Source organism: Coenobita brevimanus, chromosome 83, assembly GCF_032717465.1.
Source record: "Coenobita brevimanus isolate Jiangsu-jjx chromosome 83, ASM3271746v2, whole genome shotgun sequence".
NCBI classification, from domain to species: Eukaryota; Metazoa; Arthropoda; class Malacostraca; order Decapoda; family Coenobitidae; genus Coenobita; species Coenobita brevimanus.
In genome coordinates, this window is record NC_137036.1 from 6,745,432 (window position 1) to 7,033,789 (window position 288,358).

Sequence of the window (288,358 nt, forward strand, 5' to 3'; positions counted from 1 at the left end):
GCGTCAGGATTAGCTAACTCGAAGGCCTTCTCAAGATCAAGGACCCTGCTGAGGGGGGTCACATTGACGCGGTGGCAGGCCTTGAAGCGTGGCTGGCAATGCCACCTACTCGAGAGGCATGCCTACCTTTGTAGGGTTTGGTATTTGTCAGGCTTGTGGAACAAGCACCCCCTACATCACTGGTGGAAGAGGCCTGCTGGTGATGTTAGTCCCTGCCCATTTGCCATCTAGGGCGGGACTGTTGCCTCCCCACATGTTTGCCATGTGTGGCGTCCAGTAATGCTGGGAGACGAGAGTCCTGGGGGTTGAGTGATGCTGCGTGATGTGCCCTGCAGCTGGCAATACATCTCTTTGGTCTCTTATTCTGGCTAGACTGGCGGCCTGGTTGGGCCCAACCAGGTCAATCAGCTGGTCATGCGTTGGCTAGGGTCAAGTGGGCACTGGGGGGCTTGGTAGCTCCTAGAGTCACCCTTGCCCAGGTCCCCCGGTTGTTTCCCACGTATACTCTCCTGCTACCTCTGGGTCGCCAGTGGTGTAATCTCTGGCTTAAGACCTCCTCTTGTTGGGCTCCATGGTGGGTGGAGGGGTGGAGGAATGAAGTTTATGTAGTATATTAATGGATTTATTACAAAAAAATACTGTTGACAACGCCTCATCTGTCCCCGGCAACTCTTCAGAGTCATCCTCCCTAATTGCCACTCTTGAGCCTTCCCAGGCCCCAAGGGACTAACCTCCTCTGACCCAGCATTCAACTGGGAATGGGAGAAGGTCATGTCGGGTTGGTTTGTCTCCGGGGTTCGGCCCAGAAGATAATGTGAAGGAGACCTTTGCTAAGTATCTGGTGCTGAAACTCTCTGCAGATGGGTCAGTGCTGGATGTAGACATTTTCAAATTCCACTGAGCCACTGTTTCTGCTTGTGGCCGTGAACCGGTGATCTAAACCCAGGGATATGGAGCCTACTTATTGAGGTGTCCTCCCCAACAGAGAGCTCCCATCTTCAGACTTTGACCTCTGTATCTGGTAACAGTATGTTCTGTGTACCTCATGCCACCTTCAACCAGAGTAAGGGGGTCATTTTCTCTCGGGACCGTCTCCGATACCCAAAGGCCCGGTTATTGGAGGAACTTCACTCCTCTGGCATTGTAAGTGTTGACTGGTGTTCTGACTTCAACTCCGACGCTGTTCCTGACCCTTGACAAATTAACGTTGCCTGCTTCTGTAAAACTTGCTTGGCTCTCTCTCTTCCTGTGAAGCCCTATTTTCTGGACACGAAGAGATGTTTCCACTGTCAGGGGTATGGGCATGTTAGCCACTCTTGTCACCATGCACAGGCTGGCCTTCCTAGTGTCTGTCTCCCATGGTGGACCAAGCCATACCAGCGACTGTACAGGTCCCCTTAAATGCTATCACTGTGGAGGTCCTCATGCTATCTCTTCTAAAACCTGTCCAAGATATTGCCTGGAAAAGGAGATTGTATACATTCATACAAGTGAGAGGGTTTCGTTTCCTTAAGCAAAAAGGAGAGCCCAGGAACTCTTCTTTCAGCCCTGGGTTACTTATGCTTTTGTCCTTTCTGGAATGCCAGTGCATCGCCCTCTATCTCAGAGGCAGCCTCGACTCATTCCTGTACCCACTCCTTGAACTCGTGATATGCAGAATGTTGTCCCCATGGTTAGTACTGTTTGTGAGAATGATGTTTGCCTGACCGTTACTCCGACTGTTTTCACCCCCACATCGGTGGTTGACGGCTTGCACACTTCTGTGGTGGTGGCAGATGCCCACGTTGCCCGGACTTCTGCTCTCTTCTTACCCAGTATGCCCGAGGCTCCACCTGTACCTGGCAAATGTCACCGTTGTTCGTGAGAGTCCTCCGAGCATGAAGACCGGCCACCTAAGGTCTCTGTTGTTGACCATTCTGTCGACACCTCTCCCGTTCCCTCTGCTCAGCAGGCTGAGGGATCTAGGCGGGTGATAGCTTAAGCTGATGGTTCAGCTCTGGTCCGGTCTCCACCTGGGGATGTTGTTGGACAGCTCGTTGGTGCTCCAGATCTGAAACATAGGAAAGCCTCCTCAAATTATTCAAATCCTGTGGACTCTACTTCCACTTCTGAGGCTTCTGGTGGGGCACTGGCCATCCTATATCTCCAAAGGTGGCCCCCAAGCCGCCTTCTAAACAAAGTGGTATGCCCACTCTAAGAAGGAGTATTTTAAATCTTTAAGTCTTCCTCGTCGTCACGTTTGCCTTCAGATGTTCAACAGAGGGTGCGAATTTCTGGTGCTTGTCAGGCTCCTCTGAAAGGCTTTCATAAGCATTAGTCCAAACCCACTCACTTGTCAGGTGTACAGTCCCCCACTTAATCATCATCCCTCTATCATCCAGTGGAAATGTCTGGGTTTATTTGCTAACTATGAGGAACTGTGTCATCTTGTTTCTCAATTTACTCCTCTGTGCATGTGCATCCAGGAGACCATGGTAGGTGATACTGTTCCTTCCGGTCCTTCTGGCCACGGTGCCTTTTATTTTGATCCTGTGCCGTCCCAGGGTCGTCATGGAGGTGCTGCTATCTTCCTTCGCGAGGATTTTCCATACAGTCACCTGGACATCTCCACTCCCCTGCAGGCTGTTGCTGTCGTGATGTTTTTACGTCGGCAGTATAAAGTTTGCAGTCTTTATCTTCCTCCTAGTGCTACTGTTGAAAGGGCGGATCTGAAATGCCTTATTCATGGCCTTCCTTCTCCCTTTCTGTTACTGGGAGATATGAATGATCACCATCCACTATGGGGAAACGGTGAAGCCAACCCTCGGGGTGTCATGCTAGCCTCTATCATGTAAGATGAAGAGTTGGGCATTTTCAACTCTGATAAAATGACTTAATCCATTGCCAGACTGGAACTTTTGCTGCCATACCTGCCTGGCCAGATTAATTGGTATGAGGTATAGTGGGTATTAACTCTGCATTGAATATGCACTTTTTAATAGCTGAGTCTTTTGCCTTACTGTCCGGCGGCATATGACCCTGATAGTTGCACCGCCAAATTTTCTTTTACAAAGACAGTGGCTACGCACTTTTGTCATCTTCGAGGGTTCATCCAGACCCTGACTTGTATCTCTATGGTCGGAGAATATGCTGTATGGAAGAGATGCTGTTTCTGGGACTTCTGTTTGATGGACGACTAACCTGGGTTCCTCATATTCGGTCTGTTGAGGCAGCTCGTCTTGAAGCTTTGAGTCTCTTGAAGGTTTTGGCTCATATTTCTTGGGATGATGACCGTCAGACCCTTCATCCCTGCATAGGTCTCTTATTCTTCCTAAATTTGAATATGGGTGCGAGACCAACTCCTCTGTAACAGATGCCGTCTCCAGTTGTTAAATTCTGTGCATCATGCTGGTGTACGTCTGGCAACCGGGGCATTCCGGTCATCCCCGACATCAAGTTTGTTGGTAGATGCTGGTTTATTCCCCTTGGATTTCCGATGCCAGTCGTTGATGATGAGGTGTTGGTATCATCTTCAACGCATTCTGGACTCAATTTCTTGTTCCAGCATCTCCCAAGATTCCCGATCTTCTGTTTATGATACCCGTCCTAGTTTCCCAAAGCCCTTTGGTTACAGGGCAAGTCTGTTATGTTAGCCCTCTCTGTTCCGAGACTGGCAGTTTGTCCACATCGGATCCCAAGGGTGGGGATTTGGATATTCTCTCGTATGACATTGTGTAGGTTCATTGTCAGTAAAAAAGGGCTCACATGCCTCTCAGTTGTCCCTCTTTTTTAAAAACATGCCTCCACTCATGAGGTTTTTGCCCCCGTCTATACTGACGGGTCTAAGACTGATACTGGAGTAGGCTCTGGTAATGTCTTCCCTTCCTTTAGTTGAGGTGGTAGCCTTCCTGGTATTATTTCAGTGTATATGGCGGAACTGCCTGCGGTTTTGTATGCTCTCAAAATCATTTTTACTTTCTCCCAGTCTGTTTTTGTGATTTTCAGTGACTCCCGTAGTGCTCTGTCTGCAATGACATCTTTTAGTGCATTTCATCCATTGGTTTTATCAATTTTAGAGTGGCTTTTTCTTCTTGGCCGTCGTGGCCGTCATGTGGACTTCTGTTGGGTTCCCTCACATGTTGGTGTGGTGGGCAACGAGAAGGCAGATACATTAGCTGCATCTTCTCAACAGACCCCAACCGACTACCTACTTCCTGCTTCTGATGTAACACCTTACTTGCAATACGCAATTCGTATGTGTTGGCAGAGACCGTTGGATTGTGTTGCCCATAATAAACTAAGAGGAATCTTTCAGAGAGTTTTTGTGACAAAAGTTCTCCCCTCCATGCCTTGGCAAATGGAGATTAGGGTGGAGTGAAAAAACTTTTTTTTCGATTTTCAAAAGGTCTGGGTGGGGAAAAGTTGTGGGTTCATAATACAAATACTGTGTTAAAATTATTTTCCTCTAAGATAATAATTGGACTATGCACACTGACCTTTAAGTTCTTCCCTATGACGCTAATTAAGACACGTTTCTTCCAAATGCGCCAGGTATCTGTTGTCAACAACTTTTGTGTAAAATAAGATATTTTAACAAATAAATGTGTAATAGAAATAATAGAATGAGAAAAGGTATTTGTTATCTTCTGTCTCTTCATACCAAAATGCTTTCTAAGATATACAGTATATGCAGCTCTTCGCTAATTTGAATAATATTTCTGTACTTTTCATATTATCCAAATCACCCAGAACATATATAATTTTCATGTAGGAAATCCATGCTGACTTTTCAATGGCATTTGCAGATCCACCCTTTGGTGACACATGTCCAAGATATTCTGAGTCAGGTTCTTTTATTAAGCTCACATGTTCTTCCACAAATGAAATTGGATACTGAGTGCTACCATGGCTTTTAATTGAACGTGTCTGGTCTTTCCTCTCATCAAAGTATAAGCCATGTAATGGACCTCGGTCTTCCTTGCTTTGAATTACAACCTCCTTCCTTTGCTATTTCCTCTCACGTCTCAGTTTACTCCGATCTATTACGTTAGTGGAATCAGTTTTGCTAACGACCCCAATATCTTGCAGTACTGCTGTTGTTACTGAAGCACAAGCTCTATCTGAGATACCATACCTATCAGATTCTCTTGCTACAGTTGAAAGGCTTAGACACATTTGTGATGTACGAGTACTAGGTTCTATATTTTCAGACTTCTGTTTCTTGGATTGTGGAGACCATTCACTGTCATTGCTATCAGTACTTTCATTGTTTTCCTCTGCATCGTCAGTCACAATGTGCATAACACTTTGATCACATGTATGAGTCACAAAATATTTTTCCTTGCGCTCTTTCTCAGCCTCCATTCTCATCAGTTTTTGTTTCATCTTATTGGTTGCCTTCTTGTCAATTCCTGTGATCATCATTTTTCTTCCATTTCTTTGATCAGTTAGGAAGTCTCTTTCAGCCTTGGGCACTTGGCGTTGCTTCTCACACGAACACCCTAAGAAGGTACGGCATTTGCAGGCAGCAATATCAAAAAGCTCAGCATTGGTTTTCAGAAAAACTTCCACACGTGTTTTGTAAGGACTGTTTTTTCTATTCACTGGTTGTTTCAATAGTTTCTTATATTTTTCATTACACTTTTTGATTAATTCAACAACTCTTTGATGTGACAAATGTGGGATTGAAGCCTTATCCCAAAGGTTTTCAACTTTGAATGCAACTATATCAGCAATAGCATTAAACAAAGGATTTTTATCACCATTACATCTCATTTCATTATTCACATGAAGGCAGTATTTCAGTACATCAATAGTTGTAGGTAACTGAGTTTCTTTTAGTATAGCTGAAGTTCCTAGGATAGAGCACCAATGACTAGTTCGAGTTTTAAATGCCATAATGGGACAAGGTACCTGTTCTAGGTCTGTTTGAAAAGGAAAATATGTTTAAATATTTACAAAATTAGTTTACATTACATTGAAGAGACAGTAGATAACAAATGCCTTTTTTCATTCTATTATTTCTATTACACATTTAGTTGTTAAAATATCTTATTTTACACAATAGTTGTTGACAACAGATACCTGGCGCATTTGGAAGAAACGCGTCATAATTAGTATCATAGGGAAGAACTTAAAGCTCAGTGTGCATAGTCCAAATATTATCTTAGAGGAAAATAATTTTAACACAGTATTTGTATTATGAACCCACAACTTTTCCCCACCCAGGCCTTTTGAAAATCGAAAAAAAAGTTTTTTCACTCCACCCTAAAGGAGATGGCCTTTTGCTAGGCTTTGCATTGGCTCTCTCGGCTTACACATGGGTTCCTGATGAGTAATCTCAACCGTACTGTGATGATTGCCTTGTTCCCCTTACTGTCCGTCACTTGCTGGTCGAGTGTCTGAGTCTGGGGAACCTACGTCAGAGATTCCTCCAGAGGCATAAGGGGTTAGATGGTGTCTACTGTCTCTCCTCGATGCTTGGTGGAGCCTCCGGCGATTTTACTGATGTTTTTAGTTTTCTTCAGGAGGCGGGCCTCCTTCCACTTTTATAAGTGGTTGATGATTTATAAACTATTCCTTTGTTAACTTCAGGGTTTTTTTTTTTTCTGCTATACCTCATACCAATTAATCTGTCCAGGGATGTATGGCAACACTGTTCCCGCCGAAATTCTGATTGGCTGGAGGTGTTTATTTGATTTTCTTGTTGCTTAAACCGATACTCTCTTTTTTATTAGATGTGATACTGAGTTTGTCCACAGTACAATCGTCAAAAGCAGTAAGAAATCCGTTATATATTTGACAATAAAATTTTCGTAGGAAGATAGAGATGTGAGTCAACAAAATAATATATTAGTCCAAGTCAAGGTCAGCATTCGTACAGTTCGTTTATGTCTTCGACACTCCTTAATAAAGAGCTGGCATAACAAATTTCAATTTTCAGATTAGTTCGTACTGTGATAACATAGGAGATATAATGTAACAATTTTCTTTTAGCCTACTTTGATATTCGCGTTTTTTTCAAACCTCCCTCCCCACAGGCCTCGTCTTTTCATTAGAATGTTTAATTATTCAGAGTTGTGGTACGATTTAATGGTGCGGACAGATCTTACGATTTAAATGTGTGTTATACCAAAGCTTAGATTAAGCAGGTTTCCTTAATTTTCTATTATATCACGGAGTGTCGGAGACATAAAGGAATTGTTCGAATGCTGTCTATGGCTTGGACAATTATATTATTTTGTCGACTCATGTCTCTATCTTCCTACGAAAATGTCATTGTTGTTAAGTACAATATATATATATATATATATATGTATATGTGTATATATATATATATATATATATATATATATATATATATACAGTATATCTATCTATCTATCTATAACCCGACGCCCTAATCCCGCAAAGGGTGGCCGCAGACAAAACGCCTCCAAGTCGCTCTGTCACCCAGCATTTGACTACCCTCCCCCCAACTCACCCACCCTCCCTCATATACCTCTCAACTCCATCCCTCCACCTCATCCTCGGTCTACCTCTCCCTCTCCCTCCCTCCACCTCACCTACATACACCCTCTTACTCAGTCTTTCATTCTCCATTCTCTTCACATGTCCAAACCACCTCAGTGTATTTCTAATCCTTTCAACCACATCCACATCCACCCCACAGCGTTCCTTCACTTCTTCATTCGTCAACCTGTCCCTCCATGTCACTCCACATGCTCCTCTCAAGTAACTCATTTCCACTGCTCTCACTCTTGACTTGTTCCTCTCTTGCAAGGTCCATGCCTCGCTTCCATACGTCAGGGTAGGGATCACAATACTATCATGCAGTGACTTCTTAACTTCCATACTCACCTCCCTATTTCTCATCACTGCTTTCAGTGTACCAACAACCTTCCTTCCCTGCTGTACCCTTTCACGCACTTCATCCCCCAAAGTTCCATCCTTACTCATCACACTACCCAAGTACTTGAATGCACTCACATTCTCCATATCCTCACCATCCAACCTCACTGCACACTCTGTGACTTCATTCCTCTCAAACACCATAACTTTACTTTTGTTTACATTAACTTTCAGATTCCTCCTCCTAAACACTGTCCCAAATTCATTCACCAAACCTTGCAACTCCCATTCATCTTCACTCAACAGTACTGTATCATCAGCAAACAACAACACCGGAATCTTCCAAATCTCACCCTCATTCATTAGAGCCACCCCCACATCCACTGCCCTACCCTGCACCTCCTTTACGACCCCATCCATGTATATATTAAACAGCCATGGAGACATCACACAACCCTGTTTCAGTCCCACATTGAGATCAAAGAACTCACTCAGCTCACCATCCACTCGCACCGAAGCCCTAGCTCCCTCGTACATACTATTCACAGCACACAGCAATTTCCCCTCCAATCCATATATTCTTAAAACCTTCCACAAACCTTGCCTATCTATTCTGTCGTAAGCTTTCTCCAAGTCCATGAAGGCAGCATACACTTTCCTTCCCTTCTCTAGATACTTCTCCACTAAACATCTTAGAACAAATATCTGATCTACACACCCCTTTCCCTTCCTAAATCCCCCTTGTTCTTCTCCAACTAACTCCTCTGTCATATGCCTAACCCTATCAATGAGTATTCTACCATATACTTTACCAGTTACACTGAGAAGGCAAATACCCCTATGGTTACCACATACTTCTCTCTCCCCTTTTCCTTTGTATAAAGGAACAATTATACCTGATTTCCAGTCCTCTGAAACCCTTCCCTCCTCCCAAGCCAATCTGCACAACTTCCATATCCACTCCACAACAATCTCACCCCCATACCTAAGCATTTCACCACACACTCCATCAATTCCTGGGGCCTTTCCCAACTTAATCTTCTTCATCACTTCCTCTACTTCCGCCCTACTGATCTCTTCCGCCCTCCTCTCATCTCTTCTTCTCCCAGCCATTCCCCAACCACTTATACTCGCACTGCTCTCACTCTCTACATTCAACAAATCCTCAAAGTGCTCCTTCCATCTCCTCAATTTCTCTCTCTTCTCCACCAACAATCTATTATTCCTATCTTTCACTCCCCTACTATTTCCCTTTTCACACTGCCTTACTTTCTTTACCTCCTTCCAAAACAATTTCTTACTCTCCCTCCATTTCACACTCAGATTCCTCCCAAACTCTTCATCCACTTTCTTCTTACTCTCCTTCACCAGTCTCTTAACCTCCCTTCTCCTGCTCACATATACCTCTCTCTTCTCTCTCTCATCTTCTCCCCTACCTCTACTCGCTAACCATTCACTATATGCCTTCTTCTTTTGTTCCACAGCTCGTTTCACCTCATCATTCCACCATGCTGTCCCTTGCACATCCTTGCATCTCCTCCTCACTCCACAAACCACCTCACATGCTGCGCCTATCTCTTCCGTGAATATCTTACATACGTCTTCCACCCCTTCCATCTGCTCTAGCTCATACCTTCCCAATCTTTCTTCCACTATGCTCTTATACTCTATCATTTTCTCACTATCTTGCAATTTCTCCACTCTTCTCACAGGAGCTGCTTCCTCCAGTCTTCCCCTTTGTCTCCTCAACCACTTTCTTTGCAGCTCTACCTTGGCCATCACTAAGTGATGGTGCGATACTCCATTCCCCCACCCTGTCCACACTCTTCCATCCAGCACTTGTCTTCTCATTCGCTCATCCACACAAACGTAGTCTATCATTGCCTTTCGTTCAACAAGTTCACCATCCATCCTCCTCATTACTCTCCATGTATACCGGTGGATCATCTTTTGTCGAAAGTAGGTGTTGGCTATTGCCAACCCCTTACAAGCACAGATGTCCACCAAAGCACTTCCATTCCCATCTACGTCAGCTGGCACACCCTACTGACCAACCACTCCATCCACTCATACATTCCCAACTTTGCCATTCATGTCTCCAATCAACAGCATTCTCTCGCTCCTCTCAAACTTGTCCATACACGCTTCTACTCTCGCCCAAAACTCATCTTTCACTCTTGCCACTTGATCCTCTGTCGGGGCATACACACATACAATCGCCCACGCTTGTATACCTACTTTCATCCTCACCAATACAATCCTTGCACCCACTGTTCCATACTCTCTTATATTCTCCTTCCACTTCTTGCTTATCATCAGACATACTCCCTCTCTTGCCCCCTCATTCTCATTGACTCCTGCACATATACCTAAACCATATTCCCATTCTCTCACCCTTTCACCTTTCCATTTAGTTTCTATCAATCCACATATATCCATTTTTGCATTCTCAAGCACCTGAACAATCTCTCTCTCTTTCACTTCATCATTCACTCCTCTCACATTCCACGTTCCCAAACTAAGAATGTCCTTTGTCCGTTCCTTAGTCGTCAATGTATGGTCTGTCCGGGTCGGAGGTGCTTTATTTGCTTTTTTAGTTAGTTCTTTATACGGGGTGGGGCACTAACCCACCACCAACCCTGTTAGTCGCCTCGTACGACCAGCAGGGATACTGGGGGAGTATTCTTGAAACCCCCCTACCCCAGGGGTATATATGTATATATATATATATATATATATATATATATATATATATATATATATATATATATATATATATATACACATATATATATATATACGTTATATATATATATATATATATATATATATATATATATATATATATATATATATATATATATATATATATATATATATATATATATATATATATATATATATATATATATATATATATATATATATATATATATATATATCCCATTGGACCCCAAGTGTGCTTGGCGAGGCATCGCACTGGGAGGGTACTAAACGTACCGCCCTCAGCCTATCGTCTCATAGTCGCGAAGCTCATAGGCCCCTACCCAGGGGTTCCCTACTGAATAAAGACTTGAAAAATCCCAGTTCTCTCCAATACTCGGGACACTGGCCTCCAATGGGATATAGATAGATATATATATATATATATATATATATATATATATATATATATATATATATATATATATATATATATATATATATATATATATATATATATATATATATATGCTAGGAAGGAGGAACCAACGGCCATTAGCCCACAATAACCGTTCCATCCAAGAGAAGAGAAAGCCAAATTCAAGATCCGATTATTTCGAGATGCCTGGATACACTGCTTTTGAAAGACTGGAGATCATAAGAAGCAAGAAATACGGTCAGAGGGAGACAGTTCCAGAGTTGACTTGTTCCATAAATGAAGGACTGGGAGTAACGACTGACTCTTGTATCAGAGAGTTGGACAGAAAATGGATGAAAGTTTGCTGCTAGACGGGTGCTAAGCTCCCGTCATAGAGGTGAAGCAATGCAAGCAGACAGACAGTTCAGAGGAGCAGTGACCATTGAAGTAACGATAGAAAAGAGATAAAGATGCAACAGTGCGGCGAAGAGACAGAGATTGAAGGGAGTCAGTAAGAGATGGAGAGTTAATGAGACGAAAAGCCTTTGACTCCACCCTATTGAGAAGAGCTATATGTGGGGAGCCTCCCCACACATGAGAGTTGTACTCTACACACTGGCGGAAAAAACCTGTGTATAGAGTCAACAATTGTGCAGAGGTAAAGAAGGGATGGAGTCGGCTTAGCACACCTAATCTCTTAGAAGCAGATTTTACAAGAGATGTAATATGATCTTTCCATGATAAGTCCCGAGTGAATGAAACCCCATGCATATTCATGGATGATGCAGGACTAAGCTGAATATTATTAAACATTAGTGGGTACACCTGTGGAAGATTTTGTCGGGTTGATAGGTGTAAGAACTGAGTCTTTGATGCATTAAAAACAAGATTATTTTTACCCCAGTCAGAGATACGAGCCAAGTCAAACATTAGGTGCGCCATAGCCTCATCCATTGTTTGTTGAAGTAACTGCTGAGATGGACGTTGAACCGAATGGAAAATGAAGGGTGGAGTCATCAGCGTACGAGTTGATAGGGTTTAGATGCACAGCTTAGAAAGTCATTGATGAATAAAAAGAAGAGAGTGGGTGATAGGACAGAGCCCTGAGGAACACCACTGTTGATAGATCTAGGAAAAGAACGATGGCCGTCTACAACAGCGGCTATAGAACGACCAGAAAGGAAGGTGTATATGAAGACACAGAGAGAGGGATGGAAACCGTAAGAGGGCAGTTTGGAAATTAATGATTTATGCCAGACTCAATCGAAAGCCTTTGAGATGTCAAGTGCAATGACAAAGCTTTTGCTGAAGTCTCGAAAGGAGGATGACCAAGATTCTGAAAGGTATGTGAGAAGATCGCCAGTGGAGCATCCCATACTGACGATTAGAGAGAAAGTTGTAATAGCAAAGATGCTTTAATATTTTTCTGTTAAGAACTGACCCGAAAACTTTTGAGATACAGGATGTTAAAGCAACTGGACGATAGTTAGAAGGTTAGAAATGGTCACCCTTCTTCGGGACTGGCTGAATGAGAGCAAACTTCCAGTAAGAAGGAAAGGTACAAGTTAATAGACAAAAGCAAAAGTGTTTACCTAGGCAGGGTGTAAGCACAGAAGCAGAATTCTTGAGGACAGCAGGTAAGACTCCATCAGGCCCATATGCCTTTTTAGTACTGAGGCCTGAGATGGCAGAATTTACATCAGATGAAGAAATTTTAATATCAGCCATGAGGAAGTCAGAGGGGGGAAGCGTTAGAGGAAGAGCACCGGAATCGTCTAAGGTGGAATTCGAGGAGAAAGTCTGAGCAAAGAGGTCTTCTTAATCAGTAGAAGAAATAGCCACAGAGCCATCAGAGTAGAAAAGAGGAGGGAAGGATGATGAGGTAAAATTGTTGGAAAGATTTTTGGCAAGGTGCCAGAAGGAGCGGGGAGAATTCGAGTTGGAGAGTTGAGTGCATTTAGTATGGATGAAATTCTTTTTGGCTGAGCGAAGAACAGATTTAGCACAATTCCGGGCTGAAATGTAAAAAAGATGTGATTCAGGGGTGGGTTGGCTCCGGCACCTTTTATAGGCCCTCTCCTTGTTGCGGACAGCATTAGAAAAAACGTGATTAAACCAAGGCATTTTTGCATTAGTCAAAGGATATGAGAAAGGAATGTATGCTTACATGCCCAAGAGAATAACCTCCGTAATGCGCAAGGCACACTCAGATGGCTCACGGCCATGGAAGCAATAATCATTCCAGGGACAATCAAAGAGTACTGCCTGAGAGCCTCCCAATTCGCAGCTCCAAAGTGCCACAGACGACGTTTCCTTGGAGGGTCCGCAGGCCTTTCCGGAGTGATAGGACAGGTTAAGGTAATAAGGTTGTGATCTGAGGAGCCCAACGGAGAGAAAAGATTAACAGTGAAAGCAGAACGATTAATTGTAAGGAAGAGATCAAGTATGTTAGAGCTCTCTCCAAGGCAGTTGGGGATATGGGTAGGGTGCTGTACAAGCTGCTCTAGGTCATTAAGGATAGAAAAGATGTAGGCTTGTTCACCAGGTGGATCAGTGAAAGGAGAGGAGAGCCAAAGGTGGTGGTAATAATTGAAATCTCCTAGAATGGAGATTTCAGAGAGAGGAGAAATGGATAGAATGTGTTTCATCGTAGAAGTAAGATAGTCGAAGAATTTTTGATAGTCAGTAGAATTAGGGGAAAAGTACCGTAAACAGCGCAGATATATTTAGCCAGAGAATGACAAAAAAGCCGAAGCCAGTGTGTAGAGAATTCAGAAGAATCGAGTTCAGGAACATGAGAGCAAGATAAGTCGTTGCGTATATATACACAACAGCCACCTTTGGCTTTGAAATGAGTATAGAGAAAGTAGGAGGATACAGAAATGAGTCTGCTGTCAGTTGCCTCAAACAACTGAGTCTCAGTGAGGAAAAAAAGATGAGGTTTAGAGGAGGAGAGATGGTGCTCAACAGAGCAAAAGTTAGAGGAAAGGCTATGATCGTTACAGAAATGAAGAAAAAGTGAGTCAGACAGTGGTTCCAGGTAGCTCGGGTCGTCACCGGGAGAGGGGCAGATGGTGGGGGCATTTTTGGGTTTCCCTCCCAGGGACTCCGAGGCTGTGTGTTCCGATGCCATGATTTACTTTTGAATTTTGGAAAAGCATGTGAAGTGTGTACTGTGCATGTAGTTTGGTGTTGATAGAGAAGCTTTTACTGGAGAGAATGCTGGCCTATTCTCTGTGTTACTGAGACACTGAAAAAGTTCAGCAAAGGGGGATGGTCAGGAACTAGTCCTGAGGGCTAATGAAATGGGAGCTCCAGCTCTCCCTGTCATCAGCTTTCCATCCACCATGGGCATACTACCCTGCTCAACTGGTGCTATAGTCCCCGGATTTCTTATTGCTTTTGACGATTGTATTGTCGACAAACTATCACATCTGATAAAGAGAGTATCAGTTTAAGAAACAATGAAATCAAACAAACACCTCCAGCCAATCAATATCTCAGTGGGAACAGTGTTGTCATACCTGCCTGGCCAGATTAATTGGTATGAGGTATAGCGGGTATTAACTCTGCCTTGAATATGCACTTTTTAATAGCTGGGTCTTTTGCCTTACTGTCCAGTGGCATATGACCCTGACAGTTGCACTGTCAAATTTTAAGTATATTCAATCATTCAAGATCAAGGGAGACGGCCATACCCCGACCATTTCTCAGCTCACCCAGAAATGAAGCAAGACACTGTGGGGCACTTCTGCCAGTGATATAAGCGAAGAGCTGCAGGTGCAGGGGGCCTAATTTCCAAGCAAGGCGAGAAAAGACAAGCTTTGCCTCTGTCTTTGCCATGCAACTAAGGGTGAAATGGGTCACATGACAGCAGGCTCGTGTGGCTTGGGGATGGAGTGAATGATGGCGGTCTTCCATGATCCAGGGAGGCGTCCATCGACCCATGAGTGGTTGAATCAGGCTTAGGATGTTATATTTGCCCTTCTGTCCTGATCTTGCGAGGAGGGAGTAGGTCTGGCCGTCAGCATCTGGGGCTGTATTTCTTTTTCCTCGGAGGTCCTCGTCCAGTTCCCGGCAGGTAAAGAGGTGGTCAGTGTCATCAGGACGTGAGCAGAGTCCCTCCATGGGTCCATAAGTCGCGTCTGCTCATCTCAGACTACCTGTGAAAGGTTGGTGGGCAAGGTCCTCGCAGCAAAATGAGTGGCAAGACGATTAGCCTCTCTTGCAGGGAGGAGTGTGCATCGAGAGATCTGCACCATCTTATCAAGGCCTCGTCCCTTGTGCGCCACTTTTCTTGTGATATGTGATGCTCTACTGCAGCCAGGTATTTCCTGGTGATGGAGGAGAGCCGTCTCTGATGTGTCTTGCAAGCTGCATTGGGCCTGTGGTTCAGCTAGTGGACCTTCTCATCATAGAACCAGTGGTCTTTGACGAGAGAGATGGTGGGCTTAGAGATGGGACTACTGTCTGCAGCAGGGCGCTGGAGGGCGAGGGCGACTTGCTTGGCATGATCATCAAAGGAAAGGCAGGGGGTGGTGTCCCCTAACAGGGCCTCTACAGTCAGCTTGTACTCAGGCCAGAGAGCCTTGCACAAGCCCCAGTGAAGAGGGGGGCGGTGGTGGTGGTGGTGGTGGTGGTGAGATGGTTGCCACCTGAAGCTCTGTGACTGTTGCAATGGTCCCTGTTGAGAAAGGGGTGCAGGGACCATGCAGACACGCTGATGAGAAACGAGGAGACACGTGTGAGGTCCAAACGACTGCCTCTGACATGGGTTAGTTCAGTTGGGTCATTTAGTAGGGAAACACCAGTTATTTCCTTGAGGTTCATCGTGGGTGCCGCCCTGCCCCGTTGACAGGGAGGGGCGAGGCAAGGATAAGGCGGTGAGCATGCAGGTCGCCATCTATGAAAGTCGGTTTAGTAGCCGCAAGGTTCAGAATCTCACCCAGGTCAGGAGTGCTGTCATGACTCCTATATATGTTAAAGATGTTGAGGGAGGCAGTGGCTAGTTGCAGGACAACGCCCTGCAGCTCGACATAATATAGGAAGGCTGAACTCAGAGCTGGGGATGTGATCCTTTACCAGGATGGCACATCCCCACACAGCATCCTGGATCTGGGGGAGAAAGTAACCCTTGGATCCCCGGAGTCTAAAAGTGGTGTCCTGGGGAAGGAGCTACTCCTGCAGGAGGATGACGTGAACATCCTCTAAGGCAGCTACCTCTTGGAGGTGGGCGAGTTTGCTCCATGCCCCTAGGCAGTTCCAATGCAAAACTCAGAAGGGGCTGTGTGGAGTGGGGTTGTTTGAGGTTGTGGAGGGGCCTCTGGGGGGAGATGATGGGCGCGTTTTTCTGCCTCTATTGAGGCCATGGCAGGAGTTAGCCCTGCCCTGGCGGCGGGTTGGGAGTGAGGGTGAGGCAGAGTGATAGGTGTGGGAGGCTATGGGGTAGCGGCGATTGTCGCCTAGGGCTGTGTTGGGGGGGGGAGTTGAGCAGGGGTGTGGAGCTTCGCCTCCACCACCTTTTGGATAATGGCATCGACTGTCTGGATGATGGGTCGTGTGTCCATCAGATGGCCCAGGGTGTTCCCTGTGGTCTGGGCCATGCCCAGTGCCATTTCTTGGGCCACTAGTCTGAGCTCTTCTATCGAGAAGAGGATCTGGGGACAGCCTGAGTTGTAGTGCATCTCAGAAGGCGGTGAGTGAGTGGGAGCACGAGCCATGGTCTTAGGGTGGGAAGGAGAGATGGCTGTGGTGGGAGTGGTAGGCAGTGGAGAGAGGAGAGGTGGGAAGGCCTCCGTTGCTAATGGGGGAGACAGTGGGGCTTCTGCCTTTTTCTGGGTTCCCCAGATGAAAGTTCCTGGGGGAGCAGGGTTGGTGGCATTTTGCTGTTGCTCCTACATCCATGTGACTTGGAGGCAGTGGCCCTGTTCTACCAGTACTACTCTGGACGGGCACCTCGGGTGCAAAGCATGATGCCTCCCAGTGCAGGTTGGGTAGCGGGCAACGATCGTCTCCCCCACCTTGAACTTGGCAAGGCAGATGTTGGTGTCATGGTTCCCGCTGTACATGCCATACACGACAGGACGCTTGCAGGAGACCTTGTGGTGGCCAAACCAGTGGCACCAGAAGCACCGTAGGCGTTCTGGTGAGAAGGGGCAAAGGTGGAAAATGCCCCAGCTGCCCAGATCTAGCTCTGATAACAGAGGGCTGCAGAAGGTTACGACTACCTGTCCGGTCTCCTCCCAACTTCATGCCTTTTACAACAGACAGCCACTTCCACCTGATCGTGTCGCAGGAGGAGGTTTGGGTCCCAACTGAGTGAGTAGCCCATTACCACCGCCTTGGTGGTTCACTGGCCTGGGGTCAGTTCCATCATCTTGACGGAGGAGGCCACGTCCAGGGCAGCGGCGTCCAGGAGGCGGTAGGATTCCTCCTCCAGCGGCACGATGGAGTTTCCATCTTCCTCATCAGGTTGGAGCAGCAGAGCCCCAGCAGCTGCTCTTGGATGGCAGCTACGGCTTGGTAGCTCGTTTCGTAACCTTGTTGGACAGGGACACGAAAGGCTGGGAATGGGGAAGCAGGGGGAGGACGAGCCGCCACCGTTACTGATGGGCAGGATGGGCGGGGGTGGGAGGAGAAAGACGGGGGGCCTCGTGGGTTGGTGAAGGGGCAGAGGCGTTTCCCGGTTTTCCTCGCTTGCCTTTCCTGGTGATGAGGATGTGGACCTCTATGTCAGTAGGGGAGCGAGGCATAGGGTCCTGGGCAGTGAAGGTGCTGGGGGAGGCCTCAGTGGCGTCGTCTTCAGTGGTCTTCATCTGCTCATGTATGCAAGCAGACTTGGAGGGGCGAGAGGCAGGGGTAGAGGTTGTTGTGTTGGCATGGAGATGAGCGGTGGCAGGGTCGATGTCATGACTGGCTGATGTGGAAGGGGGATCTCCATAGGTGGAGTCAGAGCTTGAGGAGGAGAGGTGCTGGGTGGTGGAGCGAGGTGCGGCAGCTGCAGCAGTATCGGGGCCCCCTGGCTTAGTGGTGAGAGAGTGGGGCTTGGAGGAGGAGGTGGAGGCAGTAGTGGTGGTGGGTTTCCCTGCGCGTGTTTTGGTGGAGGTAGGGGAGCGAGGCTTAGGAGGCTTGGAAGCCGGAGGGCGAGGACTGGGGGATGGCCCAGAGGGTCGTGAGGGCGGGGGCGCCTGCATGGTGTGAACCAAGCAGGCGGGGAAAAAAAAAATAAATAAAAGGAAGAGGTAGAAAGCTAGGAATCCAGCGGTTTCCTACAGTGACGGGGGCCTAATTCCCCACCCTCTAGAGGGCGTCGCAGGAGACCCCGTCACTGCCCTGTGAGGAACTTGCCTAACCTAGCCCTGACAGCGCCTACTCTTGCCGCCTTCTATAACCAGGCCTCTAACGCTCCCCCTCATGGAAGTGCCCTAACGACACCCAGTCAGGGTTCGGCTTCGTACTACGGCAGGGACTTTAAGTGGCAGACCGGAAAGCCAGCTGATACAGAAGGAGAAAAGGAACGTGGTGAGAAGACTCAGCACAGGTCAGAGAAGTCACTCTGAAAATCGTCAGACCAGCAGCGAGAATAAAGTCTACGTAGATGTGAACCCACGTTTCACTATCTCGGTGACTGGGGCAGCAATGTGGCTGTTGCAACTGCTGGGCAGGAACTGAGTCGAAAAGGTGTGAAGCAGGAATGAGTCCTTGGTTACTAGTCAGATCAGCACTCCACTCTGACCACACATAGCCACTAGCTGAACTGAGAGGTCAAGGATTTTTCTCATATCAGAGTAATGCGGCATAAAATAGCCACCTTTTCCTCTTGAATGCTGAGTTGTAGCAAAATATTAGCATAATAGGTAATTCACTGATTCTCTTCCACAGATCTTAAGAACAGACTAAATCTCAAATCAGCCTGGTTCAAGACCCGTTCATTGTTACATGCTTTACTTTCTCTTAGAGTCAATGGTGTAACATGGATATAGATCATCACCATGCTTTCTGTTTCAGAATGCAACAGGCTTACAAGCTTCGTAGGAAGGCGGCGTGTTTGAGATGACAAAAGATGACAAAAATATCAACATGATCCGTGAACAACTCTCTCAGGCTATCTCCACTGCTCAACGGGTAAGTAGTTACAGCCTAATTATCAAGACTGATAAAATACCTTTGGGAGGTAGACTAAGGACAATTTGTGTGTGTGTGTGTGTGTGTGTGTGTGTGTGTGTGATTACAAAAACAGATTTAAAGCATACCTATTTAGAGTAATGAGCTTAAAACAGAAGCAGTTTCTTGATTTCTTTCTGTGCCATCACCTTCGTGAAGTGTCATGGTGGGTGACGATGGTGGTTGTGAGCAAGGATCCAACCTTTCTCTCCGCCTTTGCTGAGTCCTCTTTCAAGAACCACTTCCTGTCTGTGCACACTACGAGGCAGCTCGCCTACACTCGCCTCCCTCTTTACCGACTCCACACCCTCAACCACCTTCCCCAGACTTCATCCCGTACCAACATTATACCGTACTTGCAGTTTTTTTTTTTTTTTTTTATGCGAGGAAGAAGGAACCAAAGGCCATGAGCCCGCAGTAACAGTTCCCTCTAAGAGAAAAACAAAATACAATAGAGAGCCAAATTCAAGATCCGATCATTTTTAGATGCCTGGACACACTGCGTTTGAAAGACTGGAGATCATAGGCAGCAGGAAATACTCGTACAGACAGAGGGAGATAGTTCCAGGGTTGACTTGTTGCATAAATGAAAGACTGGGAGTAACGGTTAACTCTTGCATTAGAGAGCTGGACAGAAAAGGGATGAGAGTTTGCTGCCAGACGGGTGCTACGCGCCCGTCGCAGAGGTGGAGGAATGCAAGCAGACAGTTCAGAGGAGCAGTGACCATTAAAGTAGCGATAGAAAAGAGATAAAGATGCAACAGTGCGGCGAAGAGACAGAGGTTAAAGGGAGTCAGTAAGAGGAGGCGAGTTGATGAGACGAAAAGCCTTTGACTCCACCCTATTGAGAAGAGCTGTATGTGGGGAGCCTCCCCACACATGAGAGTTGTACTCCACACAGGGTCGGATAAAACCCCTGTATAGAGTCAACAATTGTGCAGGGGTAAAGAAAGAGCGGAGTCGGCTTAGCACACCCAATCTCTTGGAAGCAGATTTTACAAGAGATGTAATATGATCTCTCCAAGATAAGTCCCGAGTAAATGAAACCCCAAGCATGTTCAAGGATGATGCAGGATTAAGCTGAATATTATTAAACATTAGTGGGTATACCTGTGGAAGATTTTGTCGGGTTGATAGGTGTAAGAACTGAGTCTTAGATGCATTAAAAGCAACCATATTATTTTTACCCCACTCAGAGATACGAGCCAAGTCAGACATTTGGTGTGCCATAGCCTCATCCCTTGTTTGTTGAAGCAACTGCTGAGATGGGCGTTGCGGGAACCGAATGGAAAGGTGAAGGGTGGAGTCATCAGCGTATGAGTGGATAGGGTTAGATATACAGCTTAGAAGATCATTGATGAACAAAAGGAAGAGAGTTGGTGATAGGACAGAGCCCTGAGGAACACCACTGTTGATAGATCTAGGAGAAGAACGATGGCCGTCTACAACAGCGGCTACAGAACGACCAGAAAGGAAGCTAGCGATGAAGGCACAGATAGAAGGATAGAAAGCGTAGGAGGGCAGTTTGGAAATTAAAGATTTATGCCAGACTCGATCGAAAGCCTTTGAGATGTCAAGTGCAATGGCAAAGCTTTCGCCAAAGTCCCGAAAGGAGGATGACCAGGAGTCTGAAAGGTAGGTGAGAAGATCGCCTGTGGAGCATCCCTGACGGAACCCGTACTGACGATCGGAAAGAAGATTGTGATAGGAAAGATGCCTCAAAATTTTTCTGTTGAGAATTGACTCGAAAACTTTTGAAATACAGGACGTTAAAGCAATTGGACGATAGTTGGAGGGTTGGTAGTGGTCACCCTTCTTTGGGACTGGCTGAATGAGAGCAAACTTCCAGCAAGAAGAAAAGGTACAAGTTGACAGACAAAGGCGAAAGAGTTTGCCTAGGCAGGGTGTAAGTACAGAAGCACAGTTCTTGAGAACAACAGGAGGGACCCCATCAGGCCCATATGCCTTGTTAGTACTGAGGCCAGTGATGGCAGAAAATACATGAGCTGAAGAAATTTTAATGTCAGCCATGAGGAAGTCAGAGGGGGGAAGTGATGGAGGAACAGCACTGGAATCGTCTAAGGGGGAATTGGAGGAGAAAGTCTGTGCGAAGAGATCTGCTTTATCAGTAGAAGAAATAGCTACGGAACCATCAGAGTAGAAAAGAGGAAGGAAGGATGATGAGGTAAAGTTGTTAGAAAGGTTTTTGGCAAGGTGCCAGAAGGAGCGGGAAGAATTCAAGTCAGAGAGTTGAGAGCATTTAGTATGGATGAAATTATTTTTAGCTGAGCGAAGAACAGACTTAGCACGATTCCGGGCAGAAACGTAAAGACGATGTGATTCAGGGGTGGGTTGGCTCTGGTACCTTTTGTAGGCCCTCTCCTTGTTGTGGACAGCATTAGAACAAACGTGATTAAACCAAGGCATTCTTGCATTAGTCAAAGGATATGAGAAAGGAATGTATGCTTACATGCCCAAGAGAATAACCTCCGTAATGCGCAAGGCACACTCAGATGGCTCACGGCCATGGAAGCAATAATCATTCCAAGGAAAAATCAAAGAAGTACTGTCTGAGGGCCTCCCAGTCCGCGGCTCCAAAATGCCACAGACGACTGAATGACTAAAACATAACTTGCGGCTCAACGGTCAGGTCTTGTGCCGCCGGACACAAACTGTAACTAAACAAAACATAAGATAAAACACAACACTAAAAAGGAAGTAATGCAAACAAGAAATTAAAATGGGGAAAATCGAATAATGAGTATTAAAAAACACTAAACCCTGCAAAGCAGCCCAGCCTCCTCCACAAACAAGTGGATGTGCCCTCCCATAAAACAGGTACTCTCACCAAGCACAGACGAAAGACAATACAGGCCATCTTCCACCTGGTGGCCAGAGAGGTATCGGCGGCATTAATGCTCAAGACTGAGGCACTCCATCAGCAAGTGCCAGACAGTTAAGGTGACAAGACAATCCCTACGGACAGGAGGGGAAACCACCTTCATCAAGTAGGAATTAGAGAAAAGTCGTGGCCAATGTGAAGGCACCATATGGCCGTCTCCCATCGGTGTAACAAGCTAGGGTAACTGAAGGAGCCCACGTTTGCACAGATTGTACACAGCTTGTTGGCCCCTACAAGATCACAAAATTCCTGCAAACAACGATGAACCAGACCATCAAGGAATGGGCAAAATCAGATGCACAAAGAAGCTGAGGACACGGTGTCCCCAAGGCAGGACCAGGCCAAGCCGCTGCTGCCTTAGCCAGCATATCAGCCAGCTCATTCCTCGAGACTCCAACATGGGCCGGGACCCAACAAAATCCCACCAGACAGCCACAACGGCCGAGGAGGTAAAGCAACTCCATAATAGATAAAACCTTTGGATGAATGGATGAGACAGAGTAAAAGATTCCAACGCAGAAAGAGCACTAGAGGGATCGCTAAAAACAATGAAAGAGGATTAGGGGAGTAAAAATGATCTGAAGCGCAAGTAAAATCGCAGAGATTTCCGCTGCAAAAAACTGAAACAATACTAGGAAGACTACTGCCCCGACAGAAGGAAGGGAAGACAACACCAAAGCCTACTCCAGCATCAGTCTTAGAACCATTTGTATAGACAGGGATGGAGCCCTCATGGGTACAAGAGTGTTCTAAAAGCAGAGAAAATGACACATGAGAGGGAAGAGAGCTCTTTTTATCAATAACAGACCCACAGATTGACACAGGAGGAAGCAGCCAATAGCCTACCCTAGGGATACGATGGGGACAAACTGACAATGGAGGGACAGACAAGGCTGACACAATAGACCCGACCCTATAACCAAAAGCTTAGGAAAACTCGGGCGGGCGACCTAAAGAGAAGAAAGGGAATGCTGGAAGACAATGGCACAGGGCACCGAATCCAGGAGGCGGTGAACCCGATACCAGGATATCAACATTAACGTCTAGCGGTGCAAGTCCAAGGGAAGGTTGTCAGCATCCACCAACAAACTCGAAATCGGGGACAACATAAAAGCTCCAGTGGCCAGATCAACACAAGCATGGTGCTAGAATCCAAACACATGGAGACAGGCCTCCATAGTGGAAGAGTAACCTAACACCCATACTCAAGTCTAGAATGAATAAGAGATCTGTGCAAAAGAAGGAGGGCCTGATGGTCAGCATCCAAAGAGGTATAAGCCAGACCCCTCAGGACACATTGAAGAAGACCGTGACGTGGTGTTGGTTAGTGGTGAAAGCCTGACAGGTAGAGTATTCCAAGGGCAATAGGGCATCAGAGGTAGATCGTATTTTACGAAAGCCATACAGGATTGGTGATAAGTAATTGCCCCTCTCTCAATACCACATAAGCAGTCTATTTACCATCTTCTCCAACACCTTGCAAACACAAGACGTCAGAGAGATGGGACGATAATATATTGCCTCAGATTATCCCTTCCGGGCTTAGGTTTGGGGATAACCACAGCAACACCACAAGAAGATGGAAACTAACCAGCCCACCAAATTTTACCATATAGCATCATTCAAAAGGAAAGGGATTCGTCAGACTTATGATGCAAAAAGGCATATGGAAAATCATCAGAGCCCGCAGACGAATCACGACACCGTGACGAAGCAGCTTGAAGCACTGAAACAGAGAAGAGGACATTATAAGATTCATCCTCAGAAGTGGTGAAACTGAGACCACAAGATTCCAGGCGCTGACGGTAGCGTGCCGAAGTCGACCTAGTGTCTTTTTTTTATATATGCCAGCAAAATGACAAACAAAGAATTCAGCAACCACAAAGCGATCAATCACAGTCCCATCTGCACCAGATAAAACAGGATGGGAGGGAACAGTAAATTTCACATAAATTTTCCTCTCCTGGTTCCACACCTGAGTGAGGGAAGTCAGTAAGATGAGCGACGAAACATACTCGTAGGTCTTCCATGACGCACACCTGGCCTCATTCAATACCCTCCATGCATGAGATCAGGCCATTCAAAAGACCACCAAACAATGAGAGTCTCCACAATGGCGGCGAAGGCAAGAGAAGGAGACACGCTTAGCTCTAACTGCAGAGGTGCTTTCAGGGGTCCACCAAGGAACTGGACGTTTAGGAAATCAACAAGAAGTGGTGGAAATAGATAAAAGAGGTGCCGAGTGCATTACACCAGTTATATACGGCCATGCCTCCTTCGTACTACCAAAATCGCCCACAGTGTACTCAGTGAAACATAACTTCCTGAAGAGTGGCCAGTTCGTCTTATCCAGCCGACAGCTAAGAAGACGACATTGTGGCTCACACTCAGCAGAAGTTAAAAGAATTGGGAATTGGTCACTGTCATGCAAAGCTGGCAACACACCCCAACTAAAATCTAAGACAGCAGTAGCTGTGCTCAGAGACAAATCAATGGCTGTGAAAATGCCAGTCTGACTATGGAAGTACGTCATCTCACCTGAAATCAAAAGAAACAACTCCTCATCCTCCACCAAGGAAGTCTAGAGTTCGTCAGACTGTCGCCCCACAGTGGGTGATGACCATTCAGACCACCATCTCAACAGAAGCACTGGGAGGGAAATAAAGACTCCACACCATATATGGATGGTGAAGGAAAATCTGGAGTGCAACACCTTGCATGGGAGTGGTAACTCAGATTAGTGAATGAGTCATCACATTGGTGGAGTATAGCAGTACCCCCATGATGTCCTTGACCTGGAAGAGGATCAGAATAAAACTCATGGTAACCATGAGGACCAGAAGGAGCAGATTCACCAACCATGGTCTTCTGGATACACATACATATACTGGTGAATATTAGGCAATAAGTCAATGCAGTTCCTCCGAACTAGCACAGTTCCACTGAATGATAGTACCTTGATGCTTAGAAAGGCCCTTAGAACAGGACTACCTAGCACTGTTATGCTGCACCTTGTGCCTACCGTCTGAAGACAACCTGGAGAAAGAAGAGGGCTGGACAGTGGTCTTCCTCTGTGGTGGAGCAAGATATGGCTTGGCAGGAGGACCGCAAGCTGCCCTAGCCGGAACAGAGCAGGCAGTGCCACCACAAGAAGGAGCACGATCAGTAGCGCATCCCACGGTACGTGGGTCCTGAAAAGGCAAGGCCTCATGTAGCAGATCAGGTGCATCAACGACCTGGGCAGCACCACTGTCTGGTGGTAGCCGGACGGTCAGCAAAATACCGTCCTCAGCCTGCATTCTCCAAGATCCCTGAGAATCCAACTAGGATCCCGAGTAGTGGACTCCACAGCACAACATTTGGTGGTAGGGCCCCAGTCTCTGAGCACTCCAAGGAGTCATGGTGACGCTTGCCATGCACAGGAGGGACGTCAAGTTCCTCGGACATGTCAGGGCAAGGAGAAGTATCGACATGGACCTCTGCCATAGGAGAAACCTGGATGGGGGATGCACCCCTGATGCAGGAAGCACGACCCCAGAGGAGACACCCCCAGAGACAGGAGGCACCCCCTTACAGGAAGCACAGCCACCCCCAGGCCACACCCCCACAGTGGAACCCCCCTGCCAAGGAGGCAGGGAAGCAAAACCCTGAGAAATAGATGGGGCTCTGGGCGACGGCAGGGGCATCCGCCAGGCACTTCCAGGGCATGACAGGGCAACAGCAAAGGCGACCCCAGGGCAAACGAACCTCTCACACACCCCAGCCCACGCACCAGGAAAGGAAACCCTCTCCTTCGCATGGACAGAAACAACCTCACACTCGAACCTGCACACATAACAACCCCCAGAAAAGGCCGCACCCTCTCGCAGTTCAAACACCGAGAAGGTCTAGACCAATCCAACATACCACGGAAAACACCACCGCAGCCTCCACAGAGCTCAGGAAGACCAGACGCCCCATGCTGGCAAGAACGGCATATACTACCAAACCCCTGACAGCAGCAGCACCCCCTAGGTCGGGGAACACAAGGTTAGATCCCAAGCCTCCACCACCCAGAAGCAACAACATCCGGCAAAGCAAGGTAACCAAATGTCAAGATAAGAGAGAGTGCAGGAGCAAAATTCCATCAACACCCCCAACAATTCTCCACACCGTCACCACTTCCCGAGGAGGCAGCCCCTCCAGGAAGGAAGAACTTTGTTGTCGACGATGCATCACCAGACCTTAGGTAGCAGATATTTTCTATAAACAAGAGTACACATAAGAGATTATATTCCTCACTTTGATACAGTGGCTTCATTTATATTCATTTATTCATTTTCTTATTTATTCATTTTTTTTTCAGTAGGATCAGAGTAATCAAATGGTTACCCATCACTGATCCAGAAACTTGGCCATTACAGGTAGCATCGTGGAATACTGACCTAAATCTGAGTCTAGTCTACCCACCAAAACTTTTTCCCAAGAAATTCTTACGCTTAGCTCTTGTTGTCTGTAACTCTCGATGATTCTTAAAATAATATGTGAATGGTTTATCATATTGCCTTTGTTCAAGATATAGTAGTTTATCATTTTTCACATGACGAGAGTGTGCATCCAGTCAGCTGGTATAATGGACAACAGTGCATCTATAATATTGTCACGAGTCGGCTAGTGACATTGGCTTTTGTGGGAAACCGCGAACTCTAGTGGAATCCCAGTTTATCGTTCAGTTAACTGCTCATTCGGCAGGGAGTCTTTTCAAATCAATTTTTCATTGTCATAAGTGATCGTCTTTGTGTGGGACATTAGCGCTTCCGCTGAGCAATTTGTTTTGGGCGCATTTCGCTCACTCTAGCCGTTAAAAAAATGCGGCCATAGTGCTCCTTTCTTTCCCACGAGTTAGTCATTCAAGTGTCTGTCGTGATGGAGTGAGGTTCTGTGCTCCAGCAATGAGAGAGTGAGAGGTCAGCTAGCACCCAGACTCCACTAGACTACAGTTCTCCAGGCTCCCACCCTTCGTTGGTGATATACTACATTCATTGACCAGTATTTCCTTTTCGTTTTCCTAGACTTAAGAATTTAGTTAAGGTGCTTTTCCTAGGCATAAGAATTTAGCTTTTGAATGAGTGAGTGAGTACGATCTCCTTATCTGAATTCATTTGAAATGTAACGTTAAATTTATTTCTTTGTAATCAATAAATTTAACAGTTCTTTTTCTTGAGCTTAGTGTAATGTAAACTCGTGTTTCATTTCTCCACAATTAAGTTTATTTCCCTTATAGCTCCTAGCTTGAATAAACGTTATGCCATTCATAACTAGTACTTAGGCCAGTCTTGTTGTATTAAGCTTAAAATCCGTTATGCCTCCTAGAAGTTACGCATCAGCAAGAACCTGATATTATTAATAGTATTAGTTATTTATTGTCAGGGGTGAAGTAACTTTCTCCAGAGGTTACCAGTACTAATAAACAGCAATTGAGTAATTAGTCTCTGCTGTGTACTGTTGAGAAAGTTTAGAAATTCTCGTTCTTAGAGAATCGTGTGAAGCAAGCCAGCATAAAGTAATCATTGCTTGATTTAGCAAGACAATTCTTGTTCCTGCTGTTCGGTATTATTGAACATTATCATTTAAAATTTGCATTTATTAAAAAAAAACCGTGACAATTTGCGATCTCATTCCAGGATATTAACTCCTAGCTCTAAAGCTATTCACGAGACAATACTCGTTCATATTTAGGTATTTATCATTAAAGTTTATAGGCACAAGCTTACTGGTGTTTACCGTTAGTTTAGCAAGTGAATTTTTGCTTTATTTTTGCCAGTTAACTAGATAAGACTGGTCACCACTAGCTTGTGTCTGTATTCTTTACTTGTGTTATTAGCATTCGTTTGCGAAGCAGTCAGTACTCAGTTTCGGTTTGCTTAGTAAATTAGCGCTATGTCGACCAGCATCTATGTACAGGAAGCCAAAGATATGGGTCTTACAGACCCAACTGAAATCAAAGAGTTCGTCCTCTCTCGGTTTAATTACGAACAGCAGCGCGAGAGTGATGCTCGTGAAGAGTGTCGAATTCAGTGTGAGGAACGCGAAAAGGAGCGCAAATACGAGCGAGAACAGTGCGAACTCGAGGAGAAACAGCGCGAGATCAAGTTGGAACAAGAGCGACAACAACATGAACGCGAGCGCTAACAACACGAACGCGAGCGCAAACAACGTGAAAGAGAGCACGAACAAGAGCGAGAACAAGGCGAATATGAGCGTGAACAACGCGAGAGAGAACGAGAACACAAACGCGCCGAGCGAGAAGCACGCGAAAAACATGAACTTGAAGTGCTGAAGCTCAAGCGAGATTCCTTGGCTTCAGACACGTCTGGTGCAGTTGGTCCAAGCTCCACGAGCGTTCTCCCTGCACATGTCCTGGCAATCCCACGCATCAAGCTTCCTTCATACAAGGAAGGCGAGCGAATCGAGCTGTACATAGTTCGTTTTGAGGACATGGCAGACATGTATCAACTGGATGAGGCAGTTAAGCGGCTCCAATTTCTTAGTTTATTTGAGGGCCCTGCCCTCGATATTCTCCACAGAATTCGTGGAGACAATCTCACGTATGAGATGATGAAAGCTGCACTCATTAAGGCATATGGTCTCACAGTAGACGATGCCAAGGCTCAGTTCATGCGAGCTCATCTCCAAGACAAGGAGACAGCTGTTCAGTTCCTCGACCGTCTCACTGCTTACTTAAATGAGTGGATGGAGAAAGATGAAACTCCTTCCATGCATGAGGGGATAATTGACCTTATGCTGCGTACACAGCTAGAGAGGTTGTGGCCTGCTGAGCTCATAGCACAGCTTAAGATCTGCCAGGTGAAAGATGCCAGCCAAATGGTAGAAAAGGCTGACGCGTACTTCACTGCATACGGGTATCAAACTCGCAAGCAGAATACCTGGAACAGGAAAGCTGATAAATTTGGGAAACTGTCTCAGACTGAACCCCAGCAAAAAGGCCATTCTCAGAATAATGGCCAAGGTCCAAAACTGCAGTGGAAGGACCAGGGGCAAAACACTCAGAAACCTGAGTGGAAGAGGTACAACAAGTACGCTAACCAGCAGCAGTATCAGCCACGCAACCGACCGTCGGGACAAATTTTTTCACTACCAGCTCAAAAGAGGCAGGAAGCAAACGCAGCCTTCATTCCTCAGCAGCAGCACGGTGGTCACGTCCCTACCAGTACGAGTACTCCCCTACAGTTCACTAATCCCACAGTGACAGTGAACTCCCGTCCACAGATGGCCAATGTTCCATCTCCACAGGCAGTGAGTACGACCCCTCAAGTATCAAATTCTCAGGACACTATGTTTGCCACATCAATTCAGCAGCCTCATGAGTGGCTAGCTGCTTCCTCCACAGGCCCTCCCACAGGTGACAGTACCTTTCTTGTTCAGCCAGGGTTTGTGGGAGGCATCCCTGTGAAGGTCCTGAGAGACAATGGTTCCTCAGGTTGCTCTGTCAAGCAGAGTCTAGTTCGGCCTGAGCAGTACACAGGTCGACAGATCCATGCTAATCTTATTGAAGGATCAGTGAGATTGTTCCCTGAGGCATGTATCCAGGTGGCATCTCCATTTTATACTGGTACGACACTTGCAGTTGTCATGCCAGAACCTTTATTTGACCTTATTATAGGCAACATTCCCAGTGTCAAGGATAGTTGCACCGAACATGATGCTACTCAGACTTCGGCTACAGTAACACAAGCCATGGCTGAGGCTCCAGACTGTGTCACCCCAGTGACCATTGAATCGCCACAAGATCTGATGTGTAGCCAACTTGTTGTTCAAGAACAACATTCTGACCCAACACTTGCTGTTGTGTGAAACAAACAAAAGGGTCAAGTGATTAAGTATTCACGGGGAGGTCGAGCCAAGTTCCTTCGTGAACAAGGACGGCTCTACAAGTCACGAACACCCGAGGGCGAGGTTCGACTGCAGTTTGTCGTTCCCGCCAAGTATCGCCTAGCAGTGTTACAATGGGGTCATTGTTCAGCCTCAGGAGGTCACATGGGCAAAAGGAAGACCCAGGACCGTATCCGAGTTAACTTTTTCTGGCCAGGGATGGGACGAGACATAGATAGTTTTGTGCGTTCCTGCAGTGTGTATCAAAGTAACACCACTAATCAGGGACATGTCCTTCCTGTGCCGTTTGTAACCACACCCGTAATCTCTGAGTCAGTTGAGAGACAGGGTAGTGGTAATGTGGGTGTAGACCTGATGTCTCACCTACTAACTGCTTACTAACTAGCAACTGTAGTATGCTGGGTTCCGTAAGATAGGCGGCCTCAGAGATTTGAGTAATCCAAGGACCAGCCTGGTTCCCAGTTAAAAGTGTAGACCTGATGTCTCACCCATTGGCCCCACAGGACACATCATGTCCAGGGCCTGTACATACATATTATGTACCGTAAGTTAAGTGAAGTCGAGAACCCGCAGAGGTGACTCGAGGCTGTGTCTGCAGACACACGAGCCCGAGTTTCCACAAGGACTCTCAGCTCACCGATATTAATATAGGCACTAGGTTAAGGCACAGGTTGAGGACCCGTGTGCAGTTCGAGGCTGTGTCAGCGGACGCACGAGCCCGAGTTTGCATAAGGATTCTCAGCTTGCTGACACTAATCGTAAATGTAGAGTTAAGTTTAACCAGTAAACTACACGAGTCCTCGAGATAACGGTGTCCAGGGACTACGTTTCCTGGTTAATAATCTACCTAATAAATTAATGGCGACCTCGAATGTACGAAGCTTAGGCTGTCACTCGTATTTTTCAGCTAGAGTGTACTTTTCGTAGCATGTACTGATTGCTAGGCAGAGAGAGTAATTGTAATGTAATAAGAATTTTTGTCTCATTGACATTTCTGATGCTCCACCTTAATTGATTTTGCAGGTACAGCAATGGGTGTAGCAGTTTTGCTGTGCGGGCCAGCTGATCGTCTGCCGTACACTGCTGCCTCTTCTCCTCTGCCTTCGTCATCGCCATATTATTAATATGGACTGTGTCATTCTACACGTAGGTACAGGTACACCACAGCTGTCACACCTACACCGTGTATCACATACACCACGCTACATAACAATTAGTTAGAATAAATGTAGCGAACTTTCACTCAGTTTGACCTGAGTGCAGGATTTTCACTGTTGTCACGGAGTTTTTCCCTCAAGCTTGCCTTTATTAACGTAAATACGAGGTTTTTACGCTCATTGTCGATAGTGATTTTCTCCTGTAGCAGGATAGCACACACACCACAGTGTGAATCTTGTGTGACTGAGTTAGGAATTATATGTATGTATATTGAAATTTTTTTTCTGAAGAAAGAAAGATTTGATTTTCATGGGGCGTAATGTCACTAGTTGGCTAGTGACATTGGCTTTTGTGTGAAACCGCGAACTCTAGTGGAATCCCAGTTTATCGTTCAGGTAACCGCTCATTCAGTCGGGAGTCTTTTCAAATCAATTTTTCATTGTCATAAGTGATCATCTTTGTGTGAGACACTAGCGCTTCCGCTGAGCAATTTGTTTTGGGTGCGTTTCGCTCACTTAGCCGTTAAAAAAAATGCGGCCATAGTGCTCCTTTCTTTCCCACGAGTTAGTCAGTCAAGTGTCTGTCGTGACGGAGTGAGGTTCTGTGCTCCAGCAGTGAGAGAGTGAGAGGTCAGCTAGCACCCAGACTCCACTAGACTACAGTTCTCCAGGCTCCCACCCTTCGTTGGTGATACACTACATTCATTGACCAGTATTTCCTTTTCGTTTTCCTAGACTTAAGAATTTAGTTAAGGTGCTTTTCCTAGGCGTAAGAATTTAGCTTTTGAGTGAGTGAGTGAGTACGATCTCTTTATTTGAATTCATTTGAAATGTAACGTTAAATTTATTTCTTTGTAATCAATAAATTTAACAGTTCTTTTTCTTGAGCTTAATGTAATGTAAACTCGTGTTTCATTTCTCCACAATTAAGTTTATTTCCCTTATAGCTCCTAGCTTGCATAAACGTTTTGCCATTCATAACTGGTACTTAGGCCAGTCTTGTATTAAGCTTAAAATCCGTTGTGCCTCCTAGGAGTTACGCATCAGCAAGAACCTGATATTATTAATAGTATTAGTTATTTATTGTCAGGGGTGAAGTAACTTTCTCCAGAGGCTAACAGTACTAATAAACAGCAATTGAGTAATTAGTCTCTGCTGTGTACTGTTGAGAAAGTTTAGAAATTCTCGTTCTTAGAGAATCGTGCAAAGCAAGCCAGCGTAAAGTAATCATTGCTTGATTTAGCAAGACAATTCTTGTTCCTGCTGTTCAGTATTATTGAACGTTATCACTTAATAAATGCATTTGTATTAAAAACCCCGTGACAAATATATCATACTGATACATAATCTGAATCCTGACCACAAGATGAAATGCCACTGATCTTTGCACTGTACCGGTTGGATTAGCTGGTGCTTAGGTTTCCGGTATGCCCCATTTATTGTAAGGGTAGTCAACGGCTGATTCAAACTACAACACGCTGCTGCAGATTCCCCCACCGACCCCATGTGATGGTGATGGTGGCAGCCTAGGAGTTCCCTCCAAAGTCATTGGTCATGGTAGACGACCTAATGAAACCTTTGGCAAGCGGCTTGCTTTTACGAGCAAAGTAGGGTATATTATGGAAATACTATCCACAGCTATGAACTTCATGTGAGCTAGTGGTTGCACACATTCTTATATACACAGCTGTTATCTTGGATGTAGTAAAAGACTGCATAGCACTTGTTCCTTATTGAACTATGTTCCAAATCACAGTTGAGCATTCTTCTATATTATTTATATTTATATTGTATGGACTTGGTTTGCATCAATAACATTCAGTAAGGCAGTAAGGTGTAGTGTTCATTAGAATCGCAAAGGAGGTGTTCTTATAATCTTTAAAGCCATTTACAGTACGACCCATTGTTCGGAACAAGGACGTAATGTTAAATCAAATATTTGGTAAGTGCTTGCGAAACTTTTTGACAGATACACATACTTGAGAGCCCAGGGCAAAAGCTGGGGCCTGCAGAATAGTGATGGGACCTGGTCTGTCATTCTGGGACTTATCACACGTGAGATGATTTTCTACATCATATCAACTATATACACTTTTTGGCTACTCTTTCATAAGCTGAATAAACCCATTTGACTGAACATGGATTAGATTTAAGTGGTAGGTCAGTCTTCCGTTAAGAGCGACTTCGAAGAACTGCTCTGTCCATTATTTTAAGAATCTGAACTTATGTTCACACCCAGTCAGCCATGCCAGTTTCTTCCAATTAGATCCTGCTAGGGTAATTCATAAAACGATTTACAAATTATTCATTGATTCATTCATTTATTACATACTTGTAGAAAATGTGTTCCTTGTGTGTGGAACCTACGCCTTGCGACCTTTTTTTTTTTTTTTTTTTCTTTAAGAGAGGGCAATGACCATTAAAGACAACCTGATGAAGATTAAGGCAGGAGACTTCGAAAACCTGTTTCCACTATACTCATCACCATTAACCCCTCCATATCGTGTATTGATATTATATGAAGTGGTCTGTTAGTGGCGAGCACTGAGTAACATACTGTACTGTTGTGTCCAGGAATTTCGTAAAATAGTTTGAATATTGCCTGGCAACTCTAATGAGGCTGCGGAGCTACTGTGAGTGAATTAGTGTGCTTCCTGTCAATCGCCTCCTAGTTGTTTAAAAGAGAAAGTTGTTGCTCAGTGCTCTCTATACCTTGGTTGTAACAGGGTAGCAACTGCCACACATATGTCTTTACTGTTGGAAATCTCCTTGGCCAATGTAGTTGAAGTTTGGTTTATTACTTTGTCCATTCTTAGCTTAAAATCTATACAACATATCTGAAAGCAATACTGCAACCTAACCAATCAAGCTGTCACATATGCTAATCGTGACCTACACAAAAGAATAGACATTTTAGCTACTTCTGCTCTATACACTGTACGTTAGAAAATGTTTATTTGGTATTTGATATCTGTATAAATGTTATCTTCGGATATGGAGTTTATGTAAAGTTGCACCACAAAGAGCGTTAAGGGCTGTTATAGATTAGATTTCTTGAGGGTATACTCATGCATGTATTCTATTCTCCTTTGATTTATTTACCTTGACAAAACATTTCAGGAAGCTGAGTTCACTTATGGACCATTTTTCCAGGATCTCACCAGATGCCAGTGGATGGAATACTCTGCATATACAGTATGTTCATGGGTGGGTACCGCGTTCTTGTTGCTCGTGGTCATCCTAAGCCGGACCTGTGGTGTTTTATAGTGTCTTTTGCACCAGTGGTTTAGACAACTTTGTTAATAGCATTGACTGTGTGCTCAGTGATGCTAATCCTGCCTTTCTGCTTTCCTGTCCACACACAAGAACCTGGCAGCGTAGATGCCAACAGCTTTAACTGTGTCAGCGATCTCCTGCAAGAAGGTAACTGGTTTAGCTTTTTCAAGCTATCAGTGATTTGACATTAACTAATGGAGAATTATACATAGTTTAGCTATGTTAGTGTACTTGTTACAATCGAAGTAGATCATTTCTTCTAGGCATGGAAATATGCATTTTTTTTTTTTTCTTATAATCCTCACTCATTTTGATAAAGATCAGTTTTATCGAGTGCTTCACACTGTTACAGCAAAAAGGCTGTCATTCTTCAATACGGCAGGCCATCAACTACTATCGGGATCTCAATTTTGTGTTATTGAATTCTCTTTCGTCATAACAGATACAAAGAGAATTTAAAGTCGGTGGTGGTGGGATCGTGTGATGCTGGGGATGTGGATGTTGATGATATTGGTGCTGACACAGAGCTACGTTGGCAACCTCATGTCCCTCCTGGCAGTCAGATACATCGACGAATCCTATTAGAGACGATGACGTTCTTAACAACTTTGATGTTAGGATCATTCTTGTTCAGAGCACTTTGATCATCCAGTATCTTAAAGAGAGTTGTTTTTGTGATTTAATTGGAACTCATTTACAGTAAACCCTATTTATACTGGAACAAATGGGGGGAAGCCCAGTCTGATGAAGCTAATAATAATCTGCAAAGATCGCTAGTCCTCCCGTGAAGAGGGATTTCAAGCAATAATGCAAATTAAGAAGTGAAACAGCTTATTCAAGTACCAAAAATGAGAATTACTCGTATACCCATTTTACACTAACTTGGCCCATATTCACATCCTTGTCACAACACTTCTTCTTGATTCGCCCAACCAGGTGGAAAAAACAGCCTTGGTAACTGCCTTTTGAGTCATCCGGGGCAGGAGAGGCAGTCAGCTTTGATGTGGTAGGCCAAAGTTGTCTGGAAGGCCGGTGTGGTTTTTCCCATTTATCGAATGCCGGTATCCAGTATGTGCGACAGTTCTTCCGGAGACCTTAAAATGTTCATTAAATCCTAAATACGGTGTAGCGGGGTATGGTAAAGGGTGGGTTTATTGCACCATTATTTGTTTAGTGCCAGAGAATTTTTAGACCGTCAACAAATGCTATCCAGGTTATACATAGCCAAACCAGTACTACATGAAATAGTGTCTAATCATTCATGAAGCATACTATTTGCTTCTTTAATATTTCATTGGAAACAGAATGCTATACGTTTAATCCATTCTTCAGATCAGGAAACTATCGGGAAAACCTTTTTTTTTTTTTTTCCAACCCCCTCAAAACTTGCAGGCAAGCAAGTAACTTATAGGTGTGTCCTGTTCTGAACAGCCAACTGACCGCCCAGTCCTAATCACTTTAATGGTCACTGCTCCTCCGAACTGTCTGCTTGCATTCCACCACCTCTACGACGGGCGCGTAGCACCCGTCTGGCAGCAAACTCTCATCCCTTTTCTGTCCAACTCTCTAATGCAAGAGTTAACCGTTACTCCCAGTCTTTCATTTATGCAACAGGTCAGCTCTGGAACTGTCTCCCTCTGTCTGTATTTCCTGCTGCCTATGATCTCCAGTCTTTCAAACGCAGTGTGTCCAGGCATCTCAAAATGATCGGATCTTGAATTTGGCTCTCTATTGTATTTTGTTTTTCTCTTGGAGGGAACTGTTACTGCGAGCTCATGGCCTTTGGTTCCTTCTTCCTCGTATAAAAAAAAAAAAAAAAGTAATTATCTGGTAAAATTTCACAAATATCACATGCAGTGGAATCAAATATTTTTCCTAAGTTTCACCTACTTATGGAATCGAAAGCTTTCAGTACGTCGACGATAACCGACAACCTTCTGCATTTCAGACGGCCACGTCGGGTCCACTTTGCGAGCTGGGGAACCTGATGGGCACAGAACGAGTGGCTTACATATCGTTTGCTGAATTGCCCCAAAGCCTGGAGACCAGTGTGCGGGATGGCAGTCATGTCGTGTTTGATATGGACAAAATCTATAATCACATGCTGCCAAGGAGCTTTTCCCGCACAAGTTATAATGTGGTTGTCATGTTCAACGGAATTATTTATGGTCACACCTTTCTAGTAATCTGTACTATAAAATGTAGCATATCTACACTAAGTCTCGTGTCAGTGGGGGGAGGGACTCATTTGGCTTGGTTAATTATAAGGCATTTTAAATACCAATCACTGCTCTGGCGTTTGATAAATGGCATCTTGTAATAATTTGCAAGAATGACTCCCTTATCCTAATTAACAGTATAATAATCCTGTCACTCTATCATCAGTAAATATATTGGCAGGTACTTGTGATTTTTACATGTCCCAGAGCAGCTACTGTACCTCACCACTCCTCTAGGGATGCTGTCTCAGAAAAACAACCCCTTTATGCCAAGGTTAAATCAGTTGTAAGTACAGAAGCGCTTGTCAGCAACAAAATAATATAGAAAGCAGTGATCATGTGTGTATGTTGTTACACATAAGAAAGCGAAAATACTTCATATTTACATCACAGTCGAGAAGGACATGAGGACTTATTATTTTGGCATATAATTGCTGATGTGTCGAGCATAATACTTAAAATAGTGTTATTTTCCTTATCGGGCTTATACACTGGTGGAATCTTGCCTATATGATAAATGGGAGAAATTCGCACATCCCAACTCCAGCACCTGCAAGAACCCACCAAGGATCATCACCGTCACCTCTGTCTTCTTACTTAGGAACCTGTGGGTAGGTCCTGCCACGGACTTCTTAGATGGCTTGGAAAACCACTAGTTTGTTAGATTTTACTTCGTAACTTCGTATGTGTTAGAAGACTTTGTGTTAAACATTTATTTATAAATCTTACTTATAAACTTACATTTGCATCAAACATGTCACTTCATCCTCAGGTAGGATCTAGTTTATTGATGTTAATGGAATATTATGGGTTAGTTGATGAAGGGAAGGATTACGGCATTATATGTCATGTTACTCATTTTCAGGACATGCTCGTGGTGTCTAAGTGGCCGTTGTGGTCCTGGTGATGGAGCAGATGCGTGATGGGGCCAAGTGGGGAGTGCTGGGCCAGGCGGACACCGAAAACACACACACCACCACCACCACCTCTGACCACACACATCACCAATACTGACCACAAGCTTCATATGAAATTCATGTATCACTTTAAGCCTTCAAATTTATAACAATGCACAGATCTTAAATATATTAATTAGTAAATACACTGTGATTTTAATACGAATGACAAATCTTTGCAGTGTCAATCACCACGATAATTTTTTCATGAATGGCTGCATCCCCCCTGTATCATCTCTGTAAACAAATGTATTAACAAATATTTGAAATATTATGACTAGTTGCAACAAGAGTATGATCTGTCTGACCATTAAATAATTAAAGAGAAATGATAGATATGAGAGTATTTCATGCCAATAAACCAAAGATAAAAAATCACTGAAAGTTTTGTAAAAGTACATAACCCTTTGATTCTCTACCGAATAAAAATGTGTTATTAGTCTAAATGAAATTCTTAACCGTATCAGGAACACTTTACGTAGTTTCTGAGGTTTTTCAATGCTAGGCAAAAAACAATGATTTTATATGCTTTTTAAATTATTTGTTACCTATCTTCTAATGACAAATATTTATCACATAAGCTTTCTAAATTACTGGCTGCCTGTATGATGGCTTTAAGGATTTGTTGAAGTTATGACTATATATATTAACATGACACAAATTTCGCTAATTGAAGAATTACCTCGGACAGTGCTTATTATAAGGTATGGGCCACTGCAAAAGTTTTGCTTGAGGTATCTTATGTCAGCATTTCTACAACAGTTTAACTTGTTAATGAAAATAAATCCATTACCGTTTCAGTTCTAGACTTTAATTATTTCATGAAATAGATTCGTGAGATAGATGTGCACTAGCTGAATTGTTGAAAGGGAAGGGGAAGGTGTTCAATGACCTGCGTGATAAGAAGGAAGTGGGAGGTATTAACTGGCTGGTTTGGTGATAGGGGAGGGGAAGATGTTCACTAGGCATAAAAGGTTCGGAGAAGACCAGCCTCCACTCAGTGCTCAGCTGCTGCTTCACGCTGTTAGTCCCATTCCAGTTCCACCTGCACCCCCACACCCTGACAGTGAGTCATGTGGCACAGTGTTGAGTAACCATAAACAGTAAGTCGGTGTTAGTGATATCTGCCGCATTTGCAATACTGTGTAGCTTACTTTTCCAAGTGAGATCCTCTATGGTCATAATCGGATGAATGATTCACAGTTGCATTTTCCAGTTCCCAGAGATAACTGGCGTTTGCTAAACTTCGACACTGACAATTAATTTTAGTTCCATAATTGATGCAAACCATTAGTCATAGCAGTTCATTAGCTGCGGATCATTAAACAGAGCGGACAGGAAGTCAGTTTATATTCCACTATCGATAACTGGGGAAAACGTGCAATTGAAAGAGTTACGAAACCTCCGACTGGCTCGTATACATAGTGAGAAACTTCATATACAGGAGGTACTGCTGAAGGAAACTCAGGTTTTTCACTGCTTGCGTCAGTGATTATTCAGAAACTTAGATTGTGGTGTCAAAGGAAGGTGTAATAAAAAATAAAAAAACTCATGTACACTATTCTGACTGAGCATTTTATGGCACATTGGAATACACACATGCCTTCTACATAATGAGATTGTGCACTTTCGTGAGGGAGAGTGAAAATAATCTTTGCTACCAAACTGCCATATAAAAATTCAATGCAGCAATCTCCAGGTGCAATTATACAACTAACTAGAAATATAATGAATTTATATATTGGCTGTTGTTTGGAATGTTTATGATTTTGTGATAAATAAAACAATTGTAGCTGAATATTCAACATCACATACCTTCCCTCCCCCACCCCACCCCGTTGACACTCAAACTGCAGTATCTCGCATAACGCAGCAGACACGATGATTTGCTTAAAGTGGAGTTATAGATGTCCCTCAGTGATAACATAGAATTTACTGTGAACGCCATTTTAACTGTATTCTTGTCACCCTATAAATAATATTTATCGTCATATATGCAGTAAGGTTCCATATTTCGTCGAATAAATTTCAGAACATGGGAACACACCGGTCATGCCGATCAACCTCCCTGACAGAACGCAGCAGCTTTATCTGGATGTGGGTGGGGGGCCTGTCAGCTCGTGCCATAGCTAGGGTAACCGGGTCCAGCGTCACCACAGTCTGCAGGTGGCTTAATCGGTGGAAGCAGGAGGGACACGTTGAGAACAGGCAGCGCTCAGGCAGACCTAAAAAGGAAGAACAATGCAAAGTCATTCATAACCGGATGAAAACCTGGCATCCTCTAGCACTCCACTCTGATGAATTAAGCATATTTGATATGAATCGCAGAATAGTACATTTAGCATTTCAGTATAACTGTGGATGTACTGAGTATCCTAATCAAAATTCCTATTGAACTTCACACAATTGTGGAGAAGCACGCTTTCGTAGAAATATTATTCCTATGCACATTTAGCTCTGGAACTGCTAAAAATGTGAAATACCCTTGTGAACAGAATCAGACAGGCTGCTACCCAGACGTGGACTTCATAATGTAAGAAAGCAGTGCTGGGTAGAAAACGTAGTTCCTCATTATTCTTTGTAGAAATATTATGTATGCAAGGTACGGACACTCAAGTAGAAGACAAGAGAATGGTATCAAACTGAAAACTACAATAACTCTGACTCCTGTAACTAAAGGGTTAATTTGTCATTCAGTTGATCTAAATGTACATAGAATCACAAGAAAGTGTGCCCAGACAGATTAACAGACTTTAACAAGATTCGACAATTATATTGTGAATTTGGATAATTTTAGCTGATCATTCTTTGGAAAAATTGCTGTTGCATTTATATACCAGTAATTTAAGGTATTTGTCACACATTGCTTCATCTTTTAATTAGCCCGCTTACATTCATGAAAACCTATGTTTTTTATTTCTTACAAGGACGGGTCCGAATACTTCATGGTTAGTTAAGAAAGTCATGTACGTCTTATATTTTAGCTCGTTTTGGTTTGCCTGATTCGTAATTTCGATGTTAATTTTGACATGCCACGCTTTAAACTTATATTTGAGTTTACTTAAACTGATAATAATCAATACTAAATAGACTGCACTGTGACTTTCATTCAGCTGTAGCATGACACCACCTTCTTCCCTCACTTCTTACCATTTACATTATCTTACATGAAGGGAAAAGTGGCTTCGTATGAAAGAGACAGGCTCATCAAATACCATCTTCCAAATAGATCGGGTATCTCCCAATTGATTCAGCATAGAGAGGGTCTTCTAATCTTCAAATGCTCCCAGATCACTGTCTCCCAGACAGACTGTTGAGAAAATATTAGCCAGATTTTTACCGCATTCTTTTATGTTTAACGAAAGATGCACCATCTTGTCCTGAGGAAGTTGATGTTCCACATAAAACCACAAAACTAGGGTCACATTTGAAAACTCAATGGTATATATTTCTGATTAAGACTTGTATACGAGTCACCGGAGAAAAAAAAAAAACGTAATAACAGTGAAAAAATTAGCTGCTGATGAGATCTGCACTTTCTGTGCATCTTGTCTACCTAAAATACTTGTTAAAATAAGCAGTGAAAATTATGGTGAGTTTTGTATCCAACTTGTTCAAACGGCTGTACAACAGTTCGGTGTTTTGCCATAGGTATCTTGTTGATACTTTTCTCAGTCTATATTGCCCTATCCTCAGCATGCAGTAACTGAACAAAACATACAACATTATTTATACACAGTAATTCCTCCCTAGAAGTTTGTGGTGGTGTGATGGCGGCTGCTGCAGGGGCACTGTGGCTTAGTCTGGGAGTTACGTGGCTTCTGGTACACGCCAGCCTGCTTCATACCTCAGGCAAGTTGACCTCAGTTGTAATCAAAAGGAATCGACGATATTAATCCTTTTTATTATCGTTATCTTAGCTTACTTTAATGCGTATCATCAAAACATTAGTTATATTTGGATTGTATGGATTTATTTCAGATTATTTACTGCCATCTAGTATAGATAAACCTGCTCTTCTTGGTCTCGATTCTATTAAAAAGAATGTACTTGAGCTGTGAGAAAAATGAAGGATGAGGAAAATTTTAATGTAAAAGAAGTGCGTCGTTTTAGGAAATACCATTTTGTAACGTTTGCTTTTTTATACCTAAGCTTCCTGATTAACTGTAATCTAATGCCTAATGAAGCATAAAATACATACCTGAACCTAGACAAAAGTTTAGTATGTGTTCTTCATTCATAATTCTGTTGCACGACATTTCAGTGTTGTGAATATACCAGTATATATCATCCTAGATATTGCAAAGATATATTCCTTAATATTTTCTTGGAAAATTGGCGCGTGTTGGTGTATTACTCTTAGAACCACAATACCTTCTTGGGGCCAGAATAGCTCAATTGTTGCGCTCGGGCTTCACTACCATAGGGTTGGCAGTTAGAGCCCGCACCATGATACCGTATTGCTGGTGAATGATGTAGCGGTCTCTCTCCTTGCCCTCCAGAGCTATCTGGTCCATTGGTCCTAGCTAGGGGGATTCACCCTGTGGCTATAACCTAACAATTATGTCTAGCATTTGACAACCCATTTGAGGTTCAAGATCAGTTAATAGTACCAGTCATACACAGGTTCTGCCTTTTCCTACCGCGTGCCGTACATCTTTACTTACTCTATATATATATATATATATATATATATATATGTGTGTGTGTGTGTGTGTGTGTGTGTGTGTGTGTATATATATTTTTTGTCAGATAAAACTCGAGGATCGCTGGACAGTCGCCGAGCACTTGATGCCATGTTGGCCACTGGGCAGTGTTCCCGCTCCTCCATCATGCTGGTGACAGAGGACTCTCCATGGGCGTTCTCTGTGATGCAAGTGCGTCAGTGTTAGCATTAAGCAAAACTTAGACAATTTCTGAAGTGGATTAAGGAAGTTAGAGTGGAAAATACAGTAAAAATAAGATTTGTCAGATATATAACAGATACACTACTTCACACATTCACTGGTACAGATCCTAAGAACAGACTGAAACATTATCTCAGCTTGGCAGATGAATGTGGCAGACCTATGGAAGTACTAATATGGAACTAGAAAGCTCTAGGTTACATAAAGTCAGTTGTGGAAGATGTTTTCAAGGACAGGAACTTCCAAACATGTTCTCTTCAAAGAATATTAGCCAAATTCAAGATGCATTCATTGTTACACGTTTTACTTTGACTGGAGTCAGAGGTGTTAAATAGGTATAATTCATAACTATGCATTCTTTTTCAGGATCTAAAAGACTTACAAGCTCCGTGGGGAGTCGGAGTGTTTGGGGTGACAAATAATGAACTAAACGCCAACACGACTCGTGAAAACCTCTCCCAGGCTATCGTCACTGCTCGACGGGTAAGTGGCTACAGCATGTAAAGGTTCATAAAATAACTTTGAGAGGCAAACTAATGACATTTGTGTGTGTGTGTGTGTGTGTGTGTGTGTGTGTGTGTGTGTGTGTGTGTAATAGCAAGAGCAGATTAAAAACAGACCTATTAGGACTAATGAGTTTAAAACTCACGCGGTTTGTTGATTACTTTTTTGCCATTAGCTTCTTGATGTGTCGTGGTGGGTGACGGTGGTGGTAGTGAGCGAGGATCCAACCTTCCTGTCCGCCTTCGCTGAGTCCACCTTCAAGAACCACCTCCTGTCGGTGCACACAACGAGGCTGCTCGCCTTCACTCGCCTCCCTTTCCATCGTCTCCACACCCTCCACCACCTTCACAAGACTCTATCACGCACCAGCGCTCTACTCGCTGTTGTCGACGATGCTTCACCAGTTCTTAGGCATTAAACATTTTCTATGGACAAGAGCACTTATCTGAGGTGATACTACTCACTTTGATACATTGGCTTTATTCATATTTATTTATTTTCTTATCTTTTCATTTCTTTTGTCAACAGGACCAGAGTGCTCTCGTGGCTACCCTTCACTGATCCAGAAACTCGGCCTTTACAGGTAGCATCGTGGACTACTGACCAAAGTCTAAGTCTAGTCTACCCACCAAATCTTTTCCCCAAGAAATTTTTACGGTGAGCTCTTGTCTGTAACTCTCGACGATCCTTAAAATAATATGTGAATGCTTTTATCATAACGTCTATGTTAAAATATAGTAGACCTTATCATTTTTCACGTGAGGAGAGTGTGGATGCAGTCAGCTGGTATAATGGACAACATTGGATCTATAATATATCTTACATAATTTGAATGCTGGAATACGAGATGAAATGCCACTGACCTTTTCACTGTACCGGTTTCATTAGCTGGTGCTTAGTTTATGGAAGGCATGCCCGAATTTTGTAAGGGTAGTCCATGGCCGCATCAGACCTCAACCTCTTGCTGCAGGTTTCCCCACCGGCCCCATGTGATGGTGACAGCCGAGGAGTACCCTTCGCAGTCGGCTGTCATGGTAGACGACCCAACGATACCTGGCAGCAAACGGCTTACTTTTACTGGTGCAGCCGGGCATATCATGGAAATACTGTCCACGGCTATGAACTTTACGTGAGCTATTGGTTGCACACATTCTTATATACACAGCTGTTTTCTTGGTTGTCGTAAAAGGCTTCATAGCACTTCTTAATTACTGAATCATGTTGCAAATCACACTTTAGCCTTCTCCTGTGTTGTGTATATCAATATTTTACGGGAATAGTTTGCATCAATAATATACAAGGAGACATTAAAGTATAGTGTTAAGAAGAATCGCATAGATGTTCTGATAATCTTGAAAGCTACTTACAGTATGACCCATAGTTCGTTTGAACGACAGTATGCAACGTGGACCTAATGGTAAATCAAATACGTTGTTGTAACTGCTTTCAAAACTCTCTGACAGGTACACATACTTGAGATCCCTTGACAAAAGCTGGGGCCTGCAGAAGAGTGATGGTACCTGGTCTGGCATGCTGGGACTCATCGCAAGTGAAGTGAGTTAATACATCGATTCAGCTATTTAAACTGATTGTCTAGTCTTTCCTGAGTAAAAGAATATGGTAGAAAAAAGGATCAGACTCAAAATATACGTCAGTCTTTTGTTGAGTGCTTCTTCGAAGTACTGCTACAACCACTATTTTAAGAAAATGAACTTATGTTCAGACGCAGTCAGTCATGCCAGTTTCTGCCAATTAGATCCAGCCAGGATAATTCAAAAAAACAATTTTCAGATTATTGTCCTTGCTGTCAGTCACCTCCTAGATGTCTAGATTGAAGAGCTGAAGCTCAATGCTCTCTCGCTAGGTTATCGTGGTAGCAACTGCCACATTCATTGATACATAAATTATGAATGTCTGTTGTTGGGAATCTCCCTGATCTTTGTAGGTGAACTTTGGTTAATTATTTTGTCCTTTCCTAATTTAAAAGCAGTACTACATATTCTCAAGCAAAACTCCAACCTACTCAGCCAAACTGTCACTAATTTTAACCGGGAAACATTTAAAATAATATGTATTTTAGCTACCACTGTCCTGCGTAACTTTGTAGATAGAAAACTGTTCACCTGATATTTGATATTTCCATAAAATAATCTTCATGAGGAGGGTATGCTGTCGGTAATGTGAAGTTGCACCGCAGAGGGGGTTAAGAGTTGGTACAGATTAGACTTCTTGAGTGTAAATCCTGGCAGGTATTCTATTCTCCTTTGATACATTTACCTAGACAATACATTTCAGGAAGTGGAGTTCACCCCTGGACCAATTTTACTGGATTTTAGTAGAAGCCAGTGGATGGAATACTCTGCATATTTTTTCATGGGTGGGTACCATGTTCTCGCTGCCCGTGGTCGTCCTGAGGCGGACCCGTGGGGCTTCCTACTGCCTCTTTCTCCAATGGTTTGGGCAACTTTGTTAATAGCACTATTGGCTGTGTGCTCAGTGATGCTGCTCCTGCCTTTCTGCTTTCCTTCCAACACACAAGAACCAGGCAGCGTAGATGTCAACATTTTTAACTGCCTTCGCGTCCTGCTGCAAGAAGGTAACTATAGCCTATTTGATATGATCTGAGAAGAGATGAGCCTTAAGCTTTTGAAAGCTGGCAGCTGAGTTGTTGTCTGAGTGCACTCATTATTAACGACGCATTTTATATTATTTTTATTATATGGGTTTCATTAACCGTTTGACGAAAAGATTGACCAGATAAAATGTTAGATTAATTTAAAAACGGGGCCTTACAAAGTTTATCTAATGGCCTTGATAAGTATGAAATTTTTAGTCCACGGGACAAAACAAAACAGGTCCAGGTAAGATTTCACGAGTACCTCGGCTTTTAGCCCCAATGTTCAGGCAAATTAAGGTAAATTATTTCATTAGTGCGACATTATGTAAAACCTAACTTTGTACAACATCGTATTTGCAATGAAAAATTACGGGTAGACACGGGTGAAAAAGCAATATATCACTGTCACTTTTTCAGTATTTTACAGCCTATACTTTGTCACAGCTCGGTTATAAGTAGTAACTAGATATTCGAAACTAAAAACATAAAAAAAAAAAAAAAAAACTTACTAATGATGTGAAAGTAGAAAGCATGATGCAAATTGATGCACCAGCAAAACGCTCTCAAGTTAATTTGAATATTCATCTGCTTAGCCAAGTGGGACATCCCATAATTGGCCTCCCCCATTATCTATCTTTCATGGAAACTCATTTGATATTTTATATTTCATTGCAATTCGGATGTTTTACAAACTATCGCAGTAATGACACAATTTACCTTAACTTGCCTGAACATAAGAAAAAAATATCAAGGTACTTGGGAAACTTTATTTGTCTGTTTTTTATTTGTCCCAAGAAATCAAAATGTCGCATGTATCTAGATTCTAGACCATCTGATAAACGTAGTAAAGCCCCATTTTAAAATTAATCTATGCAGATAACTATATATATATATATATATATATATATATATATATATATATATACAATTTTACTTGGGCAATCTGAGGAGTAGACTGTAGCACCAGTCGAGCAGGGCAGTACTCCCAAGGTGGATGGAAAGCTGATGACAGGGAGAGCTGGAGCTCCCGTTTCATCAGCCCTCAGGACTAGTTCCTGACCATCCCCCTTTGCTGAACTTTTTTAGTGTCTCAGTAACACAGAGAGTAGGCCAGCATGCTCTCCAGTACAAGTTTCTCTAACTATCAGCACCAAACTACATGCACAGTACACACTACACTTCCTTTCCCAAAATTTAAAAAAAATCATGGCAGCACTAAACGTGGCCTCAGAGTCCCCAGGGGGGGGGGGACCATAAATACCCCCACCTTTCTCCCCTCCTCCGGTGACGACTCGAGCTGCATGGAACCACTGTCTGACTCTCTTCTTCATTTCTCCAACATTCGCAGCCTCTCCTCTAACTATCGCTCTGTTGAGCACCACCTCTCCTTCTCTAAACCTCACCTTCTTTTTCTAACTGAGACTCAGCTGTCTGAGGCAACTAACACCAAACCCTTTTCTGTATCCTCCTACTTTCTCTATACTCACTTCAAAGCCAAAGGTGGATGTTGCGTATATGTACTCAACGTCCTATCTTGTTCTCATGATCCTGAACTCGATTCTTCTGAATTCTCTACACACTGGCTTCGGCTTTCCTGTCATTCTCTGACTAAATATATCTGTGCAGTTTACTTATCTCCTAATTCTACTGACTATCAAAAATTATTTCACTATCTTACTTCTACGATGGAACACATTCTTTCCATTTCTCCTTTCTCTGATATCTCCATTTTAGGAGATTTCAATGTTCACCACCACCTTTGGCTTTCCTCTCCTTTCACTGATCCACCTGGTGAACTAGCCTACACCTTTTCTATCCTTAATGACCTAGAGCAGCTTGTACAGCATCCTACCCATATCCCTGACTGCCTTGGAGAGAGCCCCAACATACCTTACCTCTTCTTTACTACTAATCCTTCTGTTTACACTGTTAATCTTTTCTCTCCGTTGGGCTCCTCCGATCACAGCCTTATCACCTTAACTTGTCCTATCGCTCCGGTACGGCCTGCTGACCCTCCAAAGAAACGTCGTCTGTGGCACTTTGGAGCTGCGGATTGGGAGGCCCTCAAGCAGTGCTTCTTTGATTTTCCATGGAATGATTATTGTTTCCATGGCCGTGAGCCATCTGGGTGTGCCTTGCGCATTATGGAGGTTATTTTCTCGGGCATGGAAGCATACATTCCTTTCTCATATCCTCTGACTAATGCAAGAAAGCCTTGGTTTAATCACGTTTGTTCTAATGCTGTCCGCAACAAGGAGAGGGCTCATAAAAGGTACCGGAGCCAACCCACTCCTGAATCACATCTTTTATACGTTTCTGCCCAGAATCGTGCTAAGTCTGTTCTTTGCTCTGCTAAAAATAATTTCATCCGAACTAAATGCTCTCAACTCTCCAACTCTAATTCTTCCAGTTCCATCTGGCACCTTGCCAAAAACTTTTCTAACAACTTTACCTCATCATCATTCCCTCTTCTTTTCTACTCTGATGGTTCTGTAGCTATTTCTTCTACTGATAAAGCAGATCTCATCGTTCAGACTTTCTCCTCCAATTCCACTTTAGACGAATCCGGTGCTGTTCCTCCATCACTTCCCCCCTCTGACTTCCTCATGGCTGACATTAAAATTTCTTCATCTGATGTAAATTCTGCCATCTCAGGCCTCAATACTAATAAGGCATATGGCCCTGATGGAGTCCTTCCTGTTGTTCTCAAGAACTGTGCTTCTGTGCTTACACCCTGCCTAGGCAAGCTCTTTCGCCTTTATCTATCAACTTGTACTTTTCCTTCTTGCTGGAAGTTTGCTCTCATTCAGCCAATCCCAAAGAAGGGTGACCATTTCCAACCCTCTGACTATCGTCCAATTGCTTTAATATTTTGCATCTCAAAAGTTTTCGAGTCAATTCTTAATTGAAAAATTTTAAGCATCTTTCCTGTCACAACCTTCTTTCTGATCATCAGTATGGGTTCCGTCAGGGACGTTCCACTGGCGATCTTCTCACATACCTTTCAGACTCTTGGTCATCCTTCTTTCTGGACTTTGGCGAAAGCGTTGCCATTGCACTTGACATCTCAGAGGCTTTCGATCGAGTCTGGCATAAAGCTTTAATTTCCAAACTGCCCTCTTACGGTTTGTATCCTTCTATCTGTGCCTTCATCTCTAGCTTCCTTTCTGGTCGTTCTATAGCCGCTGTTGTAGACGGCCATCGTTCTTCTAGATCTATCAACAGTCGTGTTCCTCAGGGCTCTGTCCTATCACCAACTCTCTTCCTTTTATTTATCAATGACCTTCAAAGCTGTACATCTAACCCTATCCACTCTTATGCTGATGACTCCACCTTTCACTTTTCCATTCGGTTCCAGCATCGTCCATCTCAGCAGTTACTTCAACAAACAAGGGATGAGGCTATGGCACGTGTAATGTCTGACTTGGTTCGTATCTCTGACTGGGGTAAAAATAATCTGGTTGTTTTTAAAGCATCTAAGACTCACTTTTTACACCTATCAACCCGACAAAATCTTCCACAGGTACACCCACTAATGTTTAATAATATTCAGCTTAATCCTGCATCATCCTTGAACATGCTTGGGGTTTCATTTACTTGGGACTTATCTTGGAAAGATCATATTACATCTCTTGTAAAATCTGCTTCCAAGAGATTAGGTGTGTTAAGCCGACTCCGTTCCTTCTTTACCCCTGCACAATTGTTGACTCTATACAGGGGTTTTATCCGCCCCTGTGTGGAATACAACTCTCATGTGTGGGGAGGCTCCCCACATACAGCTCTTCTCAACAGAGTGGAGTCAAAGGCTTTTCGTCTCACTAACTTTCCTCCTCTTACTGATTCCCTTCAACCTCCGTCTTCTCATCTTTATCTCTTTTCTATCGCTTCTTGAATGGTCACTGCTCCTCTGAACTATCTGCATGCATTCCTCCACCTCTACGACGGGCACATAGCACGCGTCTAGCAGCAAACTCTCATCCCTTTTCTCTCCAACTCTCTAATGCAAGAGTTAAGCGTTACTCCCGGTCCTTCATTTATGCAACAGGTCAACTCTGGAACTATCTACCTCTGTCTGTATTTCCTGCTTCCTATGATCTCCAGTCTTTCAAACGCATTGTGTCCAGGCATCTCGAAATGATCGGATCTTGAATTTGGCTCTCTCTTGTATTTTGTTTTTCTCTTGGAAGGAACAACAATTGCGGGCCGCGGCCTTTGGTCCCTTCTTCCTCGCATAAAAAAAAAAAATCTCTGTCAAACGGTTATTAAAACCAATTTAATATAAATATTTTAAGATTCATCGTTAATAATGAATGCAATTGGACAACCAATCAACTGCCAGCTTTTAAAGCTTTAGGCTCTTCCCAGATCAGATCAAATAGGCTATAGTTTTGCCTTTTCAAGCTATCAGTGATTTGACATTAACAAAATGAAAGTAAAGTTAACTTTGGATATTTCATTTAAAGGTTATGCACAGTTCATTTACACTATTGCACTGGTAGTATTTGAAATAGATCATTTCTTTTAGGCATGGAAAAAAAGCCACTTTTCTGTTTTGGCTTATGGTTTGAAAATGTTAAACTATACCTTACAGGAAAAAGCTCTCAGCATTTGACAAGGCAGGCCATCAACTACTGTTGGAATCTCTATTCTGTGATACTAAATTCTCTTTTGTTGTAACAGATTTACAGAGAACTAAAAGTCGGTGGTGGTGGGGTCGTGTGATGCTTGGGGTGTGGATGCTGATGATGGTTGTGCTGACACAGAGTTATGTCGGCAACCTCATGTCCCTCCTGGCAGTCAGATACATCGACCATCCATACCAGAGACTTGATGACGTTCTTGACAAGTCTAATGTTGGAATAATTCTTGTCAAGAACACGCTGATCATCCACTATCTTAAAGTAAGCAATTGTTTTGGTAATGTACTTGAAAATCATGTATTATTTTTTGTTCAGTGCCCAAGAATGTTTGGGTTGTCAGTAAAGCAACCCAAGATATTTTTAGTCAAACCAATACCGCAGATTCTAGTCACTCATAAAGTGTTCTGTGAGCTTCTCACATCTTTATTGATAAAAGTATGCCCTACTGCGAAGACCATTCTTCCATTCAGAAAACTATTGGCAAAAGTATTGTTTTATCAGTCCTTCAGTATTTGCAGAACAAGCAATTAACTTACAGTTGGCCCCTGTTCTGAACAGTTCATGTACTTTCAAACCCTGACTGTCAGTTATTTTCACATTGTGCTGAACGGGTAATTGTTATCTGCTACAACTTCACAACTGCTTTGTGTTACGGAAATTTCAATTATTTTTCCTGAGTTTCACCTAATTATGTAATCAAAAGCTTTCATTAAAGCTGAGGATCACTGACAGCCTTCTGTACTTCAGACGGCCACGTCGGGTCCACTCTGGAAGCTGGGGAACCTGATGGGCACAGAACGAGTGGCTTACAGATTGTTCGCTGAATTACCCCAAAGCCTGGAGACCATTGTACGGGATGGCAGTCATGTTGTGTTTGACCTGGACATCGTCTATAACGTTGTATTGCCAAGGATCTTTTCTCGCACAGGTTATAATGTGGTTTTCATGTCCATTAGAATGATTTATGGCCGTACCTTTCTAGTCTGTGCTAAAAATGTAACATATCTGCTAAATTTCATGACAATTAGGGGAGGGGCTTCATTCGACATGAGTAACTGGAAAGAATTTTAAATGAAAATCACTGCCTGTCATTCGACAAATGACAGTTTTAGAGCCTTTGCAAGAAGTACTACTTTATTCGAATTTACAGTATAATAGTCCCATCACTTTATCATCAATAAATATTTTTACAGGTACCTGCGATTTTTATCTGTCCCGGAGCAGCTACCTGACCACTCCTCTAGCCATGCTGGCCCAAAAGAACAGCCCTCTTATGCCAAGACTGAATAAGCTGTAAGAACTGAACAGTTTGTCAGTAGCTAAAATATTAACGATAAAAATGGTCCTGTCTATTTTTACACAGAACTTGCAAATACTTGATATTTACATCGAAGTCGAAATAGACATGAGAATGTTAGGTATTTACTGACTTGACGAATATAATGTTTTAACCATTTTATTTTCTAAGACAGGGCTTATTCATTAGTGGAATCTGGCCTGTATGATAGATGGCAGAAATTCTCTCATCCTAACTCCAGCACCTGCAAGAACCCACCCAGGATCATCACCGTCACCTCTGCCTTCTCACTCAGCAACCTGTGGGTAGGTCCTGCCACAGACTTCTAGGATGGCCTGGAAAAGCACTAGTTTGTTAGAGTTTACTTAATAACTTCCATACGTGTTTGAAAACTTCGCATTAAGTATATAATTGTAAATTTTATTTGTAAATTTACTGCAAATATCACTAATGAGTTGCATTAAACATGTCACTTTTTAGTTTACCGATGTTAATGGATTATTGTGAGTTAGTTGATAAAGGAAAGGATTACGGCACTACATGTAATACTGCTCATTTTCAGGGCATGTTTGTGGTGTTGGGATGTGGATTTGTAATGGCCGTGGCGATGCTGGTGATGGAGCAGATGTGTAGTTGGGCCAAATGGGACGAGCAGGGCCAGGTGGACACCCAAGACACACACCACCACCATCATCACCACCACCAGCACCACCACCACTGACCACGAACTTCATTAGTACCGACGACGAGCTTCACATGAAAGTCATACTTCACTTCTTCATTGTAAGCTCCCAAATTTGTAACAACGCAAAGTACCAAATTTATTGGTTTCTTAATAAATACAGTGATATTAATACAAAGCATGACAGATCCTTCCAGTGTCAATGCAATTTTTTTTTTTCCATGGACGTCAGCATTCACCCCTCAATATGTCTGTAGGTAAATATATTTCGAAACTTGAAGTCAGTGGTCTGTCGTGTGCACTTCAGGAATATTATGACTAGTTGCAAGAGAGGTATAATCTGTCTGGCTATTAAACTATAAAACAGAAACAAGATGACTGATATGAAATATTTGATGCCAGTGACCCAAAAGTAAAATCACTGAAAGTCTGGTAAAAGTGTATAACCCAATGACTTGACTGAACAATGTTGTCTGGTACCTGTCAAATTAAAATTCTTAGCTGTATCAGGGTCAATGACATAATTTCTGAAATTTTTGAATGTTAATGTTTCTCTCAGACGAATTATGTTCGTCTTTCCTGGGCAAGTAGTCTGCGTATGTGCTTTTTCTATTATTTTGTGCAGACACAGACACAGGTATCTTCCAAAAGCTCGACGAATATATAGCAGAGAAATCGAACCATTTGAAACACGCACTAGAGGGGATAGAGGTTTCATTATATTTCGCCATGTGTAAATTTTCTTTAGAGGTAACTAGGAAGATAGTTGTGTCCTTGATAATACATGTCTCTTATCGACAAACAGTTATCACATTAACTTTCTAAACTACAGGATTCATATGTGATCGCTTAACAGTACTTCAGAATTTCTATGGAAAATGACAAATTTATGGTATGATTACAGCCACTGAAGGAGTTGTGCTTGTGAGATATCTTAGATCACCATTTCTTCACCAGACTAACTTTTAAATGGCGTAACAGAAACTTGATTACCTATTCTGTCGAACGGTTTAATAATTTGGTGGGACAGACTGGTGAAACAGATGTGCACTGACTGGTGTGGTGAGAGTGGATGGGGAGGTGTTCACTGGTATGGTGTGAGGGGAGCGGGTGGTAAGAGGGAAAGAAGGTGTTCACTGGTTGGTGCGGTGTGAGGGGATGGGTCGGTATAGACTGGATGCAAGTGGTTATAAAAGGGCTGCAGGAGCCACTCAGCCTTCAGTGTTCATCTGCTGCTCCAGGTTGTAAGAGTACTACTTTGGCTACATTTGTTCCGGCATCTTGACTGTGAGTCATGTGGCACCGTGGGTTGTCAGGTTTGTGGCACTCTGCTGTTGTCAGTCATGGCAACTTACCTTGTCTGTTCGATCGAAGAGACCCAGGAGAAGAGAGGGAATGATGTTGGTGTTGTAGGAGAACGTCAGGTAAGGACGTCTCTTTCTCGTTATCCCTTCGTATTGTAAGTGAGGTGAGGTGATGAATAAGAATATTGGAGTCGGAGATTTACTGTGAGACAGTTGCGTAAATGTAAAAGTTATAGAGTTTGACGTGACCCGTTGTATTGTCAGGGGCAGTTTGTGCTGGCTGCCGCCTTCCCACTCTCTCTCTCTCTCTCTCTCTCTCTCTCTCTCTCTCTCTCTCTCAAGCTGCTACGCTCCTTCTCCTTCCTTCTTCCCTGGCTCTTTCTGGCTCCCTGAGATCCTACATGGGATTTCGAGGTATAAATCTACTGCCGAGACTTCTGGTTCGGTGACGTGTGTCTGTGTGTGTGCGTGTGCGTGCTTCCGGCTTGGTGACGTGTGTCGGGCACGTTTCCGTCGCCTGATCATTGACCTCATCCTGTGTTTGGGATACTTGAGCGTCTGGGTATGGGCAAGTGTATCTAACCCCTTCCTGGAGAATTCAGACATAACTATCTGTCTGTTACATATTGTTACATATTAACAACTATTATAAAATTATGAATGCTTATAACTCTTTCAATGCCTCTATATTGCTCGGTCACGCCAAACTGTCGCCTCTCCTGCCGCTCTATCATCTCTGAGTTTCAGACTCGTGAATGCGAAGCAATGGACATAGGTGCTTAGTGTCGCAAAAAGATGGCGTGGAGGGATGTGGGGTTGGGAGAGAGGTGAAGGAGGATGAAGGGCGGGGGGCGATACGGATTAAAGGTATGCGAACCAAAAGTAGTCAGATAAGACAATGAAACGCAGAAGATAAAACTCATATGAAGTATATATTTTACTGAAACTACACTACTGTGGGAATGGTGGCGAGCTACTGGACAACATGGAACAAGTTAATTACGTTCCCCACTAAATCTTCGTAGCGAATCTCATCGGTCCTTCTTCTGTCTTCTTGCTTATGCAGCTCTCTCACTCTCCCTCATTCTGTATCGCTAGCACTCTCACGCTTTCATACTCACTCTACTCCCATTCTCTCTCTCTCTCTCTCTCTCTCTCTCTCTCTCTCTCTCTCTCTCTCTTTAAATATAGATAGATAGATAGATAGATAGACAGATAGATAGATAGACAGATAGATAGATATAGATATAGATAGATAGATACAAATAGATAGATATAGATATAGATAGATAGATAGATATAGATATAGATGGATAGATATAGATATAGATGTGTATGTATATATATATATATATATATATATATATATATATATATATATATATATATATATATATACAAGGAATTAAATTAATATTTCTAAGGTCTTTCTTCTCTCATGCTCTCCCGCTCTTTCTTGTTTTGTCTCATGTTCTTACTCTTTGTACTTACTGTCCCTATTTGCAGTCAATTCCTGCATAGCTCATGATCAAATGAATATTCCAATTGAATATATTACCTATTAAGCAAGCTCACCATCTATAATGAGCTCAATACCGCCATGGCCGACTTTCAAACCCAAGCAATCACTCGGCCATGACGGGGACTTGTCTCCATTTTAAATCCTTTAACTTTCAAACTGACACAGAAGCCCCTTGGACGGTTCTACTGTATTATATTTTACAATGGATAATGCCAGGCAATTTTGTTCGTCCCAGATAAAACCTAATGTATCTTAGGGTTATTAATATTCCTGCGGGGGAATCTCTTATTAATTTATTTTTAATACTTTTTTTTTTACCAGATTGTAATGCGGGATCTTAAACAATACTTGGTCATTTTTCTCAGATTTATTATGCAACTGTTGGTAGCAACCATTTCCTCCTATCTTAGAAATTATACCACGCACTTCGTATACCAGGATGTTTGTGTTAATGATCAATAAACGTGTATAAATACCACATAAACCCTTACTTTATTGACAAACAAATTTTTCTAACTTCGTTAGGTGGTATGGAACAAAATAAAAAAAAGACTTCACTTTAGAGCTTAGAAAACCTTTCTCAGTGTCCTGTCCAATTGCCTCCAGCGTCTATAACGTCGTCGATTCTCTCTGGCACAGAGTTCACAAGGTTAAGGCAAATGTTGGGTGGGCGCCTTATACTCTCGCAAACATCCATCTCAAAACCCTGACAAGTCCGCTCCTCGCCGACGTGCCAATCCTTACACATTATAGCCCACAAATTCTCAATTGGGTTGATATCACAACCTTTTGTTGGCCAGTTCAAGGGCTGCACTTCCGGGTGATCATGTAACCACTGGTTTACAATGCTGCATTTGTGGACGGGACAGTTGCCATGCACTAATATTCTGGGTTCTGGGTGTGGGATTGCCATAGCTCTAACAGATGGTAGTAGAGCTTCTTCCAGCACCTCAACATATTGTGCGCCAGTGAATCTTCCCTCTAAAATAGTTAGCTCTCCCGGCCCATGTGCCCACATCCAGCCCCACATGTTGACACTAACACACCCACATTTTGCTAATTGCTAAATAGTTTAAGCCTTGAATCGGGTATTGTTTAATCTCCAGCAATGGCGTGACCCTGCTTCAACTGATGTATAATGTTTCTCGTCAGTAAAAATCATATTTTCCTAGAAAATGTGATCATATGCAAGGATTCTAAGGCAAAACCAAGTCGTGTCTCCTTCTGTTGGTCAGTGAAAAACTTTTTTCTGGCTGGTGTGTACCAGTGAATGGAATGCCTTCGCAGCAGTCGCCTACATGTTTGGGGATCGCACTGGAGTTAAAGGTCTCGCGTATGCTGCACAGCTGAAACCAGTGGCCTGTTTGCAACAGCATCCAACAACTGAGCCTCCTGCTCAGCTGTTATGACCTCAGGCCGGCCACTCCTTGGCCTCATTTGAAGTGATCCCTCTTTGCGCCACCTCCTGATCCACTTCTGAACTGTCCGCTGACAAACTCCGACTGTGGCTGCAATCTCTACTGTGGCCATACCTCCCTGCCATAGGCCGATAATTATCCCCCTATCAGTGATGACCTCGACAGCATTTGCTCTTCCCGTGGCCATTGCTGAGGAGGTTGGAAACTTATTAGCTAAGAGACATTGATCCTACTCTTTGGCAATCTAGTTCATAATTTAGTGCCTATTACCAAGTTAATATGTTGCAAGTAGTGCCGCATAGTGTTCCCTGTTACCATAGTTCACAGATACCAAAGGAGTACTGTATATTCGATGCTGCTGATCTGTAGTCACTACTCCCAAGTGTCGTATATTAGTAGACGGCAAGCAAGCACATAAGCAGTCAGTCTGCAGGCAAATACAGGCAGCATGAAGATTGATTGTCTGACAGACATATTGAATCCGTAAAAAAAATCCGCTTTCAAAAGTAACTTTGCTAAAGTGTTAATATAACCAACAAATTACCGAGATTTAAGCTAGATTATGATGAATTATGATTAGGGAACACGGAACGGCAGTGACTATACTCACATGCCACACAGCATGAGAATCACAAACACAATGGTGGTTTGCCAAATCTAGTTCATCCACACCAATAACCACTGATATGAAGTTGTTCTGATAAATTAAAACCATATAAATGGTAAAGTACAGAGTAACTGTATGGCTCAGAATCCTTACCTGTCTGAGATGCGGTTGTGTTATGTGGGTTATCTTGGTCGCTGACTTGACACGCCTTCTCGTTTCTACAGAGGAACCTCCACTTATCTCTCCCAATCCTCACCCCAACCCCACATCACACCACACTACCTGTTAGCCATACTCTGCACCTGTGTCCATTGCTTCGCACTCACGAGTCCGAATCACAGAGATGATAGAGCGGCAGGGGAGGCAAGCGAACTTTTGCCGTTGACTGTACCTGCTACGTATGTCTGTATTGCAGTTTTACAAAACATACGGTAACATGATACACTGGTATGAATATACTGAACAAACTTTTGAGTAAATACATGGTATTCATCATAATATTGTAGTGACAAAATACCATTGTACAAACATAGCATATAGTAGTGATATAATGCAGTAGCATAATTGTATATGTATAACAGACATATCCATATATTTATACAATGATAATACGACAGCAATACAATGGCAAGTCTACAGTAGTCAATTTTATTATGAATCAGCTGTATGTAATTTACCTGTCATTTATACATATATGAGATTTATATATATAGTTTAATATAAGGGATACATGTATATTAGTTTTTTTTTATACAAGGAAGAAGGAACCAAAGGGCAGGAGCCCGCAAACCGTTCCTTCCAAGAAAAAAAACAAAAACAATACAACAGAGAGCCGAATTCAAGATCGTTCATTGCGAGATGCCTGGAGACACTTCGTTTGAAAGACTAGAGATCATAGGAAGTAGGAAATACGGACGGAGAGAGACAATTCCAGAGTTAAACTGCTGCATAAATGAAGGACTAGGAGTAAAGGTTAACTCTTGCATTAACCCGCCCCGTCCCGACCACTTTTTGACCACTGGTACCCCCCAATCCCGACCATTTTTCGACCCTTTTTTTTTTTGCTAAAACTTTCGCTTTTGGTGAGAAACATCGAAAATTCATAGAGAAATCGCTCACCTGAGGTTTAAAATACTCATTACAGGTAGGAGAGCCTCCTTACCTTACTGGGTTTTCTATCAGGCTGGCACCAAAGAAAACGAGTTCTATGGGAGGATAACTATTTCACACCACTCATAAACGGTATTTATTTATTTACTGTTACGAATTTATATGTAGTACAAGAGTATATTGGTTTTCAAGCAGTAATATAGGCATTATAAGCATTGTTTCACTCACTAATACCTGACCTTTTTTTGCCACATTACCTGATCATCATTTCTAACTGTTTCTTCCTCTAATGCTATGTAAAGTTTGTCCTCCACATTGTCATTGATTGGGGAATCACTCTGGCCCTGAATTTCGTGCCGTGGCATGACATGGCTATACTGGCCAGGTCACTGATAACAGGTGAATTGCTGAGAAAAGGGCATGCAGGGGGGGGAGGAGGTCATGCTGGGTAAGGCATTGTCTCTGCCTGGCATCTTGTTGAGGCAGATGTCCCGTGTATACGTACCAAAAATGACTCGCGAAAATTGAAAATTGTGGAAATTATGAACCTTGCAATTGCAGGACGTTGAAGTACGTCCTCGGGATTAGCTGTGACAAAACGTGAGGACGTGGAAGTACGTCCTCGGGACGGCGCGGGTTAAAGAGTTGGACAGAAAAGGAATGAGAGTTTTTTGGTAGACGGGTGCTACGCGCCCTTTGTAGAGGTGGAGGGATGCAAGCAGACAGTTCAGAGGAGCAGTGACCATTGAAGTAACGATAGAAAAGATATAAAGATGCAGCAATGCGGGGAAGAGGCAGAGGTTGAAGGGAGCCAATAAGAAGGGGAGAGTTAATGAGACGTAAAGCCTTTGACTCCACCTTATTGAGAAGAGCTGTATGTGGGAAGCATCCCCAAACACAAGGGTTGTACTCTACACAGGTGCGAATAAGACCTCTGTATAAAGTCAACAACTGTGCAGGGGTAAAGAAGGTATGGAGTCGCCTTAGCACACCTATCTTTTGGAAGCAGGTTTTACAAGAGAGGTAATATGATCTTTCCAAGATAAATCCCGAGTGAATGAAACCCCAAGCATGTTCAAGGATGATGCAGGATTAAGCTGGATATTACTGAACATTAATGGGTATTCCTGTGGAAGATTTTGTCGGGTTGATAGGTGTATGAACTGAGTCTTTGATGTATTAAAAACAAGATTATTTTACCGCAGTCAGAGATACAAGTCAAGTCAGACATTAGGTGTGCCATAGCCTCATCCAATGTTTGTTAAAGTAACTGCAGAGATGGATGTTCCTGGAACCAAATGGAAAGGTGAAAGGTGGAGTCATCAGCATACAAGTGGATAGGGTTAGATGTACAGCTTAGATCATTGTTGCATAAAAGGAAGAGAGTTGGTAAGAGCCTTGAGGAACACCACTGTTGATAGATCTAGGAGAAGAACGATGGCCGTCTACAACAGCAGCTATAGAACGACCAGAAAGGAAGCTGTAGATGAAGGCACAGATAGAAGGATAGAAATCGTAAGAGGGCAGTTTGGAAATTAAAGATTTTTGCCAGAATCGATCGAAAGCCTTTGAGATGTGAAGTGCAATGGCAAAGCTTTCGCCAAAGTCCCGAAAGGAGGATGACACAGGAGTCTGAAAGGTAGGTGAGAAGATCGCCAGTGGGGCATCCCTTGTTGGTGCCGGACATCGTTTTCATGAGGAGTTGGAGTCTCACACTATTTTTACATATTACATACAGAAATGTTTATTCATAATTAAAGAGTGTGTATTACAGTGTGAAGATAATCAACCAAACACAACTACACTGTATGTGTGGCATGGGAATAGGATGAGCACCCAGACCCGCAAAGCCAGCATTTTTCTGACAAAAACAGTGAGGGTAAAGGAAGGCGATAGAGAAATATAAAATGTACATATGTTTAACCTGCAGCGTCCCATTGACGTTCTTTAACGTCCACAAGTTTTGTCACTGCCAATCCCGTCGACGTACATAAACGCAAAAAAATTGCAAGGTCCCTAATTTGCACAATTTTCAATTTTCGCGAGTGATTTTTGGTACGTATACTCGTGACACCTTCCTCTACAAGATCCCAGGCAGAGACAATGCCTTACCCAGCATGACCTCCTTCCCACCCCCCCTGCATGCCATTGTCTCAGCAATTCACCTGTTATCAGTGACCTGGCCAGTATAGCCATGTCATTGCACGATACGAAATTCAGGGCCAGAGTGATTCCCCAATCAATGACAATGTGGAGGACAAACTTTACATAGCATTAGAGGAAGAAACAGTTAGAAGTGATGATCAGGTAATGTGGCAAAAAAAGGTCAGGTATTAGTGAGTGAAACAATGCTTATAATGCCTATATTACTGCTTGAAAACCAATATACTCTCGTACTACATATAAATTCGTACAAAGTAAATAAATAAATACCGTTTATGAGTGGTGTGAAATAGTTATCCTCCCATAGAACTCGTTTTCTTTGGTGCCAGCCTGATAGAAAACCCAGTAAGGTAAGAAGGTACTCCTACCTGTATGGAGTATTTAAACCTCAGGTGAGCAATTTCTCTATGAATTTTCGATGTTTCTCACCAAAAGCGAAGGTTTGAGCCAAGAAAATTTCTTTCCTAAAATGGTCGGGATTGGGGGGAGTCAGTGGTGGAAAAGTGGTCGGGATGGGGCGGGTTAAGTCATGGGGAAACATATATCCATGTTAATGTATTTAATATATTTAATCCTGCCTTATTGAGATGTATAATGTGCATGGTAGAGTGTAATCCACACCTACTCATGTATATTCTCTTGTTGTCTTTGAGAGACGTGGCATCTCTAAATAAGCTGACCTAAGCAATTCACAGGCTGGGTAGAGAGAGGGCAGGCAGCAGAATACACTCAGACTTCATAAAAGAGAGACATCCTACTCTCACAATACTCTCTTGTCGCAGTTGTATCTTTCTGTGGTGAAAAAAAGAGAGATTAAATACATCTGCTCCAGTTTCTGTTCACCTGCACACTACCAGTCTTCTGATTACAAGATCTACACCAATATATTCCGGCCACCTGCCGTAGCAGAGGGACATTGCAGGAAGTGCCAGCTGGGAACTTAGTGGCTTCCAACTAGCAGGAACATAATATAAATAATTGGCCTGCTGTGGAACTAAGTGGAGGCATGCCGAAGCAGCTACATAAGATTGGTGGTCAGCTCTGGGATTCCTACGCAAGCTGGAACATAAAATTGGTGGCAGCGGTGGGATACAAAAAAGGCCCAAAGGGATTCTATTCGTGCACTGAAACCCTTGGAAAACCGCACATTGATCCTACGGGTGAATAACAGAAACTCCTAATTTCACTTTGGCAACGGGACTAATTGTGGAGTGAGATAAAGTGGGAGCAGAAAATATCGGATTAGTGAACTCATTCTCGTTCTCTCAAGATTATCTCTGCCTTTAACCAGGAATGGTGAATTGTCTCGCTCTCGTGCGTGAGAGACGAGATCTCGGCGAGGTAGACCGAGGCCACTGTGGTGAGGGGTGGTGTTGTCTGAGCACATCTGGCAACCCTGTGAGACAGAGCAAGAAGCGAGTGTGAGAGGCTGTGAACGGCGGCCTGAACCAGTCACCTCAGGGCAAGACTGGAGGCAAGATCTTTGTGTGGTTGAAGAGACGAAAACCTGGCGGAGTGTGTGGAGTTGCAGTATGATTCTACCTGGAATTTCAGTATCATCTGACACCTAGGTAGTGTACACGCATAGTATGCCACAAGACATACACTCTTTAAGCAACACACGTTAGTTAGGCAATGTATGTAAAAATAAAGGTTTCTCAGATCCCCCTTAAATAGATGTGTTTTCTGTGTATCTTATCTGTGTCCCATTCTCTACTGCTAAGCCATAACTAATCTATTTGTGTCAGTCTAACTTCCTGTGCCTGGGAAAGGAATAATTTCTGGCAGGGATTAGATGGATAAAGTGAAGAAGTGGGGATGAAAATTAAAGGGAGATACAGATAAGCCAACCACAGAAGAAGGAGCTGTTTCCTTGGAGTCTAGTGAATTAGGCTAAGAATTTTGTGAGTGGATTGAGACATTAGATAAGAGTATTCAAACCTTACATGATATGGGTGAAGGACATCTTGGGGTTGAAGGTAGTCAGAACACTTCTAAGGAACTGAAAGGTGAACAAGACTTGAACACTTTGCATTTGCTTTCTGGTTGTACTTATTCAACAGTTCCTGAGTGTCAAATTACCTCCGAATGGCCACTAGTCTCGCTGAAGGCACACCCAGTGTAGATGAGACTGTGAACGTTGAACAGGCTACAGCAGCACCCTTGGTCACTCAACCAGATATGCAAGGTCCACTGATCTCTGATATTAATGCAACCACTCACATACCCACTTACACCTCAGGCATGTACAATACACCATTAACCTTTAGACAGCAAGGGCAGTATAGTTTATTTTCTAATGTTGCTTATGCTAATCCATGGGGCATGAATACTAAGAGTATTGGCATGCAAATTCAGGTGAATCCTCCTCCCTTATGGCATGCACCCAGTATGGCAAATACTAATCTGACTACTGCTAGTGTACCTCAGACTTTACCTCCTGTAGTGCCACTTAGGCAATCTCAAGGACCCTTTGTCGCACAATCACCTTCGAACTCAGACTGTATAAAAGTGCTACCTACAGCACAACCGAGTATACAGTTTACTGGGGAAGATGAGTATGATATCCATTGATTTTTGAGAGAATGTGAGGCCCAAATACATAGGCTGAAACTTATTAATGATGGGGAGAAGATCTGGCATGTTAAGGCACATATTAAGCCAAATTCCCCAGCAACTGAAATGCTTGAGGCCTCACTATTCCAAACCGGCCCTACTGCTCATGAATATGAGAAGTTTACGGAGGCCCTAATCAACACCTTTGAAAGTGACTGTTACGTATCATACGTGTGGGTGTTTAGGTTTGTAGATAGGACGCAGCAGTATCCTATTTGTACTGAAGGCCAGGCTCTAGCAAAAGCGGGCAGATGTTATGCAGAAACTAACAAAGCCTTGTTAACTTAAGCAGGGTGTATGAACAGAAGCACAGTTCTTGAGAACAACAGGAGGGACTCCATCAGGCCCATATGCCTTGTTAATATTGAGGCCTGTGATGGCAGAAAACACATCAGCTGAAGAAATTTTAATGTCAGCCAGGAGGAAGTCACAATGATGGAGGAACAGCACAGGAATCGTCTACGGTGGAATTGGAGAAAAAAGTCTGGGCGAAGAGATCTGCTTTGTCTGTAGAAGAAATAGCTACAGAACCATCAGAGTAGAAAAGAGGAGGTAAGGATGATGAGGTAAAGTTGTTAGAAAGGTTTTTGGCAAGGTGTCAGAAGAAGCGGGAAGAATTCGAGTCGGAGAGTTGAGAGCATTTAGTACGGATGAAATTATTTTTAGCAGAGCAAAGAACAGAGCACGATTCCGGGTAGAAACGTAAATATGATGTGATTCAGGGGTGGGTTGGCTTCGGTAACTTTTATAGGCCCTCTCCTTGTTGCGGACAGCATTAGAACAATCAGACTGGTACAGCAAACATAGAACAGTTGGTTATTATGCTGAACATAAGTTTAAGTACTAGCCAATACTTGAAAACCAATCAAGGATAACCCTACAAGGTCTCATACGGCACACGTTCTACTCCCATTGTTCCTGAAGACCCGGTCAGTAGTCAGAATATGGTGGAAACTAAGAATTAAATGGAAGAACTGAGAGCCCAAGTGTGGGAAGTAAAAACAAACTTAGAGCATGTGAGTAAGAGACGAACATAGTGATCAAGAGACCCCCGAGGAAAATTTTGTAGTCACTGCCAAGCAATGTCCCACACTTTGCAAGAGTGTTGGTGGAAACCCCCACCCGGTCACTGTTTTGAATGTCTCAGACCCGGATGTCGTTGGGAAACCATGGGTGCCCCGGACATAAGCGGGAAGCCCCAGCCCATGCTAATTCTAACACAGACATCTCACAGGGCCCTAATCAGAGAACATAACTAGCAGGTGGTCATGCCTCTCCCACCATTAGTATCATTGTCAATGGGAAGGTGGTAGAGGCACCAGTTAATACAGGCAGCAGTTACACGCTAATAATGGAATCGACTGCCAAGCGGGTAGGAGGAGAAATAAATTCATGGAGGAACCCTCCTCGACTACAAGGGATCACAGGTGCACCTTTGAGAATTTTAGGAATGCTGTTGACTGAAATTGGGGTTGGTGATGAAAAAACTCATAAACAGTGGTTCCCGGTAGTACCTAATCATACATCAATGCTGACCTACTCCTCAGGTGTGACGTACTGAGTCAAGCCCCCCTTAATTGGGACAGTGAAAACAGAGTCATGGTATGGGGAGGCGCCCCTTATGCAGTGAATCACATTCCTCGCCAGAAGAGTAAAGTCGAAAGAGTAAAGGGGAACACTGTAGTGGTCACGAATCCATCGCGACTTTTCACTCAAATCAGTCTCCTCACGGTGGTAAAGCTTAGTCCTTATCAGTCCAAATTCGTGTCCATCCATGTAAGAGAAGACCCAGGTACTAATTTGATTGTCCACCTGCAAGCCAAATTTAGTCATAACAGTCACCCCTATCTAGTTCAAGTAAGTTCAGAAAACACCATCTACCTACCGCTCACTAATGCTACTAAGCAGGAAAAGGCATAGAAGAAGGGCATGATTGTTGGGGCTTACGAGAAAATCAACAACCCTTCCTGTAAAATTAATGCCACCACCCAAACCCATAATGACTTGATGCCATAAAATGATCAAGTGAGGGAGAGCGGGACACGTGAACAAAGGTTAAAAGAACTCATCGAGAAGCAAAAGTGGCAACATCTCACCATGGCTCAACGTGAAGACCTGTCACAGTTAATACTCAGTCATGACTCCCTTTTCATCCTTGACGAGGAGTTAGGACCCATTAGTGGCCCTCCTGTGCACATTAAAGTGAATGATCCCCAGCACAGCCGAGGACCAATGTACCGTTACCCTGAGCAGGCCAAGCAGATAATTTTGGACATGCTCAAAGATATGGAAGACCGGGAGATCATGGAACAATCAACAGCGGCTTGGTTGTCGCCGATAGTGCATGAGAATATACCTGATGGTAATAAGCGGATGTATTTAGACTACAGGCAAGTCAACAAACATCTCGCCACTGACATTTATCCCCTTCCTCGGTTGGAAGAATTAGTTGAACAAGCAGCTGGTCAGCAGTACTATGTCACCCTTGATATGCAAGAAGCATACTTCCAAATCATGCTAGATGAAGAGAGCCGCGACCTCACCACTTTTAGCGATGGAGTTACTTTGTATAGATTCAGACAACTCCCATTTGGACTTTACTGCTCCCCTGCAATCTTTTCCAGGCGGATGGCTTCAGTACTGGCACCACTCCTACAGAAAGGATGGGTCATAAATTATTTGGATGACGATTCTCTGGGCTCCAGACTTTCCTACTTTACTAGATCGCCTGAGGCAACTTTTCCAGTTACTTACATTCGTGGCCAGCGGTAGAAACGAACCAACTACGTTCACTTACATTGGTGGCCAGTGGTAAAATTGAACCAACCACGACTACTTACATTGGTAGCAGCGGTTCACTTACATTGGTGACAGCGGTGAACTCCAATATACTACACCATCAAGATTGGTGAAAACAGTGAACAACAATAAAATACGTCATCGAGATTGGTGAACAGAGGTAAACCATGAGAAACTACGCCTTACGAGTTTATACAACCACTACAGCGGTAAACTACGATATCGACCTCACTACGATCACTGAGAGTGGTGGCGAGCTGTAAACGAAGCCAATTAACGTCTCAGTCAAAGCAATCTGCGACTCCTCTACAAGCGGCAAGCAGCAATTAAACAAACAAGACTTGCTTCTAACCACCTCAACCGCAACTCCACGATCTACGAGAAAAGGTAGCAGTGATAAACTACGTCTACCAACAACTCTACAAGCCTGCAAGTTAATCTCAGCAAGTAAGGAAAATCAATTACTACAAGTTAAGGAGATGAAGAAGAGAACAAGGAAAGTGAGAAAAGAAGTGCATCTGTGTGTTGACCCACCATGGTGATGTAACATCAACACATTTTCTCCCTCCTTGAACCTCCACCACCCTCCATCACAACCCCCACCAGTATTCCCCACCACCATCATCTCCACCACCAGGAGGAGGCAAGCGAGTGTCTTGACCCAGCAGTGATGACTCGGAGTGCACGCACTCGTTCCACAATGGTATATGGTCAGCGGAGCTTAGGTCTGAGCTTGAAAGTTCTCTCAGGGTTATGGATCTTCACCTTCTGACCTACCTCCAGCATCTTTTCTTGACTACCTTTGTGTTGTTTCGTCATCATCTCTGCTCTTGAGGCTTTTAATCTTTTCCGCACTTCACTATGTATGCTTTGGAACTTTGCAAGGTGGACTTTGTTATAATCCTCTTGATTATATACCGGAGTAGGTGGTCCAGCTAGCAAATCGTAGGGTAACACCTTCTCCTCTCCATAAAGGATGTAATGAGGAGACTTCCCAGTTGATTAATTGTCTGAGGAGTTGATGGCCGCCGCTGGTAACCAGTCTTGCCAGTTATCCTCCAACGAGTTGATTATTGGTCTCAAGACTTCTAATATCTTCCAGTTTGTCCTCTCCACAAGGCCATTGCTCTTGGGACTGTAGGGTTTAACAAAGACTTGCTTTACCCCATACATATGGCAGATTTCCTGTTACACTGCCATTATCACTGAACAATACCTTGGATGTAGGGTATGGACAAATCACTGAGGTTACAAAAGCATGCACCACCTCCTCTGCAGTTTTCGTCTGTAAAGGTGCTAGAACAGTAAATCATGAAAATTGGTCCACTGCCACCAATACATAGCTTGTGGCTTGATGACTCTTTGGCAAAGTTAAGAGACTGTATCCTCAGGTTTTTCTGGTAGGGGATACTCCAAGATGGGAGTTGGAGGTCCAGTCATTCCTCACAATTCTGCACACATGACACATTGACTAACATGGGATTCTATGTCCTTCCTCATGGTCGGCCAATAATATTTCTTTCTTGCCTCACGTATGCATCTGTTGTGTCCGGGATGAGCCGCTTGGGGCACGTCATGAACCAACTGTAACACGGCTCGCTGCAGAGTAGCAGGAACGACCAACTGATACACAGTGTCCTTCCCTTGGGGTTTCTTATACAAAAGACCCCGTTGAAGATGGAAGTGAGTTATCGGTACCAGAAGTTCAGGTAGACAAGTCTTGTCGCCAGACTCCAAGGCATAGATGACTTGAGACCACATCGCATCCTTACATTGTTCTGCTTTTACCATGTCCGGGGAATACCCAGAAAGAGGTATATCCTCAGATATGGCAGCAGCAATGTTTCTACTCAGTGCATTGGCAGCAACATTTTGATGGCCAGGTAAATATCTGACCTCTGGGTCAAACTCCATTACCTTGCTGTACCAACGCCCGACCTTACCATGCAAATTCTTCCCCTTGAACAAGTCGCGTATGGGTGCATGATCAGTTAAAACTATTATCCGGAAGCCGAAAATGATATCCCGGAAATGTCCTAACGTCCACACGACTGCTAATGTCCCCAAGTGTGTCGCCGAATAATTTTTTTCTGGGGGTCTTAGTGCCCTACTGGCATACTCAATGGTGTGCATTTTGCATTCCTCATCCTTTTGCTGTAACACCGCTCCCAGTCCCGAACCTGAGGGGTTCGTGCACAGGTAAAAAGTTTGGGTATAATCAGGAAACACTAACACAGGTGCCTCTGTCATGGCTTTTTTCTGAGGTAATTGAAACTTTTTTGTTCCGATGATCCCCATTTCCATGCAGCATCCTTCTTAAGTAGCGTCATCAATGGTGATGTGATAGCAGCATATTTGTGGACAAAACTCCTGTAGAAGTCAGTGAGCCCGAGAAACAAGCGAACATCATCCTTGGACTTGGGTGTAGGGAAATTTATCATGGCAGTAACCTCATCCAGAAGAGTCTTGATGCCATCACCATCAACTAAGTGTCCTAGACATCTAACACTTGATTTCAGGAATTCACACTTCGACAGCTTGATTTTCAGACCCGCGGATCTTAAGGTTTCTATAATTCGTTTTAACTTACTAAAATGAGTGACCATGTCCTTGCTCACAATTATTAAGTCACCTAGATACGCCAGGACGTCCTGCCCTAACATGCCACCAAACAACTGATTTATCATCCTCTGAAATGTCATAGGAGCATTACTCAGCCCAAAAGGCATCGAGAGAAATTCAAAGTACCCATGGTGAGTGCTAAAGGCAGTGATGGGATGCGACTCTTCAGTCAGCTCCACCTGCCAGTACCCTGACACTAGATCCATACAGGTGAACACGGTATTTCCCTTACCCAGGGACTGTAGTAAGTCTCTGAGATGCGGACTCGGATAACGATCTGGTATGGTTACCTTGTTCACCTGCTGGAAATCCACAACAGGTCTCACACCACCGTCCTTTTTAGGCACCAGAAAGAGTGGTGCATTCCAAGGCGAGGAAGAAGGCTGAATGACTTCATCATGAAGCATCTCCTCAACTTCCTCTTTCACTGATTTCTATTGGCTGTGCAGTAGACGGTATGCAGGCACATATATCGGATTTGTACAAGGGCATAAACTAATATGATGCTTCACCTGGTCCGTTCTACCCAGTGGTTCTCCTGGAAGTGCCTCTACGTGGGAGAATTCTTTAAGAAATGCTAGAAATCGCATTTTATGGTCAACATTGTCTGTTATCTTCACATATTGTTCTTGCAAATTTCCTCAACCAAGAATCGTTGTTTGTGATGTAACAACGGGAGAGATCACCGGTACATCGTCAACTTCGCTTACAGGGGCACCATAGCACATCAGGTCGCCTACATAACAACCATCTCTGAGCTTAACTGCGCCACCACTCATATTTGCGATGAAGAGGGGCGTCTTCTGGTCTGGTTCGACACTGCTCAGGGTAGACTCCAACTACAATGCTTTATGTTTTACAGTCTCCGATAAGCATGCCAAATCAGTTTCCACTGACACATCAGGTACTCAGACAGGAACTTGCAGACAGTCCGACTGGGTAAGTGGTGATTCCCACTCACTATAGCCCTGACCTGCTTCCAGTCCATACCCTCCATTTCATGTTCATCTGGTGATTCCCTTGACACTTCACTTGTCTGGGTTACAGCTAGTTGAATGGCTCCATTTTGGATGCCACTATCTCCAGCTTTGGTTGCTGAAGGAACAAGGCCCACAAATTCCCTCCCATTAAAGGAAATGGAATGTCTCTGAGGGTGTATAATCATGTTATACTCCTCCATGGATTCAAGGCCCAATAACCCATCAGCTGGCAGAGGGAAATCCTCACCCACATAAAATGTAGCACGTAATACAGGAGATCACTTATCTGCCCTCAGGGTCAATGGTACCTGGCTTATGATCTTCATTTTACTCCCTGTCGCACCTGTCAAATACACATCAGGTGCTGATAACATTCAATTTGTATGATGCATCAAATGTTTGAGCCTCTCCAACGCTTTACTAGAAATAATGTTTGCACATGCCCCAGTGTCCACTATCAAAGACACCTGGCCTTTCCTTATAATCCAAGGAATTGATGGCAGATCCACCTTTTTGATAGCAGCCACACACGCATCGGTGGATTGTATGATTCTTTGGGTTACTTCTGTGTGCGGCCCTGAGCTTCCCCCGAGTTTGCTTTACTACTCAGTTGTTCCCTATTGGCAAGAACAGTGGGGCAATAGTCCGAAGAATGACGACACTGCCCATATATGACACACCATCTTTGCAACTTCAGCTTTATAACCTTGGCCGGGTTTTGCTGTGGAGGATTGGTACTTCATTGTTTGTTACCCACCTGCTTTTCAGAACTAGGCCCAGACGTGGAGGTCGAATTGGCCCTGGCTGCCTGGTGTGCTGGCTTTTTAGCATGCCAAAACTTCTTATCTGTGTGACCAGCCTTTTTACACGCAGTACAGCATCTTCCATTAGGGTTTTTCTCTGTGTGCACAGCTAAGACACAACCACCCTCTCCTTCTGCCTTCGCCTTTAACTTAAAGTTCATGTCATGCAAGGCTATTTCAGGAGGTCTTTTTATTTGCCTAAGAACCTTATCTTGGCTAGCAGGGGTCAAACAAAGCAAGTATTGGAGGTACTCTAAGAGTCTAGCTGCCCTCTCAAAAGTCAATCCTCAACTCGTGTCTCCCCAGCCTTCAGCAAACTCTTTCGTCTTTGTCTATCAACTTGTACCTTTCCTCCTTGCTGGAAGTTTGCTCTCATTCAGCCAGTCCCAAAGAAGAGTGACCATTCCCAACCCTCTAACTATCGTTCAATTGCTTTAACATCCTGTATCTCAAAAGTTTTAGAGTCAATTCTTAAGAGAAAAATTTTAAAGCATCTTTCCTATCACAACCTTCTTTCTGATCGTCAGTATGGGTTCCGTCAGGAATGCTCCATTGGCGATCTTCTCACCTACCTTTCAGACTCCTGGCCATCCTCCTTTCGGAACTTTGGCGAAGGCTTTGCCAATGCACTTGACATCTCAAAGGCTTTCGATCGACTCTGGCATAGATCTTTAATTTTCAAACTGCCCTCTTACGGTTTCTATCCTTCTATCAGTGCTTTCATCTATAGCTTCCATTCAGATCGTTCTGTAGCCGCTGTTGTAGACGGCCATCGTTCTTCTCCTAGATCTATCAACAGTCGTGTTCCTCAGGGCTCTGTCCTATCACCAACTCTCTTCCTTTCATTCATCAATGACCTTCTAAGCTGTACATCTAACCCTATCCACTTATACACTGATGACTCCACTCTTCACCTTTCCATTCGGTTTCCGCAACGTCCATCCCAGCAGGTACTTCAACAAACAAGGGATGAGGCTATGGCACACCTAATGTCTGACTTGGCTGGTATCTCTGGCTGGGGTAAAGAAAATCTTGTTGTTTTTAATGCATCAAAGACTCAGTTCTTACACCTATCAACCCGACAAAATCTTCCACAGGTGTACCCACTAATATTTAATAATATTCAGCTTAATCCTGCATCATCTTTGAACATACTTGGGGTTTCATTTACTCGGGACATATCTTGGAAAGATCATATTACATCTCTTGTAAAATCTGCTTCCAAGAGATTAGGTGTGCTAAGCCGACTCCGTTCCTTCTTTACCCCTGCACAATTGTTGACTCTATACACGAGTTTTATCCGCCCCTGTGTGGAATACAACTCGCATGTGTGGGGAGGTTCCCCATATACAGTTCTTCTCAATAGGGTGGAGTCAGAGGCTTTTCGTCTCGTTAACTCTCCTCCTCTTACTGATTCCCTTCAAACTCTGTCTCTTCGCCAGACTGTTGCATCTTTATCTCTTTTCTATCGCTTCGTGAATGGTCACTGCTCCTCTGAACTGTCTGCTTGCATTCCTCCACCTCTACGACGGGTGTGTAGCACCCGTCTAGCAGCAAATTCTCATCCCTTTTCTGTCCAACTCTCTAAAGCAAGAGTTTACCGTTACTCCCGGTTCTTCATTTATGCAACAGGTCACATCTGGAACTGTCTCCTCTGTCTGTATTTCCTACTTCCTATGATCTGTCTTTCAAACGCATCGTGTCCTGGCATCTCGAAATGATCGGATCTTGAATTTGGCTCTCTCTTGTATTTTGTTTTTCTCTTGGAGGGAACAGCTATTGCGGGCTCGTGGCCTTTGGTTCCTTCTTCCGAGCATTAAAAAAATCACTTAAATAAAATTATTATTATTATTATTATTATTATTATTATTATTATTATTGTTATTGTTATTATTATTATTATTACTATTGTTATTGTTATTATTATTATTATTATTATTATTATTGTCATTATTATTATTATCATTATTATTATTATTATTATTATTATTATTATTGTTAATGTTACCGATTTTCATTATATTACGTCCCTGAACTATTCTATGACATACCTTTTAAGACTAGATTGAGTTGGAGGAGCGAATTCTATAGGGGTATTCATGTTGTGGTTAAGGTATGCGTTTCGCTTGGCTAGTTCATGATGCTACGCCATATTGGCTTGCGCCAAGCTAGGTCACTCAGGCTATTTCGGCTGGGTCACTCGGTCTTTCGGCTCGTCTCGGCTTTTAAAAAGCAGCCAGTCACAACAATCGTAAGTTCAACTGCCCAGTCACATTAAAGAATTAGTGTGTGACATAGGGCCGCTCAGCTTTTGAATTTAGTCATCGTCATAGCTTCTGGTGGTGAGGAGTTCCAAGCTTGTACTGAGTTTAGCACAGATTATTGGCAAATTATCAAGGACTACCACACTAATAACGAAGCATCTATTGAACTACTAAGAAAATACGGAGTTTTGCCAAGTCAAATTCAGTGTAAAGAGTATAATTTGCCCTGCAAATATCGGGAAGACAGACATCAGTGGTACTGCGGGCCGTGGAAGAAAAGTCGGAAAAATAGGGGAAAATCCAGTGTAAAATCAGTCCCAGATTATAAAGGCACATTTCTTGACAATTCACACACGTCTCCGTGGCAAGTAGTGATCCTCAACCTGGACCTTCACCTCGGAACGACGGTTAAAGGTAGGTCAGGTAAGGTTAGTTCCTAGGTTAAACTCAAAATTAAGCCTACATTAGGCCCTAGATTAAGCCTAGGTTAGGTCCTAGGTTAGGTTAGGTTAGTTAGATTGGGATACATTAGTATAATGCAAAATAGTGTTAGGTCCTAGGTTAAGCCTAGGTTTGGCCCTAGACTAAGCCTAGGTTAGGCCTTAGGTTAAGCCTATAGGTTAGGTCCTAGGATATGTTAGGTTGGTTAGGATGGGTTTCGTTAGTATAATGCAAAATAGTGCTTTTAAAAATATTTTTATCTTAATTTTCAGGGGAAAACCCACTTTCGGAAATCTTACTCAAAATTCCAAAAGGGAGTTTTCCCCCCCTAAAAAGAAAGGTAAAAATTGGTTAAAACACACTATTTTGCATTGAAAAATGATTAAAAGTTGGTTACTTCTAAAACTTTACCTTTAGTAGAGATGCTAAGCAGTGGCTATGCAATGCCTTGCAGTGACAAGAGGTTATACAAGCTTAGGCTTAACCTACGCATCATCAAGTATACAAGAGTTCCTGTAGGCTAAGATATCAAATTTGAGGTGAGGAAATATACTACTGATTTTGATACGATAAAAAAAAAAAAAAAGTTGAGGAAGGACTGGTGCAAAGTAAAAATTTATCAGCAAATCTTTACATTTTTTTAACCTTACCTGGCAAAAAAAAATAATGCCTCCAAAATATCTTGGCTAGCATCTTTTATCTAAATAATTCTTCATTTCATGAAGTTCATTCTGATCCAACCAGATGATGGTCCGCCTGCACTGGTCTGGGCTGGGCTGGTTTATAAGCTTGACTCACTACTGGTAGAGGAAGCCGTGGCATTATCTGGCCCTGGATCCTGATAGTCACGATTTTGTTCAACAGCTGCATGGCTCCAATATGGATAATATCTTATTTTCTGGATGGCTTTTTTTCCTTATAGGACAGCATGAAGACATACCGTGATACAGTTAATGAATTTACCGTCCAAACTCTCAGGAGAGTCTGAGACAAAAGTCCGCCAAAGACCAAACAAACGTGACCGATGGTTAATAGCCTATGGTTAGTAGCAGTTTGTGCTAGTTCCTGTCCTCCTACTTTACTTTCACTTTCCTGCTCCCTGTCACTCTACCCTTGTCTAACTCTTGTTCTCTCCTGTCCCAGTCTTCAACCCCTTCTCACTCTATCTGACCCTCGTGTTAACGGGCCTTCTCTCCAACTCCTTCTGACCTGAAGGGAAGCTCTCCGACATTATATACGTTTTGGAGAGGATGTGTGTCTGGTAGATTTCCTTTCACGTGGACTAACCGACTAGGGCTGGTTGCTCCACCTGTTTGAATATGTCCTAAATTCTTGGTCATTTGGACTACGAGGATGTTTGAAATACATCGTATGGTTAAGGATTCTTGATGGTCTGGGACAACAAGATTGTGGATAGACATTGTGTGAACTGCATTCCCAGTGAGAAGCTGTGTACGTTTCCAACAGACACTACATCCTGTACACTGTGTTTATGAGATATACACAAATGTGTATATAATACCTACATATCGCTCGGTCACGCGAAACAGTAGATATTGTCCTAACATATTAGTGCATACTATATACACATTACAATCAACTTGTAAGTTAATGAAGTGAAGTACATAATACAGTAAAAGTAACATAACTGTATGAATATTGTATAATTGCAGTTACATTGTGTTAATGCTACTGTACTTAGTGTACATCATTTTAATGCAACTGTTATGCAAGTGTGACTGTAACATAACACTGTGTTACTGCACCTGCTACATAATTGTGTTTGCCATACTCCTGTAGTTAATGTTACATCTTGTTAATGCAACTGTTACATAATTGTGTCGGCCATAAAATTGTAGTTACATATTGTTAATGCAACTGTTACATAACTGTGTTGGACATAATTGTAGTAATGCTATCGCTTGTAGTTAAAGAATTGTAGCAACTGGAATATAATTGTAGTAATGCTATCGTTTGTAGTTACATAACTTTAGGAAATGTAACATAATTGCAGTAATCACAAGTGTGGTCGTTGTAGCTATATAACTGACACATATGTTAAAATTAATACAATAATAGCTATGCAATCATATTACGAATCAGCCATATTTGATGTAGTTGTTCATTTGAGACACCACAGGTGTATTTCCTTAGTTATGTGAGACACCATAGGTGTATTATCTTAGTTATGTTGCACAGTTTATCTGAGACACCATGGGTGTATTGGCATAATTACGTTGCACAGTTTATATTTAAATTAAAATGATACGATATGTAACTCCATATTTTGTTATTTCATATGAAATATATGCATACGATATTTACAATATGTTCAGTGTTCACTTAGTTTCACACATCATTTGACACTATAGTTCTCGAAAGGTTAAGTCAACTTGATATGTTTGCTCATTTTTAAATTCATCTTTAGGTATAGGTTGTATGTACTAATGTGTGTGGTTGAGTATCGCACACTGTTGTTAGCTTCCTTTGTGTTAGGTATTTTCACTTGAATTTCCTTGTTATTGTAATATGAAGGATACATGTATACTTATACTTTGATTCTCTGGTCTTACTTGATTTTCATATGTATGTATTATATGTTGGTGTAAGGATCTTGTCCACCATTGTGTATTTGTGTAAGGTTGTATATAAATGATGTAGTACTATTAAACTAATAGAGTAAATGTTCGACTCACTGTTATTAGTTGTGGTGGGAATACCGGCTAGGGTGCAGCTGCTGATGATAATGATGATGGTTGAAGGGTGTTGGTGGATTGCGTCAGCACTCCGTGTCATCACAGCTGGGTCAAGACACTCGCTTGCCTCCTCCTGGTGATGGAGATGATGGTGGTGGGAAATACTGGTGGGGGTCGTGATGGAGGGTGGTGGAGGTTCAAGGAGGGAGAAAATGTGTTGATGTTACATCACCATGGTGGGTCAACACACAGATGCACTTCTTCCTTTCTCACTTTCCTTGTTCTCTTCTTCGTTTTCTTAACTTGTAGTGATTAATTTTCCTTACTTGCTGAGATTAACTTGCAGGCTTGTAGAGTTGTTGGTAGACGTAGTTTATCACTACTACTGATTCTCGTAGATCGTGGAGTTGCGGTTGAGGTGGTTAGAAGCAAGTCTTGTTTGTTTAATTGCTGCTTGCTGCTTGTAGAGGAGTCGCAGATTGCTTTGACTGAGGCGTTAATCGGCTTCGTTTACAGCTCGCCACCATTCTCAGTGATCGTAGTGAGGTAGATATCGTAGTTTACCGCTGTAGCGGTTGTAAAAACTCGTAAGGCGTGGTTTACCTCTGTTCACCAATCTCGATGACGTATTTTATCGTTGTTCACTGTTTTCACCAATCTTGATGGCGTAGTATAATGGAGTTCACCGCTATCACCAATGTAAGTGAACCGCTGCTACCAATGTAAGTAGTCGTGGTTGGTTCAATTTTACCGCTGGCCACCAATGTAAGTGAACGTAGTTGGTTCGTTTCTACCGCTGGCCACCAATGTAGGTGAACGTAGTAGGTTCGTTTTTACCGCTGGCCACATATGTAAGTAGACGCAGCTGAGGGGTGTAATTCTATAGAGAAGGTTATTTATTTGAATCGTCGATGGGAGAGTCGCTAGGAGAGAGTAATGGTGAGGCGTGTAGGAGATAATCAGTGTAGGCCTTCTCTGTTCCCTTATTCTCTTCGTATTTTAAGTGGGATGATGAAACAGCCAGATTTGGGTCGTTGGAGTTTATTGTGAGACACTTGATTAAAAGTTCAGAGCTTGGCATGACCCTTGTAGCCTATGATTAGTAGCAGTTTGTACTAGCTGCTGTCCTCCTACTTTACTCTCACTCTCCTGCTCCCTATCGCTCTCTCCTTGTCTAGCTCTTGTTCTCTCCTGGCTTACTCTTCAACCCCTTCTCTCTCTGTCTGACCCTCGTGTTAAAGGGCCTTCTCTACAACTCCTTCCGATCTGAAGGGAAGCTCTCCGACATTATATACAGCTTGGAGAAGAAGTGTGTATGAGGTATGCACTTGCACGTAGATGTTTTTTTTCTACTCTTCACAGGCATCGCGAAAATATTACTTATGCTCTCCATAACGTATACTATTTGTACTTCAGCTCACTAATATGCTTCATGTCACATCTTTGCAAATATTTCAAGAGTTAACTTAAAAATACTCTTGTTCTACCCAACAATGTATTGCACTTAAAGGCATCATTGTTCAACATATTGCCTGCAGTACAGTTCAGGATGAAGTATACACTTGTACATAAATTTTGGCTTTTTTCTACTATTATCAGGCACCGTGAAAATACTACTCATGTTTTACACAACTTATAATAATTGTACTTCAGCTCACAAATACACTTCATGTCACATCTCCGCAAATATTTCAAAAGTGAAAATAAACAAAAATTCTACCCAATACGTGCAGTCTTGGTTTTCTTTCATACATTAGGTAGGGTCACTCAAAGTATCATAAACAACAGCATCAAATTACCATAAGAAAAACATTTCCACTTTCCTTATAAACTCCGACCCACGAAAAAAAAAAAAAAAAAAAAAAAAGGTGCATACCTGTTCAATTTTGACACTTTCCCAACATCTGGGAGCCTTGGCTGTGAGTTCTGGCCAGCATGTCTTTTCACACCACGTGCAGCACGCCCTAGCCCACGTGCACACCCACGGAGGCGGCAATGGGCAGGAGAGGAAAGGGGAAGGAGAGGCAGGGGTGGAGGAGTACAGGGGTGATGACTCACCTGAAATGGGCCTTTCCTGGGGAGATGCTGGCTGTCCAGTCACACTACATGACGGCAGTGTGGAAATCTCCGCATGTGAAGGGCAAGGTTGGGTCACATGTGAAGGGCTAGGTTGGAGAGATAATGCCCTCGAAGTGCTGGATTGTGGTGATGAGGGAAGCTGGAGGGAGAGACTGCAGCTAACTGGCCGCGAGTGGTGGTGAGATGCAGTGGCGGCGTTTATGTAGATGACCATCACCATCTACCTCACTTTCTCCATGGTCAGAGTCATTCAACTCCTCCTCTGACGTGAATTCGTCACTGTCATATGCCCTGCCCTCCTCCTTTAGCAATTGTAGTGGCTTTTCAGGCATTTCAGGGCAAGTTAGGAACAGAGAGCATGAGACTTCACTTTCTACATGGTAGCTTCCTCCTCCTTCGGAGGAAGTCTCACCACTCATGCTCATGAAGGACACAGTTTCTTCCAGAGTACGACCTATGGCACTGTCCTTAAGCCCTTTCCCCCCTGGTAAGGGCTGAACTTTGGCGGGGGTAGATGATGCAACTGGCCCGGCGGATGAGGGGACGGAACCAGACGAGGAGGCTCAGGAAAACATCACTCTGCACCGTAACAATGCCATATAAAGACTGAACCACGCATCAGTGGGGTACCTTGGGTACCTCACTATCGTATGGTAATGAAAGTGGTCATGGATTCAAACGGTGGTGGGAAGACGTTTGCTTGTATGGGTGCTACCTGGCGGCACCGTAGCAGCCCAGTTGTTTTTACACGTTGCCAGGGGGATAGGGGCTAATGAAATGATACCTTACATTTTAGGACAACACACAATAGTCCACATGCAGGACATGCTGGCAAAGATAGGATGGTCAGACAGGCCTAGATGTTATACTAATGGCCATCATTACGAAAATACATACACGAGCACATTGATTAATGTGATTCTTGTGCAAAACGTAATGGTTATACCGTCATCCATGCAAAAATTAGGCACATATCCCGTACCATATTAACCGTGGGACGTTGTTGAGGATGACTTACTTAAAATTAGGCACATATTCCGTACCAGGTCAACCGTGGGATGTTGTTGCAGTTGAGTTACCCTTATAATAAAATAATATTTCTTTGTGGCTACTGATTATTTCTCAAGGTATGTGATTTTAGTTCCAGTTGAGGATAAGGCAGCAAAATCAATCGTGCTGGTAATTATAGATAATATAATCTGTACATTCAACACATCAGGGGTCCTAGCATACGTTCCCCCTTTCCGGATTTGGTTTTTGTTTAACATGTGGTACCTTGTCTTCCTTTGAAGATGCTGGCCAGGCAGTCCAGGTATGTGAAGTGTTTGCCTAGGCCTGTTGTGTGAAGTTAGTGTGCTCCCTCTTGTTTTCCCATTGTGGGATTTATTAGCGTTTTTAGTCCATCAGACTCATCGTATGCTGTGCAGGTCTAACTCATTAAGGACTCAGCGTATGCTCTACAAGTATAACTAATATAGGAGTGTGACAATCCTTTTTTGGAAATATATGAGCATGACTGTTTTTATATTATGTTTCTTATGTTATTATATATTATATATATTATTTACATTATATATTATAGATATACTATATATATACTACATATACTATACTTTATATTGTACTTTATATACTATATTATTTTATTTGCTTTTTCCGTATGCTTATTTCTTTTATTTGCAGATTATAACTAATATTATATAAAGACTGTAAGATAAAAGTGGAAGAAAAGACTAAAGTGAAGACTAAAGTGAATATAAAGAAAATATGGAAGGAAAAGGACAAAGGAAAGGAAAGGGAAAAGGAAAAGGAAAGACACTGCTGTCAGACACAGAACTAGAGACTCTTGTGAACACCAGTGCATCAAGTGTGACCTCTCAATGTGTCTCAGCCACAGCTATACCCTGTGTACCGATTGTGAGGGGATGTAGGTCAGTAAAAGAAAACTAAACATTCTTATATTATCGTCATATTATCGTCATATAAAGTATCAGTCCTCATCATTTGGGTCTTAAAATCATAGTTTAGTGTCAAACGAAATTTACAAAGTCATTAGGGTGTATATACAGGGAACCATAACGTCATAAAAATTTGTATAGTGAAAATGTCCATTTTTTATGAAAAAATTTTTATCCCTTCTCAGGGTGTCTTCCCACAGTGACCCTCCAGAGCCAGAAGTGTGCGCCACTTACAGTACACGGCCACGGGACCTGAGAAGCAGCATATATAATCTCTGATCTTAAATCATCATACTGGCCAAGTAATAAATTTTTTGTTCAGTTATGTAAAAAAAATGCACTTTTTGTAAGTGTCTTTAGTCACCCATTAAACATTTTTCTTTTTACATAATTACTAAAGTAAGTAATTAACAGCAAAGTAGAAGAGTTTTTCTTTCTTTTCATGGCCAGAAAACCAATAAAAATTGATTACAACCTTGTGTTTTGAATTTCCAAAAAAGGAGTTTGTTACACTCAACGTATGTTATACAAGATAGGTTCAAAAACGTATGCCAATAAGGGTTAAGTGATCATGGAGGTGAATTTAACTCTGAATCCTCACAAGAAACATGTAAACAGTACAATATAAAAAATGGTTAATGTCTTGGCTTATCATCCAGCATCCAATGGACTGATCAAGAGAGAGAACAAAAAAGTGTTGGATGTACTACGGCATATTCTTAATGAAAATTATGCAGGCAGGGATGATTGGATTCTCAGAGTGGAATAATTGACTTATTGTGGAATAAACATGTGTGTGGGAGACACATTCCATTTCGTTATCTCTGGGACAGACAAACGTTTACCATACGAGATACTGGAAGGTGAAAAATTGCCTGTATACAATTATGAAGATTACCTTATGCCTTTTTTACATTAATTCCAATTGATAAAAAAGTGAAGAAACAAAGATGTCAAAGAAAGAAATGAGTGAGTCATTTAACAATCAGAGGCCCCCCCTAAGGGGGTAATTACACCAGCCAAGATTCGATACATATCTAGCACGGCTAGGAATATGACCTTGACCTTGACCTAGTTCCACCAATTTCAAACTCATAGATTTCATCCATACTACACACCTGTAAATGTCTGTGATGATATCTTGAGTTCTGTTACGAGGTAATCCTGGTAACAGACACACAGACCTTGACCCACATTCACCAATTTCGAACTCATTGATTTTCATCCCTACTAAACACCTGTAAAATTTTGTGATGATATCTTGAGCGGTTGCGATGTTACCGTGCTAACAGACACAAAGACAGACTGAAAACCATACTTGTAGGAGATTTTCATCTCTACACCTGTAAAATTTTGTGGTGATATCATGAGAGGTTGGGAAGTTATCGTGGTACCAGACAGACATATCTTGACATACTTTCACCATTTTTTATCACGCTAACGCTTTTTTTCATACTACACCCCTGTAAAATTTTGTGATGATATCTTGAGCGGTTGCGAAGTTACTGTGCTAATAAACACACACACACACACACACACACACACACACACACACACACACACACACACACACACACACACACACAGAAACTGAAAACAATACCAGCTTTGCTATCGCAGCTGGTAAAAAGGCAAAAGAATCAATATAATAAAAATAGACGACTTGGTCTATGGCATCATTCACACTAGAGACATTAAACTACCACCAAAATTTGAAGGCCCGTTTAGAGTTGTTCGTTAACGTCCAACAGAGTACTAATTAAGTCGTTGTAAAGTGGCAAAGACAGGTAGGTAGGGGCACTCACCATCCACTCACTCGATGTACTGCGGCTCTCGGGTGTCTGCCCTTTCCTCTCCTGCATTCTTCTTTCCTTCCATCCTCTTCTGTCTTTCTTTCCTTCATTCTTTCATCGTCTTTCTGCCTACGGGTGATTTACACTCCCTTTTCTGTCTTTCTCTCCTTCATTCTTTCCTCTTCCTTCTGCCTGTGGGTGACTCTACACTGAGTGACAAGCCAAATGGTTTCCTTCACACCAGGAAACCATTTACTGTGCTGGGCAGTAACCATATAACCATATTTTGGCACCTGGTGGTTTAGTGGGTAATTGTGGCACTCCAATTGGATTGACCCAGTGAAGGTTTATATCCAAGGGAGGGGTGGGGTTTATTGCTCATGTAATGCCACTCAGAGATGAGTGAGGTTGGTCACTCTCATCTTAAATGTCAGGACCAACTTGTCTAGCCCCGGGCTCCTACGCTCATCTAGCAACATGGACGAGCGGTTGTTATACGTGAGTAGTTTTGTAAGTAGATAATCTTCTTTCCCTTATGTCATGCAATGACAGGAAAGGTGAAGATTAGTATGGGACTATTTATATTTGTCTTGGAAATATTAACAAAGTCTCTCACACACGAGTGAATTATAGAGTCCCGTGAGCTACCTCCTCTCTCCCTCTCTCCCTCTCTCTCTCTTCCACCCTCTCGCCCATGTTGCTAGGCTCCTTCTCCCTACTGCCTGTCGCTTCTAAGGCTAACCTCCTTCTGAGCTCTGCTTCCTAAATTCCTATTTTAGCAGGGGTCGTGTCACGTGGAATATACTGATGTGAAGCTTCTAGAAGCCTGTGTGTTAGTGTGTGTGTATGTGTGTGTATGGTCACGAGGCACTGTTTGTGTGCCTGTCAAGCATTCCTTGAGTTAGAGTGAGTAAGCATGTTTATCATTGCTCGATTCTCGCTGACACACTACCTGTCTTATCTCCTGACTTGCTGCTTCTATCTGTCTATCCATCTATCTATCTATCTATCTATCTATCTATCTATTCATCATGCTATCTATTATGATTTGTAAGTATAATATGGAGTCCTGACTTAGCTCGGTCATGTAGCTGGTGGTCCTCCGACAGCAATCATTATTGACATACACTAACCTATTAGTACATAATATTGAGTATAATATTGTATACATATAATATTCATGTTAATATTGTAATGGTTCAGGAATATTATATATTAAACAAGTTGTATACATAAATGAACAAATACAATATGATTAAATTGGTTATTATATGACATTTTGTAATATGTGTATGTATAACACATACACATATAATTGAGCAATGGTAATACTGATAGGTCATTACATTACATATGGAGTTGTCCCTTTAGTAATGTCTAATATTTCATCTAACTTGTATGATGATTCTGGTAATACAGAATACATTGTATGACTTGTTACATAATATTGTAGTAACATTGTAGTAATAACTGTAACATTGTATGACTTGTTACATAATATTGTAGTAACATTGTAGTAATAACTGTAACATTGTATGACTTGTTACATAATACAGTAGTAACATCGTAGTAATAATTGTAACATTGTATGAATTGTTACATAATATTGTACAGTAGTAACATTGTAGTAATAATTGTAACATTCTGTGAATTGTTACATAATATTGTAGTAACATTGTAGTAATAATTGTAACATTCTATGAATTGTTACATAATACTGAAGTAATGCATAACTGTGTTGACCTTATAATTGTAGTTACATTCTGTTAATGCAACTGTTACATAATTGTATTGGCCTTATAATTGTAGTTACATTTTGTTAATGCAACTGTTACATAATTGTTACGTATTGTTTGTAGTTACATAATTGTAGCAAGTGTAACATAATGCAATCGTTTGTCGTTACATAACTGTTACATATTGTTTGTAGTTACATAATTGTAATAACTGCAGTCCTGACATCGAATCCGGTCATGCTGCGGTTGATGATAGTGATGATGTGCCATACCACTTGCTTGTGGAGAACACTAATTTGCTTTTTGTTTCACTTATGGAAGGAGTTTATGTGTTGATGTGCCATGCCACTTGCTTGTGGAGAACATTAATTTGCTTTTTGTTTCACTAATAGAAGGAGTTTATGTGATGATGTGCCATGCCACTTGCTTGTGAAGAACAATAATTTCCATTTTGTTTCACTTATAGAAGGAGTTTGCGTGGTATTTTGGCATTTGTAGTAACACTTACGCTTATTTTCATTTGTTTGTTATGTGATCTTACTGTATTTCTTTTTCTTTATTTTTGTATGTATTGATTTTCTATAGTTTGTTGTTCTTCGTTTGTCTACGCTTTTTCGGTGTTGTCCGAGGTTGCATAATTGCTGGTTAATTCCCTTGGGACCCTTTTTTAAGGCTTAGTTAATATTGCACAGATAATATTGAAAATGATATTATATAGCAAATATTTTGTTATATATATATATATATATATATACAACATTAACTATATACATTGACTTGTTGTTCACTTGTACGTATCGTGGGCAATATATGTGTCAGCACTGTGTGGAAATCTTTGTCTTCACGATTGTGTGGAAGATGTTGTTCATTCTTGCTAACGTCATTTGCGTTGGCCATTTTTTTTATTTTTTTTGGTTTTCCTTGTAACTTAATTTATCTGTTTCCACTAGGTACCTTTAATTAATAAATGTTTAATGCAGTTCTTTTAATCGCTCACTGACTAACTGTGATAGTAGCCTATATTTTCTTTACTACTTTGTGGATGTAATAATATAGCTGTATGTATGAAATACGTATTTTATGTAGGAATGGTAACACTCGTTGGTAGTAAATAAATGCCATAGTAAATGAATGAATATATACAGTGAAGAATATTTATTGTTGGTGCAAGTAAATAATGACTGAATTATGAAGATAATTGAAGTAGGTATATGTATTTAAGTTGGAATTATATAGCACGTTTTATATGTTTGTGCAGTAGTTTTTTTGTCTATCACTATGTATTGTATAAATGAAGTAACTATGTAACTCACTAATTTTTACCGTGGTGGCAATGGTGTGAGTGATGGTGTCACACACAAGTTGACTGACGTGGCGTCGTCTCAGCAAACAGGTATGGTGACGTCGACTTCCCACACTGGTAGCTGTGGTGTGTAACTGAGTAGCGATGAGTAACTTGAGTGAAAATGAATGAGTAAGATAAGTTATGAATATGGGCTTGGTATGTGCTTTGTCGTCTTGACCTCTTCACTCCTGCGTCAGCGGTGGAGGTTGGTGGACGGTAGGAGAGAAAGGAGGGTGAGGTCAGATGGTTGTGAGTTGTGAGTCGTGTCTCACTCTTCGTTTGTTTGTTTTGTTTTTCTTTCTCGATGTATTCACAGTCCTTTCTTTTTTTGTGATTTACTCGTTGTGGGATGAAGACTGTCGCTACTTGTAAGTGCGTGTAGAAGCTTATAGAGACGACTCGTAGAGTTGTTACTTGTAACTGATTGTAGATTGTTGTAGTTCGTTGGTTCGTCGTAGAAATTGGAAGGTTGTTTGTATTAATATTTTGTTAAACTACTGGCAAGGCGTCCTGTGACGTCTTCACCTCTGCATCAAAGTGATGATCGGGCAGACGGAGGGGGGGTTGGAGAGAATACTGTCAGGAGCTAGTTGTGAGTTGTTGGTTGTAAGAGGTATTTTTTTGTTTTCAATCTTGATAATGTAGAATCAACTGTACACTCGTAGACTCGTTGGCTCATAGGCTTGTAGACTCATCGGCTCGTAGGCTCGTAGGCCTGTAGACTCGTAAGCTTGTAGGCTCGTAGGCTTGTAGACTCATAGGCTTGTAGGATCGTAGGCTCGTAGACTCGTCGATTCGTAGGCTTGTAGCTTGTATTTTGTAGGAATTCACTGTAGAACTGAAGCTAAACTTGGTTAGAGTCTCGCCTGCTTTTGTAGAAATTCACTGTATATTCGTAGACGAGGTTCGTACGTTCGCTGCCTCCATTTAATGTTGAAGCTTTGTAGTCAACATTGTTATGTATGTAACTCTTAATTCTTGTAATAGGTGAGTCTTGAGTTAATTGAAGAGCAGGAGGAGTTAAAGATGAATACAGGGAGTTGATCTTGATTTATTATCTTCAGAGAAAGTCTAAGTTGAGCAGTGTATGTAATATACAGAGATTTTATATACTAAGTAAGTCTAGTAGGACCCCATCTTATTCACTCTCTCCACTACCTGACGGTTCTATGGCTTCTCTCCTTCTCTCCATCCTCTCACCCATGTTGTTAGGCTCCTTCTCCCTACTACCTGTTGGTTCTAAGGCTAACCTCCTTCTGAGCTCTGCTTCCTAAATTCCTATTTTAGCAGGGGTCGTGTCACTGTTTGTGTGCCTGTCAAGCATTCCTTGAGTTAGGGTGAGTAAGCATGTTTACCACTGCTTGATTCTCGCTGACACACTACCTATCTCATCCCCTGACTTGCTGCTTCTATCTGTCCATCTATCTTTCTATCTATTCATCATGCTATCTATCATGATTTGTAATTATAATATGGAGTCCTGACAGGGGCAATGTAGGATTGGATGATGGATAGATGGATGGATGGTACAGTGGCGAAGAAAAACAAATTCATATTGATCATTTAAAAGAAAAACAAGTTCATATTGATCATTTAAAAAGGGTCTCAAGAAATTTAGCCAGCAATTATGAAACATCGGATACAACCACACAACCTTGCACAAACGATAACAATAAACAAGAAATTAATACATACAGGATTAAATTACGGTTGCATTAAACAAAGCTAGGTACGACTGTTACAGCAAATGCCACAATAAAGCATTTACATGATCTGGGAATCGATTTAAACTCCTTCTTTAGGTAACGCATTGAGCAAGGTAAAGCAGAATTACTGTTTTCCAAGAGGCAGTTCATAATGCTCATCATCATTATAATCTTCCTCAGCATGATTGAATTAGTTACTTGATAAAGTTATTTTCTCGGAAGGTAACGATGAGAAGACTTATTCCATGGATTCTCCTGTATGTAGCAAGAGGATCGGCTCACTTACACCCTCAACATATATTAAGGCAAGAGTGTCTTATCGCCCCAACAGCCTCGACAGCAATTGTACAGGAGGTAATGAGTAATGAAATTAATTTTGATACTATCAACGACTTACAAGTGATACTGGAGATCATTGCTGAACCATTTAGGACTTTATGAACAATGATAAGTAGGTCTTCTACATAAGCTCATCACACGATTGACTGATTGAGCATAATGAACAACTGGCGGCGCAACTACCAGGGTCATATGCCGCCGGACAACTACAGTAGGTAAAAGACGCAACCCAAAAAAAAAAGAAAAAAGAAAATACATATTCAAAATAAAGTTAATACTCATTAGTAGAAACAAAACACTGAAAATAACAAAACTGATTGATTGATTGAATATAATTAAAATCTGGCAGCACAACGGCCAGGGTCATATGCCGCCGGACAACAAGGGAAAAGACGCAGGAAATAAAAAGTGCATATTCAAAATAAAGTTAATACCTGTTAGTAGAGATAAAACACTGAAAATAACAATATAGTTTATAAAATATCAGTTACTTGTCAAAGTTGAAGGAGGCCCGCCTCTTGATGAAAACTAAAAACATAACTAAAATTGCTAGATGTTCCACCAAGCATCGAGGAGAAACAGTAGGCACCACTTGCCCCTTATGCCTATGGAGGAATCTCTGACGACGGTCCCCAAGACTCGGACACTCGACCAGCAAGTGACGGACAGTAAGGGGAACAAGGCAATTATTACAGTACGGTTAAGTCTCACCACTCATCAGGAACCCATGTGTAAGCCAAGCGTGCACAATGTGAAGCCTGGCAAGAGCCACCTCCAATCGCCGAGGCATGGAGGGGAGAACGCTTTGCACAAACACTCTCTGAGAGATTTGTTTTCGTTTATTATAAGCAACACCATCCCGCTGTCTCTGCCACCACGTACATATTGCGTACTGCAAGTAAGGTGTTACATCAGAAGCAGGAAGCGGGTAGGTTGGGGGATGATCAGAAGATGCAGATTTAGCTAATGTATCAGCCTTCTCATTGCCCACCACACCAACATGTGATGGAACGCAAGAGAAGTCCACATGACGGCCATGACGACCATGAAGAAAAAGTCAGTATAAAATTTATAAAACCAATGGATGAGATGCAAAAAAAAAAGACTCAAGTGCTGGGAAAACACTACAGGGGTCACTAAAAATCACAAAAACAGATTGGGGGAGAATAAAAATTATTTTGAGAGCATATAAAATCGCAGTCAGTTCTGCTGTATACACTGAAGAAAAACCAGGAAGGTAACCGCCCCTACTAAAGGAAGGCAAGACAACACCATAGCCTACTTCAGTACCAGTTTTAGACTCGTCAGTATAGACGGGGACAGAACCCCCATGACTGAAGGCATGTTCTAAAAAGAGAGAGAGGAACACCTAAGGGGGAAGTGAGCCCTTCTTACCGACAATGGACCTACAAAATGTCATATGAGGGAGTAGTCAAATCCCCACCTTTGGGGTCCAATGTGGACAAACTGCCAGTCTCGGAACAGAGAGGGCTAATAATACAGATTGGACCCTGTAACCAAAAACCTTTGGGAAACAAGAACTGGTGTCAAACAGAAGATCGGGAATCTTGGGAGATGATGGAACAAGAGATTGAGTCCGGAATGCGCTGAAGATGATACCAACACCTCATCATCAACGACTGGCGTCGCAGGTCCAAGGGGAGTACACCAGCATCTACCAACAAACTTAAAATCTGGGATGCCCTGAATGCCCCAGTTGCCAGACATACACCAGCATGATGCACAGAATTTAACAACTGGAGACGGGCATCTGTTGCAGAGGGTAGATTTCACACCCATTTTCAAGTTTAGGAAGAATAAGAGACTATGCAAGAGGAGGAGGGTCTAATGGTCAGCACCCCAAGAGGTATGAGCCAAAAACCTCAAAGGACTCAAGGCTTTAAGACATGCCGACTTAACAGAATGAATATGAGGAACTCAGATTAGTCATCTATCAAACAGAAGACCCAGAAACCACGACTCTCCCACACAGGATATTCTCCTACCATAAGACAAAAATACATAGCCACTGTCTTCATTAAAGACAAACAGAAGCCACGAGACTCTGCCCAGTCATAAATTCCATTATGAGCCAGCTGCAACTTTCTATCAGAGACATCCTAGATGCAATGGAGAAAACTGAGAGTTCATCGACATACAGTGAGGCACATACACCATCAGGAAGTACACTGAGTACGCTGTTGATGGCCACACCAAAAGGAGTAACACAAAGGATACTACCCTGTGGTACTTCATCTTCTGGTGCACGGGCATTAGAAAGCACCCCTCCCACTCGGACTCTGAAAAAATGATTAGGTAAAAATTGCTGAATAAAAATAGGCAAGTGCCCATGAAGACCAAATTCATGAAGAGAAAGTAAAATGCCATGACACCAGTCAGTGTCATATGCCTTCTCCAGATCGAAGAAGACAGTGACCTGGTGTTGGTTACTGGAGAAAGCCTCACAGACAGATGATTCCAAGGACAGTAGTGCATCAGAGGTAGATCGCAATTCTCGAAAACCATACTGAGCAGGGGACAAGAAGTCACTTCCCTCCAAAAACCACACAAGCCTAACATTGGCCATCTTTTCCAGAACTTTAAATGCACAAGAAGCCAGAGAAATTTGCTGATATTTCATCGCCTGTAGATGGTCCTTATCTGGTTTGGGGATGGGGATAACCACAGTAACACCCCAACAAGCTGGAAACTCCCCAGAACACCAGATCTTATTATATAATGAAAACAAAAACAAAATGGACTCATCAGACAGGTGACATAAACATGCATAAGGAATATCATCATTACCAGGAGAAGAAACACGGCACTGCGACAGAGCCGCCTGGAGTTCAGAATTAGAAAATGGAACATTGTAGGATTCTCTCCCAGAAGAGGCAAAACTGAGACCAGGAGACTCTAGGTGCTGACGGTGGCAAGCCAAAGGCGTATCTGCATCCTTCTGCGAGACATTGGCAAAATGATTGACAAGCAACTCTGCAGCAGCAAATGGATCAGCCACGAAAAAACAAAAAATAATAATAATTATAAAAAATAAAAATTACTTACAAAAGTAGAAGAAGGCCCGCCTCCTGAAGAAAACTGAAAATATCAGTAAAATCATCGGAGGCTCCATCAACCATCGAGGGCAGACAGGAGGCACCATCTACGCCCTTATGCCTATGGAGGAATAAGTCCACCAGACTCGGGCACTCAACCAGTAAGTGACAGACAGTAAGGGGAACAAGGCAATCATCACAGTACGGTTGAGTCACATCACTCATCAGAAACCCATGTGTAAGGCAAGAGTGCCCAATGCAGAGCCTAGCAACAGCCACCTCCAATTGCCCAGGCATAGAGGGGAGAACATTTGGCACAACCAGTGTCTGAAAGATTTGTCATAATTTATTATGAGCAACGTCCAGAGAATTGTGTACTGCAAGTAAGGTGTCACATCAGAAGCAGGAAGAAGGTAGTATGGAGGCTGTTGAGAAGATGCAGATTTAGCTAATATATCTGCCTTCTCGTTGCTCACAACACCAACATGTGATGTTACCAACGGAAGTCCACATGACGGGCATGACGGCTAAGAAGAAAAAGCCACTCTAATATTGATAAAACCAATGGATGGGATGCAAAAAAAAAAAAAAAAAAAAAAAGACGCCAGTGTAGAGAAAGCACTACGGAAGTCACTAAAAATCACAAAAAAACAGGTTGGAGGAGAGTAAAAATGATTTTGAGAGCATATAAAATCGCTGTCAGTTCTGCCGTATACTCTGAAGTAATAACAGGAAGGTTACTGCCCCTACTAAAGGAAGGGAAGACACCAAAGCCTACTTCAGTATCAGTCTTGGACCCGTCAGTATAGACAGGGACAGAACCCTCATGAGTGAAGGCATGTTCTAAAAAGAGAGAGAGAGTGACACCTGAGAGGGAAGTGAGCCCTTCTTACCGACAATGGACCTACAAAATGTCATATGAGGGAGTAGCCAAATCCCCACCCTTGGGGTCCAATGTGGACAAACTGCCAGTCTCGGAACAGAGAGGGCTTACAATACAGATCGGACCCTGTAACCAAAAACCTTTGGGAAACAAGAACTGGTGTCAAACAGAAGATCGGGAATCTTGGGAGATGATGGAACAAGAGATTGAGTCTGGAATGCGCTGAAGATGATACCAACACCTCATCATCAACGACTGGCGTCGCAGGTCCAAGGGGAGCACACCAGCATCTACCAACAAACTTAAAATCTGGGATGCCCTGAATGCCCCAGTTGCCAGACATACACCAGCATGATGCACAGATTTTAACAACTGGAGACAGGCATCTGTCGCAGAGGGTAGATTTCACACCCATTTTCAAGTTTAGGAAGAATAAGAGACTATGCAAGAGGAGGAGGGTCTAATGGTCAGCACCCTAAGAGGTATGAGCCAAAAACCTGAAAGGACTCAAGGCTTTAAGACATGCCGACTTAACAGAATGAATATGAGGAACTCAGATTAGTCATCTATCAAACAGAAGACCCAGAAACCACGACTCTCCCACACAGGATATTCTCCTACCATAAAGATACAGGTCAGGGTCTGGATGAACCCCACAATGACGACAAAAATACATAGCCACTGTCTTCATTAAAGACAAACAGAAGCCACGAGACTCTGCCCAGTCATAAATTCCATTATGAGCCAGCTGCAACTTTCTAACAGAGACATCCTAGATGCAATGGAGAAAATTGAGAGTTCATCGACATACAGTGAGCCACATACACCATCAGGAAGTACACTGAGTACGCTGTTGATGGCCACACCAAAAGGAGTAACACAAAGGATACTACCCTGTGGTACTTCATCTTCTGGTGCACGGGCATTAGAAAGCAATCCTCCCACTCGGACTCTGAAAAAATGATTAGGTAAAAATTGCTGAATAAAAATAGGCAAGTGCCCATGAAGACCAAATTCATGAAGAGAAAGTAAAATGCCATGACACCAGTCAGTGTCATATGCCTTCTCTAGATCGAAGAAGACAGTGACCTGGTGTTGGTTACTGGAGAAAGCCTCACAGACAGAAGATTCCAAGGACAGTAGTGCATCAGAGGTAGATCGCAATTCTCGAAAACCATACTGAGCAGGGGACAAGAAGTCACTTCCCACCAAAAACCACACAAGCCTAACATTGGCCATCTTTTCCAGAACTTTACATGCACAAGAAGTCAGAGAAATTTGCTGATAATTCATCGCCTGTAGATGGTCCTTATCTGGGTTGGGGATGGGGATAACCACAGCAACACCCCAACAAGCTGGAAACTCCCCAGAACACCAGATCTTATTAAATAATGAAAACAAAAACAAAATGGACTCATCAGACAGGTGACATAAACATGCATAAGGAATATCATCATTACCAGGAGAAGAAACACGGCACTGCGACAGAGCCGCCTGGAGTTCAGAATTAGAAAATGGAACATTGTAGGATTCTCTCCCAGAAGAGGCAAAACTGAGACCAGGAGACTCTAGGTGCTGACGGTGGCAAGCCAAAGGCGTATCTGCATCCTTCTGCGAGACAGTGGCAAAATGATTGACAAGCAACTCTGCAGCAGCAAAAGGATCAGCCACGAAAAAAACAAAAAAGAATAATTAAAAAAAATAAAAATTATTTACAAAAGCAGAAGAAGGCCCGCCTCCTAAAGAATACTGAAAATATCAGTAAAATCATCGGAGGCTCCACCAACCATCGAGGGCAGACAGGAGGCATCATCTGCGCCCTTATGCCTATGGAGGAATAAGTCCACCAGACTCGGGCACTCAACCAGTAAGTGACAGACAGTAAGGGGAACAAGGCAATCATCACAGTACGGTTGAGTCACATCACTCATCAGAAACCCATGTGTAAGGCAAGAGTGCCCAATGCAGAGCCTAGCAACAGCCACCTCCAATTGCCCAGGCATAGAGGGGAGAACATTTGGCACAACCAGTGTCTGAAAGATTTGTCATAATTTATTATGAGCAACGTCCAGAGAATTGTGTACTGCAAGTAAGGTGTTACATATGAAGAACCCAGGTTAGTCGTCTATCAAACAGAAGATCTAAGCAACCGCGTCTTTACCACACAGCATATTCTCCGACCATAGAGATACAAGTCAGGGTCTGGATGAACCCTCCGACGACGACAAAAATACATAGCCACTGTCTCTGTTAAAGAAAAACGGAAGCCATGAGGCTCTTTCCAGTCAGAAATTCCATTAAGAGCCAGCTGCAACTTCCTCTCTTTCAGAGACATTGCAGATGTTATGAAGGAAATTGAGAGTTCATCGACATATAGTGAGCCACTTACACCATCAGGAAGTACACTGAATATGCTGTTGATGGCCACAGCAAAGAGAGTAACACTAAGGATACTCCCCTGTGGTACTCCATCTTCTAGTGCACGGGGATTAGAAAGTACTCCTCCCAATCGGACCCTTAAAAAACGATTAGGTAAAAACTGCTGAATAAAAATAGCCAAGCACCCACGAAGACCAAATTCATGAAGAGAAAGTAAACTGCCATGATGCCGGAAAGTGTCATATCCCTTCTCCAGATCGAAGAAGACCGTGACCTGTTGTTGGTTAATGTTAGGCTTGTGTGGTTTTTGGAGGGAAGTGACTTCTTATCCCCTGCTCAGTATGGCTTTCGAGAATTGCGATCTACCTCTGATGCACTACTGTCCTTGGAATCTTCTGTCTGTGAGGCTTTCTCCAGTAACCAACACCAGGTCACTGTCTTCTTCGACCTGGAGAAGGCATATGACACTGACTGGTGTCATGGCATTTTACTTTCTCTTCATGAATTTGGTCTTCATGGGCACTTGCCTATTTTTATTCAGCAGTTTTTACCTAATCATTCTTTAAGGGTCCGAGTGGGAGGAGTGCTTTCTAATGCCCGTACACCAGAAGATGAAGTACCACAGGGGAGTATCCTTTGTGTTACTCCTTTTGGTGTGGCCATCAACAGCGTACTCAGTGTGCTTCCTGATGGTGAGCGTGGCTCACTGTATGTCAATGAACTCTCAATTTTCTCCATTGCATCTAGGATGTCTCTGATAGAAATTTGCAGCTGGCTCATAATGGAATTTATGACTGGGCAGAGTCTCGTGGCTTCTGTTTGTCTTTAATGAAGACAGTAGCTATGTATTTTTGTCGTCATTGTGGGGTTCATCCAGACCCTGACCTGTATCTTTATGGTAGGAGAATATCCTGTGTGGGAGAGTCGTGGTTTCTGGGTCTTCTGTTTGATAGATGACTAATCTGAGGTCATCATATTCATTCTGTTAAGTCGGCATGTCTTAAAGCCTTGAGTCCTTTGAGGTTTTTGGCTCATACCTCTTGGGGTGCTGACCATTAGACCCTCCTCCTCTTGCATACGTATCTTATTCTTCCTAAACTTGAAAATGGGTGTGAAATCTACCTCTGCAACAGATGCCCGTCTCCAGTTGTTAAATTCTGTGCATCATGCTGGTGTACATCTGGCAACTGGGGCATTCAGGGCATCCCAGATTTTAAGTTTGTTGGTAGATGCTGGTGTACTCCCCTTGGACCTGCGACGCCAGTCGTTGATGATGAGGTGTTGGTATCATCTTCAGCGCATTCCGGACTCAATCTCTTGTTCCATCATCTCCCAAGATTCCCGATCTTCTGTTTGACACCAGTTCTTGTTTTCCAAAGGTTTTTGGTTACAGGGTCCGATCTGTATTGTTAGCCCTCTCTGTTCCGAGACTGGCAGTTTGTCCACATTGGACCCCAAAGGTGGGGATTTGACTACTCCCTCATATAACATTTTGTAGGTCCATTGTCGGTAAGAAGGGCTCACTTCCCCCTTAGGTGTTCCTCTCTCTCTTTTTAGAACATGCCTTCAGTCATGGGGGTTCTGTCCCCGTCTATACTGACGAGTCTAAAACTGGTACTGGAGTAGGCTATGGTGTTGTCTTGCCTCCTTTAGTAGGGGCGGTTGCCTTCCTGGTTTTATTTCAGTGTATACAGCAGAACTGACTGCGATTTTATATGCTCTCAAAATAATTTTTACTCTCCCCCAATCTGTTTTTGTGATTTTTAGTGACCCCTGTAGTGTTTTCCCAGCACTTGAGTCTTTTTTTTTTGCATCCCATCCATTGGTTTTATAAATTTTAGACTGACTTTTTCTTCATGGTCGTCATGGCCGTCATGTGGACTTCTCTTGCGTTCCATCACATGTTGGTGTGGTGGGCAATGAGAAGGCAGATACATTAGCTAAATCTGCATCTTCTGATCATCCCCCAACCTACCCGCTTCCTGCTTCTGATGTAACACCTTACTTGCAGTACGCAATATGTACGTGGTGGCAGAGACAGCGGGATGGTGTTGCTTATAATAGACGAAAACAAATCTCTCAGAGAGTGTTTGTGCAAAGCGTTCTCCCCTCCATGCCTCGGCGATTGGAGGTGGCTCTTGACAGGCTTCACATTGTGCACTCTCGGCTTACACATGGGTTCCTGATGAGTGGTGAGACTTAACCGTACTGTAATAATTGCCTTGTTCCCCTTACTGTCCGTCACTTGCTGGTCGAGTGTCCGAGTCTTGGGGACCGTCGTCAGAGATTCCTCCATAGGCATAAGGGGCAAGTGGTGCCTACTGTTTCTCCTCGATGCTTGGTGGAACATCTAGCAATTTTAGTTATGTTTTTAGTTTTCTTCAAGAGGCGGGCCTCCTTCAACTTTGACAAGTAACTGATATTTTATAAACTATATTGTTATTTTCAGTGTTTTATCTCTACTAACAGGTATTAACTTTATTTTGAATATGCACTTTTTATTTCCTGCGTCTTTTCCCTTGTTGTCCGGCGGCATATGACCCTGGCCGTTGTGCTGCCAGATTTTAATTATATTCAATCAATCAATCAGTTTTGTTATTTTCAGTGTTTTGTTTCTACTAACGGGTATTAACTTTATTTTGAACATGCATTTCTTTTTTTTTGATGGGCTGCGTCTTTTACCTACTGTAGTTGTCCGGCGGCATATGACCCTGGTAGTTGCGCCGCCAGTTGTTCATTATGCTCAATCAGTCAATCGTGTGATGAGCTTATGTAGAAGACCTACTTATCACGGTTCATAAAGTCCTAAATGGTTCAGCAATGATCTCCAGAATCACTTGTAAGTCGTTGATAGTATCAAAATTAATTTCATTACTCATTACCTCCTGTACAATTGCTGTCGAGGCTGTTGGGGCGATAAGACACTCTTGCCTTAATATATGTTGAGGGTGTAAGTGAGCCGATCCTCTTGCTACATACAGGAGAATCCATGGAATAAGTCTTCTCATCGTTACCTTCCGAGAAAATAACTTTATTAAGTAACTAATTCAGTCATGCTGAGGAAGAATATAGTGATGATGAGTATTATAAACTGCCTCTTGGAAAACAGTAATTCTGCTTTACACTGCTCGATGCGTCACCTAAAGAAGGAGTTTAAATCGATTCCCAGATCATGTAAATGCTTTATTGTGGCATTTGCTGTAACAGTCGTACCTAGCTTTGTTTAATGCAACCGTAATTTAATCCTGTATGTATTAATTTCTTGTTTATTGTTATCGTTTGTGCAAGGTTGTGTGGTTGTATCCGATGTTTCATAATTGCTGGCTAAATTTCTTGAGACCCTTTTTAAATGATCAATATGAACCTGTTTTTCTTTTAAATGATCAATATGAATTTGTTTTTCTTCGCCATCTATCCATCATCCAATCCTACATTGCCCCTGTCAGGACTCCATATTATAATTACAAATCATAATAGATAGCATGATGAATAGATAGAAAGATAGATGGACAGATAGAAGCAGCAAGTCAGGGGATGAGATAGGTAGTGTGTCAGCGAGAATCAAGCAGTGGTAAACATGCTTACACACCCTAACTCAAGGAATGCTTGACAGGCACACAAACAGTGACACGACCCCTGCTAAAATAGGAATTTAGGAAGCAGAGCTCAGAAGGAGGTTAGCCTTAGAACCAACAGGTAGTAGGGAGAAGGAGCCTAGCAACATGGGTGAGAGGATGGAGAGAAGGAGAGAAGTCATAGAACCGTCAGGTAGTGGAGAGAGTGAATAAGAAGATGGGGTCCTACTAGACTTACTTAGTATATTCAGTCTCTGTATATTACATACACTGCTCAACTTAGACTTTCTCTGAAGATAATAAATCAAGATCAACTCCCTGTATTTATCTTTAACTCCTCCTGCTTTTCAATTAACTCAAGACTCACCTATTACAAGAATTAAGAGTTACATACATAACAATGTTTACTACAAAGCTTCAACATTGAATGGTGGCAGAGAACGTACGAACCTCGTCTACGAATATACAGTGAATTTCTACAAAAGCAGGCGAGACTCTAACCAAGATTAGCTTCAGTTCTACAGTGAATTCCTACAAAATACAAGCTACAAGCCTACGAGTCGACGAGTCTACAAGCCTACGAGCCTACAAGCCTATGAGTCTACAAGCCTACGAGCCTACAAGCTTACGAGTCTACGAGTCTACAGGCCTACGAGCCTACGAGCCGATGAGTCTACAAGCCTATGAGCCAACGAGTCTACGAGTGTACAGTTGATTCTACATTATCAAGATTGAAAACAAAAAAATACCTCTTACAACCAACAACTCACAACTAGCTCCTGATAGTATTCTCTCCAACCCCCCCTCCGTCTGCCCGATCATCACTTTGATGTAGAGGTGAAGACGTCACAGGACGCCTTGCCAGTAGTTTAACAAAATATTAATACAAACAACCTTCCAATTTCTACGACGAACCAACGAACTACAACAATCTACGATCAGTTACAAGTAACAACTCTACGAGTCGTCTCTATAAGCTTCTAAACGCACCTACAAGTAGCGACAGTCTTCATCCCACAACGAGTAAATCACAAGAAAAAAGGACTGTGAATACATCGAGAAAGAAAAACATAACAAACAAACGACTCACAACTCACAACCATCTGACCTCACCCTCCTTTCTCTCCTACCATCCCCCAACCTCCACCGCTGACGCAGGAGTGAAGAGGTCAAGACGACGAAGCATATACCAAGCCCATATTTACAACTCATCTTACTCATTCATCTTCGCTCAAGTTACTCATCGCTACTCAGTTACACACCACAGCTACCAGTGTGGGAAGTCGACGTCATCATACGTGTTTGATGAGATGACGCCACGTCAGTTAACTCGTGTGTGACACCATCACTCACACCATTCCCACCACGGTAAAAATTAGTGAGTTACATAGTTACTTCATTTATACAATACACAGTGATAGACAAAAAAACTACTACACAAACATAAAAAACGTGCTACATATTTACAACTTAAATACATATACCTACTTCAATTATCTTCATAATTCAATCATTTTATACTTGCACCAACAATAAATATTCTACACTGTGTATATTCATTCATTTACCATAGCATTTATTTGCTATCAACGAGTGTTACCATTTATTCCCATATAAAATACGTGTTTCATACATACAGCTATATAATTACATCTACAAAGTAATAAAGAAAATATAGGCTACTATCACAGTTACTCAGTGAGCGATTAAAAGAACTGTATTAAACATTTATTAATTAAAGGTACCTAGTGTAAACAGATAAATTAAGTTACAAAGAAAAAAAAAAAAAGGCAACACGAATGACGTTAGCAAGAATGAACAACATCTGCCACACAATCGTGAAGACAAAGATTTCCACACAGTGCTGACACATATATTGCCCACGATAGGTACAAGTGAACAAGTCAGTGTATATAGTTATTGTTGTATATAGTGTGTGTATATATATATATATATATATATATATATATATATATATATATATATATATATATATATATATATATATATATATATAATAACAAAATATGGGGCTAGATAATATCATTTTCAATAGTATCTGTGCAATATTAACTAAGCCTTAAAAAAGGGTCCCAAGGGAATTAACCAGCAATTATGCAACCTCGGACAACACCGAAAAAGCGTAGACAAACGAAGAAAAACAAACTATAGAAAATCAATACATATAAAAATAAAGAAAAAGAAATACAGTAAGATCACATAACAAAAAGGAAATTAGTGTTCTCCACAAGCAAGTGGCAGGGCACATCATCACATAAACTCCTTCTATAAGTGAAAGAAAAAGCAAATTAGTGTTCTCCACAAGCAAGTGGTATGGCCCATCATCACTATCATCGACGGCAGCATGACCGGATTCGATGTCAGGACTGCAGTTATTACAATCATGTAACTACAAACAATATGTAACAGTTATGTAACGACAAACGATTGCATTATGTTACACTTGCTACAATTATGTAACTACAAATAATATGTAACAATTATGTAACGACAAACGATTGCAATATGTTACACTTGCTAAAATTATGTACCTACAAACAATATGTAACAATTATATAACAGTTGCATTAACAAAATGTAACTACAATTATCAGGCCAACACAATTATGCATTACTTCAATATTATGTAACAATTCATAGAATGTTACAAGTATTACTACAATGTTACTACAATATTATGTAACAATTCATAGAATGTTACAATTATTACTACAATGTTACTACTGTACAATATTATGTAACAATTCATACAATGTTACAATTATTACTACGATGTTACTACTGTATTATGTAACAAGTCATACAATGTTACAGTTATTACTACAATGTTACTACAATATTATGTAACAAGTCATACAATGTTACAGTTATTACTACAATGTTACTACAATATTATGTAACAAGTCATACAATGTATTCTGTATTACCAGAATCATCATACAAGTTAGATGAAATATTAGACATTACTAAAGGGACAACTCCATATGTAATGTAATGACCTATCAGTATTACCATTGCTCAATTATATGTGTATGTGTTATACATACACATCTTACAAAATGTCATATAATAACCAATTTAATCATATTGTATTTGTTCATTTATGTATACAACTTGTTTAACATATAATATTACTGAACCATTACAATATTAACATGAATATTATATGTATACAATATTATACTCAATATTATGTACTAATAGATTAGCATATGTCAGTAATGATTACTGTCGGAGGACCACCAGCTACATGACCGAGCTAAGTCAGGACTCCATATTATACTTACAAATCATAATAGATAGCATGATGAATAGATAGATAGATAGATAGATAGATAGATAGAGGGATAGACAGATAGAAGCAGCAAGTCAGGAGATAAGACAGGTAGTGTGTCAGCGAGAATCGAGCAATGATAAACATGCTTACTCACTCTAACTCAAGGAATGCTTGACAGGCACACAAACAGTGCCTCGTGACCATACACACACATACACACACACTAACACACAGGCTTCTAGAAGCTTCACATCAGTATATTCCACGTGACACGACCCCTGCTAAAACAGGAATTTAGGAAGCAGAGCTCAGAAGGAGGTTACCCTTGGAAGCGACAGGCAGTAGGGAGAAGGAGCCTAGCAACATGGGCGAGAGGGTGGAAGAGAGAGAGAGGGAGAGAGCGAGACAGGAGGTAGCTTGCGGGACTCTATAATTCACTCGTGTGTGAGAGACTTTGTTAATATTTCCAAGACAAATAAAAATAGTCCCATACTAATCTTTACCTTTCCTGTCATTGCATGACAAAAGGGAAAGAAGATTATCTACTTACAAAACTACTCACGTATAACAACTGCTCGTCCATGTTGCTAGAGGAGCGTAGGAGCCCGGGGCTAGACAAGTTGGTCCTGACATTTAAGATGAGAGTGACCAACCTCACTCATCTCTGAGTGGCATTACATGAGCAATAAACCCACCCCTCCCTTGGATATAAACCTTCACCGGGTCAATCCGATTGGAGTGCCACAATTACCCACTAAACCACCAGGTGCCAAAATATGGTTATATGGTTACTGCCCAGCACAGTAAATAGTTTCCTGGTGTGAAGGAAACCATTTGGCTTGTCACTCAGTGTAGAGTCACCCACAGGCAGAAGGAAGAGGAAAGAATGAAGGAAAGACAGAAAAGGGAGTGTAAATCACCCGTAGGCAGAAAGACGATGAAAGAATGAAGGAAAGAAAGACAGAAGAGGATGGAAGGAAAGAAGAATGCAGGAGAGGAAAGGGCAGACACCCGAGAGCCGCAGTACATCGAGTGAGTGGATGGTGAGTGCCCCTACCTACCTGTCTTTGCCACTTTACAACGACTTAATTAGTACTCTGTTGGACGTTAACTAACAACTCTAAACGGGCCTTCAAATTTTGGTGGTAGTTTAATGTCTCTAGTGTGAATGATGCCATAGACCAAGTCGTCTATTTTTATTATATTGATTCTTTTGCCTTTTTACCAGCTGCGATAGCAAAGCTGGTATTGTTTTCAGTTTCTGTGTGTGTGTGTGTGTGTGTGTGTGTGTGTGTGTGTGTGTGTGTGTGTGTGTGTATGTTTATTAGCACAGTAACTTCGCAACCGCTCAAGATATCATCACAAAATTTTACAGGGGTGTAGTATGAAAAAAAGCGTTAGCGTGATAAAAAATGGTGAAAGTATGTCAAGATGTGTCTGTCTGGTACCACGATAACTTCCCAACCTCTCATGATATCACCACAAAATTTTACAGGTGTAGAGATGAAAATCTCCTACAAGTATGGTTTTCAGTCTGTCTTTGTGTCTGTTAGCACGGTAACATCGCAACCGCTCAAGATATCATCACAAAATTTTACAGGTGTTTAGTAGGGATGAAAATCAATGAGTTCGAAATTGGTGAATGTGGGTCAAGGTCTGTGTGTCTGTTACCAGGATTACCTCGTAACAGAACTCAAGGTATCATCACAGACATTTACAGGTGTGTAGTATGGATGAAATCTATGAGTTTGAAACTGGTGGAACTAGGTCAAGGTCAAGGTCATATTCCTAGCCGTGCTAGATATGTATCGAATCTTGGCTGGTGTAATTACCCCCTTAGGGGGGCCTCTGATTGTTAAATTACTCACTCATTTCTTTCTTTGACAGCTTTAATTGTTTCTTGACTTTTGTTTTATCTCTTGGAATTAATGTAAAAAAGGCATAAGGTAATCTTCATAATTGTATACAGGCAATTTTTCACCTTCCAGTATCTCGTATGGTAAACGTTTGTCTGTCCCAGAGATAATGAAATGGAATGTGTCTCCCACACACATGTTTATTCCACAATAAGTCAATTATTCCACTCTGAGAATCCAATCATCCCTGCCTGCATAATTTTCATTGAGAATATGCCGTAGTACATCCAACACTTTTTTGTTCTCTCCCTTGATCAGTCCATTGGATGCTGGATGATAAGCCAAGACATTAACCATTTTTTATATTGTACTGTTTACATGTTTCTTGTGAGGATTCAGAGTTAAATTCACCTCCATGATCACTTAATAGGACCCCTGATGTGTTGAATGTACAGATTATATTATCTATAATTACCAGCACGATTGATTTTGCTGCCTTATCCTCAACTGGAACTAAAATCACATACCTTGAGAAATAATCAGTAGCCACAAAGAAATATTATTTTATTATAAGGGCAACTCAACTGCAACAACATCCCACGGTTGACCTGGTACGGAATATGTGCCTAATTTTAAGTAAGTCATCCTCAACAACGTCCCACGGTTAATATGGTACGGGATATGTGCCTAATTTTTGCATGGATGACGGTATAACCATTACGTTTTGCACAAGAATCACATTAATCAATGTGCTCGTGTATGTATTTTCGTAATGATGGCCATTAGTATAACATCTAGGCCTGTCTGACCATCCTATCTTTGCCAGCATGTCCTGCATGTGGACTATTGTGTGTTGTCCTAAAATGTAAGGTATCATTTCATTAGCCCCTATCCCCCTGGCAACGTGTAAAAACAACTGGGCTGCTACGGTGCCGCCAGGTAGCACCCATACAAGCAAACGTCTTCCCACCACCGTTTGAGTCCATGACCACTTTCATTACCATACGACAGTGAGGTACCCAAGGTACCCCACTGATGCGTGGTCCAGTCTTTATATGGCATTGTTACGGTGCAGAGTGATGTTTTCCTGAGCCTCCTCGTCTGGTTCCGTCCCCTCATTCACCGGGCCAGTTGCATCATCTACCCCCGCCAAAGTTCAGCCCTTACCGGGGGGGAAAGGGCTTAAGGACAGTGCCATAGGTCGTACCCTGGAAGAAACTGTGTCCTTCATGAGCATGAGTGGTGAGACTTCCTCCGAAGGAGGAGGAAGCTACCATGTAGAGTGTGAAGTCTTATGCTCTCTGTTCCTAACTTGCCCTGAAATGCCTGAAAAGCCACTACAATTGCTAAAGGAGGAGGGCAGGGCATATGACAGTGACGAATTCACGTCAGAGGAGGAGTTGAATGACTCTGACCATGGAGAAAGTGAGGTAGATCGTGATGGTCATCTACATAAACGCCGCCACTGCATCTCACCACCACTCTCGTGGCCAGTTAGCCGCAGTCTCTCCCTCCAACTTCCCTCATCACCACAACCCAGCACTTCGAGGGCATTATCTCTCCAACCTAGCCCTTCACATGTGACCCAACCTTGCCCTTCACATGCGGAGATTTCCACACTGCCGTCATGTAGGGTGACTGGACAGCCAGCATCTCCCCAGGAAAGGCCCATTTCAGGTGAGTCATCACCCCTGTACTCCTCCACCCCTGCCTCTCCTTCCCCTTTCCTCTCCTGCCCATTGCCGCCTCCGTGGGTGTGCACGTGGGCTAGGGCGTGCTGCACGTGCTGTGAAAAGACATGCTGGCCAGAACTCACAGCCAAGGCTCCCAGATGTTGGGAAAGTGTCAAAATTGAACAGGTATGCACCTTTTTTTTTTTTTTTTTTTTTTTCGTGGGTCGGAGTTTATAAGGAAAGTGGAAATGTTTTTCTTATGGTAATTTGATGCTGTTGTTTATGATACCTTCAGTGACCCTACCTAATGTATGAAAGAAAACCAAGACTGCACGTATTGGGTAGAACTCTTGTTTTTTTTCACTTTTGAAATATTTGCGGAGATGTGACATGAAGTGTATTTGTGAGCTGAAGTACAATTATTATAAGTTGTGTAGAACATGAGTAGTATTTTCACGGTGCCTGATAATAGTAGAAAAAAGCCTAAATTTATGTACAAGTGTATACTTCATGCTGAACTGTACTGTAGGCAATATGTTGAACAATGATGCCTTTAAGTGCAATACATTGTTGGGTAGAACAAGAGTATTTTTAAGTTAACGCTTGAAAGATTTGCAAAGATGTGACATGAAGCATATTAGTGAGCTGAATTACAAATAGTATAAGTTATGGAGAGCATAAGTAATATTTTCGCGATGCCTGTGAAGAGTAGAAAAAAAACAACATTTACGTGCAAGTGCATACCTCATACACACATCTTCACCAAGCTGAATATAATGTCGGAGAGCTTCCCTTCAGATCGGAAGGAGTTGTAGAGAAGGCCCTTTAACACGAGGGTCAGACAGAGAGAGAAGGGGTTGAAGAGTAAGCCAGGAGAGAACAAGAGCTAGACAAGGAGAGAGCGATAGGGAGCAGGAGAGTGAGAGTAAAGTAGGAGGACAGCAGCTAGTACAAACTGCTACTAATCATAGGCTACAAGGGTCATGCCAAGCTCTGAACTTTTAATCAAGTGTCTCACAATAAACTCCACCGACCCAAATCTGGCTGTTTCATCATCCCACTTAAAATACGAAGAGAATAAGGGAACAGAGAAGGCCTACACTGATTATCTCCTACACGCCTCACCATTACTCTCTCCTAGCGACTCTCCCATCGACGATTCAAATAAATAACCTTCTCTATAGAATTACACCCCTCGGCTGCGTCTACTTACATATGTGGCCAGCGGTAAAAACGAACCTACTACGTTCACTTACATTGGTGGCCAGCGGTAGAAACGAACCAACTACGTTCACTTACATTGGTGGCCAGCGGTAAAATTGAACCAACCACGACTTCTTACATTGGTAGCAATGGTTCACTTACGTTGGTGACAGCGGTGAATTCCAATATACTACGCCATCAAGATTGGTGAAAACAGTGAACAACGATAAAATACGTCATCGAGATTGGTGAACAGAGGTAAACCACGAGAAACTACGCCTTACGAGTTTATACAACCGCTACAGCGGTAAACTACGATATCTACCTCACTACGATCACTGAGAATGGTGGCGAGCTGTAAACGAAGTCGATTCACGTCTCAGTCAAAGCAATCTGTCACTCTCTACAAGCATCAATCAGCAATTAAACAAACAAGACTTGCTTCTGACCACCTCAACCGCAACTCCACGATCTACGAGAATCAGTAGCAGTGATAAACTACATCTACCAGCAACTCTACAAGCCTGCAAGTTAATCTCAGCAAGTAAGGAAAATTAATCACTACAAGTTAAGAAAACGAAGAAGAGAACAAGGAAAGTGAGAAAGGAAGAAGTGCATCTGTGTGTTGACACACCATGGTGATGTAACATCAACACATTTTCTCCCTCCTTGAACCTCCACCACCCTCCATCACGACCCCCACCAGTATTCCCCACCACCATCATCTCCATCACCAGGAGGAGGCAAGCGAGTGTCTTGACCCAGCTGTGATGACACGGAGTGCTGACGCAATCCACCAACACCCTTCAACCATCATCATTATCATCAGCAGCTGCACCCTAGCCGGTATTCCCACCACAACTAATAACAGTGAGTCGAACATTTACTCTATTAGTTTAATAGTACTACATCATTTATATACAACCTTACACAAATACACAATGGTGGACAAGATCCTTACACCAATATATAATACATACATATGAAAATCAAGTAAGACCAGAGAATCGAAGTATAATTATACATGTATCCTTCATATTACAATAACAAGGAAATTCAAGTGAAAATACCTAACACAAAGGAAGCTAACAACAGTGTGCGATACTCAACCACACACATTAGTACTTACAACCAATACCTAAAGATGAATTTAAAAATGAGCAAACATATCAAGTTGACTTAACCTTTCGAGAACTATAGTGTCAAATGATGTGTGAAACTAAGTGAACACTGAACATATTGTAAATATCGTATACATATATTTCATATGAAATAACAAAATATGGGGTTACATACAGTATAGCATCATTTTAATTTAAATATAAACTGTGCAACGTAATTATGCCAATACACCCATGGTGTCTCAGATAAACTGTGCAACATAACTAAGATAATACACCTATGGTGTCTCACATAACTAAGGAAATACACCTGTGGTGTCTCAAATGAACAACTACATCAAATATGGCTGATTCGTAATATGATTGCATAGCTATTATTGTATTAATTTTAACATATGTGTCAGTTATATAGCTACAACGACCACACTTGTGATTACTGCAATTATGTTACATTTCCTAAAGTTATGTAACTACAAACGATAGCATTACTACAATTATATTCCAGTTGCTACAATTCTTTAACTACAAACGATAGCATTACTACAATTGTGGCCAACGCAGTTATGTAACAGTTGCATTAACAATATGTAACTACAATTTTATGGCCGACACAATTATGTAACAGTTACCTTAACAAGATGTAACTTTAACTACAGGAGTATGGCAAACACAATTATGTAGCAGGTGCAGTAACACAGTGTTATGTTACAGCCACACTTGCATAACAGTTGCATTAAAATGATGTACACTAACTACAGTAGCATTAACACAATGTAACTGCAATTATACAATATTCATATAGTTATGTTACTTTTACTGTATTATGTACTTCACTTCATTAACTTACAGGTTGATTGTAATGTGTATATAGTATGCATTAATATGTTAGGACAATATCTACTGTCGATGGTGCGCCAGTTTCGCGTGACCGAGCGATATGTAGGCATTATATACACATTTGTGTATATCTCATAAACACAGTGTACAGGATGTAGTGTCTGTTGGAAACGTACACAGCTTCTCACTGGGAATGCAGTTCACACAATGTCTATCCACAATCTTGTTGTCCCAGACCATCAAGAATCCTTAACCATACGATGTATTTCAAACATCCTCGTAGTCCAAATGACCAAGAATTTAGGACATATTCAAACAGGTGGAGCAACCAGCCCTAGTCGGTTAGTCCACGTGAAAGGAAATCTACCAGACACACATCCTCTCCAAAACGTATATAATGTCGGAGAGCTTCCCTTCAGGTCAGAAGGAGTTGGAGAGAAGGCCCGTTAACACGAGGGTCAGATAGAGTGAGAAGGGGTTGAAGACTGGGACAGGAGAGAACAAGAGTTAGACAAGGGTAGAGTGACAGGGAGCAGGAAAGTGAAAGTAAAGTAGGAGGACAGGAACTAGCACAAACTGCTACTAACCATAGGCTATTAACCATCGGTCACGTTTGTTTGGTCTTTGGCGGACTTTTGTCTCAGACTCTCCTGAGAGTTTGGGTGGTAAATTCATTAACTGTATCACGGTATGTCTTCATGCTGGCCTATAAGGAAAAAAAGCCATCCAGAAAATAAGATATTATCCATATTGGAGCCATGCAGCTGTTGAACAAAATCGTGACAATCAGGATCCAGGGCCAGATAATGCCACGGCTTGCTCTACCAGTAGTGAGTCAAGCTTATAAACCAGCCCAGCCCAGACCAGTGCAGGCGGACCATCATCTGGTTGGATCAGAATGAACTTCATGAAATGAAGAATTATTTAGATAAAAGATGCTAGCCAAGATATTTTGGAGGCATTATTTTTTTTTGCCAGGTAAGGTTAAAAAAATGTAAAGATTTGCTGATAAATTTTTACTTTGCACCAGTCCTTCCTCAACTTTTTTTTTTTTTTTTATCGTATCAAAATCAGTAGTATATTTCCTCACCTCAAATTTGATATCTTAGCCTACAGGAACTCTTGTATACTTGATGATGCGTAGGTTAAGCCTAAGCTTGTATAACCTCTTGTCACTGCAAGGCATTGCATAGCCACTGCTTAGCATCTCTACTAAAGGTAAAGTTTTAGAAGTAACCAACTTTTAATCATTTTTCAATGCAAAATAGTGCGTTTTAACCAATTTTTACCTTTCTTTTTAGGGGAGGAAAACTCCCTTTTGAAATTTTGAGTAAGATTTCCGAAAGTGGGTTTTCCCCTGAAAATTAAGATAAAAATATTTTTAAAAGCACAATTTTGCATTATACTAACGAAACCCATCCTAACCAACCTAACATATCCTAGGACCTAACCTATAGGCTTAACCTAAGGCCTAACCTAGGCTTAGTCTAGGGCCAAACCTAGGCTTAACCTAGGACCTAACACTATTTTGCATTATACTAATGTATCCCAATCTAACTAACCTAACCTAACCTAGGACCTAACCTAGGCTTAATCTAGGGCCTAATGTAGGCTTAATTTTGAGTTTAACCTAGGAACTAACCTTACCTGACCTACCTTTAACCGTCGTTCCGAGGTGAAGGTCCAGGTTGAGGATCACTACTTGCCACGGAGACGTGTGTGAATTGTCAAGAAATGTGCCTTTATAATCTGGGACTGATTTTACACTGGATTTTCCCCTATTTTTCCGACTTTTCTTCCACGGCCCGCAGTACCACTGATGTCTGTCTTCCCGATATTTGCAGGGCAAATTATACTCTTTACACTGAATTTGACTTGGCAAAACTCCGTGTTTTCTTAGTAGTTCAATAGATGCTTCGTTATTAGTGTGGTAGTCCTTGATAATTTGCCAATAATCTGTGCTAAACTCAGTACAAGCTTGGAACTCCTCACCACCAGAAGCTATGACGATGACTAAATTCAAAAGCTGAGCGGCCCTATGTCACACACTAATTCTTTAATGTGACTGGGCAGTTGAACTTACGATTGTTGTGACTGGCTGCTTTTTAAAAGCCGAGACGAGCCGAAAGACTGAGTGACCCAGCCGAAATAGCCTGAGTGACCTAGCTTGGCGCAAGCCAATATGGCGTAGCATCATCAACTAGCCAAGTGAAACGCATACCTTAACCACAACATGAATACCCCTATAGAATTCGCTCCTCCAACTCAATCTAGTCTTAAAAGGTATGTCATAGAATAGTTCAGGGACGTAATGTAATGAAAATCGGTAACATTAACAATAATAATAATAATAATAATAATAATAATAATAATAATGACAATAATAATAATAATAATAATAATAATAACAATAACAATAGTAATAATAATAATAATAATAACAATAATAATAATAATAATAATAATAATGATAATAATAATGATAATAATAATAATAATAATAATTTTCTTTAAGTGATTTTTTTTAATGCTCGGAAGAAGGAACCAAAGGCCACGAGCCCGCAATAGCTGTTCCCTCCAAGAGAAAAACAAAATACAAGAGAGAGCCAAATTCAAGACCCGATCATTTCGAGATGCCGGGACACAATGCGTTTGAAAGACTGGAGATCATAGGAAGCAGGAAATACAGACAGAGGAGACAGTTCCAGATGTGACCTGTTGCATAAATGAAGAACCGGGAGTAACGGTAAACTCTTGCATTAAAGAGTTGGACAGAAAAAGGATGAGAATTTGCTGCTAGACGGGTGCTATGCGCCCATCGTAGAGGTGGAGGAATGCAAGCAGACAGTTCAGAGGAGCAGTGACCACTGAAGTAGTGATAGAAAAGAGATAAAGATGCAACAGTCTGGCGAAGAGACAGAGGTTGAAGGGAACCAGTAAGAGGAGAGTTAGTGAGACGAAAAGCCTCTGACTCCACCCTATTGAGAAGAACTGTATATGGGGAACCTCCCCACACATGTGAGTTATATTCCACACAGGAGCGGATAAAACCCGTGTATAGAGTCAACAATTGTGCAGGGGTAAAGAAGGAACGGAGTCGGCTTAGCACACCTAATCTCTTGGAAGCAGATTTTACAAGAGATGTAATATGATCTTTCCAAGATATGTCCCGAGTAAATGAAACCCCAAGCATATTCAAGGATGATGCAGGATTAAGCTGAATATTATTAAACATTAGTGGGTGCATGTGTGGAAGATTTTGTCGGGTTGATAGGTGTAAGAACTGAGTCTTTGATGCATTAAAAACAACAAGATTTTCTTTACCCCAGCCAGAGATACGAGCCAAGTCAGACATTAGGTGTGCCATAGCCTCATCCATTGTTTGCTGAAGTACCTGCTGGGATGGACGTTGCGGGAACCGAATGGAAAGGTGAAGAGTGGAGTCATCAGTGTATAAGTGAATAGGGTTAGATGTACAGCTTAGAAGGTCATTGATGAATGAAAGGAAGAGAGTTGGTGATAGGACAGAGCCCTGAGGAACACGACTGTTGATAGATCTAGGAGAAGAATGATGGCCGTCTACAACAGCGGGTACAGAACGATCTGAATGGAAGCTATAGATGAAAGCACTGATAGAAGGATAGAAACCGTAAGAGGGCAGTTTGAAAATTAAAGATCTATGCCAGACTCGATGGAAAGCCTTTGAGATGTCAAGTGCATTGGCAAAGCCTTCGCCAAAGTTCCAAAAGGAGGATGACCAGGAGTCTGAAAGGTAGGTGAGAAGATCGCCAAAGGAGCATCCCTGACGGAACCCATACTGACGATCAGAAAGAAGGCTGTGATAGGAAAGATGCTTTAAAATTTTTCTCTTAAGAATTGACTCGAAAACTTGTGAGATACAGGATGTTAAAGCAATTGGACGATAGTAAGAGGGTTGGGAATGGTCACCCTTCTTTGGGACTGGCTGAATGAGAGGAAATTTCCAGCAAGGAGGAAAGGTACAAGTTGATAGACAAAGTCGAAAGAGTTTGCTTAAGCAGGGTGTATGAACAGAAGCACAGTTCTTGAGAACAACAGGAGGGACTCCATCAGGCCCATATGCCTTATTAATATTGAGGCCTGTGATGGCAGAAAATACATCAGCTGAAGAAATTTTAATGTCAGCCAGGAGGAAGTCACAATGACGGAGGAACAGCACCGGAATCGTCTCCTGTGGAATTGGAGGAAAAAGTCTGGGCGAAGAGATCTGCTTTGTCTATAGAAGAAATAGCTACAGAACCATCAGAGTAGAAAAGAGGAGGTAAGGATGATGAGGTAAAGTTGTTAGAAAGGTTTTTGGCAAGGTGCCAGAAGGAGCGGGAAGAATTCGAGTCGGAGAGTTGAGAGCATTTAGTACGGATGAAATTATTTTTAGCAGAGCAAAGAACAGAGCACGATTCCGGGTAGAAACGTAAAGATGATGTGATTCAGGGGTGGGTTGGCTCCGGTAACTTTTATAGGCCCTCTCCTTGTTGCGGACAGCATTAGAACAATCAGACTAGTACAGCAAACATAGAACAGTTGGTTATTATGCTGAACATAAGTTTAATTACTAGCCAATACTTGAAAACCAATCAAGGATAACCCTACAAGGTCTCATACGGCGTACGAGTATTTCCACTGGGGTCCTTTTATTTGGGATCAGGATTAGCTTGGGGAGTAGTTAGGCTTAGTCATAAAGCAAGTCATTGTTCGTATATATCTACATCTATAGCTATCTATCTATATCTATCTATCTAAAAATAGATAGATAGATATGTGTGTGTGTGTGTGTGTGTGTGTGTGTGTGTGTGTGTGAGTTTATATGAAATATAACAATTAATATAATTAAAAGTATAAAATAGTGTATTACTTAAACTAACTTCTATTTTAATTTCAGTACATATATATGAATACAATAAATAGGTAAAAACTATTATTATTTGCAAGTATATTCTGAATTAAATTTTAAATCAGTGCTGACTTTGCACTTCCTAGTAATACAAAAATGCATCAGCATCTCTGTCCGAGGCTGCCTGTTTTAGGTTTCTTTCTATTTTCTTCTTGAAAGACCAAAGGCTTCTGTTTGCTCTTATACTGTGAAGCAAACTCTCCCAGTCTTTTGCTGAGGCATAGAAGAATGTATACTCTTCTTGCCCTCTAATTCTTGGTATAGTAAAATTTAACATACTGCCTCTTGTATTATGGCAAGCACAGTCCTCAGATTGTACAAAATTTTCCCTTGGATATAAACTTAGATATTCAGTGGCAACATTGGTCAGTCTTACTTGCTTAGCTCTACCTTCTACCCATAACATTCCAAGTTTAGTTCTTGGCAGTCTAGATGTGACCTAGGTTCTAGTCTCATTATATACCTTATTACTTTATTTTGAAGGGCTTGGAGCTTCTGTTTTGATTTTTTACTTAGGGCAGAGTACAATGCTGATATCGCATACACTGTGTGGCATTGTACAATTGCCTGACACAGAGCCCTCTTTGTTGCTGTTGGCAAGCTTCCTGTCTGTCTGTAATGGAATTTTAATTTGCTGGTAGATTTGTGAATTACTAGCTCTATTATTTCATCCCCCGACACAGTAGCGTCCAGTCTAAGTCCTAAATATTTCACAACAGGTACTGCCGAAATATCAGGTGAATCACACTTAACTTGGAAATTCTCCACTGCTTATAGTTTTCTTTTTGAATCAAATAATATGGATATTGTCTTCCCTAGATGTAGTGAAAGTCTACTGTCTACGAGATATTTTTGACAAAATTAAAGGTCTTTGGACAAAGTGTCTGATATTACTTTATGATCCTTTCCAGATACAAGAAGTACACTGTCATCAGCGTATAACATAAGTTGGCAGTTGACACTCAGAATCATATCATTGATAGAATAAAAATAGCAGTGGACCAAGAATGCTTTCCTGTGACATCTCACAAGTTATATTCATCAATTCTGACTGTAGGCTACTTTATCAACTTTTACTCTTTATTTGTTTTCTATTGCTGAACCAATAAACAGATCCTATACTCATAGCCTGTAGTTTATCACAGAAAATGCTATGAACAGTGTATCGAATGCTTTGTGAATATCTAACAGAACCACATCTGTGTATTCACCTCTACAGTAGACAAGTTCGATTATATAGTCTGTAAGATGTAGAGTATGCCCCCTTGAAGCCTGACTGAAATTTATACAAAATGTTATTTTCATTTGGGCAGGTTGTAATTTGTTTATAAACAGCCCTTTCAAGAATCTTCGACACTATGCAGAGTATACTAATAGGTCTGTAATTACTTATGTCTTGTCTGTCACCCTTTTTATAAAAAGGTGTTACTAGTGCTTCTTTGAGTTCATCTGGTACTGTGTTAGTGTCTATCGACAGGTTAATCAGATATGTTAAGTGTCTTGCAATTTCCATAGCTCCTTTTAGAAATCTACCTGGTATTCTACCTGGTCCGGTGCTCTTATTTGTGCTTAGATTAAGTAGTTCCTGATACGTATATTGAACTCTGACATTACGAAGAAGCTGTTAGAGGAAACTATGTTCTTCAGAAAATCTGGAATATGCTTGTGTCTGTCCTGTAAATTTTGAAAGGTGCTGGGAGGCTGCTTGCTAGTGTATCTGCAACAGTAATAAAAAACTTGTTAAAGTGATTAGCTCTTTTAACTTTGTCATGGCATGTTTTCCCTTCGATAATCAATATTATGTTTGCGATGTTTTGTCGCTATATCCCGTTGATTTTAAATGTTTCCATAGTTTTTTGGGGGTTATACTTGTGTTCCTCAGCCTTACTGTAGAGACAGTTGTGGCGGCACAGGAAAAACACACACACACACACACACACACACACACACACACACACACACACACACACACACACATGATGGAATGCCACACTTCCCGATCACAAAAATTACTGGGTTAAAGGGTCAAGTCTCAAAACTGGCACAATTGCTCTTCCTCTGCCCTCCTCGGAGACAATGTAGTAGCATAAGCCGGAGCATACAGTGGAAGACCAACCTGATTGCCAGAGTAAGCTGACCCAACAAAAAAAAAAAAAAATATCCAGTACCGCCTTGACCAGAATGTGATATAGGAAACCCTTTTTCAGACTCCACAAGAGATAATTACTTTGGTGGGAGAAGAAAATGCAACCCTCAAGATCAGGTTATATAATTCTAGAACCTCTAACTTAGACAGGTAATACAATGAATTCAGCCCAGGCACCTACAAGGGTTGCAAACCAGTAACGATGATTCACCGCAATCCACCAAATATTTAATTGTGATAAAACAAAACACTGTGCCTCCTTGGAAAAGGTTTATAGACCAAATGTAATTCACAGCCCAACAACTCAGGTACACAATGGCAAAAAATGCTTTTGTACAGTATAGAAAGTTATCTCGTAATACTCATAAAGATACAAAATAATTCACACCCAACCTGCTTAGGCACACAAGGCAAAGTGTTCACATAGCATAGATAGAGTTACCTCCTAACATACCAGTCACTACCACTCCTTAACACAGGCACTTATAAAATGGAAAATTAATTCACAACCCCAACCTACTTAGGTACTCAATGGGGGAAATAATGGTCATACAGTATAGCTAGAAGGTCTGCTTTAACAGATCAGTCCGTCACCACCACCTTCTACGGTGAGTGACATGCTTCCACTGGGTTACTCTTCGTGGGGCTCCACGACACCAGGGAGGTACACAGTAAGACCTCCCACACTCTGGCACTTGAATGCTAATACTGGGGAAAACCTCACCACCGCAACTCTCCTGATCCCCACTTAAACCCCACTGTGAACAAATACAATAATGTAGCCTACTTTGATTACAATACTCTGGTTCCTTCCAGTGTTATAATAATGAACTCTCATCTCAATACTGTATTATCAAGAGACTGGGCAATATTAATACTAACAGTAATAATAGCAATAAGAAGAAGAAGAAAAAGAAGAAGAAGAATGATAATAAAAATATAAAAGTACAGGAAATCAAGATTCAATCCTAGTTCGCATCATTACATTAATAATTATAAAATATCATTCACCCCAAAATAACTCCGGTTAGGCCATGCATTGGGAACATTAGAAAAAAATGTATATTAAACTGTGGAAATACATCCTAGACTGGGCTATAGAACTTAAAACGGAGAAAACGAAAAATATATAAGACCCACAAGGTCATGTACAGCAGGTTAGACATTACACTTGTGAAAAATGAATGAATGAATGAATGAGTGAGAGAAAATGTGACATGGCGGCGCAACAGCAGAGGTCATATGCCGCCGAACATAAAATTAAAAGAAAGTCAAAATATATACAAAATGATAAAAAGCAAAGAGATAAACAATGCATAAAACACACGAATGATATAAAAGATTAAAAGAAACCATCAAAGCTAAAAATGTGATGGAAAGATATGGGTTAAAATTAGACCATGATCATTAAAACACCGACTAAAATACGGAAAAGTCCTACAGCTTGCGGAGAAGGCCAGAACTCAACACAAAAAACAAGGTGCCTCCCCCATAGCACAAGCCTCTTCCCCAAGAACCGAGGAAAGAAGGTACGATCCGTCGCCAGCTCGGCACCCAGAAAGGTACCGCCGACGAAGGTCCCCAAGACTGGAGCATTCGACAAGGAGAGGTCACACAGTCAAAGGAACCAGACAGTCATTACAATAGGGAGGGGGCACCCTCTCCATTAAAAAACCATGAGTCAGCCTAGTATAGCCGATCCAGAGACGGGCCAAAGCTGTCTCCCACTTCCGGAAGGAAGTACCATCATCCGTTTTGAGGACTACATATTTTGTATAAGAGTGTTTCACAAAGACACCAGGTAACAGTTCGATAGAAGGAACATCCGAATTCGCAGTTTTGGTAGATGACCCAGAGGGTACAGGGTCATCGCCAGAAGAGTAACCATATGATGCCAACTTGTGCGGCTGGTCACCGACCACACGAGTGGTTAAAGAATTGTCTGATGCATCCATATATACTGTACATTAATGAGATAAAATGGCACAAGGAGCCAAGGGAAACCGCCTACCAGGGAGTGAGGGGACGGAGCGCGGTCTGATGGGAGCAGGGTACCTCATCCCCAGAGGATGACCCAAATGGACACCCCGTGATGTGAAAGTTTGCTCCCACCAGTGCAAAGACCCCCTTTCCCAATACCCCCAGCCCAGACACCCAACCAACCAACTCAGGACAGCACCGAGGCAATCCTTCTGGAGGGCGGCACTGATGACCTGTACGGGTAACCTACGTTTCGGACAGAGCTTGATCAGACCCCTCACCCACAACCCTACCCACGTGGGAGACCCTACCAGATGTCATTACATCCCCGGGCAGGCTTGTGGGATCACAGGGGCATGCAAGACCCCCAACCATGACGAGGTGGCTGCCCACGGACGGGACTGGTGAAAAGAAATAATAATTGGGATAAATATTTATGCAAGGCTAGGCAACCAGCTTTGTGAATAGTAGTAAGTTATACAATAATTATTATTCATGATGACCAATTGACAGAAAAAAATAGCATACATGAGGGAAAAATTAAACCCTGCTTAGGGAAAACTGGCAAAAACACAGGTAACAAACGTTACACAAAATAGCACTAAATTTTTAAACATAACCTTCAAATGAACACGATCTTTAAGACTGTGACTTACTTCTAACGGAGTGAGGAACAAATAAGAAAGAATAATCCCAAGGAGGGCCGTAGTGAAAGAACATAGGGGAAATCCACCACTGTACCACCTTAGCCCTTCCCCCACACCTCTCTCGCCCAACCTAAAATGAATGTGCTCTGCTATACCATGGCCACCTCAGGTAACTCTAAAAAATGTATTAAGAAGCGACCTAGGAGGATAAAACTACACGAAAATGTTCAAATAAGGGACAAGTCCCGTACCTGTGCCCAGCCCCGATCGCGTCGTCTTGGAAAGGCTTGCGTGATGCTCTCAGCGCGGGAACACAGCTACACGAAATCCACATTCTTTTTTTTTTAATGGCTAAATTGACTTAATATTGTGACCAACGAATACAGAAAATTACAAACAACTCGGCCATACCATTCAGCAGTGCTCATTTCTTAACTAAACCAAGCTATACTAAAGTTTCCTGCACTCCAACACCACCTAAACAAACGTCCGATTCCTCTTAAAAAAAAAAATGTATGCCTACAAAAGAAATGTTACTCGTTCTTTCAAGGAAGTGTAACTACTACCGATTGGAGAGTCACCCCAACAGTCGAACACCACCACTGTTTCAATACCAAACCAAATTTTTGGTCCATAAACAACACAACGGCAGGCCATTTGAAAGCACCAGCGCTATACCAGCTCACAGTTGGGGTAGACCAAAAATTCGGATACTTTATAATACCCCTGGCAGAGAATAACATACATTACATGAACCTCATCTTTGCATTAAGTCAATACAACATAACAAGAAAGGCGCGCCAACTTTAATAGACCCAGTCAGATTTCCTATGCTTCAAAATGGGTCATCATAATTATGATCACTGAGCTCGAGGAAAGCTGACTGTCACCCTTTTTTTTTCCTTTTACATCACCAATTTATATCTGGCAAGACAGTGTGGTTTACACAAGACTGGACTTTGTACATAATTAAAGGCGTACCAGTTGCTCAACAGACTACACTCAGAGGTCCAAATACATGTTACCCATGTTACTCTACGATGAGAATGAACTATCTATCAACTTCTCCAGCCCTATAGAGAGCTAGTTTCCTCAAATTCACCTGTTCAGTCCTATTCTGCAATTCTGGGTAAGTGTACTCTCAATGCTCGAGGTTAACAGGAATATTGTTCAGAACTCTAGGAGGAGACCTTCCGGCAGACACATCACTCTCATACTCCTACCCTTAAGAATACTAATTAGCCATCTATAAAAAAAAAAAAAAAAAAACACCGATAAACCCCATATTAGAACTTTACATCGCAGTGCCTCGTTATTAGTGTAGAGCAGCTTCCACACCCCATCCAGTTTGCTGTAAAACCCCCACTTCTACATAAAGAAAAAAAAAATCTCTCCAGTAGTACTAACAAGAAGGCACATCACAGAGGAATGGGGGCAGTGTTAAGGTGCCCACCCATCAAAGGGCAAACTGGAGCTCACTATCTTTTTTAAACTAGAGCTAGGCTAGGAACTGTATATTATTTACAATGGGCCAGTTAATATGTAAGCCTATCAGATGGTTTCCTAGTTCGCCTGTTAGGTATGATGTTAGCCTCCTCCTCAGCATTGAGAAAATCATACTGGATCTGGCACAAAATAGGATCACGCTCAATATACACCTTTAACTCTTCTGCAGCTCACTGAAGGGTACTGCCATCAAAAGGATTAATTTGTCCGTTTTACCACCATCAATAAGTTTATCGATCTTATAGGGCCCCTTCCATTTCTTGTTTAAATTAGCTGCGGTATCAGGGATAGGGCCTTCTATGTACACCCATGCTGAAGTTCCAACTTCCAGGGATTGGTTCTTGCGTCCTTTATTAGCCTTCTGTAGGTAACTAGAGGTCATATGCCGCTGTGTTTCTTTAAACAACTGCTTTACATCGAACGGCTCATCATCATTTTCCTCATCACTGGGAAGTTGCAATTGTCCTACTTCACGGTTAGGATGTCTACCAAAAATGCGAAGAACGGCGAGGTCCCTAGTGATGTATGCACTGCTTCATTCGAAGTTTTTACAGCTTCAGTGAGATGACTAGGCCAATTATTTGGATGTTCATGACTTAAAATGGCAAGAATTGTCTTCAAGGTCCGATGTGATCTCTCAAGGACAGAGTTTCCCCGGAGGCGGTATGGCAAGCAAAAGCCCTGTTTGATTTCCACTTTTTGACAAAACTCTTTAAACACCTGGCTACAAAACTCTCCTCCATTATCCATTATCACTGCCTTAGGTTTTCCATAAAGACATATATCTTTCTTAAATTCGGTAGCAACCGCCTGTGTCGTCTTTCTCTTGGGGGAATAAGCACGAATGTATCTGGAAAAATGATTCATAACTGAGACAGTAACGGTAACCCATTTCACTGTTATGTAAGTCAATTAGATCTATAACAACTCTCTGTCCATTGTCTTCCACCGGAAGCATCTCGTGCCAGTGACGAACAATAGCATCTTGACCTTTGAACTGCTGACAAAGCTTACATGACTTAACAAATTTGGTTACATGCTGCAATAAGCTAGGCCAGTATAAGAACTGACGGGCCTTATTCGCAGACGTAGGTTGTCCTAAGTGTGCTGAATTATGGGGCAAGTGACATGCTATTGGGACTAAACAACGTGGTGCAACTAGGCACAAGTTTATTCATAACTACATTTCTGAGGTACAGTAGGCCATCCTTCAACTCAAAGGTGGAAATGAGCCTATTTCCGCTAAGTTTCTTAGGGAGTTGCTCCCCTTCAAGGTAGTCAAGTACTGGTGACCAAACTTTATCTTTCTTCTGGGCCAAATGGATCTTTGCAGCAGCCAATCCCAGAAATTTAACTGGCGTATCCTGAATAGTATTCTCCCCCACCTGGGTGATGGCACCTGTTGGTCAACTAAGGGCATCGTGGACACTGTGCTGAACTCCCTTCTTGTATCTTATTCGAAAAGAAAAGTCTCTCACATCTAAAATATACCGGGACATACGTGGACATTTAATTTTCTTCATGAATATAGACATCAAATGTTTATGATCTGTTACCATTAGAAACGGTTTACACCAAAGATATATTAAAAAAAAAAAAAAAAGAACCGGCAAGCCTCTGCGATGGCAAACGCCTCCTTGTCTGTTACTGAGTACTTTTTCTTTGCCGTATTCAATTTCTTTGAAAAGTATCCAATTAGTTTTAAAGATTTGTCAGATTCTGTTTGCATCAATGCGGCACCAATATTAGTCTTACTTGCATCTCTAATTCAAAAGGCTTATTTTGGCCAGACTTGACCAAGACTGGGCAACTGACAAGGGTTTTCTTCAAGGCCAAAAAGCTTTTTCACATTCCTTCGTCCATTTGTATGGAACATCCTTCTTTAACAGGTCTGTAACTGGACTGGCTACACTGGGTAAATTAGGAATGTGTTTTCGATTGAAGTTACACATACCCATGAATCTTCGTACTTGTTTGACATTACTAGGACGGGGCATCTTGTGGATAGCTTCAACATTTTTAGGATCTGGATGGATACCATGCTCAGAAACGATGTACCCTAAAAATTTAATCTGCCTCATGCCAAATGCACACTTGCTAACATAACGTTTCATGCCCAAGTGAGTTAATCTAGTAAAAGTTTGTTTTAATCGTTCTAGTATCTGCTCAGAAGAATCAGCCCACAAAACTACATCGTCTAAATAATTACGGCACCAGCCTTGTTTCACCAAAGGGGCTAACACTTGCTGCATTGCACGTGTGAAAATGGCCGGACTAACTGATAAGCCGAAAGGTGGTCTTTTAAATTTTTACAAATTGAGGCCGTCTGAAAAAGTGGTCAGGTCTTGCGACTCTTTGTCTAGTTTCACTTGGTAGTACGCATCCCTCATGTCTAAACTACAGTAAAACTTCTTGCCTGCACTAGTCTCAACTACGTCATCTAGCCGAGTAAGAGGTTGTATGTCTAGTTTTAAGCTCTTGTTTATGGCACGGTAATCAATCCACATTCGGCGAGAACCATCCAGTTTATTTACCAATACTAAGGGGGCAAGATACGCCGCAGTAGATTCCTCTATCACGTCTTTTTCTATCATATTCTCAATCATCTCAGCAATCACCTTTTAAGCCATTTCGGGGTGGCGGTATAAAGGCATTCTCACTGGAGTACAGTTGATCACTTCCAGGTGAGCTTCTGGCACCTTGAGTTCCCCAAATTGGTTGTGATCTAAAATGGCTTCACGCAATTTATCTCTCTGCGACTGATTAAGATGGGACCAGTCCAAATCTCTCAAGATGGAACTAAGTGCTGTGCGACGATTGCCAGACTCATGCGCGACATACATGTGTGGTTGTAAGGCATTACCAATAGTGACTACATTGACTATACTATTACTATCATCTCGTTCGTAATCTCTGCTGGGGCCCTCTGGCAGATCACAAGCTACCACGTCACTGTCACTAATTTCCCTAAAAATGCCAATTATCTACCCAGGTTTCAAAATTGCAAAGTCTTTGACAGGTTAATAACAGGAATAGCAAACCCTGCTTCATCATCTACCTTTACACAGCAAGCTTGGATTGCTAAGACACAGTTTAACTAGATTAGGCCACTTCTCAGCATGCAAGGTTTGACCCGGTTTGAGCCTACTGTCTGTGATATGTACACAAGTCATTTGTGAGGGATTAATACAAACTCTCACACTAATTTGGACTACGTCTGCATTTGGGTCACTAAGGACTGTACTACTCTTCTTTTGCAACCGAACGTGATTAACTGAGCGGGTTTTTGCATTGTAGATTGGATACGAATGTCCTCCCCAAACCAACTCTTGACTCTATCCATCCCATGAAAACAAAGCTCTACCAATTAAATCGGTTCTCATGAGCACATCAGTAGCTAAATAATAATCAGGAAAAATATTGAATCTTTGCGTCACTGTAAGCCTCCGTGAAATGTGTACTGCGACAACTACTTGTCCTTCAACCTCGAGTCGATGGCTTGTAACACTTGGAAGGATCTTAGTGTACTTAGTTGGGCTCAAATTTAGGCGTCTTACCGCACTTTCAGTAATAAAAGAAGCAACTGACCCCGTGTCAACGAAAGCTTTAACTTTTGGTGAACAAAGATCTAGCAAGGTAATAGGAGTAGAAATCTCAGCATTGGTGTAAATTTTATCAGCTTCTTCAAGGAAATGGACAGACTCCATTCTGGTTTCATATTGAGAAGATTGTGGCAGATCTGAAAAGCTGTCTGGTTTGGGGGCCTCTAGTCATTCTGTGTTATTCGAATTTGGAGTCCACTGGGTTGCAACTGAGGGAGGTGGAACGTTAAAAAGGGGTGCTTTACTAATTCTACCTGGGCAACCTACATGTCCTCTTCTGGCAGCTGACTGAAGACAGTCAAAACAACTGTAGGGGGTGGGTTTTCGTGGGCATTCATACCAAGGGTGTCTACTACCGTCACTACACCAGCCACACAATCTGGACTGCCCTTTGAACGCGAATCCCTGGCTTGCTTGTCTCCTACATAAACGCCGCCACTGCATCTCACCACCACTCGCGGCCAGTTAGCTGCAGTCTCTCCCTCCAGCTTCCCTCATCACCACAATCCAGCACTTCGAGGGCATTATCTCTCCAACCTAGCCCTTCACATGTGACCCAACCTTGCCCTTCACATGCGGAGATTTCCACACTGCCGTCATGTAGTGTGACTGGACAGCCAGCATCTCCCCAGGAAAGGCCCATTTCAGGTGAGTCATCACCCCTGTACTCCTCCACCCCTGCCTCTCCTTCCCCTTTCCTCTCCTGCCCATTGCCGCCTCCGTGGGTGTGCACGTGGGCTAGGGCGTGCTGCACGTGGTGTGAAAAGACATGCTGGCCAGAACTCACAGCCAAGGCTCCCAGATGTTGGGAAAGTGTCAAAATTGAACAGGTATGCACCTTTTTTTTTTTTTTTTTTTTTTCGTGGGTCGGAGTTTATAAGGAAAGTGGAAATGTTTTTCTTATGGTAATTTGATGCTGTTGTTTATGATACTTTGAGTGACCCTACCTAATGTATGAAAGAAAACCAAGACTGCACGTATTGGGTAGAATTTTTGTTTATTTTCACTTTTGAAATATTTGCGGAGATGTGACATGAAGTGTATTTGTGAGCTGAAGTACAATTATTATAAGTTGTGTAAAACATGAGTAGTATTTTCACGGTGCCTGATAATAGTAGAAAAAAGCCAAAATTTATGTACAAGTGTATACTTCATCCTGAACTGTACTGCAGGCAATATGTTGAACAATGATGCCTTTAAGTGCAATACATTGTTGGGTAGAACAAGAGTATTTTTAAGTTAACTCTTGAAATATTTGCAAAGATGTGACATGAAGCATATTAGTGAGCTGAAGTACAAATAGTATACGTTATGGAGAGCATAAGTAATATTTTCGCGATGCCTGTGAAGAGTAGAAAAAAAACATCTACGTGCAAGTGCATACCTCATACACACTTCTTCTCCAAGCTGTATATAATGTCGGAGAGCTTCCCTTCAGATCGGAAGGAGTTGTAGAGAAGGCCCTTTAACACGAGGGTCAGACAGAGAGAGAAGGGGTTGAAGAGTAAGCCAGGAGAGAACAAGAGCTAGACAAGGAGAGAGCGATAGGGAGCAGGAGAGTGAGAGTAAAGTAGGAGGACAGCAGCTAGTACAAACTGCTACTAATCATAGGCTACAAGGGTCATGCCAAGCTCTGAACTTTTAATCAAGTGTCTCACAATAAACTCCAACGACCCAAATCTGGCTGTTTCATCATCCCACTTAAAATACGAAGAGAATAAGGGAACAGAGAAGGCCTACACTGATTATCTCCTACACGCCTCACCATTACTCTCTCCTAGCGACTCTCCCATCGACGATTCAAATAAATAACCTTCTCTATAGAATTACACACCCTCAGCTGCGTCTACTTACATATGTGGCCAGCGGTAAAAACGAACCTACTACGTTCACCTACATTGGTGGCCAGCGGTAGAAACGAACCAACTACGTTCACTTACATTGGTGGCCAGCGGTAAAATTGAACCAACCACGACTACTTACATTGGTAGCAGCGGTTCACTTACATTGGTGATAGCGGTGAACTCCATTATACTACGCCATCAAGATTGGTGAAAACAGTGAACAACGATAAAATACGTCATCGAGATTGGTGAACAGAGGTAAACCACGCCTTACGAGTTTTTACAACCGCTACAGCGGTAAACTACGATATCTACCTCACTACGATCACTGAGAATGGTGGCGAGCTGTAAACGAAGCCGATTAACGCCTCAGTCAAAGCAATCTGCGACTCCTCTACAAGCAGCAAGCAGCAATTAAACAAACAAGACTTGCTTCTAACCACCTCAACCGCAACTCCACGATCTACGAGAATCAGTAGTAGTGATAAACTACGTCTACCAACAACTCTACAAGCCTGCAAGTTAATCTCAGCAAGTAAGGAAAATTAATCACTACAAGTTAAGAAAACGAAGAAGAGAACAAGGAAAGTGAGAAAGGAAGAAGTGCATCTGTGTGTTGACCCACCATGGTGATGTAACATCAACACATTTTCTCCCTCCTTGAACCTCCACCACCCTCCATCACGACCCCCACCAGTATTTCCCACCACCATCATCTCCATCACCAGGAGGAGGCAAGCGAGTGTCTTGACCCAGCTGTGATGACACGGAGTGCTGACGCAATCCACCAACACCCTTCAACCATCATCATTATCATCAGCAGCTGCACCCTAGCCGGTATTCCCACCACAACTAATAACAGTGAGTCGAACATTTACTCTATTAGTTTAATAGTACTACATCATTTATATACAACCTTACACAAATACACAATGGTGGACAAGATCCTTACACCAACATATAATACATACATATGAAAATCAAGTAAGACCAGAGAATCAAAGTATAAGTATACATGTATCCTTCATATTACAATAACAAGGAAATTCAAGTGAAAATACCTAACACAAAGGAAGCTAACAACAGTGTGCGATACTCAACCACACACATTAGTACATACAACCTATACCTAAAGATGAATTTAAAAATGAGCAAACATATCAAGTTGACTTAACCTTTCGAGAACTATAGTGTCAAATGATGTGTGAAACTAAGTGAACACTGAACATATTGTAAATATCGTATACATATATTTCATATGAAATAACAAAATATGGAGTTACATATCGTATCATTTTAATTTAAATATAAACTGTGCAACGTAATTATGCCAATACACCCATGGTGTCTCAGATAAACTGTGCAACATAACTAAGATAATACACCTATGGTGTCTCACATAACTAAGGAAATACACCTGTGGTGTCTCAAATGAACAACTACATCAAATATGGCTGATTCGTAATATGATTGCATAGCTATTATTGTATTAATTTTAACATATGTGTCAGTTATATAGCTACAACGACCACACTTGTGATTACTGCAATTATGTTACATTTCCTAAAGTTATGTAACTACAAACGATAGCATTACTACAATTATATTCCAGTTGCTACAATTCTTTAACTACAAGCGATAGCATTACTACAATTATGTCCAACACAGTTATGTAACAGTTGCATTAACAATATGTAACTACAATTTTATGGCCGACACAATTATGTAACAGTTGCATTAACAAGATGTAACATTAACTACAGGAGTATGGCAAACACAATTATGTAGCAGGTGCAGTAACACAGTGTTATGTTACAGTCACACTTGCATAACAGTTGCATTAAAATGATGTACACTAAGTACAGTAGCATTAACACAATGTAACTGCAATTATACAATATTCATACAGTTATGTTACTTTTACTGTATTATGTACTTCACTTCATTAACTTACAAGTTGATTGTAATGTGTATATAGTATGCACTAATATGTTAGGACAATATCTACTGTTTCGCGTGACCGAGCGATATGTAGGTATTATATACACATTTGTGTATATCTCATAAACACAGTGTACAGGATGTAGTGTCTGTTGGAAACGTACACAGCTTCTCACTGGGAATGCAGTTCACACAATGTCTATCCACAATCTTGTTGTCCCAGACCATCAAGAATCCTTAACCATACGATGTATTTCAAACATCCTCGTAGTCCAAATGACCAAGAATTTAGGACATATTCAAACAGGTGGAGCAACCAGCCCTAGTCGGTTAGTCCACGTGAAAGGAAATCTACCAGACACACATCCTCTCCAAAACGTATATAATGTCGGAGAGCTTCCCTTCAGGTCAGAAGGAGTTGGAGAGAAGGCCCGTTAACACGAGGGTCAGATAGAGTGAGAAGGGGTTGAAGACTGGGACAGGAGAGAACAAGAGTTAGACAAGGGTAGAGTGACAGGGAGCAGGAAAGTGAAAGTAAAGTAGGAGGACAGGAACTAGCACAAACTGCTACTAACCATAGGCTATTAACCATCGGTCACGTTTGTTTGGTCTTTGGCGGACTTTTGTCTCAGACTCTCCTGAGAGTTTGGACGGTAAATTCATTAACTGTATCACGGTATGTCTTCATGCTGGCCTATAAGGAAAAAAAGCCATCCAGAAAATAAGATATTATCCATATTGGAGCCATGCAGCTGTTGAACAAAATCGTGACTATCAGGATCCAGGGCCAGATAATGCCACGGCTTCCTCTACCAGTAGTGAGTCAAGCTTATAAACCAGCCCAGCCCAGACCAGTGCAGGCGGACCATCATCTGGTTGGATCAGAATGAACTTCATGAAATGAAGAATTATTTAGATAAAAGATGCTAGCCAAGATATTTTGGAGGCATTATTTTTTTTTGCCAGGTAAGGTTAAAAAAATGTAAAGATTTGCTGATAAATTTTTACTTTGCACCAGTCCTTCCTCAACTTTTTTTTTTTTTTTATCGTATCAAAATCAGTAGTATATTTCCTCACCTCAAATTTGATATCTTAGCCTACAGGAACTCTTGTATACTTGATGATGCGTAGGTTAAGCCTAAGCTTGTATAACCTCTTGTCACTGCAAGGCATTGCATAGCCACTGCTTAGCATCTCTACTAAAGGTAAAGTTTTAGAAGTAACCAACTTTTAATCATTTTTCAATGCAAAATAGTGTGTTTTAACCAATTTTTACCTTTCTTTTTAGGGGGGGAAAACTCCCTTTTGGAATTTTGAGTAAGATTTCCGAAAGTGGGTTTTCCCTGAAAATTAAGATAAAAATATTTTTAAAAGCACTATTTTGCATTATACTAACGAAACCCATCCTAACCAACCTAACATATCCTAGGACCTAACCTATAGGCTTAACCTAAGGCCTAACCTAGGCTTAGTCTAGGGCCAAACCTAGGCTTAACCTAGGACCTAACACTATTTTGCATTATACTAATGTATCCCAATCTAACTAACCTAACCTAACCTAGGACCTAACCTAGGCTTAATCTAGGGCCTAATGTAGGCTTAATTTTGAGTTTAACCTAGGAACTAACCTTACCTGACCTACCTTTAACCGTCGTTCCGAGGTGAAGGTCCAGGTTGAGGATCACTACTTGCCACGGAGACGTGTGTGAATTGTCAAGAAATGTGCCTTTATAATCTGGGACTGATTTTACACTGGATTTTCCCCTATTTTTCCGACTTTTCTTCCACGGCCCGCAGTACCACTGATGTCTGTCTTCCCGATATTTGCAGGGCAAATTATACTCTTTACACTGAATTTGACTTGGCAAAACTCCGTGTTTTCTTAGTAGTTCAATAGATGCTTCGTTATTAGTGTGGTAGTCCTTGATAATTTGCCAATAATCTGTGCTAAACTCAGTACAAGCTTGGAACTCCTCACCACCAGAAGCTATGACGATGACTAAATTCAAAAGCTGAGCGGCCCTATGTCACACACTAATTCTTTAATGTGACTGGGCAGTTGAACTTACGATTGTTGTGACTGGCTGCTTTTTAAAAGCCGAGACGAGCCGAAAGACTGAGTGACCCAGCCGAAATAGCCTGAGTGACCTAGCTTGGCGCAAGCCAATATGGCGTAGCATCATCAACTAGCCAAGTGAAACGCATACCTTAACCACAACATGAATACCCCTATAGAATTCGCTCCTCCAACTCAATCTAGTCTTAAAAGGTATGTCATAGAATAGTTCAGGGACGTAATGTAATGAAAATCGGTAACATTAACAATAATAATAATAATAATAATAATAATAATAATAATAATGACAATAATAATAATAATAATAATAATAATAACAATAACAATAGTAATAATAATAATAATAATAACAATAATAATAATAATAATAATAATAATGATAATAATAATGATAATAATAATAATAATAATAATTTTCTTTAAGTGATTTTTTTTAATGCTCGGAAGAAGGAACCAAAGGCCACGAGCCCGCAATAGCTGTTCCCTCCAAGAGAAAAACAAAATACAAGAGAGAGCCAAATTCAAGACCCGATCATTTCGAGATGCCGGGACACAATGCGTTTGAAAGACTGGAGATCATAGGAAGCAGGAAATACAGACAGAGGAGACAGTTCCAGATGTGACCTGTTGCATAAATGAAGAACCGGGAGTAACGGTAAACTCTTGCATTAAAGAGTTGGACAGAAAAAGGATGAGAATTTGCTGCTAGACGGGTGCTATGCGCCCATCGTAGAGGTGGAGGAATGCAAGCAGACAGTTCAGAGGAGCAGTGACCACTGAAGTAGTGATAGAAAAGAGATAAAGATGCAACAGTCTGGCGAAGAGACAGAGGTTGAAGGGAACCAGTAAGAGGAGAGTTAGTGAGACGAAAAGCCTCTGACTCCACCCTATTGAGAAGAACTGTATATGGGGAACCTCCCCACACATGTGAGTTATATTCCACACAGGAGCGGATAAAACCCGTGTATAGAGTCAACAATTGTGCAGGGGTAAAGAAGGAACGGAGTCGGCTTAGCACACCTAATCTCTTGGAAGCAGATTTTACAAGAGATGTAATATGATCTTTCCAAGATATGTCCCGAGTAAATGAAACCCCAAGCATATTCAAGGATGATGCAGGATTAAGCTGAATATTATTAAACATTAGTGGGTGCATGTGTGGAAGATTTTGTCGGGTTGATAGGTGTAAGAACTGAGTCTTTGATGCATTAAAAACAACAAGATTTTCTTTACCCCAGCCAGAGATACGAGCCAAGTCAGACATTAGGTGTGCCATAGCCTCATCCATTGTTTGCTGAAGTACCTGCTGGGATGGACGTTGCGGGAACCGAATGGAAAGGTGAAGAGTGGAGTCATCAGTGTATAAGTGAATAGGGTTAGATGTACAGCTTAGAAGGTCATTGATGAATGAAAGGAAGAGAGTTGGTGATAGGACAGAGCCCTGAGGAACACGACTGTTGATAGATCTAGGAGAAGAATGATGGCCGTCTACAACAGCGGGTACAGAACGATCTGAATGGAAGCTATAGATGAAAGCACTGATAGAAGGATAGAAACCGTAAGAGGGCAGTTTGAAAATTAAAGATCTATGCCAGACTCGATGGAAAGCCTTTGAGATGTCAAGTGCATTGGCAAAGCCTTCGCCAAAGTTCCAAAAGGAGGATGACCAGGAGTCTGAAAGGTAGGTGAGAAGATCGCCAAAGGAGCATCCCTGACGGAACCCATACTGACGATCAGAAAGAAGGCTGTGATAGGAAAGATGCTTTAAAATTTTTCTCTTAAGAATTGACTCGAAAACTTGTGAGATACAGGATGTTAAAGCAATTGGACGATAGTAAGAGGGTTGGGAATGGTCACCCTTCTTTGGGACTGGCTGAATGAGAGGAAATTTCCAGCAAGGAGGAAAGGTACAAGTTGATAGACAAAGTCGAAAGAGTTTGCTTAAGCAGGGTGTATGAACAGAAGCACAGTTCTTGAGAACAACAGGAGGGACTCCATCAGGCCCATATGCCTTATTAATATTGAGGCCTGTGATGGCAGAAAATACATCAGCTGAAGAAATTTTAATGTCAGCCAGGAGGAAGTCACAATGACGGAGGAACAGCACCGGAATCGTCTCCTGTGGAATTGGAGGAAAAAGTCTGGGCGAAGAGATCTGCTTTGTCTATAGAAGAAATAGCTACAGAACCATCAGAGTAGAAAAGAGGAGGTAAGGATGATGAGGTAAAGTTGTTAGAAAGGTTTTTGGCAAGGTGCCAGAAGGAGCGGGAAGAATTCGAGTCGGAGAGTTGAGAGCATTTAGTACGGATGAAATTATTTTTAGCAGAGCAAAGAACAGAGCACGATTCCGGGTAGAAACGTAAAGATGATGTGATTCAGGGGTGGGTTGGCTCCGGTAACTTTTATAGGCCCTCTCCTTGTTGCGGACAGCATTAGAACAATCAGACTAGTACAGCAAACATAGAACAGTTGGTTATTATGCTGAACATAAGTTTAATTACTAGCCAATACTTGAAAACCAATCAAGGATAACCCTACAAGGTCTCATACGGCGTACGAGTATTTCCACTGGGGTCCTTTTATTTGGGATCAGGATTAGCTTGGGGAGTAGTTAGGCTTAGTCATAAAGCAAGTCATTGTTCGTATATATCTACATCTATAGCTATCTATCTATATCTATCTATCTAAAAATAGATAGATAGATATGTGTGTGTGTGTGTGTGTGTGTGTGTGTGTGTGTGTGTGTGAGTTTATATGAAATATAACAATTAATATAATTAAAAGTATAAAATAGTGTATTACTTAAACTAACTTCTATTTTAATTTCAGTACATATATATGAATACAATAAATAGGTAAAAACTATTATTATTTGCAAGTATATTCTGAATTAAATTTTAAATCAGTGCTGACTTTGCACTTCCTAGTAATACAAAAATGCATCAGCATCTCTGTCCGAGGCTGCCTGTTTTAGGTTTCTTTCTATTTTCTTCTTGAAAGACCAAAGGCTTCTGTTTGCTCTTATACTGTGAAGCAAACTCTCCCAGTCTTTTGCTGAGGCATAGAAGAATGTATACTCTTCTTGCCCTCTAATTCTTGGTATAGTAAAATTTAACATACTGCCTCTTGTATTATGGCAAGCACAGTCCTCAGATTGTACAAAATTTTCCCTTGGATATAAACTTAGATATTCAGTGGCAACATTGGTCAGTCTTACTTGCTTAGCTCTACCTTCTACCCATAACATTCCAAGTTTAGTTCTTGGCAGTCTAGATGTGACCTAGGTTCTAGTCTCATTATATACCTTATTACTTTATTTTGAAGGGCTTGGAGCTTCTGTTTTGATTTTTTACTTAGGGCAGAGTACAATGCTGATATCGCATACACTGTGTGGCATTGTACAATTGCCTGACACAGAGCCCTCTTTGTTGCTGTTGGCAAGCTTCCTGTCTGTCTGTAATGGAATTTTAATTTGCTGGTAGATTTGTGAATTACTAGCTCTATTATTTCATCCCCCGACACAGTAGCGTCCAGTCTAAGTCCTAAATATTTCACAACAGGTACTGCCGAAATATCAGGTGAATCACACTTAACTTGGAAATTCTCCACTGCTTATAGTTTTCTTTTTGAATCAAATAATATGGATATTGTCTTCCCTAGATGTAGTGAAAGTCTACTGTCTACGAGATATTTTTGACAAAATTAAAGGTCTTTGGACAAAGTGTCTGATATTACTTTATGATCCTTTCCAGATACAAGAAGTACACTGTCATCAGCGTATAACATAAGTTGGCAGTTGACACTCAGAATCATATCATTGATAGAATAAAAATAGCAGTGGACCAAGAATGCTTTCCTGTGACATCTCACAAGTTATATTCATCAATTCTGACTGTAGGCTACTTTATCAACTTTTACTCTTTATTTGTTTTCTATTGCTGAACCAATAAACAGATCCTATACTCATAGCCTGTAGTTTATCACAGAAAATGCTATGAACAGTGTATCGAATGCTTTGTGAATATCTAACAGAACCACATCTGTGTATTCACCTCTACAGTAGACAAGTTCGATTATATAGTCTGTAAGATGTAGAGTATGCCCCCTTGAAGCCTGACTGAAATTTATACAAAATGTTATTTTCATTTGGGCAGGTTGTAATTTGTTTATAAACAGCCCTTTCAAGAATCTTCGACACTATGCAGAGTATACTAATAGGTCTGTAATTACTTATGTCTTGTCTGTCACCCTTTTTATAAAAAGGTGTTACTAGTGCTTCTTTGAGTTCATCTGGTACTGTGTTAGTGTCTATCGACAGGTTAATCAGATATGTTAAGTGTCTTGCAATTTCCATAGCTCCTTTTAGAAATCTACCTGGTATTCTACCTGGTCCGGTGCTCTTATTTGTGCTTAGATTAAGTAGTTCCTGATACGTATATTGAACTCTGACATTACGAAGAAGCTGTTAGAGGAAACTATGTTCTTCAGAAAATCTGGAATATGCTTGTGTCTGTCCTGTAAATTTTGAAAGGTGCTGGGAGGCTGCTTGCTAGTGTATCTGCAACAGTAATAAAAAACTTGTTAAAGTGATTAGCTCTTTTAACTTTGTCATGGCATGTTTTCCCTTCGATAATCAATATTATGTTTGCGATGTTTTGTCGCTATATCCCGTTGATTTTAAATGTTTCCATAGTTTTTTGGGGGTTATACTTGTGTTCCTCAGCCTTACTGTAGAGACAGTTGTGGCGGCACAGGAAAAACACACACACACACACACACACACACACACACACACACACACACACATGATGGAATGCCACACTTCCCGATCACAAAAATTACTGGGTTAAAGGGTCAAGTCTCAAAACTGGCACAATTGCTCTTCCTCTGCCCTCCTCGGAGACAATGTAGTAGCATAAGCCGGAGCATACAGTGGAAGACCAACCTGATTGCCAGAGTAAGCTGACCCAACAAAAAAAAAAAAAAATATCCAGTACCGCCTTGACCAGAATGTGATATAGGAAACCCTTTTTCAGACTCCACAAGAGATAATTACTTTGGTGGGAGAAGAAAATGCAACCCTCAAGATCAGGTTATATAATTCTAGAACCTCTAACTTAGACAGGTAATACAATGAATTCAGCCCAGGCACCTACAAGGGTTGCAAACCAGTAACGATGATTCACCGCAATCCACCAAATATTTAATTGTGATAAAACAAAACACTGTGCCTCCTTGGAAAAGGTTTATAGACCAAATGTAATTCACAGCCCAACAACTCAGGTACACAATGGCAAAAAATGCTTTTGTACAGTATAGAAAGTTATCTCGTAATACTCATAAAGATACAAAATAATTCACACCCAACCTGCTTAGGCACACAAGGCAAAGTGTTCACATAGCATAGATAGAGTTACCTCCTAACATACCAGTCACTACCACTCCTTAACACAGGCACTTATAAAATGGAAAATTAATTCACAACCCCAACCTACTTAGGTACTCAATGGGGGAAATAATGGTCATACAGTATAGCTAGAAGGTCTGCTTTAACAGATCAGTCCGTCACCACCACCTTCTACGGTGAGTGACATGCTTCCACTGGGTTACTCTTCGTGGGGCTCCACGACACCAGGGAGGTACACAGTAAGACCTCCCACACTCTGGCACTTGAATGCTAATACTGGGGAAAACCTCACCACCGCAACTCTCCTGATCCCCACTTAAACCCCACTGTGAACAAATACAATAATGTAGCCTACTTTGATTACAATACTCTGGTTCCTTCCAGTGTTATAATAATGAACTCTCATCTCAATACTGTATTATCAAGAGACTGGGCAATATTAATACTAACAGTAATAATAGCAATAAGAAGAAGAAGAAAAAGAAGAAGAAGAATGATAATAAAAATATAAAAGTACAGGAAATCAAGATTCAATCCTAGTTCGCATCATTACATTAATAATTATAAAATATCATTCACCCCAAAATAACTCCGGTTAGGCCATGCATTGGGAACATTAGAAAAAAATGTATATTAAACTGTGGAAATACATCCTAGACTGGGCTATAGAACTTAAAACGGAGAAAACGAAAAATATATAAGACCCACAAGGTCATGTACAGCAGGTTAGACATTACACTTGTGAAAAATGAATGAATGAATGAATGAGTGAGAGAAAATGTGACATGGCGGCGCAACAGCAGAGGTCATATGCCGCCGAACATAAAATTAAAAGAAAGTCAAAATATATACAAAATGATAAAAAGCAAAGAGATAAACAATGCATAAAACACACGAATGATATAAAAGATTAAAAGAAACCATCAAAGCTAAAAATGTGATGGAAAGATATGGGTTAAAATTAGACCATGATCATTAAAACACCGACTAAAATACGGAAAAGTCCTACAGCTTGCGGAGAAGGCCAGAACTCAACACAAAAAACAAGGTGCCTCCCCCCATAGCACAAGCCTCTTCCCCAAGAACCGAGGAAAGAAGGTACGATCCGTCGCCAGCTCGGCACCCAGAAAGGTACCGCCGACGAAGGTCCCCAAGACTGGAGCATTCGACAAGGAGAGGTCACACAGTCAAAGGAACCAGACAGTCATTACAATAGGGAGGGGGCACCCTCTCCATTAAAAAACCATGAGTCAGCCTAGTATAGCCGATCCAGAGACGGGCCAAAGCTGTCTCCCACTTCCGGAAGGAAGTACCATCATCCGTTTTGAGGACTACATATTTTGTATAAGAGTGTTTCACAAAGACACCAGGTAACAGTTCGATAGAAGGAACATCCGAATTCGCAGTTTTGGTAGATGACCCAGAGGGTACAGGGTCATCGCCAGAAGAGTAACCATATGATGCCAACTTGTGCGGCTGGTCACCGACCACACGAGTGGTTAAAGAATTGTCTGATGCATCCATATATACTGTACATTAATGAGATAAAATGGCACAAGGAGCCAAGGGAAACCGCCTACCAGGGAGTGAGGGGACGGAGCGCGGTCTGATGGGAGCAGGGTACCTCATCCCCAGAGGATGACCCAAATGGACACCCCGTGATGTGAAAGTTTGCTCCCACCAGTGCAAAGACCCCCTTTCCCAATACCCCCCAGCCCAGACACCCAACCAACCAACTCAGGACAGCACCGAGGCAATCCTTCTGGAGGGCGGCACTGATGACCTGTACGGGTAACCTACGTTTCGGACAGAGCTTGATCAGACCCCTCACCCACAACCCTACCCACGTGGGAGACCCTACCAGATGTCATTACATCCCCGGGCAGGCTTGTGGGATCACAGGGGCATGCAAGACCCCCAACCATGACGAGGTGGCTGCCCACGGACGGGACTGGTGAAAAGAAATAATAATTGGGATAAATATTTATGCAAGGCTAGGCAACCAGCTTTGTGAATAGTAGTAAGTTATACAATAATTATTATTCATGATGACCAATTGACAGAAAAAAATAGCATACATGAGGGAAAAATTAAACCCTGCTTAGGGAAAACTGGCAAAAACACAGGTAACAAACGTTACACAAAATAGCACTAAATTTTTAAACATAACCTTCAAATGAACACGATCTTTAAGACTGTGACTTACTTCTAACGGAGTGAGGAACAAATAAGAAAGAATAATCCCAAGGAGGGCCGTAGTGAAAGAACATAGGGGGAAATCCACCACTGTACCACCTTAGCCCTTCCCCCACACCTCTCTCGCCCAACCTAAAATGAATGTGCTCTGCTATACCATGGCCACCTCAGGTAACTCTAAAAAATGTATTAAGAAGCGACCTAGGAGGATAAAACTACACGAAAATGTTCAAATAAGGGACAAGTCCCGTACCTGTGCCCAGCCCCGATCGCGTCGTCTTGGAAAGGCTTGCGTGATGCTCTCAGCGCGGGAACACAGCTACACGAAATCCACATTCTTTTTTTTTTAATGGCTAAATTGACTTAATATTGTGACCAACGAATACAGAAAATTACAAACAACTCGGCCATACCATTCAGCAGTGCTCATTTCTTAACTAAACCAAGCTATACTAAAGTTTCCTGCACTCCAACACCACCTAAACAAACGTCCGATTCCTCTTAAAAAAAAAAAGTATGCCTACAAAAGAAATGTTACTCGTTCTTTCAAGGAAGTGTAACTACTACCGATTGGAGAGTCACCCCAACAGTCGAACACCACCACTGTTTCAATACCAAACCAAATTTTTGGTCCATAAACAACACAACGGCAGGCCATTTGAAAGCACCAGCGCTATACCAGCTCACAGTTGGGGTAGACCAAAAATTCGGATACTTTATAATACCCCTGGCAGAGAATAACATACATTACATGAACCTCATCTTTGCATTAAGTCAATACAACATAACAAGAAAGGCGCGCCAACTTTAATAGACCCAGTCAGATTTCCTATGCTTCAAAATGGGTCATCATAATTATGATCACTGAGCTCGAGGAAAGCTGACTGTCACCCTTTTTTTTTCCTTTTACATCACCAATTTATATCTGGCAAGACAGTGTGGTTTACACAAGACTGGACTTTGTACATAATTAAAGGCGTACCAGTTGCTCAACAGACTACACTCAGAGGTCCAAATACATGTTACCCATGTTACTCTACGATGAGAATGAACTATCTATCAACTTCTCCAGCCCTATAGAGAGCTAGTTTCCTCAAATTCACCTGTTCAGTCCTATTCTGCAATTCTGGGTAAGTGTACTCTCAATGCTCGAGGTTAACAGGAATATTGTTCAGAACTCTAGGAGGAGACCTTCCGGCAGACACATCACTCTCATACTCCTACCCTTAAGAATACTAATTAGCCATCTATAAAAAAAAAAAAAACACCGATAAACCCCATATTAGAACTTTACATCGCAGTGCCTCGTTATTAGTGTAGAGCAGCTTCCACACCCCATCCAGTTTGCTGTAAAACCCCCACTTCTACATAAAGAAAAAAATCTCTCCAGTAGTACTAACAAGAAGGCACATCACAGAGGAATGGGGGCAGTGTTAAGGTGCCCACCCATCAAAGGGCAAACTGGAGCTCACTATCTTTTTTAAACTAGAGCTAGGCTAGGAACTGTATATTATTTACAATGGGCCAGTTAATATGTAAGCCTATCAGATGGTTTCCTAGTTCGCCTGTTAGGTATGATGTTAGCCTCCTCCTCAGCATTGAGAAAATCATACTGGATCTGGCACAAAATAGGATCACGCTCAATATACACCTTTAACTCTTCTGCAGCTCACTGAAGGGTACTGCCATCAAAAGGATTAATTTGTCCGTTTTACCACCATCAATAAGTTTATCGATCTTATAGGGCCCCTTCCATTTCTTGTTTAAATTAGCTGCGGTATCAGGGATAGGGCCTTCTATGTACACCCATGCTGAAGTTCCAACTTCCAGGGATTGGTTCTTGCGTCCTTTATTAGCCTTCTGTAGGTAACTAGAGGTCATATGCCGCTGTGTTTCTTTAAACAACTGCTTTACATCGAACGGCTCATCATCATTTTCCTCATCACTGGGAAGTTGCAATTGTCCTACTTCACGGTTAGGATGTCTACCAAAAAATGCGAAGAACGGCGAGGTCCCTAGTGATGTATGCACTGCTTCATTCGAAGTTTTTACAGCTTCAGTGAGATGACTAGGCCAATTATTTGGATGTTCATGACTTAAAATGGCAAGAATTGTCTTCAAGGTCCGATGTGATCTCTCAAGGACAGAGTTTCCCCGGAGGCGGTATGGCAAGCAAAAGCCCTGTTTGATTTCCACTTTTTGACAAAACTCTTTAAACACCTGGCTACAAAACTCTCCTCCATTATCCATTATCACTGCCTTAGGTTTTCCATAAAGACATATATCTTTCTTAAATTCGGTAGCAACCGCCTGTGTCGTCTTTCTCTTGGGGGAATAAGCACGAATGTATCTGGAAAAATGATTCATAACTGAGACAGTAACGGTAACCCATTTCACTGTTATGTAAGTCAATTAGATCTATAACAACTCTCTGTCCATTGTCTTCCACCGGAAGCATCTCGTGCCAGTGACGAACAATAGCATCTTGACCTTTGAACTGCTGACAAAGCTTACATGACTTAACAAATTTGGTTACATGCTGCAATAAGCTAGGCCAGTATAAGAACTGACGGGCCTTATTCGCAGACGTAGGTTGTCCTAAGTGTGCTGAATTATGGGGCAAGTGACATGCTATTGGGACTAAACAACGTGGTGCAACTAGGCACAAGTTTATTCATAACTACATTTCTGAGGTACAGTAGGCCATCCTTCAACTCAAAGGTGGAAATGAGCCTATTTCCGCTAAGTTTCTTAGGGAGTTGCTCCCCTTCAAGGTAGTCAAGTACTGGTGACCAAACTTTATCTTTCTTCTGGGCCAAATGGATCTTTGCAGCAGCCAATCCCAGAAATTTAACTGGCGTATCCTGAATAGTATTCTCCCCCACCTGGGTGATGGCACCTGTTGGTCAACTAAGGGCATCGTGGACACTGTGCTGAACTCCCTTCTTGTATCTTATTCGAAAAGAAAAGTCTCTCACATCTAAAATATACCGGGACATACGTGGACATTTAATTTTCTTCATGAATATAGACATCAAATGTTTATGATCTGTTACCATTAGAAACGGTTTACACCAAAGATATATTAAAAAAAAAAAAAAAAGAACCGGCAAGCCTCTGCGATGGCAAACGCCTCCTTGTCTGTTACTGAGTACTTTTTCTTTGCCGTATTCAATTTCTTTGAAAAGTATCCAATTAGTTTTAAAGATTTGTCAGATTCTGTTTGCATCAATGCGGCACCAATATTAGTCTTACTTGCATCTCTAATTCAAAAGGCTTATTTTGGCCAGACTTGACCAAGACTGGGCAACTGACAAGGGTTTTCTTCAAGGCCAAAAAAGCTTTTTCACATTCCTTCGTCCATTTGTATGGAACATCCTTCTTTAACAGGTCTGTAACTGGACTGGCTACACTGGGTAAATTAGGAATGTGTTTTCGATTGAAGTTACACATACCCATGAATCTTCGTACTTGTTTGACATTACTAGGACGGGGCATCTTGTGGATAGCTTCAACATTTTTAGGATCTGGATGGATACCATGCTCAGAAACGATGTACCCTAAAAATTTAATCTGCCTCATGCCAAATGCACACTTGCTAACATAACGTTTCATGCCCAAGTGAGTTAATCTAGTAAAAGTTTGTTTTAATCGTTCTAGTATCTGCTCAGAAGAATCAGCCCACAAAACTACATCGTCTAAATAATTACGGCACCAGCCTTGTTTCACCAAAGGGGCTAACACTTGCTGCATTGCACGTGTGAAAATGGCCGGACTAACTGATAAGCCGAAAGGTGGTCTTTTAAATTTTTACAAATTGAGGCCGTCTGAAAAAGTGGTCAGGTCTTGCGACTCTTTGTCTAGTTTCACTTGGTAGTACGCATCCCTCATGTCTAAACTACAGTAAAACTTCTTGCCTGCACTAGTCTCAACTACGTCATCTAGCCGAGTAAGAGGTTGTATGTCTAGTTTTAAGCTCTTGTTTATGGCACGGTAATCAATCCACATTCGGCGAGAACCATCCAGTTTATTTACCAATACTAAGGGGGCAAGATACGCCGCAGTAGATTCCTCTATCACGTCTTTTTCTATCATATTCTCAATCATCTCAGCAATCACCTTTTAAGCCATTTCGGGGTGGCGGTATAAAGGCATTCTCACTGGAGTACAGTTGATCACTTCCAGGTGAGCTTCTGGCACCTTGAGTTCCCCAAATTGGTTGTGATCTAAAATGGCTTCACGCAATTTATCTCTCTGCGACTGATTAAGATGGGACCAGTCCAAATCTCTCAAGATGGAACTAAGTGCTGTGCGACGATTGCCAGACTCATGCGCGACATACATGTGTGGTTGTAAGGCATTACCAATAGTGACTACATTGACTATACTATTACTATCATCTCGTTCGTAATCTCTGCTGGGGCCCTCTGGCAGATCACAAGCTACCACGTCACTGTCACTAATTTCCCTAAAAATGCCAATTATCTACCCAGGTTTCAAAATTGCAAAGTCTTTGACAGGTTAATAACAGGAATAGCAAACCCTGCTTCATCATCTACCTTTACACAGCAAGCTTGGATTGCTAAGACACAGTTTAACTAGATTAGGCCACTTCTCAGCATGCAAGGTTTGACCCGGTTTGAGCCTACTGTCTGTGATATGTACACAAGTCATTTGTGAGGGATTAATACAAACTCTCACACTAATTTGGACTACGTCTGCATTTGGGTCACTAAGGACTGTACTACTCTTCTTTTGCAACCGAACGTGATTAACTGAGCGGGTTTTTGCATTGTAGATTGGATACGAATGTCCTCCCCAAACCAACTCTTGACTCTATCCATCCCATGAAAACAAAGCTCTACCAATTAAATCGGTTCTCATGAGCACATCAGTAGCTAAATAATAATCAGGAAAAATATTGAATCTTTGCGTCACTGTAAGCCTCCGTGAAATGTGTACTGCGACAACTACTTGTCCTTCAACCTCGAGTCGATGGCTTGTAACACTTGGAAGGATCTTAGTGTACTTAGTTGGGCTCAAATTTAGGCGTCTTACCGCACTTTCAGTAATAAAAGAAGCAACTGACCCCGTGTCAACGAAAGCTTTAACTTTTGGTGAACAAAGATCTAGCAAGGTAATAGGAGTAGAAATCTCAGCATTGGTGTAAATTTTATCAGCTTCTTCAAGGAAATGGACAGACTCCATTCTGGTTTCATATTGAGAAGATTGTGGCAGATCTGAAAAGCTGTCTGGTTTGGGGGCCTCTAGTCATTCTGTGTTATTCGAATTTGGAGTCCACTGGGTTGCAACTGAGGGAGGTGGAACGTTAAAAAGGGGTGCTTTACTAATTCTACCTGGGCAACCTACATGTCCTCTTCTGGCAGCTGACTGAAGACAGTCAAAACAACTGTAGGGGGTGGGTTTTCGTGGGCATTCATACCAAGGGTGTCTACTACCGTCACTACACCAGCCACACAATCTGGACTGCCCTTTGAACGCGAATCCCTGGCTTGCTTGTCTCCTACCGTGGACAGTGATTCGCCTAAAGAATTCTTAGGTTGACCTTCTTTACTACCCCATTTGTCAGATACTGCAGCTACCCTAAGACCCATTCGATAACTTCTTTCCCTTTCCAACTCAGTAAGGAACGTCTCCTCCATATCTACATCTTTAAACAGTTCAAGTTGTTGTTTGATCTCCCTGGGGACATTGCGAAGAATAATCTTTTTCCACAATTTTTCTTCACAAGGAGGGGTCAGCATAGGGTGGTTACGACAGATAGTCTTGAAATGAGTTTTGAACCTCTGAACGAACGAGGGGGTTCTTCCAAATTATATTCCATGTGACAAAGATCTCTGTACAGATCAGCTACGTTACTAGGTCCCTTAAACTCTCAACGCAACACATCTACTATGTCAGAAAATGTTGCCTCTCGATTCAGTTTACTCGACTCTGCCGTCATGAAAAAACACAGTTCCTTGTCCATCTTCGTTGGAGCAATCGCTTTTCTTTTGAAGAGGTCTGATGATACTAATTCTACTTGCATTATGGGGTAGTCAATAATGGACTGGGCATGCAAATCATACAGATCCTTTATCTTGACTACACTGACATCTTTACAACTTAGCACCAGAACGTCGGGTCCATCTCTACTTTGGTTAGGAACTGGTACCTGAGAGGAGTTAATGGGAGGCACACTACTGTAGCATTAAAGTTCTGAAGGAAGAGGTTGCTTAACTCAGGGCTCCGAGAAGGATTTTGATTTCTGTTTCGGTCTGTATTCACATCAAAAGGGTCTTGTCTGTTCTGAATACATTGTGACAAATTATTCAGTTCTACCTTAAGTGACTGGATTTCAGCCATACACACATCCATGGTTATTAAGCCTTGACCCGGTCCATAAAAGGACATATCAGCTGAATACTCTGATCTATCAGAGTTGTCTACCGTGCATGAACTCCAATACTCGGTTCCAACCCCAAAATGTGTAAATTCTTTACAATAAATTACACACTAGATCTTACACATATATAGTTCAACTATATCATGTTGGAACGGGGACACAACTTGTCAAAAATTTTCTCTGGTAGAGTCCATAATCCTTCGTAAGTCAAGATTAACAAGGAATGGTAGCCTATAGTTTGATCATTCACAGACTCTTAAGACTAATAATTCCCAGCAAAAATAATATCTCTCATCAGTAATTATTTGAAATGTCTGAAAAATTCACCAAAATTATCCTACCTTCTGCCACCAGTGTGGCGACAAAGGAAGAAAAAAAGAAAAGAAAAAAAACAACGATAAGGAAAAGAAAAAAGGGGATGATGGAATGCCACACTTCCCGATCACAAAAATTACTGGGTTAAAGGGTCAAGTCTCAAAACTGGCACAATTGCTCTTCCTCTGCCCTCCTCGGAGACAATGTGGTAGCATAAGCCGGAGCATACAGTGGAAGACCAACCTGATTGCCAGAGTAAGCTGACCCAACAAAAAAAATATGCAGTACCGCCTTGACCAGAATGTGATTTAGGAAACCCTTTTTCAGACTCCATAAGAGATAATTACTTTGGTGGGAGAAGAAAATGCAACCCTCAAGATCAGGTTATATAATTCTAGAACCTCTAACTTAGGTAATACAATGAATTCAGCTCAGGCACCTACAAGGGTTGCAAACCAGTAACGATGATTCACCGCAATCCACCAAATATTTAATTGTGATAAAACAAAACACTGTGCCTCCTTGGAAAAGGTTTATAGACCAAATGTAATTCACAGCCCAACAACTCAGGTACACAATGGCAAAAAATGCTTTTGTACGGTATAGAAAGTTATCTCGTAATGCTCATAAAGATACAAAATAATTCACACCCAACCTGCTTAGGTACACAAAGCAAAGTGTTCACATAGCATAGATAGAGTTGCCTCCTAACATACCAGTCACTACCACTCCTTAACACAGGCACTTCACAACCCCAACCTACTTAGGTACCCAATGGGGGAAATAATGGTCATACAGTATAGCTAGAAGGTCTGCTTTAACAGATCAGTCAGTCACCACCACCTTCTACGGTGAGTGACATGCTTCCACTGGGTTACTCTTCGTGGGGCTCCACGACACCAGGGAGGTACACAGTAAGACCTCCCACACTCTGGCACTTGAATGCTAATACTGGGGAAAACCTCACCACCGCAACTCTCCTGATCCCCACTTAAACCCCACTGTGAACAAATACAATAATGTAGCCTACTTTGATTACAATACTCTGGTTCCTTCCAGTGTTATAATAATGAACTCTCATCTCAATACTGTATTATCAAGAGACTAGGCAATACTAACAGTAATAATAGCAATAATAATAATAATAATAATAATAATAATAATAAAAATAATAATAATAATAGTAATAAGAATAATAATAATGATAATAATAATATAAGAGAACAGGAAATCAATATTCAATCCTAGTTAGTGCAGTGCCAGTAAGTTAGGTTAAGATATAAGTATAATCTAGTATGTAAGTATTTAGTATAAGTGTGAATAAGTGTAATCTAGTATAAGTGTATTATAAGCGTACCGTAGTATGTGTGATTTTTTTTTATTATGGAAATAACTTAGGTGGTGGGTAACTATGTATTAGGTAAGGCACATTAGGTATTACATCAGCCGAATATACTTCCTCCCTCTCCTTCCCTTCCCCCCTATAAAATACGCTGGTGGCAGAGTTTGGCGAACATTTATATTAGCCTAGTCTTCATAATCTTCCAGTCCAGTAAATTCAAAAACATCTTTCAGTCCTAATCCAGTCTAGTGATAAAAATACTAATCGAGAAAGTGCCAGATGGGGAAAAGCAGTTCATAATATCCTATGTTTTGTTAACCTCAAAATATCGATCGTTGTGCGCATTACCAAACCAAGCTTAATCGACAAAATAACGTCCGAACGTCATGACGAAAACTTAATATCAAGTGATGAGATCACTATCGATAATACTCAAATTTTCACCATCGTCATATAATCTTTGTGAGACACTCTAAGCTCTAAAAAGGTCAATCCCAAAATGAGTGATATAAGACATGCTTGTTAAGTAATAATTGTAACCGGAAGCTGACATCCTTGGATGGAATCGGACCGGTATGCTAGCTTGTATAAGACGAGGGCAAGCTATGAGCGCGTGACTCTACCATCAGTTCCCGTTCGGCCGTTCCATCCGCACGTTAGTGATAAAACCCTTATATTCCCCCCCTCCGTTGTTTTCACAATGAGAGTTATGGAGGATAGAATAATTAATAGTTGTGTTCAATAGCAAAAATTCTTGTGTGACTCAACCATCAGATCCCGTTCCATCCGCAGATCTTAACACCAAGCAAGTCATAATCTGCCAGTCACGTCACCACACTTACAGACTTTTCATACCCCCCCCAACCCACTATTCGTTGTGTTGGGCAAAAATCTAGATAAGTGTACATTAACTTAAGTCGGGGAGTTTTCTTTATTATAATTCATAAAGGGAATAATGTAATCACAGTGGACTTACTGGGATAAACTTGTGTTCTCAGTCTAGGAAGATTTGTAAGCATTAAGTCAGGTCCTTTGAGTTTTACTCTTAACCATACTGAGTGGTTATGAGCACGTCTCACCATTGAACTGAAATTTTATTGTTGTAAAGGGTACAGAGTGAATTATTAAGAAAGTGGCATTTTATATTGTTTTGTATCGTCCCTCCCCGAGTCCACCAGTGACCAAGGAGGACGACGTCCGATGTAGCCCGCACGCCATTCTGGTTACAGTGATGTCAGAGGAAATAGTAATGGGAGTAGTAAGTAAATAGGGTTTTAACACATGTAAAAATCATTAAAATTAATGAAACATCCCAATTCGGGGTTTCCAACTACCCTTCTCTGATGAGCATGTCATGGGAGGCCCGCAAGGTGTACTTAGGAGAAAAACAGACTCGTGAACCCGAGCCAACCTAAACATCGCGCTACCATATTCAGCCAAAAATTTGATCCTGTTTGGACACATATCTACTTCGAAGTAAAGAGGATTAAATCACACCAAATAGCTCAGACGTTACACTAAAACAAGTTCGGTTCCTTAATAGTAGCCACGTTGGTAAGTTAAAAGGAATATTACAAGGTCAAATACATGGGTGGCTTAGCCATTAGGAAGATCATGCTACCACACCTCCCATCCACCCCATAACCTTTAACAAATCCCTTATCTGTCCACTGATAACTAGAATTGTTTCAGAACTTTCACTGTTTTACACAATTGCCATTATCATACTGACCCTATTAATAGTCTCATCTTTAAATTCAGTACACTACCCTGGTGGCCAGTGGTGATATCCAAGTAGTTTCTGTAACACATTGAAGGTGATTTAAAAATTTTCTGGGCCACACACTGGTTGTATTAAGTGATGATACCCCCTAAAGTTCGGACCAATACACTGGTAGTCAGCGGTGGTATATAAATTATTTCTAGCAATACACTGGTGAGCAGCGGCATTAATAATATAAATTACCGACATTACATTAGCATCATTACAGTAATAATTATAAAATATCATTCAACCCAAAATAACTCTGGTTAGGCCATGCATTGGGAACATTAGGAAAAAAAAATATTAAACTGCGGAAATACATCCTAGACTGGGTATAGAACTTTAAATGAGACCCACAAGGTCATGTACAGCAGGCTAGACATTACACCAATGAAAAGAAATAATACTCAGGATAAATATTTATGCAAGGCTAGGCGGTGGCTCAAACGGTAGAGAGGCGGCCTGCAGTCCTAACGGACCCAGGTTCAAATCCCGGCTGGGGCAGGGAACAGTTTAAGGATTTGAATTTCATTAAATCAGGCTTTACTGATCGACCAGAAGACCCGCCGACACGTAAAAATACCCCCGCTAATACCAATACACCAGTCCTGTATGAGACAGCCCTAGCATGTATTGAACGTGGACGGTGGGTGTTAGCGCCGAATTGGTGACATGTAGAGGTGTATGGTATGTAGGAGGACTGCTGGGCCTTGATAGCAGGCTGTGAAGCCTATGCCCAGAGTCGGACACATTAAAAAAAAAAAAAAACAGCTTTGTGAATTATAGTACATTATACAATAATTTTCATGCAAGGCTACTCAGCCAGCTTTGTGAATTGTAGTACGTTATGCAATTATTATTATCCATAATGACCAATTGACAGAAAATAAAATTGCATACATGAGGGAAAAATTAAACCCTGCTTAGGGAAAATTGGCAAATACACAGGTAACATACGTTACACAAAATAGCACTACATAGTATGCAAATAATCTTCAAATGAACACGATCTTCAAGACTGTGACTTACCTCTAACAGAGTGTGGAAAAAATAAGAAAGAATAATCAAAGGCACCGTAAAGTGGTACAGCATGAGGGAGAGGTACGGGTTCATCCGGCGCCAGGATACTGGTGCCGATGTATTCGTACACCGTTCCGGGAACGCTGCTCCCTCTTCACGGCGCCCCTCGCTCTCGTTAGGCCAGGGCGAAACGGTCGTTTTCCACATCATCCAGATACCGAAGGATCCCGAAGCTAAGGGCGTCACCGGGCCGGGAGGTGCTGCTGTGCAGGGCGTTGCTCATGCACGGCGGCGCCCCTCGGCCCGAGGATGCCGGCCTCTTGGAAGTGTGGACACAATCGTTGCTATGTGCACTGCGACGGCGAAGGCATTCTGTGGCGATGATAAGGCAGTGCTGCTCGTTTTACTCCCCAGATTTTTTTAGAAGAACGGGCTGCTGCGCCTTATCATCCCTCAGAGCTTCGCTCGTGATGCTCGGCCAGCCCTTCATCAGGAGCCTCATTCCAATACGCTGCAGCCTCCCAAACCCCACACAACACCGAGGAAAAGGCTGCAGCTCGACGCTTCCCTCAACAGAGCAACTGCCTCGGCCACTACTACCACCATCACTGCACCAACAACAGAGACAGCAGGGTAATATTTTACACGTTGCCCTCATCCGATTTTCGACTTTTCGTTAACATTTTCAATTATTTTTGGTTAGTGTTACGATCTTTTCTTGCATCGTTGCGTCCCCTTACCCACTCACATTTGAAAGTTAGTCCCGTCATGTCTTCCCTGTGTGCCGGTTGTGCTTGCAAGCCTCGATTCTTCTTTAGGGATTTTCTGGAGCAAGAAGAGGCTAGCGACGATCTTCTCCGTCGACACCCCATATTACCATCGAGTGTCGACTGTCCTCACTGCAAAGCTCCATGCCACTATCGTCCAGACAAGAGAAATTGGGTGTGCCGTCAGTCTGTGAAGATTTCGAAGACGAAATGCAGGAAGCAGTGCAACTTTACCGTTGCAGACCGCAAGGGAACTTTCCTTGACCATACCAACCTGAAGTCCTGGGAGTTTCTGTGCTTCAACAATCACTGGCTGACGAAGGAGTGGAATCACGCTGCTGTGATGAGGAACCTTGGGTGGTCGTCTCGGACATCGGTGGACTGGCGGAGCTTTTGCAGTGAGGTCACGGAGCACTGGTTTGACCAGCAGGAGCCGATCGGGGGCCAGGACATCGAGGTCGAGATCGACGAGAGCCCCTTCATTACCTTCAAGTACAACCAGGGAAGGAGCCTGAACCAAGTGTGGATTTTGGGGAACATCGAGCGTGAATGCAAAAGGTAGTTTCTGGTGCCGTTGGTCGAGGAGGGACAGGACAGGAACGCTAATACTTTACTCCCCCTTATAAAGAAGTTCATCCGTCCCGGCAGCCACATCTACAGTGATGGGTGGGCTGCTTATGCAAGGCTGAGTGAGGAGGGCTACTCACTCCGTTATAAACCACAAAGAGAATTTTGTGGATCCAAAAGACAGCAGGATCCATACACAGAACATCGAAAACTTGTGGCTAGACATCAAACAGTGGATTCGGAGCCCTGGCATTAAGGGGGAGTATTTCAAGCAGTATCCGGTGCGGTATCTCTTCGTCCACAACTTCAAGGCTGACGACACTCTCATCCATCACTTCCTGCTTTCTGCAGCTCGCCTCTACCCCCATCAATCCAACAGGAGAAGACCTGAGGGACTCGACGAAGTTGACGAATCTGATTAAGGTAAGCTTCTAGGTTACGTTTAGTTAATTGGATAGGTGGTATTATTTCGTACTTACACCCAACTCACTGACAACAAAAGTGGCTAACGCACCTTATACTTTAAGCAATTATAAGCCTTTTTTCTTCTATGACACTCCCGTCTTAAATCAACCATTGATGAGTTATGGAATTTACATTGTTATTATTTTCTATGGGAGAGACTTTCCCTGCCGTGGTCGGACAGTTGTGTCTGTTCGTTGGTGTGTGTTATGTGTGTGGATGGATAAAGTGCATGCGTAGCACATGAATCAGCCAATCACAAAGTAGAGTTTCAAATGCCCCACACAATACTCCGCAAGATTTGAATGTCAGTTCATCTCCAACCATGGACTGGGAAGCCTGCAAAATTTATTACTTCACTGCTATTTCACAGCTCTACCAGCAAGAAGATAAAGCTGTAGCCTTTGTGCGATCGCATGGTATTTTACCATCAACAGGAACAGTGTACCCAAATCAAGGCAAAAGTCTCATTTTACGTAAGGATCAGAAAGTGTTGCGCTGTTGCCTGTCACCAGTTGCCGTTACAACTACAGACGACTCTTCAGATGCAGACGAGGAACTGTTAACTGCTAGGTAAAGGCATTTTTTCTTATTTACACCCGGTTAGGTTAGGTTTGATGAGGTTTGGTTAATGTCATGGGGGGGTCTGGAGGCGAAGCCCCCCAGTTAGAAAGCACGGTCAGGGCTGGGGGGTCTGGGGGGCTTCGCCCCCCAGTTAGGAAACACGAAATCCCTGAGAAGCTTAAAATTATTTTCTTCCAAAGGATTTTTGTTTTTCATTTGATTTTGATAACAGTTACAGTAGGAAGTCACTCGCTTTCGCGTTTTTCCCCCACCCAAAACCCCGGTTTCCCACAGGTTCCCCAGTATTCCTGAGGGGAGGGGGAAGAACTGCAAAAAATTACATATCAAATGATAACAAACATCCAACCAGAGTGTTTTCTGTTGTTTTTGGTGTGATTTTTGTTGATTTGGACCGGTCCTTTCCACCGGAAGTCGCTAGTGGCGTTCAACAAAAACTAGTGACGTGCGTTAGAAACTAAGGTCAAAATCGATCGAATCACACCAAAAACAACAGGAAACACTCAGGTTGGATGAAAAAATCGGATGAGGGCAACGTGTAAAAATTGACCAAGAAAACCAGGACTCCTCCACCTAATGAGATGGAGACGGACCACCCAGTATCTCATCCTCCTGCCTGCAGTCCTTCTGATGTTGAACGCCCGCTTGACGACATGAGCCTCACAGAACTTGGCGAAAAACTCGCGCTGCAGCTCACCAAGTCGAGCTTCATTGACCTCATCTCCAGCCGCCTCATAGCCCTTTCTTCTTCCTCCAGCTCCACCTCGCCTAGCACCAGCTACCCTTGATAATCCGCTATTCACTGGTGGGCCTCACTCCATAGGCCCGCTTCCACTCTGACTATGTCAGGTGGAGAATAAGGGACAAGTCCCGTACCTGTGTCCAGCCCCGATCGCGTCAGCCATGGAAAGGCTCGCGTGACGCTCTCAGCGCGGGAACGCAGCTACACGAAATCCACATTTTTTTTTTTTTTTTGTATTGGCTAAACTGACTTAATATTATCACCAACGAATACAGAAAATTACAAACAACTCGGCAATACCATATAGCTGTGCTCACTTCTTAGCTAAACCAAGCTATACTGAATTTTCCTTCACTCCAACACCACCTAAACAAATGTCTGATTCCTCCTAGACAAAAAAAAAAAAAAAAAAATGTATACCTACAAAAGAAATACGTTACTTGTTCTTTACAAGGATGTGTAACTATTATCTTAATATTACATGATAGGAGAGTCACCCCCAACAGTCCAACACCACCATTCTGTTTCAATACCAAACCGACTTTTTGGTCCATAAACAAACACAGCGGCGGGCCATTTGAAACACCGGCGCTACACAGTCTGCTGCAGCTGATTTAATATCCTTACTTAATTTGTTCCTGTGTTGAACAGACTCCTTATTTCGTTATCATGATTGTGTTTCGAGAGTCTACACAAATTTCTGTCTCTATATTCTGTTTGTTGGAGTAATTCACTATTCATCCATGGTTCTCTCCTTTTTTTTTTTTTCCCTTCAAAGGGGCTACCTCATCAATTATTCTTCTAATGATATTTTTAAAACTTGCCTAGGCTTCGTTTACGCTCCTACTCATGAATACTAACGACCAGTCTGCATTCCTTAGTTTAGCTATGTATGTGTGAGGAACGTAGTTCCTAAGTACTCTGATTTTGATTTCTTTGTGTTTACCAATAAAGTTTTTATGAGCCTTCCTTGTACAGTAAGTGATGAAGTGATCACCAAGTCTTGATTCCAAGACCCCAGATTGTATTATCATGTCTTCCCTCTTGCATAATATGTGATATAAAATGGTGGCAGTGTTTTCTATTATTCTTGTTGGTAATCTGATCACTCGTTTGTAACTGTTTATGGCTAGTGGACAACATTGCATCTATAATGAATCATACCGGTACATAATTTGAATGCTAAACACAAGATATGAAATGCCACTGATCTTTTCACTGTACCGGTTGGATTAGCTGGTGTTTACTTTTCGGAAAGTATGACCCATTTATTGTGGGAGTAGTCCACGGTTGATTCAGACTACAACACCCTGCTGCAGATTCCCCCACCGACCCCATGTGATGGTGGCAGCCGAGGAGTTCCCTCCAAAGTCATTGGTCATGTTATGTAGACGACCCAGCGATACCTGGCGGCAAGCGGCTTGCTTTTACGAGTATAGCAGGGTATATTATGGAAATACTGTCCACGTCTATGAACTTCACGTGACCTATTGGCTTCACGCATTCTTATATAAACAGCTGTTTTCTTGGATGTCGTAAAAGATTTCATAGCACTTGTTCTTTCTTGAATTACGTTGCAAATCGCAGTTTAGCATTCTTTTGAATTATATTTATTTCATATGGACTTGATTTGTATCAATAACATACAGTGAGACATTAAGGTGTAGTGTATTTCCTACATCATTCTACCTTGTATTGTGCTGAATATCACTATTCAACAAAGACATGAATGATGTTCAGCTCAGTTCAAGGTAATTCAAAGGTGGTCTCTCAGCTTGTAAAAAGAGAAGAAAACCGGATATGCAGTTTTGCCTTTAATGGTCTGATACATAAACAATGCTGGCCAACAGATGGTTTTGTAATGGTTATGAGTAGGTCTGATACAGCAGTACATATTTACATGAATCGACACAATGCTGGCAAACCGGTTGTGGTTTGATCACTGGCTTCCGATACAGGCATGATGTTGGGTCAGAACGGAACCGAATCTGGATCAATGTGCATACGGTTGTCGGCACTTGTATTGGGACGATTCAGTCATCTGGCTTGCCTATACCATTCCGACACCACGTGCCATCACAGACCAGAATCGAAACGGTTCTGATCCAACACACTCATGTTTCCCGGGAGAATACGACAAGGAATTCATAGAGGAAATTTCACCAGAAATGTCATCCAACACTTGTAGAAAATCGAAGAGAGTTGGAACGACCAAACTTTATTATTATTTTTTTTTAGGTTCTTTACCATTCAGTGCAAGCCCCAACACTCAGGGGAACTGTCCCTGAAAGATAAGCAGGGAAGGGTGCATGAGAGCGAGGAAAAAAAAGTCGGTACCTTTGGGCTTAGAAGGTATTGTAGTACTTATCATTACAAGCACAATAATGAACAAAGACATACAATGACACATACGTTATAAAGTTGATACAGTAATTATCATTACATATTTCGAGGTGAGTAAAGAAGTACATAGATACACACGTATGCACAGCCACGATCCACGGTTTCTACCACACCCGGTCTACTCAAAGGTGAGGAACATATACCCTTCTGGTCGGGAGCTGCAAGAGTTCTGGCGCTTCATTAACCATTGGATGAGACAGTGAATACATTGCTTCTGTCCGGGTGTCAGATTGCCAGCATTAATAGGTTTCGATATGAATGTATGAATATTCACCAGACGTTAAGCATATATATTATATATATTTATATTTAATTATATATATATATATATATATATATATATATATATATATTGTTACATAGCCTATGGTTTCATCATCCTTTGTATAATTCTAACGTACAGTATACTGCATGTTTGATCACGATTTGCCTCGTGGCTTCCATAGTGACCAGGCTTGCGTGTTCTACCTCACTCCCCCCCTTCTCCCCCTTATAGTAGAGTAAGTCGTTCTTTCTGTTGTTCAGAGCAGGATTGTCAACTCTTTGTCCCCTATGGCTTCATTTGCGTGTCCTTCTTACAAGTTGTATCAAGCTCTGCCGGCCCCTATATAATGAGCTCAGTCTCTGCATTAATTGCCACTTATATCTACTCCTCATTTTGTTCACATCTCTGTCCTCCCCTGTATAGTGTATTTTTCTGAGTGCTCAGGAAGTCTCCAACCATCTAGCTGCTGTATAATTTGAGTATAAGTGTTGTTACCATTTTTCTTGTACTGTATGGCCTGAGGCGTTGGTTTGCAGGCTTGGTAGGGTTTTTGTGATTCATGTAGAGTTTTTGATGTCAGCCATTATTAATAATATTTTGTATCTGTAATAATATATCTTGCTTTAACTGAGCATTATCTGGTTTTCTCATTTATCAGGGCTGACTTAGATAAATTTGCTCTTGCTAAATTCATGTTAATAGAGGCTATTGCAGTTAACCATATATGTAACCTGTTTTGCCATTACATTATCCTTATGAGTCCTGAATGTTTAGTTGTTAGTTTGAGCATTAAACTTTAACTTGTAATTTTACCTAAGTCTTTTGTTTTGAACCTGGAACTTTGCGGGACAGTAGTGATTTTAGTATTCTCATTTGAAGTGTTCATTATCTCTCTCTCTTCAGTAACATAAATTTGGCGACCTCTTATCAGGATATTCAGGATATTATCATAAGGATATTACTTGATAATTTGTGACTGTGATTTATTCATGATGTCCACCATTACTACTCTTGATGAAGCCAAAGATTTTTTGTCAAATGTGCAAACAGTGTGTGATGTAGAAAACAGAACAAAGAATGAACTTAATCTTGTTGCTCAACAATTGGAAATTGCTGTTCGCTCTCATCATTCTAAAGATTAAATTGTTGACATGATTAATAAAAGCTTGTTTAATGTAACTCCTCCAAATGAGCAAACGCAGATTGAAATAGCTAAGTTACAGCTAGCCCTGCAGGAGGCTCGTGCTAAGGAGGCTGAGTCTCAGGCTCGTATGCAGGAGGCACAGGCACAAATTGAAATTGCTAGGATTCAGGCAGACCATGAGTATCGCATGAAACAAAGTGGAACTGGATCATCTAGCTCTGATGATTTTGATGTGGCTAAAAATGTTAAACTTGTCCCTCCTTTTAATGAATCTGATTTAACAAAGTATTTTCAGTTGTTTGAGAGGGTAGCTACAGGTTTTAATTGGCCCAAAAAGTATTGGCCAGTACTCCTTCAGAGTGTTCTCACCGGTAAAGCTCAAGTAACTTATGCATCTTTTCCTCAGGATCAATCTGATAATTATGATGTAGTTAAGAGCTTGATTCTTAAGGCCTATGAGCTTGTTCCTGAAGCCTATAGAGTAAAATTAAAGACAACTTATAAGCAGGATAAGCAATCCGTTGAGTATGCAAAAATCAAAGATCTGTTAGAGCAGTGGTTAAATTCTAAGAATGTAAATTCTGATTTGGATAAATTTAAGCAGATGATTTTGCTGGAGGACTTCAAAAGGTGTATTAATAAAGATGTAAGCCTATATCTTGATGAGAAAGGAATAGATAATTCGTCTGAAGCTAATGTTTTAGCTGATGAATATGTTCTCACTCACAAGAGATATTCTAAAGAAAAAAGGAAAGCTGAGAGTAAGTACGTTGCCTCTACTCAGAGTACAGGTAACAGGAAAGAGAATAAAGATGATATTTCTCAGGAAGTAAATACCAGCTTCACCTCTAGATTTCAGAAAAGTAAATGTACTTTTTGTAGTAAGCTTGGTCATACTATGGAGAAATGTTTCAGGAGACAGCATGATGTGAAAAAAAAGGAGTCTTTAAATATTCAGTCAATTAGTCTAGTGTCCACCCTTGAGAGTTCCCAGAATTCTTTAACCGAGTTAACTGAACCTGCTTTGAGGGGTATATTATCTCATGATGAAGCACCTCTTTTGAGCAGTAACGTGGGTGAAACTCTCAAGAGTTTATGTGCTAATTTCCTGTCTGATGGTTTTGTCAGTTCTCTCGACAATAATTACAGGAAATCAGGTATAATATATCGTGATACAGGTGCTTGCCAATCCCTTATGCTGACCAGTGTTCTAGGCTCTAATGTTAATTCCTCTGATGAAACTGTAATCTTACAAGGTGTAGGGAATAATTACTTCTCTGTCCCTCTGTGCAGAGTGAATTTAGAGTCTGGTTTTGTTAATGGTTCCGTTATGGTTGGGTTGGTTGAGACACTCCCAATGTCAGGTGTAACTTTCATACTTAGAAATGATATTGGTGGAAATCAAGTGTGTCCAGCTCCTCAGTTATCTAGTGAGCCAGTGGCTGCGACCCAGGATTGTGATGTCCCTGATGTGTTCCCTGCATGTGCTGTCACTAGGGCTAAGTCTAAAGTTACTGGTGACTTAGAGGATAATGATGATGATGATGTTATCCTAGCTGACACTTTTCTTGCTAATTTGGACCACTCACCAGATGAGGCAGTACCCCGTAGTGTTGATAATTTGTCTCGTCAAGAGTTGGTTGAGTTGCAGGTTGCTGACCCTGAGTTGAAAGGTCTAACTAACTCTGCTTGCAGTGAGGAAGAGTCAGCTGGTGATTCTACTTGTTATTATATAAAGTCAGGAGTACTTATGAGAAAGTGGAGACCCCCAACAGCATCAGCCGACTGTGAATGGGAGATTGTACATCAAGTTGTCATCCCTCGTGTTTGTAGGCAGGATATCATTAGAGTGGCTGATGATTCCAGTTTGGCAGGACACCTTGGAGTGAGGAAGACTGTGGCACGCATTTTGAAACAGTTCTACTGGCCAGGTATCTTCAGAGATGTTTCCTGGTATTGTAAGTCTTGTCACACCTGTCAAGTTGTGGGGAAGTGTAATCAGACCGAAAAGGTTGCACCTCTAGTTCCCATTCCTCCTTTTGAGGCGCATTTCACCCGTGTGTTGGTGGATATTGTGGGCCTTCTTCCTAAGACTTCTTCAGGATTTTCTTATGTGTTGACCCTGATTGATATGGCTACTCGTTATCCTGAAGCCATTCCACTTAGAAATATCTCAGCAAAGAACGTGGTTAAGGAAATGCTAGGGTTCTTCACCAAGTTTGATCTGCCCAAGGAGGTACAGTCAGACCGAGGAAGTAATCTCATGTCAAATGCTTTCAAGCAGTCTCTGAAAGAGTTGGGCATCACCCAGATCACGTCTTCAGCTTACCATCCCCAGACCCAAGGAGCGTTGGAGAGATATCATCAAACACTCAAATCGATGCTCAGGAAATACTGTTTGGAACATCGGAAAGACTGGGATAAAGGTCTTCCATTCATTGTATTTGCCACAAGAGAATCTCCAAATGAATCACTGGGCTTCTCACCCTTTGAACTACTGTTTGGCCATGAAGTAAGAGGACCCCTTAAGCTACTCAAGGAATGCTGGCTGTCGGAGGAAGATGACGTCAATCTGCTGGAGTATGTGATGAAGTTCAAAGAACGATTGTCCACTGCTTTACAGCTGGTGAGAGAGAATTTAGGAGCTGCTCAGGAGAAGAAGAAGACTTGGTATGATAAGAAGTCCAGGTTACGCCACTTTCAGCCAGGAGATCAGGTTTTGATTCTGCTACCGGTGCATGGGCAACCTCTTCAAGCCAAGTTTAGTTGTCCTTATTTCGTGGAGAAGAAACTCAGTGATGTCAACTATGTCATCGCCACACCAGATCGTAGAAAGAACAAGCAACTTTGTCACATCAACATGCTAAACTTATATCTCATGCGGGACGAAAAAACTCAGTCTGCACTGTAGCTGTTCCACCCAGGTCTGGACGTGAAGTTCTCCCATGCAGCATGAGCCTGAGTGATAGTTTGGGGAAGAATCCTGATATCATGAATGATCTCCAGACTTACGTTTTCTCATCGATCTCCCGAGGAAAGGCAGGGGTTTTCGGCATTACTGCAGGAGTACCCGCAAGTGTTCCGTGCCACTCCAGGAAGAACCACTGTGTTGATGAATGATCTCGATGTTGGAGACGCAAAGCCAATTAAACTGCCTCCTTACCGTGTGAACCCAGTGAAAGTTCCTCTCATCCAGAAGGAGCTTGGCTACCTGTTGGACCACAAGATGATTGAGCCCTGTCAGAGCGAGTGGAGTTCTCCTGTCACTCTAGTCCCTAAGCCAGGTGGGTCACAGCGGCTTTGCATGGACTACAGACGTGTTAATCAGATAACCAAAACAGACACTTACCCTCTCCTTCGCGTGGAAGATTGCATAGACAAGATCGGAAAGGCTAGGTACATAAGTAAGTTTGATTTGTTAAAGGGATACTGGCAAGTACCAATGACTGAACGTGCTAGGGAGATCTCATGTTTTGTAACACTAGGAAAGACTTTTGCATGTTCTGTAATGCCATATGGTATGAAGAATGCACCAGCCACTTTTCAGAAGCTCATGAATGTTGTAACAGAGGGTTTGGCATTGTGTGTTGTTTATATTGATGATGTATTAATCTTTAGTGACAACTGGAAAAATCACCTATGCCATGTCAGTAACTTTCTTGAGCGTTTAGTTCAGGCTAATCTTGTAGCTAATTTATCAAAGTGTGAGTTTGGTCAAGCTAAAGTTGAATACCTTGGGTACGTAATTGGTGATGAACACGTTGCACCACCAGGAGCTAAGGTTCAGGTTATAAGTGATCTTCCCAGACCTAAAAGTTGGAAAGAGCTACAAAGATTTTTGGGAATGGTAGGTTATTACAGGAGATTTGTTCTTAACTTTTCAATTCTTGTATCACCGCTTACAGACCTACTGAAAAAGGGAGTTAAATTTGTCTGGACCGATAACTGTGAATCCTCTTTCAGTAAACTTAAGGCTATCCTATTAAGTCAGCCAGTGCTCGCTACTCCAAATTTTGCTAAGCCTTTTAAGATGGCTGTTGACGCAAGTGATACAGGAGCTGGGGCTGTTTTGCTGCAAGAGGATGATCAGGGTATTGAACACCCTGTATCTTTTTACAGTAAGAAGTTCACTCCACCTCAAAAGAACTACTCCACTACTGAGAAAGAGCTTTTGGCCTTGATTTTGGGTTTACATCATTTTTCATTTTATTTGTGTTCTGGTTTTGACCCCATAGTCATTTATACCGATCCTAACCCACTGAAATTCCTTAGTAAGTTTAAAGATAAAAATCAGAGATTGACAAGATGGAGTCTACTTCTTCAGTAGTATTCATTAGACATACAACATGTCAAGGGGAAAGAAAATGTTATTGCAGATTGCTTATCTAGACTTTAGAGAGATTTTTTTAGAGTAATAAGAAATTTCCTTTGTAAATTTCTTTTCTTTGTGGGGAGGTGTTACATAGCCTATGATTTCATCATCCTATGTATAATTCTAACATACAGTATGCTGCATGTTTGATCACGATTTGCCTCGTGGCTTCCATAGTGACCAGGCTTGTATGTTCTACCTCACTCCCCCCTTCTCCCCTTTATAGTAGAGTAAGTCGTTCTTTCTGTTGTTCAGAGCAGGATTGTCAACTCTTTGTCCCCTATGGTTTCATTTGTGCGTCCTTCTTACTAGTTGTATCAAGCTCTGCCGGCCCCTATATAATGAGCTCAGTCTCTGCATTAATTGCCACTTAGATCTACTCCTCATTTTGTTCACATCTCTGTCCTCCCCTGTATAGTGTATTTTTGTGAGTGCTCAGGAAGTCTCCAACCATCTAGCTGCTGTATAATTTGAGTATAAGTGTTGTTACCATTTTTCTTGTACTGTATGGCCTGAGGCGTTGGTTCGCAGACCTGGTAGGGTTTTTGTAATTCATGTAGAGTTTTTGATGTCAGCCATTATTAATAGTATTTTTGTGTCTGTAATAATATACCTTGCTTTAACTGAGCATTATCCGGTTTTCTCATTTATCAGGGCTGACTTAGATAAATTTGCTCTTTCTTAATTCATGTTAATAGAGGCTATTGCAGTTAACCATATATGTAACCTGTTTTTCCATTACATTATCCTTATGAGTCCTGAATGTTTAGCTGTTAGTTTGAGCATTAAACTTTAACTTGTAATTTTACCTAAGTCTTTTGTTTTGAACCTGGAACGTTGCGGGACAGTAGTGATTTTAGTATTCTCACTTGAAGTGTTCATTATCTCTCTCTATTCCGTAACAATATATATATATATATATATATATATATATATATATATATATATATATATATATATATATATATATATATTTGTTTATTAGTATTATTTATCAAAAGCATGTAACACTGAAGGAAATGTAATTGCTATTTAATAAGCTGTGTTTTGCCAATGAATATTATAGTGAAGAGAAGAAGAGAGAACCTGTATTTTTTTCACAGGAAAAATCATCAGAGAAATTACCAATATGCCGGGAATCGAACCCGGGACTCTCAGGTGAGAGCCAGGCAGCATACCACTACACCACGACCAGGTAAACTCACGTTGTCACAATCTTGTAACCAACGTCCCTCCGCCCCCACTGTGGGCATCAAGAGGATGAGTTAACCCCCTGGCACTCGGGCAAGTAGATGCTTTTAATCTATCCCAAACACTTACGGCAAGTCAGAATGAAGAGAGAACCTACATTTTTTTCTGACTTGCCGTAAGTGTTTGGGATAGATTAAAAGCATCTACTTGCCCGAGTGCCAGGGGGTTGACTCATCCTCTTCATGCCCACAGTGGGGGCGGAGGGACGTTGGTTACAAGATTGTGACAACGTGAGTTAACTTATACCTGGTCGTGGTGTAGTGGTATGCTGCCTGGCTCTCACCTGAGAGTCCCGGGTTCGATTCCCGGCATATTGGTAATTTCTCTGAAGAATATTATAGTGTTGCCATGATGCTTTAAACAGGGATGAGCTAACTGTGTAATTATTACACTTTAATAGAACTATATTAATAAAATCGAAAAGGTCTCTACAGTTAATGTTTTACATAATGTCACGATGCGAGTCATCTTGGTTTTACTCCTTTGAATGGTTGGTCTATGTGCTTTTATATTCACTTTATACGGAATACATAAATATATTAGCCTAAAAGCTTGACTTTGTGTGGAATTTCACTGTAGCCCTGTTTTATGTCCATTTTTATCATACACTACTCATGACCCACCCTCGTTTTACACCTGTTTTTTATATCCTACACACACACACACACACACACACACACATACACACACTTCAGTGCTAGATCTAATATTTACTAGGCAAGAAAATGATACCGACAGTTTAATATATCACCCTCCACTCGGCAAAAGCGATCATGCAGTACTAAATTATAACTTCAGGATAGCATATGACATAGTTAACAGCAATGACAGTTACAAAAAGAGCCTAAACTATAAAAAAGGAAATTATCAAGACCTAAAGAAGTATTTCTTAGAAGCTGATTGGGAAAATGAGCTTAGAGGACAAGATTTAAATGCTGTATATTAAAAAATTCTGTGAATTTTAAGAAATAGGAGTCCAGAAGTACATCCCAAAGCACAAAGAAGCAGATAAGAAATTACAGAAATGGTTCAATACAGAATGTAAAAAATCTAAAGAAAGAAGAGATTTGTTGTGGAATAGATACAGAAGACACAATAGTGAAAGGGCGTATAATAATTACAAACAGGCAAGAAACGATTATACAATAAGGAGGGAAGCCCAAAAACAGTTTGAGGAGGATATAATAAATAAAAGTAGTGATCAACCAAAGCTATTTTACAGCTACATCAGAAGCAAAACCAAAGTAAAAGATATAATACAATCCATTACGGATGAGGGAATCACTTATACACAAGAGAAAGATATTTGTGAAGCACTAAATAAGAATTTCCAATTAGTTTTTACAGAAGAAAAACATTTTGAGAAGGACTATGTGGAACATGCATGTCCACACATACTACCAGATATACAAATAGAAAAAGTAATACAGGAGGAGTTAAGTAGATTAGACAGAGGAAAAGCAAGTGATCGTCCTAATGAAATTTCATGTTGGGTACTATGAGCATATGCAAAGGAGTTAAGTAAACCATTATTTTTAATCTTCAAGAAATCCTTGAGTCAAGGTAAACTACCTGATATTTGGAAAAAACCAAATATTGTCCCCTTATTCAAGAAAGGAAATAGACAAAATCCACTCAACTACCGACCAGTATCACTGACCAGTGTTGTAAGTAAGGTATTAGAAGAGCTTATAAGAAAAGCTTGGGTAAATCATCTAGAAGAACATAGTATGATAACAGAAAGACAGTTTGGTGTCAGAAAAGGAAAATCATGTGTTACTAATCTGTTGAGCTACTATGACAGAGTAACAAACACAATACAGGAAAGGAAAGGATGGGTGGACATTATCTATTTAGATTTCAAGAAAGCTTTTGACACAGTACCACATCAAAGACTTTTATGGAAACTGTACCATCAAGGAGGAATTCGAGGCAAACTGTTTTGTTGGATTCAAGACTTTCTCATATAAAGAGAAATGAGAACAGTACTAAGAGGAAACTACTCATCATGGAAAGAAGTGACTAGTGGAGTACCACAGGGTTCAGTGCTGGCACCAATCATGTTTTTAGTGTATATAAATGATATAAACAGTAACACCGGAAATGAGAGATATCTGAATATGTTTGCAGATGATGCAAAAATACAAAGGAGAATTACTAACACAGACTCTTATAAAGAGCTACAAGAAGAATTAATTAAACTTCATAAATGGAGTAGTACATGGCAAATGGAATTCAATGTGGACACGTGTCATGTAATCAAGTTTGGTAAAAGTGGAAAAAGACCTGATTGGGATTATAAGTTAGGAAATAAAACCCTATACACATCAGAAAGAGAGGAAGACCTAGGTGTGATTATCAATAACAGACTATCTCCGGCTGACCACATCAGCAAGAAGGTACTGAACATGTATACACTGCTTGCAAATATGAGAATAGCATTCACATACATAAATGAAGACATGCTAATAAGGATAATAACATCATTCATTAGACCAACCCTGGAATATGCATCAGTAGTCTGGAGTCCTCATCTCAAAAAACACATAGACAAGATTGAAAAAGTTCAAAGGGCCGCTACAAGATGGATACCAAGCTTAAGGGACCTAAGCTAGGAAGAAAGACTAAATAAACTGAATCTACCAACACTACAGGAGAGAAGAAGAAGTGACATGATAATGCCATATAATTGCATATCAGGGAAGGAGAAAATAGACATAAATGATTACTTAACATATGGAGAAGCATCAGCAAGAGGACACTGCAAAAAACTGCATGAGAAGAGAGGTGATAAAGACGTAAGGAAATTCAGTTTCCCAAACAGAGCAATTGATCAATGGAATGCACTACCGAATGAAAGAGTGTGTGCCAAAACAATTCACAAATTTAAGGATATGTATGATAAATATGGTTTAAGACACGGGACAGTACGAGCTTGACTCATTCCTGTAAAGATACAATTAGGTAAGTACAATTAGATAAATACACACACACACACCTACACGCACGCACACACGCACGCACGCACGCACACACACATGGCTGACATCAATATTTCTAACACTTATTATCAATACCACTATATATTTTTTACCTCAACACTATCACTGCTCCCCTCTTTTTTATTCGCTTTCCTTCATCTCTCCCCCGAGACCTCCCCCTCCCCCTCTCCCTCCACTCACCCACCTACTCTCTCTCTCTCTCTCTCTCTCTCTCTCTCTCTCTCTCTCTCTCTCTCTCTCTCTCTCTCTCCAGCAACCTCTGTCTTATTCTTTCCATCCCCCTTTCTTTCCCTCCATATATCCCCCCTTTCTTTTCCCCCGTCCACTCCCGCGTCCTCCATCTTTATCCATCGATTGCCCACCCCGCCCACTTATCACCATACATTTGTGACACACACACACACACACACACACACACACACACACACACACACACACACACACACACACACTCACACAAACACAACGAATACCACTGTTTCCATCAATACCACCACTAACTATATATATATATATATATATATATATATATATATATATATATATATATATATATATATATATATATATATATATATATATATATATATATATGTATGTATGTATGTATTTCTCCTCTAACTTTTACCATTAAGTCTCTTCCTTCTCTTCCCTATGTCTCTCCCTCCACACCTCCCCATCCCCCTCTCCCAACACCTACGCCGTCTCTTCCCTATCTCATCCACCCCGCCATCCCCCAAATGGACCTCCCAGTATTCCCCTGCCACCTCCCGTTCCCTCCCTCACCCATGTCGCTGATACTCAAGGCTCACGATGGCTTTGGGATACGTTATTGACCTGAAGACGCAGTAGCGAAACGTCGTCAATAAAGGCCCATCCCCATATGGTGTTATTCTTTAAACCACGATTCCTGTTCATGACGAGCACATTAGTCAAGCATAATTTCTGAGAACTAATTATTACCATTTGACATCTACATTTCACATTGTTGAAGGCCTCAAGCACTATTCACTCGTTTTGTAAACAATGATTTATAAGAATAGGCAGGTTTATGTCATTAGCAGTCCACAACGTGATTACATGTAAAGCGTTTCAATGGGTGATGGTGTTCATTAAGGTAAAAAGATGTCCGATGAGTAGTTTATTTTTACTGAATCACTAGCTCTAAAAATACTCATGGATTCTTACAGATCTTTTAAGTAGACCATTTCTTCTGTAACATAACCATTCATATGTGTTACTGTTACCATATGTACAATCCAGGTATGTTATTAAAACAAAGGATGGTGTGACGTTCAGCCACGGACACTGGGGAAGCAGCATACCATAAACCCAAATTATCAACATACAGTGAGGCCAACACCCCTTCTGGAAATGATGACACAATACCGTTCAATGCTAGAGCAAAAAGGATCATACTGAGGACACTTCCATCAGGCACTCCTTCTTCCTGACGGTACGGAGACAGGGTGAGACCAACCCTAACCCTGAATGAGCGGTCGCGCAGAAAATTTAATATAAATAGGGGCTGCCTACAATGTAAACCTAAAGAATGGAGTTGTTGGAAGATATCAAACAGCCATGCAGCCTCAAGGTGGATTAGTGCATCTGTGTTGAGCGACTTTTTCGAAAAACAGACTGACACGGAGAGAGATACTCATTCGTTTCTAAGAAATACATTAGGTGCGTATTGACCATCTTCTCAAATAATTTACACAAGCAAGATGTTAAGGTAATTGGCCGATACTCCAGGGGACTGTAACCTGCCTTCGCCGGCTTCTGGAATGGCAGGACAATAGCCTCATGTCAAGAGGAGGGAAGCGAAGATTCTTTCCAGATTCTATTAAAAAAGGGCTAAGAAGAAAAGACAGTGCATCATCATTCAGGTGCCAGTGTCGTATGCACGAAGTGACTTATTTTGGAAGTAACTGTTTTGCTCAGTGCCATGCGCCGGGTGGCCGTTTAGCTTCTAGTTTGAAAATATCTGCATGTTACCTCAAATTTTGTGCCATTTATCAGCAACATTGTATGAAATACATGTGTCAGGAAGATAATTGGATGTCTTATCGCCCTTTATGTAACTATAGGTCGATATATGGATATATGTAAATAAAGATATATATGTATGTTACATGCAGATTGTGAAATTAGTCATTTCGTGAATTAAGATTAGTTTAGTTTAGGTTTAGTTAGGTTAGGTTGATCTAGGATAAGGTTAGGTTAAGGTTAGGTAGGTTTGGTTAGGTTAGGTTAATTTAGGCTGAATAGAAAAGGGAACGGTAACTTCCAGCATAAAGTCACTCCGTGCATATGACACCAGAGCATTGCATAGAGAATATCGTCCGGCCCTGGTGAGGTGTCATGGCAAAGGGAAAAGGCAGATTGGAGTTCAAGAGAAGTGAAAGGGAGATTGTAGTACTCCACATTCCCTGAACGAAAGTCCAGCACCCTTGCCTCCTCTATATCCCAGTGTCTGGCAAAATTTGGTGAGCTAGTATCTCTCTGACTGACCGCCGCAAAGGCAGACGCAAAAATATCGGCCACAGCTGCAGGGTCACCAAAGGGCTCACCATTAGACATCAGCATGGGGGACCTGCCTTAAGTGAATTTCCCCGAAATCTTTCACACCCTCTTCCACACCTGAGACATTATTGTCTTTGAGTTTACAGATTACACATTGTAGTGCCCGGAAGTGATAATGAATTGAATTTTGTTCATTTTATGACCAGAAGTTAGGTTTAGTGAGAGAGTGTTGCCAGGGTATAGCCGTTTCCATGTGAACATGATCAGAATGCAGATTAAGTTACCTAGTTGCTAAGTCATTTTTCTTCTACTGTAATTTATCAGTATTAAGTCCCTTTATAATATTAAGATCTCGAGCAGGTAGGAATATGTGCCTATGGTCATTTAATCCTGCATAATGTACACATGCGCAAGGCGGTGTGAGGCACGATGATTTTTTGTACTTTTTCGATGCAAGGGTATAGAGAGAGGTTGTTGGAGAGTAATCTAATATACTATAGCAGTAGCCGTGTGTGTGTGTGCGTGTGTGTGTGTGTGTGTGTGTGTGTGTGTGTGTGTGTGTGTTTTGGGCAGCCGAAACTACACATTCAAATCGCAACAAAATTGGCAAAAAAATCGCAAAACATTCGCTGATGTCAAAAAACTTGTCCCATCACGATTGAAAAACTTTTACTATATTTAATGAGTGATCAAATTTTGACCAAAAAACTCCGCTCCCGACGTCCGGTTGGTTGCCGTGGCAGAGTGGTTAATATCTCGGACTTGCGTGCAAACAACTTGGGTTCCATTCCAGAAGCTGCAAATAACACGATCAATTGGTTAGCTGCAAAAAAAATCCAAGTGACAACATTAGACTAGAACAGCATATAAATGGACCATCATGGGCCCTTCGATGTCGTCTTGACGGCCGGTAGTGGCAACGTTAGACTAGAACAGCACATAAACGTGACTCGGAATTCCTGAAATGATCGCAACGTGCTCGCGAAGCGCGAGGAAACGAGTGAGAAGCACGTGGAAACGAGTGCGAAGCACGAGAAAGCGAACACATAGCACGAGAGCCCTCCAGAGAAGCAAGTGCAAGAGGGCCCGAAGGGCCCATGAGCACTTGTTATTGTAACTAGGGAATGTCATTTTTTTTGGGTAATCAATTGTAAGGGAAAGGGCATCACTTTGAGTCTATCATGAGTCTATAGTAATGAAAATTTTAAATGTCTAAGCCATCATCCTCCCCCCCCCTTTCCACCGCGTAACATTGGCGTACCACGAGTGTGTCACTCGCTGACCGACTGTTAAACATGGTGGGTGGTCGGTGCTGTCATCATCCTCCTCCCCCCCCCCTCCAAGGAATTCTGTAAGTAATTTGATAATACTGATGTTTGATATGTTGAAGCGTGAATAAATGATACCGCACGAGTGACACAGTGATGAAAATAGAGAAATAGACTCAGGTTAGCATCAAGTGTTGTCATTCCCCAGGAAGAGTTGTGTTTCATCACGCGAGTAACGCCATTGGCCTCATTCGATGAGCAAGTCCTGAGTTCCCACTCACCTCCCTTGTATTCCTTGAGCTGGATGGTGAGGTATTTCTCATATATTTGTGTACTGTACATTATATTATTATTTAGTGTGTAACTGAAATGCGAAAATGCCAGCTACAGAGTGCTGTCTGAGCCTCAGCTAAATGTGTAACTTTTGTGGGCCAAATATCACTTGCCCTGGAACTGTGAATTGTTTGAGGCACAATGATATCGATGCAATGATGTCTTTCATGGTTAGAATAGGGTTATTCATGCTTATTTGTTATAGTACTTTTCTTTTATGTTATTCCTATCATATGTATTATTTTGCACAGATGCATCTGTAGTGCCATGTGTTATTCTGTTTCTGATTGATAAATCCAGTGTTGTAACTCATGTTTCTTTATTATGAGACTTTCTCGATCATCTGAAGGGATTACTTGCATTAGGGAGAGTAGTTATTCATTGTATATATTAATTTCTAGCGGGTCCCAGTGCGAAAGTCAAAGTCCAAGTGTGGAGGTCGAAGTCCAAGTGAGAATGTAAATGTCCAAGTGTGGAAGTCAATGTCCCAGTGTGAAAGTCAAAGTCAAGAATGTCAGAGGATCGAACCAGTGAACTATGAGCTCAGAGGGACGATTATGGAGAGCTACATTAGACTAGACCTGGGACAAGGGAGCTAAGTTCCGTGGAATTTGATATTAGGACCATATGTTTGTTGAATAACGTGTCAACTGATTCAGGGTTATTCTGTAAGGCTAGTAGCTGGGAAGATTTCTACCCCATTTTTGGTCTTGTTAATACACATTTCCTCTCACTCGAACTTTATTGTTTGTATAACCCTTGAGAACTGGTGGTACCCTTGAGAACTGGTGGTATAGAATTGACTTAGTAGCTTGTTAACCCTTTAACCGCGGGTGTCATTCCAGAATGACATCGACAAAACTGGACCAAACCGTGAGTGTCATTCCGGAATGTTCGTGAATATTTTGAACGCTGCGCATTTTTCCTGTGCGCAAATTGTCTCACGCAAGAGTAGCTGTCGAGTTCTTTCACGCAGCCATCCCACACCTCCCTCCTCCCACCCCGAGGGAGCCCCCCCCACCCCTGCCCTGACACGCATCAGTCAGTATCTGTCCAGCTCTGTGCGTGTTAATGGTGCTCCGTCCCAAGTCATCGTTGCTCACTTCCTCCTCGGAAATTATTAGTGCTAGTGTGCCTTCGACCTCTACACCGAGGAAGGAACTGCCGATGGTGAGGTAGAAGGGGTTGAGCACCCCAGAAATTAGGACAGAGCTGGATAAAACTGTAAGTACAACTCTGGATTGTGGCAGTGAGAGTGATACACTTACAGCAAGTAGTAGTGACGATTTTGCAGTGATTGGTGGTGAACCGTTTAGCACTGACAGTGACAGTGATGAAAGTGAACATGTTGTTTCCCCCCCACCGCCCCCAACTTACTCTGGGAAAGGGAAGGCGCCTATGGGGAAAATTGGTGTAGCACGTGGGAAGGGAGTGAAGCGTAAACTTACGTCTCCTACACCAGGCCCTAGCAAGCATTTCCCACCACTTTCCCATTCCCCTAGCCCTATTGCCCTCACATCTTCTTCATCTTCTGCCGTGCCCTCTCCTCAGTCTACATCATCTGAGGAATATGAATTCCCAGAGCCTGCACAGCGAGGGAAGGCAGGCCGTGCAGGCCGTGCAGGCAGGGTAAGCAGGGCAGGCCAGCCTAGAACAAAGGGGATGTGTGGCAGTAGGAGGGCAAAGCAGGGTGATAAGCGAGGTGATAAGCGGGGAAAAAAGGGTCAGATTTCACCACACATCAGGTGAGTAACCCCCCCGCCTGCCCCCCGCCCAGCTCCCTCACCCTCACCTCCCCCCCACTCACCACCACCCCACTCACCCCCCTCCCGCTCACCTCCTGCCTCACCCATTGCCTCACCCATTGCCTCCACCTCAGCTCCTTCTCACGGGGAAAAGAGTGCAATGTGACCTGCCACTGCCACTGAACCACGCACCGGGAAAGTGGATCCATTTGTTTGGTCTGACGGTGCTGATTTTCAGCCACACAATCCGCCGTTTGACATGACAAATGCGGGAATACAGCCTGCCTTCCCATGCAACAAAGATGACTTTGTTGACTACTTCCTGGCCTTCATGGATGACGAAATCGTGCAGTTTGTCAGCGATGAGACCAATAGGTATGCAGCTCAGTGTGCAACAGAAGGGTTGGGACCTATTGGCTCACCAAAGCAAGTGTCGTGGTTGCCTGTCGGGATCAGAGAGCTGTATGTGTTCTTTGCTCTCATGTTCTTGATGCCCCATATCAAGAGACATGAGTTGGAGGAGTACTGGCTGGTTGATGACATTACTTCTATCCCAACATTCGGCAAGTATATGTCACGAGATCGGTTCCGACAGCTGCTAGGATACCTGCACTTCGCTGACAATGGAAACCCGTCCCAAACTGACCCTTTGTGGAAAGTGAGGGATTTTCTCAACAGGATTAGGGATCAATTTATGCGATTTTTCCGTCCTATGCAAAAAGTTGTCATAGATGAATCCCTGGTATTGTTCAGAGGACGTCTCAAATTCATGCAGTACATCCCCATCAAACGCCACTGCTTTGCGATAAAGTTCTTTGTGCTGTGTGACTGTGAGACGGGGTATATCCTTGATTTCGTGATCTACTCTGCAAGTACAATGGACGTGGACAGGAAAGACCCCCTTGGCTTCTCTGGCTCCGTTGTAAAAGTGCTGATGGAGAGGTATTTTGGTGGGAATCATGTACTGTACACAGACAATTATTACACAGCACTGAAACTCGCCAAATACCTGGCTGAACACGGCATTGGCACTGTTGGCACTCTACGGAGCCATAGGAAAGAGTGGCCAAGTTTCCCAGAAGCATCATCATCATCCAAGGGAGATGTGCACCTGAAGAAGTCAGACAAGCTTCTGGCGATCAGGTGGCACGACAAGAAGGTCATGAATATGCTCAGCACCATCCACAAGGGGGAATTGCAGAGAACTGGGAAGGTCAGCTACAGGACGGGAGAGCCAATCATGAAGCCCGATGCCGTCATTAACTACAATATCAACATGAGACTTGTTGATAAGTCTGACATGATGATTGGCGAAATAGACTGTCTCAGGAGAAACACCCGATGGTACAGGAAGGCTTGCCTCCACATGCTCGATATGTGCATGCTCAACGCCTTCCTCCTCTACAAGGCACAAGTCGGGGGCATAAGGCAACCATCCTTGAGACAGTTCTCCAAGACTGTTGTGCAGCAGTTGCTTGCACGATTTGGTCAGGTGACGGCATTGGTCCCCGAGGCGACACTCTGACACACAACCTGACCGTCTTGAGTGCCGCAATTACATGAGCCGGCACCAGCTTGTGAAATTGTCTCTCACCGCAGGCGGCAGGTTGTCACAGGGCCGCTGCAGAGTGTCATAACACCACACGGAGGCCTCGGACTAGAAAAATGAGCACACACCAGTGCCAGGAATGCCTAGTCGCTCTCTGTGTGACTCCATGCTTTGCCGAGTACCACTCTCTGAGTAAATACTGACAGTGACAGTGAGATACAGTGATACGACAGTGACGTGCTTTACCAATAATTGTATAAGGGATAATGTAGTAATAAGGGATATTTTGCCTAGAAAACAATGTGGATATTGACCAGTATAATAAGTGATATTGTAATAAGAGAATCTGCGGCACTGCTGTGATTTTGTGATGCGACAGTGACGTGCTTTACCAATAATTGTATAATATAGTAATAAGAGATATTTTACCTAGAAAATTATGTAAATTTGGCCAGTATATAATTGATATTCTACGGCACTGCTGTAATTCTGTGATGCGACAGTGACGCAATATAGTAATAAGTGCAGTGTAAATATAATGTATATTGCCCAGATTATATGTAAAATAGTAATAGAAGCTAGAAATAATGAAAACATCGCCGCTAACCAAACGTCAGTGAGCGTGTGATGCCGCAGTGAAGTGCGGGCAATTACAGTGCCTTTTACCTACCTCAGTGAACACAGAGTGGGTGTTTATCGTATGTGCAGTGTTCATATATGTTTATAGTACTATTATCAGAGAGTGGTTGGCATTTGGTACTGGTGTGTGGGGTGTAAAATAGTGATTTTACACCCCTCATTTCTAACAGCACTGTCCGTCCTGTGAAAGTCAACAAAGTCATGAAACCTACATCACTGCAAAGCTGAAGGTTAGTACTTTCTAATGGTACCTAATTTTTTTCTCTAGCTTTATTCTGTGCAGAGTTATTAAGGTTTAAAGGTTTGTTTACATTTGGCTGAAACCCCAGCGGGAGAGGCCAGTCGGGGCAAAACAATGCCCACGGTTAAAGGGTTAATGTGTAGCCCAGGAGCATTTGGGGAAATCGCAAAGGTCGGGCTTGGGTCGGCCGAGTTGGAGACTGATCGCGTCATTATGGCATGCTACACCACTTAACTTGGCCACTCGAAAAGAAACAAATGCAACCGAAGAGGCCGCTAGTGGGAGAGAGTCTCTGTCAGTCTGAGTTCCCGACCGTTCCAGCACGCAGTGGTCATCACCAGTGACTTGATTTTTACCCCTTTTGACCATGCTAAAGTCTGGATCATGGAGAGTACGCTTACAACATAAGCCATTTAAGAGTCCTGCCTAGCTTGTTTCAGTACCTTAGCCAGCGTCCTTCCGAACTCGACAAGATTATGTTCTGTCCTGCATCAATGATAACGGGAGAAAGCAAACGTCTTAGCACATACAACAGCACTGTAATCTTCATTCCACCATGGGACAGGTCAGTAGCGATACATGCCAGAGGTTTTAGGAACAGCATGAAGGGCAGCAGAATGTAGAACGGAGGTAAAGAATGAAACAGCCTCATCAATATGCAGAAAGTCTTCAACTGAGACATTAACAGAAATCGGAGAAGACAAGAGGGACCAGCCTGCCTTATCCACTCTCCACCTCAGTAAACGAGAACAGGGACTAGATACTGCTGCAGTAAGGAGGGTGGGAAAGTGATCACTTCCATGGAGATCCACCATAACCTCACAGGTAAATTCCAGGAGACAGTCAGAAGAGTAGATAGAGAGGTCGATTGCAGTATGCCCTTTTGGGGATGAAAATGTGTAAATGCCCCATTACCGAACAGGGCAAGATCCTCATCCATAAGGATGCCAACAAACTCCCACATTGGTTAACAAGACAGTCACCCCACAAAGGGTGGCGACCATTACTGTAAAGTCGCCCAAGAGAAGAAAGGGCGTAGGTAACTGGCCAAGAAGGTTCTCAAGTGCCACCCTACCAAGTGCTGTGTTGGGCGGTAAATAACTGGAACAAACTGTATACCAGCAGTGGGCATATAACCACACAGCAACACACAGGGGTTCAGATTGGAGGTGGACTGGCTGATGAGGGATATCAACTCTCACCAAAACAGCACCACCTCCAACAGGAACCTGGGCTGGCGCTGAGTAAAAAGCACTGTACCTGTGTGGTGCATTGGGAGTGGCAAACCCTACAACAGTTTCCTGGAGACACACACACATAGAGGAACAAGTCAGGAGGGTCCACTGCTCCTTCCAATTACCACGCAGCTCTCGACAACTCCATTGTAGTATACTGGCTGAGAATGCCATAGTACCCCAAAGGAAGAATCAGGATGAGGGGCGAGACAGCCTTGTCCTTCCAGCTGGTTTGGATTGATGCTTATGAGAGCCCTTTGGAGGAGGCTGTCCAGCACCAGAGACCCGCACCCTCTGTCTAACATCCGAAGGCAATGTGAGGATGAGGAAGTAAGTTTTACAACACTCCTTCTTGGAGTGGGCATACCAGTTTGTTTGGAAGGCGGCTTGGGGGCCGCCTTTAGAGATGTAGGACGGCCACTGCCCTAACCAGAAGCCTCAGAAGGGGAAGTAGTGTCCTCAGGACTCGTATCATTGGAGGAGGCCATCCTATGCTTTAGATCTGAAGCACCAACGAGCTGTGCAGCAACATCCCCAGGTGGGAACCGGACCAGAGCTGAACCATTATCTTCAGCTGTCACTTGGCTAGATCCCTCAGCCTGCTGGACAGAGGGAACAGGAGAGGTGTCGACAGAAGGGAAAACAACAGACATCTTAGGTGGCTGGTCTTCGTGTTCAGAGGACTCTAATGAACAAAGGTGACCTTTGCCAGGTACAGATAGAGCCTCGGGCATAATGGCTATGACTGGAGGAGGAGTCTGGTCAATGTGGACATCTGCCACCACCACAGAAGTGTGCAAGTCGTCAACCACAGAAGTGGGAGTGGAAACGGTCGGAGTAGTGATCAGGCAAACATCGTTCTCACCAACAGCACTAATCATGGGGACAGCATTCTGCATATCATGAGTTGAAGGAGTGAGTACTGGAATGGGTCGAGGCTGCCTCTGAGATACAGGGCGATGCACTGGTATTCTAGAAAAGATAGACGCATAAGTAACCCCTGGCTGAAAGAAGAGTGTCTGGGCTATCCTCTTTGCTTCAGGAAATGAAACCTTCTCACGTGTATGTATGGACAAAATCTCCCTTTCCAGGCAGTATCGAGGACAGCTCTTAGAAGACACAGCATGAGGACCTCCACAGTTATAGCATTTAAAGGGTTCTGGGCAGTTGCTGGTATGACTTGGTCCACCACATGAGACACAGACACCAGGAAGCCAGCTTTTGCATGGCAGCAAAAACAGCTAACATGCCCATTCCCCTGACAGTGAAAACACCTCTTTTGGGTTGGAACATAGGGCTTCACAGGAAGATAAAGCCAGGCCAGTTTCACAGCTTTGGCAATGTTAACCCATCAAATGTCAGGAACAATGTCAGTGTCAGGGTCAAAATACCTTCGATTTTCTTCTGTAGGCGCTCGACTTTCACCACGCCAGAAGACTTCAGTTCCTCTAACAACCGTGCCTCTGAGTATCGGAGGAGGTCATGAGAAAAAATAACTCCCTTGCGTGTGGTACGCAGGAAACATAAACAGCTGCACCAGTGACTGAGGTTAAACTCATCAATCTTGAGCTCTCTTCCGGGGGGGACACCTCGATAAGGTTGCTTCAAGCCCTCTGTGAACATATTTTTGGTTCACTCCCACAAGCAGAAATTATGGCGTGGTGTAAATAAAAAATATCCATGTCTAACAACGACTTACCTACCGAGGGCTTCAGCACTAGATATTTTTTAGAGGTCGCTGGCACCGTTTCGTCTTGTACGAACCCCAGAGTCGAGCCAACATGACGAGACCTCCTCCTAGTCCCAGTTGAGTGCTGGTGCAGAGGAGAGAAGTCTCCAGGGGCCTGGTAAGGCTCTAGGGTGGCAATAAGGAAGGTGCAGTCAGTAGAATGTCTAGGGACAGATGCAGAGTCGTCAACAAGAGCCTGATTTTTATTGATACCCTCCATTCAACAATCAAAATACCTTCATTCCCCCACCCCTTCACCCACAACGGAGCCCAACAAGGGGAGGTCGTATGCCAAGGATAACACCACTGGCGACCCCAGAGGTAGCAGGACAGTATACACGGGTAACCACCAGGGAACCTGGGCAAGGGTGACTCCAGGAAGATAGGAGCCACCAGGCCCCCCAGTGCCCACTTGACCCTAACCAACGCATGACCAGCTGATTAATCTGGTTGGGCCCAACCAGGTCACCCGTCTAGCCAGAATAAGGGACCAAAGAGGTGTATTGCTAGCTGCAGGGCTCATCACGCAGCATCACTCAGTCCTCAGGACTCCCGTCTCCCAGCATTACTGGATGCCACGCAAGGCAAACAAGTGGGGAGGCAACAGTCCTGCCCCAGATGGCAAATGGGCAGGGACTAACATCACCAGCAGGCCTCCTCCACCAGTGATGTAGGGGGTGCTTGGTCCACGAGGCCAACAGATGCCGAACCCTACAGGGGTAGGCATGCCTCCAGAGTAGGTGGCACTGCCAGCCACGCTTCAAGCCCCGCCACCACATCAAGGTGACTCCCTCAGCCGGGGGGAAGAGCTGAGGCCATGATGTAGAACCAGCAGTGGGATGGTGTATTGGCTGATGATCCGGTCCAGAGGTGGCAGTGGGGGCAGGAGGAGGGGCAGGGAGGGCTGTGTGATGACTTAGTCTAGGTACCAAGCAGTAACGCCCACACGCCCATGCTGGGGGCACAGGAACTGTGGTGAATGTAGGAGATGAGGGTGGGCAGCCATGGGATCAGTGGGGGCTGGTGGCGTGGGTGGTAGGGGCAGTTTTGGGAACTCAGATGAGTGGGGGTCAGGTGCTTGGGGACTGGGAGAGGGAACGTTGGTGGAGTGCCTGACTGGGCAGGTTGTGGTTGAATGGGGGCCACTGCACAGACCACACCGTTCTGCAGACTTGCAGTAGCGTGATATGTGGCTGTACTCATAACAGTGGTAACACAAGGGCTATGATGGTGTGACCTCAATGAAGGTACAGGGGAGGAGTAGTTCATAGCAGCATTCAGGAGGGGGAGGAGTCCTCTCCCTCCCATACAACAATGACATGATTGATGGGTTCTCGCAAGAGTTGAACAGGCGACGTGCCCGTTTGAAACCAGGTAATTCATATAGGACTGTAACAGAACAGTCAGCTACCAGGCTTTTGACTAGGTACTCTGGCATTTTTTTCTGTCGAATGAGGGCGTCATTAAGTACAAATTTGACACTCAAAATCCCCTCAGTTGTTAGGGTCTGGATGAGATTGGGATAATTCCTTTTGACATAGATGTTAAGAGGTGTAGGAGACATAAGGCAAACAGCTTCAGGGTGTCAAGCGACGAGGTGGTGGGTGGATGCACGTTGGCGCCAGACACCGCAGACAGCAGGTGTGCATGTGGAAGGGAATGCCAGGCACACATATTAGTATCTTGGTATGACAGGATGGAGCTGGGACTGGGGAGGGGGTATTGGGCCACAGGAGGGGTGCTGGTGGTGAGGGCAGAGGCAGGGTCATCAGGGCTTGAGGGGTGTTCTGGGTGGTTGGCACCTGGTGCCGGGATGCTGGGGTTGGTGATCGCCAGTTCAGCACGCTCTCTTGTTGGGAAGTGTGAGGCACTAGCATCATCATCATCACCATGAGTGCCATTGAGCTTGATGTGTTTAATTGTTTCAGTAGTAGGTTCGTTGGATGCAGCAGGATCACCAACAGCCTGGGCTGAAGTGTGGGCAGCGTCAGTGTCTGCCGGGGAATGTGCACACTGAGTATAGCAGCAGTCTCTGTTGTACTGGGGGAGCTGGCACCCCGCTTTAGTCTGGCTTAGAGCTTCCCATTACCTATAACCCTGACCTTGCCGATCAAACACCTTAGCAGAACGAGTCAGTTTGACTGCAAAGAAAACAAGAGTGCAAATGCACACAAACCTCCCCTCCCGTCCCTATCATCCCCTTTAGCAGGGACCGAGGTGACAGCAAACTTTCAACATTAGTTCCCGCACATCTCACCAGTGATGTAGTTATTCCACCCTAATCATATGTGAAAGTCACCATAAAGAGGAAATTGAAGAATGGTACTGTAATTGTCTTAGAAGAATCATGTTAAGTGAAAGGACTCTCAGTGGAAAACGCCTTATGTCAGGTGAATAACGATGGGGAAACTCTATGTTTTCTTAATTAATCAGATGAATGGAGAAGTGCAGATCAAAAACAGAACTTGTGTATGCAATTCAGAGACTTGTCCTACTTCTGTCCGTAAAGTAACAATAGGTAAAACATCAAGTAAGATCAAATCGATGGACAGAGAGTGCACAAAAGGAGAATTTGATTCACTCTGAAAATTTTGATGTGGAAAATGATCTCCTGGATTTTTTTACAAAAACACCGACAGACAGTAGCATTACATGGAGAAAAATTAGGTTGTACTAACCTGACTGAACACAAGATTAACATACACCAGGACACAACCAGTATTTGTACAAGCATATAGGGTCGCACACACACACACACAACGTACCCCTGCAAATGAATATGATGAAATGCTAAAAAAGGGTCTTACTGAGCCATCAGTATTACCTTGGAATGCTCCATTATTTTTTGCGCCCAAATGAAACGATGAAATGTGTGCGGTCTTCGATTACTGCAGATTAAACCAACAAACAATTACAGACTGGTTTACTTTGTCTTTGTTAAGTGATGTCTTGGGGGAGGCTGTGGCTGAATCGGTAGAGAGGCGGCCTGCAGTCCTGATGGACCCAGGTTCGAATCCTGGCTGGGGCATGGAACAGTTTAAGGATTTGAATATCATAAAAAGCAGACTTTCCTGATCTACCAGAAGACCTGCCGACATGTTGTAATAATACCCCCGCTAATACCAATACACCAGTCCTGTATGAGACAGCCCTGGCATGTATTCAATATGGACGGTGGGTTTTAGTGCCTAAGTGGTGACATGTGGAGGTGTAGGAGGACTACTGGGCCTTGGGATAGGCTACTGCCCCCGAGATATAGGCTTTGAAGCCTTTGCCCAGAGTCGAAGACATTAAAAAAAAAAAAAAAAACTACTGGACCAGAAAATAATGTATTTTCCACAATCAATTTGCTTAATGTCTATTATCAGATCGAGCTTGATGACGAGCCGTGGAAATACGCTGCTTTCTCTACAAATACAAGAAATTATCAGTATAAAGGATACCGACTGGGTTAAGGACAGCTCCAGACACATTCCAATGATTAACCCTGGATAGGCATGTCTTTTTTTAGTAACACCACAGGCATACCTAGATATTATTCACCCGGCCCTGGAAGAAAATTGAAAAAAAAAATGTTCTAATCAATATTTATTCATGAAACTTGGTATGAGTTTGGAAGAACCTCTCTTGTTCATACTGATATAAGTATTAAAGAAAATTTAATGAGAGGCAGTAGTGTAAAAAAAAATCCTGAGATCATTTTTTGAAAAAAGAAAAAAGTTCAAGAGTTGATAGCTAAAAATAATGAGTAAAAACTTTTTTTTTCCCTTATTTTATACTCCTTGCCTGCATTCTCAACACCTCCCAAACACTTGCTGGTAGGTCCTCTTTTATCAGTAAACCATAAGTGAAAAATACTACTCACACAATAGGCATAGCCGGGTGAAAATCACCCGACAGCTGAAACAATATATGAAGACTGAGGTGTAGAGCGTCACCCACCCACCTAACACCGAGTCTCAACACACAATGCAGCTACTGAAAGAGAGAATGTTTTGGAGGTAAAGGAACCATTTGTATAATTCAGTGTTGCAATGCCATCAGGTGAATTTCTCCCAGATATGCCTATCCAAGGTTAATGAATTGTGCACAATCAAGAATGCTAGGAAATGGTATCTTTGTGTACTTGGATGACATCATAATTGCAACACACACAATAGATGAACATTTGCCAAAATTAGGTCAGCTCCTTCACAAGTAAGCCAATGCTGGTTTGAAAAAGCTGTCTAAATACAAACTTTGCTTTAAGGAAATAAAATTCTTAGGCCACAGACTCGATGCAGAAGGTATCCACACCTCAGATGAGAAAAGACAAGCAGTAAGGGATTTCCCTGAACCCACAAAATAATGTGGATGAAGTAAGACAATTTTTAGGACTAGCTGGATACTACAGATCATTCATACAATTCTCTCACATAGCAGAACCATTATTCCACCTACTAAAAAAAAAAAAAAAAAGTAAAAGCTGTACGAGTATTCCAGTGGACAGAGGAACAAAAATTAGCATTTAATGAATTACAACATATACTTACATGTGCACTTTGCTTGGCCTATCCTAATTTCACAAAACCATTCATAATTTGCACAGATACATGTCTTAAAGGTTTAGGGGCCATATTGAAGCAAGAAGATAACCGTGAAAAAATCAACCAATTGCTTTTGCTAGCAGACAAATAATAGGTGCAGGGAAAAATTATTGCACTACAGACCTATGGGCACTTGCAGTGGTCTTTTCATTACAAAAGTTTCAAGATTTGGTATATTTTTACGAATTTCACTTATTTACAGACCATAAACCGCTCGTGGGCATGTTCCATGAAAAACTCCACTGCTGGAGGAGAGCAAGATGGAAATGTATGGTTGAAAACTGTAGTGTACATATTCACTACATGCAGGGTAAAAAAAGAAAAAAATAGCTGCAGACGCATAATGTAGGAACCCGATGACAATTCATGTCGCACAATTTGGTCTAAGAAAATCTCCAACTATGACGAAGTCTCGAAAGCACAGAGACATGATCCAATGTGGTCGAAAGTTATCTACAATTTGAAGAATGGCGAGGACATACAGCTACCCAAGCTGCATACACCACTCGAACAATTCACAATAGTCGACGATGCTTAATATAGGATCAACCCAGGACAACCAAATCATAGGAGAAATAATAGACAACTAGTGGTACCAAATGAAATGCTACCTCACAGTTTAAGGGCAATACATGATAGTCCACATGCAGGACATCCTGGAAAAGATATTGTAGGACGGTCAGACAAGCCTAGATGTTGTACTATTGGCCATCGTAACGCAAAGACATACACAAGATCATAGACAGATGCCAGTCATGTGCCAGACACAAAGGCTACACGTTAACATCTGCACCTATAGGGAAATATCCCGTACCTAACCAACTGTGGGACGTTGTCACAGTTACCCTTATCTTACAGTAATAATCAATATCTCTTTGTTGCTACAGACCATTTCTCAAGATATATGATTTTAGTCCCAGTTAAGGATAAGACGGCAGAAACAGTGGCAAGGGTAATCATAGACCACATGATCTGTAGATTCACCACACCAAAAATATTAATAAGTGAAAATTTTCAGATCTTACAAGAAATATGTAAACAATACAATATGAAAAAGGTAATTGTCTTAGCATACCACCAAGCATCCAACGGGTTCGTAGAGAGACACAAAAAAAAAGTGTTGGATGTGCTACGACACATTCTCAATGAAAATTATGCAACCTGGGATGATTGGATTCCCAGAGTGGAAGCATTAATGGCACAATAAACAAGTCTATATAGGAGACACACCCCATGTCATCATCTACGGGACAGCATAAAGTTACCGTATGAGATTCTGGAAGGTGAAAATTTGCCTATATACAATTATGACGATTATCCCAAACTCCGTTTGCTTTAATTCCAAGAGATACACAAAATGGTGAAGAAACAATTATCGATGTCAAAAGAAGAAATGATGTAGTCCTTTTATAAAAAGCCAAAAGAATTAACTATCAGCATAGGAGACATAGTCTATGGCATCATTCACACTAGAGGCAATAAACTATCACCGAAATTTGAAGGCCCATACAAAGTACTTAAAAGAACAGCCAAAGTAATCAATAAGTCACTGTCGAGTGGCGAAGAAAAGCAAATTCATGCTGATTATTTTAAAAAGGGTCTCAAGGAAATTAGCCAACAATTATGTAACCTCGGACACCACCAAGAAACTGAACACAAACGATGAAAATAAACTAGAAGAAATCAATACATACAAAGATAAATTAAGATCGCATAATAAACAAACAAAAATAGGTGCAACTGTTGCTACAAATGCCAGAATACAGCATTTACACGATCTAGGTATGGATTTAAACTCCTTCTGTAAGTGAAACCGGGCGAAGTTATTGTTCTCCAAGAGCCAGTTTATAATGTGCATCATCACTGCCATCGACTTCAGCTTGACTGGATTAGCTTTTTTTTATTCGGTAGGTAACGATGAGGAGACTTACACCATGCATTCTCATCTATATAGCAAAAGGATCAGCTGACTTGGAACCTCAACAAATAATAAGGCAAGGATGCCTTATAGCCCAAAGGATTCGACATTAACTGTGACAGATATCATGAGTACTGAAATTAGTTTAGATATCGTATCTGAATTACCGTATTGCTGGAGAACATTGCTAAGCGACTGAGGACACAGGAAGCTATGATAAGTTCTGCTTCAGAAGCTCATAACACAAAGAAAGCGACTGAATTCATGAACTTACCAAAACTGAAATTAGAACAAGCAAAAACTACAATGCTCATCATGATCCAAGATATCCCATCTCGTGGAACTGTGACACCTAGGGACATGAACAACATCACACATACACCTGAGAGGCGCGGTTTGTTCGGCATGGGTGGTGCAATTCTACGGAACATTTTTGGATTCCCAATGGAAAAAGATCTTCAAGAAATAAACAACAAATTTACTAAGATAGCTCAGGTATTAACATATCAACAGAAGCTAGCTGACAATCAAAACACGGCAATGATGAGTGAAAAGTCACAGAAAGGTAGAAAGGATAACTCAAGAGGGTGTGGATAAAATATATGCAATGGAAGGAAACATGACACTTTTTCAACACTTCTCAATAGTCATGGAACATATTGACATAATACATAATAATACTACAGTTAGACAACACCAGGGCTCGTTATCAATCATTGCTAATGCTTGTAATGGCAAGATCAACATTAACTTACTTCCAGTTCACAATCTACGTCAAATAATCAGTCAGGGCATACATAAACATGGTTTGAAGCCTTTTTTTTTAGGACATACTTAGAAGAGATTCTGACACCAAAATTAGTAACAGTTTATGTACCATTCATAACAGACAATCTGTTCACAGTCCATCAAATATACCCTTTTCCTTCAAAGAATAATGACACCTTGGTTTCATCAACACCAACACCGAACTCATCATGGTCTCCAAGAGACTTTCACTTTCGCTAGTGAATCAATGATTGAAAGCAACTGTCGTACATCCTTTCATGCTGCCCACCTTTGTGTTCCGTACATCTTTACGTTTCAGCCAACTTGAACAGTCCCTTGTGAAATGGCTATCATAAGAAATCATGACATTTATCAGCACTGCAACTTCACATTTGCTCCAGAGAAACTCACCCACCATTAGTGTATCGGGCATTCACACTTTTTCTACTTCACTCAAACACATCAGTGTTTGTAATTTGTCCAGATACACCACCATCTCATACTTTAGCATCAGGACTATATATAGCACCTGACTATTGTGCTGTACTTACACCAACTTTGGCAACCTTAGCTATAAACAGTCACAATGCCATCCTTAATCACACACAAATACTTGCTAAGATGAATTTAATCATAAGCACAAATATTAAGTTGACATTACCTAAGTCTGAAACTATGCAATTAATCAGTCAAATGTTGAAGCCCTAGGAAGAAGTGGGTATGAGTATGTTATATGCATATTATGTGTATAGCCCGGCTCCAGTTGTCTTTATAACCTTCTCCATTACATTTAGCATATTACTATTGGCTATGCACAGAATGCAATCAAGGATTGCAAACTTGGAAACAGTATTTACTGGAGGAAGAGTAAACATTCAAGTGAGATCCCCTGAGTGAATGTGTATTAGTGTTATAAGTTTTTTATTTTATTTTTTTCCAAATAAAAGGTAGCCTGTATCATAAATTGACGAACTTTTGTTTAAAAACAAAGAAAAAAGACCTTATTCCTCTCAGTTTAAAAAAAAAAGATCACCTCCATATCAAAAAAGAGATTACCATATATTTAATGTTACCACACGCAAGTCTTATCATTTCCTTAATCTTTATATAGATTTTTATTAATTTATAGACTTCCACAGAAGATTTTAGAACTGTTTAGAACTTTCTAGAACAGTTTGTAACTTTGTAGTATGGTTTAACATACTTTAGAACATTCTAATCTAAATATTATAAAACGGGACTCAGTTTTCAGCATTTAACAGTTGTCTTCGCAGTTTGCAGATGAACAGTAAGCAAAATAATAGCTTAGTGTGTTACCTTTATATATTAAACATTTTTGTTTTTCAGATAAGCATGATATCGCACAAAAGAAGTGATACTATCCTACAGAAGAACAAGGATGTATGGACCAATAATTTGGTGCGGTTCCAGCAGTCAAATAGAAGAGGAATTGTGCCTTTAGAAGAATCTTCATTAGAAGAACAATGCAGAATGCCAAACCAAATGCAAGTTGTTGGACGTTACCAGTTTCTTGGAGCAAAAATCAAATTAAGAAAAAAAAAAACGAATAGTCGAAATTTCCATAGAAGTTACAAAATTATGGGGGAATATATTGAACTTTCCACCTGTGTTGGATCAAGCAATACAAGCAAAGCTTGACACGGTGCTAAAATCTTACGATGATTGTGTTCAGATGGGAAACTATGATGCCCTAAATAAACTTTTTGATATCACAAAAGTAAATGGTCAATGGTTATCCACTGAAGATAAACACCTCTACCACCTAGAAGTGCAAAGCAAAGGAGAATTGGCGTACTCAACAGGTCAAGTTGCAAGTAAGGAAACCATTCACCCTTCAAAAAGACGAAAACTGCCTGATGAACCTACCATCAACATCTTACGATCTTTCATCTAGTGGTAGTTGCACTGACTCTAATGACAGCAAATATAAGGATGAAAATGAAACTAATCATCCACCATCCAGAAACACAACAGAAGTAAAGTTGCAACAAACTTGGTGACATCCGCTGGAGTATCGACAAAGTAAGCTGCTAAAATATGCAAACGGTTGTCACATGATGGTATTGACATTCCAGTTCCAAGTCAAGCAGCAACTTACAAGTCAATATACAAAGAGGCTGCTACACTGAAGCAGGAAATTATTGAAAAGTTACAGTTGGAAGCATGGTCTTTACATTTCGATGGAAAGCGGACTGATGAAAATGAATACCAGGTAGTACTACTTAAAAATGAAAGTACCAAAATAAAATTGGATGCTTTGCGTTTGAAAAATGGCAAGGCTGAAACTGTTGCTGAAGGAATTGCAAAAGTTATTGATGAATTCAACTTATTTCATGCAATAAATATGATTATTGCTGATACAACTGGAGTTAACACTGGGAAAAATAGCGGAGTTATTGTCAATGAATGAATGAATGAAAATGTGGCATGGCGGCGAAACAGCAGAGGTCATATGCCGCTGAACAAACATTAAAAGAAACTCAAAACATAAAAACCATAAAAAGCAAAGGGAAAACGATGCATAAAACAAACCACCAGTAAGAAAGAAAGAAAACCAAAACTAAAACATAGTGGAAAGATTGAAGTTAACTGAGAACATTTTCATTAAAACAGACAAAAATATTGTAAAGCCCTACAGCTTGTAGGGAAGGCCAGAGCTCAACACAAAGGAGAAGGTGCCTCCTCCCATGGCATAAGCCTCTTCCCCAAGCACCGAGGAGAGAAGGTACGATCCGTTCCTGGCTCAGCACCAGGAAAGGTAACGACAACGAAGGTCCCCAAGACTGGGGCACTCCACAAGAAGATGTCGCACAGTCAAAGGAACCAGACAGTCATCACAATAGGGAGGGGGCGCCCTCTCCATTAAAAAACGATGAGTCACCCCAGTGTGACCAGTCTGGAGACGGGCCACAGCCGTTTCCCACTGTCAGGACAGTCCCACATACCCTCCATCGCCTAGGTTCTGACAAATGCTGCGGAGTTTGTTCACCCCTGCTGCATCCCACCTTCTCTGCCAGCAGAAACGGATAGCCTCTGTAGTGGCTGTACACAAATCCTCGGATGGTACACGGCAGTGAGGAGAGGCGGGGCGAGAGGCAGCAGCTCCTGCCAAAGAGTCAGCACGCTCATTGCCCACGACCCCCACATGTGCAGGGACCCAACACAGTTGTACAGAGTATCCTCGTTTACATAAGTAGAGCCACTCCAAGACAGACAGGACTAGGGAATGTGATGGGAGACAATGAGACAAAGCTTGTAGGGTACTGGCTGAGTCACTAAAAATGGTAAAAGAAACTGGAGGAAAATTAAAAATCAATTCGACTGCCACTAAAATGGCAGTAAGTTCAGCGGTAAAAACAGATGCAGAAGGAGGGAGACTCACACCACTGCTAAAATCACGAATAATGACACCAAAGCCTGTACCCACACGGGATTTAGAGCCATCAGTATATATAGGGATTGAATCACTGTGAGCAGAGGCATGTTCTAAAAAACAGGACAAAGCTGCCTGTGAAGAAAGGGAGGCCTTCCTTTCAAGGAAGTAAGCACATGGTTGTACCTCTGGGAGAAGCCAGGGAGCCACCCAGGGGACAAGCATAGGGCAAACGGGGGAGGACTGAACACCCAACTCCCTCATGGCAGCCCTCACTCTGTACCCAAACAGGTGTGGATAGCGAGGACGGGTGTTATAAAAGGGGAGAAGAGCGACCTCAGACGCAGCATTACAACTTAGTGAGGCTGGAAGACGGTGAAGATGGTGCCAACACTGCACCATTAAGGACTGCCGGCAGAGATCCAGTGGCGGTTCATTTGCATCAACTAACAGACTTCCAATTGGGGAAGACCAGAAAGCCCCAGTCCACAGACGAAAGCCAGCATGATGGACCGAATTTATTGGCCGCAGCCTTGCCTCAGTGGGAGAAGAATAGACCACACACCATAGTCCAATTTGCTCCTTACTAAGGCACGGTAAAGCCGGAGCAGTGTGGTTCTGTCAGCACCCCAAGACAAGTGAGATAGAGTCCATGGGAGAGACAGGGCACAGAGGCATGATAGCTGTAATGAACGGATAAGTGGTACCCACGTTAGTCTCCTGTCAAAAACAAGACCAAAAAGTCTTGTCTCGTCCACACATCACACCCTGTGGCCATATAACTGGAGGTCTGGATCTGAGTGAACACCTCTCAAGCGGCAGAAATGCAAGGTCACCGTCTTTCTTGGAGAGAAACGGAAGCCGTGCATGGTGGCCCACCGAGAGACCCTGTCCGAGGCGAGCTGTATGCGACGTTCAGCCATGGACATTCAGGAAGCAGTATACCATATAGCAAAATCATCAACATACTGTGAGACCGACACCCTGTCTGGAATTGAGGACACAATGCCGTCCAATGCTAGAGCAAAAAAGGTCACACTGAGAACACTTCCTTGAGGCACCCCTACCTCCTGAGGGTACGAAGGAGACGGGATGACACCTACCCTGACCCTGAATGAACGGTCTTGTAGAAAGTTTTCTATAAATAGGGGCAGCCTGACACATAAACCTAGAGAATGGAGTTGTTGGAAGATACCAAACTGCCATATAGTATCACATGCCTTTTCTAGGTCAAAGAAAATGCACACCAGATGCCGTTGCCTAACAAAAGCATCACATGCTGCAGCCTCAAGACGGACAAGTGCATCTGTTGTTGAGCAATATTTTTGACAGCCAGACTGACACTGAGACATTCATTCGTTTATAGGAAATACATTAGGTGCATGTTGACCATTTTCTCAAATAATTTACACAAGCAAGATGTTAAGACAATTGGCCGATACTCCAGGGGCTTCTGGAATGACAGGACAACAGCCTCACACCAAGAGGAGGGAAGAGAAGATTCCCTCCAGATTCTATTAAAAAGCCTCAGGAGAAAAGACAGTGCATCATCATTCAAGTTCCAAAGCATTGTGTAGGGAATATCATCTGGCCCTGGTGAGGTGTCATGATAAAGGGAAAGGGCAGATTGGAGTTCACGATAAAAGAAAGGGAGGTTGTAGGACTCCACATTCCCTGAATGGAAGTCCAGCACCCTTGCCTCCTCTATCTCCCGTTGTCTGGCAAATATTGGTGAGCTAGTATCTCTCTGACTGACCGCCGCAAAAGCAGATGCAAAAAATATCAGCCACAGCTGCAGGGTCACCAACAGGCTCACCATTAGACATCAGCATGGGGGACCTGCCTTGAGTGAATTTTCCTGAGAACTTTTGCACCCTTTTCCACACATGAGACACTGGTGTCTTTGTGTTTACAGATAACACAGCCATCCAAGAGTCCTGCCTAGCTTGTTCCAGTACCCAATGAGCCTTAGCACGCGTCCTTCTAAACTCAACAAGATAATGTTTTGTCCTGCATCTACGATAACGGGAGAAACTAAATTCTTGGCATGTACAGCTACACTGCAATCCTCATTCTACCATGGGACAGGTCGGTAGCGATACGTGCAAGAGGTTTCAGGAACACCATGAAGGGCAGCAGAATGCATGAAAGGAGGTATAAAACGAAACAGCCTCATCAATATGCTGAAAGTCTTCAACTGAGGCATTAACAGAAGTTAGGGAAGAGAAAAGGGACGAGTCTGCCTTATCCACTCTCCACCTTGGTAGACGGGAACAGGACTAGATGCTGCTGCAGTAAAGAGGATGGGAAAGCGATCACTTTCATGGAGATCCTCCATAACCTCCCTGGTAAAGTCCAGGAGACAGAAGAGCAGATATAGAGGTCGATTGCAGTAAAAGAACCCGTTTGGGGGTGAAACTGTGTAAACGCCCCGGTATTGAACAGGGCAAGATCCTCATCCTCCAGTAAGGATGCCAGCAAACTCCCACGTTGGTTAACAACACAGTCACCCCACAAAGGGTGGTGACCATTAAAGTCCTCCAAGAGAAGAAAGGGTGTAGGTAACTGGCCAAGAAAGTTCTCAAATTCCACCCTATCGACTGCTGTGTTGGGTGGTAAATAAATGGAACAAACTGTATACCAGCAGTGGGCATACAATTGTACAGCAACACACTGGAGGTCAAACTGGAGGTGGACTGGCCAATGAGGGATGTCAGCCCTCACCAAAACAGCTCTACCTCCAACAGGACCCCGGGTTGATGCTGAGCAAAAAGCATTGTATTGAGGTGGTGCATGGGGAGTGGCAAACCCTACAAGAGTTTCCTGCAGACACACGCACAAAGGGGCATTAGTCAGGAGGGTCCACAGCTTCTCCCAATTACCACACAGCCCTCGGCAATTCCATTGTAGTATACTGGGTGAGAATGACATAGCACCCATAGTGAAGAAAGAATCAGGATGAGGGGCGAGACAACCTTGTGCCCCCAGCAGGTTTGGATTGATGCTTATGAGAGCCCTTTAGAGGACCCTGCCCAGCACCAGGAACCCACATCCTCTGCCTAACATCAGAAGGCAAACGTGAGGACGAGGAAATAAGTTTGGAACACTTTTTCTTGGCGTGGTGATACCAGTTTGTTTGGAAGGCGGCTTGGGGGCCACCTTTGGAGATGTAGGATGGCCGGTGCTCCAACCAGAAGACTCATAAGTGGAAATAGAGTCCACAGGATTCGAATCTTTTGAAAAGGCCATCCCACGCTTCAGATCTGAAGCACCAACGAGCTCTCCAACAACATCCCCGGGTGGGGACATGACCAGAGGTAAGCCATCAGCTTCAGATGTCACCTGGCTAGATCCCTCATCCTGCTGGGAGAGGGAACAGGTGAAGTATCAACAGAAGGTCAATGACAGAGACCTTAGGTGGCCGGTCGTCTTGCTCAGAGAACTCTGACAAACAACGGTGAAGTTTGCCAGGTTCAGGTATAGCCTTCGGCATACTGGGTAGAACAGGAGAAAGAGTCCGGTCAGCATGGACATCTGCCACCACCACAGAAGTGTGCAAGTCATCAGCCACCAAAGTGGGGGCAGAAACAATCGAAGTAGCAGTTGGGCAACTGTCATTCTCACAAACAGTACTAACCATGGGAAATGCATTCTGCTTATCACGAGTTGAAGGAGTGGATACTGGAATGGGACTATGTGTTGCTGTCATAGTAGCATCCCCCAGCTGGGACGTCTGTGATGACTGATTATCCTGAGAAGCAGGTGGGGCAGCATGAAGTGTTGTCTCATTGTACTGTTGGATCTCCTTACTACGTGAGTGAGCTAAAGCAAAAGTGACCCCAGGGCAGATAAACATCCCTATGACCCTTTCCTCTTCCTCTGCAAAAGAAATCTTCTCACGGGTTCGAACTGACACGACTTCATTCTCAAATCTGTTCTGGTCACACTGTGTTGATGAAGCTGGGTGAGCACCACAGAAGTTGATACACGAAGGGGGATTCGGGCAGTCCATCTCACCATGTGAATTACCACCACAATTAACACACACCTGTGGGAGACCTTGGATGTTCCTATGACAAGACCTGCTGACATGGCCAAATCTCTGGCAGTGGAAGCACCGCGTAGGTCTTGGCGGTAGTAAGCTGCCTCCACGACATCAGGCAACATTAACCAATCAAAGGTGACAATCAGTGATGGTGTGTCTGTCAGTATCCCATTTACCTTTTTCTTTATCCTCTCCACTTACACGACTCCCTGGTCTTTCAGCCCATCCAGGAGGTTCTCCTCCAAGTACCTAAGGAACAACTTGGAGGAGACAACACCCCGAGTCTGGTTCAGGGTGGAATGACTGGTGACTGAGACATCACAGGAAACTAAACATTTGATGGCATGGATCCAGGCACTTTGGTCTGCATCCCTGGCCTCTATAAGGAGTGACCCATCTGCCAATGGAACACTCTTTGGGTGACCCACAAGCCTTGACCAGGTCACGGTGAACCTTAAAAGCATTTTGGTCCCTGAAATAGGAACCATCAGCCAACTTCAAAATTAGGAATTTCGTAAACTGGTCCAGTACAAAGAAGCCAGGCATTGTCTTTATGAAGGGTGAGAAAGCTGTCTTGGAGGGCTGTGTGCCACTCGCTTGAAAGTGCTCCTTTCCCTTATTGCCCTTACATGGTACAGGGTTGGCAGAAGCAGTGACGTGGCTGGTTGATAGCGACTCTTGGGCCTGGCCACCTGCCACACGAGTACCAAAATTGGGGGGAAAGTAAGCCATGATAAGACCATAAATAACTTCATTTCCCCATCCGTCCACCCACCATGGAGCCCAACAAGGGGAGGTCATATGCCAGGGATAACACTAATGGCGACCCCAGAGGTAGCAGGAGAGTAAACGCCAGTAACCTAGAGGGAAACTGGGCAAGGGTGACTCCAGGACGATAGGAGCCACCAGGCCCCCCAGTGCCCACTTGACCCTAACCAACAAATGACCAGCCAACTGACCTGGTTGGGCCCAACCAGGCCACCCGTCTAGCCAGAATAAGGGACCGAAGAGGTGTATTGCTAGCTGCAGGGCACATCGTGCAGCATTGCTCAACCTCCAGGACTCCCGTCTCCCAGCATTACGGGACGCCACGCACGGCAAACACGTGGGGAGGCAACAGTCCCGCCTTAGACAGTAAATGGGCTGGAACTAACATCACCAGCAGGCCTCCTCCACTAGTTCTGTGGGGGGTGGTTAGTCCACATGGCCAACAAATGCCGAACTCTGCAAAGGTAGGCATGCCTCCAGAGTAGGTGGCACAGCCAACCACACTTCTAGCCCCACCACCACATCAAGGTGACCCCCCGCAGCGGGGGAGTTGTCAAATTACAACAAATGTTCTCGGATAAGAGTTTCAACTAGAATTTACCGGTTGTCAGCATCACATTCTGGACAGGATTCTTCGTTTGGTAATGGAAGAAGAACTTGGCACTAACACCAATTATCCAAACATCGAATATCCATTTGTGTCTCAACTAATAAAGAATTATGAAAAACTAAAATCACAGTCTGTTAATGGAACAGAAAAGCTCCACGATAAAAATCACAGTTTGTTAATGGAACACAAGAGGTCCTCGATAGGTCAGGATGGAAACATGACATGAAGTTTTTGTACCATTTAACACGAGTAAATATTTAGATTCTTTGAAGAAAAGGGGGCATTTTCCTTTGATTTACTTTCACAATATTCAAAATATCAGTAATGTGAGGTGGAATTCAAGAGCATTTATTCGTATACCTACAACAAGGAGGACTTTGGAGAAGATATTCAGATTAATTTCGTACGAATGGGCAGAGAATTGGTTTACTAATCAAATTTACAAATAAAAATGACTTAAAGAACATGTCAGAAATACTGAAACCTTACAAAAATCACTAAACCCATTGCAGAATCACTGGAAGCAGGATCCATCCTTACCCAAGATACTAAGAAGTAATCAGTGTGCAGAAAGTGCAATCAAAGTGATGCGTGAACTTTATGCTGCCTGCAGAAACAAAGCCAAACTGCAACTTAGATTTATGCTAGGTAATAGACAGTTATTTTAAGTATTAATGCATTTATCAGCTCTTTACTATTATTATTATTATTGTTGTTATTATTATTATTATTATTATTATTATTATTATTCATGTAAATATACACTTGCAACAATCGAATTTTATTTCGGGGTGACCTTTCTTGAAAACTAAGGACGTGCACACGTGTGCTCAAACATACGTTAGAAACACAGCTGGCAACATGTTGGAGAACATGTTTGCAGCAGTATTTGCAGACGTATGGAAACATGTTTCAGTGCAGCTTCGAACACTGGCAGCAGAGGTGATGGGATAAGTGTGTCCATACGAAGCAGCTGAGACTCCATCATGATGTTGCCAACATGATCTGGACGCTGCTGCTCCCAACATGTTTGCAGCAAGTTCGTTACTGTGTTGCTTACATCTTGCCAACACTTGTTTGAGCACACGTGTGCACGCACCCTGAGAGAAATAAAGGCTTTTTTCTTTGTTTTTAACCTAAAGTTCATCGACTTCAGGTACAGGAACATAAGGTTGTCAAAAAGTTATAACCATAATGAGTATATATTATGTAAATATTGTAAATTACATACATATACAGAGAAGGAAAAGAGAAAAAATGAAGAAAAATTGTGGGGTAACATACCGTACAATATTAATCTCAGTGTAAATAAATGATTAACTGATATAGTAGTATCCATTTCATATAATAAATATATATATATATATATATATATATATATATATATATATATATATATATATATATATATATATATATAGTTACGGAACAGAGAGAGATAATGAACACTTCAAGTGAGAATACTAAAATCACTACTGTCCCGTAAAGTTCCAGGTTCAAAACAAAAGACTTAGGTAAAATAACAAGTTAAAGTTTAATGCACAAACTAACAATTAAACATTCAGGACTCATAAGGATAATGTAATGGCAAAACAGGTTACATATATGGGTAACTGCAATAGCCTATATTAACACGAATTTAGCAAGAAAAAATTTATCTGAGTCAGCCCTGATAAAATGAGAAAACCGGATAATGCTCAGTTAAAGCAAGATATATTATAACAGATACAAAATATTAATATTACTGGCTGACAATAAAAACTTTATCAGGCTTACGAATTAACGCCTTATGCTAAACAGTACAAGAAAAATGGTAATAACACTTATACTCAAATTATACAGCAGCTAAATGGTTGGAGACTTCCTGAGCACTCATTAAAATAATAATACACCATACAGGGGAGGACAGAGATGTGAACAAAATGAGGAGTAGATCTAAGTGGCAACTAAGGCAGAGACTGAGCTCATTATATAGGGGGCCGGCAGAGCTTGATTCAACTTGCAAGAAGGACGCTCAAATGAAGGCACAGAGGACGAAGAGTTGACACTCCTGCTCTGAACAACAGAAAGAACGACTTACTCTACTATAAGGGGGAGAAGGGGCGAGTGAGGTAGAACACGCAAGCCTGGTCACTATGGAAGCCACGAGGCGAATCGTGGTCAAACATGCAGCATACTGTACATTAGAATCATACAAAGGATGATGAAATCATAGGCTATGTAACACCTCCCCACAAAGAAAAAGAAATTTACAAAGGAAATTTCTTATTACTCTAAAACAATCTGTCTAAAGTCTTGATAACCAATCTGCAATAACATTTTCTTTCCCCTTAACATGTTGTATGTCTAATGAATACTCCTGAAGAAGTAGACTCCAGCTTGTCAATCTCTGATTTTTATCTTTAAACTTACTAAGGAATTTCAGTGGGTTAGGATCGGTATAAATGACTATGGGGTCAAAACCAGAACACAAATAAAATGAAAAATGCTGTAAACCCAAAATCAAGGCCAAAAGCTCTTTCTCAATACTGGAGTAGTTCTTTTCAGGTGGAGTGAACTTCTTACTGTAATAAGATACATGGTGTTCAATACCCTGATCATCCTCTTGCAGCAAAACAGCCCCAGCTCCTGTATCACTTGCGTCAACAGCCATCTTAAAAGGCTTAGCAAAATTTGGAGTAGCGAGCACTGGCTGACTTAATAGGATAGCTTTAAGTTTCCTGAAAGAGGATTCACAGTTATCGGTCCAGACAAATTTAACTCCCTTTTTCAGTAGGTCTGTAAGTGGTGATACAAGAATTGAAAAGTTAAGAACAAATCTCCTGTAATAACCTACCATTCCCAATAATCTTTGTAGCTCTTTCCTACTTTTAGGTCTGGGAAGATCACTTATAACCTGAACCTTAGCTCCTGGTGGTGCAACGTGTCCATCACCAATTACGTACCCAAGGTACTGAACTTTAGCTTGACCAAACTCACACTTTGATAAATTAGCTGCAAGATTAGCCTGAACCAAAAGCTCAAGAAATTTACTGACATGGCTTAGGTGATCTTTCTAGTTGTCACTGAAGATTCATACATCATCAATATAAACAACACACCCTACCAAACCCTCTGTTACAACATTCATGAGCTTCTGAAAATTGGCTGGTGCATTCTTCATACCATATGGCATTACAGAACATGCAATAGTCTTTCCTAGTGTTACAAAACATGAGATCTCTCTAGCACGTTCAGTCATACGTACTTTTTTTTTTTTTTTTTTTATGTGTCCGACTCTGGGCAAAGGCTTCAGGGCCTATATCTTGGGGGCAGTAGCCTATCCCAAGGCCCAGTAGTCCTCCTACACCTCCACATGTCACCACTTCGGCGCTAACACCCACCGTCCATATTGAATACATGCTAGGGCTGTCTCATACAGGACTGTATTGGTATTAGCGGGGGTATTTTTACGACATGTCGGCGGGTCATCTGGTAGATCAGGAAAGTCTGCTTTTAATGAAATTCAAATCCTTAACCTGTCCCCTGCCCCAGCCAGGATTCGAACCTGGGTCCATCAGGACTACTTGCCAGTATCCCTTTAACAAACAAACTTTCTTATGTACCTAGCCTTTCCGATCTTGTCTATGCAATCTTCCACGCGAGGGAGAGGGTAAGTGTCTGTTTTGGTTATCTGATTAACACGTCTGTAGTCGATGCAAAGCCGCTGTGACCCACCTGGCTTAGGGACTAGAGTGACAGGAGAACTCCACTCGCTCTGACAGGGCTCAATCATCTTGTGGTCCAACAGGTAGTCAAGCTCCTTCTGGATGAGAGGAACTTTCACTGGGTTCACACGGTAAGGAGGCAGTTTAGTTGGCTTTGCGTCTCCAAAATCGACATCATGCATCAACACAGTGGTTCTTCCTGGAGTGGCACGGAACACTTGTGGGTACTCCTGCAGTAATGCCGAAAACTCCTGCCTTTCCTCGGGAGGTAGATGAGAAAGCTTAGTCTGGAGATCATTCATGATATCAAGATTCTCCCCCAAACTATCACTCAGGCTCATACTGCATGGGAGAGCTTCACTTGCAGACTCGGGTGGAACAGCTACAGTGCAGACTGAGTTATTTTCGTCCCGCCTGTGATATAACTTTAGCATGTTGATGTGACGAAGTTGCTTGTTCTTTCTACGATCTGGTGTGGCGATGACATAGTTGACATCACTGAGTTTCTTCTCCACGAAATAAGGACCACTAAACTTGGCTTGAAAAGGTTGCCCATGCACCGGTAGCAGAATCAAAACCTGATCTCCTGGCTGAAAGTGGCGTAACCTGGACTTCTTATCATACCAAGTCTTCATCTTCTCCTGAGCAGCTCCTAAATTCTCTCTTGCCAGCTGTAAAGCAGTGGACAGCCGTTCTTTGAACTTCATCACATACTCCAGCAGGTTGACGTCATCTTCCTTCTACACCCAGCATTCCTTGAGTAGCTTAAGGGGTCCTCTTACTTCATGGCCAAACAGTAGTTCAAAGGGTGAGAAGCCCAGTGATTCATTTGGAGATTCTCTTGAGGCAAATACAACGAATGGAAGACCTTTATCCCAGTCTTTCTGATGTTCCAAACATTATTTCCTGAGCATCGATTTGAGTGTTTGATGATATCTCTCCAATGCTCCTTGGGTCTGGGGATGGTAAGCTGAAGACGTGATCTGGGTGATGCCCAACTCTTTCAGAGACTGCTTGAAATCATTGGAAATGAAATTACTTCCCCGGTCTGACTGTACCTCCTTGGGCAGACCAAACTTGGTGAAGAACCCTAGCATTTCCTTAACCACGTTCTTTGCTAAGATATTTCTAAGTGGAATGGCTTCAGGATAACGAGTAGCCATATCAATCAGGGTCAACACATAAGAAAATACTGAAGAAGTCTTAGGAAGAGGGCCCACAATATCCACCAACACACGGGTGAATGGCGCGTCAAAATGAGGAATGGGGACTAGAGGTGCAACCTTTTCGGTCTGATTACACTTCCCCACAACTTGACAGGTGTGACAAGACTTACAATACCAGGAAACATCTCTGAAGATACCTGGCCAGTAGAAGTTTTTCAAAATGCGTGCCACAGTCTTCCTCACTCCAAGGTGTCCTGCCAAACTGGAATCATGAGCCACTCTAATGATATCCTGCCTACAAACACGAGGGATGACAACTTGATGTAGAACCTCCCTTTCACAGTCGGCTGATGCTGTTGGGGGTCTCCACTTCCTCATAATTACTCCTGACTTTATATAATAAGAAGTAGAAGCACCCGCTGACTCTTCCTCACTGCAAGCAGAGTTAGCTAGACCTTTCAACTCAGGGTCAGCAACCTGCAACTCAACCAACTCTTGACGAGACAAATTATCAACACTACGGGGTACTGCCTCATCTGGTGAGTGGTCCAAATTAGCAAGAAAAGTGTCAGCTAGGATAACATCATCATCATTATCCTCTAAGTCACCAGTAACTTTAGACTTAGCCCTAGTGACAGCACATGCAGGGAACACATCAGGGACATCACAATCCTGGGTCGCAGCCACTGGCTCACTAGACAACTGAGGAGCTGGACACACTTGACTTCCACCAATATCATTTCCAAGTAAGAAAGTTACACCTGATATTGGGAGTGTCTCAACCAACCCAACTATAATGGAACCATTAACAAAACCAGACTCTAAATTCACTCTGCACAGAGGGACAGAGAAGTAATTATTCCCTACACCTTGTAAGATTACAGTTTCATCAGAGGAATTAACATTAGAGCCTGAAACACTAGTCAGCATAAGGGATTGGCAAGTACCTGTATCACGATACATTTTAACTGATTTCCTGTCATTACTGTCCAGAGGACTGACAAAACCATCAGACAGGAAATTAGCACATGAACTCTTCAGAGTGTCACCCACGTTACTGCTCAAAAGAGGAGCTTCATCATGAGAATTTAATTTACCCCTCAAAGCAGGTTCAGTTAATTCGGTTAAAGAATTCTGGGACCTCTCAAGGGTGGACACTAGACCAATTGACTGAATATTTAAAGACTCCTTTTTGTTCACATCACGCTGTCTCCTGAAACATTTCGCCGTAGTATGAGCAAACTTACTACAATAAGTACATTTACTTTTCTGAAATCTAGAGGTGGAGCTGGTATTGACTTCCTGAGAAACATCTTCTTTATTCTCTTTCCTGTTACCTGTACTCTGAGTAGAGGCAACGTACTTACTCTCAGCTTTCCTTTTTTCTTTAGAATATCTCTTGTGAGTGAGAAAATATTCATCAGCTAAAACTGCAGCATCAGACAAATTATCTATTCTTTTCTCATCAAGATATAGGCTTACATCTTTATAAATACACCTTTTGAAGTACTCCAGCAAAATCATCTGCTTAAATTTATCAAAATCAGAATTTACATTCTTAGAATTTAACCACTGCTCTAACAGATCTTCCTTGATTTTTTCATACTCAACATGGGCTTGCTTATCTTACTTATAAGTTGTCCTAAATTTTACTCTATAGGCTTTAGGAACAAGCTCATAGGCCTTAAGAATCAAGCTCTTAAATACATCATAATTATCAGATTGATCCTGAGGCAAAGATGCATAAGTTACTTGAGCTTTACCGGTGAGAACAGTCTGAAGGAGTACTGGCCAATACTTTTTGGGCCAATTAAAACCCGTACCTACCCTCTCAAACAACTGAAAATACTTTGTTAAATCAGATTCATTAAAAAGAGGGACAAGTTTAACATTTTTAGCCACATTAAAATCATTAGAGCTAGATGATCCAGTTCCACCTTGTTTCATTCGATACTCATGTTCTGCCTGAATCCTAGCAGGTTCAATTTGTGCCTGAGCCTGTGCCTGTGCCTGTGCCTCCTGAATACGAGCCTGAGACTCAGCCTCCTTAGCACGAGCCTGAAACTCAGCCTCCTTAGCACGAACCTCCTGCAGGGCTAGCTGTAACTTAGCTATTTCAATCTGCGTTTGCTCATCTGGAGGAGTTACATTAAACAAGCTTTTATTAATCATGCCAACAATTTGATCTTTAGAATGATGAGAGTGAACATCAATTCCCAATTGTTGAGCAACAAGCTTAAGTTCATTCTTTGTTCTGTTTTCTACATCACACACTGTTTGCACATTTGACAAAAAATCTTTGGCTTCATCAAGAGTAGTAATAGCAGACATCATGAATAAATCACAGTCACAAAATATCAAGCAATATCCTTATGATAATATCCTGAATATCCTGATAAGATATCGCTAAATTTATGTTATGGAACAGAGAGAGATAATGAACACTTCAAGTGAGAATACTAAAATCACCACTGTCCCGCAAAGTTCCAGGTTCAAAACGAAAGAGTTAGGTAAAATTACAAGTTAAAGTTTAATGCTCAAAGTAACAATTAAACATTCAGGACTCATAAGGATAATGTAATGGCAAAACAGGATAAATATATGGTTAACTGCAATAGCCTCTATTAACACGAATTTAGCAAGAGTAACTTTATCTAAGTCAGCCCTGATAAAATGAGAAAACCGGATAATGCTCAGTTAAAGCTAGATATAATATTATAACAGATAAAAAATATTAATATTTCTGGCTGACAGTAAAAACTTTACCAGGTTTACGAATTAACGTCTTATGCTAAACAGTACAAGAAAAATGGTAATAACACTTAGACTCAAATTATACAGCAGCTAGATGGTTGGAGACTTCCTGAGCACTCACAAAAATAATAATACACCATACAGGGAAGAACAGAGATGTGAACAAAATGAGGAGTAGATCTAAGTGGCAACTAATGCAGAGACTGAGCTCATTATATAGGGGGCCGGCAGAGCTAAATTCAACTTGCAAGAAGGACGCGCAAATAAAGGCACAGAGGACGAAGAGTTGACACTCCTACTCTGAACAACAGAAAGAACTACTTACTCTACTATAAGGGGGAGAAGGGGGGTGTGAGGTAGAAAACGCAAGCCTGATCACTATGGAAGCCACGTGGCGAATCGTGATCAAACATGCAGCATACTGTACATTAGAATCATACAAAGGATGATGAAACCATAGGCTATGTAACAATATATATATATATATATATATATATATATATATATATATATATATATATATATATATATATATATATATATATATATATATATATATATATATATATATATATATCTATATATATATATATATATATATATATATTGTTACATAGCCTATGATTTCATCATCCTTTGTGTAATTCTAACGTACAGTATGCTGCATGTTTGATCACGAGCGTGTTCTACCTCACTCCCCCCCTCCTCCCTTATAATAGAGTAAGTCGTTCTTTCTGTTGTTCAGAGCAGGATTGTCAACTCTTTGTCCCCATGGCTTCATTTGCGCGTCCTTCTTACAAGTTGTATCAAGCTCTGCCGGCCCCTATATAATGAGCTCAGTCTCTGCATTATTGCCACTTAGATCTGCTCCTCATTTTGTTCACATCTCTGTCCTCCCCTGTACAGTTGTTATTATTGTGAGTGCTCAGGAAGTCTCCAGCCATCTAGCAGCTGTTTAATTTGAGTATAACTATTATTGCATTTTTTCTTGTACTGTGTAGCGTAAGGTGTTAATTCTTAGGCCTAGTAAGGTTTTTGTGATTCATGTGTTTTGGGTGTCAGCCCTTATTAATAATATTTTGTATCTGTAATAATATAACTTGCATTCACTGAGTATTATCTGGTATTCTCATTTTATCAGGGCTGACTTAGATAAATTTACTCATGCTAATTTCGTGTTAATAGAGGCTATTGCAGTTAACCATATATTTAACCTGTTTTTTGCCATTACATTATCCTTATGAGTCCTGAATGTTTTGTTGTTAGTTTGAGCATTAAACTTTAACTTGTAATTTTACCTAACTCTTTTGTTTTGAACCTGGAACTTTGCGGGACAGTAGTGATTTTTAGTATTCTCACTTAAAGTGTACATTATCTTTCTCTGTTCCGTAACATAAATTTGGCGACCTCTTATCAGGATATTCAAGATATTATCATAAGGATATTGCTTGAAAATTTGCGACTGTGATTTATTCATGATATTTACTATTACTACTCTTGATGAAGCCAAAGATTTTTTGTCAAATGTGCAAACAGTGTGTGATGTAGAAAACAGAACAAAGAATGAACTTAAGCTTGTTGCTCCACAATTGGGAATTGCTGTTCGCTCTCATCATTCTAAAGATCAAATTGTTGACATGATTAATGAAAGCTTGTTTAATGTAACTCCTCAAAATGATCAAACGCAGATTGAAATAGCTAAGTTACAGCTAGCCCTGCAGGAGGCTCGTGTTAAGGAAGCTGAGTTTCAGGCTCGTGCTAAGGAGGCGGAGTCTCAGCCTCGTATTCAGGAGGATGAATTTCAGGCAAATGCTCGTATTCGGGAGGCACAGGCACAGGTTCTGGCACAAATTGAACTAGTTAGGATTCAGGCAGACAATGAGTATCGCATGAAACAAGGTGGAACTGGATCATCTAGCTCTGATGATTTTGATGTGGCTAAAAATGTTAAACTTGTCCCTCCTTTTAATGAATCTGATTTAACAAAGTATTTTCAGTTGTTTGAGAGGGTAGCTACAGGTTTTAATTGGCCCAAAGAGTATTGGCCAGTACTCCTTCAAACTGTTCTCACCGGTAAAGCTCAAGTAACTTATGCATCTTTGCCTCAGGATCAATCTGATAATTATGATGTAGTTAAGAGCCTGATACTTAAGGCCTATGTGCTTGTTCCTGAAGCCTATAGAGTAAAATTTAGGACAACTTATAAGCAAGATAAGCAATCCCATGTTGAGTATGCAAAAATCAAAGAAAATCTGTTAGAGCAGTGGTTAAATTCTAAGAATGTGGATTCTGATTTTGACAAATTTAAGCAGATGATTTTGCTGGAGGACTTCAAAAGGTGTACGAAGTATTAATAAAGATGTAAGCCTATATCTTGATCAGAAAAGAATAGATAATTTGTATGATGCTGCAGTTTTAGCTGATGAATATGTTCTCACTCACAAGAGATATTCTAGAGAAAAAACGAAAGCTGAGAGTAAGTACGTTGCCTCTACTCAGAGTACAGGTAACAGGAAAGAGAGTAAAGATGATGTTTCTCAGGAAGTAAATACCAGCTTCACCTCTAGATTTCAGAAAAGTAAATGTACTTATTGTAGTAAGTTTGCTCATACTACGGAGAAATGTTTCAGGAGACAGCGTGATGTGAACAAAAAGGAGTCTTTAAATACTCAGTCAATTGGTCTAGTGTCCACCCTTGAGAGTTCCCAGAATTCTTTAACTGAGTTAACTGAACCTGCTTTGAGGGGTAAATTAAATTCTCATGATGAAGCTCCTCTTTTGAGCAGTATCGTTGGTTGACACTCTGAAGAATTCATGTGCTAATTTCCTGTCTGGTGGTTTTGTCAGTCCTCTGGACAGTAATGACAGGAAATCAGATAAAATATATCGTGATACAGGTGCTTGCCAATCCCTTATGCTGACCAGTGTTCTAGGCTCTAATGTTAAATCATCTGATGAAACTGTAATCTTACAAGGTGTAGGGAATAATTACTTCTCTGTCCCTCTGTGCAGAGTGAATTTAGAGTCTGGTTTTTTTAATGGTTCCGTTATGGTTGGGTTCGTTGAGACACTCCCAATGTCAGGTGTAACTTTCTTACTTGGAAATGATATTGGTGGAAGTCAAGTGTGTCCAGCTCCTCAGTTGTCTAGTGAGCCAGTGGCTGCGACCCAGGATTGTGATGTCCCTGATGTGTTCCCTGCATGTGCTGTCACTAGGGCTAAGTCTAAAGTTACTGGTGACTTAGAGGATAATGATGATGATGTTATCCTAGCTGACACTTTTCTTGCTAATTTGGACCACTCACCAGATGAGGCAGTACCCCGTAGTGTTGATAATTTGTCTCGTCAAGAGTTGGTTGAGTTGCAGGTTGCTGACCCTGAGTTGAAAGGTCTAGCTAACTTTGCTTGCAGTGAGGAAGAGTCAGCTGGTGCTTCTACTTGTTTTTATATAAAGTCAGGAGTACTTATAAGGTAGTGGAGACCCCCAACAGCATCAGCCGACTGTGAGTGGGAGGTTGTACATCAAGTTGTCATCCCTCGTGTTTGTAGGCATGATATCATTAGAGTGGCTCATGATTCCAGTTTCGCAGGACACCTTTGAGTGAAGAAGACTGTGGCACGCATTTTGAAACACTTCTACTGGCCAGGTATCTTCAGGGAAGTCTCCTGGTATTGTAAGTCTTGTCACACCTGTCAAGTTGTGAGGAAGTGTAATCAGACCGAAAAGGTTGCACCTCTAGTTCCCATTCTCCTTTTGAGGCGCCTTTCACCCGTGTGTTGGTGGATATTGTGGGCCCTCTTCCTAAGACTTCTTCAGGATTTTCTTATGTGTTGACCCTGATTGATATGGCTACTCGTTATCCTGAAGCCATTCCACTTAGAAATATCTTAGCAAAGAACGTGGTTAAGGAAATGCTAGGGTTCATCACAAAGTTTGGTCTGCCCAAGGAGGTACAGTCAGACCGGGGAAGTAATTTCATGTCAAATGTTTTCAAGCAGTCTCTGAAAGAGTTGGGCATCACCCAGATCACGTCTTCAGCTTACCATCCCCAGACCCAAGGAGCGTTGGAGAGATATCATCAAACACTCAAATCGATGCTCAAGAAATACTGTTTGGAACATCAGAAAGACTGGGATAAAGGTCTTCCATTTGTTGTATTTGCCGCAAGAGAATCTCCAAATGAATCACTGGGCTTCTCACCTTTTGAACTACTGTTTGGCCATGAAGTAAGAGGACCCCTTAAGCTACTCAAGGAATGCTGGCTGTCGGAGGAAGATGACGTCAACCTGCTGGAGTATGTGATGAAGTTCAAAGAACGGCTGTCCACTGCTTTACAGCTGGCGAGAGAGAATTTAGGAGCTGCTCAATAGGAGATGAAGACTTGGTATGATAAGAAGTCCAGGTTACGCCACTTTCAGCCAGGAGATCAGGTTTTGATTCTGCTACCGGTGCATGGGCAACCTCTTCAAGCCAAGTTTAGTGGTCCTTATTTCGTGGAGAAGAAACTCAGTGATGTCAACTATGTCATCGCCACACCAGATTGTAGAAAGAACAAGCAACTTTGTCACATTAACATGCTAAAGTTATATCACAGGCGGGACGAAAATAACCCAGTCTGCACTGTAGCTGTTCCACCCGAGTCTGCAAGTGAAGTTCTCCCATGCAGCATGAGCTTGAGTGATAGTTTGGGGAGGAATCTTGATATCATGAATGATCTCCTGACTAAACTTTCTCATCTACCTCCCGAGGAAAGGCAGGAGTTTTCAGCATTACTGCAGGAGTACCCGCAAGTGTTCCGTGCTACTCCAGGAAGAACCAATGTTTTGATGCATGATGTCGATGTCGGAGACGCAAAGCCAATTAAATTGCCTCCTTACCGTGTGAACCCAGTGAAAGTTCCTCTCATCCAGAAGGAGATTGGCTACCTGTTGGACCACAAGATGATTGAGCCCTGTCAGAGCGAGTGGAGTTCTCCTGTCACTCTAGTCCCTAAGCCAGGTGGGTCACAGCGGCTTTGCATCGACTACAGACGTGTTAATCAGATAACCAAAACAGACACTTACCCTCTCCCTCGCGTGGAAGATTGCATAGACAAGATTGGAAAGGCTAGGTACATAAGTAAGTTTGATTTGTTAAAGGGATACTGGCAAGTACCTATGACTGAACGTGCTAGGGAGATCTCATGTTTTGTAACACTAGGAAAGACATTTGCATGTTCTGTAATGCCATATGGTATGAAGAATGCACCAGCCACATTTCAGAAGCTCATGAATGTTGTAACAGAGGGTTTGGCAGGGTGTGTTGTTTATATTGATGATGTATTAATCTTCAGTGACAACTGGAAAGATCACCTATGCCATGTCAGTAAATTTCTTGAGCGTTTGGTTCAGGCTAATCTTGTAGCTAATTTATCAAAGTGTGAGTTTGGTCAAGCTAAAGTTCAGTACCTTGGGTATGTAACTGGTGATGGACATGTTGCACCACCAGGAGCTAAGGTTCAGGTTATAAATGATCTTCCCAGACCTAAAAGTAGGAAAGAGCTACAAAGATTTTTGGGAATGGTAGGTTATTACAGGAGATTTGTTCTTAACTTTTAAATATTTGTATCACCACTTACAGACCTACTGAAAAAGGGAGTTAAGTTTGTCTGGACCGATAACTGTGAATCCTCTTTCAGCAAACTTAAAGCTATCCTATTCAGTCAGCCAGTGCTCGCTACTCTAAATTTTGCTAAGCCTTTTAAGATGGCTGTTGATGCAAGTGATGCAGAAGCTGGGGCTGTTTTGCTGCAAGAGGATGATCAGGGTATTGAACACCCTGTATCTTATTACAGTAAGAAGTTCACTCCACCTCAAAAGAACTACTCAACTATTGAGAAAGAGCTTTTGGCCTTGATTGTGGGTTTACGGCATTTTTCATTTTATTTGTGTTCTGGTTTTTACTCCATAGTCATTTATACCGATCATAACCCACTGAAATTCCTTAGTAAGTTTAAAGATAAAAATCAGAGATTGACAAGATGGAGTCTACTTCTTCAGGAGTATTCATTAGACATACAACATGTCAAGGGGAAAGAAAATGTTATTGCAGATTGGTTATCAAGACTTTAGACAGATTGTTTTAGAGTAATAAGAATTTTCCTTTGTAAATTTCTTTTTCTTTGTGGGGAGGTGTTACATAGCCTATGATTTCATCATCCTTTGTGTAATTCTAACGTACAGTATGCTGCATGTTTGATCACGAGCGTGTTCTACCTCACTCCCCCCCTCCTCCCTTATAGTAGAGTAAGTCGTTCTTTCTGTTGTTCAGAGCAGGATTGTCAACTCTTTGTCCCCATGGCTTCATTTGCGCGTTCCTCTTACAAGTTGTATCAAGCTCTGCCGGCCCCTATATAATGAGCTCAGTCTCTGCATTATTGCCACCTAGATCTACTCCTCATTTTGTTCACATCTCTGTCCTCCCCTGTACAGTTGTTATTATTGTGAGTACTCAGGAAGTCTCCAACCATCTAGCAGCTGTGTAATTTGAGTATAACTGTTATTGCATTTTTTCTTGTACTGTGTTTCGTAAGGTGTTAATTCTTAGGCCTAGTAAGGTTTTTGTGATTCATGTGTTTTGGGTGTCAGCCCTTATTAATAATATTTTGTATCTGTAATAATATAACTTGCATTCACTGAGTATTATCTGGTATTCTCATTTTATCAGGGCTGACTTAGATAAATTTACTCATGCTAATTTTGTGTTAATAGAGGCTATACAGTTAACCATATATTTAACCTGTTTTTTGCCATTACATTATTCTTATGAGTCCTGAGTGTTTTGTTGTTAGTTTGAGCATTAAACTTTAACTTGTAATTTTACCTAACTCTTTTGTTTTGAACCTGGAACTTTACGGGACAGTAGTGATTTTTAGTATTCTCACTTAATGTGTACATTATCTTTCTCTGTTCCATAACAATATATATATATATATATATATATATATATATATATATATATATATATATATATATATATATATATATATATATTATGCGAGGAAGAAGGAACTAAAGGCCGTGGCCCCGCTATTATTGTTCCCTCCAAGAGAAAAACAAAATACAAGAGAGCCAAATTCAAGATCCAATCATTTCAAGATGCCTGGACACACTGCGTTTGAAAGACTGGAGATCATAGGAAGCAGGAAATACAGAAAAAGGTAGGCAGTTCCAGAGTTGACCTGTTGCATAAATGAACGACTGGGAGTAAAGGTTAACTCTTGTATTAGAGAGTTGGACAGAAAAAGGATGAGAGTTTGCTCCTAGATGGGGCTGCGCACCCGTCGTAAAGGTGGAGGAATGCATGCAGGCAGTTCAGAGGAGCAGTGACTATTGAAGTAGCGATAGAAAAAAGACAGATGCAACAGTGCGATGAAGAGACGGAGGTTGAAGGGAGTCAGTAAGAGAAGGAGAGTTACTGAGACGAAAACCTTTGACTCCACCCTATTGAGAAGAGCTGTATGTGAGGAACCTCCCCACACATGAGAGTTGTTCTCCACACAGGGGCAAATAAACCCCCTCTATAGAGTCAATTGTGCAGGGGTAAAGAAGGAACGGAGTTGGCTTAGCATACCTAATCTCTTGGAAGCAGATTTTACAAGAGATGCAATATGATCTTTCCAACATAAGTCCCGAGGAAATGAAACCCCAAGCATGTTCAAGGATGATGCAGGATAGGGAATCTTCAAAATGTTACATGTTAGGCAACGTGGGGTCTGAAAAAAAATAAATAAATACTTCCGTTTGAGATATTTGAAAATGCTTCAATACACAAATAATTCAACCCTTTATCTTTAAACAGGGCCACAAAAAAAATAAAGTTTAATTGAAAAAATGTATATATTTTTTAAAGTTTATACAAAAATGATTAAATTTTAGGTATGCTAATTTTAAAATTAAATCTTGCAAAATTGAAAAGTTAAATCATGATTCCTTGGGTGGCCTGCAGTAGACCGATGTTGGGACCTTTTGTATACAAAAGGAGAAAGACAGCAAAATGAAATTAAAAAAAAAATCACAAGTGGGCTCAACTAGGTTACATTATAGGTAATCTGGGGTCTAACATACCCCAATGGCTCTATAGAGCAAAATCAGAGCCAGATACAGCTATGACCCCATCATCCCCATGAAGAGCATCACTAGGCAGGAAGGTAATGAGACGGACAGATCTGTAGACCTTATGCTCATATTTTTAAAAATCAAATTTCGGGGACTGGGGTTTCTGAGACCCCACTTCACCTATCTAGGGTTAAGCTGAATATTATTAAACGTTAATGGGTATACCTTTGGAATATTTTGTCGGGTTGATAGGTGTAAGGATTGAGTCTTTGATGTATTAAACAACCAGATTATTTTTTCCCTAGTCAGAGATACGAGCCAAGTCAGACATTAGGTGTGCCATAGCCTAATCCCTTGTTTGTTGAAGTAAATGCTGAGATGGACGATGCAGGAACCGAATGGAAAGGTGAAGGGTGGAGTCATCAGAGTATGATTGGATAGGGTTAGATGTACAGCTAAGAAGGTCATTGATGAATAATAGGAAAAGAGTTGGTGATAGGACAGAGCCCTGAGGAACACCACTGTTGATAGATCGAGGAGAAGAACGATGGCCGTCTACAACAGCAGCTATAGAACGACCAGAAAGGAAGCTAGAGATGAAGGCACAGATAGAAGGATAGAAACCGTAAGAGGGCAGTTTGGAAATTAAAGACTTGTGCCAGACTCGATCGAAAGCCTTAGAGATGTCAAGTGCAATGGCAAAGCTTTCACCAAAGTCCCGAAAGGAGGATGACCGGGAGTCTGAAAGGTAGGTGAGAAGATCGCCGGTAGAGCGTCACTGACGGAACCCATACTGGCGATCAGAAAGAAGGTTGTGATAGGAAAGATGCTTTAAAATTTTCCTATTAAGAACTGACTTGCAAACTTTTGAGATACTGGATGTTAAAGCAATTGGACTATAGTTAGAGGGTTGGGAATGGTCACCCTTCATTGGTACTAGCTGAATGAGAGCAAACTTCCAGCAAGAAGGAAAGGTACAAGTTGACAGACAAAGGCGAAAGAGTTTGCCTAGGCAGGTGTAAGCACAGAAGCACAGGTCTTGAGAACAACAGGAGGGACTCCATCAGACCCATATGTCTTATTAATACTGAGGTCTGTGATGGCAGAAAATACATCAGCTGAAGAAATTTTAATGTCAGCCATGAGGAAGTCAGAGGGGGGAAGTGATGGAGGAACAGCACCGGAATCGTCTAAGGTGGAATTGGACGAGAAAGTCTGAGTGAAGAGATCTGCTTTATCAGTAAAAGGAATAGCTACAGAGCCATCAGAGTAGAAAACAGGAGGGAAGGATGATGAGGTAAAGTTTTTAGAAAGGTTTATGGCAAGGTGCCAGAAGGAGCGGGGAGAATTCGAGTTGGAGAGTTGAGAGCATTTAGTACAGATGAAACTATTTTTAGTAGAGCGAAGAACAGACTTAGCACGATTCCGGGCAGAAACGTATAAAAGATGTAATTGGGGTGGGTTGGCTCCGGTACCTTTTATAGGCCCTCTCCTTGTTGCGGACAGCATTAGAACAAGCATGATTAAACCAAGACTTTCTTGCATTAGTCAAGGAAATGAAAAAGGAATATATGCTTCCATGTCCGAGAGAATAACCTCCGTAATGCACAAGGCACACTCAGATGCCTCCCGGCCGTGGAAGCAGTAATCATTCCATGGAAAATCAAAGAAGTACTGCCTGAGGGCCTCCCACTCCGCAGCTCCAAAGTGCCAAATTCGACGTTTCTTTCGAGGGTCCACAGGCCGTACCGGAGCGATAGGACAGGTTAAGGTGATAAGATTATGATCAGAGGAGCCCATCGGAGAGAAAAGATTAACAGTGTAAGCAGAAGGATTAGTTGTAAGGAAGAGGTCAAGTATGTTGGAGCTTTCTCCAAGGCGGTTAGGGATACGGGTAGGGTGCTGTACAAGCTGCTCTAGGTCATTAAGGATAGAAAAGGTGTAGGCTTGTTCACCAGGTGGATCAAAGAAAGGAGAGGAGAGCCAAAGGTGGTGGTGAACATTGAAATCTCCTAGAATGGAGATTTCAGAGAAAGGAGAAATGGATAGAATATGCTCCATCGTAGTAGTTAGATAGTCAAAGAATTTTTGATAGTCAGTAGGATTAGGAGATAAGTAAACAGCGCAGATATATTTAGTCAGAGAATGACAGGAAAGCCAAAGCCAGAGTGTAGAGAATTCAGAAGAACCGAGTTCAGGAATTCGAGAGCAAGATACGTCGTTGCGTAAATATACAGTACACAACAACCACCTTTGGCTTTGAAATGAGTATGGAGAAAGTAGGGGGATACAGAAAAGGGTCTGCTGTCAGTTCTCTCAGACAGCTGAGTCTCAGTTAGAAAAAGGTGAGGTTTAGAGAAGGAGAGGTGGTGCTCAACAGAGCGAAAGTTAGATAGATAGATAGATACGTAGATAGATAGACAGATAGATTAATGGATAGATAAGTACATTACATATGACTGATTCTTGATATAGTCTTGGTGTGGTACTGCCATTATATTACCACTGTATAAATGCATACATACATTATCATTACAATGCAATGGTCTATGTTCGATTTTTATTAATATGTATTTACTCCCTACTATATGTTATGGCTCTACAATATTACTGTGTCTATACTATATTGTGATGAATCTCATGTATTAATAGATTATGAAAGAATATGTAAATTGTTAATACCTGCTGTCGTAGGTACACCAGCCTGGCGTGTACGAGCGATGTCAGGACACTATCAAACACACTACATAATAGCTAGTGACATATATACTGTTAATATGTAATAATGAGGTTTGAAAAAAGCCGTGCCTAAGCTCGAGAGATTTGAAGGAAACAACATTGCACATTCTAGCCAGGGAATTTTGCACACAGCACAGTATGACACTGGATGGGAACTTTCCACAATCGTCTAAGGTTCCTTCACACGAGCCCTCACCATGACCTAACCAGTCATATACAGGAGAAATTGGAAAGGCAGGGCAGAAGCGATTAGGAGAGGGAAGAAGCAGGGTGGGAAAGTAGGAGGACTGATTGATTGAAAATAATTAAAATCTTGCGGCGCAACTGCCAGGGTCATATCCTGCCGGACAACAAAGTAAAAGATGCGGCAAAGTAAAAAGTGCATATTCAAAATAAAGTTAATATCTGTTAGTAGGAATAAAACACTGAAAATGATAAAAGAATAATATATAAAATATCAATTACTTATAAAAGTGGAAGGAGGCCCGCCTCCTGAAGAAAACTAAAAACATCAGTAAAATTGCTAGAGGCTTCACCGAGCATCGAGGACAAACAGTAGGCACCATCTGCCCCTTATGGCTATGGAGGAAACTCTGACGTAGGTCCCCCAGACTCAGACACTCGACCAGCAAGTGACGGATAGTAAGGAGAACAAGGCAATTATTACAGTACGGTTGAGTCTCACCATCCATGAGGAACCCATGTGTAAGCTGAGAGTGTCCAGTGCGAAGCCTGGCAAGAGCCACCTCCCCAATTGCCGAGACATGGAGGGAAGAACCCTTGACACTACCACTCTCTGAAAGCTTTCTTTTAGTTTATTATGCGAAACAACATCCCAGTGTCTCTACCAACATGTACGAACTGCGTACCGCAAGTAAGGTGTTACATCGGAAGCAGGAAGTGGGTAGTTGGCTGGGGGCTGTTGAGAGGACGCAGCTTTAGCTAAAGTATCTGCCTTCTCATTGCCCACCACACCAACATGTGTGGGAACCCAACAAAAGTTGACATGGCAGCCATGACAGCCAAGAAGAAAAGGCCGCTCTAAAATTGATAAAATCAATGGATGGGATGCATTAAAAGACTCCAGTGCAGACAGAGCACTACGTGAGTCACTAAAAAACACACAAACGTATTGGGGCAGAGTAAAAATGATTTTAAGAGCATATAAAATTGCAGTCAGTTCTGCCGTATACACTGAAGTAATACCAGGAAGGCTACCGCCCTTACTAAAGAAAAGGAAGACAACACCAAATCCTACTCCAGTATCAGTCTTGAGACCCGTCATTATAGACGGGGACAGAACTCTCATGAATGGAGGCATGTTCTAAAAAGAGAGAGAGGGATTTCTGAGAGGGAAGTGAGTCCTTTTCTTCAACAACGGATCTACAAAATGTCACACGAGAGAGTAGCCAAGAACCCACCCTTGGGATCCGATATGGACAAATTGCCAGTCTTGGGACAGAGAGGGCTGACATAACAGACTGGACCCTGTAACCAAATGGCTTTGGGAAATTAGGACGGGTGTCATAAACAGAAGATTGGGAATCCTGGGAGACGATGGCACAAGAAATTGAGTCTGGAATGCGGTGAAGACGGTATCAACACCTCGTCATTAGCAACTGGTGTCGCAAATCCAAAGGGAGTACACCAGCATCCACCAACAAACTTGGAATCGGGGATAACCTGAACGTCCCGGTTGCCAGACATACACCAGCATGATGCACAGAATTTAACAACCGGGAACGGGCATCTGTTGCAGAGGAGTAGACCTCACATTCATATTCAAGTTTAGAAAGAATAAGAGACCCATACAAGATGAGCAGGGTCTGACAGTCAGCACCCCAAGAGGTATGAGCTAAAATCTACAATAGACTCAAAGCTTTAAGACAAGCCACCTTAACAGAATGAATATGAGTACCCCAGGTTAGTCGTCTATCAAACAGAAGACCCAGAAACTGCGTCTCTTCCACACAGGATATTCTCCTACCATAGAGATGCAAGTTAGGGTCTGGGTGAACCCCTTGAAAACCACAAAAATGCATACCCACTGTCTTTGTTGAAGAAAAATGGAAACCACGAGATTCTGTCCAATCAGAAATTCAATTGAGAACCAGCTGCAACTTCCTCTCTATCAGAGACATTCTAGATGCAGTGAAGGAGAGGTCATCGACATATCATGATCCTCTTACACTGGCAGGAAGTACACTGATGATGCTGTTAATGGCTACAGGAAACAGAGTAACACTAAGGATACTCCCCTGTGGTACTCCATCTTCTAGTGCTCAGGCATTAGAAAGCACTCCTCCCACTCACACCCTTGAACTTAGGTTAGATAAAAGCTGTTGAATAAAAATAGGCAAGCGCCCACGAAGACCAAACTCGTGAAGACAGAGTAAAATGCCATGAGGCCAGGTAGTGTCATATGCCTTCTCCAGATCGAAGAAGACCGTGACCTGATGTTGGTTACTGGAGAAAGCCTCACCAACAGAAGATTCCAAGGACAGTAGTGCATCAGAGGTAGATCGCATTTTTCGAAAACCATACTGGGCAGGAGATAAGAGGTCACCTCTCTCTAAAATCCACACAAGCCTAACATTGACCATCTTTTCCAAAACTTTACATACACAAGACGTCAAAGAAATGGGCCGATAATTCGTCGCCTGTAGGTGATCCTTACCTGGTTTGGGGATGGGGATAACTACAACAACACCCCAACAAGCTGGAAACTCCCCAGAACACCAGATCTTATTAAACACTGGAAGCAAAAACAACAGGGACTCATCAAACAGGTGGCGTAAAAATGCAGACGGAATATCATTATATCCAGGAGAGGAATCATGGCACTGCAACAGAGCCACCTGGAGTTCAGAAATTGAAAATGGAACATTGTAAGGCTCTCCCCCAGCAGAGGCAAAACTAAGACCACGAGACTCTAAACGCTGACGGTTGCAAGCCGAAGGCATATCTGCATCCTTCTTTGACACACTGGCAAAATGATCAGCAAGCAACTCTGCAACAACAAATGGATCAGCCACAGTTCCATCTGCTACAGATAAAACAGGAGGGGAGGGGACAGCAAACTTCCCTGAAATTTTTCTTACCCAGTTCCACACCTGAGTGATGGAAGTCCTCGAATTGATGGAGGAAACATAATCCTTCCAGGATGAACGCCTGGCCTCCTTTATAACCCGCCTCATATGAGCTCGTACCCTCTGATACGTCACCAAATACTGAGGATCCCCACAGTGATGACGAAGCTGAGAGAAGGCGATTCGTTTGGCTCTCACTGAGGAACTGCATTCTGAGTTCCACCAAGGAACCAGACGTTTAGGAAACTGACCCTTCATTTTTGGAATAGATAATAGGGCTGCTGAGCGCAACACGTATTGAAATATGACACTGCCTCAGTAAGACAGCCAAACTCGTTGACAGAAAGGGTCCTGAAACGTGCCCAGTCTGCTTTATCCAGAAGCCAGCGAGAAAGACGTGTTTGAGGTCCACCTGCACTAGCAGTTAAAAGTAACAGAAGATGGTCGCTGCCATATAGGTCTGGCAACACATCCCAGTTAAAAATCTAAAACAGCATCAGCTGAACATAAGGAGAAATAAGTGGCAGTAAAAGTTCCTGTCTGGCTATGGAAATAAGTCATTATATTGGAGTTTAAAATACCTAACTCCTCATCTTCCACTAAAGAGGCCAGCATAACACCCCAAGGGTTGGCCTCACTGTTTCCCCATAGTGGATGGTGACCATTCATATCTCCCAGTAACAGAAACGGAGAAGGAAGGCCATGAATAAGGAGTTCCAGATCCGCCCTTTCAACAGTAGCACTTGGAGGTAGAGAAAGACTGCAAACTGTATACTACTGATGTAAAAACATCAGGACAGCGACAGCCTGCAGGGGAGTAGAGATGTCCAGATGACTGTATGGAATATCCTGGCGAAGGAAGATAGCAGCACCTCCATGATGACTTTGGCCCGACACAGGATCAGAGTAAAAGGCACGGTAGCCAGAATGACCGGATAGAACAGCATCACCTACCATGGGCTCCTGGATGCACATGCACAGAGGAGTGAATTGAGAAACATGATAGAGTTCCTCATAGCTTGCACGTAAACCCCGACAATTCCGCTGGATGATAGAACCCATAATGGAGGAATGATGATTAAGTGTGGGGACTGTACACCTGACAAACGAACGGGTTTGGATTGATGCTTAAGGTCCTTCGTAGGAGCCTGCCCAGCACCAGAAACCCGCACCCTCGGTCGAACATCTGTGGGCAAACGAGAGGATGAGGAAGTAAATTTTAGGACACTCTTTCTTGGAGTGGGCATACCAGTTTGTTTGGACGGTGGCTTGAGTGCTGTCTTTGGAGGTGTAGGGCGCCCAGTGCCTCCAATCATTTGGGAAGGACATCCTTTGTTTCAGATCTGAAGCACCAACGAGCTGTCCAACAACCTCCCCAAGTGGGGACTGACTGGAGCTGGACCATCAGCTTCAGCTGTCACCTGGCTAGATCTCTCAGCCTGCTGGACAGAGGGAACAGGAGAGGTATCAACAGAAGGGTCAACAACAGAGACCTTAGGTGGCCGGTCTTCGTGATCAGAGGACTCTGATGAAGAATGGTGACGTTTGCCAGATACAGATGGAGCCTTGGGCATACTGGCTAAGACAGGAGAAAGAAACAAGTCATCGTGGGCATCTGCCACCACCAGAGAAGTATGTAAGTCGTCATCCATCACAGTGGGGGCGGAAACAGTCGAGGTAGCGGTCAGGCAAACTTCACTCACCAACAGCACCAACCATGGGGACAACATCCTGCAGATCACGAGTTGAAAGAGTGGGTACTGGAATATGTCAAGGCTGCCTCTGAGATTCAGGGCGGCGCACCGACACTCCAGCAAGGACAGCAGCATAAGTAACTCTGGACTGGAAAAAGCGAGTCTGGGCTCTCTTCTTAGCTTCAGGAAACGAAACCTTCTCAGTTGTTCGAATAGACAAAATCTCCTTTTCTAGACAGTAGCTTGGGCAGTTTTTAGAATTTACAGCATGTGGACTCCCACAATGATAGCATTTACTGGGGCCTGGACAGTCATTGGTATGACTTGGTCTGCCACAGAAAACACATACAGCAGGAAGGCCAGCCTGTGCATGGTGGCAAAAGCGGCTAACATGGCCATAACCTTGACAGTGGAAACAACACTTTGGGGTTGGCACATACGGCTTCACTGGAATAGATACCCAAGCGAGTTTCACCAATGCAGGCAAAGTTAATCTGTTAAAGGTCAGGAACAAGGTCAGAGTAGGGGTCAGGACACCATCTATTTTCTTCTGCAGACACTCAACTTTGACAACACCAGACGACTGCAGTTCCTCCAACAACCGCACCTCTGAATATCGGAGTAGGTCACGAGAAAATATGACCCACTTACAACTGTTGAAAGTAGCATGTGGTACACAGCAAATGCCAGAACCTGAGACAGACTTTAGAGCCATGAGACAGGAGCTCTCTTCTGGGGAGGACACCTCAACCAGGATGCTTCCATCTCCCTGTGTCGAGATTTTGGGTTCCCTCCCACATGTAGACACTATGGCCCAGTGCAGGTCAAAAATATCAATATCCAGCACTGACATCTTCCTCAGAGGATTTCATTACCAGATATTTGGTATACATCACAGGCTCAGACTCTTCTAGGCCTTGCCTCAGAACCCCACCAACCTGACGCGACCGCCTCTCAGTCCCATCTGATCACCGGGGCAGAGGAGGAAAATCGCCACGGGTCTGGAAAGGCTCCATAGTGGCAATATGTGAGGTGGAGTCCTAAGAAGGGCCGGGGACAGATGCCGTGTCATCAACAAGAGGTTTGTTTTTAGAAATCTCCATGTACAACCAAAAGAACTTCTTTCCCCCACCCCCCCACCCGCCACAGAGCTCAACAGAAGGAGGCCATATGTCAGGGACAGAACCACTGACGACCCCAGGGGTAACAGAGGAGTATATGCAGGTAACCACTGAGAGACCCGGGTAAGGGTGACTCCAGAATGATAGGAGCCACCAGGCCCCCCAGTGCCCACTTTACCCTAGCCAATGCATAACCAGCCGATTGACCTGGCCGGGCCCAACCAGGCCCCCCGTCTAGTCAGAATCAGGGACCTAAGAGGTGTATTGCTAGCTGCAGGGCACATCGTGCAGCATTGCTCAACCCCCAGGACTCCCGTCTCCCAGCATTACGGAACGCCACGCACGGCAAACACTTGGGGAGGCAACAGTCCTGCCCTAGATGGCAAATAGGCAAGGACTAACATCACCAGCAGGCCTCCTCCACCAGTGATGCAGGGGGTGCTTGGTCCACATGCACGACAAATGCCGAACTCTACAAAGGTAGGTATGCCTCCAAAGTAGGTGGCACAACCAGCCATGCTTCAAGTCCCGCCACAACGTCAAGGTGACCCCCCGCAGCGGGGAAAAGTAGGAGGAAAGTGCACGGACTTAGCAAGCATAAACCCCTCTCACCTCAGTACTATTGTGATGATACTTCCTCTGGAGAATAAAGCTGCAATCAAACCCCAGACTCATCTTCATCTTTCTCCTCCTGTCTATGACAAGAACAACTTGAACATTCTCTCCTCTTAAAATCCCTACAATCTAACACATTTTTAGAAAGACTATGAGATCTGGTATTTCTTATATTGCGTAAGTATTATCTTCCTGTGAAAGAAATGGCGTCAGTAATGTAAAATCGCACTATAAAGAGATTTAAGAGTTGGCTGAGATTAAACTTCTTCAGGGTAACCTGGCAGGTATTTTACTCTTCTTGGATATAATAGTCAATAAAACATTTCTGGATGAGGAATTCGCTTCAAGACTATTTTACATGGATCTCACCTGAAGCCAGTGGACGGAAGACTCTGCATATGTTCTCATGGGTGGATACCATGTTCTAACTACTCGTGGTCATCCTACGTCGGGCCCGAGGTGTTTCCTAGTGCCTATTGTACCAGTGGTTTGGGCAACTTTTCAGTTACTAGTGCACACACAAAGTCACTTCTCCCCACACATGACACCACAACAGAAATACAATCAATTAAAAGACACACTGGTAACAAATCACACATAACAATCACCAATACATACATTCCCCCCCCCCAGTCACCCCCCACAGTACCATACAATTACTCTTCTCAAATACACCACATCACTAACATACCCATCATCATCCTGGGTGGTGATTTCAACGCCAAGGTGTGTCAAAAACCTTGACACAGACAGAGGGCTGGTATTACAATCCCAAACAGATAATCTTTTCATATTCATTAATCCCCATTAACATACCCATATCCCACACCAAGCTCTCTTTCTTCCATCATCCCCAGGCATCACATTTTGCTTCCCAAACCTCGTCCCCACAACATCTTGGAGAGTGGTAAAAACCCCTGGTTCTGACCACCTCCGAATCATTTTCACTACCAAAACCAGAATCACCCCAGCTGGTCACAGACACGCATACACTAATTATAAGAAAGCCAACTGGGAGGCCTTCACAACTGAAACAGAACAACACTTTGAAACATTAAACAGAACATCCATCACAAACATCATCACTGCTATGCACACTTTCAATACAATTATTCAAAATGCAGACAAATGACATCCCTAGAGGCAACAGAAAGAGACACAACCTCAACTTCACAGCAGAAATTCAAGGCCTCATCGGTCAATGCGACACACTACGACACTCCTTAACTTCCCATACACAGGACACTGTGCAACAAATACAAGAACTCAACACTCAGATAAAGTATAAAATATCAGAACAGCAAACACCAAACTGGAATAATTATCTCCAAACACTTGATCACAAAACAAACACCAGGAAACTCTACAAAACACTAAACAGTTTCACACTCTCCAAAACACTCGATCAGAAAACAAACACCAGCAAACTCCAGAAAACACTAAACAGCATCACACTCTCCAACAGCAAGACTACCCAATCACATGCTGCCATCACAACAGACACCATACCCTCAAACAAACAACAAACACTCTCATCAACCATTTTTCACATGTCAGCCATCTAAACCCCCATCGTGACGACTGACGTGTCATCCGATGCAAGAGACAGTTCCCCACAGTCCCAAACTTCGCACCTTTCACTTATAACCAGACGAAGCACATCATTAGGAACCCTAAGCACTCATCTGCCTGTGGACCAAACAACAGACGCAACATGAACCTTTATCACCTTGGACCACAAGGCATACAAGCACACACCAACATATCAAACTACAGTTAAACACACAAAATAATACAGTACTCAGCATCTGAAAGCAGGGCATTATCATCACTATCACCAAAACCACCAAAGAGAGAACAATCAGCCCTATCCAGACACCAGCGTGAAATACAGGCTGCAGGAATAGAGCAAGTAGACTGGACCTACCTTCCTCACACTGTCCTATCACACTCCTCTGCACCCCTTCCAAAATGACTGAATGACTGGTATCTCACATCCCCATAGCCCCATCACATCCCGCAGAGGGGCTCACCTTCACGTGGTGGCAGGGCTTGAAGTGTGGCTGGCAGTGCCATCTACTCTGGAGGCGTGCCAACCTTTGTAAGGTTTGGCATTTTTCAGTCATGTGAACCAAACACCCCCTACATCACTGGTGGAGGAGGCCTGCTGACGATGTTAGTCCCTGCCCATTTGCCATCTAGGGTGGGACTGTTGTCTCCCCGCATGTTTGTCATTCATGGCATCCAGTAATGCTGGGAGACGGGAGTCCTGGGGGTTGAGTGATGATGCATGATGCGCCTTGCATCTAGCAATACACCTCTTTGGTCCCTTATTCTGGCTAGAGTGGTGGCTTGGTTGGGCGTGATCAGGTCAATCAGCTGGTCATGCATTGGCTAGGGTCAAGTGGGCACTGGGGGGCCTGGTGGCTCCTATCGTCCTGGAGTCTCCCTCGCCTAGGTTCCCTGGTGGTTACCCACGCATACTCTTCTGCTGCCCCTGAGGTCACCTGTGGTATATGGCCTCCCATTGTTGGGCTCCGTGGGTTGGAATGAAGTTTTTGTGTTTATTATTATGGATGATAATAATGTGCCCCAACCTGCCTATCTTCCAGACCTCAGCACGTCTTCTCGGCCTTCACTTGACCACTCTGGAGCCCTTCCAGGTACCATGTGACTCTACGGGGGATTCGGCCTCCCCTGCCTTGCCTCTCCAGTCCTGTGGCTCCCATAACATGGGTCACAGGAGGGAATCAAGGAGTGTATCCAGCCCTCAGGGCCCCCATTTTAGAGTTTTGGATAATTTTTTGATTGCTCCTCCTCCTGCACCTTTTGACAAGTTCTTAGTCGTTTGTGACTCTGCTGGGGTAGACCTCAGAAGGTGCAACATTTTTCAAACATCGAGAATTAGTTGCTTCTTGTGGTGCAGCCCCTAAAGTGGTTCCACAGGCTGATGGCAGTTTGTTGGCAGAGGTGTCTGACCCTTCTCAGAGTGCAACAGTTCCATCTTTATCCATGCTTTCTGCTCAGTCAGTTACATGCTCCCCCCATGCTTCTTTGAATCATTCTCATAGCCTTATTTTTGCTAAGGATATACTAATTTACAATGAGGTATGCCTTGTTGAAGAGTTGTCTGCCCAGAATATAATAAAGGTTGAGAGGATTAAGAAGAATATAAATGGTGACCTTGTGCCGACTCCAGCCTTGATTGTGACTTTCAATTCATTGAGCCCCCCTGCTGTTCTCAATGCTCATGGTACCGGTACAGAGTAAGGTCCTATGTCCCTCTGCCTCGCAGATGTTTCCACTGTCAGCGTTTGGGTCATATTGGCCGAATTTTTAGGCACCTTGTCCTGGATCTCCCACCAGTTGTGTGGTTTAGATATTCATGAGGGTGTGGAATGTGGAATGCCCTACTCCTGTATCTGTGTCAGTTGTGATGGTGAGCACGCTGCTTCTTCAAAATCTTGTGATCGTTACAAAATGAAACATGAAATTTTATCTCTCAGAGCTACAAAGAGGCTGAGTTTTACTGTATCTAAGGACAATGTCATGTCTATATATGTCCACCCTGGTGTGATATTTGTTTCTATTCTTTGTAGGTCAAACTCTGCTGTGCGCCATCATGGGACTCCTGCTCCTCTCACTGACCTTTTTCCTCATCCCTTGTCCGATACCGGACGTCCTACTACTCCTCGTGGTCTCCAAGAGGCTCCAGTACCTTTACAATCTGCATCTTGTCCGGCTGCTGTTCCTATACCAGCTGCTGTTCCTATACCAGCTGCTGTTCCTATACCAGCTGCTCCTCCAGTACCGCCTGCTACTTTTGTACCATCTGATACTCCTGTATAGGCCACTACTCCCATACCGACTGCTGCTGCTGTATCAGCTGCAGCTTCTGTACCAACTGCTGCTACTGTACCATCTGCTTACTCAGCTACTGGTGTTCAATCTTCCCTACAGTGTGCCTCTACAGTTTCTAGTGTGTCCTTAAGTTCTGGCATTGAGATGGAGGTTGCGTCTGCCAACCTCAAACGGGTGAGGAGTGAGGAGTCTTTGGGTGATTCCCCTCCTTCTAAGGGTCGAACTTCTGTACCACATGAGGATTCTGAGGGGACTCTTCGCTTGGCAACGCTGGCAGTGGTGGTGCCTAAGTTGGAGGGTGTTTGTGATGGTTTTTCTAGGATTCCAGTCTCTGCCTCTTGCTCAAGTGTGGTGGGGTCTGGGTCTTTAGACACTCAAAGGGCTTGGTTGCTTGCTCCCTCAAATCCATCACCCAGCAAACGGCCTTTTTTTCATTCAGTTGGGGAGGGTCCGGTTGGCCAAGAGGCGCCAGCTGGACCAACGTGGGGGTGCGGACTTGGTGAGTGGGTCTTCCAGGAAGGTTTCTGTGCCTCGGGCTCATTCAGGCGAAAGGCGGGATCAGTCTCACGGTAAAGGTCCTTTCACTCAAGGAAACTCTAAATCTTCACTGTCTTCTTGGTTGGCAAGGCAGAGCTCCATGCCTAGGAAGAAGTTCTTTCACACCCTTCCCAACGAGGTTGCTACATAGTGTTGGTGTTTCTCAGTTCATATAATTTTACTTTAATCAGTATGGCTCAATCAGTACCAGTTTGTCGTCAATGGAACTGTAGAGGTGCGATGGCAATTTGGAAGGAATTACAGTTATTACTTTCTGCTCTGAGCCCACTCTGTGTCTGTCTCCAGGAGACAGTGGTGGGGGATAGACCGTTACCTTCTATCAGGGGGTGTGAGGTCTTCCATGCATCTCTTCCTGGTGGTCACAGCGATGGATGTGGCATTTTGTGCCAATCTGATGTCCCCTTTGTTTCGTTTGCTATACAGTCTCCCCTTCAAGTTCTAGTGGTACGGATGCACATTGGGAGGTGTTAAAACATCTGTTGTCTGTACCTTCCACCTTCTGTTCTTGTTATGCATGCTAATCTGGAGACCCTTGTCAGTCAACTTTCACCCCCTTTTCTACTCCTTGGTGATCTTAATGGCCACCATCCTTTGTGGGGTGACTCACTTTCAAATCTCCGGGGTGATCTTGCTTCTTTGGTTGGGGATTAGATTTGGTTGTCCAAACCAATGGGAGGCCGACCCATTTTCATGTTCAGACTGGCACATATTCTGTCAATGCCCTCACCATCTCCTTCTCGGACTGTGCCCTTAATTTTTCTTGGGAGGTTTTGGATGATCTGCATGGTACTGACCATTATGCTATGTAGGTCCAGTCTACTTGCTCTGTTCCTGCAGCCTGTATTTCACGCTGGTGTCTGGATAGGGCTGATTGTTCTCTCTTTGAGGAATTATGAGTATTTGCCTACAAGGTTACTGATTTTTCAACTATCGATGATGCCGAACGTTATTTTACTAAGACTCTTTTCTTAGCAGGGGTTCATTCCATCCCATGGATTTCTGCTGTTTTATCCTAGAGACCTGTGCCATGGTGGAATGATGACTGCTCTATAGCAAAAGGAGCTTACAAAGCAGCTGCCCGCCAATATTTTGCCAGTTGTGATGTTTTTCTAAAAATCCAGTTTCGCAAGCACGTGCCCACTGTAGATGGGACTTGAAGAATGCTCGCCATAACTCATGGAGGTCGTACGTTTCTACAGTTATGTGCTCTACTCCTATGCCTGTGGTGTGGTAAAAGGTGCGCAAGATTTCTGGTAGGTTCTCGCCCCCTTCCCCAACGGTGTTGCGACTTCACGGAAATCTTGTTTCTGCACCAGATGCAGCAGGCTCTGCTCTTGCAAATCAGTTTTGTACAGTTTCAAAAAAGGATCCTTCTAAGCCGTGTGATAGCTTTCATAGGAATCAGGAGAGGCTGGGTCTTGACTTTTGCCCTCGTGGCGGAGAGCCATATAATTTAGGCTTCAGCATCCGTGAGCTGCGTGCTGCCCTCTCGGAGTGTCATGACACTGCTCCTGTGCCTGACGACATTCCATACGCTCAGCTGCGTCATCTGCCGACTGATTAAATTCAGTTTTTATTGGACCTTTTCACAGGGTTTGGAGTGAGGGTTCTATTCCTAAGAGTTGGAAGTTGGATATTGTCCTCCCCATTCACATGTCTCAAACTATCGCCTTATTTGTTTAAGATCATGCGTGTGCAAGCTGTTTGAAATGATGGTCAGTGTCGGGCTTGTATGGTTTCTGAAGAAGGGTTGCTTTCTCCCTCCTTCACAGAGTGGCTTCCGTAAACTACAATGTACTTCAGAAAACCTTATCAGGCTCGAGGCGTCGATCTGAGAAGTTTTTCCCTCTGAGCAACACCTTTTGGCTGTTTCCCTGTTTGCAGTGGCCATTCTTGACACTGCCTGCTGAGGTATCCTCATCCCTTTATGTGGATGACTTAGTTATATAGTTTTCTGGCTCCCACATGTCTGCTACTGAGCAGCATATGCAACTTGCCTTGGACAAGACTTCTGCCTGGGCCACTTCCAATCACAGTGTCATATCACTGTTTTTTTTTTTTCCTGGATATCTACATTAACCTCAAATCATATCTGCAAACTATCTATCTATCTATCTATTGCCAGACGCCTCAATCCCGTTTGGGGTGGCCGCAAACAAAACGCCTCCACGTCGCCCTGTCCCCCGCCATTTCACTGCCCTGCTCCCAACTCACACCCCCCTCTCTCATATATCTCTCCACCCCATCCCTCCATCTCATCCGTGCCTCCCCCTCCCTCTTCCCCCCTCCACCCCACTCACATACACTCTCTTCGTCAGTCTCTCACCTTCCATCCTCTCCACATGGCCAAACCACCTCAGTGTGTTCCTCATAAAGCTTCCTATCACATCCACATCCACACCACAACGCTCCTATATATCCTCATCCGTCAGCCTGTCTCTCCATGTGACTCCACAGGCTTCTCTTCAATAACTCATTTCCACTGTTCTCACTCTTGACTTGTGTCTTTCCAACAACGTCCAAGCTTCACATCCATACGTTAGAGTTGGTATCACAATACTGTCATGTAGTAACTTTTTCACTTCCATGCTCACTTCCCTGTGTCTTATTACTGCTTTCAAAGTTCTTCCCTGCTGTACCCTTTCAAGCACTTCACCCTCCAAACCTCCATCCTTACTCATTACACTACCCAAGTACTTAAACGTACTCACATTATCCAATTCCTCACCATCCAACCTCGCTGTACATTCACTGACTTCACCTCTCTCAAAGACCATCACTTTACTCTTCCCTACATTCACCTTTAGATTCCGTTTCTTACACACTCTCCCAAACTCATCCATCAAGCCTTGCAGCTCCCCTTCGTCTTCACTCAACAACACAGTATCATCTGCAAACAACAGTACAGGGAGTTTCCAAACACTATCCTCTCTCACCAGGGCCACTCCAACATCCACTACCCTACCTTGTACCTCTTTTATTACCCCATCCATGTACAGATTGAACAACCATGGAGACATGACACTTCCCTGTTTCAGCCCAACCTTCAAAGAGAAAAATTCACTTAGTTCACCATCCACACGCACTGCAGCCTTAGCACCATCATACATACTCTTCACAGCATTCAACAACTTCCCATCTACTCCATATATTTTTAATGCTTTCAACAATACTTGTCTATCCACCCTGTCATATGCTTTCTCCAAATCCATGAAAGCCGCATACAACTTCTTTCCCTTCTCTAGAAACTTTTCCACTAAAGATCTAAGAATGAATATCTGATCTACACAACCTCTGACCTTCCTAAAGCCTCTCTGTTCTTCTCCAACTAATTTCTCTGTTCTTTCTTTAACTCTGTCAATAAGTATCCTACCATACACTTTTCCTATTATACTGAGAAGACGAATCCCCCTATGATTACCACACACTTCATTTTTCCCTTTCTCTTTGTACAAGGGAATAATTATACCTGACTTCCAATCCTCCGGGACTCTACCGTCCTCCCAGGCCAATCTACACATCTTCCACATCCATTCTACTACAATCTCTCCCCTATGCTTAAGCATTTCACCACACACTCCATCAATTCCTGGGGCTTTCCTCAATTTAACTTTCTTCATTGCTTCCACAACTTCTATCCTACTGATTTCTTCTTGTCTTCTCACCTCCCTCCTTCACCCAGCCATTCCCCAGCCACATATACTCTCATTACTTCCATCCTGTATGTTCAACAATTCCTTAAAGTGTTCTCTTCATCTGCTCACTTTTTCTCCCTTCTCCACTAGTAATCTACCATTTTTATCTTTCACTCCCCTGCTAACCTCACTTCCGCCCTGTCTTACTCTCTTCACATCTTTCCAGAACATTTTCTTACAGTCCCTCCACTTTACACTCAAATTCCTTCCAAATTCCTCATCCACTCTCTTTTTACTCTCTCATACTAATCTTTTCACCTCTCTCTTTCTTTCTACATATAACTCTCTCTTCCGCCTCTCAACTTCTTCCACGCCCCTATTTCTCATCCATTCATTGTATGCTTTCTTCTTTTGTACCACAGCATGTCTCATCTCTTCAGTCCACCACGCTGTTCCTTGCACACCCCTCCGTCTTCTCTTCCTCCCACACACCACATCACATGCTGCACATATTTCTTCTGTAAATATCCTGCACACACCTTCCACGTCTCCCATCTGCTCCAATTCATATTTGCCCAATCGTTCCTCCACTTCTCTCTTATACTCTGCCTTTTTCTCATCCTCTTGTAACCTTTCCACTCTCCTTGCAACTACTCCTTCCTCTCGCCTTTCCCCTCTTCTATTTCTCCATCTTACTTGGATCCTAATTCTGGCCACCACCAGGTAGTGGTCAGAAAGTCCACTCCCCCAACCTCTATAAGCTCTTGCATCCATTACACATCTTCGCATCCTTTCATCCACACACACATAATCAATCATTGCCTTCCTTTCATTCAGTTCACCACCCACCCTTCTCATCACTCGCCATGTATACCTGTGGATCATTTTATGCCTGAATAGGGTATTGGCTATCACCAACCCCCTCCCAGCACAAATGTCCACTAACGCACTGCCATTCTCATTTATCTCAGCAGGCACACCCCACTCACCAACTATTCTATCCATCTTCACATTCGCTACTTTACCATTCATATCACCGATCAAAAACACTCTCTCATTCCTTCCAAACTTTTCCATGCACACTTCCACATTTGTCCAGAACTCTTCTCTCACTCTGCTAGCACGATCTTGCGTTGGCGCATACACACACACACAATCGCCCACATTTGTATTCCAACTTTCAACCTTACCCACACAATCCTTGACCCAAGTGATCCATACTGTCTTATGCTCTTCTTCCATCTTTTACTCACAACTATACATACTCCTTCCTTTGCCCTCTCATTCTCACCTACTCCTGCACATATACCCCATCCATACTCCCATTCTCTCACACTTTCTCCTCCTTCCATTTTGTTTCAGTTATTCCACATACATCCACTTTCGCACCCTCAAGCACCTGGACAATCTCTCTCTCTCTTTCACCTCATCATTCGCTCCTCTTACATTCCATGTTGCCATTACCAAGTCCTTTGTCCGGTCCTGGGTCGTCATCGTTTGGTCAGTCCTTGTCCGAGGCTTCTTGTTTGTCTTTTTAGTTAGTTGTTTTCCGGGGAGGGGCACTAACCCTCCGCCAACCCTTTTAGTCGCCTTTTACGACAAGCAGGGATACTGGGGGAGTATTCTTGAAAACCCCCCCTACCCCCAGGGGCAAACAAAAATATTAATAAACACTTATATGATGACTAGTTGCAAAGAAAACATAATCTGTCCTACCAACTAATTTTATTAGAGAAATGGGATGATAAATATGAAAATATTTGTTGGCAATAACCCAGATAAACTCACTGAAAGTTTGGTTAAAGCGCATCATCGATTGACCCTCGATTCAACAAAATTTTGCGGTATTAGCCTAAATGAAATTCATGACCTTATCTGGATCACTTGACATATTTTCCGGTTTTTTAATACAATGGTTGAATTTTTTTTTTTTTATTATTATTATTATTATTTTGTACTTAACTTCAAATGACAGTTTTTACATAAACTTTCTAAAATACTGGCAACATATATGACGGCTTTACGAATTTGGTGAAGAGGTGACAGCAAGTATTAACACGACAAAAATTTCGCTACTTGAAGAATTACTGAGACAATTATTATTTTAAGGTATGGACCACTGAAGACGCTGTGCTTGAGATATCGTAAATCACCATAATTTTCCAAGGCAGTGAAAGATTTGAATAGTAGAAAAAATAAGAAAAACTTTTGCCGATTCTGTTGTAGAATTTAATAATTTCGTGAAAAACATTGGTGAGATAGTTGTGCACTAGCTGAACTGCTGAGAAGGGAGGGGAAGGCGTTCACTGACTGACGTGATGAGAAGGGCGGGGGAGGTATTAACTGGCTGGCGTGGTGATAGAGGAGGGGGAGATATTCACTGGCCATAAAGGGGCGGAGAAGACCAGCCTCCACTCATTGCTCAGCTGCTGCTTCATGCTCTTAGTTCCATTCCAATCTCTCCTGCACCCCCACACCCTGACGGTGAGTCATGTGGTACAGTGTTGAGTAACCATAAACAGTGGGTCGGTGTTAGTAAACTCTACCGCATTTACAATACTGTGTAGCTTACTTTTCAAAATGAGATCCTCTATGATCATAATCGGATGATTATCCAGTTCCCAGAGATAACTGGCGTTTGCTAAATTTAGACAGTGACAATTAATTTTTAGTTCCATGATAAATGCAAATCATCCGTCATAGTAGTACATTAGCTGCGGATCATTAAGAATAACAGACAGGAAGTCAGTTTATATTCCACTCTCGATAACTAGGGAAAATTTACCATACCGAAACAGTTACGAAACCTCCAATTGGCTCGTATACATAGTGAAAAACTTCATACACAAGCGGTACTGCTGAAGGAAACTCAGATTATTCACTGTGTGCCTCATTGGTTTTTCAGAAACTTAGACTGTGGTGTCAAAGAAATGTGCAATAAAAAAAAGGCTCTAGTTAAGTATTCTGGCAGAGCATTTTATAGCACAATGGAATACACATATGCCCTCTAAATAACGAGATTGTGCACTTTACTAAGCGTGAAATTTATCTATGCTACCACACTGCCATCTGAAATTCAATACAGCAATCTCTTGGTGTTATTATACAACTGACATTATTGTCTAATGAATTTATATATTGGTTGTGCCTTGCAGTAAGTTCGTGATCTTGTGAATTATATAAAACAGTTCTAACTGCATATTCAGCATCATGTACCTTCTACCCCTCCCCCTCCCCGATGATACTCAAACTGCAGTATCTCGCATAACGCAGCAGACATGATGATTTGCTTAAAGTGGAATTATAGAGGTCATTCAATGGTAACACAGAATTTTATATGAAAGCCATTTTAGCAGTATTCTTATCGCCCTTTTAAATAATACTCGTATATACAGTATGGTCATCGATGCAGTAAGGTTCCATATTTTGTCGAATAATTTACAGAACATGGGAGCACACCGGTCATGCCGATCAACCTCCCTGACAGAACGCAGCAGCTTTATCTGGATGTGGGTGGGGGGCCTGTCAGCTCGTGCCATAGCTAGGGTAACAGGATCCAGCGTCACTACAGTCTGTAGGTGGCTTAATCGGTGGAAGCAGGAGGGACACGTTGAGAACAGGCAGCGCTCAGGCAGACCTAAAAAGGAAGAACAATGCAAAGTCCTTCATAACCAGATGAAAACCTGGCATCCTCTAGCACTCCACTCGGATGGATGAAGCATATTTGATATGAATCGCAGAATAGTACATTTAGCATTTCAATATAACTGTGGAAGTATTGAGTATCCCAGTCTAAACTGCTATGGCGGACAAGCACGCTTTCGTAGAAATATTATTCTTATGCATATTCAGCTTTACAAACTGCTAAAGATTTGAAATGCCTTTGTGAACAGAATCAGACAGGCTGCTACCCAAACGTGGACCTCATAATGCAAGAAAACAGTGTTGGGTAGAAAACGTAATTCCTCATTATTCTTCGTAGAAATATAATGTATCCACGGTAGGAACACTCAAGCCGAAGACATGAACAAGTTGAAGACATGAGAACGGTATCAAAATGTAAACTACAATAACTTTGGCTCCAGTTAATAAAGGGCTAATTTGTCATTCAGTTTATATGAATGTACAGAGAATCACCAGGAGAAAGTGTGCCCAGACATTTTAACAGACTTAACAAGATTCGACAGTTATCTTGTGAATTATCATAATTATATTTGATTATTCTTTGGAAAAATTGCTGTTGCATTTATGTACACACGATAAAAAAGTATTATTGCACATTTGTCCCGAAACAATTTGACACCATGGACGATGGTCTCTAGAAATGTTTGATAATTATTCCCCATTGTTGTCAAACGTGCTTACATAAGTATGTCACAGATAGGTTTCTTATGTCAATTCATGGTTCATACTGTTACTGGATGCATATTCAGACGATAATCAATTAATTTCCCAAGTACTACACAAGCTATATTGATCATTTCAGGTATCATCGTACCCTTCCTGCCCCATACTTTTGTTTTACCATGTGTACCAGTAATTTAAGGTGTTTGTCGCTCATTGATTCATCTTTTTGTTGGCCCGCTTATATTCATGGAAACTTATGTTTTCGATTTCTTGCAAGGACGGGTCCGAATATCTCATGGTTAGGAAAGAAAGCCATGTACGTCTTATATTTTAGCTCATTTTGGTTTGACCAATTCGTAATTTCAGTATTAATTTTGACATGCCACGCTTTAAACTTACATTTAAGTTTTCTTAAAATGATGAAAATAAACACTAAAAAGACTACAATCTGACTTTCATTCAGCTGTAACCTCACACCACCTTCTTCCCACACTTCTAACCATTTACACTGTCATACACGAAGGGAGAAGTGGCTTCGTATGAAGTAGACAGGCTTATCAAATACTTTCTTCCAAACAGATCGTGTTTGCCCCAGTTGATCTGGAATAGAGAGGGTCTTCTAATCTTCAAATCCTTCCAAATCACTGTCTCCCAGTCAGAGTGTTGAGAAAAAAATAGGCAGATTTTCCAAGCATTGTTTTAAGATTAACAAAAAAATTATTTCTTGTCTTGAGGAAGTAGCCGTTCCCCATAAAACCACAAAACTGGGGTCACATTTGAAAACTCAGTGGTGTACATTTCTGATTAAGACTCGTATACGAGTCACCGAAAGAAAGAAAAAAAAAAAAACATAGTAAATGTGAAAATATTAGCAGCCTATGAGATTTGCACTTTTTGTGCATCTTGTCTGCATAAAATACTTGTCAAAATAAGCAGTAAAAACTACGGTCAGTTTCTGACTTTTGTACCCCACTTGTTTAAACGGTTTTACAACAGTTCAGTGCTTAGTACACCATGGGTATCTTGCTGATAACTTTGACTGTCTTATATTTTCCAAAGAATGCAGATCCTCAGCATGCAGTAACTGAACTAAACATACAACACCATTTATACACAGTAATTCTTCTCTAGAAGTTTGTGGTGGTGTGATGGCGGCTGCTGCAGGGACATTGTGGCTTGGTCTGGGAGTTACGTGGCTTCTGGCACACGCCCGCCTGCCTCATACCTCTGGCAAGTTGACCCTAGCTGTAACCAAAGGAAATCGACGATATTAATGATTTTATTATGGTTATCTTAGCTTACCTCAGTGTGTATCATGAAAACCCTAGTCATATTTGGAATGTGTGTATATTTTAATGTAAAAGAAGTGCGTAGTTTAAGGAAATACCATTTTGTAACGTTTGCTTTTCCATACCTAAGCTCCTAATTAACTGTAATCCAATGTCTAATCAAGCATAAAAAAAACATACCAGAACATCGACGAAGTTTAGTATGTGTCCTTCATTCAAAAATCTGTTGCACGTCATTTCAGTGGATAAAAGAGAATGCTACGTGTTGTGAATATACCAGTATAAATCATTCTACAAATTGCAAAGATATATTCCTTAATATTTTCTTGGAAAATTGGCGCGTGTTGGTGTATTCTTCTTGGGACCACAATACCTTCTTGGGGCCAGAATAGCTCAGCTGTAGTGCTCGGGATTCACGACAATAGGGTTGGCACTTCGAGCCCGCACCATGGTACCGTATTGTTGGTGAGTGATGTAGCGGTCCCTCTAAAGATCTCTCCTTGCCCTGAGAGCTATATGATCCATTGGTCCTAGCTAGGGGGATTCACCCTCTCCCTATAATCTGACATTTACAACCCTTTTGAGATTCAAGATCAGTTAATGATACCAATCATACACAGGTACTGCCTTTTCCTACGGAGTGCCGTACATCAATACTTACTTTAAATTCATCTTTGTATTTGTCAGATAAAACTCGAGGATCACTGGACGTTCGCCGAGCTCTTGATGTCATGTTGGCCATAGAGCAGTGTTCCCGCTCCTCCATCATGCTGGTAATAGACGACTCTCCATGGGCGTTCTCTATAATGCAAGTACGTTAATGTTAGCAAAAGCAAAGCTTGGACAATTTCTGAAATGAATCAAGGAATATACAGTAAAAATAAGATTTGTCCCTATGATGTATAGCAGGTACATTACCTCACATATTCTCTGGTACAGATCCTAAGAACAGACTGACTCTCAATTCAGCTTGGCAGGTGAATGTGGCAGACCTATGGAAGTGCTGATATGGAACTGGAAATCTCTAAGTTAGATAAAGTCAGTTGTTGTGGAAAATAGGAACTTGCAAAAATGTATTCGCAAAAGAATATTAGTCCGATTCGAGATCATTCATTGTTACACGTTTTACTTTCACTGGAGTCAGTGGCGCTAAATGGGTACAAATCATCACCTTGCATTCTTTTTCAGGATCTAACTGACCTACAAGCTCAGTGGAGAGTCGGAGTGTTTGGGGTGACAAATAATGAACAAAACGCCAACATGACCCGTGAAAACCTCTACCAGGCTATCGCCACTGCTCGTCGGGTAAGTGGCTACAACATGTCAAGGCTGATAAAATAACTTTGGGAGGCAGTCTGAGGACATTTGTGTGTGTGTGTGTGTGTGTGTGTGTGTGTGTGTGTGTGTGTGTAACAGCAAAAATAGATTAAAAGCAGACCTATTAAGAGTAATGAGCTTAATACTTAAACGGTTTGTTGGTTGTTTTTTACCATTAGCTTCTTGATGGGTCGTGGTGGGTGACGGTGGTGGTAGTGAGCGAGGACCCAACCTTCCTCTCCGCCTTCGCTGAGTTCTCCTTCAAGAACCACCTCCTGTCAGTGCACACAACGAGGCTACTCGCCTTCACCCGCCTCCCTCTCCATCGTCTCCACACCCTCCACCACCTTCACAAGACTCTATCACGCACCAACGCCCTACTCGCTGTTGTCGACGATGCTTCACCAGTCCTTAGGTAGTAAACATTTTCTATGGATATGAGCACTTATTTGAGGTGATATTGCCCTGATACATTGGCGTTATTCATATTTATTTATTTTCTTATCTTTTCATATTTTTAACAACAGGACAAGAGTGCTCGCATGGCTACCCTTCACTGACCCAGAAACTCGGCCTTTACAGGTAGCATCGTGGAGTACTAACCTGAATATAAGTCTTGCCAATCCACCAAATCTTTTTCCCAAGAAATTTTTACGGTAAGCTCTTGTTGTCTTTAACTTTCACGATCCTTTAAATAATATGTGAATGGTTTTAACATATTGTCTTTGTTAAAAATATAGTAGAGTTTATCAATTTTCACATGAAAGGAGTATGGAGCCAGTCAGCTAGTATAATGGACAATATTGCATCTATAGTATATCTGACGTAATTTGAATGTTAGACCACGAGATAAAATGCCACTGACCTTTTCCCTGTACATGTTTGATTAGCCGGTGTTTAGCTTTTGGAAGGTATGCTCGAATTTTGTAAGGGTAGTCCATTGCCTCATCAGACCTCAACCTCTTGCTCCAGGTTCCCCCACAGACCCCATGTGATGGTGACAGCCGAGGAGTTCCCTTCGCAGTCGGTGGTCATGGTAGACGACCTAACGATACCTGGCAACAAACGTCTTACTTTTACTGGTGCAGCCGGACATATCATGGAAATACTATCCACTGCTATGAACTTTACGTGAGCTATTGGTTGCACACATTCTTATATACACAGCTGTTTTCTTGGATGTAAAAGACTTCATAGCAACTCTTAATTACTGAATCATGTTGCAAATCACACTTTAGCCTTCTCCTGTGTTGTTTATATTAATATTTTATGGGAATAGTTTTGCATTAATAATATACAAGGAGACATTAAGGTGTAGTGTTCAGAAGAAACGCAAAGAAGGTGTTCTGATAATCTTGAAAGCCACTTACAGTATGGCACATAGGTCGTTTTAACGACGGTATGCAACGATACCTAATGGTAAATCAAATATGTTTTTGTAACTGCTTTCAAAACTCTCTGGCAGTTACACATACTTGAGATCCCTTGACAAAAGCTGGGGCCTGCGGAAGAGTGATGGTACCTGGTCTGGCATGCTGGGACTCATCACACGTGAAGTGAGTCACTGCATCAATTCACCTATATAAATTTATTGATAGACTTTCCTACACTGAGTAAAAGAATATGATAGAACAAGGATCAGTCTCAAAAGATACTTCAATCATTTGTTATGTGCTTCTTCAAAGTACTGGTACAACCATTATTTTAAGAAACTGAACTATGTTCAGACGCAGTCAGTCATGCCAGCTTCAGCCAATTAGATCTAGCCAGGGTAATTAATATAATAATTTGCAGATTTTTCTCCTCGTGATAGCAACTGCCTCACTCATCGATACATATGAATGTCTGTTGTTGGGAAAATCCCCGATCTTTTTAGGTGAAATTTTGCTTATGTTCATTCCTACCGTAAAAGCAGTACAACATATTAACAGGCAAAACTCCAACCTACTCAACCAAACTGTCACTAACTTTTCCCGTGAAACATTTTAAAAATGTATTTTAGCTACTTCTGTCCTGCGTAATTTGTAGACTGAAAACTATTTATCTGGTATTTGGTACCTGCATAAATTAAAACTTCATGTGGAGTGTATGGCGTCGGTAATGTGAAGTCGCACCACAGAGAGGGTTAAGAGTTGGTACAGATTAGACTTCTTGAGTGTAAATCCTGGCAGGTATTCTATTCTCCTTTGATATATTTACCTAGACAATACATTTCAGGAAGTGGAGTTAACCCCTGGACCAATTTTACTGGATTTTAGTAGAAGCCAGTGGATGGAATACTCTGCATATTTTTTCATGGGTGGGTACCATGTTCTTGCTGCCCGTGGTCGTCCTGAGGCGGACCCGTGGGGCTTCCTACTGCCTCTTTCTCCAATTGTTTGGGCAACTTTGTTAATAGCACTATTGGTTGTGTGCTCAGTGATGCTGCTCCTGCCTTTCTGCTTTCCTTCCCACACACAAGAAACAGGCAGCGTAGACGCCAACATCTTTAACTGTCTGCGCGTCCTGCTGCAAGAAGGTAACTATAGCCTATTTGATATGATCTGAGAAGACGAGCCTTAAGCTTTTGAAAGCTGGCAGCTGAGTTGTTGTCTGAGTGCACTCATTATTAACGACGCATTTTAAGTTATTTTTATTATGTGGGTTTCAGTAACCATCTGACGAAAAGATTGCCCAAATAAAATGTTATATATAGTTATTTGCATAGATTAATTTGAAAACGGGGCCTTACAACGTTTATCTAATGGCATAGGTAAGTGTGAAATTTTCAGTTTTCGGGACCAAACAAAACACGTCCAGGTAAGGTTTCACGAGTACCTTGATATTTTCCCACATGATCAGGCAAATTAAGGTAAAGTATGTCATCACTGCGGCATTATGTAAAATCTAACTCGTTAAAACATTGGAATTCCAATGAAAAATGGCTGGTAGACATGGGTGAAGAAGCAATATTTTACTGTCACTTTTTCAGTATTGTACTGCCCATACATTGTCACAGCTCGGTTGAAAGTAGTAGCTAGATATTCGAAACTATTAACATAAAAAACTGATGAAATGAAAGTAGAAAGCATGATACAAACTGATGCGACAAGAATCGTTCAAGTAAATCTTAATATTCGTCTGCTTAGCCAAATGCGACACCTCATGAGTGCCCTACCGCCCCCCCCAAATCTACATTTGATCGAAATTCAGTGAATATTTTAGATTTCATTGTATTTCTGATGTTTTGCTTGGTTATAATTTACAAACTATCGCAGTAATAACATAATTTACCTTAATTTGCCTGAACATGTGAAAAAAAATCAAAGTATTTGTAAAACTTTACCTGAACGTGTTTTGATTTGTCCTCAGAATTCAAAATGTCGCATGTATCTAGGCCATCTGCTAAACACAGTAAGATCCCGTTTTTTAATTAATCTATGCAAACAACTATATATAACATTTTATTTTGGTAATCTTTTCGTCATACGGTTATTGAAACCCAGATAATCAAAACAATTTAAAATTTATCGTTAATAATGAATGCACTTAGACAACCAATCAACTGCCAGCTTTCAAAAGCTTAAGGCTCGTCTTCTCTCAGATCAGATCAAATAGGCTACAGTTTAGCTTTTTCAAGCTATCAGTGATTTGACATTAATTTACGGAAAACAAAGTTAACTTAGGATATTTAATGAAAAGGTTATGCACAGTTCATTTAGGCTAGTGCACTGGTAATATTCGAAGTAGATCAGTTCTTCTAGCCTTGGAAAAAAGCCACTTTTCTGTCTTAGTTTATAATGCCTACTTAGTTTGAGTATATTAAACTATATCAAGTGCTTAATAAACTTACAGGAAACAAGCTGTCATTCTTAGACACGGCAGGCCATTAACTATTGTTGGTGTCTCTGTTCTGTGTTATTAAATTCTCTCTTATTGTAACAGATATAAAGAGAACTAAATGTCGGTGGTGGTGGGATCGTGTGATGCTGGGGGTGTGGATGTTGATGATATTGGTGCTGACACAGAGCTACGTCGGCAACCTCATGTCACTCCTGGCAGTCAGATACATCGACCAACCATACCAGAGACTTGATGACGTTCTTGACAAGTCTGATGTTGGAATAATTCTTGTTCAGAACTCCTTGATCATCCATTATCTTAGGGTGAACAGTTGTTTTTGTAATGTAATTGAAAATCATGTACTATTTTTTTTTTTTTTTTGTTCAGTGCCCAAGAATGTTTAGGTTGTCAATAAAGCAACCCAAGATAATTTAGCCAAATCAGTACGCAGGAAATAGTATCTGATCACTCTTGAAGTATCCTTTGAGCTTCTCACATATTTATTGATAAAATAATGCCCTACGATGAAGACAACTCTTCCTTTCAGGAAACTATTGTTAAATCTATTTTTCTTATCGGTCTTTCAGCATTTGCAGAACAAGCAATTAAACTTATAGTTGGTCCCTGTTCTGAACAGTTAATTTACTTCCAAACCTTAACTGCCAATTATCTTCAAAGTATGCCAAACAGGTAATTGTTATCTGCCACAGCATCACAACTGCTATGTATTACGGAAAGTTTGATTATTTTTCCTAAGTTTCACTTAATTATATAATCGAAAGATTTCAGCAAAGCTGACGATTACTAACAGCCTTCTGTACTTCAGACGGCCACGTCGGGTCCACTCTGCGAGCTGGGTAATCTGATGGGCACAGACCGAGTGGCTTACAGATTGTTCGCTGAATTACCCCAAAGCCTGGAGACCATTGTACGGGATGGCAGTCATGTCGTGTTTGACCTGGACTTCGTCTATAATCACATGCTGACAAGGAGCTTTTCTCGCACAGGTTATAATGTGGCTGTCATGTTCACTAGAAATATTTATGGCCATACTTTTCTAGTAATCAGTACTATAAGTGTAGCGTATCTGTACTAAATTTCATGTCAGTGAGGGGAGGAGCTTCATTCGACATTAACTGGAAAGGATTTTAAATGATAATCATTGCGTGTCATTAGACAAATCGCAATTTAAGAGTCTTTTGAAGAAGGACTATGTATTCTAATTAACAGTATAATAGTCCCATCACTTTGTCATTACGAAATATTTTGACAGGTACCTGTGATTTTTATCTGTCCCGGAGCAGCTACCTGACCACCCCTCTGGCCATGGTAGCTCAAAAGAACAGCCCCTTTATGCCAAGACTAAATAAGCTGTAAGAACTGAACAGTTTGTCCGTAGCCATAATATTAAAGATAAAAATGGTCCTGTGTGTTTTTACACAGGAGAGCTTGAAAATACTTGGTATCTATATCGAAGCCGAAATAAGCATGAGAAATTATTACTAAGATAATTATTTACTGGCATGACGAATATAATGTTTTAACTATTTTGTTTTCTAAGACAGGGCTTATTCATTGGTGGAATCTGGGCTGTATGATAAATGGCTGAAATTCTCACATCCTAACTCCAGCACCTGCAAGAACCCACCCAGGATCATCACCATCACATCTGCCTTCTCACTCAGCAGCCTGTGGGTAAGTCCTGCCACGGACTTCTTGAATGTTAAATTTTACTTCTTAGCTTCCATGTGTTTCAAAACTTTTCATTAAATATGTAATCATAAATTTTACTTGTAAATTTACTGCAAACAGCCCTAATCATTTGCATTAAACATGTTACTTTTTCCCTACGTAGGGAATATTGTGGGTTGGCTGATGAAGGAAAGGATTAAGGCATTACATGGCATACTGCTCATTTTTAGGGCATGTTTGTGGTGTTGGGATGTGGGTTTCTAATGGCCGTGGTGGTGCTGGTAATGGAGCAGATGTGTGATGGGGCCAAGTGGGAAGAGCAGGGCCAGGTGGATACGCAAGATACAAACACCACCATCATCACCATCACCACCACCACAACCACCACCACTAACCACGCACTTCATTAGTAACGACAACGAACTTCACATAAAATTCATACTTCAGTTCTTCACTTTAAGCGTCAAATTTTTAACAACGCAGTAGTACTAAATTTATTAGTTCATTAATAAATACAGCAATATTAATACAAAGCATGATAGATCCTCCAAGTGTCATTCGCTGTAATGTTTGTTTGTTTGTTTTCATGGATGTCATCATTCACCACTCAATATGTCTGTAGGTAAATATACTCCGAAACTTGAAGTAAAGTCAGTGGTCTGTCGTGTACATTTCCGGATTATGATGACTAGTTGCAACAAGGGTATAATCTGTCTAACTGTTAAACTATAAAACAGAAATAGATGACTGATATGAAAATATTTGACGCCAATGACTCAAAGGTAAAATCAATGAAAGTTTGGTAAAAGTGCATAACCCATTGACTTTTGACTGAGCAATGTTGCCTGGTACCTACCAAAATAAAATTCTTAACTGTATCTAGGTCACTTGACAATTTCTGAAATTTTTGAATGTTAATGTTTCTCTCAGACAAAGTATATCCGTCTTTCCTTGGCAAGAAATAATGTATGTGCTTATTTTACTATTTAGTAGGGATATAGACTCAAAGTTTGACGAATATATAGCGGAAAAATCAAACCATTTGAAACCCGCACTAGCAGAGATAGGGTTTTCACTGTATCTCGCCATGTGTAAATTTTCTTCAGACAGAACTGGGAAGATAGTAGTGTCTTTGATAGTGCATGTCTCCTACCAACGAACAGTTATCACATCAGCTTTCTAAACTGCTGCCTACATATGTAATCGCTTTACAGTACTTCAGAATTACTATGGAAAATGACTATTTTATGGTATGATTCCGGCCACTGAAGAAGTTGTGTTTGTGAGATATCTTAGATCACCATTTCTTCATTAGCCTAACTTTTAAATGGCGTAAAAGAAACTTTATTACCTATTCTATTGAATGGTTTAATAATTTGGTGAGATAGACTGGTGAGACAGACGTGAATTGACTGGTGTGGTGAGAGGGGATGGGGGGGTATTCACTGACTGGTGTGGTGAGAGGGGAGGTGCTCAATGACTGGTGCGGTGTGAAGGGAGGGGTTGGTATAGACTGGGTGCCAGTGGTTATAAAAGGGCTGCAGGAGCCCTCCCTCAATGAGATGTGGACCAGGATCAAACGCATCTCCAATAATCAGCCTCCCAAACCCCCCTCTCATCCCGATCCTGCAAGCGAAGCAAATCGGCTTGCCTCCCACTTCGCTGAAAGGACCTTACCCACCAACCTTCCCCAGCCAGTCAGGGATGCGCTGACGCGGTTTAGGGGCCACAGAAGGGCCTCTGTGGACAAGGCCTGCTCTCGCCCCGACGACACTAACGTACCCTTCCCTGACGGGGAACTGGACCAAGCCCTCCGCGGCAGGGGAACGAGAGCCCCAGGCTCTGACGGCCTAACTTACTCCCTCCTTGCAAGATCGGGACAGAGTGGGAGAGCCCACATTCTCGAGCTCATCAGTCACTCGTGGGAGGAAGGACGCCTTCCTGGATCATGGAAGACCGCCATCATTCATATCATTCCCAAACCATGCGAGCCAGCTGTGATGTGACCTATCTTGCTTCTCAGCTGCATCACAAAGACTGCTGAACGCCTCGTCCTTTCCCACTTTGCCTGGAATTAGGCCTGTTGCACCCGCTGCTCTTCGCCTGCCTCCTTGGCAGAAATGCCTCGCAATGCCTTGCCTCTTTTCTCGGCAAGTTGAGAAATGGCTGAGGTATGGCCGTCTTCCTTGATCTAGAGAAGGCCTTTGAGCTGGCTGACCCTGATGCAGTACTGGGAGCACTAGAAGAAAAAGGCATTCGCGGCAGACTCCTCTCTTGGATCCAAGACTCTTTCTTCGAACGTGGTGCCAGTGTTCGCTTTCTAAGGCAGCTCTCTCTCTCGTTCCCACATTTGAACGGACCGTCTCAAGGCAGCATGCTCAGTCCTCTCTTATTCAATGCCCTTGTCAAGAGCCTGCTGACGACTTCGTGCATCACTCTGCTCTGTTATGCCGATGACTTGGTACTAGTCTTCTCCCATAGGGACTGCTACGAAAGGGCACTGACTACTCTGACCCGCCTCCACAACAGATGCTGCAAACTCGGCCTCAAGATAAATCTTGGAAATATCAAGTGCATGCCCTTCTGTCAAAGACCTCCTGAGCATCCACTCTCCTTCGGAGGGTACCAGCTTGACCTTGTTCTCAGCCATCAGTATTTGCGGATGTGGTTTGACAGCCACCTGTCCTTCTCCATCCAAGTATGGTACCTACGAGAGCGAGGTGCCCCCAGAATCACGGTGCTCAAAGCCCTCTCACTTCTAAGTCTAGGAGCCTCATATCGCGTCCTCAGGACATTCTACACACACGCCATACATTCCCTCGTCGACTACTGTGCAATTTGTCTTGCATGACTCTCTGGGGAACAGTCTTACTCCTTAGCCCTTTAACCGTGGGTGTCATTCCAGAATGACATTGACAAAACTGGACCAAACCGCGGGTGTCATTCTGGAATGATCGTGAATATTTTGAACACCGCGCGTTTCTCCTGCGCGCAAAGTGTCTCACGCAAGAGTAGCTGTCGAGCTCTTTCACACCAGCCATCCCACACCTCCCTCCTCCAACCCCGAGGGGGCCCCCCCCACCCCTGCCCTGACCCGCATCAGTCAGTATCTGTCCAGCTCTGTGCGTGAGAATGGCGCTCCGTCCCGACTCATCGTCGCTCGCTTCCTCCTCGAAAATGATTAGTGCTAGTGTGCCTTCTACCTCTACACCGGTGAAGGAACTGCCGACGGCGAGGCAAAAGGGGTTGAGCACTCCAGAAATTAGAACAGAGCTGGACAAAACTGTAAGTACTACTCTTGATTGTGGCAGTGAAAGTGACACACTCACAGCAAGCAGTGACGATTTGGCAGTGATTGGTGGTGAACCCTTTTCCATTGATAGGTGACAGTGATGAAAGTGATCGTGTTGTTTCCCCCCCACCACCCCCAACTTACTTTGGGAAAGGGAAGGCGCCTATGGGCAAAACTGGTATTGCACATGGGAAGGGAGTGAAGCGCAGACTTACGTCTCCCACACCAGGCCCTAGTAAGCATTTCCCATCAATTTCCCGTTCCCCTAGCCCTATTGCCCTCACATCATCATCATCTTCTGCCGTGCCCTCTCCTCAGTCTACATCATCTGAGGAATACGAATTCCCAGAGCCTGCGAAGTGAGGGAAGGCAGGCCGTGCAGGCCGTGCAGGCAGGGCAGGCCGGCCTAGAACAAAGGGGATGCGTGGCAGTTGGAGGGCAAAGCTGGGCGATAAGCGAGGTGATAAGCGAGGTGATAAGCGGGGAAGAAAGGGTCAAGTTTCACCACGCACCAGGTCAGTAACCCCCCCGCCTGCCCCCCGCTCAGCTCCCTCACCCTCGCCACCCCCCCACTCACCGCCCCCGCACTCACACCCCTCCCGCTCGCCTCCTGCCTCACCTCCTGCCTCACCCATTGCCTCACCCATTGCCTCCACCTCAGCTCCTCATGGGGAAACGAGTGCAATGCGACCTGCCACTTCCACTGAACCATGCACAGGGAAGGTTGATGCATTTGTTTGGTCTGATGGTGCAGATTTTCAGCCACACAATCCGCCGTTTGATATGACAAATGCTGGAATACAGCCTGCCTTTCTATGCAACGCAGGAGATGACTTTGTGGACTACTTCCTGGCCTTCATGGATGATGAAATCGTGCAGCATGTCAGCGATGAGACCAATAGGTATGCAGCTCAGTGTGCAGCAGAAGGGCTGGGACCTATTGGCTCACCAAAGCAAGTGTCGTGGTTGCCTGTCGGGATCAGAGAGCTGTAGGTGTTCTTTGCACTAATGTTTTTGATGCCCCATATAAAGAGACATGAGTTGGAGGAGTACTGGCTCGTGGATGACATTACTACTATCCCAATATTCGGGAAGTATATGTCACGGGATCGGTTCCGACAGCTGCTAGGATACCTGCACTTCGCTGACAATGCAAACCCGTCCCAAACTGACCCTTTGTGGAAAGTGAGGGATTTTCTCAACAGGATTAGGGATCGATTTATGCGATTTTTCCGGCCTATGCAGAAAGTCGTCATAGACGAATCCCTGGTATTGTTCAGAGGACGTCTCAAATTCATGCAGTAGATCCCCAGCAAACGCCACCGCTTTGCGATAAAGTTCTTTGTGCTGTGTGACTGTGAGACGGGGTATATCCTGGATTTTGTAATCTACTCTGCTAGCACAATGGACGTGAACAGGAAAGACCCCCTTGGCTTCTCTGGCTCCGTTGTAAAAGTGCTGATGGAGAGGTATTTTGGTGGTAATCATGTGCTGTACACAGACAATTACTACACAGCACCGAAACTCTCCAAATACCTGGCTGAACACGGCATCGGCACTGTTGGCACTGTACGGAGCTATAGGAAAGAGTGGCCAAGTTTCCCCGAAGCATCATCATCATCCAAGGGAGATGTGCACCTGAAGAAGTCAGACAAGCTTCTGGCGATCAGGTGGCATGACAAGAAGGTCGTGAATATGATCAGCACCATCCACAAGGGGGAATTGCAGAGAACTGGGAAGGTCAGCTACAGGACGGGAGAGCCAATCATGAAGCCTGATGCCGTCATTGATTACAATGTCAATATGAGACTTGTTGATAAGTCTGATATGATGATTGGCGAAATCGACTGTCTCAGGAGAAACACCCGATGGTACAGGAAGGCTTGCCTGCACATGCTCGATATGTGCATGCTCAACGCCTTCATTCTCTACAAGACACAAGTCGGGGGCATAAGGCAACCATCACTGAGACAGTTTTCCAAGACTGTCGTGCAGCAGCTGCTTGCACGATTTGGTCAGGTGACGGCATTGATCCCGAGGCGACACTCTGACACACAACCTGACCATCTTGAGTGCCGCAATTACATGAGCCGGCACCAGCTTGTGAAATTGCCTCTTACAGCAGGCGGCAGGTTGTCACAGGGCTGCAGAGTATGTCATAACACCACACGGAGGCCTCAGACGAGAAAAATGAGCACACACCAGTGCCTGGAATGCCAAGTCGCTCTATGTGTAACTCCGTGCTTTGCCGAGTACCACTCTCTGAGTAAATACTGAAAGTGACAGTGATATATAGTGATGCGACAGTGACGTGCTTTACCAATAATTGTATAATGGATAATGTAGTAATAAGGGATATTTTGCCTAGAAAAAAATGTAAATATTGGCCAGTATAATAAGTGATATTGTAATAAGAGAATCTGCGGCACTTGTGTAATTCTGCGGCACTTGTGTAATTCTGTGATGCGACAGTGACGCAATATAGTAATAAGTGCAGTGTAAATATAATGTATATTGCCCAGATTATATGTAAAATAATATTAGAAGTTAGAAATAATGAAAAGATCGCCTGAAACGTCAGTGAGCGGGTGACACCGCAGTGAAGTGAGGCGCAGCCGCAGTGAAGTGCCTTTTACCTACCTCAGTGAACACAGAGTGGGTGTTTATCGTATGTACAGTGTTCATATATGTTTATATTACTATTAGGAGAGAGTGGTTGGCATTTGGTACTGGTGTGTGGGGCGTAAAATAGTGATTTTACACCCCTCACTTCTAACGGCTCTGCCCGTCCTGTGAAAGTCAACAAAGTCATGAAACCTACATCAATGGAAAGCTGAAGGTTAGTACTTTCTAATGGTACCTTATTTTTTTTCTCTAGCTTTATTCTGTGCAGAGTTATTAAGGTTTAAAGGTTTGTTTACATTTGGCTGAAACCCCCGCGGGAGAGGACAGTCAGACCAAAACAATACCCGCGGTTAAAGGGTTAAAGGTCCTGCAGAACTCTGCACTGCAAGTGATGCTGGGAACTCCTCCTTGGATGCGAATTGAGAACCTTAGGGTTGAGAGAGGCTTTCCATCTCTTCAGCACAGAATCTGGACTCGATCAACAGCAATCTCTGCCCAGCTCTGCCACCTCAGACCACACCTGCCTGTCTCTGCACTCCAGCACACCCTCGAGAGGCCCCCAGAGCCACACCCAAAGAAGGACTGGGCACACATCACTGCTAATATAATATATGACTTGGGAGTAACAGATGCCTTCCTAGCCGGCCCCGACCTTCCTGACCCTGCCTATCTGCCCCCCCCTCTCCTTGGCTGCCTCCCGTGATCCACAGTCTTGCCCTCTCCGATGCCTGCCCCACAGCATCTCTGCCTGCCCTCCTATGCCAGGATGGCCTACAGACGATGGCATTTCTCTGGACCCCGGGAACAGCTGAATACTTCACAGACGGGTGCCAAAGGAGCTGCAGGTGCCACATTCGTCAGTGATGGTTGTGCCGAGACCTGGCAACTCCCTTCAGGAGCCACCGTGTAACGAAATAGAGCTTGTTGCGATTCTAGGAGCACTTCATCATGCCCACGCCCACTGACACCAATGTGTAGTCATCCACACTGACTCGCTTTCGTCTCTGCGTGGTCTCCGAGCGCGACAGTTCACCGACAATGTGAATCTGCTGACTTACATTCTAGCAGTCGCAGACTCCATAGTTCAAAATGGAGGCAAAATCCACATACACTGGCTTCCCAGTCATGCGGGCACTGTCGGCAGTGAGTGCACCGATGCCGCTGCTCACTCTGCATCACTCCACCCCACTGTCACTTTTCCTGTTATTACGAGCCGCTCCCTGTTTAATCACAGAGTAAACGGCACCATCCTTCGAGAATTCGACCATGAAACACAAGTGGCAGAAGGCTCTCGCTCTGCTACTTGTTATGCCAGAGCAACAAATTATGAGCCCCTCAACTATCTCACCTACACGGCTATGCCGCCTGCGGCTCGGCTACCCCTGCTATTCTCAAATAGCAGGAATTGCCCCTGAACCGTGCCCTGACTGCCACGATACAGCAGACTGGCCTGTCCTGCACTACTTGTTCGATTGCCCCTCCACTGCCGCCCTCCACTCCACCTTGGGGCACAGATTCGTTAGAAGAATCTCTCCCTTTGCCACTGCTGCAGACATTGTTGCCTTCACCCTCACCTCAGCCCTAATTGACATAGTCACCACCTACCCATCACCTCGCTAGCCTCTCCCTCCTCAACAATCACTGCTCCACTCCCATGGGCTGTATTTGCCCGTGTCAGTTTTAAATTTCAAAGGTGGATACTTCCACTCCACCTACCAGCAACTCATTTTGAGACTCTTAAGCCAACTAGAATTACTCTGGCAGGCTCTTAGGTGGCCCAATCCTCCCAAAGGGGGAAAATCTCAACAACCGCTCAACCTTCAGTGTTCATATGCTGCTCCAGACTGTAAGAGTGCTACTTTGGCTGCATATGCCCCAGCACCTTCACTGAGTCATGTGGCACCGTGTTGTTGTCAGGTTTGTGGCACTCTGCTGTTGTCAGTTATGGCAACTTACTTATTCCTACTCGCTTACACACATCGTGTCAAAGGCCACCAGATGTCAGAATTATGTAGCCTTGATCTTTTACCTTGTCTGTTCGATCGGAGAGACCCAGGAGGAGAGAGGGAATGATGTTGGTGTTGTAGGAGAACGTCAGGGAAGGAAGTCTCTTTCTCGTTATCCCTTCGTATCGTAAGTGAGGTGAGGTGATGAACAGGAAGATTGAGGTCGATGGAGATTTACTGTGAGACTGTTGCTTGACTGGAAAAGTTATAGAGCTTGACTTGACCCGTTGTATTGTCAGGGGCGGTTTGTGCTAGCTGCCGCCTTCCCCCCCCCCCTCTCTCTCTCTCTCTCTCTCTCTCTCTCTCTAGCTGCTACTCTCCTTCTCCTTCCTTCTTCCCTGGCTCTGGCTCTCTGAGATCCTACATGTGATTTCTGGGTATAAATATACTGCCGAGGCTTCTGGCTTGGTGACGTGTGCGTGTACGCGTGTGCACGTTTCCGTCAACTAATCATTGACATCATCCTGTGTCTGGGATACTTGAGTGTCTGGCTATGGGGAAGTGTATCTGATCTCTTCCTGGAAAACTCTGACATAACTTCTGTCTGTTACATATTGTTAATGTTAACAACTATTACAAAATTATGAATACCTATAACTCTTTAAATGCCTCTATATTGCTAGGTCACACCAAACTGTCGTACAGTACCTGCGACGTATGTCTATATTTCAGTTTTACAAAACATACGGCAACATGATACGCTGATATGAATATACTGAAAAGAAATTTGAGTAAATACATGATATTCGTCATAATATTGTAGTGACAGTAACATTGTAGAAACATAAGTGATATATTGCAGTAGCATAATTGTATATGTATAAGAGACATATGCATATATTTATACAATGGTAATACGATAGCAATACAATGGCATGTCTACAGTAGTCAATTGTATTAAGAATCAGCTGTATGTAATTTACTTGTTATTTATACATATATGAGATTTATTAATATTGTTTAATATAATAGATGCATGTATATTAGTTTTTTTTTATGCAAGGAAGAAGGAACCAAAGGCCAGGAGCCCGCAAACCGTTCCATCCAAGAAAAAAAACAAAAACAATACAACAGAGCCGAATTCAAGATCCGTTCGAGATGCCTGGACACACTGCGTTTGAAAGACTGGAGATCATAGGAAGTACGAAATACAGACAGAGACAGACAGTTCCTGAGTTGAACTGTTGCTTAAATGAAGGACTGGGAGTAACGGTTCACTCTTGCATTAGAGAGTTGGACAGAAAAGGGACGAGAGTCTGTTGCTAGACAGGTGCTACGTGCCCACTGTAGAAGTGGAGGGATGCAAGCAGATAGTTCAGAGAAGTGACCATTGAAGTAGCGACAGAAAAGAGACAGATGCAACAGCTTGGCGAAGAGACAGAGGTTGAAGGAAGCATAGTAAGAGGAGGAGAGATAATGATACAAGAAGCCTTTGACTCCACCCTACTGAGAAAAGCTGTATGTGGGGAGCCTTCCCACACATGAGAGTTGTACTCAACACAGGGGCGAATAAAACCTGTGTATAAAGTCAACAACTGTGCAGAGGTAAAAAAGGTACGGAGTCAGCTTAGCACACCTAATCTCTTGGGTGCAGATTTTGCAAGAGATGTAATATGATCTTTCCAAGGAAAGTCCCGAGAGAATAAAACCCCAAGTATATTTAAGGATGATGCAGGATTGAGCTGGATATTATTAAACTTTAGTGGGTACTCCTGTGAAGATTTTGTCCAGTTGAAAGGTGTAAGAACTGAGTCTTCGATGCATTAAGAACAACAAGATTACTTTTATCCACTCAGAGATACGAGCCAAGTCAGACATTAGCCGTGCCATAGCCTCATCCTTTGTTTGTTGAAGCTACTGCTGAGATGGACGTCTTGGGAACCGAATGGAAAGGTAAACGGTGGAATCATCAGTGTATGAGTGGATAGGGTTAGATGTACAGCTTAGAAGATCATTGATGAATGAAAGGAAAAGAGCTGGTGATAGGACAGGGCCCTGAGGAATTACACTGTTGATAGATCTAGGAGAAGAACTGTGGCGGTCTACAACAACAGCTATAGAACGACCAGAAAGGAAACCATAGATGAAGGCACAGAAAGAAGGATATGCTATAGATAAAGGCACAGAGAGAAGGACAGAAACCGTAAGAGGGCAGGTTGAAAATTAAAGATTTATGCCAGACTCGATCGAAAGCCTTTGAGATGTTAAGTGCAATGGCATAGCTTTCGCCAAAGTCCCGAAAGGAGGATGACCAGGAGTCTGAAAGGTAGGTGAGAAGATCGCCAGTGGAGCGTCCCTGACGGAACCCATACTGACGATCAGAAAGAAGGTTGTGATAGGAAAGATGTTTTAAAATTTTTCTATTAAGAATTGACTCGAAAACTTTTGAGATACTGGATGTTAAAGCAATTGGGCGATAGTTAGAGGGTTGGGAATGGTCACCCGTCTTTGAGACTGGCTGATTGAGAGCAAACTTCCAGCAAGAAGGAAAGGTACAAGTTGATAGACAAAGCTGAAATAGTTTACCTAGGCAGGGTGTAAGCACAGAAGCACAGTTCTTGAGAACAACAGGAGGGCCTCCATCAGGCCCATATGCCTTGTTAGTATTGAGGCCTGTGATGGCAGAAAATACATCAGCTGAAGAAAGTTTAATGTCAGTCTTGAGGAAGTCAGAGGGGGGAAGTGAAGGAGGAACAGCACTGGAATCGTCTAAGGCGGAATTGGAGGATAAAGTCTGAGCGAAGAGATCTGTTTTATCAGTAGAAGATATAGCTACAGAACTATCAGAGTAGAAAAGAGGAGGGAAGAATGATGAGGTAAAGTTGTTAGAAAGGTTTTTGGCAAGGTGCCAAAAGGAGCGGGAAGAATTCGAGTTGGAGAGTTGAGTGCATTTAGTACGGATGAAATTATTTTTAGCAGAGCGAAGAACAGACTTAGCACGATTCTGGGCAGAAACATAAGCAAGATGTGACTCAGGGATGGGTTGGCTCTAGTACCTTTTATAGGCCCTCTCCTTGTTGCATTAGTCAAAGGATATGTAGAGAGGTGCATGGTATGTAGGAGGACTACTGGGCCTTGAGTGCAGGCTGTGAAGCCTATGCCCAGAGTCGGACACACACACACACACACACACACACACACACACACACACAAAAAAAAAAAAAAAAAAAAAGCTTCCATGCCCGAGAGAATAACCTCCGTAATGCGCAAGGCACACTCAGATGGCTCACGGCCATGGAAGCAATAATCATTCCATAGACAATCAAAGAAGTACTGCCTGGGGGCCTCCCAATCCGCAGCTCCAAAGTGCCACAGATGACGTTTCTTTGGAAGGTCCACAGGCCGTACCGGAGGGATAGGACAGGTTAAGGTGATAAGGTTGTGGTCGTAGGACCCCAACGGAGAGAAAAGGTTAACAGTGTAAGCAGAGGTATTAGTTGTAAGGAAGAGGTCAAGTATGATGGAGCTCTCTCCAAGGTGGTCAGGGATACAGGTAGGGTGCTGTACAAGCTGCTTTAGGTCATTAAGGATAGAAAAGCTGTAGGCTTGTTAACCAGGTGGATCAGTGAAAGGAGAGGAGAGCCAAAGGTGGTGATGAACATTGGAATCTCCTAAAATGGAGATTCCAGAGAAAGGAGAAATGGATAGACTGTGTTCCATCGTAGAAGTAAGATAGTTGAAGAATTTTTGATAGTCAGTAGAATTAGGGGATATGTAAATAGCGTAGATATATTTAGTCAGAGAATGACATGATAGCCGAAGCCAGAGTGTAGAGAATTCAGAAGAATCGAGTTCAGGAACACGAGAGCAAGATAAGTTGTTGCGTATATATACACAACAGCCACCTTTAGCTTTAAAATGAGTATAGAGAAAGTAGGAGGGTACAGAAAAGGGTTTGCTGTCAGTTGCCTCAGACAGCTGAGTCTCAGTTAAAAGGAGAAAGTGAGGTTTAGAGGAGGAGAGGTGGTGTTCAACAGAGCGAAAGTTAGAGGAAAGGCCACGAATGTTTCAGAAATGAAGAAGAAGTTAGTCAGACAATAGTTCCAGGCAGCTCAAGTCGTCACCGGGAGAGGGGCGGAAGGTGGGGGCATTTACGGTCCCCCCCCCTTAGGACTCCGAGGACATGTGTTGGCCAGCCATAATTTCCTTTTGAATTTTGGAAAAGGAAGTATAGTGTGTACTGTGCATATAGTTTGGTGTAGATAGAGAAACTTGTATTGGACAGCATGCTGGCCTACTCTCTGTGATAGTGAGACACTGAAAAAGTTCAACAAAAGGGGATGGTCAGGAACTAGTCCTGAGAGCTGATGAAATGGGAGCTCCAGCTCTCCCTGTCATCAGCTTTCCATCCACCTAGGGAGTACTGCCCTGCTCGACTGGTGCTACAGTCTACTCCTCATAAAATTAAAGTTATACAATCCAAGAATCTAAACACAGCCATTGTCCCACTAGATGACGCCATCCATGACTCATTGACCACCCTCGACTCTGTGGCTGGGGAACAAATCAAATATTCAGAAGTGGGATCCCAACCTAAGTCTACACAAATATGTCCTCATCAAATATCCCACATCTTTCCCCATGACAGTCATCCTAGATCACCCCCTCGTCGAAACCACGGAGCGCTGCCATGTCAAGGGGCAAGAAACAAGGCAGGTGATAGTCTCCATACACAGCCCTGTCCCCCCTGTCCTCAACCTAGGAACATGGGGCAAATACCAACTGCGCCCCTACATCCCAGAACCCCTACACTGCTTCAATTGTCAGCACTATGGACATCACCAGACACGGTGCTCCCGCCCTCCCACCTGTGTCGTATACAGCAGCCGCCACACCACTCAGGCCTGCCTTACGAAGATCAAGGCTCAGCAGCAAGTCGCTGCACGCTGCCCAACTTGCGGCAAAACACACCATGCATGGAACAAGGCCTGCCCGATCAGGAGGGAATGTGTGCAGTGGGGGATGGAGAGGGAGGTGCCCTGGGTCCAAGGCCACCTCACGGCGCCCCTAGCTCCTTCGAGCACCTTCAACTGGGGCCAGTGTACCACCACCTCCCAACCCCCGCCACCTCCCCCCTCCCCCATTGGCCACCGACTTCCCCCCCATACCAACCCCCACTGGTACTCCTCAGGCGGCTCCCATCCCTTGACAAAACCGCCTCACCAACCATGCACTCCATCCACACAGTCCCCCCACCAACCACCATCCTTCACATGCCCACATGAGCACACAAGCACACAGACCAACTTGGAAGCCTTCAAACAAACCCCACAGCCAGACACCACTCTTCCCAAACAGCACTTCATCTTCAAAGCAGAACACCTAAAAAATCTAGGTTGAATGCTATGCAACACAATGGCAGAAATGTTAGAACAGATCCTCGAGCGGCCTATCGATCCAAGCCCCCTCCACTCTCCAATACTGTCAACAATTCAAAACTGGATCAAACATCCCGACCCCCACACCATTGTTCCTGAAGACCTAACCCAAGCCACTCCCCCAGCACAAATCAAAACCCAGCCCCCTCAACCTCCTACCAACTCAGACCCCACACATCAACAATGCCACAGACAACACACCACACACACCCGTACAAAACACACACCCAGAGATCCCAGGAACCATTCCCTCTCCACCAACAGGCCCACCATGCAAAAGAAAGTACCATAGAAAGCCCCACCCCACCAACCTCACAAAAGGGAGACCCTGCTCCAGATCCCCCCTACCTACTCCCGCTCCAACAGCCTAGAGGACACAAGAAATACCGCCAACATCTCCTCACCTCCAACCTCCCTCCGCATACTGCAGTGGAACATCCTTGGTGCCTCTGCACGCCACCCCCTGCTAGAGGAAGCTACACACAATAACAACATTGACATCTTCCTCCTGCAGGAGACTCTGTTAAGCAAGCACCACCTACTGCGTATGCGGGGCTTCACCCCCTTCCTGCTTCCCTATGCGAGCAATGGTCCCTGAGGCTGCTCCATCTTGGTTCGTGATCACATTCCTGCAGCCGCCATCAGCCCCCTTCTAGACTGTTCCAAGGCAGAGATTCAGGGAGTGGATCTTTCCTAGCACATGGTCACCTAAAGATATAGTGTCTACCGTTCACTCACGACTGACCTCAGGCTGGGGGAGCTACTCTCACTCTTCTCACCAGAACAAGTCTTTGTTGGGGGAGACATTAATGTCCACCACTCCTGCCTACACACTCCGAGCCCCATAAACCCAACTGGACGCCACCTAGCTATGGTCCTGGAAGAAAAGCAAGCCATCACTCTCTTAAATGACCTGGACACTCCGACACACCTACAATGGGGCAGGCTAGACCTCTCCCTCGTGTCCTCTACTCCAGTACGTCAAGCCACGTGGGAGATCCATCCCACTTCAACCTCTGACCACCATGTCATCATTTGCACCATCCCTATTGCCCCACTCTCCAGACCCCCTGCCCCCCCCACCTCAGTGGAACACTAAGTGCATGGACTGGGGTTTGTACACAAACACTCTCGACTGCCTCCTCACCACCAGTTCCTCACAAGATCTGGATGAACACGCTGCCCAGATTATAAGCGCCATTCAAGCGGCAGCAGGAATTGCCATCCCAACCACCGTCCCCCCAAGGTGCCACCACAAGAATCACTGGTTCTACTCTCCTAGAGTCAAAGAACTCAATCATCACCTTAATAGGGCTAAAAAGATCTACAAGGCCAACCCCACTCCCGAGGCACTCAGATATCTCCGGTCAGTCATCCGGCACTCCATGGCCGAGAAAAACAACATCAAGAAGCAGAAATGACTGGAGTGGTGTCAGTCACTGGGAGCCCATTCCAACCTTGGCTCTATCTGGAGAAAACTGAAAACAGTCTCGGGCCCCCTCTCTGTCTGACCTCCAACTCATCCAAATCCCCATGAAGAGGCAGAAAACTTGGCAGAGCCCTTCAACAGACTTACCTCCCCCACTCAACTCCCAGGCGATACCAGACGTCGGCAGGAGGACCTCCATCAACACAGAGCCAAAGTGATCCGCATCAGCCAGAACACCCCGGCTGAGTCTGACCACCACTTCACAGCACACGAGCTGGCACAAGCTAAGAATGCTAGCACTTATACAGCCCCCGGCCTAGATGGAATTACTTACAGCATGTTTTCTCATGTGGGCCCAGCGGCTGAGAAGGCTCTTCTGGACCTCCTCAACAACTCCTGGACCCTAGGCCGTTTGCCTTCGCAGTGGAAGCATGCTGTAATACACCCCATCACTAAACACAGTGACCCTGACAACCCCAGATCCATCTCACTCCTTAGCTGCCTCAGCAAAACAGCCAAGCACATGGTGCTCCGCCACCTCCAATGGTGCTTGCCCCCCCCCCTCTCTTTCCTACTTTTGCATACACCAGAGGCAAAGGGACTGCAGAATGTCTCGGCTACTCTCTTTCTGAACTCCGAGGAAGCAAAAGGACTAGCAGTGTTCATTGACCTCGAAAAGCCTTCGAGCTCGCATGACCTGAGGCCATCCTGGCAACCCTGACACACAGGGGTGTGAAGGGTCACCTCCTCTGCTGGCTCAAGGACTTTTTCCGAGATCATGAAGCCACTGTCCGGTTCCAAAGATACACTTCTACCCCCCACAGACATCAAAACGGCACTCCACAGGGCAGTATCCTCAGTCCAACATTGTTCAACACCCTTGTGGAGTGCTTCTTACACACTGATCTTGGCCCGGGAACACGTCTACTATGCTGTGCTGACGACCACATCCTCATTGTCTACAAAAGACCCTTCCATTCTCGAGCACAAAGGGCTCTTTCAAAACTCCTCTCTGAATGCAAAGACAAAACCAAAGCCCTACCCCTAGGTATTGGGCCTCTCACTGACCACCTACACCTCGGGAATATGCCCATAGAATATGTGACATCACACAAATCCCTGGGAGTAATTACAGACTCCCATCTCTCATTCAGAGCTGAAGTCACACAGCTCAGGAAGAAAACCGAGACGTGCACTTCCGCACTCAGAGCCATAACAGACAAAGGGGAAGTGCAGCCTTCAAAGTCCTCCGTCTCTTTTATATACAGGCTGTCAGATCAATTGTTGACTACTCTGCCCCTGTCCTCCTCGTCATCGACATCGCCCAACTAAACAGATTGGAGGTCATTCAAAACAAAGCATTGAGGATCATGACTGGCTCTCCACGGTGGACCAAACTATGCAACCTCTGCCTGGAATGTGACTTAGAATCCCTCCATCTTTGCATCCAGGCAAAAGTAACAAGCCGAGCCGTCAAACTCACTCGTACAGCCTCCCCCCTCCCCCTTCTCTCACGCATGAAAGCTGCAACCGGCCTTCACCCTGACATCCTCTCCTGGAGCTGGATGCACAGCCCAGCCCGTGTTATCCGTGCCCTAAACCTCTCTGCCACCATGTTACAAGCTCCTGACTCCCCTGCCCCTCACCACCACCCACAAGCCCCCTGGGACCTTCCCTTATACAACCTCCTCCTCCCAGACTCACTAACCAAAGCACACACACTCACTCAGTTACTGTGCCAGGAGGGGCTACAATGCATCCACTCCATCACCCCTCCAGATGCCGCCACTTACTACACGAACGGTTCCGTTATAGACACACGAGCCGGAGCTAACTTTGTGTGTGGTGACCGCATTCACAGGTTCTGGATCACAAATGGAGCCTCAACACTTCAAACGGAACTTGCAGCTACCACTGCTGCATTAAAAGATGACCTCCACACTGCACCCTCATCGATCATCGTCATTCATTCTAACTCCACTGCAGCAATCCATACCCTTAGGCAATCCTCACCCTCTGACAACCTCGCATTAACCACCGACATCCTTGCCACTGACCAACAGATCTGAGAGGCAGGGGGATCCATTGCCTTCCACTGGATCCCCAGCCACGTTGGGATGTGGGGAAATGAGAGGGCAGACGAGGCAGCAAAACAGGCAGCAGCTCGCCCCCACATTGATACAGACATACAGCCCAGCTTCTCATGCATCAAACAAATAATTAAACAACGAAACAAACAATTAAACAACGAACAGCCGGCCGCAATCGAAACTATCACGAGCTACAAGTTCAACTCGATTCCCCATCCACAACCTGGTTTGCCCAGGCCACAAAATATGCCAGACTCATGCCGCCACTACCAAAAGACAACCGCCTCCTCACCCACCTTTGCCGCCTTCGACTGGGGTTCGTATGCCAAACTAACATCACGACCACTGACAACCCCTCTCCCACCGAATGTGAGCACTGTGAGACCTCCACCTCCCACCCACTCCTTCACGACCTGCTCTGCTGCTCCGCCACATCTCATCTCTGAGTCAACCCCCCCTTCCCTAACCCTGACATCCCAAGATCCCAAATTGATCCTGTCCTCCTGTGCACGCTCTGCAAGGCTGCCCCCGGCATCATTGCCACTACACCAACCCACACCTTCTTGAAGTGGCACAAACTGCCCCACCTCCTCGATAGGCCCCCCCCCAAAAAAAAAAACAGTAGAAGTGGCATGTGTGCTGCGGGGCCCATGGGGCACCTCAGTGCACGCGCCCTGACTTCCTCTTCACCATCAAAGCTTTCCCCCACTGACCAGGCCCGGCCTGCACTATAGGTGCAGAAAACTTTAAATGAACGAACGAACGAGTCTCCACTCAGTGCTCAGCTGCTGCTTCACGCTGTTAGTCCCATTCCCATCTCACCTGCACCCCTACACCCTGACCATGACTTATGTTGTACAGTGTTGAGTAACCACAAGCAGAGACGCATTTACACTACTGTGTAGCTTACTTTTCAATAAGAGGTCTTTTATGATCATAATCGGATGAATGATCCACAGCTGTACTTCCCAGTTCCCAGAGGTAACTGGCGTTTGCTAAAGTTAGACACTGATGATTAATATTATGTTTCATAACAAATGAAAACCAGCCGTCATAGTAGTTCATTAGCTGCGGATCATTAAAGAGAACAGACAGAAAGTCAGTTTATGTTTCACTGTCAATAACTGGGAAAAACGAGCCATACCGAAACAGTTACGAAACCTCCGCTTGACTCGTATACTTAGTGAGAAACTTGATGCACAAGAGGTACAGCTGAATTGATTGATTAATTGACTCTAAGTAAAATCTGGCGGCACAACTGCTAGGGTCATAGGCCGCCTAACAACAATGTAAAAGATGCCACATATAGAAAGTGCATATTCAAAATAAAGTTAATACCTGTTAGTAGGAATAAAACACTGAAAACAACAAAAGTATAAAATATCAATTACTCATAAAAGTGCAAGAAGGCCCGCCTCCTGAAGAAAACCAAAAACACCAGTACAATCTCTAGAGGCTCCCCCAAGCATCGAAAACAGACAGTAGGCACCATCTGCCCCCTCATGCCTGTGGAGGAATCTCTGACGCAGGTCCCAGACTCAGACACTCGACCAGCAAGAGACGGACAGTAAGGAGAACAAGGCAATCATCACAGTACAGTTGAGTCTCACCACTCATCAGGAACCCATGTGCATGCCGAGAGTGCCCAATGCAAAGCCTAGCATGAGCCACCTCCAATCCCTTGGCACAACCACTCTCTGAATTATTTCTTTTGGCTTATTATGAGCAACACCAACCCAGTGTCTCTGCCAACACGTACGAGTCGTGTACCGAAAGTAAGGTGTTACATCAGAAGCAGGGAGCAGGTGGTGGGTTGGGAGCAGTTGAGAAGATGCAGCTTTAGCTAATGCATCTGCCCTTTCATTGCCAACCACACCAACATGTGCGGGAACCCAACAGAAGTCCACACGATGGCCACGGCAGCTGATGCAAGTCAGGATATGGGTGAACCCCCCGAAGACAACAAAAATGCATAGCTACTGTCTTTGTTAAAGAGAAACTGAAGCCATGAGACTCTGTCCTGTCAGAAATTCCATTAAGAGGCAGCTGCAACTTCCTCTCTATCAGAGATTTTCTAGATGCGGTAGTCCCCAATGTGATGCCTAGCGAGAGCCACATCCAATCGTCAAGGCATGGAGGGGAGAACCCTTGGTGCAACCACTCTCTGAAAGATTTCTTTTAGTTTATTATGAGCAACACCATCCAAGTGTCTCTGCCAACATGTACGAATTACCTACCGCAAAGGAAGGTGTTACATCAGAAGCAGGAAACGGGTAGTCTGTTGGGAGCTGTTGAGAAATGCACCTTTAGCTAATGGATCAGCCCACTCATTAACCACCACACAAACATATGAGGATACCTAACTGAAGTCTACTTGACGGCCACGACAGCCAAGAAGAAAAAGCCACTCTAAAATTGATATAACCAATGGATGGGATGCATTGAAAGACTCCAGTGCAGAGAAATCACCATGGGGGTCACTAAAATCACAAAAACAGATTAGGAAAGAGTAAAACTGATTTTGAGAGCATATAAAATCGCAGTCAGTTCTGCCGTACACACTGAAGTAATACCAGGAAGGCTACCGCCCCTACTAAAGAAATGGAAGACAACACCAAAGCCTACTCCAGTATCAGTCTTAGATCCATCAGTATTGATGGGGACAGAACCCTCATGAGTGAAGGCATGTTCTAAAAAGAGAGAGACGAACACCTGAGGGGGAAGTAAGCCCTTTTTACCGACAACGGACCTACAAAATGACACACGAGGGAGTAACCAAAAACCCATCCTTGGGATCCGTTGTGGACACTGCCAGTCTCAGAACAAACAAGACTAACATAACGGATCGGACCCTGTAGCCAAAGGGCTTTGGGAAACTATGAAAGGTGTCATAAACAGAATATCGCAATCTTGGGAGATGATGGAACAAGAAACTGAGTCCGGAATGCAGTGAAGACGATACCAACACCTCATCATTAACGACTGGCATCGCAAATCCAAGGGGAGTACACCAGGATCAACCAACAAACTTGAAATTGGGGATAACCAGTATTCAAGTTTAGGAAGAATAAGAGACCTATACAAGACAAGGAGGGTCTGACGGTCAGCACCCCAAGAGGTATGAGCCAAAACCCTCAAAAGACTCAAAGCTTTAAGACACACCGCCTTAACAGAACGAATATAAAAAACCCAGGTTAGTCGTCTATCAAACACAAGACCCCAAAACCGCTCTTCCACACAGGATGTTCTCCGACCATAGGGATACACATCAGGGTCTGGGTGAACCCCCCGAAGATGACAAAAATGAATAGCCACTGTTTTTGTAGAAGGAAAACGGAAGTCACAGAACTCTGCCAAGTTAGAAATTGTCTTAAGAGCTAGCTGCAATTTCCTCTCTATCAGAGACATTCTAGATGCGGTGAGGGAAATGGAGAGGTCATCGACATATAGTGAACCTCGTACACCATCAGGAGGTACCCTGATTACGCTGTTGATGACCACAGCAAAGAGAGTAACACTAAGGATACTCCCATGTGGTACTCCACCTTCTAGTGCACGGGCATTAGAAAGCTCTCATCCCACTTAGACCCTCAAAAAACGGTCAGATAGTAAATAATAAATCCTGAATAAAAATAGGCAAGTGCCCACGAAGACCAAATTCATAAATACAAAGTAAATTGCCATGACGCCAGGCAGTGTCATATGCCTTCTCTAGTTTGAAGAAGACCGTGACCTGGTGTTGGTTAGTGGAGAAAGCCTCACGGACAGAAGAATCCAAGGACAGTAGTGCATCAGAGGTCGTTCGCAATTTTCGAAAACCATAGTGGGCAGGGGATACGAAGTCACTTCTCTCCAAAAACCAGTTAAGTCTAACACTGGCCATCTTTTCCAGAACTTTACATATACAAGAAGTCAGAGAAACAGGCAGACAATACGTCGCCTGTAGATGGTCCTTACCTGGTTTGGGGAGGGGGATATCCACAGTATCACCCCAACAAGTAGGAAACTCCTCAGAACACAAGATCTTATTAAATAATGAAGGCAAAAACAAAAGGGATTCATCAGACATGTGATGTAAAAAGGTATAAGGAATATCATCAAAACCAGGAGAGGAATCATGGCACTGCAACAGAGCCGCATGGAATTCAGAAATAGAAAATGGAACATTGTATGACTCTCGCTCAGAAGAGAGAAATCTGAGACCACGAGACTCAAGGTGCCGACAGTGGCAAGCCGAGAACGTACCTGCATCCTTCTGTGACATACTGGCAAAATGATCGACAAGCAACTCTGCAAAAGCGAAAGGATCAGCCACAGTTCCACCTGCTGCAGATAAAACAGGAGGAAATGAAGAAATGAATGAATGAACGAAAATGTGACATGGCAGGGCAACAGCAGAGGTCATATGCCGCAGAACACAAACATTAAAAGAAAGCCAAAATATATAAGAAAAATCGATAAAAAGAAAAGAGAAAAAGTATGCGTAAAACAAACAGTATAAAAGGTAGAACCAAAACTAAAAACATGGTGGAAAGATAGAGGTTAAAACTAGAACATGATCGCTGAAACACAAAATAAAATATAGTAAAGTCCTACAGCTTGTGGAGAAGACCAGAACTCAAAACAAAGGACAAGGTGCCTCCCCCAATAGCACAAACCTCTTCCCCAAACACCGACGAGAGAAGGTACGATCCGTCGCCAGCTCGGCACCCGGAAAGGTACCACCAACGAAGGTCCCCTAAACTGGGGCATTCAACAAGGAGATGCCGCACAGTCATCACATTAGGGAGGGGGCGCCCTCTCCAAAAAAAATGATGAGTCAGCCTAGTGTGGCCAATCCGGAGACGGGCCAAAGCTGTTTCCCACTCTCGGGACAGTCCCACATACCCCCCATCGCCCTGACTCCGACGAATGCTGCGGAGTTTGTTCGCCCCTACTGCATCCCACCTCCTCTGCCAGCAGAAACGGACAGCCTCCACAGTAGCTGCACATAAATCCTTGGATGGGACATGGTAATGAGGAGGGAAAGGGCGAGAGGCAGCAGCTCTAGGCAAAGAGTCAGCACGCTCATTGCCCATGACCCCCACATGTGTAGGGACCCAACACAGTTGTACAGAGTATCCTCGCTTGCATAATAAGAAGAGCCATTCCAAGACAAAGAGGATAGGGGATGTGATGCGGAGCCACGAGACAAAGCTTGTAAGGCACTGGTTGAGTCACTAAAAATGGTAAAAGAAGCCTGCGGAAAACTAAAAATCAATTCATCTGTGACTAAAATAGCAGGAAGTTCAGCAGTAAAAACAGATGCAGAAGGAGGGAGACTCCCACCACGGCTAAAATCACGAAAATGACACCAAAGCTTGTCCCCATGTGGGATTTAGAGCCATCAGTATATACAGGGATAGAGTCACTGTGAGCAGAGGCATGTTAAAAAAAATAAGACAAAGCTGCCTCTGAGGAAAGAGAGGCCTTCCTCTCACAGAAGTAATCACATGGTTGTAACTCTGGGAGAAGCCAGGAAGCCACCCGTGGGATATGCATAGGGCAAACAGGGGAGGACTGGACACCCAACTGCAGCATGGCAGCTCTTGCTCTGTACCCAAATGGGCATGGATAGTGAGGGTGTGTGTCATAAAAGGAGAGAAGAGCAACCTCAGAGACAGCCTTAAAGCTCAGTGAGGCCAGAAGACGGTGAAGGCAGTGCCAACATTGCACCATCGAGAAGGGCCGGCAGAGATCCAGTGGCAGTTCGTTCATATCAACCAATAGACTTTCAACTGGGGAAGACAGGAAAGCCCCAGTTGACAGACGAAAGCCAGCATGATGGACCGATTTTAGTGGCCTCAGCTGTGCCTCAGTAGCAGAAGAGTACCACACACCCATAGTCCAATTTGCTCCTTAGTAAGGCATGGTAAAGTCGGAGCAAGATTGTTCTGTCAGCGCCCTAAGACAAATGAGATAGGGTCCGTATGAGAGACAGGGCACGAAGGCATGATAGCCGTAATGAACAGATATGAAGTACCTGTGTCAGTCCCTTGTCAAAAACAAGACCAAGAAACTTTGTCTCGTCCACGCATCGCACACTGTGGCCATATAACTGGAGGTCTGGATCAGGGTGAACTCCTCTCAATTGGCAGAAATGCAAGGCCACCATCTTTGTTGGGGAGAAACAGAAGCCATGCGTGGTGGCCCACCGAGAGATCCTGTCTAGAGCGGGCTGCATGCTACGTTCAGCCATGGACATTCGGGAAGCAGCATACCATAGAGCCAAATCATCGACAAACAGTGAGGCAGACACCCCTTCAGGAATAGAGGACACAGTAACTTCCAATGCTATAGCAAAAACGGTCACACTGAGGACACTTCCTTGAGGCACCCCTTCCTCCTGAGGGTACGAAAGAGACAGGGTGACACCAACCCTAAACCTGAATGAATGGTCACGCAGAAAATTTAATATCAATAGGGGTAACCTGCCATGTAAACCAAAACAATGAAGTTGTTGGAAGATACCAAATCGCCATGTAGTATCATATGCCTTTTCTAGGTCAAAGAAAATGCACACCAGATGCTGCTGTCTAGCAAAAGCATCACATGCTGCAGCCTAAAGACGGACAAGTGCATCTGTTCTTGAGCGACATTTTCGAAAACCAGACTGACACTGAGAGAAACATTCATTCCTTTCTAGGAAATATATTAGGTGCATGTTGATCATTTCTTCAAATGATTGGCACAAGCAGGATGTTAAGGCAATTGGCCGATAATCCAGAGGACTGTAACCTGCCTTCCCTGGATTTTGGGATGGCAGAACAATAGCCTCACGGGAAGAGGTGGGAAGAGAAGATTCCCTCCAGATTCCATTAAAAAGGCTGAGGAGAAAAGACAATGCATCATCATTCAGGTGTCGAAGCATCGCATAGGGAATATCATCCGGCCCTCGTGTGGTGTCATGACAGAGGGAAAGGGCAGATTGGAGTTCACGATATGAGAAGGGGAGGTTGTATTACTCCGCATTCCCTGAACAGAAGTCCAGCACCCTTGCTTCCTCTATCTCCCGTCATCTGGCAAAAATCGGTGAGCTGGTATCTCTATGACTGACCACCGCAAAGGCAGATGCAAAAATATCGGCCACAGCTGCAAGGTCACCAACATGCTCACCATTAGCCATCAGCACGAGGAACCTGCTTTGAGTGAATTTTCCTGAGAACTATCGCACCCTCTTCCACACCTGAGACACTGGCGTCTTTGAATTTACAGATGACACATAAGCCATCCAAGAGTCCCGCATAGCTTGTTTGAGTACCTGACGAGCCTTAGCCCGCACCCTTCTGAACTCAACAGGATAATACTTTGTCCTGCATCTACGATAACGGGAGAATGCTAACTTCTTATTATGTACAGCAACACTGCAATCCTCATTCCACCATGGGACAGGTCAACAGCGATACATGCCAGAGGTTTTAGGAACACCACGAAGGGCAGCAGAATGCAGAATGGAGGTAAAGAACGAAAGAGCCTCATCAATATGCAGAAAGTCTTCAACCAAGACATCAAAAGAAATCAGAGAAGAAAAAAGGGACCCTTCTGCCTTATCCAATCACCACCTAGGTAAACGAAAACAGGGACTAGATACTGCTGCAGTAAGGAGGGTGGGAAAATGATCATGTCCATGGAGATCCTCCATAACCTCCCCGGTAAAGCCGAGGAGACAGTCAGGAGAGCAGACAGAGAGGTCAATTGCTATAAATGAACCCATTTGGGGGTGAAAATGTGTAAGCGCCCCAGTATTGAACAGGGCAAGATCCTCGTCCTCTAATAAGAACGCCAACAAACTCCCACTCCAGTTAATAAGATAGCCATCCCACAAAGGGTGGCGACCATTAAAGTTCCCCCAAAGGAGAAAGGGTGCAGGTAACTCACCAAGAAGGTTCTCAAGTTCCACCCTACCGACTGCTATGTTGGGCGGTAAATAAATGGAACAAACTATATACCAGCGGTGGGCATACAAACGCACAGCAACACACTAGAGATGGGCTGGCCGATAAGGTATGTCAGCCCTCACCAAAACAGCATTACCTCCAACAAGACCCTGGGTTGGCGCTGAGTAAAAAGCATCATACCCAGGTGGTGCATGAGGAGTGGCAAACCCTACAAGAGCTTCCTGGAGGCACACACATAAAGAGGAATAAGTCAGGAGGGTCCACAGCTCCTCCCAGTTACCATGTAGCACTCAACAAATCCATTGTAGTATACTGGCTGAGAATGCCATAGTACCCACAGCAAAGGAAGAATCATTTTAAGGGGTGAGACATGCTTACCCCCGACAAGCAACCAGATTTAGAGTGCTGCTTAGATCTGCCCTTAGAAAAGGACTGCCTGGAACCATTGTGATGGACAGTGTGCCGCCTGGCTGAAGAGAACCTGGAGGAAGAAGACAAGGGCCGGACAATGGTCTTCTTCTCTTGTGGGGCAAGAGATGGCTTGGCAGGGGCACCACAACCTGCCCTAGCCGGAATAGAGCAGGCAGTGCCACCACGAGAAGAAGCACGATCAATAGTGCATCCTACAGTTCTGGAACCATGAGAGGGCAAGGCCTCATGCAGCTGAGCAGGCACAACAACGACCTGGGTACCACCACTGTCTGATGGTGACTGGATCGTCAGCGAAACGCCATCCTCAGCATGCATTTGCCCTGACCCCTGAGCATCCCGAGTAGGAGGAGTAGTGGGCTCCACTGAAGAGATCTTAGGTAGCAGTGCTTCAATCTCTGAGCACTCTGAGGAGCCACGGCGACACTTACCATGGACAGGAGGGACATCAGGAGTTTTGGACGTGTCAAAGCAAAGCATGGTATAGGCATGGGTGTTTGCCACAGGAGTAACCAGAGGAACTGGGATATGGGAGGCACTCCTAGATGCAGGAAGCACCATCCCAGAGGGGACAGACCCACAGACAGGAGGTGCCTCCCCAGAGGAAGCACAACCGATTCCAGGCTGCACTCCCTCGGTGGAACCCCCCGGCCAAAAAGGCCAGGAAGTAGAATCCCAAGAATTTGATGGGGCATTGTGTGATGGCAGGGACACCTGCCGGGTAGCTTTCGGGTGAAACAAGGTAACAGCAAAGGTAACCCCAGGGCAAATGAACCTCTCCCTTACCCTGGCCCTTGCCTCAGAAAAGGAAATTTTCTCCTTCGTTCAGACAGAAATTATCTCACACTCAAACTTGTATACATCGCAATCCCTTGAGTAGGCCGCATGCGCTCCTCCACATTTCATACATTCAGAGGATTGAAAACAATCTTCCATACCATGGGAAATAGCACAATTTCCACAGACCTCAGGAAGACCAGACGCTTCCTGCTGGCAAGAACAGCAAAAACGACTAAACCTTTGACAATAATAGCACCTTCTAGGTTGGGGAACATAAGGTTTAACCTTAAGCTTCCACCACGCAGCAGTGACAACCTCTGGCAAACTAAGGCGATCAAACGTCAAGATAAGAGTGGGCATGGGTGTTAAAAGCCCATCATCTTTCTTCATAATTCTCTGTGCTGCTACAACTTCCTGAGGAGCCAACCCATCCAAAAGGGGAGAATCAGAATAAGAGGCCAAGTCACGAGAATACACAACCCCACGGGACTGATTGAGGACCAAGTGGCGAGAGGCACATACTGGATAACCAGAGATCATAGTAAGAGACTGGATGCATGAACTTTCTTCATTCCTGACCTCTAGCAATAGAGAACCATCACCCTGCAAGGAGCCCTTGGGGGTAAATCCACATCCTATAACTAGACCACTGTGAATCTGAAAACAGTTCAGGTTCCGGAAGGAAGTACCATCAGCTGTTTTGAGCACTATGAATTTTGTATGGACGTGGTTTACAAAGATACCAGGTAACAGCTTGATAGAAGAGACATCTGGATTTGCAGTTTTGGCAGATGACCCGGAGGGTACAGGGTCGTCGGCCAGAGAGTGACCAAGTGATGCTGACTCATGTGGCTGGTCACCAACCACATGAGTGATTGAAGAAGTGTTTAATGTATCCATATGTACATTAATGATTGATAAAATGGCACCAGGGGCCAAGGGAAACCACCTACCAGGGAGTGCAGGGACTGAGCGTGGTCTGATGAAAGCGGGGTATCTCGTCCCCAGAGGAGGACACCCTGTGATGTGAAAGTTTGCTCCCACCAGTGCAAAGACCCCCTTCCCCAACACTCCCCAGCCCAGACAACCCAACCAACCAACTCAGGACAGCACCAAGGCGACCCCTTTGGAGGGCGGCACCGACGACCCATACAGGTAACCTTTGTTTTGGGCAGAGCTTAGTCAGACCTCTCACCCACAACCCTACCCTCATGGGAGACCCTGCCAGATGTTGTTACATCCGTGGGCAGGCCTGTGGGATCACAGGGGCATGCAAGCCCCCCCAACACGACAAGGTGGCTGCCCACGGGGGAGGGGGTAAAACAGGAGGGAAGGAAACAGTAAATTTTCCTGAAATTTTCCTTACACAGTTCCACACTTGAGTGAGGGAAATCCTTGAATTGATGGAAGAAATATAACCCTTCCAGGATGAATACCTGGCCTCCTTTAAAACCCGCTTCATATGAGCTCATGCCCTCTGATACACCATCAAATATTGAGGATTCCCACGGCGGCAACGAAGTCAAGAGAAAGGGACTCATTTCGCTTTCACTGCAGAACTGCACTCAGTGTTCCAGCAAGGAACTGGACATTTAGGAAATTGACCCCTCATTCTTGGAATAGACAATAGGGCTGTGGAGTGCAACACATCAGTGAACTAAGTCACCGCCTTAGTTAGACTGCCAAACTCACTGACAGAAAGGGAAATGGAACTTAATTCCCTGAAACGTGGCCAGTCAGCCTTATCCAAAAGCCAGCAAGGAAGATGAGGCTGAGATCCACCTGCACTAGCAGTTAATAGTAACGGAAAATGGTCGCTCCCATACAGGTCTGGAACACATCCCAGGTAAAATCTAAAAGAGCATCAGCTAAACATAAGGACATATCAATGGTAGTAAATGTTCCAGTCTGACTATTAAAAAAAGTCATCTTATTGGAATTTAAAATGGCTAACTCCTCATCTTCAATTAAAGAGGCCAGCATTACACCCTGACGGTTGGCCTCACTGTTTCCCCATAGTGGATGGTGACCATTCATATCTCCTAGTAAAGAAAGGGAGAAGGAAAGCCATGAATAAGGCGTTCCCGATCCACCTTTTCAAAAGTAGCACTAGGAGGAAGATAAAGACTGCAAACTGTATATTGCCAAAGTAAAAACATCCGGACAGTAACAGCCTGCAGGTGAGTGGAGATGTCCAGATGACTGTATGGAATATCCTGGCAAAGGAAGATAGCAGCACCTCCAGGACTACCTTGGCCCAGCACAGGATCAGAATTTAAGGCATGGTAGCCAGAAGGACTGGAAGGAACAGCATCACCTAACATGGTCTACTGGGTGCACATGAATAGAGAAGTGAACTGAGAAACAAGATGACACAGTTCCTCGTAGGTAGCATGTAAACTCTGACAGTTCCACTGGATGATAGAACTTAGAGTGGAGGGATGATGATTAAGTGCAGGACTGTACACCTGACAAGCAAGTGGGTTTGGACTGATGCTTAGGAAGGCCCTTAGGAAAAGAATGCCAAGCACCAGGAACCTGCACCCTATGTCAAACATCCATGGGCAAAAGTGAGGATGAGAAAGAGGAAAGTTTTACAACAATCTTCCACTGAGGTGGAATAACACTCGGCTTGGAAAGTGGCTCAGAGGCTGCCCTGGGTGATGTAGGACGGCCAATGTCAACATCAGAAGTCTCAGAAGTAAAACGAGTGTCCACATGATTAGAGCCCTGTGAGGATGACATTGTATGTTTCAGTACTGAAGCACCAACAGTCTGTCCAACACCATCCCCAGCTGGGGGCCTGACCACAGGACGAACCATCAGCTGCAGCTTCCACTTGGCTAGACCCCTTGGCCTTCGTAGCAGAGGGAACAGGAGAAAAGTCAACACAAGGTTCGACAATGGAGACTGAATCATCAGGTGCAGCTTCCATCTGGCTAGACCCCTCAGCCTCTGGGGCAGAAGGAACAGAGGTCGACACAGGGTTCAACAACAGAGACCTTAGATGACAGGTCTTCAGGCTCAAAGGACTCTGAAGTGCCAGAATGACATTTGCCGGGTACAGAGGGAGCCTTGGGCATACTGGACAAGGTGGGACAAGGAGTCACATGAAAGTGAGCATCTGCTGCCACCACGGAATTGTGCAAACCAGTAGCCACCGATGTGGGGGTAGAGACATTCGGAACAGAAGGTGGGCAAACGCCACTCTCACATGGATTACTGATTTCGGGGACAACATTCGGCAGCTCACCCAATGGGGTAGTGGTCACTTTAATGGGTCGAGTCAACTTCTTGGATACAACGACACACTTTTTTGGACACAAGCAAAAGTAATCCTGGCTGGAAGAAGAGAGTCTGGGCCATTCTCTTTGCTTCTGAAAATGAAACCTGTTCATGCGTGCAAATATTCAAAATCTTCTTTTCCAGGTGGTATCTAGGGAAGGTTTTTGAAGATACATTATGAGGACCTCCACAGTGATAGCATTCAAGGGGTCCTGGACAGTCACTGGTATAACTTCGTCCGCCACAGGAGACGCAGACACCAGGAAGGCCAGCCTGTGCATGGCAGCAAAATCTATTAACATGTCAATACCTCTGACAGAGGAAACATCCACCTTGGGGTGGGTGTACAGTATATGGCTTCTATTGTCCTGCCATTCCAGAAGCCGAGGAAGGCAAGTTACAGTTCCCTGGAGTATCGGCCAATTGCCTTAACATCTCGTTTGTGTAAATTATTTGAGAAAATGGTCAACACGTGCCTAATGTATTTCCTAGAAAGGAATGAATGTCTCTCTCTGTGTCAGTCTGGTTTTCGAAAATGTCGATCAACAACAGATGCACAAATCCGTCTTGAGGCTGCAGCATGTGATGCTTTTCCTAGGCAGCAGCATCTAGTGTGCATTTTCTTTGACCTAGAAAAGGCGTATGATACTACATGGCGGTTTGGTATTATCAAGAAGCTCCACTCTTTTAGTTTATGTGGTAGGCTGCCCCTATTTATATTGGATTTTCTGCGTGACCGTTCATTCAGCATTAGAGTTGGTGTCACCCTGTCTCCTTCTTATCCAAAGGAGGAAGGCGTGCCTCAAGGAAGTGTCCCTAGCACAACCCTTTTTGCTATAGCATTGGATGGTATTGTGTTTTCTTTTCCGGAGGGGATGTCTACCTCACTATAAGTTGATGATTTAGCTCTATGGTATGCTGCCTCCCAGATGCCCGTGGCTGAACGTCGCATGCAGCTCGCCGTAAACCGTGTCTCATTGGGCCACCATCCATGGCTTCCACTTCTCCCCAAAAAAAACAGTGGCCTTGCATTTCTGCCGCTTGAGAGGTGTTCACCCCGACCCTGACCTCAGATTATATGGCCACAAGGAGCAATGTGTGGAAGAGGCAAGGTTTCTCGGTCTTGTTTTTGACAGAAGACTGACGTGGGTTCCCCATATCCGTGCGTTACGTCTATCCTGCCTCCGTGCCCTGTCTCTCTCACGGACTCTCACTTGTCTTGGGGCGCGATAGAGCCACCTTGCTCTACAATTACCGTGCCTTGGTACGGAGCAAATTGGACTATGGGTGTGTGGTATACTCTTCTGCTACTGAAGTACGGCTGCGGCCTCTCAGTTCGATCCATCATGCCGAGATCCATCTGTCAACTGGAGCTTTCCAGTCTTCCCCAATTCCTAGCCTTTAGTAGACGCGAATGAACCGTCACTAGATCTCCGTCTCCAGTCCTTACTGGTGCAGTGTTGGCACCGCCTTCACCATCTACCTTCCTCACTAAGTTGTACGGCTGTCTCCGAGGTCGCTCTTTTCCCCTTTTATAACACCCACCCTCGCTATCCGCTACTGTTTCAGTACAGAGTGAGGGCTGCCATGGAGGAGTTGGGTGTTCAGTCTTCTGTTTGCCCTGTGCACGTTCCACAAATGGCTCCCTGGTTTCTCCCAGAGGTACGGCCATGTGGTTACTTCCTTGAAAGGAAGGCCTCTCTTTCTGCACAGGAAGCTCTGTATTATTTTTTAGAACACGCCTTTGTCCACAGTGACTCGATCCCTGTATATACTAATGGTTCCAAGTCCTGCTTTGGGATAGGCTTTGGTGTCGTTTTCCATGATTTTAGCCACGGTGGGAGTCTTCCTCCTTCTGCCTCGGTTTTTGCTGCTGAAATTACAGCTATTTTAGCTGCAGCTGAGTTGATTTTTAGTTTCTCCCGTGCTTCTTTTACCATTTTTAGTGAATCAGCCAGTACCTTGCAAGCTTTGTCTTGTAGCTTCTCATCACACTCTCTAGTCCTGTCTGTCTTGGAATGGCTGTTCTTATTACACAGGCGAGGATTTTCTGTACAGTTGTGTTGGGTCCCTGCTCATGTGGGGGTCGTAGGCAATGAGTGTGATGACTCCTTGGCGAGAGCTGCTGCCTCTCGCCCTTCCTCTCCACCGTGTCCCATCCGATGATTTATGTACAGGCATTGTAGAGGCTGTCCGTCTCTGTTGGCAAAGAAGGTGGGATGCAGTAGGAGCGAACAAACTCCGCAGTATTCGTCGAGACCTGGACGACGGAGGGTATGTGGGCCTGTCCCGAAAGTGGGAGACAGCTTTGGGCCATCTTCGTATTGGCCACATTAGGCTCTCATGGTTTTTTAATGAAGAGGGCGCCCCTTTCCTATTATGATGACTGCCTGGTTCCTTTGGCTGTGCGACATCTTGTGGAATGCCCTAGTCTGAAGGACCTTCGTCAGCGGTATCGTTCCTGGTGCCGAGCTGGCGACGGGTCGTGCCTTCTCTGCTCCGTACTTGTAGAGGCAGCTTGTGTTCTGGGAGGAGGTACAGTCTCCAGCAAAAATCGAACGACCGGCTCGACGAGCAGGTTGGTATATTTGGCACCGCTGCACCCCCAGTTTCAGCCCCTCCCCCCTCCCCTCCCTCGTTCCCACTCATTCATCTACCCTCAACCCTCCCCACATCCAAGGGCCTATGCGCATTGTCTCAACCACTCTTCCATCATCCATTTGTCTTGGGAAATAATGGTTTTGTTATGATAACAAATAAAAACACATTACACAGTATTTTACTCCACAGTATAATTATTTATTCAGCACAATCTGAACGCAGGGCAATGTAAAATAGTAATACATTCGTATGACGGTGAGGTCTGTAATCATACTATTTATCATTTTGACGGTTGTATCCAGTCAGTGCGTAACATTAAACAGTCGGAAGCTCTATGTTTGTAGTGGTCAGTGGTGTGCTCCTTCCCTTACTCAACGTAATCACTGTTACTTTATAAACTCTAGTATAGGTCATTATCATTAGTTACTACTAATACCTCATGTGTGATAATAGCAAAGTGTTGCTGATAAGTAAAACACAGGATCAGTATTATCTTGGTTATTGATGTCTTAACACATGATATCGGATAACGTTGGGCAACAGCGACTGAGTGACAGCTTGTCTGGTGGTTAAACAAACTAATCTGATCAAGCCAAGGCCATGACGTGGTTGCTGGCATTACCAAAGGTCAGTCAATATTTAGACGCCATTCATTGCTGCTGACAGTATTATAAGTATCAAGGTCAGTTTCATACACAGGACAGTCAACAGTAGAGTAAGCCCCTGGTGTGCTGACCCCGCGCACACCATACAACCAGGGCCGGATTACCAGGTATAGGCAAAATGGGAAACTGCCTACCAGGCCACGGCCTGTCTCAGGACAAGACTTCCAGAGCGAAATAAATATACTCTTTGGGCGTCCAAGTAAGTGCCATCACCCATCAGGCCATCAAAAAAGGCCATTATAGGTCATGCCAACATTTCACTGGAAATAACGGAAAAAAGAGAGATCTATATGTTGCAGGCCAACCGTCTGCATTGCCTGCCCGGCCACTCCATGGTTAATCCGGCGCTGCATACAACCAACCCCCTCCACCCCTTGCCTCAGCCGCTTATCGCCACTCACTCCAGCAAGAGACCCACCACCACCTGATAATATCAGGAATATAACCTTGCCTTATGTAGTTATAACTGCACTTGGGTGTAATTTGCGATTCACACGATTATAACACAACGTATTTCGAAAAAGGTAACCAGTAACTAAACTGGCCGAATGGATGATCTGCATAGTAACCAAACAAACTTGTGTCGATTGCAGCTTACGCTACTCAACATTATCGTGTCATGCAACAGATAATTCAGTTCATTCGTTTTCAGCGAGAACGTTTTCAACAAAGGTTTGACGAGTTACAGTTCACGCTGGTCAGTGTTACTTATTGTAACGTAATAGACGTAGCGATCAGGTTAACTTTATGATTCTTTGCTCTTCACCTTGTGTCCCATGTTTATTACTTTTTTCCTCTATCTCTGTGTGGCCATGGTTTTTCCCATTAACTATCGTCAGCCGAAACGTCAGCTGCCTCAGAGAGGGAAGGATGTTAAAATGGACAAATGGTTTTGGTTACACAAATATTTAATAAGGAAGACTAACTGACTACCGGTATATTTAAGAACACATTTTAAAACGATATGAAATAATGGAGTCAGACATTGGCTTTATATGATACTGGAGTATTGTGGGTAACTAGGGGAGTGATAAGGTAACCCTGTCAACACCGAGTAGGACCACCCACCACCTTTGCTATCGCCATGTTCCAGTTGCCCTACATGTGGTATAGTGACAATAGTGAATGTTTTACTAGAGATCTGGTGTTTTAGCCTGACTTACCCGGCAGAGTTAAAGGCTACGTTCAAACTGATGTATTATAAAATGCTATTGCACTACATATCTGACTGAATAACATTCAGAAAATAAGGTATTACTGTGTACTGATCATTAAATGCTTATTTGCCATTTCGTTACACTATCATCATCATCATCATCATCATCATCATCAGCCATAACTAGTCCACTGCTGAACAAAGGCCTCCCCCAACCTTTTCCACGAATTCCTTGACTGAGCCAATCTTTGCCACGTTTTCCTTGCAAATTTCTCTATCTCATCTCTCCATCTCCTGTCTGGCCTTTTTCTGTTACGCTTACATTCTCTTGGTGTCCAGTCAGTAAGCCTCTTGCTCCATCGGTTATCCCTTATTCTTGCGATATGGCCTGCCCACCTCCATTTGTGTTTTTTTTTTATAATTTCTATAATATCTTTGATGTTAGTCTTCTCTCTCACCCAAGTTGATTTTTTCCTGTCTCTTAAAGATATTCCCAACATTGACATTTCCATTCCTCTCTGAGAACGGATTAATTTTTTTTCCATTGATTTTGTCAGTTTCCAGGTCTCACAACCAAACGTCATAGCTGGAATTATACATTCGTTATATACTTTTTGTTTCATACAAACTGGCAAGCTACTTTTCATAATTCTGTGTTTACCGAAAGCTTTCCATCCAATTGCAATGAGTCTTTTTATTTCGCTATCATGATCTTTCGTTAATTTTAGTACTTGTCCCAAGCAGTTGTACTCCTCAACTTCTTCAAGAATTTCATCGCTTATTCTGATGAGGCTCTTTGGTGTTTGTGGATTAAACATTACTTTAGTTTTACTCCTATTCATCTTCATTCCTACTTTCAGACTTTGTTCAGGTCATTTAACATTTCTTGCAATGCCTCCGCTGTTTCTGAGATAAGGACAATGTCATCTGTAATCTTAAATGGTTTTGCTTTCCTCCATCAATGATCACTCCTTTGTTTTCCCAGTCTAGCTTTCTGAAAATACTTTATAGGCATGCTGTAAATAATTTTGGTGAAATTGTATCTCCCTGACGCACGCCCTTCTCAATCATTATTTTTTCTGAGTCCTTATGTAATTTAACTGTAGCAGTTCCCTCTTTATATATGTTTTCGAGCAGGTTTACAATGTTCTCATTCACTCCTTGTTCTCGCAATGAATTTATGATTGCTATGTGCTCTACAGAGTCGAAAACCTTTTCGTAATCAACAAAATCTAAGCACAGTGGTTTATTATATTCTATAGTTTTCTCAATTAGCTGGTTCATTGTATGTAGATGATCAATGGTCGAATACCCGCTTCGGAATCCTGCCTGTTTACAAGGTTGGTTTTCCTCCAAAATTGTTGTTATTCTGTTCGTAAGGACTTTAGTGAAGAGTTTGTAAATGACTGATAATAAACTAATGGGTCGATAGTTACTAAGATCTTTTGAGTCACCTTTTTTGTAGAGTAAAATAACTATTGCATTACACCATGTTTTGGGAATTTTCTTCTGTTTGATACAGTGGGTAAATAAGTGAGCAAGCCTATTTTGTACTTCTACTCCAGCATCCAACAGTAAATCTGTTACTATTCCAGCCTTCCCTCTTTTCATATTTTTAAGACAAATAATTACTTCGTCTGGTGTTACCTCAGGTATTTCACTTGTCAACTGAGAAGTTAGCTATTGGTACTACTGTCTTTGATGCATACAGTTCTTTGTAAAATTCTTGAACTCTCTTCACCATCTTATCTCTGCATTTAATGATTTCACCGTTTTTCTCTTTCATTGATGTCATTTGTTGCTTTCCTAGTGCCATTTTACTTCGGACCTGTTTCAGATTTTTTCCATTTTTGATGGTTTATTTGATCTGATCCATGTTTCTCTTTCTTTTTTCTTTTTGTCTTTTGTTGATAAGCTTATTTAATTCTGCTCGTTCTATTTCGTCTTTCTTTGTCTTTACTTTCAGTTTCGTTTTTTCATAAGCCCGTGTCTTTTCTGAATACGTCTTGGCTTTGGTTCTATTAGGTTTTCCTACTACCTCTGCTGATTCCCTTAGCACTTTTGTTAGTCTGTCATTCAGCTCATCAGTGTCACATTCAGCATTACTTAGAGCCTGAAATCTGTACCTTATTTCCAACTGAAAGGTTGCTTTGTTTTCATTTACTATTATTGGGCATATCTTTTTATCTTTAGTCATCTTCTTTCTTTCACTTCTGAAATTGAATCTGGCTGTGCAACCCACCATTCTATGATCACTACCTATATTCACTTTGTTGATAACTGTGACATTTGTGATCGTGTTATTCTTATCAGCTATAATGAAGTAGGTTTCATTCTTTGTTTCTCCATTTGGGCTTCTCCAGGTCCACTTTCTTCCTGTTCTTTTGTGGAAGAATGTGTTCATTATTCTCATATTAAACATTTCAGCAAAATTTACCAGCATTTCTCCTCTTTCATTCCTTTCTCCCACTCCAAGTTTCCCATTCATGCTTCTTCATTTTTCGACTTCCCAACAATTGCATTGAAGTCTCCCATGAGTATAGTATATGTTGTTTTTTCTTCTTCCATAATCTGGGAGATGTCATCATAGAATGTTTGTATTTCTTCATCTGGGCTTTGAGAAGTTGGTGCACATACTTGTATGACTTTCATGGTATATTTTTTGCATAGTCTAATAACAACAAATGCTGTTCTGTCAGATACACTGCTGAATTTAACAATGTTGTCTGCAAGATCTCTGTTAAATAGAAATCCTACACCACTAACGCTTTCATTTTTCTTTCCTCTGTAGTAAAATAGGTGTTTAGTGTCTTCAAGCTGAATTACTTTTTCTTTTCTGTGGGTCTCATTCAAACCTACAATATCCCAACTAATGTTTTCCAGTTCAGTCATCAGGTTATCAAGTTTGTAATATTCTGCGAGGCTTCTTACATTGTATGCATAGATCTTCATCGATTTCAGTTTGTTTAACATCCAAGAGTCTAATTTTCCAACACAGTGCCTACTCACTTTCGGTGGCACACTGCTCGTAAGCACTATAAATATCACTATTATATGGCGCAGTGGATAATATTGTAATGCACACATGGTGATAATAAAGACGTGTTTATTAGCATTGGTGGAAAATACACATTCACACACACACACACACACACACACACACACACACACACACACACACACACACACACACACACACACACACACACACACTATCCACCCACATTCGACTCCGGGTCCATCTCCCTCTCCCCATGCCCCCATCACAACGTGTGACGGCCAGCTACTCCCCCACACAACACCGACCACTACAAACATCTACATATAGCTTTCGACTGTTTAATGTTACGCACTGACCGGATACAACCGTCAAAATGATAAACTGTATCATTACAGACCTCACTGTCATACGAATATATTATTATTTTTTGATCGTGGTGTATATTATGGCTTAAAACACTGTGTAATGTGTTTTTATTCTTTATCATGACAAAACCATTATTTCCCAAGACAAATGAATGATGGAAGAGTGGTTGAGACAATGCGAGTAGGCCCTCTGATGCGGGGAGGGTAGAGGGTAGACGAATGAATGGGAACGAGGGCGGGGGGGGGTGAAACTGGGGGTGCGGCGGTGCCACATATCCCAACCTGCTCGTCGAGCCGGTCGCTCGACTTTTGCTGGAGACTGTACCTGTGTTTCTAGTTCTGGCTTGCTCCACAGGCTATAGTTATTTCAGATATTATAGTTTGGGTTTTAGTGTTAATGTTTTCTATTACACTTGTTTTTGCCACCATAATTTTATTTTGTTTTTAAGTATGACTCGGTTCTTTGATTTTTATTATTTTTGAAATTTTTAGCTTTTAAGGCTGCATATGACCTCAGATATGGCGCCGCCATGCCTGCTTTTATTCATTCATTCATTCCATCCCAAATCTGACAGCAGTGTTTGAGTTCGTTCCGTTGGTATATATAGGGGTAGAGCCTCAATAAATGGACATATGTTCCAAAAATAACTGATGAAAGGTTATGCAAAAGACTAAAGACTTGGTATCTTCAAAATCCTTTCAGACCATTTGCGGGAAATATTTTCCCCCAGAGCAGTTGCGCTCTCTATTTTCATCATAGTTGTCCCTGGTTAAAGGCAGAGGAAAAATGGAGACCGTTGTTAATTGTTCAAGCGGTTTTAATAACCCAGAAATTACGTTCTCTTCAATAATTCTTGTTATTGATAAATTAAATGCTACTGCATTTAACCCCCGTGGACAACTATACATTGTAAATACATGTAATGATGTGGTATTTTCCACTGACCTAAACTGCGTCTGCGCGTTAGGTGACGTGGCAAGCAAGGAAAGATTCTCCTGTTAAGGCAGATGTGGAATTAAGATATTTACATAGTTAAAGGAAATATTTGGTCTAACTTTAGTTTAAGTAAAACTAAGATTATTTTGTTAGATTTGCCCTGTACATTATGTAATGAGCCGGATAGTGAAAGGTCTAAGGGCAAGAGATATTAGGTGGACTACCCGATCACTACACAGGATGATAGAAAACTCGAAGAAACTTTAGGTCTTATTAATAACTTAACACATATTTACACAAAAAATTAACACTAGTTAACACGGTTCGCCCAGGAAGGTCGTCTTAGATAAACAAGGTCGACCACCCAGAGGACAAACCGTTGACACAAATTAATGTATAAAAAAAACAAAGTAGCTTTCCAATCACCCGAAGTGAGCATTGATTAAACAATTCCGTCAGTGAACCCACTTGTAAATAGCGTAAATGACACCAATAAAATACCCAGCGAGTATCCGTCACAACAAAACAAAAAAAAGTGTAAACTTTAAATGTATAGGTAGGTGTAGGTGAAAAAGGTGGTTTAATATTGTGTTCACTCCCTCGCTGATAGTTTTAAGTACTCACGAGACCTTGCACCCAGAGTCCCTCAGGAGAGTGTTGAGCCTTGGCTGCTTGGTTGAGACTGACTCTAGAGTGAATGAGAAGGCCCCACAACACCTCGTCTAACTCAGTCAGAAAGGGAGTCTCGGAGCATTGGCACCTGTGTTCGACTGTGTTGGAGCCTGGATCGTCGATGATTTCCCGAGAAGTGGTGAATGAGGCGAGGGCCATGACACCTCCCTCATTAAGACGACGTAACTGGGTGGAGTCGGAGAGAAGATGAGGCCCTCGTTGAAGATTCCGACAGTCAGATGCGAGAGAGGGCGTCAGCAATGCAGTTATGGTATCCTTTGATGTGTATAATGGTCACATTATAAGGCTGTAGAAATAGGGACCATCTAAGAAGTCTCTGGTTTGTGAACTTGTTGCGTTGTAGGAACGCCAAAGGATTATGGTCCGTATATACCTGCAGTGGTTGGTGTCCGGCCTGCAGGTAACACTCAAACTTCCTGATGGCGTTTATGATGGCATATAGCTCCTTTTCTATGGTGCTGTAGTTCTTTTGATGTGTCGAACTTTACAGAATGGTAGGCCACCGGATGTAGAATGCCGTTGTTTTCCTGCAGCAAGACTGCAGCTGATGCGATGTCACTGGCATCAGTTTGCAAAGCGAATGGCTTTGAGAAGTCTGGGGCTCGTAAGACTGGACCCTGGGCCAGCAGATTCTTGAGTTGGTCAAAGGAGCTTTGGCAGTCCTGCGTCCATTCATACCTCACGTTCCCACCAGTAAGTCTCGTTAACGGGGCAGCAGTCCTCGCAAAGTTGGGGCAGAAACGTCTGTAGAAGCCCGCCATTCCAAGGAAGCGCCGTATCTCCCTTTTGTTAGTGGGCCGTGGGTACTGCAAGACTGCTGCTACATTGGCGGTTTTCGGTCGTACGCAACCATGGCCCACCTGGTGTCCCAAGTAGGTCACTGTAGCACCACCAAACGTAGACTTCTCCAGCTTAACTGTAAGTCTCGCCTCCCGCAGTCTGTGGAGCAGTTCCTTAATCTGGTGGAGGTGTTGCTCCCAGCTGTTTGAAAAGAGAAGGACATCGTCTAAATATACGGACACATGGTCAAGGCCTTGAACTAACTGGTGCATAGCTCGTTGGAAAGTGGCAGGGCAATTTCGCATTCCAAATGGGGCGACCAGATAATGGAAGAGCCCAAAAGGGGTGATAAAGGCAGAGATTTGTTGGGCTCGTTTGGTTAAAGGTATTTGATAGTAACCTTTCAGAAGGTCCACCTTAGTCACATATTTGGACTGTCCCACCTCATCGATGAGATCATCCACTCATGGCAAGGGGTAGGCATCCGGCACTGTCACAGCGTTCACTCTGCGATAGTCGGTGCAGAAGCGTAGTTGTCCACCTTCTTTGGGAACAAGTAGACATGGTGACGCCCACGGGGAGCAGCTGGGAACGGCCAACCCCTGTTCGAGTAGATAATCTACCTCCTTCCTCATCTGCTCACGTTTCTGCGGATGGAGATGGTAAGGAGCCTGGCGGAGAGGAGAAGTTCCTGGGAGTAACTCTACGTCATAAGATAAAAGGGTGCACTGCTGAGGATGGTCACCAAAAACCTCCAAATCTCGTTGAATGATTGAGGTGATGTCATGGGCTTGTGAGGGGGAGAGGTGTGACAAGTACTCATCCAGGTGTTTTAGGATGTAGGAGTTATTTCCTTTGTCTGTAGGTTGAATGTTTAAGTCTGTAAGGTCCGTCGAGATGTTTAAGTCTGTAGGGTCTGTAGTAGTGAACATACAGCAAGAAGTTACATTGTTATCCTTATAATCTGGTGCAGGAGCTTGTCTTTTATAAGACTTTAGTAAATTAACATGAATCGACTGAGTGGACTTGCGACGATCAGGGGTGTCTATGATGTAATTTGTATCACTCACTTTCTTTAAGATGGTATAAGGACCATGGTACTTCGCTTGCAATGCTGAACCAGGTATGGGAATGAAGGCTAGGACCTGATCACCTTCCTGAAATGCTCTTACTTGACCCTTTTTATCAAAGTTTGTCTTCATGACCTGTTGAGTTTGCTTAAGATTGTTCTGGGCAAAGGTACGGACTTTTGTGAGGGTTGCTTTCAGGTCATCAAGGTATCTAGTAACCGAGACAAGCTTATGGGAGGTAGAATTAAGTAGTTTGTCATTGACTACTCTTAGAGGTCCTCTCACTTTCCTCCCAAGCAAGAGCTCAAAGGGAGAAATACCTAGGGACTCATTGGGCGTTTCTCTGATCACAAACAACATAAATGGTAAGGCCTCATCCCATTCCTGGTCCTTTTCATAGCAAAACTTACGTAAGAGTGATTTAAGAGTTTGATGACATCTTTCTAAAGCTCCTTGTGATTGTGGGTGGTAAGCAGTTGATAGAGTCTGAGTGATACCGAGTTCTGATAGCACCGTTTTAAAGAGATCACTAGTGAAATTTGTGCCTCTATCACTCTGAATTTCCTGCGGTATTCCAAAGGTGGTAAATAAGTGGGTGAGTTTAGACACAATGGTTTTCGAAGTGATATTCTTAAGAGGAAAGGCCTCAGGGTACCTAGTAGTTGGATCAGTGATTGTTAAGATGTACTGATTTCCCTTCTTTGTTCTTGGTAGTGGTTCTACAACATCGATTACAATTTTCTGGAAGGGTTCTGAGGGTACTTGAATAGGTTGTAATGGGTAAGGTGGGATGGCTTGGTTTGGTTTCCCCACAACCTGACACGTATGACAAGTGTTAACATAAGAGGCAACATCTTTCCTCATTCCTGGCCAATAAAACTCAGACAAAATTCTCTTACAGGTCTTAGTGATACCTAAATGTCCGGCAAAACTTTCATGAGCGATCTCCATTACTGGCCTTCTTAAAATAATGGGTAAAACTATTTGGTGAACTTCAGCCCAAGTCGCTTCGTCTGGTAATTTGCATGGTTTAAATGCTCTCATAAGAATTTGATCTTGAAGGTAATATGAAGGGTAGTGAGTGATCTGGTCTTTTGGAATGACTCTAGAGTGAAGTTTTGATATGGTCGAGTCATCTTTCTGAGCTTCAAAGAGAACTTTATTTGTGAATAGTGGACCGAGATTCCCTGAAGAGTGTGGACTATTATTAGGTGGCAGTGGTTGAGGAGGGGACTGTTCATTTAGTTTGGCTTGAGCGCGTGTTACAGCACAAACAGGGAACAGATTAGGTTGCTCCCTTTCAAGGTCTCCCGTGGGATTATACTGCAAAGGGAAGTCACTAATTATGAGTGGAGGGAACACCGAACCACCTGCCAAATCATTAGCCAACAAAAACTCAGCATCAGGCACTGGTAAGGACTGATCACTACTAACAACTATAAGTACCTGTCCCTTAACAAGAGGACTATCAAGGTATACCCGAGCAAGAGGAATAGGGAAGGGATCATGAAAATCTTTCAAGTAAACCTTTTCACCTGTGTAGCATTGCTCAATACCGGGGACTGCTGATTTTAAGATTAGGGATTGTCCTCCGGCAGTGTCTCATAATTCTAACAGGATGCCTCCTTGTAGCAGATGAAACTGACCCTTGGGACATAAAAGGTGTAAAAAGGTCAGTGGAGGTAGATTCTTTTACAGTGTTAAAGGAAGCTACAGGTTTTGAGAAGGCCTTTGCTACCTTGCATTTGGGATTTGTACAATTCCTTATGAGATGGCCAGGCTTTTTACAAAAAGAGCAGAACAGAGTTGACTTGGCATCACTATCAACTGGCTTACCATACCCTTTTTCACCTGCACCGGATTTCACATTGTTCTCTAGTTTCCGCTCCCCTGAAGGACCCTGACGGTGCACTAGTGAAAATACATCTGCAATCTGAGCAGCTTTAAGCAAGTCAGTTTCGTCTCTGCTGGTGATGTGCAAGACTACAGAATAGGGAACTTTCCTTTTAAAAACCTCTAAAGCTATTAAGTTCACAAGTTGATCAAAGGTAGTAACTGCGGCTGATCTGAGCCACTTTTTCAGCGATCTGAGCTTGTCTGATGCGAACTCCAGATAAGTCTGGTGCAGAGACTTGTTTAAGTTCCGAAAAGTCTGTCTATACCCTTCAGTAGTGATGCAGTATGCGGCTAGAATCCCCTTTTTTACCGAATCATAATCTGTGTTCTCTAGTCCCGCTAGGATAGTTAAGGCCTTTTCAGATAGTTTTGGCTTTAAGAGCCATGTCCAATCCTCTTTAGCAACTTCAAAGTGCTCAGCAGAGGACTCGAATTCCTTGAAAAAAGTTTCTGGGTCTTTGTCAGAGAACTGAGGCAAGAGAGACAAGTATTTAGTGAGTCTGACCTTGTTTTGGGGTGGATTAGTCGACTGTCTCTGTAGCATTGCTAATTGGTGTTTTCGTTCCCTTTCTTTTTCTTCTCTTTCTTTCTCTTCCCTTTCTTTTTCGTATGCTCTTTCTCTTTCTTTTTCTTCTTTTCGTATGCTAGTTTTATCTGCAAAGCCTCCAATTTAACTTTTTCTATTTCTAAAAGAAGCATTGGATCCTGGCCTTTGTTTTCTTCACTAGTATCACTGCGAGGTAAATCCCGAAGATGGGCTAGAATCAGTGCCATAAGCTCTTCCTTAAGGATATCGCTAGCGAATGAGAGTCCAAATTCTTTAGCTATGTACTTAAGTTGGTCTTTAGTTGCTCTAGAGGTCTTAAGCTCCTCTACCGAGGGATTGCTGACAAACTCTGCAGCCATTGTAAAATTTACGTTAAACTAATTAAGGAAAAATGTGAGAGAAGATGACAATACTTAACCGCAAGTTATCTCCTGACTTTCACTTGAGATTAAGTACCGACATAAGATAAGAGGATTATGAAATCCTGGTGAGTGAGGGGAGCGACCCCTGATGAGTAATCTCTTCAGAGAAGGTAACGAGCCACGAGATGCCAGCGAATGTTTTACCCCCCGTAAAACAAACAGGAGCCGACATGAAAGCACTCTGAGTTTAGACTGGTCAAGTTACCCTCGAGCGACTTTAAGAATTGACTTAGAACATCACTGGTTCTGATGAGTAAAGATGAGTCTCTGTACAGCTAGAATGAGGGGAGAAGGCGCAAATCACTAGGGAATAATTCCGCACTGTAACAACGCTCTAACTGACTGGAAGAACACAAAATAACCGTATGCCTCTACACCAGGCCTTCGTGTAGGAGTTTTAAAGGCTAGTCACCTGCACATTCATCCAGCAGAGTTCAAGCGAGGACTAGAACACTCAACGAGTGGGAGAGAAAAAAAATAAAATCCCTGTATATGTAACGTGTGTGTAATGAGTGCGTGCGACAAGATAACTGGCTGTGTAAATAATTGAATCCCGGACAGGCCCCCAATTATGTAATGAGCCGGATAGTGAAAGGTCTAAGGGCAAGAGATATTAGGTGGACTACCCGATCACTACACAGGATGATAGAAAACTCGAAGAAACTTTAGGTCTTATTAATAACTTAACACATATTTACACAAAAACTTAACACTAGTTAACACGGTTCGCCCAGGGAGGTCGTCTTAGATAAACAAGGTCGACCACCCAGAGGACAAACCGTTGACACAAATTAATGTATAAAAAAAACAAAGTAGCTTTCCAATCACCCGAAGTGAGCATTGATTAAACAATTCCGTCAGTGAACCCACTTGTAAATAGCGTAAATGACACCAATAAAATAGCCAGCGAGTATCCGTCACAACAAAACAAAAAAAAGTGTAAACTTTAAATGTATAGGTAGGTGTAGGTGAAAAAGGTGGTTTAATATTGTGTTCACTCCCTCGTTGATAGTTTTAAGTACTCACGAGACCTTGCACCCAGAGTCCCTCAGGAGAGTGTTGAGCCTTGGCTGCTTGGTTGAGACTGACTCTAGAGTGAATGAGAAGGCCCCACAACACCTCGTCTAACTCAGTCAGAAAGGGAGTCTCGGAGCATTGGCACCTGTGTTCGACTGTGTTGGAGCCTGGATCGTCGATGATTTCCCGAGAAGTGGTGAATGAGGCGAGGGCCATGACAATATCATGATGTAATTTAACTGTATTTAGTATTATAATTAAATAAGAGTTGGCAACCCACAATTCGATGAAGAGTTGGGGCTTGCCGCGTTCACTCACTCTGCTCCCAGACCTTGTGGAGTTAACACTCTGTTCCTAGTCACTCTCAAGCTAGCACGGTTGTATATACACACCATAAGGACGCTTGCTTGCTCGAGCAACTACACTAAGCAGCCTCATCGTCATCGGTTAACGATCACTCCCTCTTCACTAGCTAAGTAACCTTTACGAATTGGCCAATTCAAGGGGGGATTAGCTATGAGATAGAAGAGAAATAGTTATTGTAGGTGAGTTAAGGTTAAGTTACGTTTTGCCTAACTCTATGAGACTTGTTTGATTTACTTAAGAACAACTTTATAGACGAGTAACGACCTACGAGTTGTTTATTAGTAAATACCAGAAATTTCTTACATAGCGGTGCCCCGGCAGGGATACCGACTTGTATACATTAAATATTTTTCACATTTTGGTGCCCAGAAAGAGGGCCCCGATTTGTTTACCAGAACTATTAAACATTTTTCACATTTTTGGTGCCCCGACCGAGTGAGGAAAACCGATGTGTGCCGAAGCGCTGAATGTGTTTAAAGTTGCTTTTGTGGGGCACAGTTTACTACCACGTTCGATTGAAGTGGAAGACGTGGACGTACGTGTCTATAGAGCTCCGGGAGGAACGGCAAGCGCTTTCTCTGAAGATGAAAGGCTGAATGCCGTACTAGACTGGGAGCATGACCGTACGGTCCTTTTCCTTGGAGGAAATGATATCCATGAGGACGTGGAGGTCAATGAAGTTGTGGAGAATATTTTAGCAGTGGCAGGAGCCATAGAGGGCTCTTGTAAATCCTCAGTAGCCATAACCCTCCTCGAGCCAAGGAACCTGCCATATGGCTCTCCAGTTTGTTAGGGAACATATAAATTACTTAGCAGGGCTGTAAACCGAAAGTTGCAACGGGCCAGGAAGGGAAGGGATTTCATACATTTTAATGCCAAGCCCTTCCAAGCAATGTTGAAAGCTGATGGTATACATTGGAACCGTCATGGTAGGGAAACGGTTCTGCAGAAATTTATAAATTATGTAGAACATAAGAAAGGAGAGTTCTATGCTGTACAAGCTATGGGAGGGCCTATGGAGTATTGAGGTAATTAATTCTGAGCTCGGGGAATATGGGTGTTTTGGCAATTGAGTGTGGGGATGAAATAAAACCCTAGAGGTTTAATAACCCTAGGGGATAGGTTGAAATTATAGACCTAATCCCTACACTCCTCAAAATTAAATTAATAATTAGCTGAGCTGTAATAAATATTACGAAATTGGGAGAGGGGATAATTTGCACAAGGAGGACTTAATCCCTACCCTCTTCAAAATTTAAAATAATCAAATTATTACTAAGTTGAGGCAAATTTGTGGTTGGAATTCACAATTAAAATATTAAATTAGAAGTCCGTCAACATGTCTGTTTCTTTATTGCAAAGATCTTGTAGTAGTAAGGCAGGATGGGTAACTAGAGCCATAAATGATTGTAACCAGTCGTTGGACCAAATACCTCTGCCCAAGGAGGGAATAAATAGTCTCCTAAATTTCCTGAAAGATCGATAGAATAAGTACGAAGAGAATTACTTAACTTTAGAAGCGGCTATAGTAAAGTCTGAGAATAAGGAACTCTTAGAGTCAGAAACTACGAAGTTTGAAGACAAATTAGAAGAATACTTAACTGTAGTAAAGACACTAGAGTCAGAATTAGCTGACACTGCCGCGGAAACACAAGCTGTGGCACAGCAGAGTAGAGCTGTGTTACCACAAATAACGCTTCCGGAATTTGATGGGAAGCAGAACTGGAAATCCTTCTGGGACCAGTTCAAATATTTGGTACACGATAGAACAGAGCTCCCTAAAGTCACCAAACTTACGTATTTGTTAGGACAGGTCAAAGGAACACCATATCAACTGATAAAAGAATTACCAGTAGAAGAAAATAATTATGAGGTGGCTTTGACCATCCTTAGACAAAATTACGAAGACAGGGAACAAGTTATAAATCAATTATTAAGGGCTCTAATAGAATTACCCACGCCTAGGCACGATTTCGATTCCTTGCAAAAATTTAGAATTGCAATAAGTTGTAAATTAAGGGCCTTAGGTACTTACGAAGATATTAAGACATCAGATTGGGTGCTTTCAAGAATTGTGTCCTTAAAGCTACCACCGAAAACCAAGGATGCTTTGTATGGTAGGTACCAGAAGGATAATTTCTCCTGTGAAGAGATTGAGGAAGGCTTGATGCAACTCTGTAAACATTTGCAAGGAACATTAAACACTACTGAGGTCAAACAGAAGACTGAAGTAAAGAAAAAACCCACTAACCAACTAGTTGGGAAAGTTAAGTCAGAGAAGACTAAGTATGTGCCTAAAGAAGAGATAGGTACTTTCCTTAGCTCCTTAAAGGCTGAGGATAAAGTATTAAAGCCAAGGAATAGACATGCTGAGGATATTAAGGAAGTAAAACCTTCCATGGTAAAAGACAGGAAAGTTTGTGTCTTTTGTGGTGAGCAACATTCCAGTGCATCTTGTCAACCGTACCCTGATTATGCTTCTAGAGTAGGGAAGCTTCAGGAACTGGGGTGTTGTATAATTTGTATGAACTCCGAACATACTGCCGCGGACTGTAAGACTAAATTAAATCTTTGCTTTAAATGCAAGAAAGATCATCATCATAGTGCTTTATGCCCTAGGATGAAAATTGGGCATATGGAGAGAATGGATAATGAGCGATTGGTGAAAAAGATAACTAGATCTGATGTGAGAGGTGTAAGGCTGAGAGGGAGACCACGAATAGGATGGATGGACAGTGTGAAGAGAGCGCTGGATGCGAGAGGGATGTCTGTTGAGCAAGGAAGAGTGGCTGTGCGTGACAGAAATAAATGGAGAGAAATTGTGAATAAATAAGTGATGACGCAGCCCTGGGGGGATATTCTCCCGCATTTGGTCTGATCAGCTAGTCAGGTCAGGTGCGGGTAAGGGGATGGGTCTGTTATGATGTGGCAGGGCTAAACCAGTTCTGCTGTCGGGCCCTGCTGCGGATGTCACTGATTGCATTGCGCAGTTGACCCTTGTGCGGTGTGGTGCGGTGAGGATCTGTCCGTTCTCCCCTTTGGGGCTAAGATGTGAATGAATGTGTTTGAATGGATGAGTAAATGGAGAATGTGTCGTCCTGTCTCGGCTACCTCCCTTTCCTTGGGGGAAGCAGCCTAGGTATATGTATGTATGTATGTAAACCTGCAAGCGTCAATATGACAATTGCAAAAGGGAATGCTTCATTAGTAATGCCAGCTGCAGTACCAATAGCAGATGTGAAAGTATTGTTTGAGAACAGAAATCAATTAGTATGTACCCTGTTTGATACGGGTGCTCAGAAAACTTTCATTTCTGCAGACATTGTAGAGAAATTAAAGTTACCAGTTATCAGCAAGGTAAATCTAGCCATTACAGGATTCTTAACAACTAGGAAGGCTCAGTCTTTTGATTTAGTTATACCTGTAATACAATTAGGCAGATATAAATGCCGTATAACAGCAGCTGTGCTTGATACTATGGAGACAAGTATATACATAAAGAGATTGAAGGAAACCTCTGATCATCTACAAAGCTCAGGGATAAAGTTGGCTAAACAGAATGTGGAATCAGATACTGTGGGTCTCATGAAAATGATAATTAGTTCTGATTATTGTGGAAGATTCCTACATAGGACTTTCAAAAGGAATAAGGTACAGTTGTTCAAGAGTCCAGGAGGTAACCTTATTATGGGTCAGTTGCCTTTTCCAAAACAAGTTAAAGGAGAGGCCAAACTAGTAGACTCAGTCTTTGTTACCCCCATACAGTCATTGATGGTAGCTAGAATAGGTGCAGAATTAGAACCTACTCGGATAAATGACTTGTTGGATGAAAATATTGAACCTGTACACAAACTATGGGACCTAGACAGTATAGGAATACACTCTGAGGAACCAACCCCTGAAGATAAAATAACATTGGACTTGTATGATCAGTCTGTGGAATTTAAGGATGGACAGTATTGGGTAGGATTACCATGGAAACTAAACCATTCAGAGTTGCCAACAAATTACCAAGCAGCTAAAGCTCAGTTAAATTCTCTTCTAAGAAAGTTGAGAGATAAACCAGAACATATGATCCTATATGATAATATTATAAGGGATCAATTGAAGAATAAATTTATAGAAGAGGTAGAATACCCTGTTAACCACAAAGAAGGACACTACTTACCACATCATGCTGTAAGCAAGGATTCAGTAACTACTCCCATAAGGATAGTATTCAACTGTAGTAGTAAAGCGTCCAAGGGATCAGCTAGCTTGAACGATTGCCTATACTCTGGACCTACACTAACAGAGAAGTTAGGGAATGTGTTACTAAGATTTAGAGAGAAACCTTACGCTTACACAGCAAACATTAGTAAAGCTTTTCTCGGAATAGGACTGAGAGATGAGGATAGGAAATTTACAAAATTCCTCTGGCCTCATGATCCTCAAAATGAGGATAGTCCATTGAAAATTTACTGTTTCCGATTGGTGCTCTTTGGCTCTTGTGCTAGTCCTTTCCTACTTTGCAACACTTTAAAGCATCATTTTGAAAATGTCAAATGTCCAGAAATAGGGCAGGCTTTTTATATGGATAATTTGCAAGGTGTTGCTGATACAGAGTCGGAAGTTTTGAAGGCTTATGAAGTAGCCAGTTCCGAATGTGGGAAGGCAAATTTGCCGTTACAGAGCTGGAATACAAATTCACCGCTTTTGAGGAATAAAATACAAGAGGACTATCCAGATTCTGACATTCCCAAAATTCAAAATGTGTTAGGTCTTAACTGGGATACAACAGCTGATGTAATAAGTTTGAAACCAATTAAGTTCTCTGATGTCACTCTCACCAAGAGGTCCTTGTTAAGGCAGGTTTCCAAGCTATTTGACCCATTAGGGTTGGTCAGTCCTATAGTTATTAGGGGCAAATGTTTAGTACAGGAGGCTTGGCGAGAAAAGTTAGACTGGGACACTGAATTAGGTGAGACATATGTGGAACAATGGGAACAGATCAGAAAGGAGTTTGAAACTACATCAAGCATATGTATTCCCAGGAAAATAAACAGTAATGAGAAGTCGCACTTACACATATTTTGTGATGCTTCTCAAAGGGCCTATGGAGCAGTAGCCTATTGCGCAACAGGAGTGGATAGTAAGATTATTATGTCCAAAGCCAGAGTTGCGACAATTAAAGAAAGAACCCTACCTCAAATGGAATTGGCTTCCATAGAAGTAGGAACTAAATTGGCCAGGTATATAACCATTACTCTTGAAACTCAGTTTGAGGATATTTACATATGGACTGACAGTGAGATTTGTCTTTACTGGATAGGGAAGGAAGACAGTAAAATTCCTTTCGTCCGTAATAGAGTGAAGACTATTAAAGAGCTGTCTTCCAGATTTAATTTCATGCATGTGTCCTCCAAACAAAATCTAGCTGATCTGCTCTCAAGAGGTTCGACCGTAAGGAGACTGATCAAAGATAACTTGTGGTTTAAAGGTCCTAAATGGTTACTCACTAAGGATTGGCCTGAACAGAAACAGTACAGTATTGCTGAGATTAGTGTAGTGAACTTGGATCCTATAGTACCTGATCCAGAAGTAATTGACATCAGCCGATTCTCGTCAATAAGACAACTTCTAAATACTACTAAATTGGTTGTTGAATTTCTGAATAAGAAGGTGGGGTTTCAGAAATTAGATCCCCTAGAATACTGGCTGAAAAGAGTACAAAGAAATTCTTACGGGAAAATATATAAACTTTTAGGCCAAGACACTGGAAAAGGGAATAAGCTGATGAAGAATTTAGGCTTGTTCTTAGACGGAAAAGGTCTGATAAGATGTCGTGGCCGATTGGTAAAGGCTGACTTGCCCATCCAAACCAAACATCCCATTTTATTACCTAAGAGTGGATGCTTTGTACAACTTATTATAAAAGAAGCCCATGATTCCACTCTCCATGGAGGTGTACCGCAGACCTTAGCTCAAATGCGGGAAAGGTACTGGATTCCTAAGGGTAGACAGGTTATTAAAAAATATCACAAAAACTGCATCATTTGTAGGAAGTATGAGCAGCGATCTTATATCTACCCAGGACCACCAGCCCTACCGAAGGATAGGGTGAACATAAGTCGGCCCTTCCATATAACAGGAGTGGACTACACAGGGGCTATAACTGTTACGGGTGAGGAAACTCCCCATAAAGTTTACATTTGTTTATTTACTTGTGCCTACACAAGGGCAGTCCATCTAGAATTAGAAGACTTAAGCTCAGAGACATTCCTCAATGTCATTCACAGATTTGCTGCTAGAAGGGCTTGTCCTGGCAAGTTAATAAGCGACAACGGAACTAATTTCGTTGGAGCAGCACCTTTACTGTTGAACATAATGAACGACCCAAAGGTTAAGTCGGCGCTGGGAATCCGAAATTGTATTTGGCAGTTCACAGCTCCAAGAGCTCCATGGCAAAATGGATTTACCGAAAGAATGATTGGTATTGTCAAGAACTGCCTGAGGAAAACATTACATAGAACTAAGATCACGTGAGAAGATTTAAGAATAGTAATAACTGAAATTGAAACCAGGATTAATAATAGACCCTTAACTTATCAAGATGACACTAGCGACTCGCTAGAGGCCTTAACACCGGCTCACATGTTATATGGCAGGAAGCTCCATCCGATGCCTTGTGTGGATATCCAGGAAGAAGTTGATGATCCTAACATAGAAAATAATGATTTAGGACAACATCTGCGGGAGGGATATCAACGTCTGAAATGGATGCTGGATACTTGGAATAGACATTGGAGCGAAGAGTATCTTCTGAGCCTACGCGAGAGGTTTTATGGAGCTCAAGCTGCCAGCAACAAATCGGTTATTAACATAGGAGATGTGGTCTTAGTGAAGACTGAACAACCAAGATCCCAGTGGCCATTAGCTAAAGTGATCTCCACACACCCAGATTCTGAAGGGGTGCTGAGACTCGTAAAACTAAAATGCAAGGGACATACCAGTATAAAAACTATTGATAAACTGGTACCCCTTGAGTTAGCAGCCACTCCGGATCCAGAGGATGGTGAAGATCAAACGGGACAAGAGGCGCGACCTAGTAGGGCCGCAGCACAGGGTTCTCGAGAACTATGGAGGGAACTCTTGGCTAAGGGTCATATTACATGATACTACGTATCATTTTCCGCCGGCCCCAAATCTGTGGGAAATATTTTCCCTCAGAGCAGTTGCGCTCTCTATTTTCATCATAGTTATCCCTGGTTAAAGGCAGAGGAAAAATGGAGACCGTTGTTAATTGTTCAAGCGGTTTTAATAACCCAGAAATTACGTTCTCTTCAATAATTCTTGTTATTGATAAATTAAATGTTACTGCATTTAACCCCCATGGACAACTATACATTATAAATACATGTAATGATGTGGTATTTTCCACTGACCTAAACTGCGTCTGCGCGTTAGGTGACGTGGCAAGCAAGGAAAGATTCTCCTGTTAAGGCAGATGTGGAATTAAGATATTTACATAGTTAAAGAGAATATTTGGTCTAACTTTAGTTTAAGTAAAACTAAGATTAATTTGTTAGATTTACCCTGTACATATCGTGATGTAATTTAACTGTATTTAGTACTGTAATTAAATAAGGGTTGGCAACCCACAATTCGATGAAGAGTTGGGGCTTGCCGCGTTCACTCACTCTGCTCCCAGACCTTGTGGAGTTAACACTCTGTTCCTAGTCACTCTCAAGCTATCACGGTTGTATATACACACCATTAGGACGCTTGCTTGCTCAAGCAACTACACTAAGCAGCCTCATCGTCATCGGTTAACGATCACTCCCTCTTCACTAGCTAAGTAACCTTTACGAATTGGCCAATTCAAGGGGGGATTAGCTATGAGATAGAAGAGAAATAGTTATTGTAGGTGAGTTAAGGTTAAGTTACGTTTCGCTTAACTCTATGAGACTTGTTTGATTTACTTAAGAACAACTTTATAGACAAGTAACGACCTACGAGTTGTTTATTAGTAAATACCAGAAATTTCTTACATAGCAGTGCCCCGGCAGGGATACCGACTTGTATACATTAAATATTTTTCACATTTTGGTGCCCAGAAAGAGGGCCCCGATTTGTTTACCAGACCTATTAAACATTTTTCACACCATTGTATGATTAGATTGAACGATGTGGAAAGGTTACCTAAACCATAAGTTTTTACTACAGTTTTTTGGACTTGGGACAGACCGTAAGCTAGTGTGCCTGTTTTGGTAATCCCATGGTTTGGTTAAGTTTAATGCTGTACAGACGTTACGCAAACGATAAATGTATATTCCGGTTTGTATGGACTGGCAAAGATTTGGGAACTGCAGGGATACCTTTGAAATACCTTAAATAATATACAAGTAAATATTTGTCTGCCTTGTAGAACATACAATTTACAATATTTTATGCTTCTGTTGTTCTTAGCTGTTACGTTCATTATATATATATATATATATATATATATATATATATATATATATATATATATATATATATATATATATATATATATATATGTATTGTTACATAGCCTATGATTTCATCATCCTTTGTATAATTCTAACGTACAGTATGCTGCATGTTTGATCACGATTCGCCTCGTGGCTTCCAAAGTGACCAAGCTTCCGTGTTCTACCTCGTCTCCCCCTTCTCCCCCTTATAGTAGAGTAAGTCGTTCTTTCTGTTGTTCAGAGCAGGATTGTCAACTCTTTGTCCCCTATGGCTTCATTTGCGCATCCTTCTAACAAGTTGAATCAAGCTCTGCCGGCCCCTATATAATGAGCTCAGTCTCTGCATTAATTGCCGCTTAGATTTACTAATCATTTTGTTCACATATCTGTCCTCCCCTGTACAGTTGTTATTATTTTTGTGAGTGCTCAGGAAGTCTCCAACCATCTGGCTGCTACGTAATTTCAGTATAAATGTTATTACATTTTTTTTCTTGTACTGTATAGCATAAGGTGTTAATTCGTAGGCCTGGTGAGGTTTTTGTGATTCATGTGGAGTTTTTGATGTCAGCCATTGTTAAAAATAATTTGTATCTGTAATAATATATCTTGCATTAACTAACCATTATCCGGTTTTCTCATTTTATCAGGGCTGACTTAGATAAATTTACTCTTGCTAATTTCGTGTTAATAGAGGCTATTGCAGTTAACCATATATTTAACCTGTTTTTTGCCATTACATTATCCTTATGAGTCCTGAATGTTTAGTTCTTAGTTTGAGCAATAAACTATAACTTGTAATTTTACCTAACTCTTTGGTTTTGAACCTGGAACTTTGCGGGACAGTAGTGATTTTAGTATTCTCACTTGAAGTGTTCATTATCTCTCTCTGTTCGGTAACATAAATGTGGTGACCTCTTATCAGGATATTTAGGATATTATCATAAGGATATTGCTTGATATTTTGTGACTGTGATTTATTCATGATGTCTACTATTACTACGCTTAATGAAGCCAAAGATTTTTTGTCAAATGTGCAAACAGTGTGTGATGTAGAAAACAGAACAAAGAATGAACTTAAGCTTGTTGCTCAACAATTGGGATTGCTGTTCGCTCTTATCATTTTAATGATCAAATTGTTGAAATGATTAATGAAAGCTTGTTTAATGTAACTCCTCCAGATGAGCAAACGCAGATTGAAATAGCTAAGTTACAGCTAGCCCTGCAGGAGGCTCGTGC

General features: G+C 42.8%; 3 protein-coding genes across 3 annotated transcripts; all 3 read left to right on the forward strand.

The window, feature by feature from the left end:
* Positions 1 to 45,301: 45,301 nt before the first annotated feature.
* On the forward strand, positions 45,302 to 234,291 carry LOC145409897 (ionotropic receptor 93a-like). The gene is made up of 6 exons (XM_080280162.1): positions 45,302 to 45,524; positions 50,226 to 50,446; positions 50,933 to 51,113; positions 51,379 to 51,478; positions 233,755 to 233,884; positions 234,112 to 234,291. The coding sequence occupies exons 1-6, from the start codon at positions 45,302 to 45,304 to the stop codon at positions 234,289 to 234,291; spliced, it is 1,035 nt and encodes a 344-aa protein (XP_080136288.1).
* LOC145409805 (uncharacterized) lies at positions 227,499 to 233,566 on the forward strand. Its single transcript, XM_080280112.1, has 10 exons — positions 227,499 to 227,511; positions 227,738 to 227,862; positions 228,239 to 228,355; positions 228,547 to 228,782; positions 228,895 to 229,023; positions 229,340 to 229,498; positions 229,833 to 229,918; positions 232,292 to 232,512; positions 233,016 to 233,196; positions 233,463 to 233,566. Exons 1-10 carry the CDS (start codon positions 227,499 to 227,501, stop codon positions 233,564 to 233,566), a joined length of 1,371 nt encoding a protein of 456 aa, XP_080136238.1.
* Positions 234,292 to 236,054: 1,763 nt separating the features above from the next.
* LOC145409898 (uncharacterized) lies at positions 236,055 to 236,732 on the forward strand. Its single transcript, XM_080280163.1, has one exon. The coding sequence runs from the start codon at positions 236,055 to 236,057 to the stop codon at positions 236,730 to 236,732; it is 678 nt and encodes a 225-aa protein (XP_080136289.1).
* The last annotated feature ends 51,626 nt before the right edge of the window (positions 236,733 to 288,358 follow it).

Bases quoted from the DNA above. Each gene is read 5' to 3' on its own strand.
- LOC145409898 (XM_080280163.1), top strand. From the start codon at position 236,055: ATGGCCGTCTTCCTTGATCTAGAGAAGGCCTTTGAGCTGGCTGACCCT.
- LOC145409897 (XM_080280162.1), top strand. From the start codon at position 45,302: ATGGGTGGGTACCATGTTCTCGCTGCCCGTGGTCGTCCTGAGGCGGAC. The intron at 51,114-51,378 runs GTTATAATGTGG...ATATTTTTACAG, and splicing joins AAGGATCTTTTCTCGCACAG to GTACCTGCGATTTTTATCTG. The intron at 51,479-233,754 runs GTAAGAACTGAA...TTTCTAAGACAG, and splicing joins ATGCCAAGACTGAATAAGCT to GGCTTATTCATTGGTGGAAT.
- LOC145409805 (XM_080280112.1), top strand. The intron at 228,783-228,894 runs GTAGTAAACATT...TTTTAACAACAG, and splicing joins GATGCTTCACCAGTCCTTAG to GACAAGAGTGCTCGCATGGC. The intron at 229,024-229,339 runs GTAAGCTCTTGT...CTCTTGCTCCAG, and splicing joins TTTCCCAAGAAATTTTTACG to GTTCCCCCACAGACCCCATG.